General features: G+C 46.6%; 5 protein-coding genes across 18 annotated transcripts; 2 read left to right on the top strand and 3 right to left on the bottom strand.

Annotated features, from left to right (window-relative positions):
• Positions 1–15,571: 15,571 nt before the first annotated feature.
• On the top strand, positions 15,572–81,424 carry FBXW4 (F-box and WD repeat domain containing 4). The gene is given in 10 exon segments (XM_063339694.1): positions 15,572–15,879; positions 15,882–16,099; positions 26,740–26,835; positions 29,608–29,793; positions 30,946–31,078; positions 33,590–33,684; positions 62,870–62,935; positions 79,988–80,128; positions 80,289–80,430; positions 80,683–81,424. Coding segments are annotated over 10 exon segments (1,320 nt in total). The 5' UTR covers positions 15,572–15,753; the 3' UTR covers positions 80,800–81,424.
• Positions 81,425–84,159: 2,735 nt separating this feature from the next.
• Positions 84,160–91,679, bottom strand: DPCD (deleted in primary ciliary dyskinesia homolog (mouse)). The gene is made up of 6 exons (XM_063338988.1): positions 91,555–91,679; positions 91,222–91,302; positions 90,430–90,554; positions 89,503–89,636; positions 85,448–85,550; positions 84,160–84,366 (listed from the first exon to the last, which is right to left on the bottom strand). Exons 1-6 carry the CDS (start codon positions 91,616–91,618, stop codon positions 84,262–84,264), a joined length of 612 nt encoding a protein of 203 aa, XP_063195058.1. The 5' UTR covers positions 91,619–91,679; the 3' UTR covers positions 84,160–84,261.
• Positions 91,660–110,814, top strand: POLL (DNA polymerase lambda). 4 transcript variants are annotated; one of them, XM_063338987.1, is made up of 10 exons: positions 91,660–91,705; positions 93,225–93,365; positions 93,635–93,932; positions 94,596–94,761; positions 97,864–98,187; positions 98,784–98,957; positions 99,916–100,044; positions 102,070–102,238; positions 102,627–102,752; positions 110,709–110,814. In XM_063338987.1, the coding sequence occupies exons 2-10, from the start codon at positions 93,251–93,253 to the stop codon at positions 110,765–110,767; spliced, it is 1,560 nt and encodes a 519-aa protein (XP_063195057.1). In that variant the 5' UTR covers positions 91,660–91,705; positions 93,225–93,250; the 3' UTR covers positions 110,768–110,814. The 4 variants fall into 4 exon arrangements, with proteins under 4 accessions (XP_063195057.1, XP_063195056.1, XP_063195054.1 ...); XM_063338986.1 differs by lacking the exon at positions 110,709–110,814 and having other exon boundaries at positions 93,638–93,932; positions 102,627–104,530; XM_063338984.1 differs by lacking the exon at positions 110,709–110,814 and having other exon boundaries at positions 102,627–104,530.
• An 11,421-nt stretch (positions 110,815–122,235) lies between these two features.
• On the bottom strand, positions 122,236–130,065 carry LOC134517162 (solute carrier family 2, facilitated glucose transporter member 5-like). Its single transcript, XM_063338392.1, is given in 13 exon segments — positions 122,236–122,491; positions 122,724–122,851; positions 124,384–124,459; positions 125,059–125,160; positions 126,360–126,470; positions 126,594–126,781; positions 127,130–127,262; positions 127,340–127,485; positions 127,753–127,877; positions 127,958–128,118; positions 128,592–128,690; positions 129,729–129,905; positions 129,907–130,065. Coding segments are annotated over 13 exon segments (1,845 nt in total). The 3' UTR covers positions 122,236–122,251.
• A 6,396-nt stretch (positions 130,066–136,461) lies between these two features.
• On the bottom strand, positions 136,462–260,708 carry BTRC (beta-transducin repeat containing E3 ubiquitin protein ligase). Of its 11 annotated transcripts, XM_063337586.1 has the most exons (17): positions 260,557–260,708; positions 247,842–247,928; positions 243,794–243,862; positions 232,403–232,510; positions 211,495–211,572; positions 198,770–198,859; positions 166,620–166,851; positions 161,730–161,916; positions 157,172–157,268; positions 156,141–156,278; positions 155,546–155,664; positions 152,946–153,195; positions 152,155–152,273; positions 147,847–147,957; positions 147,182–147,260; positions 143,432–143,625; positions 136,462–142,404 (listed from the first exon to the last, which is right to left on the bottom strand). In XM_063337586.1, exons 1-16 carry the CDS (start codon positions 260,602–260,604, stop codon positions 143,464–143,466), a joined length of 1,974 nt encoding a protein of 657 aa, XP_063193656.1. In that variant the 5' UTR covers positions 260,605–260,708; the 3' UTR covers positions 136,462–142,404; positions 143,432–143,463. The 11 variants fall into 11 exon arrangements, with proteins under 11 accessions (XP_063193656.1, XP_063193660.1, XP_063193658.1 ...); XM_063337590.1 differs by lacking the exon at positions 198,770–198,859; XM_063337588.1 differs by lacking the exon at positions 211,495–211,572.
• Positions 260,709–286,984: the final 26,276 nt, after the last annotated feature.

The raw sequence follows: 286,984 nt of genomic DNA, 5'->3' as shown, positions 1-286,984 counted from the left end.
GTACAACTCCCGGTGCAAGGCTGGACGCCAGGGTGGTGCGGTGTGACGTGGAGGTGGCCTCCCCATGGGCCATGCTGCCAGCTGGTGCGGTTGGATGTGACAGCCCCCAGGCCACCATGGTTCCAGGCACTTCGGTCCCCAGCCAGAGCTCCCCTGGTGCCTTAAGCATCAAGGAGGGTGAGAAACTTCCCTACAGGGAAGAGAAAATCACAGCTGAGGTTTTCGCCCTGATGGCGAGGCTCCGTGAGCTGGGATTTTGGACAAGCCCTCAGCGCTTTAACATGGGGTCACCTTACACGTGGTGTGGATGTGGTGTGGATGTGGCGTTTCTTTTTGTATTTGCTACCTACGGTGTGGGAGGGTCTCCTGGTGATGTGAGCAAAGAGACAAGCAGTGGAGGAGACAAAGCGAGCAGAAGCATGGGGAAGTCCCAGCTGGAAAGGCAGAAGGCAGCAGAGAAGCCCTCTCTGGAAGGCAGCTGGGCTCAGCAGCGGAGAGAGGAGGAGGGGCTGTGGGTCCCACCCTTGTGCTCCCTAAAGTACATTTCCTGGGAATGAATGTCTACAGGGAGGAGAGGGAAGCTGGAGCCAAACAATCAGTGAAGCACATGGGCTTTTAGTTCTCCTGTCACCCTGAGCAAACCCAAGGTGACAAATTTGCAGCTTCTGCTACTTGAGACCAAGTGAACCCCTAATGGGCTGCTTAAGGGACCCTCACTTAGGGAAATGCCAGCAAGGGCAAAACCCCAGTGACACAGCAGCTATTTCATGGCTGTTTTGCTGGGTAGCACCCACTGCTTGCTGCTTCTCCACACTTCTCGGGTACCTGCTCCATCCCAGAGCTGGGTGCACCACATGGCACGATGAGCTGGGCTGACCTGGCCATACCCTGTCCTGCCGCACAGTCCAGAGGAGCTCCGCTGACTTCTTGGGGGAGATGTCAGACACCGGGATCGGACTCTGCTCCACTGTCTGCGCGGCATCCCAGGTACTGCGCATCGAAACCATCGGTACTTATGGGTCTGGCCTTCCTGGTTGCTGTCTGTGCAGGAAAGCTCTGTGTGTGCTGACTTATTGCTCCCCTGCTGGTTTTTATGCTTGGGATACACACTGCTGTTGCTGCTGTCTGAGGCAGGTTTGGAGCTGTCATTTGAAGCAGGCCACCTGGTAGGTGGCCACCGTGCGGAAGGCCACAAGAAGCCCAAAGAGCAGTCAGCCAGGCAAAAGGTAGGGCACGTGCTGGCAGGGCATGAAGAGCTCAGGGCAGGAAACAGGAGAGTTGGCAACGTAGTATGGAGCCCTCATCCTTACTGTGCTGCTGCTTCTTCTGATTTAAACCTATAGCTGGTCCCTACAAGGGTAGGAGCTCCGAAGTTACTTGCTGCTATACTGTTAATATATTATATTATTTGCTTCCCCACATACATTGTGGGGAAGCAAATATTTCCCCATCAGTACAGTAAATTTATACCTCTGCCAATGGCCTACACAGAGAAGGCTCAGCTCTAGATAAAACCAGAGGCAGCAGGGTGAACGTCAGGATGCTGGAGGACGCCACTCTGAACAAGCTGAACGCCTGAATCACTGACGAGAGATCTGTCATTGCTGTCGTGGAGGGCAACAGATCTCCTCCAGTTATTTGGCCAGTATTGAGCTGTTAGGGAAATATCTGACCTTCCTTGAAACTAGAGCATCCAGCCCAGCCTGCTTACCCTCAGCAGTGATGTCTGGGCAGGAAGCAGAGACGTGAGCGATGAAGGCAGCAGCTTTGCTGAGGAAATGCATTTAATTCGATCTACACTGCACTTTTTGTTGGAAAAAATGTTGATGCAGTAACATTCTGCACAGTAACTAAGGGTGGATTAAAGGTCATGGAGATAATGTAGCGTGCTGAATTCATAGGTGGCAGATGGGAAGAGTCCTAGACCCACTGGGAAAATCTCCCTGAAGTGTATTCTCTGCAGCTTGGTCCGTTCTGCTCAAGGACTGTGTTAGCTTCTCTTTCCTAGCAGGCTACACTCTTGCCTGGATCTTTTTCCTGAGATTTAACCCACATTCCCCTTTTCTTGATCTGTCCTAGCAGCCCCAGTTAATGCAGTTCTTTGCCGTTGCTCAGGGATGTTACACCCCTGCAGACTGGGAATGGCTGGCTAGCAGGTCTGCACCTGACTCTTTCCCCATGCTTTAAATTGTGGAGCGGCAGCTTAGCATGGCATGTGTGGAGCAGGGAAGTGCCTTCCACTTGTGATGCAGAGATGGCTGTGCAGACACAGTTTCCTCCCAAGGAGCAGCTTTTTGTGCACACAACTGGGTCTCGCTCCTGGGCAAGGGCAGGAGAAGGTTTCCCCAACCTGCTGCAGCTTTTGTGGTCATCTGATGTTGATGGAAAAAGGCTCTTGTGGTGGAGAGCAAGTCTGTGGCAGAGGCATTTTAAGGGACTGTTCTCAGATGGGTTAAATCCAGTGTTGTGGTGTGGGAATACGTGTGTCTCAATGGACAGAGGAGAGGGCCATGGATTTCAGCTCGTGACATGGAACAACTGGCCGACCACCTGAGCTCTTCCTGCCCCCTGCGTAAAACAGAGATGGTGCCAAATCACTTCACAGGTCACTGGAAGTTTAATGCAAGTTTCCTAGAGGTTTTGGAGCGTGTAGTGAAGGATGCTGCAGTGCAGAGCATTGCTGTTTATTCCACCGTTATCACCCAGTGGAGAAACACGCAGGGTTCATCATGACATCTACCGAAATGTCATGGGGAAAAAAGCCAAAAGACCAGCAGTGAAGTAACCCCGTCCTGCAGACAGACACCCACCCCCCCGCCCCAGTATTTTGTGCTCTGTCCCAGCAGAGGGAGCCCGAGTTTATTAACAAATCCCGATCCCGGAGATAGCTGCTATCAAGGTGGTACCAAACCCCGGGCAGGATGCAATGCCGGTGGAAGAAGGCTGCAGAAGGTGGAGAGGGTGTAGCGGTGATGCTGAAAGCAGGGCTGTGTTTCCAACCAGGGAAGAAAGCTAATGGTTGACCGTCAGGCCCTGCAAGTAACTCTGCTCCCGGAACACTGCAACCATGACGAGAGATGGGTGGCCTGCAAGAGCCAGTGGACCTGCTCATTGCATGGGGAAAAAATTTGCACTGAAAGATGCAGGAGAACCATGCTAAGATGGATGAACTGAGTCTAACTTGCTCCAGAGACTTCCTCAAGGCACTGTCAGTGACCTGTGTACCTGCATTTGTACTGGGCTGTCCAGATTTAATCCTGTCATCTAGACAGTTCTCCTAATAGCGTTCCAAACCATCCATCACTGTGGTGCCAAATCCGTAACTTTTTGCTATCTGGCACCTGAGTCTGATGCCATTCTGGCTGCATGGCGGTGCTCTATAACCGCTGCACGCACAGGACTGTGGGCCTGATTCACAGCTTCTTAAAACTAATGGGAGCTTTCGCACTGATTTCCCTGGGTTTTGGAGGCTCTGTGTTAGTGCATGGAGGGCTACGCTCAAGGAAGGAGGAGTAGCTTTAGTGAATAGCCTTCTCGGAGCTCGTGGGAATGCCCAAAGTTTTCTCTGCCAATAATGTGAGACGAAATATCTCCTAGGGAGACAGATGAGCCTTGGCTGTGTGTTTTTTCTTGCAGCCAGTAGTTGCACTGGTGCCATGGATGCACACGTGGGTACAAGATTATTTGGGAAAGTTGTGGGATTGGGACGCAGGAGGGCCACAGATCATTTTAGGCCAAATCCAAAGACCACTTAAATCAATGCCAAGCCCCTCATTAGCTTAAGCGAGCCCAGAGATACTCGTTTTAGAAGCTGAGTAACAAATTGGAACGTGTCAGGGCACGGGGATGGGAAGGCAAACAACTCGGGCTGCACTCTGCAGAAAGCAGCAGACAGATACTTTCCGAGGCAACTTTTGAAAGGAAGGTTGAATTTCTCCAAGATAAGGAGAGCTCCAGCGAGCTGGAATGCATCGCGACCCCCCACCCCCTCCCCAGCTCATCCTATGATAACAGCTGTTGGGTTGGAAACCTAATGCTGATGAAAGAGTTAAAGGCTGGTTGATGGGCAATATCGGTGACACACCTCTGAATTGAGCATACTCCTGGAGTGAGACTGCGGACTGGTGTTACTCAATGAATAGAGGCCACTCCAAGGGAGTTTTTCCTTGAATAGAATGGGGTCAGGGAGCCGCTTTGGGGAACAATGGTTGCCACCGGCTAGCTGAATTTCTTACAATCACACACCATACCCCCTGATCAAATAGCTCCTTTGTCAGTCTGATATAAAAACATGTCATACAATGATGATCTGGAAGAATGACAAGAGCTGGCCTTTCAAAGAGATCAGAAGGGCTTGTTTTGCACAAAAAGAGCCCCCATCAGAGTCAAGACAGAAAAAAAATGGAGAATAAAAAGGGGGTGAATGGAAACAAACAGCAATAACAACAACAACAGAAAAGAGGGCAAGTTGGAAACTTGGGTCTGGCTTGTTTCACAGCATCCCGTGGCCGCAGCAGCGCAGCACGGTCGAGTTGAATCTCTTTCGGTGTGGATGTGGATGTCAGATTGCGCTGCCATTGGGTTCCCATTGTCATTCTGCACTGGGACAGAAGAAATTGCTGGATGGGAAAAGGTCACTTGGCCCAACGAATCATCTCCCCCCCGCCCCCGAAAATGTCTCAACACCATCTCTCTGCTTTCTCACTGTAGTTCTCTCCTCTGCCTTTATAATACAGTGCTCGTTTGCTGCCTTTATGTTCCTGTACAAAGTTCAGATTGCTCGGGAGGCTATTCTTGTCCATCTGTTCATATGAGCGGGGAAAATGTCTTTATTTTCCCCCCTTCTTTTTTAACTTTCGTATTTTTCATTTCTTGGAGTGTGTACCCTGTTTTCAACCCTCTTCCCAGGATTTTCAGGGATGTAATTGAGAGTCTGGATGGAGAGAAAGAGTTTTTCCCCAAGGAATGTTTTAAGATGTGCAGGGGAGTGGATCCCTCTCGGCTACTTTGAGGGGAACTGCATTCCTACAGTATCTATCGCAGGAGTCCCAAGAGATGGCATTTACACACAATCATGACAATTATTTGCAAGCTAGAAAAGTTCAGCAGTCCTGGAAATGGGCAACTAGAGCTGCCAGGCAGTTTCAGCAACTACAAGTGTTTGAAAAAGTGTATATTCAGATTTTACTCTTGTATTATATAAAATAAGGAGCCAGAAGAGTCACAAGAAACCATAGCATGTAAGAGACTGAGCTCTCGGGAAACTGCTCCTGAAAACACAGTCACAGCAAAGATAATACACCGAAGCTCTGCCCCATGTTTAGTTTTGGGGTTTTTTTTTTACTTTTTTTCTCTTTTTATCCAGCATTGTTTTTCTCAAAAAAAAAAAAAAGAAAAATACAGTGCTAAAGCTTCCGGGAGACCGTTACATTTGTATGATTAAGCACGCTAATCAGGAGGTACCTTGCGGTAGAGATAACAAGCTCTATCCACTTTCATTTATGATCTACGGCAAATATCTACTATCATCTAGGATTTCCTCATTGTGCAATATTTCATTTGCCCTTTTCTGCAATTTTATATAGAATCTGTTATACTGCATGTTACTTAGCATATATTAATTTATAGGAAAAATACTCGGTAAACCGTATTTACACAGTACACTGTTTATTAAATACAGAGAATATTTATAAACACACACACAATACCCACATGTATCAACCGAATGAAATTGCTGCTGACCTGAATGGCTGATCTTTTCAATTCCTTTACCTAAAAGTCTGTATTGCACAAAACTAGGGTCATAATTAATCACCTCTTCTCCTGAAGCACAGCTCTGAAGAGCTGTGCAGCTGGCTGAAAATAATTAGGCCACGTTCTGGGTGCTGCCAAAATAAAGATACCAAGGAGATACTGGTTACAAACCTCGGGCCGTTTAAGTTGCAAGGCAATTACCTGATCCTGCCAGTGTATTTGAGGTGGTAGAGGAAGAACAGCCCGTGTTGTGCTGTGCTGTTTGGGAAATAATTTGGAATCGTAGTACTAAAGCTTGTACCACAACGAAATAGTGCAAAAGGCAGGTGAGTGTAGTGTTAAGAGTGTGAAGTTAGATACTGAAAACAGTATTTTGGCACCTAAATAAAATGACGTTTCCAGCGGTGATAAGCACCCAACAGTTCTGCTTGACTTTCACAGATACTCAGCAGGCAGCGGCAGGCAGACAGACAGACAGACAGACAGCTTTGAGTTTGTCAGTCTGGAAGGCAGGTTTCAGAGCAATGACTTGTATTTAGGACTGCTCCAGCCTCCAGCTGGAAACTACAGGTAGCACAGAAGGTGACAATTCAGTTCTTAAATGGGACGTACCTGCCCTGGGACTGGGTGATGACTCGAACTGAACCGAGTGCCTTGTAAGTGGTGAGTGGTTTTCTGCAGCACTGGTTTTGATTTAGCTATCATTACAGCATATTAGGACCTCACCATTTTGTGGTCAACTGGGGCTATGTGAGAAGAAGTTCTTGCATGCCATCATCTGCTGGCTGGACTTTGCACGTCCAGTTTGACTGGGAGAGTGTTAGGTCTTTTAGGGCAAGCTATAAAATCCCCACTGGGGCTCAGGTCCACTGGGTAGTGGTGATAACCTGCAACTTCACAGCACCTTTCTTTTTCTTGCTTAAACTGTTTTGCAATGGCGGCATTTGCCATTCATTGGACATTTCCGTTTTGTGGTTAATCTTGGGCAGTGGGTTTTCTTTATTATGGAAGTTCTGGATAGGCCAGGTGGATAAATTTTGTGTTGTCTTTGGGTGATACCACGTTTCGGTGCAAAGCAGCATAATTCTGCCAAATGCAGAGAAACTGTTGTTTTACAGCAAGCTCACATCTGGCCCTGAAACCCTGGACAACTCAGGGAAAGAAAAAAAATACGTTAAGGGAACACTAACTGTGTAATTAACTATTGCAAAGCTTGGAAGGCATAAAAGTCAGGTTGCATGCACATCTTAATTCTGTGCCTTTGTCAACAGGTGGTACGATCAAAATTTAAGTGACACTTCTGCCTTCTTCGGGCTGCTGGCTCTGCTGGGCTGAATCTCGCCTGTTCAAATTTCCAGTGAACCTTCTTGCATTCTCCTCTGGTTCTTACCCTGCAGTTATAACCTCGGTATTGGGAGCAAGCCTGGAAAATTTCAGAATGAAAACTGAAACCTTCCAAAAGGTAGGAGCAAATAAAAAACAGAGGATATTAATATAGCAACAGCTGGACTTCAGCTTTAATAATGTATATTTTTTTAGAGCACGTAGCAATTCAGATCAGATACAGGTATTTCTGTGTGCTTTTGTTAAATTGGGCCTCCTGCCAATAACACAATGAGAAGCTGGTACACTGTATTACAATATTAATTACCAAGCCCCTTTCTTTTGATGGGTCCACTAAAGATACTTCAAATGGATACGTGAGAATTGATCAAAGATTTTGCAGGTTGTTGCCACTGCTCAGTGAGCATTTAAAACCAAAACCAAACCTGACTCCCATGAAAAAGATACTGTGTTTTTACAAGCAATAAAAAAAACCCCACTGGTCACTTGATTGCTATGGGGATGGGTATAACTGAACTGGGCTTTCTTAAGGCAGAGAGCACGATCTAAGAGAAACAAAAAAAGACATGGGAGAGGGAGGGAAAGAGCGAGTGAGAGAGAGCTGAATTGATTTCAGTCTGTTCAGGTCTAGCTGGAAAACACAATGCAGCGAAACGGTCCCTTAGTCGGCAAGCTTCTTTTCCCAGGTTTTTCCCATGGTTTGAAGTGGAGAGGGAGGGATAGTATTAGAAAAAGTGTGTGTGTGTGAGAGAGAGAGAGAAGGCTGTAGGAAAGGCAGAGAGATGAGAGACATCATTTGGAAGGGTGCAAAATAGTCCATTCCTTCTGGGGAGTGGAAAACTTTGATGTCCATGTCTCTGGTTTTAAAGTGGCAGTGTCAGGTTCGGACTGAAAGGCCCTGGTATTCCAATCTTTGTCTGTGCTTGCGCTCGGGACTTTGCCTGCACACACACCTGCACATCCAAACACCTGCCAGGGCACCCACGCAGCAAATGGGCCCTGCGCTTCGGAGTGGATGACAGAAAATAAGCAAGTATGCGGCTTATGGCTTCCCTGATTCCTTGTACAGAGGTACATGCTGGGGGAAAAAAAAAAAAAGCACATTTGCATGTTTGCGTGTGTGGAAAGAGAGATAAGCAACAGGAAAAAGCGCTGTGGGCTTTACCCCTTTTAAAAAGCTATTCTCTTCCTAGCATTACTAATGCAGTTATAGGGCTCAGAGAGGTACAAGGCTGACAACGTCTAAACAGACAAAGAAACACAGTTACAGGTAAGGAGAATAATCTGTGAGCATCATGATTTGTCCATCATTGCATACTAGTAAATTCAGTTTTAAGAGTCACAACTGATGTCTGTAAGTCAGAAGCCCTTTCTCCACTGCAGGGTCATGGGCATCTTGCACAGCCTGGCTGTTTCGTCCTTTGAGATGTGTTTCAGTATAATGCTACTAATAATTCAGACACGCTAACAATGATAAGTCCACTGCAAGCCTAGAGGAAAAGAGAAAGAATAGGACCAAATTTATCACTCGTGGCACTCAAGTGAATTCTGGTAAGAGTTAATCCAGAGTGCAAATGGCTCTTTCTCCTTTCCTCCCTTCCAAGAGCAGAAAGCTTTGCACTCATGGTGGAGCTGAGAGGGCTCGTGCTCTGCTGGGGAGCAAGTTAATCTCACTGGAATCTGCACCCAAAAATTGCACTAACAGGCTGCAAAAGCAGAAAAGGTATTTGAGAATTATGCAGAGTTTCAGATCATGCCAATGAGAGATGTAAATGTTACTGTGATGGTCTTGGACTGTGAGGTCTCGCTTTCTAGCAAGAATAGAAGCGTATGTGCATGGGGTGGCTTGTGGGTCCTGAAGGGAGACAGACAATGGATCAATTTATGTTCAGTTGACAGACCTCCTTTACTGGAGGGGGAGATTTTGACTTGAATCCCTGGAATGCCGGCATTTTCCTTCCCAATACTCATTTTCAGTTTAAAGAGATAGAGTGAAAGGCCTGTTTTCATGGCAGGTGGGCTAGAGAAGGGAGGTTTTAATGACTCTTTATTCTTGGATTTATAATCTGACATGCTGTACGCACATGTGTTTGTCACAAAACTGTGTGAGGTGCCCACCACCCATCCACGCATTGTCCAGCAGATGTTAAAGCCATCAAGTGTGTTTGCTTCCAGTTCCAAAGGAAAACATTCTCTATTTTGGGATGTGGGATTTTTTTTTTTAAACTGATCTAAACAAACAAACATAAATGGCCTTGGAGAGGTAGGGCTTACATGATCATACGAAACCTGTGTAAATGAGGATCTAAGGCTCGTTCCCTGACCCATAAACTGGGTTAGTAATTAGTTGTTCCTACAGTTTGTTGTTCTCGTCACAAAACCCGAGGTTAGGCTGAGGACTATTTAAAAATCACGTGCATTAGCAATAAGGGATATCTAAGCATACACTCACTGCGGTGACAGAGCATTAGTTGCTCCTTATAATAATACCCGAGAGCCTGCAGCCACAGCAGAGGTCATGCCATGGAAAGCACGGTGCTTTCCCCAAGGGGTTTGCAGCCAAAGGCCTCCAACCTACAGCTGAATCTGCTGGCTGGGACCTTGTGCTCACGTGGTGCTCCATTGCAGGACCAACAATGGATCGACAGGGGGATACTCTATATTTTTCTAATATACACGTGTGCTTCATTAACAAGAGAATTGAGGGTCAAATTTGACTTATGGCTTGACATAAGCTGAACTGAATAGAAATAAAGGCTATTTCTAGCACCAAGCGGATTCCTGTTGCTGCACTATAAATCTCTTAACCTCAGATTGATGGATTCTGTGTTTCAATGATGAGATACAACAGAATTAACCAGCGAGAAATAAAAAACGGCAGCCTCCTGATTGAGAAATCCTACTGTGCAAGAAAGGACTACTAGTAAAATGTTGCCTCTGGCTGCAGGGGAAGAGAAAAGGAAGCTTAGAAGTCTAGTAATTCTGCAAATTTGTAATTGTTGCAGGTAATTAGGCTCTGTCTTGGTTGCCTGGTCAAGGCAGACCCCAAACTGCTTGTAGGATTAGGTTTGCTCACTTTCCTTGAGCAAATTATTACCTTGTAAGTGACATGACCGTGGAGCATCCTCCAAGAGCAAGGGACCCCGCTGTACCCGTGGGCACACCACGAGGCAGGACACCGTCAGGCATGCTCATGGAGAGGCTAGGAACCGTGTGAAGAAGCCATGTAGGTGGAAGGCAGACACAGGATAAAACAGTATCGTAGTCACTGCTACACCGAGGATACTCTTATGTTGCTTTGGAAGCAGTCCAAACAGTTTTGGAACAAACTCTGGAATTAATGAAAAGTGAGCTGAAAATCTCTAGAAACAACTTCGTAAGTCTTGATCTTACTCTGAAAGAAACCAGTGGGTATGTGAATGTTTAGTTCCTCAGGCTCTAAGTATGAAAGGAAAAAAGCCCCTAAAATATCTTCATAGGTAGCCCCTATAAAAGCACAAGATTCAAAAGCATTCCTTCAGGAGATCAAGGACGGTCCAGCCTTTGAAGCCGGGAGGATTGGGAAATTTAAAGATCTTTGTGGCAATCATATTGTGCCATTAGAAATCTACCATTTGGAATTGTAAAGCATTTAAAAGGAATGATTCCAAATTCCACAGCTGTCTGGTGAGTGACAACTTGATGTGGCCTGGGGGGGAGGAAGAAGGTCATTGTTGGGAAAACAGTTAAAATGAACATTTTCTGAACAGATGCTTTAGATAATACTTTGATAAATGAGGTTAAAAACAAATAAAATATTCTGGGTGACTTCCAGAAAATAACAGATTAGTAAAACAAACAAACAAAACTCAAAATGCAAAGACAAGAAACAGGTATATGGCTGGTACTTAGCAAATAATACAGGATTGTTCAAAAGAAAATGAACAGTAAACAGAGTCTAAACCAGCACGATGAGAGAACTCTGCTGGCTATGGGAGGTGCCACATTTTTTTATTGCACTGCAGTTTTGCCAAGCAAGAGAGCTTCTGGAAAGCTCGCCTGTTCATTTTGATACACTAAAATATTTGAGAATCCATTTTTATTGCCTTTTTTTCCAAACCATTCAAGCAGCTCAGCCGCTGATCAAAATAGAAAAGCATTGCATATGCCTAGCAAGTGGATAATGAAAGCGATCCCCTCAGTTTAGTATCTTTGTCAGCAGAGTGTAGTGAGAAAAGTAAACAAACATCATCACTGATGACAAACTGATTTATGGAATTGTTTGTTTTCATGATTTTCAGCATAATTATGACTAAAGGTCCCAATCCTGTGGCTGCTGAGAACCTCGTGGGGGTGGCTGCTGGCTGGGTGCCCTTAGTGCTCATTAAAAGCTCCTTGTAGATGTGGTTTGGAAACACACAGAATAGGGTCTGTTGGGAGTATTTTAAAGGGAAGTTTTTTCCTCGCCCTTTAACAGAACCCGTACCAAATAGCATCTAATCCTGATTTCTTCTGGCAGACCTTTTCTAGGTAAAACCAAATCAATATGTATAATTTGGGATAAAAAGGAGAAAATTTACCCCCAAATTCAGCATAACCTTTTAATTTTATCCTCTTTAATCCTCTGATAATTTTTGTGCTTCTCCTGCAGAAAAGCAATTTTGCTAATCACCTTTGTGCCAATCCCTGCATTCCTGACAATAGCGTGAACAGCTTCCATCAAAGTCTTTGATGTGGGAAAGACACACACACACATATAATCTGAAAACAATTCAGCTCCTTGGTTCTCAATGGTGAGCACTCTGCTTTAATAGAGTGCAAGTTCCGTGGAGGTTTCTAATCCTTTCTGCCAAACAGAAGAGACACAGTCAGGTAGCACACCTTATTCAGAAGTTAAAATAACATGTTACTTGCTCTCAGAGAAAATCAAAACAACTCAAGATCAAAAACAGATTCCGCCAACCCTAACGGGATAGACTTTCTACTCAGATAACTCTTGATCTAAGTGTGTAACAAGTAACCTGCTTTAATCCCTCAAAGCGATGGTGTTACAGATAAGTACTGTAGTAGCAGAGGAGGTGTCTTAAGTTTCAGAAATACACAAAAGCATTGGTTGGAAGGAAAAACAAAACAAAGAGCTGTCCACATGATTGTGTCTTTAGCTGGAAAGGTGTACTTGAGGGCACTGCAAGAATAAAACCCCTTGAAGACAGCAAAAAAAAATAACTGACAGGCAGGTATTGAAATGGTGCTTCTTCCGAGCTGGATTTCATTGGCTTATGCTGTTAAAACACAAGCTTTACAGGTATAAGCCCCCCAGATTTTAGCTTACAAACCCTGCAAGCCATGATGCTGGAGTGGTCTGCTACTTCAGCACAGAACCCTACCCCGTTTTCTAGGGGTTCAGAGGATATATTATTGACTTTATGATTACACTGCACTGAGCACCTGCACTGAGTCCCTTTACTGGAGTATGAACAATGTAATGGAATTAATCCTGCTAAACATACAGTTTTAGTAATGGTTCATAATCTTCCTTGGTTTTTGCTCCTGCAGACGCCTACACGCGCACTCACTTCGGCATTGTTGGGAAGACTAGTGTCATTGGGTTCTTAGCCTGTGGTGCACAGCTTTGACAGCTCCACAGCAGCCACAGTGGCTGAAACCATGCCCTAGAACAAGTATATACAATTGTAGGTCCATTTCTCTTAAAAAAAACCCAAAATAATGGAAGATATATATGTTTTGGGCAAAGAATATTTATTCTTACTATGTTTTAAGGCAATTATCCATATTAGAAAACAATGCTACATTTGAGAGCAACATAACAATTTTTTCTTCATGTGACTCTTTTTGTCCCGTCTGGAATGTATTTGACCCTCTCCCCGATTACTACATGCAAACGCACATTTCACCTTAGCCAAATATTTCATAGTTGGCTTAAACCTAGGGTCACAAATTGGAAAGCATTGAGGCCCTGCTTCTACAGCTGCACTTGTCCATACCTTGGTCATGGTATCCCCAAGGGTCGCACTCCATGTGTTACTTTGCTCCCAGGCTCCTCCTGGACTGCACCAAGTAGTTTCCTTGGGAGAGTGGCACAGGCACGGACTGGAGACTACTGTACACTGGAATATGGGTGTCACATAGTGCAGGGGGACATGCGCTATGCAGATGTAGCCTCTGAGGGCTCTGTAGAGCCTTTTGACTGCCTTAGTCTGATCCTGAGTTACAACTTGCCAAGTCAACTCCTGGTTTAAGTTTTAGTAGTCGTGGTCTAGACACGCGCTCTCTCTCTAAGGGAAGAAACCCCCCGATATTGTTTCTTTAAAAAAATCCAGTAACGGCGAATCTACCATAAATCTTGATAAGCTGTTTCAACAGTTAATTTTCTTCACTACAAAAGTACGCTTTATTTATGAATTTGTTTCCCACCACCTTCTGTCAAGTGATCTTATCTCTTTGTCCACTAAATTGAAGATCCTGGTATTACCAGATTTTTCTTCCTGTTTCAGTGCTCATAAGGTATGATCACCTCGCACCTTAACCTTCTCTTTAGAAAGCTAAATAGACTGAGCACTTTGGGTCTCACTATAAAACACGTTTGACAGTCCTGTAATCATTCTTACTACTCTTCTTTGAAACCCCTCTTGTTTTTCAACGTCCTTCTTGAAATGTTGGCTCGACAAATTATGTCCAAAGCAGTCACAACAGAGTCAAAAACAGAAGTAAAAGAACCTCCCAGCTCTTGTTTGTTTCCCAGGACAGCACTAGCCCTTTGGTCACAGCACTGCAGAAGGAGCTCACGTTCAGCTGATTATTCATCTTAATGAAGTCTTTACGGAATTGCAGCTTTGCAGGATAGAGTTACATCCTTTCAGTGTGACCTACATTCTTTGTTCCTAGATGTGAGACTTTACATTTGGCTTGATTGAAATACATACAATTTGATTATGCCTAAATTTAACGTAGGGTTATGCACCCTTTCCCTCTTGCCCAATGCTTAGCACCTTCTACAAAGCTTTGCTAATAATGATTTCAGAATTTTTTTCAGGTTGCTAGTAGAAATATTAAATAATGTAGGGTCCACAAGCTGTCTCTGTGGGATCCCACAAGAGAAAGACCAACTTGATAATAAATCTGTCTTTACAATAACAATTTAAAACAGAGAAGTCATTTAGCTTTTAAAAAATTTAATGTTTCAGATATTGCCGAAGTCTATTACAAAAGAGACAAGTTTAATGCCGTCAAAAATATGTTAAGTTGATATAAAACTGTATTCACACCATTTCCATAATCTCACATCAAGCAAAATTTGTTATATTATCTCCCTTTCAACTGGCTACTTAATCCCTGTACTGGGCATGCTGTTATTTCACCTGAGCTCAAACTTAGGTTGAGAAATTTTTAATTATTTGAGCCATCTGATTCACTCATTATAAATGCTGATAAAACATTTGCTGCCTTCCAGAGCTTCCCTGACTTCCAGGGTGCATAAACGGACCAGACGGCTCCTCAGCCAGCAGTTTTGAACCTCTCAAATACAAGGCTTCCACAGTTGGTGATTTAGTTGTATGAAAATTTGAGTGCTTGAGATTACACAGACAAGATGACCTTCTGGAACAGGATGCAAGTACTGTCTGCATGACCTGTATGCTATGGTAACCTCATTATATGCTGAAATTTATTTTCCTACTCCACGGTGCAAAAGGAGATGTAGACTGTTGTGGGTAAATGATACCTGTTCAAAGCATTTTAGGCAGATGATGAATTTCTTATAATTTATCTATTTTTTAATTTTAAGGGAAAAATTTCCTCAAGCATTTCAGGCTTGTGTATAGTGGAAAATACTATTAGAAAGAATAACACAACACTAGACTCATATTTTCCTGCTCCACTGTCTGTGTAGGGCTACTTTGCCATTTTGGACCAGAATCCTCCTGTGTTGTCAGTACTCCAGGCTCCTGTGGATGGCAACAATGACTCAGTTATTATGAACTGTTCTTTCATGGCTGTGTGCTTGTATATATGTACACACACATGTGAAGTGCGAGCACTTTTCAGCCCCTGCTCTGTGGAACCCTAGAAGGGGGAATGGACTATACCGAAGGGTCTGTGTGAAAAGCCAGCCTTAAATCCAGCCAGGGCCTGCTCTTACACGGGGAGGACCCTTTCTTCTACGTGGCCCAGGAATCTGTGAGTGTTGAAAACTGCTGTGCAGCACCAGATGACCGCTGCTGCCACTTCGTGAGCGACAGGCGCTCCTGACCCTGTTCAAGGATAATTAATGAGCATTAATCGCCTTGCTGTTCACCTTCCTTCACAGGGGTGCAGTGCCTAGCTGGTGTTGCTCCAGGTGGTGGAGCAGATGCTCTGGTTAGCTGGCATCACCATCCTCACCATTAATTATTCACATTATTAACGAATACGTGGATCAGGTGACATTACTAATCCCAGCTCGGAAGAATACCGACCCGTGCGCCGGGCCGCGGGGAGGGGGGCGAACTGCTCGCGGGGAGTCCCAGCGGCTCCCGTTAATGAATTAATTTGCTAACGAGGGTGGGCTCGGCGGTTCCGTGCCCCCTCCCGCCCCGGTAGCCGCCTCCTCCGCCGGAGGGGGGGAGTGACGGGCAGCGGCTCCTGCCCCATGTGACTGGGGAGCGGCTGCCCCCGTCCATGGCTTGGCCTCCCCCGGGCAGCAGCAGCTCCGGCTCCCGGGGAGGAGGGGCAGGAGCTGCTGCTCCATGGGGAGGAAAGGCAGCCCCCGATCCCCCCAGGCGGAAGGGGGATCCCGGGCCGCCTCCCCCCCCCCTTCCTCCTCCTCCTCCTCCCCCTCCTCCCCGCTGTGGGCCTTACCCGAGGAGCTGCTGCTCCTCATCTGCTCCTACCTGGACGCGCAGGCCTTGGGCCGCCTGGGCCAGGTCTGCCGCCGCCTGCGCTTCCTCAGTAGCCGCGATCTCCTCTGGAGGCGCATAGCCCGTGGCTGCCTCAACTCCGGCTTCACACAGCTCGGCACCGACCTGTAAGCGTGGCCTTCCCGGCGGGAGGGCGGGGGGGAGGCGGCCGCGGCGGCTGGGAAAGGCCGGGGATGCTGCGGCCTAGCTGGTTGCTAAGGGGCGTTCTGTGCTCCTGGCGTAGTCGCTAAGGGGGGGGCTCCCCGCTGCCGTGAGGGGGCGGAGGGAAGGGGGCGGGGGGGTGCTATTCTCGAAGCGCGGCTGCGCTGCCTTTAGCCTGCGCCAAGAGGGGTGGCGAGGGCAGGGGAAGGGCTGCAGCGCCGGGCGCGCGGTGGGGCCGCCCCTGTAAGGGGAGGGACCGCGTGTGGTGGCCCCGAGGTGGTGGGGCCTGACCCCGGCTCTGCCCAGGAGGGCTGGGGGGGTTTGTGGGGAGGCGCTTCTTGTTCCCGCCAGGAAACGGGCGAGCACGGCGGGGGCTTCCCGGACTCCCTCAGCGACAGGCCTGGCGGGAGCGGCCCTCAGACGTTGGTCCCGAGGCCCGCTCCAGCTTCAGCTCGGTCCCTCAGCTTCAAGCTAGGGGAGGTAGGAGCATGGGGACACGGACGGAGCCGCAGCTGGGATGGCTGTGGTGTGCCCATGCTCCCTCCTCGCTTCTTAGTCCTGCCATGGTCTCGAAGAAGCCACGAGGCAGTGAGGCCTGGGCTGGTGTTGTGGGGAAAGGCTGGAGAGTAGGCTTATGTACCTTATTAGGTGCAAGAGCCTTCGTGGCAGGGGGCCCCAGGAATATGAATTAGATTCTGCTGCTCACAGAGCATCTTGCTGGTGTAACTGGTGATGGTTGTCAAAAGTTTTGTGTATAAGGGTTGGTTTTGTTTGTTTGTTTTCATTTTTTCCCCCTAGTTTAGCAGCACATCATAGGTTAGGAGTAGGTGCAAGCCCTTTTTGGCTTTACTGTGTGTGACACCAGCATCTTTCTAGATTAAGTGCTTTTGGACCTTGGGCCTTGGCAGTGATTGGTAAGGACACAAAGATGGCCTTTCCTCTCTCAAATTTGCTAGTGTACAAAATGCCACTCAGAGGCAGCCACACAACCTGGGCTTTCCTTGCTACTTTAGGGAATCCCAAGAGGAAGATGATGGTCTCAGGATCTATGAATCCCTACCTGTAGTTTCCCTTTAGCTGCCAGCCCAGGATCTTGTTTGTCATCCAGTGACTCACTATTGTTTCTGTAAACTCTGTGTTGACATAAATCAAAAGAAGGGATGGCAGTTTTTGAGGCCTATTTTGCTGTCTCATATTGCTCTCTCATCAATAGCACAAACTTTAGGGAAACAATTGTGGTTCCTGCTAGCAGGAGCAGAACTTCTGTGGTGCTGAAACTCCTTGTGTTGGGTTTTCAGGCCAGCACTTCAACCCCTTAAGTCTTCACAGCTTGAAAGTTAAACACAGTTCCCTTGGAAGTCAGCAGGAATAAGTGCTGCAGAATGGCTGTTTGTTGTACTCTGTCGACTGTGATATATGATTTTGTCTCCTGAGGAAATGAAGTTCTGTATTTTTCATTAAGAATAAGGTGATATTATGCTCCTTCAGTTGCAGGAGGGATCAGGTGTACAGCAGAGCAGGTGCAACGTATGTAAGGACCACCACTTCCCCCTGCAGAGGAATGCAGGTCTATAAACAGCTACAGAAGAGGTTTGCTAGGTCAGAGGGTTTAAGTGAAGGGAAGGCTGCTTGAGTATCATAAGCTCCCAGGGATTTCAGTGCTGTTAGGTTTTCTATGAACAGGTTTTTTTAGTAATTCTAGGATGTGCTTTTGTGCTGAGTCCTATTTTCAAGTTTTCTTTAAACAACTCCAGTACCGTGTGCTGCTTTTAGTATTGGTCAGTACTGCCCTGGTCCTAGGGAGTTCAGTCATGGGTAACACAGCAAGTGACATTACAAGCTGGTTATACAGAAACCTTGAAATATATCTGGAGGATGAATCCTTTAATTACTTTTAACTTAATGGAGGGCTTGGACAATCTTCAGTTCCTTGAAAGAGTGTGCCAGGTCTTATGGAGAATACCTGAACGCCAAGCACTTGTTTTCCCTGTGTGGAGATCCAGCATCTGGGGACAGCTGCAGGAGTTTTGCTCCAATAGGGTAGACAGTTTTGGCAACAGATAAGGCATGGGCATATCGTGGTACCGAGGGGTCTGGGTATCTGTACGTCTCCAGAAGAACCAGCATTAGTGCATGTGTTTAGTTGTGGTACTGCTGTAAAATTTGTACTTAGATAAAGAAGAGTTTAATAGTCTCTGTGGCAGCTTGAGGATTTTAAATAGCCATGTGTCTTCCATACCACTTGCTCCTCATGCATGTCTCCAAGATCAAGAGCAATCTCCAAGATTGCTGCTCTTGCAATTGAGGGAGTAAGATTTGCAGACAGAGGTTACATTTTGCTTGACTACTGATACAAGTTGGGGAGGGAGTTGAGGTAAGCTTCTGGGCACAGAGTCCTTCTTCCTGACAGTAATTTTAAGTAGGAACCTGATAGGTTGCTCACTGAAGGTTACATTTGATCTGAGTAGGTGTTTAAGCTAAAATACCACTGGGTAAATAGAATGGTGAGGAAGATGATGGATAGCTGGACCTTCTTGATAACTGTGCTTTCTTAGTGATACAGAGTAAATCTTGAGTTTGTCAAGCTTGGCTTTGACTTGCTCAAGAGCTGAAGCTTCTATTACACGTTCTGGATAATGTTGCATGAGGTGAACACTGGTTTTTGCTTTTAAGAGGTTTTTGTGCAATACTGTCTGCAACTGAGAAAGCAAAGGCTGAAACCGTTTATGGTAAATGTACTTAATGAAATAATGTGCATGGCTCTAACATTAGATCTTGAACTGATGGTCCCTGAGAGGCTGGCATAAGTTAAAAACTAGTCTAGGGAATATTTACTGTTTAAAACAAAAAAATTCTCAGAATAGTTTGATCATTTTTGCTGTTAAATGACTTCTGATAAGCCATCTGTTAATGTTTTGTAAATAGAGATAAATTTGAGCCTAGAGTGTAGGATAACTGTGAAACTTACACCCTGCCCCCACTTTCCCATTTTTTAAAAGGGTGATTAACTTGAAAACGACACCATTTCTTTAAAATGTTGTTTCTGTTAGGTATATCTTCACATAATTGTAACAAGAATATCAGAGCAACAGGCTTTAGCTCGTGTGTGAGACAACTGTTTGTGCAGTCAGCTTGCTTATAAAATGTCTTTATGCCAAAATGAAGAAGAGAGAACGTTTATAAGAAACTGGTTGTAAAACCCTAGCTGTTAGCATCATGGAAAAAAAGAAATTGTGGTATAGAATTGTGAAACTATTTGATTTAATTTTTTTAATTATCTACTTATCCTGACTATCTACCTTTAAAAATTGCCAGCTATGGTTATTTAGGCTGCAACAATGTTAAATTGATTTGCTGATGTTGTCCAAGGAAGATGTGGACTTAATCCCAGACACTAGCTGTTATGCTGAAAGGCATATTCGCAGCATTGACAATCTCTCATATTTGCCCTTTCTGGTAGTTTCGGTTAATCGTGAGCTGCGGATGTAAGCGAAGTTAAGTATTTAAGGTATTGATTTAATCATGCACTTGCAGAAGAAGAAAGAAGTTTGCTTTAAGCAGTGTTTCTGTACACCTCATTCCTTAGGCGGGGCGGGGGGGAAATCACTAGGTTCGCATCAGTGTGAATTACTGTATATTAGAGACAGCAGGGCCTGACTTGGAAGGGTTCTTAAAGCACATTCTTAGTGTTAAAAATGTGCTGCTGCTTCTTTGAATCAGCATTAAGTAAATGTTTAACAGAATGTTGTGTCACTATTATGGACGTATAGAGTGGTTTTAGATGGTTGTGGTTCTTGGCACCTGTCCTACGTGTCGGGCTGCCAGTTGTTCTGTATAGTAATGTTAATTTTATGTATAGACCTGCACTGCAACAAGACCCTGTCATGGGAATGGTAAAAAGATAGTCCCTATACTGAAGATTTTTGCTTCACTCAGTCATAGGAGCTGCAGAAGCAAGAGTCGAGCCCTGTCTTCATGACGTAAGCTGAATGGAGCATTTTGTTCCAAAGATGCATGGCAACATATGACAGAAAAGTTAAGGCTTAATAACACTTTCTGCAGCTAAACTGTAGTTGAGCAGTAGCACAAAGCCTTTGGGGTTTTTGGTGAGTATAGTGATATTACAGTTGTGTCTGGTGGCCTGTGTCTGTTTTGCCAGCTGTTGTACAGGCCCAGCAAGAGCAGTCTCTGCCCTGACCAGCTTGCTGCCTAAATAGCCAGGGTAAACAAGGGCTGGGAGGGGAAGCAGAGGCAGAGAGATGTCAGCCAAGCTGCCCTCTGTGCAGCAGGTCAGTGTCAGAGCCAGGAATAGCAGAGGGTGCTTTAAGCCTTCATCCAGTGCCTGCTTGCTGGACCACCTTGGACTGGAGAAATCGGAGAGGCAAAGACCTCATTGCAAGGTGGCTCTTTATTTAAAGCATGGAAGAAAGGAATAAAGTTGCAGCTGGGCTAAACTTATTTCCTCTTTGTTACAAAGGAATTTTAGAGGGCATGTTAAAAGTTGCAACCTAAATAGCTTGACAGTGTGCTCTTTGTAATATATTAATAGCTGTTGTCAAAATATAGAAGTGTCCCACTGTGTTTTACCTCTCCTTGTCTCCTGGTCTGCCTAGCCCACTAGGATCATGGTATATTCTCCAGGTCGGAGAAACAGATTCACTAATGGGTAAATTTATCATCTTTGAGTATTTAAGCACTTGTGTAAGCATTTCTGTGAGTTAATAAAAGCTGTGTTTTCTCCAGATCCTGGAAAAATATATACACCTGCAGGAGCAGGAAATGGCCAATCTATGCAAGTCAAATCCAAATGCAAACTGCAGCAATCATAGGAGACCTCTGCCTTCAGTACAGGAGGGGGAGGGCATGTGAGTGCCTGTAAAGCTGCTTCAGTTTCCTTCATCTTTTAAAACTTGTTTTATCAAAGTTTCATTACTTTAAGTCAGAAATGAAGTAGGCAATGAACTGGTGCAGATGATGCAGAGGGGAATACTCTGGGGAGGATACTGCAATAATGGCAAAAGCCTGGAAGAGGGCACACAGCTATTGCTTTGTGCTGGAAAAGTCAGTGTTTTGTAGAAACTCCTGTTATGTTAGTTCTTATTCCCTCTTAAACTGCTAGTTCTGGACAGGACAGATCTGCCAGGACAGCTCCACAATATTGAAACTGCTTCTTGTTTTGGGAATGTGAAATTGTTTGTAAGAGTTCTTTCAGACCCTTTCCATAAAATCTTCATGAGTTCAAAGTGGAAAAAGAATTTTATCTAGTTCAGAGCTTAAAAAAAAATATGCATGCTGTGCTTGTTGCTATTGTCCCTGTAACCTGCATAAATGAACTAGCTATGGGTTATTTCACTGTATCCAAATACTACCCCGACAGCCTACTCTTTGGAATCAGAATATACATGACAACTATTGAGCAGATGCAGGTTTTCTCAGATCTTCTCAGGGCTGTGCATTTTTTTGAAGCAGCCCAGATTTCATCTCCAAAAAGCCTACATAAGTCCCTGAGAGAAGCCGAACCCTGCCTGGAGTTTCTAGTCATGTTGCCATTGCAATTGCTTGTAAGGGAGAGGGCATCCGATGGCAGAGTGGTCTGGCCTCAGTCTTGGTGATGATGTTTTTTTGGGAAGCCCAGGTGAAGGTCTGTGTCTTTGCTGTGTGTACAGAAATTTGCCTGCAGCTCTGGTTCTTATTAGAGTTTCTGGCTTCTTCATGCAGGTGAATGAGAGCTGTGAAGTGAAGCAGTGAACATACACAGCCTGGTAGCATCTAAATGAGATAGCATAGACATACCAGAGGAGGCAAGAAACAGCGAGAGAAGTGCCTGCAGAGCTCTCTTCCATGTCAGAGTTATGTGAACTCATGTCAAATAGGAAGGGGGGGAGCATAGAAGACAGACTGAACCTGGCGGTAAGCTAAATAAGGGTCATATGCTAAAGGAATTCAGGTGGAATTTTTGTCCTGGAAGAGACATTTTGAAAGCTGGGTGACTTGTTGAGGACAGCAACAGCAGCTCTGGACATAAATAGCTTTTCCCTCTCGGCTGTCTGTTGGTGGCCCATGAGTTGCAACTGCACTGAGACCCTGCCACTTAACAGGTGTGTCCCCATTACACAAATAAGTGCAGTTGGCCCCTGTGTTAGCCATCCCTGCCACAGGGCCAAGGTTGAAAGTGGGGCTTAGCCATTGTGACCTATTTGTTCCTCTGTATGACCCTTCCAGTCAGGCCTGAGGCAGGTTGGTGACAGCTTTTATGCAGACAGCAGATTTTGTCCACAGAAGAGATTTTGTCTCAGCAGGTCTCTGCAGAGTTGCATTTCCTGATGAGCTCTTCAGCACTTAAAATGTAGCAAAACGTGAAGGACTTTGGTGGGTTAGGATGCCCCATGCAGCTGGGAAAATATACAGTATGACATGTTGGTGTTATCTTCTGTAACACGGTACGTGTTGTTGCAGGCACCATTGTTTTGTCACATGCTGAAATTGTAGATGGCTGGTAGAAATCTCTCCAGGATGCAGTAAAGCACAGAAGCTCTTGCTATTACAGAAATACCGTTTCTGGTGGCAAAGGACTTTGGCTGGGGAGGGGATCATTGAAGCTAAAAACTGTTGGAGGTGAAGCTCTAGGAGGAGATGTGCTTAGTCTCTGGCTGAGTGATTCTTTCTTTCGTTACTTTCCTTTGGGACCCAGGCCAGCAACTGCCATGGTGTCTGAGGTCACCTGGGTCAGTGGCGCTGTGGGGGGATAGTCTCAGTCTCTCACTTCAGCAGCTGGGAAGTGTGCTCCAGAAGGAATATTACATTTCTTCTGGTAACTCTGCCAAGAAAGAGAGGAAATCCATAATTTGAGCAAAATACTTTAACTTTTTTTTGTAGGGTGGGATGACGTAGGAAGGGGGAAATGAAAAATCCTTTATAATGGGTTGCTTGGGATGGCTTTTATCCTCTCTCTCAGGCTGTAAGAAGTGTTCAACTTCTCTTTCTTAGTGTGACGAAGTCTTTGTGAAAAGAGCTTCCATCAGGAATGCATGCAATCGGAAACAGTGCAAGTCACTTATTACACCACATGGTTTGGGATCCTCGTAGAGTGGGTTTTTGATTAATTAATTAATAACAAAGATAGCCTAGCATGTTCTGGATTGTGTAACTTTGAGCTGTTAATAATTGTGATGCCCTAGCAGGGGTGGTAAAATGACGGACTCTGGGCTTTAAGAACGTTTTGCTTGAATTTAATTGAGTTTTCACATTCGGTGTTTGCTGGTTCCTTCCTCCTGTGTTTCCTGTCATCCCTCTAGGATGTTGGGCTATGCTTCCGTTGCTTTACGATACAGTGCTGTGTAGGTCCTGCTGAAAATAGCAGTCTTTCCTCAGTAAGCCAGCCCTCAGCAGTCTTGGAATTCACTGTTGGGTGGCTTCTCTGAGAACATGGATGCCAAGATCTTGATTTCACATCAGAGCACTTAAGCATGTGGCTTAGTTTTTTGATTAAGAAAGGTCAAAGTATTCATTGGCTGGTGGATACTGGTCCCTCCACAACATTTTACATAGCATTTGTCTTCATAAGGTGGGTTAGCCTCCCGAATCTTTGAATGTTCAATGCAGTTGCTGAAGTGGGAGGTGCTTGGTTAAGTCCACCACTCAGTGTAGATGTGTGATGTCTGTTGATTGTCTCAGGTCATCATGGAACAATTCTTAAAGATTTGCAAGTGTAGAAAGTGTGTTGATCGTGATTGAAGCAAAATGGTCTCTGTAGGGGAGAAAAGAATCTTTTTTTTTATCAAATAATTAAGTTTATATGGTGATGCCCTTTTTAACTTTCTAAGATTTGAGAACTGCTCTCATGCATTGCGTTGATGCTCATCACATTTTTCGATGTATTCTGGGAGTTGCTCTGGGGGGTGCTGTTGAGGAAGCAAATCAAATTACCAAATTATATCTCAGCACTTGATTCCATCAGTGGGCTTGATTTAACTTCTCTTCCGGATCAAATGTCTTTGACCAACACTTGAAAATCATTGCAGTTCAATCTCTGCTACCCTGGTATTGGCGAAGGAGAGGATTGTATTGGTCCAATTTCTACATCCCCTTTCTCCTAGCCTCCATATGTTCTTGTCCCGTTTCTTGCCTCCATTTTGAATAAATAAAATGTCTGAGAAATAAAAGGTGGATGTTTCTAAGATGTGTTTAAATGAGCTGCATCCAGAATTGCTACACAGAGGAGGAAGGCTGGATAAATAATATTAATAGCAAAACAAACAAAACTCACCAAAACCCTACCAGATCTCCCCTATAGAGTCTCCCTACCCAACTCTTGCCCCTTCCAGACAGGAACAGTTGAATTGCATGAAAGAAAGAGGTGTCTGTTACAGGAGTAATTGCAATAGTGGACTGGTACTGTGGGCCAAGCCAATGTGTGACTCTTCTGAAATTCCCCTTTCAGCAGCAGGAGGATCAAGGCCTGCCCTCCAACTAGAAAAGTGACCAGCAGTGTAGGATGGAGGCTGCATTTTTGACCTTGGATTCACCTTTTTCATAGTCTTGGAAATTGCATCTAGCCTTAGTAGGGTTTGTGCGTTGAGCTCAGGATGTCTGGTTGGGCCAGTACGCATTGGGAGGAGGTTGTGGAGTGAGTGCGTTTTCCATCACTGTGCAAGCTGGTGACTTAAAATCTGTACATGGGGAGAACTTAACTGAGGGTTGAGTGTGGGGAGGAGAAGTGTTTTGGAGTAATAAATGGAATTGGATGTAGGCGGAGAGCCTGAACTCTGTCTGGGAGAGTAATAAGCAATGAGGAGGCTGCTGGGCCTGACCTGACTTTTCAGTGCTGTGCGTTCCTCATCTCAGATGCTATCTGGCCCCACGAGCTCCTGCAAGTGTTCTTTTTAAAAAAGGAATTCCTCTTCTTGCAGCCTAGGCTAACTCTATATAGTTTTATTATTATTATTTTTTTTTAAAGAGTTAGGAGAAATAAAGAGCTTGTAGCTTCCTAAATTCATTTTTATTTGGTGTGGCTCTACTGATCATAAACTTATAGTTGCAAAGCTTTCTAGAGGACGAAAGGCTTTTCTGTGTGTGGCTTCTGTTTTTGTTTAAAAAGGGTCACGTGCCCAGGAATGCAGTCAAATTATAATGGTGACTAAGTGCCGGAAAGCATAGAAAAGGGGAGGAAAGGGTGAGCAGAAAAAAAGGAGCCTGAGGCTATGGAGGGAAGGCTGGGAAAATAAGAATCTGGCCAGGCCCCAGGGCCCGGTTAGGGATTCCTACACCCATTAACAACCACAGGAGATGTTTATTTACAGGGAGCTAATCTTTGTTTTAGAAATGACAGAGTACCCCAAAATCTTGCTTTTGGGAAGTGGGTTGGGGGCACAGCAGGGATAAGAGGAGGGAACTGGTTCTGATTGGACACCAGTTCCCATCTCTCAAGGATCTTCCCTTCATCCCAGGCATCTGGGAACACTGGCTGTTGAGAAATGCATAAAAGGAGGATAAAAGTCTTGTAATCTAGTGAGTGGTTCACAACCCCTAGTTACAAAGGATAGCTTTCAAGAGTTTCTTCTTGTTTGTACTTTTGTGATCTTTTCTACCTAAGCAGCTCCATCAAGGATACTGAATAATTAAGTTTATGATATGAGAAAGGTGGGAGCTAAAACTGCCTTCCCCCTGCCCTCCCCCCCATCCTGTAATCAACCCTGGATCATGAAAGCAAAACGGATGTTGAACAGCTGCTTGAACTGGGTATGTTCATGTACACTCTAAAGAGACCTTGATCCCAGGTCTCTGTGGTACCCACCTTTTGTCACCTCTTGAGCTGTGTTGATCTTGGCTTGTCTCAGCTTGTCCCAATAACTTTGATTTGTATCCCAGCAACTGCTTATGAACTACAGTCTCTTTTACTAACTTTGACTGTAAGTAGAGAATTTTCCAGTGATGTGGTGCAATTCTCTATCCTTTGGTGAGCTGCTGCAAAAGATAGTCCATCTTGAGGCGTGTGTGCATTAGGTGGCTATACAGATGGATGAATTTTAGTTTGAACATATCTTGATTTCTGATTATTCTATCTGGCTTTGTGATTGTCAGGCAGGTGAGAGTCTGGAGCATTTTCTTTACTGGTCTTCTGGCTAGATATGCTCTTCTGGCTTCTAGTTCCAGTGTTCTGCTGACTAGTGTTTCTTCCATCTGTTCTGGTATGGTGTTGTCCTTATCTTAACTGGCTTACTTTAGTCTTTATTAGAAGAGTGATGTCCTGTTTCTCTGGTTGTTCTCATAGTTTCTTTCTGTGTCATCTTGTTTTGATTACATTTTGTCTGAACCGGTGGTGCATTCAGTATACGAGATCAGGTTTTGATCAGATTTAAGGATTGTACACTAGTGATCATTAGGGATGGCTTTCTTCACTGATAAGTACCCACTCTGCTCAGTGTTCCTTTCTTGTCAACTCTCATGAGTGCGCTTGCTCTGGTGTGGCTCAGGCACCATCAGTGTTTGCCATTTCATCGTTTGTGGAACCAGAGTGAGAGCACACCTGTGACCAGCTTGAGTGTATTTGTTATATGTATAGTATCAGTCCTGGTTGCTAATCTCATCTCTCTTCCTTTGTCTGTAGAGCGGCTGGCATTCCAGTGAAGGAAAGGGTGAAAGTATCTCAGAACTGGAGGCACGGACGCTGCCGAAGGGAGACAGTCCTGAAATGGAAATGCAAGCAAGTGTCTCCTTTCTCTTCTACTTTGTTCTGTGTCGGCTGCTTTGGGGCCTTGGGTTTGTGTCTGTGCTCTGAAATGAGATGTTTCCTGCTCCTTGTGATCCACGGGGTCTTACAAGTGTTGTTGCTGGCCTGATTTGGATGTTGCTGGCTAGCTGGATGTGGGGTAACTGAAGTTGCTGTCTTGCCCTAGAGGCTTATTCTGAGAGTCAAGAGCTCCTCTCTTACTAAGAGCTTGAATTTGGCATTGTTCTGATCTGTGCATTCTAGTCGGATTTAGCGATCTTTACTACAGACTTCAAACTGTTATATTCCTATCTATTGCTGTATATCATGAGCAATTTTCTGTCCTGCTCTCACAGTGATCATACCTTGGTCCCAGACGTGAACTTACGTGTCCCCTCGGAATGCTTGGTTTGTCTCCTGTGCTTTATCCTGGCCCCTAATTTGGATGTACGAATCTAAAATGCCAATTGCCATTCTTCTACCTTATGTTTCTTCATTCTCCTACCTTATGCTTCCCTCCTTCACTGGAAAAAAAAAAGGCATATTTGATATAAGAGCAGATTGTTAAATTATTGCTTGCAAAGGCATACTCAGCTTTCAAAGCAAAGAATAAGATAGGTCTCTTGTCTGAAAAGCACATCTGAATTTTCAGACTTCACATCATCGGATAGAAGGAGAAATGAGAAAGATTATGGTTTGTTAGCTGCTGAAAAACAGGGACCTGCTATTGAGATTTCATGCCTTTTTGTGCTGTGTAGATTGAAGTAGTGGATAATGTGCCACTGCTTGTCTAAAGTCTTGGGAACAGCTGTAATGAGCAGAGTGGTTTTTGGTGCAGGTTGTATACCTGCCTTTGAAGTGCTTGCAACCATCTGTGAAGACAGGCTCAGTGGATGTTAGAGATCATTACTAAACCAGCTTCCCAAGTGAAAAGGCAAGGACTGATTTAATGAGGCCACCGTCCAAACTGAATCCTCTAATTTTGATTTATCCTGCTTCAAATTTGTTACTTCTCCTTATGAAAAAGCCATAGAAAAAAGTAAAAAGCTAAACTGCAGCATGAGGAGAGCCGCAGAAACTGGCTGTAGTCTAGGCAAGCTGGATATTCACTTGCTTTTAGAGGACTGCGTAGGAGTGGAGGAAGGAAGGGGAAATCAAAGCCTGCCTAAAACCAAAGCTGCTGCTCCAAAGATGCCTCTTATTTTTTCCATGCATATGATCAAGTCCCAAATGAACGTTATAACCTATGCTCAACTTCTCTGCCTGTGTGACTAAAAGCCTGTTATTGGAGATGAATGCAGGCAAGCAGGAACCTTCTGTCTAATAAGCAATCTTGTCATCTTGCTTGTTTCTAGTTCCTCATTGTAGTGTTATAAGTGTGGCTGTGCTTAATGGCTTTGACACAGAAAATCATGGCCTCTGAGGGTGAATAATCGCAAAAAAGAGGGAGACAGGCATTTATGAGAGGGCCTCTTCTTTCAAAACAGTTTGTTCCTCAGTAGTTCAAAAACCGAAAGGCTGCTCTATGGAACAGCTCTGGTTTTGCTCAGTGTTTGCACAGGTATTGGTGCACTCGGCAATGACTGCAGAGTGGAGGCAATTTCATGCATCCATGCCCCACAGGATACAAGCCCCATGTCTCTTTGTGTCTAGCCTTGCTGTATCCAGAGGCCTATTTGCTGATTTTTCTGGTGGCTACACAAAAGGATGATCTTGAGCAAAGACCTTACTGCCTAAGTGTGCATTGTAGCCTTTTCTGTATTTTAGTTTTGTTTCAATAATAAATAAATTTCTTGTGATGACAGACTTGATTCAGACATTGCTTAAGTGTCTCCTCCTCCTCTTGGTCTCCCAGGAGGGGAAGCATATTTTTTATTTGTAACTTTAATTTCAAAATACTTTGGAACAGGTCCTTTAGCAGTCCACTGCTCTTGTCCTGGAACCTGCCACTGTTCCATAGGTAGCAAGGGGCATATAGGGTGAATGGGCTCTTCTGAAAGACAGGCAACAGAAAACAGGAGGTTGCTCTGCAGTTGCTTTTGGCTCAGCAGTGGAAGAGGTGTGAATGTAGAAAAATACCTCCTCTATATGATGAGAACAAAGTTCTTGGATAGCCTCAGGCTTGCCCTGCTCCTTTACGTATCAGTATACAGAGAATGCAGGAGGTGGGGGACTTTCTGTCTGTAGGAAGACCGGTGTTATTTGATGTGACCTGCTCCCCTGCTCAGATGCATGTGAAACAATGGCAGCTTTGTGGTCTCTGCTGGGCATCAGCAAATAATATGTGCATTATCAAGACTGACTGTTTGCACCAAGAGCTCTGGGCTCTGGTGCGGGCTGTTGGAAATGCTTGGTGTAGCTCACAAATGCCTGATACTCTAGTTTCTTAAAAAGTATAGGGCTCATGAAGAGCGGTCAGGGAGCCTTAAGTATTTCCTATGTAAACTCACTAGACTCTTGGTCATCTTCTCTTTCAGAGATTCCATGCTTCCTTTTCCTCAGCTCTTCGTTAGAAAAATGCCAGCGATGCAATATGCTTTGTATGTTGCTGGAGAAGCTTTGCTTCTTAACTCTGTTACTATATTAAGCCCTGCTGTTGCATGTGACTAGAAGCCCCAGCTTCACAGTTTTCTTGAGTGGGCATTTGCTTTTGTTGATATGTTTACGTATGCAATCTTTTTTTTTCTTTTTGTGTGTAAGGTTTTTTTTTTGTTTTCTTCTCTTCTCCCCACCCCTTCACTCCCCCAACCTGCTGTCCGTTTACAGTTTGATGCCCTGGATGGAGCTGGATGGCGAGTATCTCTATCTGTCTCAAGCGGAGAACATCCAGGCTTACCGGCTCTGTCCAGACGGTACAGGTTTGCAGCGTCACCCTCAAGCTATCTTCTCTGGTCACCAGGAGGATGTATGTCGCTTTGTTCTTGTCAACTCCCACATCGTCAGTGGAGGGGGGTAAGTTGGGTGAATGAAGGAGCCCAAGGAGTGTGGCAGTGAAGTTGGAAAGGTTTTCTGTAACTCCAGCCCAGTGCAGAGGGGTCAGTCTTGCTACGCACTATCCTCACACTTGGCTGTGTTCAACTGCTGCTGTTTCCTCTGTTATGATTTCGTTCTGGCCTGAAAAAGCTTCTACTACAGCAGTGGAGGAGCTGAGTCTCATGCTGTTGACCTTATAAAGTGTCCTTTTCTCTTCTGAACTTGTGTAGATGTCCACAGAATTGTTGAATTGGGATTGACTGATGTGCGATTTTGATTTCTTTCCCTGTTAGAGCCTGGGTAGCTAGACTGTGTTTTGATATTCAGAACTGCTGCTTAGCTGGGACTGCCGTGGTGCATAAAGCTTTCTAGAGACAAGTATATGTTTATTAGACCTACTGATATAATTGTGGAAAGGGGGAAAACTGCCAAGCATTCCAGCACACGCACACTCCTCCAATTAATTTTGCATTTGACTGGCCTTTTTCAATTACAGCAAATGACAGAACTGTTATTTATAAAGTTTTAGCTATTAATATACAGAGCACTTAAGCACACAATTGGGAAATGCAAGCATGGCTGTCTGCCGTGACTATCTTGAGACTCTCCCTGGTGAACTGTAGCCCAAAATTCATGTGAAAATGAAGGTATGCGTTTAAAATTCCAGTAACTGTATTGGTTGAAAAAAGTCTAAATGTCGTTGTAGTTAATTCAAAGCACAATGCACGGCTGCTCTGAAATGAATGAAAAGCTGAGGTTGGATGTGGGTGAGAATGACCTCTCACTTGTTCCCTTACTCCAGCCATTCAGCATCCAACCAGGATTCTGGCAAGCTCGAAGCAGCAGGAGGAGGAATGGCTACTCTGCTAGTTTCTGCAGCTTAACACGAAGTGGAGGGGGAAAGATAGCCAGGAAAATTGTCATGTGTGGCAGATCAGGCTTTGACTGGCCAGATGTGGGATTGCAAGAGAACAGGTGATGTGCGAGGAGTGGAGGGTTAATAATGCTCCATGAATTTCAGCTCTCCTGAGAGATCAGTCTTGGTCTTTTTGTGGCACTCCTAAGCACTAATGGAAAGTCCAAGGGACATGCAGCTGATACAGACTCCCTGCCTGGGGATTTGTTTTTCAGAGATGGAAATATTGTCCTTCACAAGATCCATGGCTCCTACAGCGTCAAGTTCTCTGCACATGAGCAGGAGGTGAACTGTGTGGACTTCCAAAGTGGCCTCATTGTCAGTGGCTCCCGAGACAGAACAGCGAAGGTGAGCAGTAAAGTTCCAGCAGCTGCAGGTGCTGCTGCAGAAGTGACCTCAGAGGTCCTGTGTCATGGGTGTTTAAGTGTCAGCAGAACACTTTGTGAGCCCTATCTTGTATGTCTGCACGAGGAGTGCTGGGTACCTTGGCGTAGGTTTGTGTCTCTGAAAAGATGGTTGCTGTGTCAAGCTTTTAGCAAAGAGATTTGGCAGTACTTTATGACATCAGCTGTTGGTTTAAACTAAGAAATGCTTCTTTCACTGTACATCAGCTGCTGCCTTCTGCAAAACATCTGTCTAACACTGTAATGGAGATCCCTGCCAGTTAGTCTGAAACTTGCCATATGTATCTCAAGCACATCCTTGATTTGTGATACAGTGTTGCTTCACATGCTCCCTGTTGTATATTTGATCACTTTAAGAGATAGCATGACGTATTTTGCAAATTCATGGGGTTGTAGTTTGTTTATTTGTGGGTTTTGGTGTCATTTTTTAAAAAATGTATTTATTTAATTTTTTAATGGTTCTTGGTTTGCAAACCAGGAGTGAAGTTAGTCTATGAATACTGTTAGCTCCCATTTTTATTTTTCTGTTCCAGTTGGCATCACTGAATCCTGTCACATAATTTTTGGCTATTTCTTTTTGAGGCAAGGCGTTGTTTTTTGTCCTTCTGGATCTGATTGGCAGTGCAGTGTTCCTACACAGACCTGGAGACTTGTTCTCCTGAGCTGTAATGAGCTCTATTTTAGTAGTTTAGAAAACTCTTTGCAACCACTTGTTTCATTGTTGGAAGTGGTTGCTGTATGTTGAAAGCTTTGGCTTTCAGAGTAGGCTGATGGATACTCTTGGTCCCTGGTACATATCATAGAGCATTAATGGAGTGAAGAGGAAAAACTTCTGTTCCTGTTTTGCAAGAGGGGAAGCTGGGACAAAGAAAGACTTAAATGTGTCTTTCGAGGTTTTATAGGAAGTGTGTGGAAATGGGTAACTAACTGACAGGCTGCTGAGCAGCATAACACTATCTATTTTGTTTTGTCGCTCTGTATGTGTGTACTTCCCGGTAAAAATCACTCCTAAGCAGAGCAGTGTTCTGGTGCAAAGGTTAGTGTTGGGGATGCTGCTTGTCTTCTGGGAGCAAGGCCTTGATGCTGCTTTGTGTCACACGTAAGCAGGGGCTGCTCCTCTCTGTTCTGTGGAGCCTCTTTGCTGGGATAGTGCCTTCATGCTGCTTCCCTGGCAGCTGGAGGACAGAACTCCCCGACCTTGAGAACAAATTCCTGAAGGCCAGAGGGGAATTTAAGGCTGTTTTTCTTGGAGCTGGTGTGCGATCTTGCCCACCCAGTGCTCCCCACAGCATAGTCTCTAGGGATGTTCGCCTCTTATTTTTTATCATCTCTTTTGTAGGCTGTCTTGTTTGCGTGAATGTGACTCTTGGAGGGTGGAAGGGAATCCCTACCAGCCTTTTAAAGGGGCTCTAAGCATCTAAGCTATTGAGGGCTCTGCTGAGTGTTGATTAGGCCTAAGCCCTGAAGAGCTGCTAATGTACATTCCTGTGTGATAGGCACCAGATAGTGTGCTCTGAGCAATATTTTTAACCTGTAGGAGATAGGGTTGCCTTAAAAGAGTTAAGCTTTTCTACTGCTTTTGCTGACACTAGGTGCTAAATTCCCCGCTGACAAGAATAGCCTGCAATCCTGGGCATTATCAACAAACAAACAAATAGGACACTCCCAGCTTTGAAGTCTTGAAGTGAAACATTGGGGGTTGGTTACGGAGAACTGAGGGGCTCGAGTCCTGTGGGCCAAGAATGAAGGCAAGGTGGAGAAAATGAAGGCCACAAGCAGAAGCCCCAGCAAGAATCTGGAAGGCTTTATTAAGAGCCAGAAACAAAGGGATGTGTGTGGTGAACTGGTGGAAAGGGATGTGCATGTATGCACGGGTGGGGAAGGGAAGAGATTCTCTCACATTGTAGGTGAGCAAGGAGGGCCTGTTTGAAAATAGCCTGGGGTACACTTAAGAAACTTTGTCAAAAGGAGTAGGTTTATAAAAAAAAAAAAAAAAAAAAAAAACAAACCCAAAAAACTATTTTACAGGATAGTGAATGATTGATTTTATAGATAATATGAATGGAATTTTTTCAGAGATGGTACAAAGTTTTCCCACACTGTTCAAGAGAACAGCAGAGATTTGAACAAATCCCACTTCTTGTTTAATTAGCTATGGAAGATGAGAAGTCTCTGTGTTGAGTGCTGCCCTAGAGAGCATGTGGTGATGGGTATGCTTTCTCTTTTACCAGTGGGATGGAAGATCATACTCATAAGCTGAATCTTTGTGTAACTTTAAGTGCTTGTTTCTGCCAGTGACTGGAGGCTTTGCTCCTCAAAAATAAGTAGTGGAATTTCAGGGAGAGGATCTTGGTGAAGGTGTGCGTGGCAGTTTTAGCAGCTCTTCCAGCACAACATTAGCAGTGTGCATCCTACCTTCTGGGTGATGTGGCATAACGTGCATCTCTCTCCTTAGGTTTGGTCCCTGTCCGCGGGCAGAGTTGGGCAGTGTCTACATACAGTGCAGACAGAGGATCGAGTGTGGTCCATTGCTATCAGCCCACTATTAAGGTAACTGAGATCTCTTTATTCCCAATTTCCAACAGAGAGAAGTAAAGGCGCTGAATAGACTGTGTCCACAAATCTCTCTGAGGCACTAGTGTGACACTTCAGTGTGCTTGTGCCTGCAGCAGGAGCTCAGAGAAGAGTGTGTGGTCTCTGTTCCCCATAACAGTAGAGTGATCCACTCATAAAGAGGCTGTGAAAATGGCCCTGCAATCCTGTTACTCTCTCAGGTGGGACCTGTTCATTCTTACTTGTAGAGCAAACTCTCTGACTTGCTAATTTGAAGCAATGAGCCAGATTCTCTTGAGGTCTTTTGTACTGAAAAGATGCCAATTTGTATTCACATTCTCTGGCAGGAGAGGAAAAAGAAAGGTCCCTGCTTGGGAGCTGTGTGTGGTGATTAGAGCTTGGTTTTCTTTGAGCATGCTGAACTGGGAAAGATGGAAGTGGAGTTCAGGGATGAGGTTTTTCTAGCCTCTATTGCCTGTAGCCCTGTGCTTCTAGTGTGTCTGTGATGCTACAACTTCAGCTTGGGAGGCAAGAGCAGTACCTGCACCAGTGTCTTCCAGGGTGTTCTTCAAAATGCTCCTGTTCTTGAGGAAGTGAAAATCTGATAAACTTAAACTCTTGCTGTTAAAATCTTACACTGGCCAGCAACGATCTGTCTCTTTGGTTCACTGTTAAGCTGGTCTTCTGCGTGCAAGAGAGATTCTTCCTCAAGGGAGTGGGGGAAGACGACCTATTGTTGCTGCCCATGTGATGACTGCAACTAGTGAATTTTAGGCTTGCGCAAAACCAAAATGCTTTCCACAACTGCTGTCCTCATTAGATTTCCAAGCTTGTTTTGCAGGCAGCAGAGCTAATGGCATTATCAGGGAAATGACCCTTGAGGCCCACTATGATTTTGCTGTTCCCTCATCCCATTGCTCCAAGTGTTTCAGACCAGATAGTGTTTTTGAAGAAGTGCCACGTGCGTTAACGCTGCTGCAAGATGTTAGATAGAAGCCCTTTGCTGTCTTCTGTGCTGCAAGGGTCCCGCTTCTAGCAGACAGGCTCTCTCTTTAGCACCATGGCTGGTTAGAGCCCAGTGGCATGCTGCTTCCTACTCCTAAGTGATGACCTACTGAGGTGGCCTCTTGTCAGGACAGTGTTCCTCTCCCTGGTGTGCACGCTTGTGCACACTCTCTGTCACAATATTTACCCACTGTCTCCCCACCCCCCCTTTCCTCCCTGCAGGGTGATAAATGGGAGGTGGTGGAACAGCTACCCCATGAACAAGTGGGCTTAAATTGTGTGCACTCTTTTCTTTTTTTTTTTTTTTAATGAGACTGTGGACTGTACCAGCCTCCCCCGCTAGCCCACCCTACCATCCTCCCCTTACCCCTCCATATTTTGGGGAGGGGGGTGTGTGGAGAATTAAAGCCAATTAGCCACGTCATTAATTCTTCAATTTGACGGCTGATATAGCAGGGCCTGAAACACGCTGCTGACCTCATATAATGGGAACCCTGCTCCTTAACATATTGACGATGGGAGAAGTTAATTAAAATTCCACAGAGAGAAGGTGTCGGCTAACCTATAAACCTGTCGCTTCTCAGAACAAATCGCAGCCATCCTAGAAGAGAGAGAGGATCAGAGCAGGAGGGCATGTGGTGGGGGAGGGCCAGGGCAAGGGGCAGAGGAGATGAATTTTTCACTAATAGGTTTTATTGCTTGCTGTCTAATGAGGGTGAGTATCAAAAAGATAATATCTGGTTTCTAGCAAGGTCTTCTTTGGGGAGCTCTGTGGTTTCTGTTTTATTTGCAAGAGCCCATATTTCACCTGTGTTCATTCCCTATGCACTTGTGTGTGAAGCTTTTCCTCCCTTGCAGCCCCCATTCTTCTTGCCAGAGCTTGGATGCGTTTGTTCCTCAGTGAGGCTGAACATGGCCTATAACCTCCACTTCCTCCTTAACATTTGATGTGCCCTCCTGATTCCTCCTTCTCACCTGTGCTGGTGTAAACTGAGAGCTCCTCCATAAGAATGGACAGTTCTGTGGGTGTAGAACTGCTGTAGAATCAGGCACCAATACCTAAGTATTTTGGTTCATCGTTGCTGAGAACCCACCAGCTTTCTCTATTATGAACACATAGACCTCAGGAACAGCTCAAAGCAGTTGTGCACAGTGGGGTAGGAGCTAGCTCTAGCCATTTGAAAGTGCTTTGGAGAGGCTGCAGTTTCCTGGCCTGGAGGTTTGCCAGGACTAAGACTCTAGAATACTCAGGGTTATATTCTTACTGAACCTCAATCGTTAATGGGCAGGACTGAAACTTTTCTTCTTGCTTTTCAGTGACATCTCCCTCTGTGTGAAGCTTCCTTAGAAAGTATCACACGTGCTCCTGAGCCACACTGCTGCAGCCCTGCTTTGCTAGACTGCTACTCCAATGAGCCTGTGCACCCAAACTAAGCTTCAGAGACTTGTGCTCTTGAAGTGCAGTTCCTCTGGCTTCAGGCATCTTTCTTGGGTAGTCTGCTTTGATTTGTCCGCGGTTTCCCTGTTTCACTACAGAGATCCTCCTGCAGATGTGCTGAGCTAGGGACAAGCCCTCCTTGCTCTTTGTGGAGTGATGCTAGGCTGGGTGCTTGGAGGGTCTGCAAACAGAATGATGCCTGCAAGGGAGATTAAGTAGGGTAAAAGGCCGTAAAAGGGTACCAAAAGTACCTGATCTTCTCTTAATGTGCAGGAGAAAATTGTGCTTAGTCATTTGTATAATCTTTTCAGCCATGGAATTGCCTTCACATCCATATATGTTGTTGGAGCTTCATTGCTTTGGGGATCTCTAACAGTGCCCTGCAAGGTAGTGGGGATGGAGAAGGCATTGTGTTTCTTCTGGGTTTTCAGCAACTCTTCTGCATAGCTCTGCTGGTCAGTGTGCTTGGAACAGCAGGTCCCACATAGCTTGTCACATCAGAGACTAGAGAAGAGTTTGAGAGTATCCTTATATCCTTAAAATAGGATACTTAAGGGTGCCTCAGCTTGCTCTGGCAATTGTTTTAATTGTTCTCCAAAGCTGTCCTTCTCCATGGAGTAGTAAAATGCTGTACTTGCAGAGAGGCTGTGTACCTTAACCATGTTTCCTAGCTGCTGTAATCCCCTTCCCCCTGAGTTCATTTGCCTTTTGAACTCTGCGTCATGCAGATGTTAAACTTTCATTTACTGGTGCTTACTGCAGTGACTTATGTGTGCTCAGGGACCAGGGCAAGCCTGAGTGCAGTGGACCAATTCAAATGTGCAAAGTGAGGCAAACCCAGGGGTTTTTAGTGGAATAGTGGCACCTTCATGCTTTGTGATTCCCTGAGGTGGCAGTAGCCAGGGAAGAGAAGTGACCACTGTACACTGTTTAATTTGAGGGATAGGTTTATGGAGAAAATGAGGTCCAATTGCCTGGCATTTATGGCTGCAGAAACATAAGGCTAATGATATACGTTGTACTGCTGAAATGTTCCTTTATTTAGGGGAAAATTTGTTGCAGTTTTTTTTCCCCTAATGATAGAGAAGCTTGTAAACTGGAGGGGAAAGAAAAAAGTGGACCTTAATGTTAAATTCATTATTAATCTTGGATTCAGAAATTCTTTGGTGTTGGATTAAAAAAAGTATTCAAATCTAAGCTGGCTTCTCCTGCTGGATCTGGCCACTGGCATGTCCTATTTAGATTTTAAAATATTTGTCATGAGAGCTTCCCATGTTGTACTCAGTGTGACGAATTTTAAACTAAGAAAAGAGATGCTGGAGGCACAAAAATGGTTTTTCAATGTGCAACTATAGATGGAGAGCTAGGAGAACTTTGGGGCAACATTAGGCAACCGTAATGCCCCCTATTGTGGCAGTGATGTGCTTTGTGTGTGGAAGCCCAAAAGACAGTCTCTCCTTTTCCAGCTGTGTCATTGGTCCACTGCAGTACATGACTACTTCTTGCAAATGTTGCCTTGCTGAAGTGCAGGTTTTCTCCAGAGAGGAGGAAAGTTTGTACCAAAGCTATCTGCATCAAATGTTTAATTTAAAGGAAAAGAGTAGTTCTGTGAGCGGTTGAATTTAAAAAGCTAGGCTTGCTCTATCTTTTCTGATTATGCGGTGTTGTAGTTAAGACCGGACTCCTCTATTTTAACATGTTAATTTAAATCTCTGTTAACCTAATTGCCTCTCCCATGGAATATTATGGGGAAGTAATATCTGGGGAGACCTCTACCGCTGTGGACAACCTCAGACAAACTGTAAAACATACCCAAAACTTGCTGGGGACAGGAAGGAAGAGAAGGGTTACTGATGGGCACCTTGCCTGAATGGACCTCTCTTCCATTGGGAACAATCAAAATGATTAATTTTGAGGGCTTCTTTTTAATGGTTATCTGGAAACTTTTTGTGAAAGTGAAACAATCTGATCTTGCCGATTGCATTAGAGCAAAACAACCCACTTGAGTCAGAGCAACTTTGCAGTGGTTTTATCTGTACAGTTGAAGCCTTGATGCGCAGCAGTTAGTGCTCCACTTTTATCAGCAGATATCCCCTACTGCATATCAAGATGAACTGTTGGCTGTAGCGGTGCTCTCTTTTGACCTAGCTTTGCACAGACAACCTCTCTGAGTCCGCTAGGACTTGGGACAAGTAACTGGGTTTTATTCTGGTTTGTGCATTGCCAGCAAAATAGCAGGCAGCAACAGCTCTGCGGTCCTTGGGGATCTCCGTAGAGCCTGGTTGGTTTGAATAATTGAGAGGGGACTTTGACCTGCAGCTGTTTCTTAAGCAGGGGCAGGAAGAACCTGCTCAACTGTGAGATCCCAGGGTGGACTTGCAGAGTTAGTGGTGGCGTTAACTACCATCTCTTACAGACCTCAGAGAGTGATCTGGATGCAGGTTTCTAGATACGTGTCATATAGTCATCGCTGACTTGGTGCTCTTTCACCCTCAAGCTGAAGAGCAGGAAATGAGTATCAGTTTCTCCCCTCTGAAGCTAAAATGACACCTGTGTCTTATCCATGTGCCCTGACTGTTCCCTTGATGCTGGGAGGAAGAAGACTTTGTTTTACCTTCTTTAATTTTGTGATAATGACTGTATTTGGTCTTCTTCACATGGGTGAACATGTGAAAATACATGTCCCTTTTCCTTGTCCTCTAGAAAAAAACACATGTGCAAACACTTCTGTAAGTTAAAAAACTGCAACTTACCTTTCTTCACTTCAGTTTCTTTCCTTTGCCAACTAAAGCTCACGCGACTGATGACTTGTTCCCTTTTTGTCACTTTTGGCCAATACGCTAACATATATATTTTCTGTGACTCTGTGAATTGGCTCACTAGTGGTTGTGGGCAGGTGAGCAGGTTTTGGGAGGCAGTAGCTAACCGAGTTAGAACCCAGACATCTGTTTCTAATCCTGTGGAGCTGTGATACATATTGAATTTTTTTTTTTTTTCCTCCCCCTGCAGTTTTTTCTCATCTTTCCCCTTGCTTGAGGGGAAAGTCTGTCTTGGAAAGCTTAGGGGAAGCATCTTTCTTGCGCTGCTTGGTTTGCACAGGAGAACCCATCTTGTTTAATCGATGTGACAGAAGAAACTTAGTTGAGGGGGCTGGCAGCCTTATGATTTGAGGTTTCTATTTCCAGTTTGCAATTGTTTTCTCTTTGCTTTTTAAATTCGCAGAGGGAGAAGGTAACTTCACCAGACCTTGGCTGCTGTTTACCTTTACTCGGCTGTGCAGCGTGCCTTTGTTTTTCCACCTTTGATCAGTGTCCTGCCAACAGATAATTTAGCAATTGCATCCCAGGGTGGAAGTGTGGAGTTAATGTTAAAATTAGGGTTTTTTTTCCTTTCCTAACTTCTCTGGCTGATGGAGCAGAGAAGGGGAGAGGGGAGGTGAAGGGGGCCATAAATTCTAGACCCGGTGATTCTGCTCCTTGTAGAGAAACGAAAGCCTCTGATGTCTCTTCAGCACTTTCATTAACATTTAAATTAAGGGTTTGTTTTTCAGGCCGCTTCAGTCACAGCCCTTTCATAGCCTGACACATGGAGGCTGTTCTCTCTCTCTCTCTCTCTCTCTCTCCAGCTTGCAAATCAGTGTACAATAGTAATCACTGCTGTATTTTTTTTTTCTGATCTCTCAGGAGGGCAGCGACCTGACAAGCTGTACCAGAGGTTCAAAGAGAATCAGAAACGGAGTGCAAAGGTAGATGGGCAGGAGGATGCTGGGTTTCACTCCTACAATTAGAGTGGTGTCTGTTCCCTCCCCTGCCTTTCAAAGGGTTGCTTTTGGGGGCGGGGAGGGACAGAGAGGGATGGACCTTTCTTGCACGGTGAGAGCCCCAGGTGCAGATGCCTCTAACCAGGCTCATCTTCCACTGTTACTCCTCCCAGATGAGGCCGGAGGTGTCACTCAGAGGATGTGAGCTCATGCCCTGAGGTGGGAAGTGGAGCTGTAGTGTCCTAAGATAGCAGCCTAGCCCCTCTAAAGGAGTGTTGATTCACTCTGAGGACAGCAGGAGGCTGGTCCTCAGCCTGCCATTGGCATTTGAAAGGAGGGCGATAGTGGAGGATATTGCCCTGAAGTAAGGAACTCACCTCTGTCTTCCTTGCTGCAGCGCTGAAGTCATGTCTGCTCTGAGCATGAGCATGGCACCTTATTGTAACAGTACAGGAAATAGCTCATTTGAGGTGTCCATTTGGATCCTGGCTTACAACAGCCTAAACCAGGCCATACCTTGTTGTAGCTAAGTAATTTATGGTATAGGAACTAGTTGGTTTAACATCAAGAAGAAAAAACTGTCTTCCACCTGCTTCAACAATTGTGTAAGAGCCAAGGAACAAGGGGACAGTTTCAGGAATGGCAGTGACTTGCAGTGGAGAAGCAGCATAGTAGGATTTAGGTAAATACACGAGTCTTTGTCCCAAAGCTTTTTTGGGATCTTCTACTTCTCATCTCCCACGCAGCTGGTCCGCATGGGTAGGCTGTTATCTTCTGTGGGCTCTCTGATGGGAGTTGGAGGAGTCTGAGCAGCACTGAGCTGGTGTCTTCCGTGAGCTAAAAGTGGATAAAAGGCAGAGGAAAATGAGTGAAGTGTTCAGCATAATGAAACCTGCAGCTTTGTTGCTGTGGCTGTCATACTGTTCATGTCTTCACTCTACCACCACCCCAAATTTGCTTGCCTTACGCTAAGAGCTTGATCCAGATGGGCTTTGAAGGACACCAACAGGATGAGAGCAGCAAGCTGGCAGTGGGATCAGGAAGGGTATTCCCTGTGTGGTGGTGGATGGGGTGCCAGAAGTTTCTGTTTCTTCAAGATTGGTCTTGCTTGTGCTGGTGGTGGCCATGATTTGTACCGTCTGGCTCTTCTGGAGGACCTAATTCAAAATCATGCACTTGCAGAAGTCTCCTATATATGCTGGGAAATGTTTCTGTTCTGGGTTTTGGATTTTTTTGCCCTTTTGTGTGAACTGCCACAGACTGTAGTCTGTCACTTCTTGTGTCACTGTTGTCAGGTTGAAGTATTGTGCAGTTACTGTGTGTGTGGTGATGACTCTCAGATAGCGAGTGATACAGAACAACTTTTCAGGGGCAGGTGATCTTGTCCATATTCCAAACACTCTGGAGCTGTGTGGTGGGATGTGCTTCTCTGATCCCATCTGACCCATGCTCTGTTTTCTACCACCTGTCCGATTGCTCTTTCACTGCAAGTGGGTCCTAGCTCCTCTTGTCTGAGAAATTTCTACGTAGTCCTAAGAACTACCACCGTCAAAGTCCTCTTGGTATCTTCATCCTGTATAATGCAAGGGGGATTCAGAATGTCTGCTCTGCTCTGCTGGTATCCATCCACTTTTCCAGGTGCTTCAGTTTTTGGAGGTTCATAGGTTCATGCCCACTGAGTTTTTCCTTCTTCAGGGCCCAGTGTCGGATAGTGCTGAGCATGTTTCGTGAAGCCCACAGCCTGTGCAAACCAAAGCTATTGGGAATAGGAAAGAGGATGCTTAGTACTTGTCACAGTGTCCTCGATTATGACTTCTGAGCTACCTCCAATGTTGCTCAGTCTGTAACTTTTCAATGAGGACAGCTTTTAATTTAAGCTCTCTTGAGGCTGGATGCAAGCATGGAGCCTAGCTCGGCTGCCCCAGCAGTACTTGGGGCAAGTGTTCTGCAGCACTAACTGGGGTAACTCCTACTAAATTCTCTTTGGAAGCTCCACTGTATTTATGGGTGGGGAGGGCGGGGGGATGCCTGCCCTCCCACCTTCCCCCATGTTGTCTCAAAAGGCCCTGGTGCATCTTTGATTAGGTGTAGGTCAAAAGAATTTCCACATCGTGACCTTAATAACTGGGGTTGATTGGCAGGCGGTCTGCGGAGAGGGAGCAGCCTGTCCCTTTCATCTCCCTTGGTGCTGTGCTAGGACAATGGGCCAGCATATTTTCCTTGTTGTTCCTCATTTGAAAAGGGTCTGGTATCTCTACTAGGTACCTGTGACATGGGGGTCTTGATTGGGGTCTCATAAAGGGCTCTGTCAGTGTGTCCAAAGGCCAGGAATACAAAGGCGATCAGTGGGTGGGGGTCTCAGCTGACCACTGAAGAAGGGAGGGGAGGGTCCTGGAAGCAGTGGAGGGAGAAGCAACCCCTGATGGGAGACCTTAAAGGGGGGAGGGGGGGAGGAGGCGGCCCATTTTTGTCCCGAACTCATCAAGCACATCTGCAGAATTGTCCCAGCCGCTGCCTCCCAGTTTCAAAAGAAAATGATCGTTTGATAAACCGTCCTGATTCACCACTTTCTCACAAGGGAGGGAGACCCACCTTTGACCTCTATGATTTCACATTGGGCCCAGCTTCCCCCCTCCCCATCCAATTGCTGGAGAAACTTTGAAATGCATCCATTGCTCTCCCTCTCCTTCTCCCTCTTTCCCTTTACTCTCTCTCTTTTTTTTTTTTTATCCCCCCCCCTTTTTTTTTCTCCTCCTCTTCCCACCACCCCCACCTTCCCCGCTCTCCTGCTTTGTAAAAAAGCAGGCGTACTGCTTTGGAGTTTAGGGCAAGTAATTAGTAAAATCTTTTCTGCAGCACAATAAAACCGCAGCGCTTGGCCCGCATATTCCCACAATTTACATACTCGCGGGCATTCGAGAAAACAGGTGGCATTCCCAGTGCATCGCTGCCTATGAAAATCATTTGGAAGGCAGGGAGGGGAGGGTGCTGGGACCCGCTCGCTCCTGCGAGCTATAGGAATGTGCATGAATATATTAAAATGTTTTCACACAATGCTTTTATTTTCCAACGGGAAGGGGCATCTTCTGGATGAAAGGCGGCTGGCCCAGACACAGGCCTCTTCCGAATACTCTTTCCCACTCGGGGTTTGTTTGCATGGACCAGAGAGAGAGGGGGCCTGGGGGGGAGGAAAGGGCAAGGGTGCTATCTATGAAGAGTAAATCTTTGTGTGCTTCCTACCCACTCCCCGTTTGTGGTCCCAGAAAGTGGAGTTATGAGGGAATCGTCGCTGCAGAGGGGGGCAGAAGGGGGGATCATCAGGACTTTCTGCAAAAGCTTTTGGAGGCATTGAAAACGTAGAGAGGAAATAGCTTGTAATGGAGCATACAGCTCTCTGACCAACGTGATTCAGTGGCTGCAGCAGGAAATGACTGAGAGGGAGCTGGCTATCTTGGGCAGTATTAGCAAAGTGCCTATTAATAACAGAAAACACTCTTGCAGTACTTTTCCAGCTTCATCTTATTGTCAAGAACAGGCTGCTCAGTGCTCAGCCTGGGCAATGTAGCCAACTGTTCCTCCCCTTTTTCCAAGAGGGCAGTTGTTCCAGGCTGTGCCACAGGTGGAACCTAGCAGTTCCTGCTCCATTTCAGTCAGGGACCACTTAGCTGCATTGCTTCCCAAGAGGTTCTTTGGGTGCTTTCAACTTGTAGGGCGTTGACAACAGATATATGGTGAAACTTGTGTCTAGAGAGTGTAGGTCGGGGATTTCCTTGCTAACAGACAAGAATTGAAGGAGAGAATTGAAGTGAAGGGAGGGAGAGGCTGAACACAACTAATGAATGGCTTGGCTTAGGAGCAGAGCGTGCATGTAGGGAAGACCCTGAGTTCAGCTGCATGGATGCTGTTTTGTTTGAGAATACTGGGGCAGGCTGCAAAGGGGCCTTGTTGGAAGAAAACAGAGGTAGGCTGGTGGCAAGATTTTTATTTTTTTTAATTTTTAATAGTATTCTTTTGGTGAAAATGCCTTTTAAAATTTCTGTGGGAAGTGGTGTGGTGCCAGTATGGTGATCTGAATGCCTGTCTCATATGTGCTTTTCTGGGCACGCATCCTGTCCAGATGGGTTCTGCCCTGAGGATTTACAAGCCTGCCTGCAGCCAGCCAGAACCACAGCAGCACAAATCTGGATGCCCTGAAGAACTATTCAAAAGCCCATGTTACCTAGCTCAAGCCTCTGCTCTCCTGAAGGAACTTTTCAAAACACAGACTCCCAGAACAGGGCATAATATATTTAGAGGAGTGGGAAGAGCTTTTCTGAGACTTTCTCCTTGGCTAAGCCAACTTTCCTTGTCCCCTCTGACCAGACTCTTATCTGTTACAGATGGGAGAGAGTGTATTCCCCAGCCCTGCAAGGAGCTAAACAATACAGCATCTCAAAATGTTTTGCAGAAGGGTGTTCTTGCATGGCAGCTGTTCCTAAAATGGATCTGCAGAAGTAGCAAACCTCTATAATGCTTTTTCTCCCAGCTGCCTTGCACTGTTCATACTGGCGTTGGTCATGGTGCAAAGGTCTCTCACCTTTTGTTGGAAACAACCAACAACCCAACTGGCAAGAGGGCTTACTTTTTATTTTTAATTATTGTCTTCCCAATTCCCTGCTCCTCCCCTTCATCTTTCTGCATTTCTTAAAGAGGCAGTGGAGGGAAAAAAGCTTTGGTTTTTGTTTGGGAAGGGGGTTAGGAAGGGCTACGTGGCCCCTGCAACCTCTCGTAGGGGTGTCTTGTCAGGGCACGGCATGAAGGGCACAAACAGATCATAACCTTTAAATGAAAATGCGATGGAGGGAAGAGATGAAAGCAGTGAAACAAATTAGATACATCTAGAGGGGGTGCTCAACTGGAGAAAATTAGCATTTCTTCCTAATTGGAGTGCAGGGCATTCCATTACAGGTTTTCATTACAAGTAGGGAAGCACTGGGCCTCTTTGGGGGATTTCCCCCTGTCCTCAGTTCTTCTAAAAGTAAAAAAATATATTTGAGAGAGAACTGAGAAGGACTGAATTTATCAGAGTGAAGGTTTCAGACTGCTGAAGGAAGAGAAATGATAGTAAAGCACCAGTTTGCTGTTCATTAGGAGAAGAAAGTGATGATTGTGTGCATGTTACACAAGTGCTAGTCAGGTGCTAGTCCTAGTTTTCCTGAAGGAAACTAAAAAGTTTACAGGAGACTGCAGGTGATGGTAACTTTCTGATGCTAGTACTTGCTGAATCAAATTTGTAAACCATATCCAAAATGCACTAGTTTGTTTGAAGCATAGGGATGTGTGTTTTATGACTAAGATTAACCTGCTTTACACCGTATATCAAGTCCATGTTGTGCAAAGCACTCATTCAAGGCATGTCTGTCTGATTGTGCCTCTGATCAGAGCTGTTGTATCCAACAGGAATTTGGATATATCCCTGGGAAGGCGGGAAGGCAATGGCCGACTTCCAGAGCGAAATGTCTTGTGCCTGCACTGGGGCTTGTGCATAGATAGCTTTGTGGTCCACATAGCTTATGCCAACTTGAGAAACAGGCATGCATGGATGTTCTTTATATGTGCATCTTCACATATAAATGGGTGCTAAGAATAACTTAGAGGGAATTTAAGGGACAAGGTTTTGCATTGCATCTCTGGATTAGGAGTAGGGAGAGACAGTTTCTTTTTTTCCAAGCAGGGATTGGATTATCAGTGCTCTCAGGAAAAGGGGGAAAGTAGAAATAAAAAAGAAAAGCAGACTTGCTTCAGGTGTGTGGTATGCAATGTATGTTGGTCTGCCAATCTACAGCTACAAAATTTCCTGTTCCAGCACAGGAGATGGAATATATAAGCATAGGAATGTGGATTGTAGGAAACTATTGAAGGAAGGGTCCTCTCTGCACAGAAGGTGGTTCCTAGCAAAGTGGGAGGCTGTTTACAGCAGCAGTGCCTTCATCCTGGGCGGGCTCTTTCATCCATGTGTCCAGGACATCATTGCAGGTGATATGAATTTATGGAATTCATAAACTTAAATCTCTGACTTAACCCTTGCTGCTGAATTTTGGCGTTTTGACACAGAGCTAGTACTGCCCTCTAGGTCCATCTTCAGGCCTAGAGAAAATACTGTTAAAAATGAAACGATGGCTCAGAAATGTGAAGTATTAGGTCTGTCACACATCAGGATGATGATGTCTCCCATCCCACCCTTCTCCAGCCACTTCAGTTCTTACAGAAGACGCTTGGCAGACTGTTTAAAATGAGCAAATGCATCAGTCTGGCTCTAGATTAGTGAAGCAAACTACTTTTGAAACACTGGGGGAGGCAGAGAGGAGATGGGAGCAGGACCAGAGAGGCTGGAGTTTGGAGAGGAGCAAATGACTATGAGAAGATAGTCAGGCTTGAAGGGGGACTGTTTCTGCTGAAGAATGGGAATTTCTACTCAGTATGTGCAGTTGTGCATCTGGCTTGTGTGCTAATGTGCTTTAAAATACAGCATGCCAGAGTGTCTCATGCCCGTAGCTAAGCTTCAGCTTCCCTGGGTAGCTGGCATCCTGCATCTCTGTTGGGAGTGGAATTAGACTATGACTCTTTCCTTGGCTAAGTTGCCTCTGGTTTCTTTTCAGAGCAGTGTGAGACTGCTCCAGACTGGAAGGCACATTGGAAAGTCTGTTCTCTCTGTGTAATGTTGCTTATGGTGTGTTCTGTGGTTCGCTATCTAGGATTTGTCATGTCTTCTCTACCTTCCCTCCCACCTGCAAGAAGCACAACTGCTGCAGCCACTTTCTTGATCTAAAGAGGTGTTGTGGGTTCATGATGCTCTACTTGCTCCATTCTCTGCACACGCTTGTGCGTGGGATGTACTCATACTGCTTTGTAGGCATCCTGATGCTTCACAGATGCGGGGCTAATGTGGGGCCATGTGTTAAAGCCAGCTTTTAATGTGCATAGCCCTGTCTAATTAGTAAATCCTTGTTCTTTCTCCTCTGAGACTGAGGTACATGTTCCTCTAAGTCTAGCCGTCCATCAAAGAGGACTTGAAATGAGGCCCTGCTATGGTTGGTAGGCACAGGCAGCTAATGAAGAGAGAGAGCCCATTTCCTTTGAGGAGAGAGACCTGTACCAAGGTGATTGATAGTCCCAGAGATTTATTAGTGTGGGGGCTGAATAGAGGCTTGCAAACTAGAACCCAACAGCTTATTTTTTTCAGGGCAAAAAGAACTCTGGTGGTCATCTGTACATCTGTATGTGTACCTTCCCACCCCCGAAAAAAAAAAAAGGAGACTAAAGAAAGAAGTGAACTGATCAGAGGAAGCAATTACAGACTAAGCTGGGTCAAGCAGCAACTGCTACTATTGCTGTGCTTGGTCTCTGCCTCCTGGAGCAGCTGTCTTGCGCTTTGCACCTGTGCTTTGTTCGGGGACCTGCTTCATCTGTCCAGGGTGATTATATGAGGGATGGGGATGGAGCAGGACTGTCTGACGGAACAGACTTACTCTTTCTTCTTATTTTCTGTCTTGCACGGGGTATTGATTAACACATGTGGCCTATAGCATGTTTTCCTTTTTTCCTTTACCATATACTCCCCCTGGATTTTCTCCTCTTTGACAGTGGAGAAGCAAGAGACCCCACTCCAGAAATTAGAAAAACAACAAAGTTTCTCTGGCATCTGTCTTCTGATGGTCTCAGAGCAATCTGGGATTGTGTGCAGACCACTTTGGATAGGTTTATAGCCTGGCAGAATAAGGACTTGCTGCTCTGTTATGTGGTGGAAAATATCAGGTACTCTGGTAGTATTGAGTGCAGGTGAACAGCACTGTTCCCACTGTGCAATGGCTCTGTCCTCTGCTTCCCAGAGTATGGTTTACGAGATCCTAATGGTCCTCAGACCCATGTTGTCTCTCTGGCTCTTTCAGTGAAGCCAGCGATATGGGTCCCTACTGATCTAGGAGTGACTGAGAATGGTTGAAGCCTAAAGCTTGGAGCAACAAATTATCCTGCCTCAGAAGGGGCAATAAACCAACCTCTTCAGGGTCTGAAGCAGATAGACAGGTCTGCTTAGATAGGCAGATAGGCAGGTCTAGCAGCAGATAGTCTACAATAGTTGAACTATAGGCATTTGAAATTACTAGGAGATTGCTTTAAAATGGACAAAAGATAGCATTTCTTCACACAGTGTACAGTGAGCTTCCTGCTTCAGAATGTTATAGAGGTGGATGATGCCAGCAGTTTTGAAAGGGATTTGGCAGGTCTGTAATGAAGGACTAGCTGGGGATACATTCTCTAAAATCCTTAATACGGCAATTGTGGATGCTGGGGAAGTACAAAGAGAATGACCACAGAAAGTTGCCCAAGCTTACATGTTCTTCCTAAACAGCATCTGCTAGTACCGCTTGCTGGAGATAAAACAGTGAGCTAGACAGACCATGGCTTGACCAACGTGGGCATTTCTCATATTCTCCTGGCCATGGTGGATCAGTCCAGCATCCCTCTACCCCAGCGTTTAATGTCCAGTGGTGGTCAGTGGTAGACGTCTAGGGAGAAGGGTAAGAAACAAGACAAGCGCAAAAAGATCCTTTCCTGCATGTTCCTTCCCAGCTTCCAGTGATGGGGAGGTTAGGGTTTCCCTGGCTAGAGTTTGCATCCAGACCAGTGTTTCTTTCATATTTGCAGAGACTAGTTCTGTGAGCAGCTCATCTCTTCTTTCTGAACCTGTTAATGTTCTGGTCTTCGTAGGCTCCTTTCCAATTCAGTGTTGTGTCCTGAGGAAGAAACACTTTGTTCTATTTCTATACCTTTTGCCTGACTTGCCTTATGGGGGCATACAGTGAATGATTCCTCCCTTTGCATACCCTCTGCTCTGTTTATAGTTTTAGTATTTTTCCCAACCCACCCCAACTCTAGTATTGAGGGCCTTGTGCAAAGTGGTAGCAAACCATGACTGTTGCCAGTACTTGCTGGCCAGTTGTTATTTAGAGCGGACTTCACGTGTGGGTGTCTCCCTGAGATGTGGTAAGCTCATCATTTCCTCCCAATGCAGCCTCTGACTGGAGTCCACAGAGACGCAGTCTAACCAGAATGGATGGGCGTGTAATTGGATCTTGTGTATCCCCATGATAAAGATCAGTGACAGCTTCAACTGGGACACTCCTACTTGCTGCAGAATCAAATACTGACGCTTAAGTAATGTGCTCATTTCAGTGGAGGACGTGCGAGCAATCTTGGTTCTGGCATTTCTTCATGTGCGTGTTTGTCTTGCCAAGTAAAAATGGTTCTTTTAATAACTGTGTTTTTGGATGAGACTTCCTAAACTCTCAGAGCGCATGGGAATGGGGCAGGCCATGGAAAGGAAAGGAGGAAACTGTGGTTTCACACTCCTGTCCGCAAAGCTGCCTGTGCATCTAAAGCTTCTAGCTTCTGTTCCTTGAAATGTCGGAGGATTGACTGCCAGCAGGTTGTCCTGCTTCACCTAGACAGCAGCTTTCTGAGGGGCAGGAGGCAGTGGGGTACTTGATATCCCTTTATCAGATGTTTCTTGACATCAAAGGATGATGTGTTTTAGGGAATCCTCTGTTCCATTGCAGACTCGGGAGACGTGTGCCTGAAGGGGCTTTTACTCAGTCCTTTCCAGTGCAGTCCTTTCCCTCCTACTCCATTTTCTGTGTCGCTTTTTTCCCAATATACTGACATGAAGCATCATAATAAATTATTCCTTGCCGCCTTGCCTTGTCCTTTTTCTGTCTCTACAGCATCTGTTTTGCCTGATCCCTTTCCTATCTTTACCTGGCTAATCTCAGTTATCACTGAAATTCAATAGTTCTTGGTCTGCCTTGCAGCCCAGCCTGATTACAGATACTGAAGATGGTAACTTGTGCTGTGAACCTGTGTTTTATTGTATATTGATGTCAGGATAGTTTGAGTTGTGGCTCCTGCAAAACGTTTTCAGCAAGTTTTTGGGTAGTTCAGGACCTCTGTGGGAGTTGGCCACTAAACATCTTTATGTCAACACGTATGTTGTCTCTTTAGTTGTTTAACGAAATATTGTGTGCCTTTCTCTGCATACAGGGATGGAGCTTTCTGGTCTGATTGGTGGGTTTTATTTCTTATTCTGGTGCTTGCTCGCAACCAAGTGTGCCCTAAACCTGCAGATGGAGAGCAGGGGCTTCATTCAGGATCTTGGTTGCTTAGGGGCAAACAGCTGACATGCTCCAAACGTTTAGCATGAAAACCCTGAAGCAAATCATATTGCATAGAGTGGAGAGCTGGGGAGGGGGAAGCTGTCCAGAGCTTTAAGGGCAAGTGAATTGAGGTTGTTGCAAGCGTGTCCGTGTCGGGGCTGGAATGATCAGAGCAGGAAAGCTTTAGGAGTCATTTCATGGCTGAGTTAAACGCAGATGAGGCTTTGCTCGCCTCCTCCACAGAGCACCTGTGTCTCCATGCCTCAGTGTCCTGGACCTCTCTGCGTGCAGCACGTGCTGTGTATATACGCTTCTCCCCTTTCACCTTTCCTGGTCTTTAGCTTCTTAAAACCCTCTGAATATTATTTCCTTCTCCCATTTAGACTTCATTTGGAAACTGTTTGAATATCATAGAGCAGAGGAGGAAGATCAAGCACTCTGGTTTTAAGTGATTTGGCTTCTTTCCCCTATAAGCATGAACAAGTACAGCTCCTGCCTCTGCATGATGTGGAGAAAGAACTGCTGCCCTTTGTGGGAAGATGATGAAAGCATGTGTCTGTTGAGAAGTCCCATTCTTCCTCACCACCCTGATCACTTTTTTCAAAATTCTCCTAAATTGGGGAGTTTGAATTTGGTATGTATGTGTGTATGGCAAAAGGAATAAGACAAAAATAATTTGTGGCTTGTGGCACCAGGAAAACAGATTTCTTCCCGCCCCTACTTTTAAACTGAAACATTCTTGGGTTTTAGTTGTTCTGGCAAACCTGAAAGGATTCTCCCCTCCCCCTGACCTCACTGGCATGCATGGATTGCTGGCTTGTTGAGAAGTCATTTTCTGTCATATGTTCTAATGGAAAAGTTTAGATAAGCTCTCATATATATGCATTTTTAAAAGAATATTTGTTAACTGCAAACTCTGCTAGTCATGTCTGCAAATATATTGGGATTGGCCTTGGCAGTCCTGAAGCTTAAAAAATAGAAAGGAGATATTTTTAAAATTGGAAAGGTTTTCTTCTTTTGCATCTTGATTCTCTAAGCATTTTCTACACATGGTCATGTATTTAGAGTTTTTTTCCGAAGCAATGACAGCTGGAATCTTTACTTAAATCAATTCTACATGTTCCCTTGTTGTAGGGTATGGGGTTGTAAGAAGAAAAAGCCCTGGAAACTGTAAGGTTTGTGATAAGGTATGAGTATAGGCAACATTACATCTCTTTTTCCCTACTGGTGCTGGGAATGTTGGCTTGTGTGGCCTTGAAACTGGCCTGGTCAGCCTGGGTCTGCTTATGGTTATTCTTGGTGTCTGCTTCTCGGATGCTGGCATTGATTTCATGGCAAGCATATTTTGTTCAGAAGTGTCAAAGGCTGCTTTTATGTAAAAAGTCTTGAGCACTGATGAGCCGAAGGCACATGGTGTCTAGCTGAACTCATCTCTGTGGCAAGTACTTAAAGCATCTTGGGTGAGGTTGCAAAAAAATGGATTGAAATTGAGAAATGGACCTTTCTGGGGGGGGTATTTAATAAAACATAAAAGATGTATATGATCTGAAGAGAACCCAGAGTATCATGGGGTGGAATCCAGCAACTTACTTCTCCAGTTTGCAACCTGCTGCAGCGTTGGGTCACAGCTGTGTATTTTAGGCAGCTCAGAAATTCTAAGTGTGCGCCCTGGGGGTTGTGCTCCCTGTCTCCTTGCTACATATTGAGTCTCTGGGGATCTTTTTTCCTTGTTGTCAGGATTGTTGGGACTTAATCTCCTAGGGCCTGCTCAGCACTCCTGTGTAACTGGTGCTCTGATGGAAATAGTGGGCTTCTTTTCACTTGCCTGCTTACCATTTGGTCTTCATTGCAGAATAAGGACTGAGCTTTCAGATTGTGACAATTCTTGCTTTCTAGTAGGATGCTGCAATCATAAGGGACGCAAGATGAGTGTTTTTCAAAGTAAAAACCAAAGACCTCATTGCACTGGAGCTGGGATCATCAAGTCAGCTGGGCAGGTTTAACGTGTCTACAGCTCTGGAGCTGACCAGCCAGGACAAGGATTTCTGTCCTGAAGGCGACAGTGGTAATTCAAAGGAAGTGTAGATGCTGACGAGTCCTGAGAATCGACAGAGACACTGTGCCACAGGATGCCAGTTTCTGGGTTGTGGGATAACTGATGCCACAGTCTGGTGCAATGCAGGAGCAATACATTGGGAGCCAAGTGGTTTGGCCAACCCACATGCAGCAGGTTTCCTGGTAGGTTTTGCAGAACGAAAGGCTTGTAGCAGAAAGGGAGGTGGAATAAGTGAGGTCCCACTATGAAAAAACAGTTTTGCTTTGCTAAGGGGAAATGGCTCAGCAAAAAGAGAACCTGGAGCCTTCATTGCTGTCCTCCTGGTTCTGCTTGTTATCTGACATCTGGGGCAGATGCTGGAAGAGGTGAATGATTCTTCCCTGATTTTTTTTTTTTCTCAGCAATAAGACTTCTCGCTCTGTCCTTGGCACAGTTCTTGCTGTCCTGTCTGGGACCTGCACTGTCCAGTTTCCTTTCCCCAAGTCTCATTGCAAAGGTACTAGACTAGAAATCCTGCCCTGGGAGTGTAGGCTACACCAGGCCTTCAAGATTCTGTCATGCATTGCACCTCTTCACATGCTCCTATTGTGCATCTACTGCATCTATCTTTTCTCCTTTACCCCTTTTTGGCATCCTGCACTGCCCTGTTCCGCAGGCTGGGGGAAAGATGCTTGTCATGAGCAGACCTCCTCAGCATGTGTTCCACTGCTGACTGTGCCGCTGCTCTGCCAGGCAGGCCATCCTGCTCCAACCCCCTCCTCCTGCTCACCCCAGATCAGAGCCCCTGAGAGGTCTTTGTCCGCCTGTTGAGAGCAGCCCCTGTCCCGCCATTCCCACATGGCGCACCCTCCCCGGCAGCCCCCTCCCCATTCAGCAGTTTGGGCTGAAAGAACCTTGGCTAATTATGCCGGGCTGAAAATTACCACTTTGCTGCGTTCTCCTGCTGCTGGGCCCATTTGTGTGGGGCTTGTAGTTAGAGGGAACAAAGTCCCCCCTGTGGAGCCAGGCAGGCCCCAAGTGTGAAGCTACAGGTACAAGCAAGAGGGGAATGAAGGGAATAATTACCAGCTTCTCCAGGTGAAAGCCCCGTTAAAACTTCAATAAGCCAATTAGGGGCCAGGGTGTGTGTGGGGGGAGAATCTCCCCCACCTACAAGTGATTCCCACCAGGCAATTAACAGAAATCATTTCATGGAGGGGAGGATAAGAAATGGCTCTTAGAAATTGTCTTGAGTTGGGGGGGCCTGAAACAGCACGACTGCAGCAGTGGTCCTCGTGTACTTGTTGGAGGTTGCTCCTGGCTCACTGTGTGGCCCGAAAATGTTGGTGGGGCTAGGGGGAGAGGGAGGAGGGAGGGAAAATGGTAAAGAAAAAGGAATCGCTGGAGCTTTACACCTGGGCAGGCTTTGAGAAAGGAAGGGCTGGAGTTCAGAGCTTCTTGTAAGGCTGTGTGTGGGCCCAAAGCACAGCTCAAGGGAGCGACTGGATCTGGGGAAGTGGATGAGGGTCAGGCTCAGGGTGTCTTCCCCATTCGGGCAAGGGGTAAGGCTGATCGTGTTGAGTCCAGTAGGGAAGGCATAGGTGCTGGGTGTGAAGGCTTGAAGTGCGTGTGCAGATGGGTGAGAACTGAGTGCCAGGCCTTCAGAGATCTGCCTGAGATGTGTGATGGCCTGTAGGTGCCCTGCCTTATCCGAGGAGCAGATGGTGTCCAGTGTCTTATACATTTGCATGTATCTCATTCAGGGACCATGTTTTTCTGCTGCTCAGCCGGCAGCTTCACCTGTTTCTTCCTTTCAATTAGTTCCAAAAAGCCAGTGGATTTGCTCAAGATGGAGATTTTATGAAGTCACCTTGCAATTCCCTTGCATTGTATTGCAGGTGGCATGTGCAGCAGTTGGAGGTAGAGCATGCTGTCTGGTGGGTACCTGGCAGGAGTCTTGCCTGTCTGTATTTGACTGTCTGCTCTGGGGAGTAGTGCAAGAGTAGAACGTAGGTTGAAGTTGCTGCAGATGGCTGAGATTGCCCTAGTGATGTTGGAAAGGAGAATGCATAGTGTAATTAAAAAAGTCCAGGTACTAGCTGTGGTTATTTCACCTGCGCTTGCAAAAGAAGACGAAACAAAAAAACCCGCACACCTGAAATTCCTCAAACCTCAAATGTAACATTAATAGTGACTTTCTTTGCTTTTCTAATTTTACAGCTTCTGAGAAATAAAAATATCCTGTGAGGTTTTGTTCTGGTTACTGATCAGCTGAAGCTGAAATAACCTTACTGTAGCACTGTTTAACCACCTAGTCTTGGACTGACCTGGAAGTCTCTAGACTTTCTCCTCTTTTTTTTTTTTTTTTTCCTTCTGTTTCTCCCCAGAAAGCTTTCTGTGGTAGGAATAGAGAACTATATCTCTTGCACAGCCCTGCTTTTAGACTCAGAAGTGGTTTCTCAGCAGAGTCATGTTTCTTTATGATTCAGCTTCCAAGATGTAACCCCAGTGACTGCCTGCAAAGAGAGCTCTGTTCACAGAAAGGCCTGGTAAGCATGCACAGGCAAAACAGTTTTGGCACGGGCTTTCTGCCCCCCTTGATGTTTGGTGCATGCTGTTCAGACCAGTGCCTGAGTTACATACTGGATTACACTTCTTCTATAGTTAAGGAGTCTTTTTAACCCCCCTATAATGATTTGAACATCAGTTGGGGATTATATTGGATCTGGAGAGAGCTAGGGATGCAGGAGTTCTCATGCAGAGACCTCTGCCCTGAACAACCTGCCTGGCAGGCTCCATGCCTGGCAAGCCTGGAGATTGAGGAGTGAGGAAAGATGATGAAGAGGGTTGGACATACCATCCAAATAAGTGCTTTACACTGTTAAACATGGGTTATCAAGCCTTTTCCTTTAATAAAGGAGTAGGGCTGATATCAACCAGTAGAAATACTTGTGCAGCTGTTTGAGGTTCTGAAAAATGACAGCAGCACTGTGGAAAGCGCTGTTTGAATACCCCTCTTATATGGGAACACCCAGGACCCTCAATCAACTTTTATAAAGCTGATCTGAGTGTGGTCCTGTCCTGGACATCATCCTCCTGAAAGCATGTGTCATGTGGAGTACTGGGGAAAGGAGTGTTATATTTAGATGCAAACAGCCCATGGAACATTAGGACTGTTCTGTGGGTGGACTCAATGGTTTCTAATAAAGGATTATTTTCCTGTTCAGTGCTGCAGTGTGGAAGTGGTCTGTGTGCATGTGTCTGTCCTGTCTGGAATCTCTGTCTCAATGTCACTGAGCTCAGTTTTTCTCCAGAAATGGGGATTACATTGTATATCTGGATGCCTGTTTTCACAAAACTTAACCTGCTGCGAGGCTGGTGAAGGGATGGTGGACAAGGTTATGTGATGACTTAGGCAGAAAATATGGGGTGAAACTTCAAAGCAATGAAGGCAAGATGGAAGTGTCTAGCTTGGCTACCTGCTAAGCAACTTGCTAGAGTAGGGGTGATCTGTTTACCATGACGGGAATTGAACCTTTGGCAATATTAAAGGCTTGTTCTGTTCTCCAGCCTGTAGTTCTCTGAAGTCTGGAGGGAGACATGAAGCTAGAGGTCAAGGCAGAGGGTTGGAGAGGTGAAGCTGACATTCCCTCTACCCTGAGGCATGCGGTAAATGACATCGGAGTCAGTGACGTAAGCATTTCTTCTATCAAATATGCTGGAGTTCTGCCTCAAATGTGAGACTTCGCTGTGTCAACCCAGCATCTCTATAGTGCCCTTCAGTACAAAATGCAAATACCTTCTTTCTGGGGACCACTTTCTCGTGGTCCACTTCAGGCTCAAGGCAGCATGCGAATGAGTTATTAGTCTGTCTGTGCCTGTGTCACTGGTGCTCCTTGCCAAAGCACGGCATTTCCTCTTGGAGCAGTAGTGGGTTTAAATGTTGCAGTGTTCATGCAGTCGTCTTTACGCATTTTGTTTTCTCTCTGCTGAGTCCCTGGTGGGGAGTGGCAGAGCTCTTCTTTAACTTCTCTGTGTGCAATTTACGATGCATATCAGGAGCACAGTTCAACCCTGAGCTGGCTGATGCCTGGAGGGACTCTGTGGCATGCACATGAGGCTCAAGGAAGCGGCAGCAAACGTGACAGCGCTTCCCAGTCTGTTTGTGGAACAAGCCTGGTCATTTGCCTCCAGCTGCTGGTTCTCTTTGGCAATGTTATTCACTTCTGAACAAAGATGAGGCTATGCTGCAGTGGGTCTCTGCTTGCTCAGGTGAGCTCAGTCCTGTTAAGGCTGTTTTACGTGTCTGCAAGCAGTTGGGCCCAAATATAAGCTCGTCTCTAGGGCACTCTAAAGCTCTTTTTTGGTGCTGAGTGTGGAGTAGTACAGGGACCTGAGGAGACTGCCAGCAGATTCCTGAACCCAGGCTTTAACAAAGCGAAGTGTGGGTACCCTTGAGCCTAGAACAACAGGGAGCAATACAGGTAGAAAATGTTTAAGTCAGTTTGATGGCCCTTGTTGTCTTTTCCTTCCACTGAAGGTCTGGAGGTGAAGCATTGCATGGCAAGGATGCAGGAGGCGGTACATGGGACCGGAAGGATGGGAAGGCTCTTGAGGACTGAGGAATATGGAAAGGCAGTCTGGAGACAAAAGCCCAAGGGAGATTGCAGAGCCTGTAATAAATTGGATGCAACCTGCATTTGTTATTTAAGGTTTTGGGCAGTTATATCATGTGTCATTGGCTTCTTCACCTTTTCCAATCTTAACCTCTTCTAAATAGCCTTCCACTCCCCACATTCCCTCGTCTGGAAAGCTGTAATTTTGGCCCATTAACAGTGGGCGGACTTGTGGTGCAACTGCCTTACCTGCTGATTTTTGTTCGGTTTGTGGTTACTCAGTTGTTAGTATGTAACCCAGCTGTCCTGACTTATTTCTGAGATACTGAAGGTGCTTGGTTCAGTTCTCTGGTCATCCTGCAAGAGGCACAAAGTAGGGCTAAAGGGATCGGTCTCGGGTAGCGAAGGGGCAACACCAGCCCTGCATGAGCACCCAATCCTGGCTTTTTCTGGCAATGGCTGAATCAAAGGCAGGCGGGACTTTCTGCACATTTGTGGTGCCTGCTTTCTCATGGAGAAGAAAATGCTAAACTGATGCTGTACTACTTTTTTTTTTTTTTTTCCTCCCCCTTCCTGCAAATTAAATGCCCCTGGGGAAGGAGCACCTGCTTCCACCCGCACTGTCTCAGTCTCCCTCCCTTTGTGTGTATCTGGTCTGTTGGAGAAGCCTCATGCTGGAGATGCCCAAACTCTCTGCGCTGAGTTTCCGACCCCCTCCTTTTCCCTTCACAATGTTGTTACTGTTGCATCTGCTCCCCAGCCTCCTGGGCTCTTCAGCAGGGGCTCCATCAAGTTTGTGTGACCTTAGCACTGTATTCATGCCAGAGCAGTTACCTTCTGTAATGATGTCAACTGATGAGGTTAGCAGGATGGTGGCGGCCGCGATAAGACATGACATGTTCTAATGATTCGCCTTAGTGAGCTGCGTGTGTGTGTTGGGGGGGGGCACAGAGGGGCTTAGAGAGGGGAGGTGGGGGCCCCACAGGTGCCGACAAAGACTTTGACCTTTGCTGCTATAATATCAGTGTTTCACAGGCAGGGCGGTTCGGTAACCCACTTTCAGCCCATCAAAAATTGATTTAATTGCAATTTTTTCCCCCAATTAGGAGTACTGGAGCTTAACTAATTGGAGTAATAGAGAGTAATAAGGCTCTGATAAAAAGCCTTCCTCTGCCTCCTTTGTATCTTGTGTCATCGCCTGTCAGAGGTCAGAGAGCTTGCATATTCTATTAGGCAGAGTTGCCTTCATTTGTACAAATTAGTTTACCCAACAGTAATTAAAATGCCAGTGCGGGTCGGGGAGAGCTGAATGCAATTGATGGGCACGTTGGTGAAGGATTTGACAGCTCCGGTGGCCTCCCTTGCCAAAGCGTGTCAGTGCTGAATCAAAGGCTACACAAACCCACAGACCCGTGCGTTTAATCCGCGGCACCGTTGGCACCAACTGCTTTCTCTCTTCTCCACTCTCCATTTTGGACTTGCTTTCTCTTCTCCTCCTTTTCTCATCCCACTTGAGACTTTTTAAAAAGGATGTTTCCCATCTTTGAGCCGTCCTTTCTGTTGATCGCTTTCATAGCGCTGCTACCAGCCCCCCCATCCTGTCTCCCTCGGTGCTCCCCCTCCTCTCCCCCCGCCTTCCACATTCCCAGCTGCAGGTCTCTGTCAAGTAATAACTTCTTTGTTTCCCGGTCCGATGAGTCTCCGTATATAATAGTCTCCAAAATGGAACAACGACATCCAATTCCAGGGGGTGGGGGAGCACGCAAGGAGGAAGGAACAGGCTCTTGCACGTGTCAAGCAGATTGTGGATTTGAAATCCCCAAAGAGCAGAATAGGACTTGAGAAGCAATCTGTTTACAGTACAGGGGAAGGGCCCAAGTGCGGGGCATGATGGAAGTTTAGACAGAAGAGGTCGGAAAGGACCTGTTTCACCCAGGTTTCTTCCATTACTTTGCATTGCAGGAGTCCCAGCTTAGGCAGTGCTTACTCTGAAGGTTGGGTTCAAAGTGAGGAAGGTATCTATTGTACAATGGGATTTGCACGTCCAGAGCTGAGACCATTTCCAAACTTCATGACAAAAAACATCAAAAAGACTGATGTGCAGCTCTGATTCATCCACATCTGACAATGTTTTCTCTAGGATGGAGTAAAGAGGGATGCTACAGGTGGGGTGAAACTGGGTAGTTGGTACCTTGGGAGCTGGGATGGCATCGTTGTAGCTGGACTGTAGCCAGAGCACTACTGCTGTTGCCAGAAATGCCATGGCATTCAACAACCACAGGTCAATCAGATGAATTTCTTGTGTCTCTTCAACAGAATGCATGCTATTTCTCATCTCCTGTCCCAGTTTCTTTTGTGGGGGGATGATCTTTAATGAAATGTATCATCTGTAGCATAGAGAAGGTCTGGTTTCAGAAGGAGTGGTTCTCTTTTTTTTATTTTTAGCCCTTGTCAGTAGGGCGTTTCAAAAGGGAAAGAGAACATCAAAGTATCAGATGAGTTAGAAAATCCCTTGCTTTGGACAACAAAAACATGCTGTGTATGAAGTATGTGTGTCTCGATGCTCTGCAAAATCCTTGCCTTCCCAGCATGGCAGAGGTAGAAATGCTGTATTGGCTTGCTTGTTTTCACCTCCTGGGGGATCCCTGTGATGACAACATGCCATGTTATGGAACCCCTGCAATGGTGCTCATTTTCCCATTAGAGGAGCCTTTTGGAGGGAGCTTGTAGTCATGGTACCCATCAGCTTTGACAGAGCAAAGGAAAGCTGAGTGGGGAAGGGATTTTGCATCTCCAAGGCCGTCTGAAGGTTGGACATAGCAGTTTTTATGTAGTATGTAGATACATCTGGTCAATGTCTGTATACATCAGTAGTATTGTATCTGCTTCAGAGAGATGGGTCATTCCCTGCAGTAATATATATTAGGGTATCTTGTGTCCTCCTCTTCCCAATCTAGTCTTTCCTCAGTCTCTCCGATTCCTGAAAGCATTGTAGGCAAAATAAATGACACTCACTAAGCTAGTAACTCGCCTTGAGTGGTTTCTTTTGGGCACCTGTCAAGAACAGTTGTGAAAAGGCTGTACTTCTCTAGGTCAGAGGGTTTTGGTGTTCTCTGGGTTTTCTGAGACAAAAAGCCTTGTTGAAGGTAAACTGAAAGAAACAAGCCTGGTAGAAGGCTTCAGTTTTGCTGAATGATGTTTCAGAAGTTTTGGAGCTAAGCTTTACATGCTTAGCTCCAATTTGCGTGTTGTTTTAAACCTACCAAAGTTGACTTGTGTTGCCCGTTTGCTTGGAGTGAAACTGTCACCTCTGCAAGGTTCCCAGTTACAAGGGACCTGGGGGTTGAAGGTGTATGCCTGCAGACCATACTCGAGGTGAGAGGCCCTGTATTATCCTCTGGGAATCCAGACATCCAGGTCAGTTCACTCCCCAGCTTTGACATTTTCACATTGGCACCACTTCTTGTGCATGTCTCGAGAATGCTGCTTTCTAATCCTGGCAGTGAAGGTGCCCCACTCTTCTGGGAGAAGTCTTATCTTTGCTTGCTAATGGGCTCCAGCCTGTTAAAGATAAGGCCTGCAAATCTGATCCTGCTGAAGTATGAGACAAAATTCCTGTTGACTGAATGGAGTCAGCTTTACCCAGAAGAGACTTGTTTGTGGCCCTGAGGCCTGTATGTGATGGTGGAGAGAAATCTCTTAATCTAATGCTATTTTTCTTTTTTTTTCCTTTTTTTTTTTTTTTTTTTTTTTTGGTGGGGTGGGAGGTAAGGACTGAGGAGGCAAAGCCGAAGTCCAGAACTGACAGCATGAGCGGGGATTAGACCTTGCTGTTCCTCCCACCTTTTACTCCCTGTTGGTGTGCCTCCATGCTAATTTAGACCTGTGGCAACCATCAAAGCCTTGTGCATACCTTCTGCACAAAGGGGCCTGTCTCCCACGTGAGGGTGTTCTCTGCTGGGACAGAGTCAGTTTGTCCCCCAGAAGAAAAATCTTAAAACACCCAATTGCCTGCTTGACTGACTCCCTGACTGCTATTATGTTTCTAACCGCGGCAATTAGCTGTAGTAGTTATTAATGGATTATGTTTGGGGAGGGAGGGACAGAACCCAACACCTAGCTTTGTAGCTGAGGGACTCCCTGACCAGAGTGCTACTTTCCAGACATGGGGTTTGACTGGTGAGCTATCAGAGTGGGTGTCTTCTGCTTGTTTTCCTCTGAGATGGAAGACATTGGCGAAAGGGGAATGTTTCCTCTTGTCCTGCACTATGGTGGAGAGAAGACAGGTATTGAGCACAAACTCTGTTTCCAAATATGAAATGCTGCTGCTTTCTTAATTGGTCCTCGTGGCTGCTTCACAGCAACAGGAATTGGCTTTTCCTTAGACTCTCAGACATTGGTCAGGGACTTCCATGGAGAAGAATAACGTGTGCACCCTGCAGCATCTGTGCAGAAAGCCCTCTGCTGCAGGTGCATTGGGTCAATTGCATGTGCACTGCCAATGAACCTGGGATTTTGCATGTAGAACCGACTGGTTGGAGAGACTTTGAAATAGCTCTGGTGCTGCAGGCCTTGTCTAGCCCTAAAGGGCAGCTAAGGGTCACATGACTTGTGGACACCTCCAGGTGTGTGAGTTTGGGTAGGAGGGATAAAACCAGCAAAAAACTAGAGAGCCTCGGTAGCTGTAGCTCTTCCTTGGCTCCCATAGCTTTTTGAGATGGCTTGATGTAATCTGTTTTGCCTCTTTTGCAGAGTGTATGGGCAGTGCTGCTTTGGCCTTAGGATTTGGAGAAACCAGTTGCTCAGCTAAACCACAGAGCTAGGAGTAGAAGGAGGCCCGAGTTCCAGCCCTGCTTCCACATGGCTCTTCTTTGGCTTTGATTGAGTTGAGTGCATGTTCCCTACTTTGCTGCTGGGTGCCTTGCAACACCCGCAGTAGTGCTTCTCTGAAGTCAAGGACACTTCCTGGTATAGTAGAGGCTTGGAGACACCTTCTGACTTCCAAAGAAGAATGTTGTAGAGGATCAAAGAAATGTTTAAAAATTGCTATTTTTACATCGTTTCCTTATTTTGCTTTCCTCTTTCAGCTGCCAGCCCCATGTCATGCTACAAAAGATGCTTAGGCAGAGTGTAGAGCTGGCTTTTATTTAAAGCAGGCTCCGCTTCCTGCATTCGTGCTATCCTTGTTGCAATGACTTAAACATAGTTTTGGCATTTTATTCTCAGTAGCTGTAATAAATGTGGCTTTGTGAGAGGTCATTTTTAGCTTACTTAGAAATCTTTGTATGAGCTGCTTTCTCTTTTTTGGACTGAGGATGGGAAGTTGGCACAAAACAAGCAGTGTGGTGTGGAAAGCACAGCACCCGTGTCCTTGCTGCTTGATTTTGAGGATTCTTTTTCCTGTTTTATCAACTAGTTTGAGGCCAGTGGCTGTCAGGTGACCTCTGGAGCCAGCATGTGCAGCAGGGACAGTGTTGCCAAAGAGGACTTTGGAATGGACCCTGCTGGAGAGCATGAACTGAGCCAAATATTGCTGCGGGGGAGCTGTGCTGCCTCTAATAGAGAATGCTCGAGCACTGGGGAGGGCAACTCAATCCAGCTTTGAAATTGGCCCTGCTTTGAGCAGGCTGGACTGGAGAACTCGATTCTCTGATTCATTAGGCCTGTGATGCTGCAGCCAATTCATGATTGTGCTTAGAAGTTGCCAGCAAACAGAAGTGAGACATGAAGTGGGAAGTAACAGGGAATTTTTCATGGGATCTTCTTGCAGTTTGCAGCACTGACTGTATATGAAACATGCTGAGTACTATGTTAGCTGTTTTGAAAATGTCGTTGCAATTTACAGCTGCTCCTATGTTAGGTTTTCCCTCTGCATATGCAAATACATCTTTATGTCTTGCCGATTCTCTGCAGTTGTGACCTGCTGCATCTGGGAAGCTCAGCTACTGAGAGCTCTGGAGCACCTCTCCCTTTGCTGCTGCCTGCCCCTTGTGAAATGCGGTGGAACGTGCTCAAACAGTCTTGAAACAGAATTCAGAGTCTGTCTTGTAGCCTGTTTTCTCTGTCTTGCTCATGCAGTATTTCTTCGAAACATGAGGATTAGTAAGTGGGTTTTTTGTTCGCTTTTTTTTTAAACAGCTCATTTGTGACGGGGACAGCCTGCTGTGGACACACCTCACCTCTGAGAATCTGGGACCTTGAGAGGTGAGTGAGCTTCCGGGTTACAGGGAGGGACTCGTTGAGAAAAGTGAATAACAACGAGAAGTGCAATATGGGAAATGCTGTAAAATCATTCCTTTAGTCCATGTAGGCAAGGGATGTTTAAACATGAGGGATGGAGTGGGGTATGGAAAAAACTAGTGTGGAAAAATGTATGTATGTGGGGAGCAGTTCTGGTTCAGTAGGGAGCAGCTTTACTTTTCTTCCCAGCCTTTCTAGTTGATGGCACAGCTGTATTGGTTTCTTCCCATTACCCATGTACAGTCAGAATATGCCCTTTACACCTTTCTTTTAATCTGTCTCAGTTGATGCTTCAGCCTGAGCCAGAGGGATGAGGAAGGTGACCTGCATCCTCCCATTCACCCACTTGTCTGTGGCTCTCAGAAGCCAGAAGCAAATGCAGGCTCTACAGTCATCTTGTCCTGGCTGGTGTTTCTGATAGCTCAGGGAGGTGAGGGGTGGCAACAGGTTACCTACGGAATTGACTTAAGCAAGTTGTCTTCTCTCTGTCTTAATAGGCATTGAGGAGGTTAATTGCTGTGGTCTCTGATTTGGGGCCATTGAGTAGTTCCTGTTTGGTGAAGGTGCTGACCTTAGCAACTGGGGAAATGTTGGTCTCAAATTCTGACGTGAGATTCAACTGCTGACAAATTTGAAACTCTCAGCCTGGGGGTCTTTGTGTAGTGATGGACGGATAGCAAATATTTGGCAGGATTATTGAATGCCAGATCAGCTTTCCAGGACTGGTATGCTCTGGGTAGGAGTGGCACAGCGCGGATTATCAAGGGAGTGCCGTCAGGATTGAGGTGAGCTGGTGGGCTCTGGAAGGACAAAGAAGGGGGCAATGGCAGAAGGAGCCTGAGGGGTGTCAGCAGAGCTGCCTTTGGGGAAAGGAGATAGAGGAGGATTCGTGTGGATGTAGGGCTGGTCTGAGGCCAATTGCCTTCCAATCTATAGTTTAGAGTGTTTAGATTGTCTGAAGCAACTGCATCAAATATAAATATAAACCTGTTTTTCTCTGAAGTAACAAAAATGAAGACTTTGCAAAGAATGCATCCCACAAAGGACAAACTGGAGCAGGAAAGACAGCACCAGTGCGTTCAGCTATGGTGCATGTTTCTAGGTCACCTAGTCCAATGGTGCCTTGGGAGTACCCCAGAAGGATGTAGGCTGTGCTGTGATACACCGACCCATCAAGTCTTCCAGCTCTTCTTGAATAGAGGCATCTGACAGGAGTGAGGAGATAGGCAACCCTTTCCCCCCTGCCCCAGCCTCTCTGACAGTCTTTCTCAAGGAAGCCTGAAGAGATAATAAAGCTGTGTAGAAAATAGGATTAAGGTAATGAACAGGCACAACGGAGTTTGATCTTTCAATAACGTCAAAGCCTGAGTGACAGGCAAATAAAAAAGCTAAGGCAACCTAGGCCACTGGGCCTCTGTTGCAATGGCTGGAGTGTCAAACTTATTCTTCCCTCTTCACCTGTCACAGCTGGAATGTACCATGCCACTGGCTCTTTTCCTCTCCGGAGACCTGTGGGTGAGCTGAGAATCTTGTCAGCATGTGCAGGGCAGGAGACTCAGTAGGGAGCACAGCCAGGAAACTCACATGTGAAGCTTGATGTGATCTTTCATAGCACGGGAGGACAGAGCTGTTCTTCCAGGTCTTGAGTTTTCCATAAACTGTTCTTCCCAGCAGAGCTTTGGATTAATTTTCAAAGGCCCCAGCAGTTGTTATTTCTTCCTTTGAGGCTTGTGCATGTCGTTTCTCTGGTCAGACTCCAGAAGTGGGAGCGTGGCATGGAAGCTCAAAACCTTAGAGCTACCCAGGACTGAAAAGCTCCTCCTGTGCCCAGTGTGTCCTAATAACATCTGGAAAACAGAGCCAGGCACCCTGAATTTGCTGGTTACCTCTTCTTCGTGGCCACAAAGGGCCAGAGTCTGACCTGCAGAGGCTAAATGTGGCAGCAAGGACATTAAGAGCAGAATCCAGGCAACTTCTCTGTCAAAAAAATGAGTCAGGGTGGAGTCATGCTTAAGACATATTCTTGAAAACTACAGGATCCTTCGCACTACTTAGATGCTTAGTGCTGTTCAAGACCAGATAGTTCAGTTAGCTGGGTTTTTTCTATGTGGGGCTCTGTGTAAATAACATCGCAGCAGTTTCTGTGGCATTCTCTTCTCTTGGGGTAGGTGGTCTTTTTCCCCAACAGCTGAAAGCTGGAACATGCTACAAAAGGATTTAAAGCTTAAATAACCTTTTGTGTACTGATCTTCTTAGTTCCAGGCCAGATAAGTTCTTGGCTGGTGCTTGTAGCTGTTGGTCATGGTATGTTTTCGTATTTATGACCTTCGCTGTTCCCTGACCCTAGGGCAGCCATTCTCATCCCTCCAAGAGGAAGCGGATAATGTCTTCACCTGGAAATATGTTCTGGGCTTTGAAAAGGGCTTGGTTGGGTTTGACAGCGAGGAAATTTTTAGTGGGGAAAAGAAACGCCTCTTGCTGCATTCCACCCCCACAACTGTCTTTCATTTCTGACTCTGCTGAGATGATGGCGTTGGATCAAAGCTGCAACAGGCAGCAACAAGCAATTGTCAAGGGGAGTCTAAAGCAGGGGAATGACCGCGTAATGCCAAGACACTGTCTCTGATGGCTGAAATTCCAGCTGCTGCTACACCTGGCCCTTTCTCCTGTAATGAAGGAGGCTTGTTTTTTGGGTTTTTTTTTTTATGCGTTTGAAGCTGGCTAGCTGCACCTCTGGAGGATGTATCTCATCCCACAGATGCTACATTGTGCCATCTGATTGCTTTTAGATGTGGGGAAGTTGCTGTGCACTTACTGCCACTCAGGGTCAAGGTGTGTGTGTGGAGGGGGGCTGTGAATAACTTAAGTGATAAGAGGCCTGCACAGGAAAGGAGATGATTAGCAGCGTGAGCCACTGGATACTAACCCATGTCCTTCTATCAAGTATCAGGGCTTGCTGACTTCTTGGGCTCTTGCAAGTCCCCTTGCCCCTCTGTGCTGGTGAGGGATATGATGGCAGCTGCCTTTCTTGCAGGTGAGGTACCTCTGCTCCCATTTGCCTTTCTTTGCTCAGACCTTCCTGTTCCATCTGCCAGTGCAAATGTGTGGCTCAGCAGAACAGCCAGTTAATGGCAAGCAAGAGAAAGGGAAGCTTTCTTCAGATCCTGTTCCTCTTTCTTTCTCTTCTCACCTTGTATCTCCTTTGGAAGTTTAAACTCCTTGGGAGACAAGGGCGATGCACCACTGGGAACAGCTCCAAGGCCAGCATTTGTCGTTTGCTCATGGAGAACTGTTGCTCTCCAGCCTATTGTGATGGTCTGCATGTATTTAGGAGGCAAATACCCCTGCCTCAAGGATGCTTCTCGATAAGGTAGGATACTCCAGAGGTTGCTTTGCAGCAGCTCTTGGAGCTATTCTGCCAAGCCCGATATTTGAAATGCACCAGTGATCTGTCTGGCGTGGCAGTCCTCACACTGTAAACACTTTGAATGCCTAAGTCCTACATTGTCCTTTCCTGTGACACAACAACACAGACGCAGGGCACGAGAGCTGTTGTGAAAAGTGAGCCAAAGTTAGCTGTGCCCTGCAAGCCACCCCAGATCCTCTACCTTTTAAATATCCAGTCTTTGTCCATCTCCTCCCCCCTTTTGAAAGCATTTTTGGCAGAGTGGTTTTTTGTTATTTGTTGGTTTTTTTTTTTTTTTTTAGAACCCTCTAATTTCTTGTTCGGTTTTTCTCTCTCTCCTGAGCCCTTTGAAAGTGGCTTTACGCCGTCACTGACACCAAACTGACACTTTGCGTTTCCCCACTTCTTATCCCTTTATGGCAACAGATGTTGAAATTTTGTATCCCTTTTATCTGTCCCTCTTTGCCCTCTTCCTGTAATTAGGTTTCCCTTGTTAGCAGTACAAAGTGGCCCGGTTTGCTGCCTGGCCTTTTGAGCCATTGTGTCTGAGCACATTTTTTTCCTCCTCTTTCGGAAGAGTTCCTTCCCCCTTAAGTAATAGGCAGGGTGTGGGCCAAAGCTGTGGCTTTTTCTTGTTTCTTTGTTCTCCATTTATCTCTGCCACCTTTTTCAAAGGGATGGAGGGGAAAAAAATACAGAGTGCATGGAAGGGGAAGATACAAGAGTTGCATTTCTTGACCGTCAGGCCCCCCTGCTCTTCAGGTGTTCAAGGCAGGTGTCTTTGATGTCTGCAAGTTTTGGGGAGGTGGGAGATAGAGGATTCATGAAGAGTGGCTTGGGAGTGGAGGAGAAGGGAGATTCAGGTATGTGGCTGGTGTCCTCAGCAGAGGGGTGGGGAGGAGCCTTTCAGGGTAGCCAGGCAGCTGCTGAGCAGGTTAGTAATCCGGATTTGCCCCTAGTGTTATTTCATTGCACTCTTTCTCTCCAAGAGTCAGCATGAGCACTACCATCATAAGCAGCTGGCTGAAGTTTTTTTAACTTGCTGGTGCTTGATCTCTGGTATGCGCTTCCATGGGACCCTTGCTACGTTACATCTGTCTGTGCACTGGGGTGGCCAAGAATTAGTTGCTGTCTTTGAAATTTTGGTGTATGTTGTTCTGCATCCATGTTGGTGGCTCTTTAGACCCACTGAGTGAGTGAACGTGAGCAATTTTAAAACTTAAACTCCCTGTGCTGTTCTTAAACAGCAAGTGTAATTTGACAGTTGCAGTATGTAGCACTCAACACGCCAGTTAGCTGATCACTACTGATGGTTTCCTGTTTAAATCCAGTCCTTCTTGGCTTCACATCCTGTTGTGCTCAGATATATATATATTTTTTTAATGTGCGGAAGTAGATGAATGAAATGAGAATCTGCAGTACTAGTTCTTCATTATAAAGCTTGATAAATATTTTCAACAAAAGCTTTTAGTGTAGAAGCTCGGCCCAAGATGTACAAGCAGACTTAGCATTGTGTTCTAAAACAAGTTCTATACAAGATCATTCTCTCTACAGCTTTGAACTCCAAGGTTTAAACAACTTTGAGACCCTCTAGTTTAATAACAGAAAGAGTCTTTTGGGTGAAGGGATCGAATGGATTCAGAACTGGAGTTGCTAGTTTGAAAAGAAAGGTAACTGACTCCAAGAAGTGTTGGGAGTCTATTTCACCAGACATTTAAACTGGATTTATCCAGTCACAGAGAAGTGGATGGATATCTCTGGTAACAGGAGAGACACGCGATAGCAAATACTATCCTGGCACTGATAACAGTTTCACAGGATTTGGGGGGCAGAAGAATCGTAATACCATGCTGTAAATGCAGGTTTCCCTCTCCTGCCCTACTTTTGTATAGGTCCATCATGCCATGTATCCTTTTGTCCAAGGAAGCTCTCTCCAGGCTTTGTGGGAAAGAGGCTTCCTACTCCTTTCAGGCTTGCATTACTTTCTCAGCATCTCTGTCTTGGCTGAACACAGTTTTAATTCACAATAACCAATCCAAAACTTGTCCAGCAGTGAAATAAACAGCTTTCTGGGCTGTGCTTACATCAGGGAAGTGAATGCAAATGTGTGCCTTCTGCTGCCTCCACTCACTGCAGTGAGATGATCCACAGGTAGTTGCTCTTCCTCAGATGGCTGCTCAGTCTCTTTTCCTGAGGCTCTCTTGCTTGTTTTTTGCTGTGCTGTTTCCCCATCCCATCCACAGATGGCTTTGCTTACTCTTTTTAAAGCATCAGCTCTGGGCATTCCCATTTATGTGTTCTTTCGTTAATCAGGAACACAAATGCCATGTCGTCTTCCTGAAATTTAAAGGAAAAAGAGTTAGTGAAGTGACAGACTGGGGTCTGTCGTAAGGGAATTCTAGTCTTCAAGCAAACCCTTTCTTGGCCCGTTCATGTTAAATCAGTTTGGTATGATGACTGTTTGGATTTCTAACTTGGTCCTTGGGAACTGTTCCCTCTGCAGTAAGGTAGGTAGGATGGAGACTTTGGATGTGGATCTAGGCAAAGGGAAAAGGAGGTCCTTCTTCATGGAGCTGGCAGTCACACTTCTGACTTGAGCAGCAAGACTAGATATAAACAGGTCTCATGCCTGAAGGCATGAATTAAGCACTTGACAAGGCCAGAACGAAATTCCTACCCCAGTTCTGCAGCTCTGAACTGTACGATTTGATTCTCTCGCTCTGAGATTTTGGGTATTGTTGGAGATAGGACACCAGGCTGATGGCCAACTACTTGAGCCGGTGCTGGAGAAAGCTTGTCCTGCGGGGAGCCACTTAAGTGGTGGTCTCTTGGATGACTGTTCCTTTTGGCAGACTGTTTTGTTCAGAGCTCTGTCTCTTGGCTATAATGGATAGCTTCAGTCTTGTCTGTGTAATGTATTTCCCATGGTATGCATGCGTTCTCAGAACCGGTTGGGGTCTTGTGGTTCTTTACTGATTTCTGGGGTTGTTTTTAACATCATCTTTCTGAACCCTTTCACGTAAGCTGGGCATCTTCTGCCTTCCTTTTGTTAAGAGGGCTCTGGTGTATCTTAACCTAAATGTAAAACTGTTGGAAGAGGAAGAACATACAGGTGTTTATCCTAAATCCTTTCCTCCCCGTGGCGGTCTTTGCCCTGTCTCACTGCAGATGAACATAAGGCCAGCTCCTGCCCTTTGGATGTGTGCATGTCCAGGGCATGCTGTGGCCTTTGCACTCCTGTTCAGGTGTATTTATGACAATTTTACAAGGCCCGGAACAATCAGAGAGAGTGGGTGTGGGCTGGACACTCCAAGCACATCAATCAGTTTCATCCCTCTGAGCCAAAGCAAAAGCAATCTTTATTTTTCCCTGGGTTGAGAGAGAATCAACAGAGGCAAGAGAGAAGAATGGGAAGGAGTGAATGAGGAACCCCCTCTGCCACTGGCTGGCAGTAGCTCATTTAAACAGATGGCTTTGTTTTGATTTGGACTCTCCATTTTTTTTTTGTCTCCCCACTAAAGGAGACCTGCAGAGCTCTGTCCAGAAAGGGAGCAATACAGCCGCCTGTTCCCACACAAGTGGGGCAAAAGGCGAGAGGCTTTGAGAATTCCCTGCTTCTTTTCCTCGCCTCCCTCTTTTTCTCTTCCCCCAAGAAATCACAGTTTGAGAGAATTCCCCCCTACTCCTCCCGTTGGAAAGAAAGACAGAGAAGACATTCTTGACATTCTTTGCAGAGAAAAGGGGTTAAATGTCTGAATTTGGGGGTCACCATGTTATACAAATTGCAATCTAATCGTTTTTACAAGAACACACGTGTGCTAAGAAAAGGAGCCATGGACAAGAAAGAAAAGGGGACAGACAACCTTTTTTGTCCTATCTTTTTTTTTTTTTTTCCCCCCAAGGTTTTGGACTATTGTCATGTTCTGTCTCTCTCCCCTCCTCACCCCCGAGAGGGAGAACATTGGTTTTGTAGTTAAATTGGTTCGTAAAGCAGAAGGGCTTGGTGCCATTTCTGTTTGTTTTCCCAAATAAAAGCCCCAGCAGGGTCTCCTTTGCACCGTTGTGGCTTTATTTGAAGAAACTGGCTTTTTCCCATAGCCCAGCGTGTCAGTTTATCCTCTGAACTTAACCTTACGGGAACCCGAACAACAAAAACTCACAGGGTCCCAGAGCTGGAAAGGTAAAGAAATTGTATCTTTTTATTGGACCATTTAAAGCGTGTGTGGGCCAATTCAGAGAAAGCAGAAGAAAAGAAGGCAAAACTCCCTCTTCTTTCTCTCCCCCCGACACAATCTCAAACCGTCGTTGGTGTCATTCCCCCCTACTGCCTCAAGTCCCTTCAGCTGCACTGAGGAAGCTGAGAGCGGCTTTTCTCCTGAAAAAAATCACTTATAACAGCATCTCTGAGCCATTTCGCATGGAGGTGCTCCCTCAAAATTCCCCAAGCCAATCCCACATTTCCCTGCAGGAAGTAGTAGCCTTGGCTAAATGCAAGGGTAACCTTGGGGTAGGATAACTCTATGAAGAATAACTCTGCCAAGGATCTATGCTTCTCCCTATGTACACTATAGAAGGTGTTTGACCAAGCCTTTACCTTCTTAGCATAAGCTGCTGCATCCCCTGGGAGCCTCAGCTGCTGTTGCAAAGCACCTGGCAGAGCTCTTCCCTTTGGTTTTGGTGTGCTCTCCAAATTGGATGACAGAAGTTGTGCAAATGCTGCACTCTGGATAATTTTTTTTAAATGGATTTTGTTTCCTTTCTCTGTGTGATACTCAGCTCAAATATCCCAGTGTTTTGAACTGAACAGTGCTTGTTGCGCTTTTTGTTTTTTTAAAAAAAAACAACACCATATCATAGAATAGTTTGAATTGGAAGGGGCCTTTAAAGGTCATCTGGTCCAACCCCCCTGCAATGAGCGGGATTGTCATCTAGATCAGGCTGCTCAGAGCCCTGTCCAACCTGACCTTGAATGTTTCCAGGGATGGGGCATCTACCATCTCTCTGGACAACCTGTTCCAGTGTTTCACCACCCTCATTGTGAAAAAAATGCTTCCTTATCTAGTCTAAATCTACCCTCTTTTAGTTTAAAACCATTACCCCTTGTCCTACTGCAACAGGCCCTGATAAAAAGTGTGTCCCCGTCTTTCCTGTAGGCCTTTTTTAAGTACTGAAAGGCTGCAATAAGGTCTCCCCAGAGCCTTTTCTTCTCAGAGAAGGTCAACTTTCAACTTCAACAACCCCAAGTCTCTCAGTCTGTCCTCATAGGAGAGGTGTTCTATCCCTCTGATCACTTTTGTGGCCCTTCTCTGGACCTGCTCCAACAAGTCCATGTCTTTCCATTGCTGAGGGCTGCAGAGTTGGATGCAATACTCCAGGCGGGGTCTCACCAGAGCAGAGTAGAAGGGCAGAATCATCTTCCTCGACCTGCTGGTCACGCTTCTTTGGATGCAGAGAGGATATGGTTGGCTTTCTGGGCTGCGAGCGCACCTTGTCAGCTCATGTCCAGCTTTTCATCCACCAGTTACCCCAAGTCCTTCTCAGCAGGGCTGCTCTCAATCCGTTCGTCCCCCAGCCTGTATTGATACCAGGGGTTGCCGCAACCCAGGTGCAGGACCCTGCACTTGGCCTTGTTAAACTTCATGCGGTTCACATGGGCCCGCTTCTTGACCTTGTCCAGGTCCATCTGGATGGCATCCTGTTCCTCAGGAGTGTCAACTGCACCACTCGCTTGCTGTCATCCACAAACTTGCTGAGGGTGCACTCAATCCCACTGTCTATGTCATTGATGAAGATATTGAGCAGTACTGGTCCCAGTATGGATCCCTGAGGATCCGTACTTGTCATCAGTCTCCATCTGGACACTGAGCCGTTGACCATTACCCTCTGGATGCAACTGTCCAACCAATTCCTCATCCACCGAACAGTCCACTCATCAAATCCATATCTCTCCAATTTAGAGAGAAGGATGTTGTGGGACTGTGTCAAAGGCCTTACAAAAGTCCAGATAGATGACATCTGTAGCTCTTCCCTTTTCTGCAGATGTAGTCCTTCCATCGTAGAAGGGCCACTAGGTTGGTCAGGCAGGACCTGCCCTTGGTGAAGCCATGATGTCTGTCTCAAATCAACTCCCTGTCCTCCATGTGCCTTAGCATAGCTTCTAGGATCTGTTCCATATCTTCCCAGGCACAGAGGTGAGGCTGACAAATTGGTGGTTCCCTGGGTCCTCCTTTCTACCCTTTTTAAAAATGGGTGCAATGTTTCCCTTTTTCTAGTCATCAGGGACTTCACCTGACTGCCATGACTCTTTAAATGTTATGGAGAGTGGCTTGGCAACTACATCAGCCAGTTCCTTCAGGACTCTGGGATGCATCTCATCCATAGACTTCTGTATGTTCAGGTTCCTCAGGTGGTCACCAACCTGATCTTTTCTTACAGTGGGAAGCACTTTGCTCACCCAATCCCTGCCTTGCGGTCCATCCACTTGAGAGGTGTGGGGAGAGAGGCTGCCAATGAAGACTGAAGCAAAAAAGTTGTTGAGTCCCTCGGCTTTCTCCTCATCTGTTGTTACCAGTTTGCCAGTCTTGCTCGTTGCGGGAGAGTACACTTTCTTTGACCTTCCTTTTCTGGCTGACATACCTTTAGAAGCCCTTCTTACTATTCGTTGCATCCCTCACCAAGTTCAGCTCCAGCTGTGCCTTGGCCTTCCTGACCCCATCTCTACACAGTCAGGCAGTGTCCCTGTACTCTTCCCAGGATACCTGTCCCTGCTTCCACTGCCTGTGCATTTCTTTCTTGCCCTTTAGTTTGACCAGCAGGTCTTGACTTGGTCATGCTGGTCTCTTGCCTTCCTTTCCTGATTTTTTGCAGCTGGGGATTGGGAGCTTGGAAAGCATCCTTAAAGATCTGCCAGCTCTGTTCTGCTCCCTTCTCCCTGAGGGCAGTTTCCCAGGGGGTCCTATTGACTAACCCTTGAAGAGCTGGAATTTTGTTTTCCTAAAATTCAGGGTCCTGACTTTACTCTTTGCCTGTCCCATATCTCTCAGGACTGTGAACTCCACCAGTGTCTGATCACTGCAGCCCAGGCTGCCTCAAATCTTGATGTCACTGATGAGTTTGCTTGCTTTGGTGACCAACAGGTCCAGTATTGCATCCCCTCTGGTGGGGCTGTCTATTACCTGGCTTAAGAAGTTATCCTTGATGCACTCCAGGAGTCTCCTGGATTGCCTACAGCTTATTGTGCTACTTCTCCAGCAGATGTCGGGGTGGTTGAAGTCCCCCAGCAGTATAAGAGCCTGCGAGTGCCGTACCTTCTGTAACTGGAGTAAGAAGGCTTCATCAATAGGTTCCCCTTGATCAGGTGGCCTGTAATAGGCGCCAACCACAAGACTCCCTTTTGCCTCAGTCTCTAATTCTTATCCGTAAGCTTTCAACCTGGTTGTGGCTATTCTTCAGAGACAGCTCTTCACACTCTATCCATTTCTTGATGTAGAGGGCAATACCTCTGCCCCTGCTTCCTTGCCTGTCCCTTCTGAACAGCCTGTAGCCTTTGATAGCTGCACTCCATTCATGGGATTCGTGCCACCAAGTTTCAGTAATGGCAACTAGGTCATAGCTCTCTAGCAGCACAGTGGCTTCCAGCTCCTCCTGTTTGTTGCCCGAGCTGTGTGCATTGGTGTAGAGGTGCTTCAGCTGGGCTGTTGGCCGTGTCACCTTCTTAGAAGAACACCCCTTAGTTCCTTTGAGATGTCACCAGTGTTTTCCTCTTGACTCCTATTACTTCAGGAGCCCGTGGCTCATCTCTGTAAGACTTCGTGTGCCGTAGTGTAGCTAGCACATCTCAGAGCAACAGGCTGAGGGCCCTCACTAGCACCCTGTCCCTCTAACCTTGGTGTGTCATCCCACAGCTTGTCATGTGTAAGCCTGATGTTATCCCCTTCCCTCTTAAAGCCTAGTTTAAAGCTCTGTCAATGAGCCCTGCTAGCTTGTGAGCAAAGACCCTCTTTTCCCTTTCAGACCTGGCTTGTTGCGAGTAGTTATTGAGGCTAAAATATTGGTTTAGAGCTCTGCTCAGTTTCTGAATAGTCACCTGCTTATGTGCAATGATTTCTTGTCTTTGATGGATGATCACGGTTCACAGATGAGGTTTCCAGAGCAAATGAGTATGTCCTCGATTTTGCACATCTCTGTTTTCAGCAGATGTTCTGAATTTATCAGTTTCCTAGAATTTGCATATTTGTATAATATCAATTCTAGTGAATCGGGGTCACCAGAAATTGAGGGTGAGGAGAAAAGTGTTTATTGTTTCATCCTAGCTTTTGGAATATAGTTTATGTGTATTGGAGACAGCTGGCCAAGACCTGAAACAAATAAGCAGGGTATAAGGAGGGAGGTGCAGACTGCTTTTGGACTCCAGCTATCTGCAAGGTCTCAGAGAAATCCCGAGCTTTTATGGTCACACAAATGATCACTGTAGTTTGGTAGGCTATATATGGCTTTAACTTGGTGGCAGCAGCATCCTGTGGATTATATGGAAACTAACCATCTGGGCTCTGCCATGATTGATTTTTTTTTTTTTTTCTTCACGTTGCTGGGGTGAGGAGAAATAGACCCTTAAGCTGTTTTCAAAAAGAAAAAACCAAAAGAAAACAACTTAAAGAAACCAGCTTGTTTCTGCCATTCCACTGTAGTTCACTTTGCTTCCAGGCTAGCAGGCTACTGTCTTCTGGAGGTATCACGATAGCGATGCTCACAGCTAGATTTCTAGCTTGGACAGAAAAGTGAAATATGGAAATCCCAAACAAAAAGCTTATTTTAAAAGTAATTTTAAAAAGTCTTGTTTTCTGAAGAATGCAGGAATTGATGGAGGTGAATCAAGGGATTCTTTATAGTGCCCGAGCAAAATGCGTTTCATTGTTTGGGCTCATCAGTTTGATAAATTTCCCAGGCACAAGGACTTTGTTTAAACATCTTGTTCTATCAGCAAGGAGTCCAGAGCCTGGTAATAACGCAGCTTTCCTGTGCTAGGGATGAAATGGGCTGCTGGATTTGCTCTAGCTCTGTTCCTTGTGGGCTGGTACCGGATTACCACCAATATGATTTCAGTCTGTCTAGATGCTTAAGAGAAAGTAGGAGAAACTAGGAATATCTGTGAGTTTCCTGCTTGGCAACAGAGCCTTACCTGTGTGTCTGTGGGCACTGTGTTGACCCAGTGGTTTGTGGTTAAGGTGCTGAAGCCGAGAGCTCTGTCTCTAGACGTGACAGTCCAGCTTTCTTGGAAAGACCAGTTTGTGATTCTGCTGTACAGAGCTCCACTGGTGCAGAGTTGTTTCTGTCAGTGCCACCCAGCACTGGGACTGAACCCTGGCGCTATCTGTCCCAGGCTGTTCAGTACAGCAAAAATAGCAAAACTCTCATGATCTGCACAGGTAACTACCTGGCTTGCCTGAAGAAGGTCTGGGAGTGAAACAGCCTCTACTTCCTACTGCTGGAGGGCCAGGGCACGGTGGGGAGGTGGTGTGGACTTTCCATGCTTGGTCTTGCTTGGACTTCACAGTCACTTGCTGATGAACCCTCAGAATCCAAATCAAGGACAGGGCACCCCAGCCTCGGAAGTGCTGAGGATTAACTGCCTGGTTTTTGGAAGGTGTTTGGGTGCAGAGAGTGAAAAAGGGCCCACAAAGGAAAGAAGGCGGCTGTTCCCTGCTGTGTTTGGTTGGTGCTGGTGATCTCTGCAAGCTGGTGAGAAACAAGGTTCAAGATAGCTATCACATCTCTTTCTGTCCCCCATTGAGTGGGTATTTTCTGCCCATGTAAGTTGGTAAAAACCATTGGTGATGTGTTGGTGTATCTGCTGCTTTTCTGTTGCCCCTTGATGGGTTATCTTGATCCTTTATGGGTTATTAAGGGTTAGCTGTGGGTTTTGCTTCCTAGGAAGTGGAAACTGTTGGGGACTGGGGTTTGAAAGCAGGGAGTATTTGGGATAATAAAGACTGGACAATTTGTGGGCCCTAATATATGATCCCAAGGCTGGGAGATGTGTGGTAGCAGAGAGTTCCCTTCCCAGCATGGGTCCAGCATGCCTGCCTATGCTGCAGGGACATGAAACTAGCCTGTCATGGTGGGAGCTGGTCCAGAGACACTTTAATCTGCTGAAAAACAGGGGAAATGTTAATCGTGTTCTGCATCTTTATCAATTTAAGCGTGCACATGCCAGAACACTTAGATCTTCTGGTTTGTGTGCCCAGTGTACAGCACAGTATGATTTTTTTTTTCCCCTGGTGTCAGATTATAAGTGCTTCACTGTAGCAACTAATGCGTTGTTTCTGTAAACTGCTAAAGGACTGCTGCTGTATGCAGGGGCTGGACCTCCCAGTTGAAAGCTGCTTTGGCTGACCTATTCTTGGGACAGGAGAATTGAACTGATTAACAAACCAGCAAAGCAAGGTTTGCTTTGCTGCAGTAACTTGCAAGTATCTGTGTTCCTTTCCTGTCTACAGGGAAAAGCTAATCCTTCCCTCCCCCCCCCCTTTTTTTTTTCCCCTTTTCTTTCTTTTTTTGTTGCCTAGGCTGGAAAGGGAAGTGGAGGGAGGAAAGCAAGTGTGACTCTGCTGGGGATGCTTGGGTACCACTGCAGTGAGGCGTGAAGGCATGGAGAGACACTGGGAGCGAGGCACCTGCATGGTGTTCAGTGCTGCATGGGAAGGTCTGAAAGCAGGAATCCAGACTCTCTGGTTTCTCCTGTCCCTTTGATGCCGAAATTTTTCATTCGGAGACCTCACCAGAACACCATTTAAAATTGCTGCCATCTTGTAGCACCGCAGACTGAGATGGAAGACAAGTTTTAGTGTGGCCAGGCTCTCTCTGGGTGTGATGGGTTTTTTAGAGGTGGGAGGTTGTGAGGAGATATGTTGTGAACCTGTTTCAGGCACCTGAGAGGAGGAAGAGAGCTAGTCCCAGTGAGTAAAAGATCCCTGGATGTGCTTCTGCATCCTGTTACCTTTCCTCAGCACAGTGCTTCGTTCTCCCTGAGCTCACTTAGTCCTTTACGTATTAAAGGTGTATTAGCAGGGAAGATCGTGGAGGGGAAATAACACAGTCTTCAGCTAGCTAGCAGGAGATATTCACTAGGTGTGCTGCTGGGCTGTGTGGCCCATGTGCAGCTGCCCGTCCTGGTTTCCTCTCCTGAAGTACCATGTGCTCAGTGCCCCAGTCCAGGGGCTACCCTGCAAAACCAGAAAAAAGCAGTAGTATGTGGAAGTGCGGAGAGAGAGGTTCAAGCTGCTGGTGATGCTTAGGGCTCGCTGAGATAGCTCATCTCATGTGAGTGACTTCCTGCTCCTGCCTGAGCAACTGTCAGAGGACTCTGCAGGTTGGGCAGTCTGGCCCCTTACGCATCTCACAGGTAGTCCAAGGATTCTTGTTTGGGAAAGCAGCTGACTCCTCCTCATACCTGTGTTGTATGTCTCGCGGCTCTGGGCCACACATATAACTCATAGGATGAAGAAGATTTTGTGGAAGCCTTGAGAAGGGCTGTGTTCACGTTCATCTGTCCTGCTGGCTTTGAAGAACAGCAGATGGAGGGGATCTGTGTGCTTGCAGGGGCAAGGGAGTGCCAGAGCTCAGAGATGCCCATCCATGTCTCAAGCCATGGTGTAGCTGAGGACCCATCTGCCCCAGCTAAACCCTGCAGCTCTTGCTCCCAGCGCTCAGACTGCGAATGCTTCAACCTCTCGACCTGCACACAGGTGCAGAGTTGCTGCTGGGTTGGTTTGCAAGTAACCTTCCAAGGGTTAATGTATTGTGAGAAGGTTGCAAAGGGCTGAAGCCTGGAATCCCCTCGATCCCTTGCCTGGAGAAACACAAAGTCCAATAAGCCAGCACCCCTGGATTCGTGTTGGGGGGGATTAATTCATGCACTTGATGTTAAAGCTTGTCCGAGAGGTTTGCACGGGGGGGCCATTGCTAGGGCTGGTTGGCCTCTCTAAATGGTTGCTAGGGCCCTGGCATCAAGGGCCAATGTAGCTGCCCACAGCCACGGTCACGGAGGGAATTACACAGCCACAAAGAAATTGTTATTCTACATAATCTGCTCTTTGGAGAGTGACTGTGGGGAAACAGGCTGGCCCCAGCATGCCGCCAGCTCTGTGATCATAGAAGCGTGCTGGCTGCAAAGATCGGCCAGGGCTCGCCTTCTGATCTGGGGACACCAGGGCTCGAGGCACTAATCTGCTTTATCAGCGATTTCTCTCTCCTGACACAAAGGTGTTTACTTGTTTTAACATCTCCCAGGACTCTATTTCTCCTTTTGTGTGGTCTTTATCCCCCGACGAGGGCTTTAGCCCAGATTACAGACAGAATTAAGGCATTTGGCGATGTGCCTCAGAACTGTGTGATGCTGGATCAAGGAGCAGAAAGTAACAAAATAATGGGGGGAGATGCTGGGAGTGACCCCACTGCGGGATCCATGCTGTCGGCTTTCAGGACCGCTTCATTGTCCTGAGAACCAAGAGCCTGTTGGAGAGGGGTGGCCGTGCAGCAGGGTTTGAAAAGCAGGTGCTTCAAGGTTTATTGTGTCCGGCATTTTTGATTTAGAGGGTGTGAGGAGAAGGAGGAGGAAGAAAAAGAGGGTTTGCAATAGATGGCCGTTTCAAGCAGCTGGGCAGATGGTCTGCTCCATTCCCAAGAGTCTGCCATGGCTGGGTGTTGCTGTTTGCTGGGGCAGGTGGAGTGATACTGGGGACAGGCTGTGCCATGTGCCAGATGCAACTTCCTGCGGCCCAGGGAAGGGGCTCAAGCTCCTTCTTGCAGTCTGGCAGGGTGGGCCCTCACCAGGCACCATCTACCTGGTGAGCTGCTGGTGCTGCATGTGAACAAGCAGCAGAATAATATGGCCACAAAATCTGGTTTAGAGTTCTATGGAGATCTTGCTTTTGCTCCTTCACAGCAATCAAGGAATTAAAAAGGAGGAGGGATCAAAAAAACCCAAAAAGCTATAGCCTTTGGAAAGTCATCTCCAGAGCAGCCCTGGGGTGGTTGCTCTTGACCTGTCATGTTCAGCCCCAGATATGCAGTTTGCAGTGTAACGGGAGGGAGTTGAGGAGAGCAGCTATGGCAGACTAGGTCAGGAGGGTCTGATTTGCTTGTGGATCTGAGCTGTGTGTCAAAGATATGGGGAAATAGCCCAATGGGCAGTATTTTGAAGGATGGAGTCTAGGATGGGATGGGATTGACCAGGTGAGTGGCTGTTGCAGATTGTCTGGAGTTTGACTAAGTTGAGAACTGTCTCCCATGGAAACAGAGACCTATCATTCAGAGCACTGGTCCCTTCTCCCAAGAAAAATGATCCCATTCTGCTGGGGGTCAGCTGCCCCTGTTCCTTGGCTCCTCTTCTTACAGCTGTGACTCCTGCTGGTCACACTTCATGGCATTCAGTGGCCCAGTCAGTAGCAGAAGCTGGAGGAGGGAGAGGAAGACTGTGCAGGCTCTTGTATTCTGTTAAATCACAGAAATGAGATCTAGGAGACTTTTATGACACCATCTCTGCTCTGGCCAGCTGAATTGGAAGGGTGCTTTGCTCTGAATGACTATTCCCCTGTTGTGTTTCATTGCAGCGGTCATCTGTTGACTTGTTTAGGGACTGACTTCCACCGTGGAGCTGGAGTCCTTGATGTCTTCTACGAAACGCCCTCTCTTCTGCTTTCGTGTGGGTATGACACCTACATCCGCTACTGGGACATACGGACCAGCACCAGGTGAGCTTACCCTGCTGGCATCTGGGGCCTGCGTGTGGCTCCTGGGCTTTCCCTGTGCAGTGTCTGGGGACTCTGCAGCTCCTTCAGGCAAACTGGGCCTCAGCTCCAGTGGTGGAGGAGTGGAGGCTCAGCCTCACTCTGTTTTGCGTTATCCTTGCAGGAAATGTGTCCAGGAGTGGGAAGAGCCCCATGACAGCGCCCTGTACTGCGTAAGGAGTGATAAGAACCATATGATTGCTAGTGGCTCTTCGTACTATGGCGTGGTGCGCCTCTGGGATAAGCGGCAGACTCGGTGCCTGCAGGTGAGGGCCAGCCAGAGGCTGGGCAGCAGCAGAGCTTGTGGGTTCTTCTCTGGTAACCAGGTGCCTGTGTCTCTTTGGAAGAGACAGAAGTTGCTGGGCCATCTTTGGGGCGAGCCCACCATGGGAAACCTAACCTATATACAGGGAAGAACCTGCTTTGCTCAGGCATCTCTGCCTTTGGGTCTGTAACACTGTTTGGGGTCTTTGGGTTGATCTCTTCTTTGAAAGGTTTGTTCTCCTGTTTTCTTGCAGAGCTTTCACCTGTCTTCACCCACCAGCAGCCCAGTGTACTGCCTCCGTTTCAGTACCACCCATCTGTATGCTGCCCTGGCATCAGCCCTGCATGTCCTAGACTTCACGGCCCCATGACGGGCACCACAGCTTCTTCTGGTCACCCCAACTCAGCAGAGTTGACATTTGGCTCAGGGAATCGCAGGGCAGGAGAGGTGAGAATGGCCCCCAAGGCTTCTGAAGGGATTTTTTTGCCTGACAGAAAGCTACATTGAAGAGTGCACAAAGGGCCAGACTTTCTCAACCTCACCTGCCCGTTAATGGAAATAGAGACCGGTTGTCCTTTACCCTTTTTATTTTGTGCAAGTCAAGGTTTGTTTTATTACCTGTGTTCTATTTTCTTTTTTTTTTCTCCTTTTTCTGTGGATACAGCAAGTTGAGCCGGGATGCCCTATCAGCTGTGTGTGCTGGTCAGGTTGAGATCAGCCAAGCTCTGAGCCATGTGAAACAAGTCTAGGCTGTGTGTGGGGTGGACTGATTTGGTGGAAGGTAAAGGTGCCTGGAGCGGGGCCCACCTTTCACCTGCGCTTGCTCTCCTGACAGCTGCTTGTGTTGTCCTTTGCAGCCAAGAGCAAGAATTGAGCTAAAAGGCAGAGCCAGCCCTGCTTTCAGTGTATGCCTCCCCAAGCTGGCCGTCAGGTCAGGCTGTGCACTTGGCAGGGCTGAAACAGTTGTGTTTTGCTAAATAAAACTCTGAAGGGAAACAAAAGAGACTGTATGTTTTGTTTCAAGTTCCAAAGGGCCTGCAATGTTACCCACTGATCGCAGAGGCCTGGCTCGGTGGAGGAGGTTGGGCCTGTTCTCAGATGCTGTGTACATGTCTAATAGATCTCTCTCTCCTGGCCAGGGAGACACTGCTGCATTGAAGGCTGCAGTTCCTGGGATCTTTGTGAAATAAGAATTCAAAAAGTAGGATCTGCGACTTGCTGCCTACATAATGAAGTACCAAAATGGACTAGTGCAAACACCAAGGCCTTGATGTGATTTACTGGGATCCTGTGGGCAAGGCTCACTCGTTTTTGTGTCAGCTGGGTCTCAGAACAACCATAGCTTTCAGCATGCTCTGTGCTGTCTGGATGAACATGGATGTTCGTAGATGAATGTGGATGAATGTACTGTGGGTGAATGCAGCAGTGTCTGGGGTCTGGTCCTCCTTGGGGAAGGAGGTGCATGAACCCTATTTGGATGTGAGTTTGGGTATCACGAATAGGTAAAGGAGAGGTTTTGTATCACAAATTGAGAGCACTTTTAGGGCAAAGCATACAGCATGGTCCTTTGTTAGAATTTAGTAGGTAATTTCCACCGTCAGGAGGCTGCTCTTCCCTTGTGGTGCACAAAAATTGGAAGGGGATGTTTGCTGGAGCCCCTGCCTGAGCAGGGAGGGAGTGGAACCAACCAGCTCCTCACCCTCTTGAAGGGAGCTCTCTGTTTCCGGTGGATGTGAGACAGCAGCTCAGGCTGCAAAGTAATTTAAAAGCATGGCTTTGCTGCAGGATCACATTCTTCACAAGGATCTTTCCAGCATAGCTGCCTGTCACAGTTCCTAATCTGTACCTGTTCCTTTGCTGTCACTCCTGCCTGCTTGCTGGCAGCTCCTCTGTAGCTACCATAGTGCTACATATTCTCCTTGTGTAAGTGGCAGAGTTGATGTCTAAGTGCCCCAAGCAATGATTTTTAGAATTTTAGAATTTAGAAATGATCTACTGCTGTAAAAAGATGCCACGGCTGGAACAATCTTCCATCATCTCAAAGCTCTAGATCCCAAAGACTGCTAGCCCAAGATAATGATTCTGGGGTGACCTCTAGGCTATTGGTAACACCGAGCTGTTGCTGAAAAGATGGCACTTTGCATCAGGGGTTGCTAAATACTGCTGCTGTATTGCTTGGAGCACTTTGGGCTCTGCATGTGGGGAGAGCTTTAGGTTATTAGGCATGAGATAGAAGACCAGAGAGAGCCTGGGAATGGGGGAGGTTTAGTTTTTCCTCAGGTCCTGGTGTGTTACAGGCCCTTTAATGAAATTGATGGGGAGGGATGGAGACATTAAATGTCTTTGGCACTGTCCCCAGGGAGAGGCTATGAAGGAACCAGAGTAACTGTGGGGTGGGAGGAGAGTTTCTTTATTGGACTGGGACTTGGGCAAGGCCCAGAGTAGGAATGAGCATGTGAGCTGAGCAGGTGAACAAGTATCACTGGTGCAGGAAACTCCTCCCGTGACAGGCCTCTGCCTGCAACACTGCTGCTGCCAGTCCTGCCATTTATTTTCTGCAGCCCATGTTGGTGGGTCCTATGTTCTTGTAGCTGCTTTTAGGTTCTTTCTGGCTGAAGCCTGGAGCAAAGCTGCAGCCCCATGGTGGTGCCAGCACTGGTGGGTTGAAGGACGCAACCTCACATTTTGGGTAACATGTGGGATGGGAAAGCTGCAAGTGGGGCTGGTGCAATGGCTCTGCTGAGCTCTGCTAGTCGATGGTGCCTCCACTGTCTTGGGGAGGACTATGCAGGTGGGTTCTGGAGCCACCTAGCAGTGAGGCTCTAACTGGGGATGCCACCCAGGCTCTAAAGAGCTTTCAAAGTTTGAAAGCAGTCCTCATCAGGAGAGTTATGTTGGGAGCCCAGGACCAGCTCACTCAAAAATAGGGTTTGTTCTGGGTAGGAGCTGTTCAAATATGAACCAGGATGGAAGGACGTGCAGAAACCCAAGCACAGGGATGGCTGGTTCAGGGTAGAGACAGTAGCTGTTTGGAGGGTGAGTTGCTAATGCAGCACTGCTGGGGTTGTCACTGTGCACAGGGTGCCGTCTGTGCAGCGAGGTTTGTGATGGGCCATGTGTGTGCCCTCATGGAAGGGGTGTGCTACTGCTACTCTTGAGCTAGCCAGCAGCCCCCGCCGCCACTTTCCACTCCATGCCATGCAAATGAAGGCAGCTGCATTTTGGTGCCTGCGTTCTGCACGTCACGTCGCGCATGGCAAGGAAGCAGTTGGGTGCTGTCCTCTTCACCCTATTTTGTAGGCTGTGCCTGTTCAGCAAATGCTCATCAACATTGATGCTGTTTGCAGACATACCAGGGTCACCAGAGCACCCTTCTGACTGCACAAAGGACGTTGCACAACAGCACAGGAGAGAGCTGCTTCCAAGCACATCGCAGGCAGGTAACGGGTGTGATGAGGGGGGGTCTTGTTTTCCAAATGTTACTGCCTTCAGCAGTGGTGTCAGACAGAGGGAATTCCCAAAGGGAACTACCCAGCTTTCATGTCACTTCATCTCATGGAGGATGGGGACTGGGTTGCTGGCTGTGGATGTGATGCGTTTTCTTTGCATGCTGCAGTTTTCTGCAACTCATAGAAGGATCATAGATATCTGCGTAAATCAGCAGACCAGGCAGTAAAGAGACTGACAGCCCCGCCATCTCCCTGGGCCTGCAAAGAGTCCTCCAAGCATCTCTATTAACAACAGGACTAATTTTTATTGGAAAAGGCAAAATAAATACCGTGAACCTGTGCTGGAGACCCGCCCCCAACCTCAGCCTCTCAGCAGCCACTGCCTACTGGGTCTTACAGTCGCCATCCCCATTGTTTGCTGCCTTTATCTTCTTGAGCTCCTTCTGCAGCTGCTCTTCTGCAGCCAGGATCTCCTTCGGCTTCTGGTACTGTAGGACAGAGAGAAATGCCCTTAGTGCTCCTGTTCAGCCTCTGCCCAAGCTGACCAACTGTGGCCTTTCTGTTATCAGCTGTCTCCGAACTCTGTTTGGAGAGGTGGTGCCATCACGCTAGCGACACTTGCTAAGATCTGGAGCATCTTTTACAGTGCAAGTAAAACTTCCCAGTTGCATGTGGAGTCCTGGCCCCCACCAGCCCCTCTGGAATATCTTGGCAAGCTGCGTCATGCAGACCCTGGTGTGCTCACCGATTGTATGCTCACACGTGTTATAAGCATTTTTAAAAAGGCGGACAGAGAAGGAAGAGTTGCAGTTCCTCTGTCCTCCCCTTAGAGCCCTCTTGCCCAGCTGCAGTTTAGTGGTGGATGCAGGTGCTTTTTTGCAAAGGTTTGTGCCTGTAGCAAACGGAAGCTCAGGACTCAAGGTCCCCTCTTTTGCCTCTTTCCTCTGCACATGCACCCCCAGCTCTGCTGCGAGGTTTCCCTTGGAGGGGAAGCTCTCTGGTAGCTGACTTCTACTTTTAAGAAAATGATCACCTGCTGCTCAAAAGCATCTGTCTGCCTCTGTCTGCTCTTTGCAACAACACGTGCCCGTTCTGCTGTCTTTCACTTCCCCCATGTGTGCGGAAGTGTGTCCTCTCTGGCAGAAACCAGCAGGTAACTTCTTTTTAATTTATTTTTTTTTTAAGACTGCAAGACCTCTAAGTGCAGCAGGTCCTTGGACTCTTAACACACACTGAGACAAGAGAAACTTGCTGTCATTGAGAGTGGAGGCTTGCTCAGGCCTGAGGGATGGGATACATAGAAAACAGGGCACAACAGACACTCTTTCACCTGCAAGTGACCTTGAGCAGCAAGCAGGGCCCCTCATGTGGCCCAGGCTGTCCTGGCTAGTGTCAGCATGCCCAGTGTAATCTGAAACTCCCATTGACTGTGTGACAGAGAAGGGGGCTCATCAGTAACCCTCAGCAGATCTCCCTGCTCTGCCTCATTTCCCCATGCGTAAGAATTTTAACTTCTTTATGGACATAAAGAGAAGGGCAAAGTACTGTTCCGTGTGGCTAAAACCTCACCGTGATGATCAGGGTGTTGTTGGCATGAGTGAAGCTCAGGGCAGCTGCGTCCAAGGGGAGCTGGTATCGGTCCAGGTCAGGAATAGAGAACTTTTTGTAGTACCTACAAATGAGAGAGGAGACAGAAATGAGTACGGGAATAGGAGCCCCACCTTCCTAGGAGTGCTGAGCTATGGAGTGCTGTTCTACAAGGTGTAGATGAGGACAACAGACCGTTCAGGGTTGGCAGGAGGACCCTGTGCCATGTTGAGTGCCTGCTGGTGCCCCCAGGCTGGCAGAAACACTGGAACCAAACCTCCAAACTGGAAATCAGAGCTGGCAAAGTCCTGAAGAGCTTTAGTGTGTGAGCAGGCTTGGTCCTCCAGCTTGCCCTTGAGTAGTGCCAGACTACTCAGTGCTACCAAGAGGTGTCCCTTGTCTTTGTCCCTGCTCACGGCCTCTCATTCCCTCTAAGTACCAACTTCCATTAGCTCTTGTCAAAACAGCTGTCAAAGCCCTCGTGACCTGTGATTTACTTTCCTGAGTGATGCACCATTTTGTGTTGCAATCCTTTTGAAACCCATCTTGCTATTGTTCCGCGATCACTTCCTGCTTTAGTGGCACAGTGGTGCTCAGGCATACCCCTGGGCTCCAGGTGTAGCCTCTGCTCTGCAGCATCTCCATGCAGCCCCCATAGTGGCTATGGTGCTCCTCTGCATTCCCAGCTCCCCTGGCTGCTCTTTGCCTGGTCTCTATCCCAGTTTCCTGACGACCATTCACATCTAAGCAGAGGACAGAGAGGTTTTTGCCAACTCTTTATCCAGCCTGTCTTTTCACCACCAAACCTTGGGCTTTGCTCAATCCAAAGGAAAAGGGATATGTTTCAGAGAGAACTGGAGTGGTTATAAGCTGTCTAGGCAGCTAAAAGGTTTTCTAAGACTTTGGGACCAAAACCTTGTAGACCTGTGTCTGTGTTTGCCTGAGACCTTTCTTCCTTGGTGTGTTTTGCCCTGTATCTGCTGCTTCTCTCTGGGGCTGCACCAAATACTGTAGTTGGTGGTCCTATGCCCATGTAGAGGCATGGTTGTATTCTTAATCTCTTCTAGCACTATCATGAGCAATTGTCTCCAAGGAATTGTCCTGTAGCTGGCACTGAGGTGCCCGGAGCAGGGTGGGAACAGGCAGCAGCTGCTGTTATGCCATGACGGGTTCTACTCCATTCAGCTGGCTGTGTGTGAGGCTTGGCCTCTCTAGCTACCTCTGCCCAAATTGCAGTTTATTTTCCAAGTCACGGTGAAAACAGCTACAAAGGGCAAATGGCTCTCCTGGTGCAGTGGGAGGAATGTACACAGCTTGTTACCGCAGGGCTCAAACCGTTCTGTGTTGTCACTGCTGTCGGTATTTGGAAAAGGTGGCAGACATGGATAATAAGGGAGATGTCAAAGGTTAAACAGCAGAGATTAGATGAACACAAAGACATGTTAAGGAAGTGTTAACTTCTTACCGATTAGACAAAAAAAAAAAGCAGTACACAGAAAAAACCCACTGTTTCAAAGGGCCTTGGGAGTCATCAATGAAACAGCAGCATTCTGCTGCCCCAGGACTAAGGAGAAGGGGAGAAGAATGGCTTTGGCTGGCCTCAAACTAAAATCTGTGACAAGATCAAAGGAAACTAGATCTGCCTGGCCACCCCCTCCTCCTCCTAACATTACCACTGCCTCTTGCTACAATAATTGAATCAGGTTTGGCGTTTGGGGAGGTGGCTTTCTCGGTTTGTTTTTAGAGTTTAGTTTAATGGATTTATTTTACAGCAAGAGGTTTTAAGCAAATCCCACTTGAGCAGCCCTTGCCGTGGCCAGAGGGAACGGGATTGACTGGTGGAAGTGAAGAGCTCCTGTCTGGGCTGGGGAGGTAGCTGATGGGCAGTTATCCCTGCTGAGGCAGGCAGATTCTCTGCCCTCGCCTCTCACCCCATGGCCAAGGGCAGTATTGCACTCTGAGCCTGGGTCCTGGCCTGAGATCCACAGTGCGTATGTGAAGTCACCTCTATTATTTTCCTACTGGAAACCCACTTTTTGTCAGCCGGTAGGGAAAACTGCTACTGGTATGCTGAGAATTTGGAGCTGAGCTACTACTCAGTAGTGACTTGGCACCCCATCCTGTTTCTTGTGCCTCTGGCTGGCGGTCAGTGCAGCTCTGTTGCTCAGAAGCAGCGTGGCTGACTTCCAAGGGCTGGAGAGGCTCCGAGGCTTCCTTTCTCTCCCGTAGCGATGTGCACTCTCTGTGGACTCCATGCCTTTGTTGCTATCTTGGAATTAGTTGCTGAGTGGAGTCTTGCCCTGGCCAAGACCCAGGAGAAATGATATAAGATATCTTGGAGCCTGTAATAAGTGTTCTAGTGCTGGAGTCTGTCCCTGCTCCCTACTGACAGCAAAGTCGTTCTTGTCCCCAATGAGGAGACTTTCAGCTCTAATTCCAAAAGTCCTTAAGTTTCATATGCAGGTCGTGAGCCACTTTCAGGTCCTTTAACTGTCTCTAGCCTATAAGTGTGTAGGAGTTGACTGTTTGTGGGGGGAGACTACTGTTTTCCTGAGGGTGGCACAAAAAAGTTTGAGGTCAGGTAGGGCATGGGTGAGGCCTCGGTGGTACACTATAACCATACAGCACCTACACGGGCAAGGAAGTTCCAACATACACGCTACTATTAGAAGGACTGGGAGTAGATAAGCCTGTCTGTGATAGTATGCTGCTGGACTTAGGCTCACGTACGCCCTTCCTGTCTTAGTTCCATGGGTACCCACCTGTGGCTGATGGGAATCTCATTCATCTTTGCTACACAGGTCTCCCTACTAAAGTGCCACTCTTTATAAATCTCTGCATGGATTCAGACCAGCCTGTTTCTCTATCAGAGCTATAATTGCTTGCTGCTTTCATTCGGCAGACACTCCCCCTTCCTTCTGCCTGGCCTCCTCCTGCTTTTGAGCGTCCGGGTGCGTTCCTGTGCAGAGCTCAAACATCCCCTTGCCACGGCCTCTGATGTGGTAAACCCCCACCTGAAGGGTCGCGGGTTCTGTGATCTGAAAGGCGTTCAGCAAAGCGGAGCAGTTCTTTGCCAACAGCACCACCTACAGCCAGCTACGACGAGCGGCTTAAAGAGGGCAGGGGGCCGACTGGGAAACACCGGGGTTGATTTTACCCGTGAGTCTGATCCTTCTCTGTTCTGCAGCAATGTCGGGGAGGGAAGGCAAGCAGAGAGCAGCCTGCCCAGATGTCTACACTGGTGTATTATCCCAGTGTGTAAATAGCTTTCACTTATCTTCCAATATCCTCCCTTGTTCTCCCAATACTTGCTCCTTGCTATCTCTTCCCAATACTACTGCTCATCCCGGCTTATCTCACTGAGGCTGTAAATGCTTTGGAGCGCAATGTGTCCCTCATTCGCTGAGGAGACCATGTACTGGCACAGTGTAAGATGATGCTTAACAGCTTCCCTCATTCTCCCACATCTCAAATTTCTTTTGGCAGAATATTGTGGTGCTTCCTTTTTAGATTCAGTCTGGCTTTTTTTCTTGCTACCTCCAGGTCACAGTATTGGCATTGTGACTACAGGTTTAGACAGGGAAATCTGTCTGCCAGGGTGCCCACAACTTTGTATCTGTTGAATCCCGCAGCTCCATGCATTCTGAGATATGATGATTAGATCAAAGTATCGAGTTGGAGGGGGGGGGAGAAGATAGAATGCCCTAGCTTCAAAAGGTCTGCAAGGCTCTCTATTTTTCTAAGGGAGCAACATTTGACAGGGAAAGAACAGAGGAAACACTATGCTATTAGAACTGTAAGATAAATTTGCAAAGGTCAGTGCAGAGCTTGAGGGGCTGTACTTAAATGTGTCTGGAGCACTTGGGATTGGAAACTGGATAGCAGAAGACACGAAGCTGTGAGGTGGAGATCCTCAGCCCTTGCATGCTAGGAACAGAAGGAAAGAGAGGACAACCCCCCTGTGCGATCGCTAGCCTGCCCTCTGTGCCAGCCCACCCTGAGGGATTGTCAGCACCAGCAGTGCTGTCCTTACTGACTTCTTGTTGGTCGTCCGGATGACACAGCAGCGCTGCTCCTTCTCCACAGAGACACTGTAGACCTCCTTGGGGTAGGGCAGGTTACGGATCCGCCACTGGAAGGTGGTCAGGGTATCCTTCCTCATGAAGACAGGCTACAGCAAACAAGTACCTTTAGCGAGGCCCCTCCAGGTGTCTCCTCTCCTCCCTGTCCCCTTCTTCCTGTACTACCTCAAGAGGCTCCACAGGGGAGTTAACTCAAGAAACTGCCTGAGCCATCACTTTCCCAGAGCTAGCACTACTCTGCCTTTATCCAGGGAACTGCCTGCTCTGCTTGTAGGAAGCTGAAAGTGTTCAGTGAGGGAGTCATGCAGTACAGGGTTACAGGGAAACCGGGCCTCTTCCTCACAGGCAACCAAATACTGAGCTCTGCCTGCCCTAGGGACCTGCTGGATTCAGACCTGGCTCTGCCCCAATTTGCTGTGCAGGGCTGTGCTTGTGTTTCAGGTCTGTAGAAAAGATGCTGAGAGATGAAAACGTCTGCCCCCTAAGCTAGTGGGACATGAAGATGAAACAGGCTGTGCTATGTTAAGGAGCTGCCTGTGTCGGCCTTCCATTCTCATTGCCTCTGCTTTCCCACCCACTGACTTTTCCTGGCACTGCCCTTCCTTTCAGCTTACTCTTTCAAAAGCCAGAATAGTAGTTGGCCAACACAGCAGTACAGTTCCTTTATTTAAGGAAACTACAAATCTGCTGAAGACCCAAAAAGAACCTAAGCTTTGCCTTCTTTATACCCAGCACTACACCTTTGGGAAGATTTGTAGCAGAGTGCTGGGCAGGGTAAAGCTGTCTCTTAGGCCTGTGAGTTATCTGTGATCTATCAATTACTGCTGTAAGCACAAGACTAGGTAGTTTTAGGTGCAGTTGTGTCTGTAGACCCTTACATACATTGGAGCTGCTTTCCTTTATAAGCTCTGATTCCAGTGCTCCCAGGAGTGGTGAGGTTGGCTCTCCCACTTCAACCTGCCACTTGCCGGAACCCCCGAGGGTATTCTTCTCTCGCCACTTTCTGCCTGTGGGAGGGAGAAGAAGGGTTTTCATTATTCTGCTCTGTAAGAACTCCTCCAGCACGTCACTGCAAAAGTTGCCCAGCACACTGAGATGATATGAAGACACACATCTTAATTCCAGTCATTTTTCGCTTCGGTGTGAGTGGAGCCGTTAGCTGGCCTATTCCTGAAGTCAGAAATTATGTACCGAGTGCCTCTTCTTTGCTTCTTAGTGCTGAAGCTATGGTGGGGTTGCAGCAGGTGCCATGCCGCAGCTGATGTGGTTTTGGACAAGAGCCATAACCAACATCTTACATTTGCGGTTGTGGAAGCCACCAAAAAAGCATATTGCACCCCAGCACGTGCTACAGACTTGGTGCCTGGCTTCAAAAGATGGCAATCCCATTTGTCTGTTGTGACAGATGAGCTGTTTGGGAGAGAGCCTGGGCTAAAACAAGGTCTGCTGCGCCATGGCAGTCAGAGAGCCCTGGGCCCAAACTGAACCATACTTACGTCCCTACAAAATTCAGCTACAGGCATGCTGATCTCCCAGAACATTTAGAGGCGATTTGCTCCTGACCAGGAGGTCCTTCTCGGCACCCCAGGCCTGCGAGTGCAGACCCACTGCCATGCACGCTTCAGTTCTGCCCCAACCCACATCTGATGAGGCCCAGCTGAAAGCACCACTTACTCACTAACTGGCCGGTCTTCACATCGTACTCTTCTGCCATCTCCTTCCCATCCTCAAAGAGGTAGTGGATCTTCCTCTTCCCTAGAGGCAAGGCAAGTGGTGAGGGTAAATAGGAATACACCTATCCCTGGGTGTACGGCTCTGTCTTGCTGTCTGGGGCCCTCTCCCCTTGTCTGGGGCCTAGTCCCCACGTTGGTGGCCTTTCCTGTGGCCCTGCCTTGGATGCGGGGCCATCCCTGGGAGCACTCTATCCCCTCCCTGCAGGGTCACCCAAAAACACGCCGGGAGTGTGGGGGGAAGGAGGGGGCTATCCCGTCTCGCCGCCGCGGTTACCGTCCTGCACCAGCGCTGTCTTGCTGGCAGCCCGCAGCCTCTCCAGCCAGCTCGGCACCGCCATGGCGGCCGGGCCCCGTCGCCACGGCAACGCGGACACTTCCGGCCGCCACCCGGAAGCACTTCCCGCCACCCCCAGCCTGGCCCGTAGGTGAGCAGTGACCCTCGGCGGGCCCTGTCCCGGGGCCCGTTGCCCCCCGGCTGTGGGGAAGCCCCCACGTTCCGTCGGGTTTGGCGGGTAGGGGCCCTTCCCCTCCTCGCCGCTGGGGTCGCGGGGGTCTCGGGCTGGTGTGGGGGGTCTCGGCCCTCTCGCCGCTTCTTCTCAGGCCGGGGCGCGGGGGCGCTCCGGCCTCCCTTTGCCGGCTTCCCCAGACTCGGGCCCAGCCGCGGGGTTTCGGGGGAATTGTTTCGTGCCCCCGGGGTTTCGGTTGCCGCTAGCCCTGGGGCGAGCTGGGCTGTCGGTGTTGAAGCCTTCGTGGCCTAAGGGTGCTGTTAAGGCAAGCCTGGTACCTGGTGTGTGTACTTTGGTTAAGACGAGTTAAAATACTACCTAGAAAAACACTCTTCCAAGTCCTGAAGAGGACTTAGGCGCCTAGGAGCTTGGGGTATTTTTGTGCGGTTTTTCTTTTCTTTGTATAATAGAAAGTATTAACTCTTTTGAGAGACGGTGTTTTGGTCAAAATGTCCTGAAAACAGAAAAGTTTCTGTGAAGCTGAGCTTTAGAAATTTAGCAGGGTTTCTTATCCCTTGAAGCTGAACCCGCCCTTGCAGAAGCAGGGACCTGAGTCCAGCTCTGGGTTGGTCTTCTTGAGGATTGTGTTTAATGCTCGGGTGAGAAGGTGACCATGGGGAGAAGACATGGCCAGGTGGGACTATTTTCAGCTCTTCCAGGCTTAACATGATAGGTGTTTGCTGGCTTGTGTGTGAGAAACCTCTTAAGCAAAACACGAAGTGCTGCACAGAGAAGAAATCAAGTTGATGTTGACTTAACGCTGCAGCTGGGTGGAAGGTGCTGTTGGGATATACGGTGATCCGGGATTTTGTTTGGGCTATGGAAAACTGAGCTTCCTGATAGCCTAGGACAGTAGTTAAAGCTCCAGAGTTTACCTTTGCAAGGTTTGTAATGGTAAAGCTACAGTTGTAACTGTACTGGACTTAGCTTTACTAATCTGCTGTTTCCAGCTGAAGCTGAGTTGGGGCTTTTCCTCCTGTGTCTGTATGAAATGCTTGGTGTTGATCAGCTGCTTTATCTCTTCTCCATAGGGACTGGATTTCAGCCCTGGCAGGAGAGGCGTTTCCCTCTTCATGGGAATGTGCTTAAGAAATGTCTGGGAAATAAAGTTGCTTCTTTTGGCTGGGCAGGAAGGAGCTCCAAAATGATAAACTAGTTGAATTATAAGAACCCAATTTTAGTGGTTTGTAGGATACTCAAGCAGGGTTTTCTGAAGTGGCTTTTTGATGGTTTTGAACTTTAATTTTTCTGACCTTGTGGGCTGAAATTCTTGTTTCCAGGTGCATCATTCAGGGCAAGTGTTTTTGGAAGACAACAACAAAAAAAACCCAAACCCCAAACCAACAAAGTTGCTGAGCAAAATGAGTGAATCTTAAGTTGTTGTGATTGCGTAGCACTGTTATAAGCAACATCCCTCTTTCTTACTGGTATTTGGCAGTTGCAGCTAAACTTCCCACCAGGCCTATGGAGCCACAAGGGATTGTCAAAGCCTTTCCCAAGAGGAAGAAGGTGAGGGATGACTCAGGGAAAAGCATCCCTCCAAAGATCCCAAAAGAGGAAGGATCAGAGATATCTGGGGGTAAGTCCTGCATGCCCATGTTGTGGAATATAATACTCTTACTCTAGCTTGTTAACTGGGGGTGCTGTTACCCAAAAGGCTTTTTCTGGCCCCCCAAGTGTGTCTTCTGTAGAGGCCATGGCTGGATTGCTTTGGCGTATCCAGTTGGTGCCCCACAAAGATTGCCTGCCACTGTCAGTGACATCAAGTCCTATGTGAGATAGGTAGCCCAGTTGGTTTGGGATACTATTTCTCTTGCCACTGAGCTCCTGCCCCTGTGTTTTCCTCAGCAGAATGGCTGAAACCAGTCACTGCCTACGTGTTGCAAGCTGGCATTGGCCAAGCCAGGGCAGAGATCTTCCACAAGCAGATTGTCCAGAATGGCGGTGTTATACGCAACCAGCTTTCCTCAGAGGTGACACACGTCATTGTGGCTGAAGACATGGACTGTGATCGGGCCTTTCGTCTCCTTAAATTAACCAAGCTACCTTCAGGGTTGCAGCTAGTGAAGGCATCCTGGCTAAGTGCTTGCATCAGAGACCAGAAGCTGCTGAGTACCGCCGGCTATGGTGTCTTTATCCCTCGCAGGTATGCAAATGGCATACTCTCATTTCTTTCTACAGTGCTTCTATCCTAAACTGAACAGCACTAATATTTGACCTCTGCTCAAAATCTCAGACTGCAACTCCTTGCAGCTCCTGTGGGCGTGACTCAAAGTCACTTCCCCATACAGACTGTGAAATTTAGTGATTTTGTGACCAGTTGCCATCCTGTGGGGTAACAAAACATGGAATAGGGCCTAGAAGTGCTAAAAGGAGTCCTGTCACTTGTTCCAGGTGCTAAAAGCACCTCTTCTTAATCCATTAATGATAACAAGGATATTTCTTTCAAAAGTGCTGAGAATTAAATGCTGTTACTTATTACAGATGAAAAGCAGAGAGAGAACTGACAACTAGGCACAAAAGGAAATAAGGAACGGAGCAGCAGGCAGACACAGGTTAGGATCAAAATGTTTTGGTGAAGTTTTAGAGAAAGTGTCTAAGAGTGAGGGAGATAGGAGTGGAAGTTGCAGGTCAGCAAGCTGGATGGAAATTGGGGAATTGAGCCAAAATCAGAGTAATTAATCTGTGAGAGTACAACTCCTGTAGGTTTTTTGCTCTATCCCAAAACATGCAGAAGGATTTCTCTTTCAAACTTCTGGGAGCTGAGAAGTCTTTCTCCTCCTATACTAAGGCATCTGATCCATGACAGGTACCTGGAGGAGGGAGAACTGCAGAAAGAGCAGCAGCAGGTCCTGAGAGGTGAAGAGATCCAGCCCCCAGCAGAGGAGGGAGCAGTGAAACCAAATACTGAAGGAGAGGTTGGGAATTCTTTGCAGCGAGGCCTGGGTACCCTTGGACGTCAGCAGCTGGCTGAGGTGAGGCTTCCCGCACCAGCCCTTCTCCTTGTGAACAGATCCTGCATGCTGCTTTTCCTGCCTAAGAGCATCCCTGCAGGGATACAATGCCAGATTTTCTCAGTCTGGGAAAGTGTTTGGATGTTTGAGTGGGTTGGTGCTGGCAGACTCAGGCTGTGGACATGGTTACTCCTTCTCTTTGTCCCTTTTAGGTGTTAAAAGTAGAAAGAACTCCCTTTAAATTCCTGTCCCCATCAGAACGTTTCCAGCTGAAGCAGTCCTGGTGCTCTGGTCAGGCCAAGGCTCACTCCGGTGATCATGTTTCCCCTGCGTCCTTTTGAGGAGTATTCCCTGGCTGAGAATATCTCACTTTCAGGAAGCTGTCTCTGATATTTCATCCCGTGTTCCTCCCTGAGCCGTACTCACCCATTCTCCACTCCTTGGCAAGCACCCTGTTCAGACACATGTGCAGTGGATCAGGTTGCCACTTGAACGATTGTGGTGGTGTGCTTAAAATATCTGTGTTGGGTTATTAGTGGCCTCTGCTATGAGTCAGCTTCTCCAACCTGCTGTTAACTTTCTTTCCTTTCTCTGTATTTTTGCTCAAATTTGCGGAATTCTTTTTGGGCATTGGCATAATTCAAATCTATCTGTAGCAAAGTTACCCCAGACCTCTTAGAGCAGCAGCTGCCTTGAAATGCCGGCATCTGTTTTCTAACACAGTCCCAAATTTTGTTTCACAAAACCCTGTGGTAACTCCCTAACTGGCAGCCCACTGAGGGCTCCTTTGTTTTAGGCTTTCTCTTGAATATCTGTAGGGGGATATCTTTTCTCCCTAGACTTAACTATCCAGTGTGCTATAGGCAGAGTTGGCTGCTGCTTAAATGCATCACCTTTGCAGTTACTCCATCTTTGCTGGTTTTTTGTAACTGTATTTTAGTAGCAATCATTATTAACAAATCTCACACGTAATGGTAGAAAGGATCTTTTGTAGTGTTATAGATCCTGTGGCATCTGCCCTGCTTTCTGTTCACATTTACTTTGGGTGGTCAGACAGCTGCTAGAGTCTGAAGCCTTATTGCCTTTTTTACTTTTAAATCCCCTCCAGCAATGATATTTCCTGTTAGTCTGTGCATAAAAGCACTATTTGTAGACAATTCAGTGAAATTCCTTGTCCCAAGCTACGTGAGTTTGGGAAGAAGAGAACCCACTGGATATGCTTTAAAGACGGTACCAACCACTTTTAAGATCCCACTATAACAGTAAAGCTGAAGCTGAAATCTCAGCTTAGAAGTAGCTTGGGTGGATTTTTTTTCTCTGGGAGATGATGAGCATGCCAGGGTTTCATACTGAGCAGGGGCTGCTCTGGGAGTTCTGTGTTTGGAAGTAAACTCCTGTGAGGAAACCCTGTTACCAGTCAGACTGTGGCAACCACTGTGTGACTGGCATCTGGATGCAGTAGTTCTGCAAGGCAGCTTTTGCAAGCGGTGCCAGTTATTCGCTGGCTGAACCCTGGAGCTGTTACCCCAGGCTGCCTGCCTCCCTCTTGGGTGGCGTATTGCCTCAGCTGCTGGGCTTCAGCTGCTGTCCTGGCTCCTGTGCTATGCTCCAGACAAACCACACACATCCCATTCTCACCCAGCTCTAGCAAGTAAGCTGCTGTAGGATCCTGGAGTGTCTCAGAAGCTAATGGGACTAGCTGGTTTTGCATGTATGGTTGTGAAAAGTCCGTCAGCTTTCTTGGCAAAGCATAGAGAGTCAGGGGTTTTATGTGCTGTTTCACCTATGTGATGCTGCTGGCTGAGAGGATGGGAATTGCGTGCTCTGGCTGCAGAGTTGTTTGCGTTGTTGTTGGATAACATGCTCCTTAAATGCTTTTTAAGGGGCTTACTAACCGATCTGAACACTCTGAGGCTTTGCTGCCCTTAGAGGAAACAGTGTCTTAAGGGAGTTGCGTTTCAATGTTTTCAAGGCGAATAAAATTGCTTTAGTCTATCAAATCCTCAGTCTGACCCAGTTTTCAGAGTTATAAAACAACATTACAAAAGAGAAACATCCTGCCTCTTCTGCCTAAAGACTTCAGCTCTGTACCTTGCAGGAATTGTGTCTCCAGACCTCCTTAGCCAGCAGAACCAGAGGTTGTAAGGATATCACTCTGACTTAGGCTAACACTCTGCAGAAACTCATAACAGGACTTGTGTGCCGCATGTAATTGCCGGACTGATCCCAAATAGCCCTGTGCCATTCAGTTACTTCCACAGCACAGCAGCTCTTGAATCTTTGTGGACTCCTGTGTTTATACATCAGGAGAGAGAGAGGGACCCCAGTGAGTAAAGCAGTCTACAAAGCCTCTGTGCGGCTTCCCACTTCTATCCGCTTTTGTTCAGTTACCTGAAGCCAAGGCTCATTGTTTCTTAAGTCCACACAGAGGCATCCTAATGCTGAGGGTATCAGCAAATGTATACACTGGTTCTTTCTTCTGTCACTGTGGAATGTGGAGTCCTTTGTGTCGTTCCTTCCTCCCCTTTTTCTCTTGCAGATAGCCATGGGGAAAATGGGGGGGTTGTAATTTACTACCCTGTTTAGATTTTGTGTCTGTAACGTGAAAACAGACTTCGGTGCCTATCTCCTGTCATCTGCATCACGGGATGGAAGGTGCAGAGTCTGAATGTGAGAGATGTGTCTATGCAGCTGCCAGACCAGCGAAAGGTTTCCCAGTGGGAGCAGGGAGTCAGGATCTCCCCAAACCAGGGATTTCAGCGTTGTCATGCCACGCTGCTGGCAGCAGTTGCTCACTTACCAGTGTCTTACCCTAGTTAGGTCTCAGGGGCTTGGCTATAGGAGGTGTGTGTGTGCTTGGATCACAGGTGGACAGCAGAGTCCAGTCTCCTGTGCTTTGTGAGATGTGCATGTAGCTTCAAGGGGTACATGTGTAGCTTGGGGTATGAAGAACTCTGGTGTGTGTATAACCAACAGCTTCCAGAGATGGCAATTTGAGCACTGCATGCCCTGGAGGTTGGTTAGTGCTCTGACTTCCTGCTCTCAGGAGCAGCCTGTGCCAAGGGGACATATGTGAGGCACGCACTTATTCTCACATGGCTGCTTTTCTACCTCTCCCTAAAGAAAATCTCTGATGATGAAGACAGTGAAGGAGAAGATGCTAGTGTCACCCAGGGAGATCTGGAAGCTTTGATTTCTGGCCGCTACCCTGTGAAATCATCGGAGGAGACCAGTGACAGCTCTTCTGCGGTGGCCCAGCCTGCCAGCAAGTGGGTTTGTGCCCATTCATCCAACAGCAAGAAGGATAATCACAACCAGTGCATTACAGAGAAGCTGGAAGTGCTGGCAAAGGCCTATTCTGTCCAGGGGGACAAGTGGAGAGCTCTGGGCTATGCCAAAGCCATCAATGCACTCAAGAGCTACCACAAACCAGTCACGTCCTACCAGGTAAAAAAACCACCCGCCTTCACAGGGTGGTGGAGCAGGGAGATAGACCCAGCATCCTAGCTCTGTTATGAGTCAGATTCCTTTTTCTTTTTGTACGTGGAATAGCCTCTCTTCAGGCCTTGGCAGTTCCCTCCTGTGGCAGGGTTTTGATGGAATATGTGCGGCAAGCGTGAGTTGTATTTATTGACCACCTGTGGTGTTTTCAGATGAGCAGAAAAGGAGAGTCGTTTAGGGCCGGATCTGAGCATCCATGAGATAAATGCCTTCTTCAAGCTCAACACAGGGATGTCTTCACCTTCCTCTTAAGCATCAGCAGCTGCCAGCATTTGAGATAACAGATAAAACTAATTGGATCTAGGCCTGATTGGCTGTGACAGTCCATTAGTGTTTCAGTTCGGCATGCTTGTCCTTTTCCATTTGGCATTGAATTGATGTAGCCTATGTAAGCCTGGCCTAGAGAAGAGAGCAGCAGTCAGAACTAGTCCTGCCACTTATCAATCACTGATCAAATGGCTAACCAGGCTCTGAGCGGGTAGCATCTCCTCAGCTTGTCTGTAGCCTTCACTTTTCCAGTAGTGGCTCTGGTTTCTTGCTAGGAAGCCTGTAAAATCCCTGGGATTGGGAAGCGAATGGCAGAGAAGATCCTGGAGATCTTGGAGAGTGGGCACCTGCGCAAGCTGGATCACATTAGTGAGAGTGTGCCTGTGCTGGAGCTGTTTTCCAACATCTGGGGAGCGGGAGTCAAGACAGCTCAGATGTGGTACCAGCAGGTAAGTTTAGTGCCTTACACAAGAGGTTCTTAGACTAGGGTCTGAGGACTTCTGAGTGCAGGAGAATTACTTTCACAAACAGTTTCCAATCACCAGTATCTACAGATGGGATTTGAGTCTGGTGTTATGGAAGGAGCTGTGAGGCTGAGTTCCATTGTGGGTGTCCCACTAGGGAGAATGGAGTGCAACCCGGCTGAGACTTGAGTTTGGGTGGAGGACAGGCAACAGGCAACAGAGACATGCAATAGAAGGAGTGGGGGACACGCTGGCTCTTCTGTTAGCATCACTGCTTGGAGCTCACCTCACACTGTTCACTGCAATGACACTGCTAAGAGCCAGGCTGAGCCAGGACATCTTGGCCATGGAAGTTCCTGATCCAGTTGCTGGCCTGTTGGCCTGGCTGGCTCCTGTAGTTGTCAGAGCAGCCGTCCACCTTGTCTGGCAGTTGTAAGAATGAGGTTAAAGTAATTGTGCCAACGTGAGCTACCCAGGCCACTAGGTGGGTTCCTTTAAAAACAGTTTGTTTCCTGAGCACAGCACCTAATGAAGCCTGGTTTCCTGTAGTGTTTGGTTTGTGACTGGAGTCTTTGCTGTCTTAAAAATATGGTTGTGTTCACACTGTAGGCTTTCCCTCGTTGGGATATTCTGGGTATTATTCCTTTACCTGCGTCACTTTGTTTTCCTTCAAGCTATAGGAATACAGTGCCTTAAGAATAGTAGCCTTCTGTCAGGTTTAGTTAAGATTCAGTCATTGTGGAGTGGAGATTAGAGGTATGTGTGGGTAGTGGGATTGCCTAAATCCCTTCTTTTAGGAACCAGGCTCGAAGTGTGAACTTGGAAGCTGTGCCTGGCTTGGACTTGAGACAGGTTAAATACAATCTCCCCAAATCTTGGTTGGAAGTATTTGAAGAGCAAAGTCTCAGTAGATGTTTGAATACCATCACATGGTCTGCACTAGGGTTTCCGGACACTGGATGATATCCGCACCAAGGCGACTCTCACCAGCCAGCAAGCTGTGGGGCTGAAGCACTACACGGATTTTCTGGAGCGCATGCCTCGGGAGGAAGCTGCAGAAATAGAACAGACCGTGAGTAGCTTGGCCCTGGGCCCTCGGGATAGAGTACCTGCTGGGACACGACAGGAGGGTGCATGCTGTGGAAATGTCCCACAGTGTTATAGATGAGCTCTTCAGCCTCTCTTCTGAGCAGGGTCAGTGCTTGGGGGACGCTTTTTGGGCATGGGCACACAAGACACCTTACTTTGCCCTGTAGGAAGGTTCGGTTTGAGTTCCTGTCAAGGAGGGGGATACTTCACAGGTGTTGATTCTACACACTGCTTTGAAAAAGGCTGCATGTGGCATGGTGGGATGCGAGGGTTCCCAGCTCCTCTTTCCTGGCTCTCATCTTCTCTGATATGTCTCCCTGGTGCTGGTGCTGCTTCTCCAAAGGAAGCTGTGAGCACCCTGTGAGCTGGTTGTCAGTGGGAGGACAGAGCACGGATATCCCTGCTGATAGCAAAGGGGGTCCAGGTTGCAGATGGGTGCTGCTTGCTCTAGTACACCATGGCACTCCAGGATTATGGATTGCTAAACTAGTGTACCCTAATGTGAGCAGAGAGCTTGGGGGGCATGCTGTCATTGCTACCCCTGTGCTCTCTGATCACCATGGAAGCAGCAGCCAGCATGACCCTGTCACTCGGCCACAGGGCCTGGCCACAAAGAATACACTCCTGCCAGGCTCCTGCTGGGGTGTCAGTCCCGTGTGCCGGATTAGCCATTTTGGTGGTGAGTGGTCCCTTTCCCAGGCAGGCTGGGTCGAGGAGCTGGCTCTTGGGGGTGGGTCTATTGTTATCTTGATGGGATTACTGCACTCCCCTCCATACACACGAACACACCTCTGATCCAGGCCCAGGAGAGAGAATGAGGGATTAGTCATTGTCTGTGCTGCCTGTCACAGTGAGATCTGAGGAGCTTTTAGGCTCTCGGGTGGGGCTGGGAGTTTTCTAGAAATCTTCATTTAAAGCCAGAAGGGGGGCAAGGACACCAGAGGAGGACTTGCTCCGCATGAGAAAGGTTTGTGGCTTCTTGGAGCACCTCTGGGGCAAAGGTTAATGGGTTTATCTCTTGCTAATGAAGGATGATCCCCAAGAGTGACAAGGGGCTGTGGGCATGGACACTGCCTTCGTGAACCCCAGCCTCTGTGATGGCCTCGTCACTGGGAATTGCTGAGCCCCTAATTATTTGCTGCCAGCAGGGTGATTGGCACAATCAGACCAAGAATACTTTACTCCTGTCCAAGGACCTGGGAGCCTTTCTTAAGCATTTAATGAATGAAGCCATCAGAATTAGCACTGTCTGCACAAAACAGGATTTGGGGTCCAGCCTGGAGGTGGCTGCATTAGAGGAAGTTCTGATTGTATGTGTCTGATTGCTGGCAGCAGCATGTTGGCATCTGTTCGGTCTAAAATACTGCGACATTTGTGTTTTTTCTGGGTCAGGAAGCCCAGCTCCTCCTGCAAAGGCAGAGCTCCTGGCAGGAGTGGACTCCAAGGGACACTTGCAGGTTTTCTGCTGTCTTGAGTCCTGATGGGGAGACTCTCCATGAGCCTATCTCTGCTTCTGAAACAGGACCTGGGACCATCTTGTGTTGAACTGATTCTCTTTGTGGGCAGAGGTGGTGAGCTTGGCCCTCCTGGCCCACAGGAGAGACGAAAAACCTTTTCTCTCCTGCTGTCTCAACCCAAAAGCTCTGGCAGGCCATACTTTGCCTCCTCAGCATTGCTGCATCTTCCTGCTTGTCCCAACCCAGCTCCAGCCCAGTACCCCCAGGAGCTGATGACTGATGGTAATGCCATGGTAGGTCATTGTATTGTGTGGCAGTGTGCTGGGCATTTGCAGGACTGGGTGGAGGCCACCCTGGCTCATGTGGCTCCTGATAGCAGGCCAGCCTCCTTGGTGGGGCAGTTTGCCCTGCCTGCCAAGCGTCTGCTCTGTATGGAGACCCTGGAGACGCATGACAGGCCACAAGGCAGGCACAAGATTCTCTGCTGTCTTGATGGAAAGGGCATTAAGAGACTGGTCTTTGACTCCTCATCCCTCTCTCTCTTCTTGGAGGTCAGACAAGCTGCCCTGGCCCTGAAGCCCGGGCTTGTGTGTGTGGCATGTGGCTCCTACCGTCGGGGGAAGCCCACCTGTGGAGATGTGGATGTGCTGGTCACTCACCCAGATGGGCAGTCTCACCGTGGAGTGTTCAGCAAGCTGCTTGACAGCCTCCACAGGAGCGGTAAGAGGGCTGGAAACTGACACATGGTGCTTGAAGCTGTTCTTAGCATGGCCAAGCCAAGGAGGCAATGAGGTGAATGGCATTCATTGAAGGGCAGGTGATCGATTTTTCCCAAGGACAGGACAACTTGTAAGTCCTTAGAGTACTGCCCCTGGTCCTGGCCCTACTCCAGTGGTAGCTCTGCAGCCAATGTTAAGGATGGAGTATTGCTGCAGCTCAGCATGGCTTCTCTTATCTGCTTGAAGCTCTCAGGGCTGAGACTGGGTTGCCCTTGGGGTCTCACAGCACGTTATGAGACAACTCAGCTGCCGTCTGGACAGTGGGGAGCTTGGGGTGGGGTTGTCAGTCTCTACCACTCAGGTCCTCTTTGCCTGTTCTCTCTCCCCAGGCTTCCTTACAGATGACCTGGTGAGTCAGGAGGACAACGGAGATCAGAAGAAGTACCTGGGGGTGTGCCGCCTCCCTGGACCAGCCCAGCGTCACCGACGGCTTGACATCATCGTGGTGCCTTACAGTGAGTTTGCCTGCGCCCTGCTCTACTTCACTGGCTCAGCTCACTTCAACCGCTCCATGCGGGCCCTGGCCAAGACCAAGGGCATGAGCCTCTCGGAGCATGCCCTCAGCACAGCTGTGGTGCGAGGCCCTGGAGGCGTCAAGGTGGCATCTGGCCATACTCTGCCCACCCCTACAGAGAGAGATGTCTTCATTCAGCTGGGGCTGCCTTACCGGGAGCCCTCAGAACGTGACTGGTAACAGCTGGTTGTGACCCAACACCCTGGACTCACTGCTGTGCTGCTATTTTGAAGGGTGCTGGTTTCCCTAGTGCTGCTCTGTGGTGACTGCAGGCTGGGGAACATATCGCAGCAAACTGGGGCTCCTTGCGAGCGCAGGGTCCTGTAGCAGGGCTGTGTGGCTTCACGCAGTAGAGGCCGTGGGCTGGAACCATGCTGGAGGTGCTGCCTGATGCTACACACGGCCTCTTGTGTCATAGCTCTCAGGCAGCCGTTGGCTGCCAAAGGGGCTTGCTGCCCATCAGCTACACTGGCCCTGCTCTCTCTGGGAAAACTTCAGAAGGCTGGGCTGCAGAGCCTTGTGATCCAGCCCCTCCCACTTCCTGGGAACGGGGGAAGTGGGATATGTCTTCCTTTGTGCCTGAGCACAGAAACTCCAAAATCTCTGGTCTGAGCTGTGTATGAAGGGAGCTGGCTTCTGTTTTGGCCCTAGAACAGGCCTTCCCCCTTCTCGCTGCTGCTAGCAGTTGCTACTGCAGGAATCATGAAGGGTCCCCTGTTGCTGCTGCTGTGTCCTCGCTCCATCTGAACCAACTTGTGTTCTCTGGTGGGTCTCACCTGCACAGAGCAGGGCTGCTGCGACTGCCAGCAGCTTCCCCTGGTGCCAGGTAAGCCTTGAAGGAGGCGTAGGGACCCGATGTGCTGTGCCTGCTTGCTCTGAGCCCGTTGTGTGCTGTGATTCCCCCTGGTCTGGCCCCAAGGGCTTCTTTCCTCTCAGTGCAGGAGAGGAGCGGACCTCGTGGCTCCGGGGAGCTGTGCTTAGGAAGGGTTTGAATGTAATGGCACTGAATGTAATCCAGCAGGGCTGTGTGTATGTGCATAGGAGGCACAGAGGCAGAGAAAAACATGAAGAGGTAGTTTAGTTCTAATTTGGGCGAAGCAAAGCTTTCCCTTTGTAGGTGTGGAAGCCATGGAGTCATCTGGTCTTTGATCAGAGTGTGCGTGTGTATTTGAGTATACATGGACATGTGTCCTGGCCCCATCAGTTCCATGGGAGTGATTTTTATTTCTCAGGAAACGTCAACTATCTCGATAGTCTAGAGATGAATGGCCCAGAGACTCAGTGCTCTGTCTCCGTTATGGGTATGCAGTGCTTCCTGCTGGCAGAGGTGCTTTCTGTGCCAGGTGTTTCTGTGCCAGGACCCCAGGGCGCTCTCTGGCCAGTCTCTGGGCCTGGCATGGCCTGGCCTGGCCTCCCGCTCCCTCGTCTTGTAGGGGACCTGCCACCCCGGCTCTGCACTCTGCCATGTCTTTGTCATGTGACAAGCTGCGTGTTTGCTGCCGGGGCAGGCACAAGGGTATTAAACCCGGTGGGTTTGCACGGTTTCTTGCTCCACTGTCAGCCATGGCTGCTGGGCACCAGCAGTGGGGCTGGGGTGTTTGCTGGGCAGACCTTGACCCCAGCAGTGTCATTTGTTGGCCCAGCCTTTCTACTGAACACTGATGGAAATGAATGTCTTCTGGTATGTCTCGGTGCTTTGAAATTTGAAGTGTAATAAATAAATCCCTTCTCTCTTTTTCCTTCGCATCTCTGTCTTTTTGCTCTCTGCCTGTTGGGACTCTTCCCTCTGGCTGACCAGGATCCCCTCTTGTGCTGGCCCGTCTCCTTGCTTTCAGTACAGGCAGGGAGAAGGCAGTGGAGGCCTTCACGCTGTTGGATCACTGCTTCTGGCTCTCAGGGCAGGGAGTTGCTGACTGCCATCCTCCCATGGCAGAGTGGGACCTGTCTCTGTTCCAGCATCCAGCTGGCCACGTGGCTGAGCTGGGGCTGGCCGTGCCTAGAGAAAGGAGTGATTCCTGAGCTCTGATCCTTGGGCTGAGCTCTTACTTCAGGTGTGGAGTCAGGAAGGGATTGCTGTCAGCTTTTCCATGTTTCATCAAAGAATGGGGTATATGGGAGTCGGCTGCTGCTCTGTCTCCTGTGCCTGGAACACAGCTCGGTCTCCTGAGCATGGAGATGCTTTGGTTGTCCAAGGGGAATCTGAACAGCCTGGAAGCCAAGGCAGCATGGAGATGAGCAGCAAGAAACGTTGGCTCAAAAGGGAGATGGAAAAGCTGGAGAGGGACGGGCTGCTGGCATGGGTGGGCAGAGGCAGTGGGGGCTGGGCTGGGTTCTCTGTGTCCAAAGCGGAGTCAGAGCCAGACCGGGGCCTGGGAGGTCTGAGGGGGGGTGTTTTCTCCCCCAGGAGGGCTGTGCAGCCCAGGGACCAGCCCTGAGAGGAGGGCGTCCTCATCCTTGGGGTCAGCCAGGCTTGGCCGGGCAGGGCCACAGCTGGCCTTGTTCAGGGCTGGGAATGGTTCTGCCCCAAAGGGAGGTTGGGTGAGGGCTCCTTGTCCCTCCGGTGGTGCTGGGGTGATCCTGGAGGATTTTTCCTGGAGGCTTATGGCTGGCAGCCCCTGGACCTGGGCCTTTTTCTGCCTGGGCTGGGGCAGGAGTGGGGTATGAGGCTGCTCACCCTGGTCCCTTGATGAGCACAGGTTTGCCTCCAGCTCTGCGTGCTGAGATGAGCTGTTCCTGGAGGGCTGGGGCTGCCTCTCTCACCAGGGCCATGTGCTGGGGACATCACTGGAGGTGGGGGAGATGTGGCACTGCTGGCCCCTCGCTCCTTCCCCTTTGTCACCCCCTGCTCCAGGGACACAATTCACACCCTGGTGCCAAACTGGTGCTGCAGCAGCACATCAAAGCCCTGGCCCTGCTGTTTGTGCTGCTTTTAACCGGGGCGGGGAGGCCAGACATGGGGACGTATGTGGCAGCGACTGCTCAGGAGCAGGATTGTCCACCCAGCCCCTTGGGTAATGGCAGTGAGGGTGGCCCTAGTGCCTACATGTCATGTGGAAGCTGCTGGCGGAGGTGTCCTGCCAGTCCCCTGCTCTGTAAGGGAAGGGGCCTGAAGTCTGTCTGTCCCCTCCCACCCCACAAATCCCTGCCCGTGAGTTTTGGAGGGGGCAGAGGGCCCTCCTGTGGCCAGCTGCAGCCAGATGGGCCAAGGATGGATGGGGGCCATCTCCCCTGGGTGCAGCTGTGGTGCATGCAAAGGGGCAGGAGGCGAAGGAGAACGACAAAGAGCTTGTCCAGAGCAGCTGGAGGTGACATTTCTGGATGCTGAAGGCTCCTGCTTCTCCCTCATCCTGGTGCAAGAGGAGAATCATGAGGGGCTGGACCATGCTGCCAACTGCCAGCCCTGGGCTGGACAGTCCCTCCTGCCCTGGATGGAGGGGGCAGAGCTGTCCCACACAGTCTGCTCTTTGTGCCCCTAATCCTGTCCTCCATCCCTCCACTCACTTGAAGATGCCAAGCCAGGGGCTAACTGCAGCCTGGCATCCCCTGAGGCCACATGCTCCTCTGAGACCCCTCTTTTGCCCTTGCAGCAGGGCAGGACCTGGCCACCCCCTCACCCCAGCATGGCTTCTGCCTCTTCTGAACCCCGGGGTGCCATACTTGTGAAGGAGGCACAAGGGATGGGGCTCTCGGGGTGCCCGGGAGGAGGTGGGTGCTGAGCCCCCAGGGCAGGCGCAGGCAGGGTGAGCGAAGACAGTTTTAGGCATCTCTAATGAGGTGTTGCCCGGTTCCTCCTTCCCAGGAAGGGGCTTTGGCTATTCCCCCTCCCCAGCGCCCCCCCCTTCCCACTCTTCCTGGCTGTGAGTCTGATCATCCTGAAAATTAAAAATAAACCCAAACGCAGCAGCACTTAGAGATTGAATGGAAAGTCAGGGAGCTGGGATGGGGGCCGCAGAGCCCCTCACTCCCGCCCCTCACCTCCCTGTGCCCCAAGGTGGGCCCAGGCTGGGGGCTTGGGCAATTCCCATCTGCCCATCAGGCATGTCTCTGCCCCCCCCCCCCCGGGTAAAAAGGAAGAAAAAGCCTGGGTGAAGTTGCTGCAGCGCTGAGCATTAATTAAACAGCTCTTCCCACCCTGCTCCCTACCCTGTGGGGAGGACACCCATCCTTAGCCGTCACCCTTGTCCCTGTGCAGGGTGGGGAGGGTGCTGGGGCTGAGGAAAAGGGGTACAGAGCGGGTGGTTTGGCTTCTAAGGCTGGCACTCCGTGAGTAAATATTTGCTAATGGCAGCACGGCTGGGCGAATGTAAGGGAGCTGCTCCCCCCACCGGAGCAGGCAGGGAAATGAATATGAATTTATCATGATTAGGTGAACCCAGCAGGGAGAGCGGGAGAGAGAGGGCTAGGCAGGGAGGGGGTGGGCAAAGATGGATCTTTGCAATAAAATTAAATAAGGACACCAACTAGAGTCACTTCTCACACGCTCGCCCGCCCTCCTGCGTGCAGGGCCTCTCCCGCCTCCCGCGCTCCTCTGGCTTTGCTGATTTCTCTCTTTCCTCAAATTTATGAGGCCAATTATGAAGATGAGGTTGGAAGTTCTCGGAAGTTCACTAAATGCAAAGTGCGGTCCCTGCTGTTCCCATCAAATTAATTAACCAAGCGCTATTGATGGCCGGGGCGACGTTGGCACGGCGTGGAGCGTGAGGGAAGGGCTGCTGGGGTGCAGGCAGGGGGGGTCTGGCAGGGGGGCAGAGCTCCCTGCGGGGCGTCACCAGGGCCGGTGGATGCAGAGCGAGAGCCCTGCTCGGGCAGCCAGTGGGGAGCGGGAGTGAGGGATGCAGGAGGGGATGCGCCAGGTCCCAGCACTGATGCTCAGCGTCGCAGCCTCCGTTTCCAGCACCGCTGGCCTCTGGCTGGAGGAAGGTACAACCTGGAGATGGCAGGGCTGCCCTGATGGAAGCGGGGAACGGACTTGTGGCAGGACGCTGTGCCAAGTCCCATGGTGGAGGCCACAGCAGGGGCTGGTGGGCAGCATCGGCCTGTGCTTGGAAGAGCAAAGCCTGGAGCCGGTGCCCTCTCGGGCACCCCAGGATCGTCCTCCCAGCCGGGCCTGGGGGGGGATGCTGACCCCGATCCCATGGGGGTGGTCTGCACAGGGGCCTCACGCGTTGGTAGACAAGTGGCTTTCCCTATGGCTTAGCAGGGATGGTACGGCCGGGACAGAGGCACCACCACCTTCCCTCGCTCCCCGTGTCCCAGCAGCACTCCCTGCCTGAATTTTGCTACCTGGCCTATGGAAAACAACCTGCCTGTGCCTTGCAGGTAAGATATCATGACCTGAGCGCCCTGATCCGACACAGCCCCTTGGCCATCCCTAAATTTTGTGTGAGGCATCCCAACTCCGTGCAGGGCTCGCAGAAAGGGTGGGTGGCTTCGTGGTGGGGGCAGCAACCACGTGCCTACAGCACACCAGCTCTTACGGGGCAGTTCCTATGCCTGGACTAGGTGTGCCTTCCCCCCCGCCCCCAACTGTAGGGAATGGTTTTTGGGGATCTGACATGACCCCCGTGTGTCGCATGGTGCTGAGATGCTGCCTCTGTGCCCACTGCCCGTGGGAGCAGCTGGTTCCTTTGCTTGTCCCGGGGGGGAAAATTCACTCCAAGCAGTTTATACGTCGCTCAGGTGTGTGTCGCAACACTGGCAGTGCTACAGCGAGTGCTTGAGGTTGTAAAAGGGTCCAGTACTGAGGCTCTGGATCAAACCCAGGACGTCTCCAGTCACCATGCCGCCATCCTGTGCCTCAGTTTCCCTCCTCCTTGAATTTCCTGAGGCTGTTTGCTCTTTGGCCAGGGTCTGGTTTTCACTGTGTGCAAACGGCAGCCCAGTTCCCGAGGAGCCATGGTAGCGTTTAGTGGCTGTGAGATGTGGCCAAACAAAGGCTCGGTCCTCACCTCCAAAACCGGCCTTGTTTCACACCAAATATATGTGCCATAAGGCTCCCTGCTCCTACCACCCTGGCACAGGGACCTCCCCCTGTAGCGCCATGGAGTCCTGGCTGAGAAACCCTTTTGCTGTTGCTGCCCGTGTCCAGACAAACCAGCTTGTTTGAGGGATGAAAGATGCTGGTTGTGTCCTCGGACCAGGGATGTCCCAGTGGGAGGCCAGGTCGGAGCATCCTCCATGTGCCCAGCTCCTGGCACAGCATGGCCGTGCATCCCATGAGGACACACCAGCCCCGTGCATGGCTCCGGCCACGTGCCTCCACCATTCCTGCTCCTGCTTTTCTTCGCTGGCTTTACTCCTGCCCCGGTGATCAATGGGCTCTGGTCGGGCTGGAAAACAGCACAAACAGAGGCATTTACAAACCCGCTGTCTCTCCAACAGGGCCATAACTCAGGCTCCCCGTCACTGCCGAGAAGGGGAGGCAGGCGCTCCTGCTCCAACGGCAGCGCCGACATTTCCCCTCTCGTGGTAAATGCGTTACTTGGGGATAATTTACCTGCTTATGTCAAGTTTTAAAAAGAAATAGACTGGCTGCTCTGCAGCTCCTGACACTTGCAGCGTGCGCGCGTGGACACACGTGTCTACCCGGAGGAAAAAAAAAATAAAAAAATCACCTAAGCTGAAAGGAGCCGGGTTACAAACGCCCGGACTTCAGAGCTGCAGTCCCTGCGGGGAGTCTCAGGTGTCTAGTACCGAGGCTGAGCTCTCACCGCGGTTTGTCCCTCCTTGGGGTCTCCGGGGTCTGCAGCCACCCACCGGGCTCCCCAACCACACGGTGTGGGGGGGCTGCTCAGGGCTGGGTGCCCCACGTCCCCCGCAGTGTGCCGGGAGCGTCCCCTGCCCGCATCCCTTCTCCGGGTCAGCGGACCGGGGTGGTGGTGGTGGGGGGGGGGGATGCCGGTGCAGCCGCCCTGTCGCCCGTGGGTGAGGACCTCACCGGGGACCCTGGGCGGCTGAGGAGCTGCTCCCGTTGGTGCAGCCCCGGTGCGCTGGGCTCGGGCAGGCGCCGTCCTGGCAGGCAGCAGAGGGAGCTGGAGGACCGGGTATGGGCAGCAACGGGCAGCTGCAGGCAGCCCGGGCCTCTGCTCGGCCAGCACCACGTTGGGGGGAGACCCCCCTCTCCACCCCCCCACCCCCCTCCAGCAGGGCAGCGGGAAGTGCTCCCCGCCTGCAGACTGTCCCCTCGGCCCCATGGTGCCACCCCTCTGACCTGGCTCCAGACATGTCACCCCTAAGGGCGCCCAGCGCTGCTGTGGACACCTCCTGATGTGGACACCTCCTGAGCTGGTCCTCTGTCCCCCCCTCAAGGCTTTTAGGGGCTCAGCCCTCCTGCTTCATTGTGGGCAACTCCTCTCCGGCCAGACCCTGCCATGTCCCTTGTCACCTCTGTAGCCAGCCAGGGTGGGTGGCACAGTGCTTCCCAACACCCTGAAGACCTGCTGGTGGGGACAGCATGGTCCCCGGGGAGCCTGGCTGGATGTGAGGGAGGCAGGGTAAGGCCTCCATCCCTGGGCAGCATCGCAGGGCTGTGGGGGGGGTGTCCTGCAGCACGTGGCGGGTGCCTGTCACTGCTGTCCCCCAGTCTCCTTGCCCATAGGGAGCTGATTTATGTCCGGGCCAGCCTGCGCTGACCTCCTACTTTGGCTCAGGCATTATAACTAATGGCAGGTCAGCAGAGCTACAGCGAAAGTGAAGTGGCTGGTAGGGGGCCGGGGAGGGAGGACGCAGGGCAGGGGGGGCTGCCGAGGCTCTGGTTGCAACGGCACAGCTACCCAGAGCCAGGGGCAGCAGGGCTGGAGCAGACAGAGCTCCCAGCCTGTCCTCCTCCACTCAGTCCCCGTCCTCTCTCCTGAGGGCTCTCCCTGACCATGCTCTCCTCCTTTTTTACCTGCAACAGCGTCCTGGGTCAGCAGCATCGAGCCTGGAGTGGTGGCTCTGTGTTTGGGGGGAAACTGAGGCACCCACAGACTGATGTCTTCATGAACATTACCAGCAGAGCACCAGGTACCTGAGCCCAGCCCCGGGACCAGGAGGACCTGGCACAGGTACAGCAGAGCACGATGCCACGGTCGGTGGCCTGAAGCATCCCCCTTCGTCTTTTGCCCCCACCTCCATCATCCATGAGCTCTTGAGTGTAGAAATCTCCTGTGGGGGTTACATTCCTCCTGCTCCCTGCCTTAGGACATGTGTCCCTCTGGGTCCCAGACCTCCTACAGCAGCACACATGGGCCCTGTGTCACTCAGCCCCACTGTGACATGCTCTCCGGGTGTTTTGGCAGTAAGTCCTGTTTGCTTTCCTGGCTGGGCTGGATATCCAGCCCACCAACATGGCCAAATTGAGAGCTGAGCTTTGGGGGGACACCTATTTCAGCTGCCACCCCAATCCCCCCACTGCTGAGGTGGGAGCTCAGCACAGCTGTAAACCTTGATATTTGAGTACCCACCGAGCAGCTGCTCCTCGTCCTGGGATGACGCCAGCCTGACCTGCCAGCCCAGGTGGTCTGAGTGGGGTGGGGGAGCCCTGGGGGATGCTGTAAAAAACACCTGCCCCCCTCCTGATAAGGTGATAAGGATATGTAGCGATAGGATGAGGGCCAATGGTTTTAAACTAGAGCAGGGTAGGTTTAGATTAGCCATTAGGATGAAGCTCTTTACAATGAGGGTGGTGAGACACTGGAACAGGTTGCCCAGAGAGGTGGTGGTGGCCCCATCCCTGGAGACATTCAGGGCCAGGCTTGATGAGGCTCTGAGCAATCTGATCTAGATGAAGATGTCCCTGCTTACTGCAGGGGGGTTGGACTAGATGACCTTTAAAGGTCCCTTCCAACCCAACACATTCTAGGATTCTATGATAAGGGAGAACATTTTAAAAAATACCCAGAGCACAAGAAGAACAAGGTTTTTTGACTCCTGAAGCTCTGTGGGAGGGTTTGCACAACACAGTGATTCCCTTGCTGTCCTCTGCTTGGGCAGGACCCGTGCGTCTGCCCCCGCAGGGGTGGCACTGCCGTGGCTGGTTGTCATCGGTGCTCCCGAGGCTGGGGTTTCCCTGCCCCGGCAGGAGCCCAGCTTTGCCCGGGCAGAGGAGGGGAAACCGGCAACAAACTTGAGCATGGTCCCATTGCTTGGAGGGCTCCCAACCTTGGCTGTAATGCAGGAGGTCCCTGCTTGACCAGTCTCCTGATTCTCCTGATTTGGCTTTATTTTGCTGGGAGGAGCTCTCTCTACAGTGTATTTTCCATGCAGCACGTGGTGGTTTGGCTGGGGACTTACCCACAGGGTGACACGTGTGACCCCCAGGGGCAGTGCAGGGTCCTGAGGCTAAGAGACAGTCCCTGGGGTGAAACCTGCGTCCCCGCGAGATGTCTGCACAAACCTCTCCCCTGACAGCGCCTCTGAGACAGAGCCAGGGCCAGGTTTTGGCCAATGTTTGTATTGCTCTTGCACGGAGTTAAACGCCACCAATGTTGCCCAGATTTCAGGTTGGTGCTGCGTATGTGACACAGCCTCGTGGCACCCCACCTTTGCTCTCTGCTGGGGAAGGATGAGGAGGGGGCAAACCGTATCCGTGTAAGACATTAGAGCTTTCCCCCAGAGAGCAATGTCTGCCTGCTCGCCTGCGCTGGGAAGGGCTTGCTTTCGGTGGGCTGTGTTGCCAAGGGCTGGGGTGTCCTGGCTGCCACCCCTTGGCCGGACACACAGGGCTCCGCGAGCCTCTCCTGGCTCTGCCGGCCCATCCCGCAGGGGCAATGGGTCTGTCACGGTCCCGCCAGGCTTCCTGATACTGTTTGCAAACTGAGGAGTCCGCTGGTGTCCAGACTGACGCTTGTGCTCTCCAGCCGATAACGCACATTCCTGCTCCCCGCTTCTCGTCCGAGGAGCATTACCCGTGCGGGGCTGCAGGGAAAGCTCGCATCCCTGCCAGCAGCCCCGCCCCGAGATATTTGTCATGTCCTTCACATGACCCCATTGCAGGTGATTTTGCAACATTGTGGGAGTGATTTTTGGATTTTTTTTTTTTAGGGTCCTTCTTAGGGCTAAGCTGGATTCAGGCAACAGCAGCTTGTGGCTTGCACCGCCCTCCAGTGTTGGCCACTGACAGGTCCGGGTGCAGCATCCAAAGCTCAGCCCGGCTGGGGAAGCACGTCCTCTGGTCTGAACCTGCTGCAGAAGCAGGAGCTCGGTGCATTCCCAGCTGGCTCTCAGCGAAGGTGATTTGTTTGAAATCATTTCCATGGCCTCTGCACTTCTTCTGGCCGCTGGCTTCAGGAGAGCAGGTTAAATCTACGATGGTAGCCAGCAGCAGAGGCTGAGAGCTTCATTCAAAAGAAGCTGTTGGAGGACATTGCTCAGCTCTCACGCTGAGCAGGCCTAAAATTAGATCTGGGATGTAAAAGTTGGTGAGTATGGATAGGTGAGTCCAGCTCCAGATTAGCAGCTTTTGCTAAAGCTGGCATGCTCCCGCTGAAAATGGTTGCCATTTGGGATCAGTTTTGCTCCAGCAATATTTCAAGTTTGTCAACTCCCCTTTGAAGGCCTGGGCAGATGGAAGGGGCATGGGGAGCTGTAAATAAGTGGGAGCTTTAAAAAACTCCCTGAAATGACCAATAAATCCCCTAGAACATGACAAGGATCACTCACGAATCCCTCCAGAAGAAAGCCAACTCTGTGCTGAAAACAAAAAGAACTTGGAAAAGCAGGACACGTGGTGCCTGGGCAGGAAGCAGCCTTCATCTGAGCCTCCTTCTCCACTACCCAAGGACAGTGATGTCCCCTCGCAGGTCCCCGTGCCACCCACTCCCCATGCCTTGCCATGTCGTGCCCGGAATTGTGGGGCTGCAAGCGGCAAAGCAGAAGAAATGGAGAGTCTGAGCCTTCAGACTGCTTGGCACAAGGTAAATAACAATGCGCTGGATCCACCCTGTGGGGTGCGAAGTCCCTTGGCGTCACCCAGGTCAGGTCTGGCGAGGGCTGGAGGCTGCAGGGACCTTCCCCGCACATGGAGAAGATGGGAAAAGCCCACCAGTGTGGCCTCTCACGGTGTCTGCAAGGTACCAGCAGGGCTGGATCCAGCCACGTGGAGACACCCTGATGGCCATGCTGAAGCTCCTCTCTCAGGGACTGGACTGAAGGCGCTGGTGAGGGTATCTACTCCCCATAGGTCTGACCACATCTGTGGATGCACTTCAGGTCTCTGTGGAGAGGATGGGCAACGAGTTGCCGCTTGCACAGCTCCTTCTCCTGCACCCCAGTGCAAGGGGGATGAAGGTGTGGGGTGGGCAGAGGTGGGGAGGGAGACAGGACCTACCTCCTTGCCGGGGCGCTGGGAGGGGGGCAAGGGGTGTGCAGGCAGCTGGGCAGATGTGGGGACACCCAGCTACAGTGGATGGGGGGCCACTGGGGAGGTGTGGGTCCGTTGGGAGAAGTGCCTGCATGCGCAGCCCGGGCACCCCGTCCCGGGGCCATGGGGTGCTCATCCTCACTGTGTACCCCATGGCAGGGGGCTCACAGCTCCTTTCCCCCAGCAGGTGCTGGATGTGGCCCTCTCCCACCCTCGCTGGCAGTTGTGGCCATCTCCTTGCCATCAAGGGCACAACCATCGGTGTGCTCAGTGAGTACGGATGGCCATGTCCCCCCTGCCTTGGCGGGGGGAAGGTCTGGCACACCCCTCCCCAACAGCTGCCTTTCCCCAGCCCCATCCCAAAGCAAGTCGCTGCTTCCCACAAGCATCCCAGGGACCCCCTCATGCACTGTTCAACCCCCCCCCCCCATGGCCACCCCCTTTCTGTCCCCACAGGACCTGGTGGCCGGTGTCAGCGTCCCGGCTCTGCGGTGGCTGAGCGTCTTCCTGGGGTGACACCGTCCCGGCGCCTCTCCGCCACGCAGTGCTCCCCCCCCCGCCTCGCACGCTGCAGCAGATGGTGGAGGTGACATTTGTCTGCGAGTGACGTGCTTGACAGTGGCCGTGTCCTCTGCCTCCTCCCTTCGCCTTGGATGGAGGAGCCGTGAGCCCACCTGGCAGAAGTGAGACGGGCAGGCACAGGTTGGTAGGGGGGTTGTCCCCTCCAGCCCCCCCCACCTCTCATGCAAACCCCCTGACATCTGCGCCTCTCATCTCCCTGCATCCCCCCACGTCCCCTCTCCCATGGGGCTGGGGCAGCGGGGTGGCCAGAGGGCCACCATCCCCAAGGGCGAGCGCCCGTCACTGCGGGGTGTTTGAAGGGGGGGATCTGAGAAGGGGGGGGTGGGGGACGGGCACCGGGGACTCCTGTTCGTTCTTCGTTTTCTGCCTTAATTAGAACCCGGAGAGACCAGGCGAAATCGCATTAGCGCGGGGCCCCGGTGCGCTGAGCCATCCATCTTTTTTTATTACAGCGTAATGGGGCTGCTCGCGAGGCGCCGTGCGATTTGTCACAGGCCTCGTTCCCTGATAACGGGCATTTGTCATCACTTTCTTCCCGTGTTAATGTCATCATCGGCGAGCTGACAGGCAGACCCGTTGAGGGAGCACTGGCGACAGACCACATCCGTCAACCTAATATTTCCATGGCTGTGGGGATCAGCCGGGCTGCGAACACACATTAAAGTGCTTATGAGGGGAGAAAAAAAAAAAAAAAAAATAAAAAAGCCGTTGTCATTAATTAAAATGTTAGTGTGAGCGTGTGCGCGGGTGGTGCTGCGTGGGGACAGGGTTGGGGGGGGCGGGCTGCGGCACGGGGGGACACGGGGTGGCGCGGGTGCGATGCGGTGGCCTTTTAACGTAGCGCGCATCAGCTCCTGAAACCCATTTAAAAGATATTTGGGACTGGGGAATCGGCGGCGAGCGCAGTGGAAAGGTCATTGTTAATAAGGGGGAGCGTGCGGGGAGGGCACGGGCGGCCGGTGGAGGACGACAGAGACGGTCACCCCCCGGCACCTGCTGGGGTGTGTGTGTGTGTGTGTGTGGTGTGTGTGTTTGTGTCCTGTGGGGTGTATTTGAGCCACTCATGTCACGAAGTGAGCGGCCTCAGCGCTGCATGGCAGCAGGACGGGGTGGGGGGAAGGTGACCCCCGCAGTGGGGTTGTCCTGCGGCTGGGCAAGGGCAGGAGTGGGGCGTGGGGTGGGCTGGGGGTCAAGACTCGGTGGGGGGGGGGGGGGGCAAGTGTCCCACTGCAAGCTGGGCACATGGTTGTCCCAGGAGGGTGCAAGCCCACTGTGAGGGGTCGGAGCAGTCTGGAGGGTCAAACCCGTGACAACCCCCCCATCAGCAGCCAGGGAGGACCCTGCCCCAGGCCCCCGGGCCAGCGCAGCAGCAAGGGGGCTCAGGTCCTCATCCCATAGTATTTGGTTGTTGCCATGGAAACAGGCGGTGGTGATGGGGAGGGGTGTGGGTGGGCAGTGGGGGGGTTTGTGACACCCCGGGTTTTCGGGGATGGGCAGTCTGTTTTCTGTGCTTTTCTGGGATTCCTGTGATCATACATAGCTGGAAGGTTTGGGTGGGTGGTTTTTTGGCTTGTTGGTTTTTTTGTTTGTTTGTTTGTTGTTTTGTTTGTTTTTTTTTAAATTAGCTTTTGGGGTGTTTGGGAGGATTTTGGGGTGGGTGCCTCTTAGCCAGCTCTGCCCACTGCCCTCCCGCCATGTCCTGGTACAACCCCGATTTGCACGGCAGAATGTGCCTCCAGAAGCTTTGACACAGCCCAGGGAAGGGAGGGGGGGGGCTGGTCCAGAAATGGAGTCCTAAATGCTTCTTCCTCTGCCCAAATCCAACCTTCAGGTCCCCTGGGAGAAATCCCTAGTATTCCCGACCTGCTCCTGGGACATGGAGCCAGAGGGCCGGGCAGTGGCAGGCCGCGGTGGGCAGTGCTCAAACCCAGCTCAGTGCAGGGAACACGGGGGTTTGCAAACGTGGCCGTGCACCTTCACCCCCATGTCCCCCAACGCAGGGGACGGGCAAGCTGTGAGGAGGGCCCCGTGTTTCCTATGTCCTGGGAAGGCTCCCGGCGCTTTACTTCATCACTCTTCTTCTTTTTCTTCTTCTTTTCCATCCTTCCTTGTTCCAGACACAGGCTCTGTGCACGGGAGAGTGGACAGAGTGGCTTTTTTTAGAGACCTGGGCCCTCTGTGTGTGTGTGTGTGTGTGTGTGTGTGTGTGTGTGTGCACATGGGCACGCACTCACGCACAAACACAAGTAATTTCTGTTAATACACCCAAAAGTTGGGCTCCCCAGCCAGCACCTGGGGCTGTCACCCAGGTTGGGTGTTTCTGGGATGGGGAGAGCTGGGAAACGGGCAATTATCTCCAGGTGCTGAAGGGGAAACCGAGGCACGGAGCAGGGACTTGTGGTCCTCAGCCGTGCTGTGATTATGGGTCACCCCATCACTGACAGCATCTGACAAGTCTGCAGATGGAAAAAGTGTCCGTGAAGCTATCTCAGAGCCGCCCGGTGGTGGCCAGGCTCCCAGCCCCATGACATCCCCAGACGGGTCCCCAGGCCCCCCGGCAGCAAACCCTGCCACCAAACCCCCCTCCGCCCCAGCTCCCCGCCATAAATCACTGCCCTCCATTGGCCGAGGACCTTTTAAAAAGGATTTATTAGGGGGAATTTAAGCACAGGCAGCAATACGGTTTCATAAATCGAAAGGCAATAGCGCTCATCATTACCGGTTCATTCAGGGGGTGGCATCCCCGCTCCCCCCCGCCCCATTCCCGCAGCCGTGCTAACAGCCCCCTCCCCAGCACCGCTGCCTTCGCCGCTCCCCTTCGCCTCCCAGTCTGTGGAGACCGCGAGCGTGGAAAATCCCCAGACAGGGAGTGTAAATGCTTGTTCTTTGTAAATGAAGAACATAATTAACATTAAATTAAGGTAATACAAATGAAGACAACACAGAGCCTGACAGGATGAGTGTTTGGGGAGGCAGTAGAGAGAAGTGATTCATATTTTTAATTTACTGTACAAATAGACTAGCAGGGCTGGGGGGAAAAGGGCCATCCAAGTGGAGTGGGGATTTTTTTTTTTTTTTTTCCCACTGTTGTTTTGCTGTGCTTTAAGCACACAATGACTATTAAAGTCAACTGCCCATATAATAGGACATCTCCTACATGACTGCTCTCCGAGAGGCAGCTTGCTGTAGCAATAAATTCTGGGAGTGCCATCTGCTGGTGCGCACCCTCCGCCGGGCACCCTTGCCTTGGCCACCCCCATGCCGGACATTCTAGCCTTAGCCACCTCGGCCACCACGACACCAGGCATCCTCGCCTCGGCCACCCCAATGCCAGGCACCCGCACCCGGACCAGCCCCAGCCCCCTGCATCCGCTGCCGAGATCTGCTCCCACAGAGCGCCGGACGTGAACCTGCCAGCATTAATACATAAGTATTATTTTTTTCTATAGGGTAACCAACACCTTTTTTTCCACACACACACCCCCAAATATGCCCTTAAATTGTTCATCATCTTTTTTTTTAAGAGGCTGAGGGGGTCTGGTTGATGCCGAAGAAATATTTTAGGTTTTTGAAAAAAACAAATCACTGTCCTCCACCCCTCCGAAGTGCTGGGTTTCAGCTCAGTGCCCCTTACCCAGAACACAGTTAAAAAAAATCACCCATTTTAGGTTTTTCCCTGCGGAAAGGCACTTGACCAGAGCCCATGTGGAATGCAGGCTCGACTGGAGCCAGCTCTGCGCTTTAAGGCGCTGAGAGCTGTGGGCTCAGCCTGGGGAGACCCTGCTGTGGGATGACTTTCAGCCGGGAGCGAGCCAGATTTACTGTAGCACGAGGGTGTGCATGGGGCTGTGGCACCTGGAAGGGACATGCTGCCACCGCCGTGTCATTGTCCCCTTCCCTGAGGGACTTCTGCCACCACTGTGCAAAGCAAAAACATGAGAAGGTGCAAGAGGACCCATTCCTGGCTGAAATCACCCTTCCCAGGCAGAAGATGCCCTGGAGCTGTGCCGAGAGCCTCTCCCTGCATCCCAGAACTACTCATCTTGGGGGTGTTCCTGATTTTGGGGGTGCAATCTTTGCACTGGAAGCATGGCCAAGGAAAGTGTGCATGAACCCACCTGGACTAAAGCCAGGGAAGGGGTTGTGCTGGGAGCTCTGCCCTCCACCGCAGCACCTCAAGTTGCTTTGGGGTCCTCAAGGCCAGGGCGTGAGACAGTTTTGGGTACCATCGAGCAGCAAGCCACCTTACAGAGATGCTTGGCCCTGGAACCTCTCCTCTGTTGGTAAGACAAGGCCAGGACCAATCCCGCGCCCACTTCCGTGGGCCAGAGGAGTGCTGCTCCAGCTCCCTTTTCTCCACGTAGAAGGAGGCAGGAGCAGGGTGTTCACCCAGCTCGGAGCATGCAGGAACAGCATCCTACTCAAAAGTGGTCCCTGATGGAGCCTCTGCAGTCAGGTGAGATTTTGGGGAAGAAAAGGCACCCCTGCTGAGGTGACAGGGACAGTTCTCTGTTAGGGCACCTGCTGAAATCAGTACAGGAAAGTTTCAGCCTCAGAAGCCTAGTGGGTCCCTGTCGTTACCAGGATCCATCCCCCAGCAGCCCATCCCTGCTGGAGCCATAGGGATCACGAGCACTGGCAGAGTGAGAATGCTCCTTGGCTTGTCTAGCCACAGCCTGGGGACACTTACTGCCTCACCATCAGTGCTGGCACAGGGACACCAGTGTGTGTCCCAACAAGCTTTCATCAGCTTCCCGGTCAGGATGTGACCATTCACCCTGAGCCAGGTACCCTGCAGGAGAGCTTCCCTGCAGGATCTGGAGATACCCAGTGATGGGCCATCACCATTTCCTTGAGGGACGCATTTCAAAGTATCTGGAGAGTTCAAACTGGGGCCTTTGTTCCCATTCCAGTTTGGCTGGGGTGAGGTCCAGCCCTCCAGGTGTATACCTCAATGCTTAAACTCACCCTCCCTTTAGCGTTGGGCACATTACAAGAAGACACTTAAGCATTTGGAGTAGGTCACCTTCTTCTTCATTTCTGCAAACCATAAGAGGATCAGGAGCACTTCCAGGCATCAAAGTAATTTCTCAGACTTTTCTTTGCACCTTCTCCAATCTTTCAAGGTCAGTTTGGACACTGCTAGAGGATACAGCCCTACCCTCACCAAGCAGAACCAGTGCTTTTGGAGGCCTAAATCCAGAGAGCTGCTTTGGACATGGGGAAGCAGCTTGGAGCCCACCCAGCCATACACTTCCCAAGAAGCTTGCAGAAAAGTGGTTGGGAATGCCTCCTTGGGCAGGGCAAGCAGAGGGGAATCCCAAATCCTGCTTTTGCAAGAGTACCAGACCCATTGCAGAGGGACAGCTTGGACTGACAGCCCCAAACAGAGATCCTGCCCCAACATCCTAAAGAAAAAGCTGATGAGAAGCTACTGTCCCACAAGCATGGGGTTTCCTTGCTCCCACCCTTCTAGGTCCTGATGGAAGGAGGATGTCCCTTGGCCGGTACCCTCACAAGGCTCCCCAAGAGCAAACGCACCCAAAAGGCACCATAGAACTTTGCCAGTGACCTCCAATCCTTGGAAAGAGGGGAATTCTGGCTCTGGTGGTGTCTGAAGACCTGGCAGAAATGGGGCCCAACCCCATGTTTCCCAGGTCTGTCCCATCTCACCAGCCAGCATAGAGCAGTCCTTGGCCATAAGGCAATACTCTGGCTCCTCGGACACGCGGAGGGGGGGCTGCTCCCAGGGGGGGCCATTGACTCCCACATGGGGGGTAGGAGGCATCTTCCAAGCTGCCCCACATGCTGGGTGGGAGAGAGAAATAAATACCAGAATAAATAAATACAAGTGGCAAAGAGGCCTGAAATGATGCTGTCGTTTGCTGGGAATGAGAGACACAAGTGTAATTTAGGTTTTGATATTATGAAAGTCTCGCTGCTCTAAAACAGCAGGGCACTCAGTGCCTCATTAATAAAGGATAAACTTGGAGTCTATTTACAATGCACTTTTTGGGGTTATTTACACTCCATTATACATATGTAATGCTGCACATATTTACCGCTCTGTTCTGCTGCCGAGAGCAGCCGAGTCGGGAGGGAGACGGAGTGGGAAGCGGCTGATGCTGTGGAGCCATGACCCCTGCTTTGACTGATGTCCCTTAAACAGCTTGAGCTGCAGGAGAACCCCAACCAGCTGCTGAGGATGGAGGGGCTGGGACTGGCACTGGGGGACCCAGCACCCACCCACCCCTGGAGACACCCCGAGGCTTTGCCAAGTGATGCAGAAAGGGTGAGCTCCTCGCATGGGCTGGAGCCCAGCACACCAACAAGAGGCCATGAGCACCAAACGTGCAAGCCATGGGCCCATCGTGGAGTGGGGAGCTGGAAAAAAGAGGGCTAAAGTATCTGCAACAAAATAAATCATGTCTGTGTTGGCACTAGAGGGCTTTGGCCACGCAGCCCTCTCCACCACCCAGCTTTTACCACCTACCAGAGCAAAATATTGTAGTTTCCCTGCAAACGGCAGCTCCCCGAAGGTCTGCTGGCCTGGGACTCCCTGTCCCCATGGTGTTGATGGGAGCTCCTGAGGGTCCTGGGCCACATGAGTAGCTGTGTCCATGGCAGCTCCAGGAAACAGGGTAGCCCTCACCACAGGATCCAGGGCAGAGAGATGGGAGAGGTCATGCTTGGAGAGCACCGTAGGGTGACAGCAACTCATGGGGTGCAGCAAGGGGATGGGGGTACACCCAGGACCCCTTTGTCCTCAGCAGAGTTTGGGAGGGTGCAGAGGTCCCACAGGAATGCTCTCTGCAGGGCCAGCATGCAGGGCTGGGCAGCGAGGGGCTGCCTGCAGGCTGGGGGTGGTGGTGGTGGGGCGTGGTGGTGGTGGGGCATGGTGGCTGGACGGTCACCTCCAGCTCTGAGCTGCTCCGTGGCCCTTTTCCAACTCAGCCTGTGTTTGCATGACCAATGTGGAGCAAAATGCCAAAGCCCAGGAGCCACCGCAGCCACCCATCCTAGGAAATGTGGGGAGACTCTGACCTTCCCAGCCAGGCACAGTGGGGAGGAGGAGAAGCCCCCCATCCCATCCTGCTGCTCATGGCACTAGGGAAGCACCCACACCTCCCAGCTCTCTGCCATCCCAGGTTGTGCCTGCCAGACGCCAGCTCTGGAGACGATGTTCTTTATTAAATACCTTGCGCGGGCAGCCCTTGGCGAGTCCATGTGCCCAGCAGCAATGTGAACCCCCTACCCCCAGGAGGACCCCCTGTCTGTGGGAAGGCATCTTTTCCAGCATGGGGGTGATGCACAGTGGTCGGTGCAGCCCTGGCACACCATCGGATCTCATCCTGGCCACAGGCTGCAGTGCGGTGAGATGTCCTGGGGGATGCTGAGCTGGTGGAGTCCAAACAAACTGGCTCTCACTTCCCTCCCCAGCCCCAAGCCTCCTCCGCCATCCCCAGCCCCCCCAGCCCCGCCAGGGCAGTGGTCTCACAGTGGGAGGTGGGGGCATATCAGGGCAGGCTGGAGCCCGAGACCTCCAGGGAGCTGCTCTCCAAGGCCCCATAGCCATCAAGCTTCATCATCCCGATGAGGTGGGTTGGGAGGGAGAGGAGGGAGTGGCGGGTGGTGAAGATGTGGCTGATCTCCATGAAGGTTTTGTTCTTGGTCTCGGGGATGATGATGTAGACGTACAGGGCCACCAGCAGGCAGACGCCACAGAAAACCAGGTAGCAAAAGGCACCAGCTGACATCTGGGGACAAGAAGAGAGCAGGGACGGGGCAGAGCCAGGCACTCCTGACCTGGGCATGGTACGAGGCAGTGTCCCCTCCTGTCACCCTTCCCTGGGCTGGCTCCGGCCAGCAACGAGCTGAGCCAGGAGCGGGGGCATCCCTGGGGTTAAGCCTGGCTTGGCACACTGTCCTGGGGGAGCAGCAGAGCCGTGTCCATCCCCTCCTCCTCCCCTTGCCCCTCTGGACTGGTACCTGCAAGAAGGGGAAGATGAAGCCGATGGTGAAGTTGCAAAACCAGTTGAGGGACCCCCCCACGACGTAGGCGGCTGGGCGGTGCGACTGCGTGAAGAGCTCGGCTGTCATCAGGAAGGGGACACCAGCTGCGGAGGGAGGGGACAGGTTGAGGGTCTGGGGGACAGGTTGCCTCAGGCACCCCCCAGGGTCGACAGGTCCTGCCTGTCTCAGCCCCGCAGCCACAGGGCTGGAGCCCAGCAGGACCCACAGGTCAAAGTGGTGGTGTTGGGAGGGCTGGGGGAGACAGGGAGCACCGGGATGGGTGGACCAGCGTCATGCCCTTGATCTCCCTTTGGGACCCGTATCAGTGGGTGAGTGATGTCCCCCCGGCAATACCACAGGTGCACCTTGCTGAGCGCTGAGGCCAATTTCACAAGGTACTGGATTGGAAAGTTTCAGACTGAGTCAAAGTCAAGGTGGAGCATTTCATCTGGATCCTCATCTTGCAATAGTTTGCCTAAATGCTGATATTTTAAATTTCATGTAGATCACAGGCACAGAGAAACATGGTTTTGGTGCTGCCCATAACGCCCCTTCTAGCCTCCCTCAATCAAAACGGTTTAGCAAATTTCTTTCTATCGAGCACCTAAAAGCTTGGGCACCGTGGCTGATTTGGACAGGAAAGAAGCGACCACATTTCCGAGCACCAGAATTTCCTGCAGGACACAGAAATTTACCAACTGGCTTTTCCCAAGTTGTACTGTGGAAAAAAAAAGACAGAATGACTGAAGATGAAGACCCAAGCCAGTGTGGCTACTAAAAACTGGACAAAGGCTATAGCTACTTCTCCTGAAAGGACTCAGCTCCTCCTGCCGTGTGTCACTGAGCTGGCAACCCTGGGTCCCAGGACAGTCCCTTTGCTGGAGGGCAGGATCCAAGGTCCAGCGCACATCCCAGGGCAGACAGGGATGTGGCAGGGGACTGTATTTGACGTGGTGACACGGGTTGGGTCCCACTGCCTGGGACCTCTTTATAAACGGTGCTCCAACGGAAAAGACAGACCAAAAGAAAGTGTCAGTAAGTGAAGGAAGAGAAGAGGCCCTGATGGACTCTTACTCACAGCTTGCCCAGAGTAGAGACATATATTTTTTTGTTTTAAAACTCCTATTCATCATTGTTTGTGAACAATGAGCCATTAAAATCCTAATTAAAGATGTAATTACAGTGAATAAAGTCAGGGCTGAAGATGAATTATAGATCTGTTAACAGCTCTGCTAATACATCAACTGGGTAAACCAGTCCAGGTTTCACTCCTTGCTGTCCGAGCCCGCCCTCACACCAGTGCTGGGTTAGGGGCAGGACGATGCTCACCAGCCGCCCTGTCGTGGGAGCAGATGACACCTCCAGAGAGGTCTGGGGAAGGCTGCCAGGGCTTTCTCCCCACTTGGCCCAGGAGCAGGGATGAGGAGGAGGTGTTGGTGTGTGCCCCGGGGACGTAAGGTGCTGGAGGGGCTTGTGGTGGGGTCTTGTTCATGGGGAGCAGCATGGTAAACCAGGGTCTGGCTGTGGGGAAGGGGCCAAGGTGCTGGTCCTGCCACCTGCCTGCAAACCCCCCTGCTCCCCCTGAGACCCCCATTCCCACCCCACCGCCCCCGGCTCCCTCCGGCCCCAGACCCACCTGGTCCCATGCAGAAGCCGGCGATGATGCCGACCACGCAGACGACGCTGACGTAGCGCATCCAGGGCAGGTCAGTCTGCGGGGGGACACGGGGCTGGGGGACGCTGCAGGGGTGGTGGCCCTGAGCTTCATGCCCAGCGTCCCCAGGACTGGGCTTCACGCCTGCCCCTCGGCTCAGCAGTGGCCCTTGAGGACAGTGGCCATGCAGGACACATGGGGGAGGCGCAGACCAGCAATGGGTGGCTTGGGGCAAAACTGGTGAGGGTCAGCCTCGACAAAGCTCAGCAACTCGTGATGCTGAGACATCCCCAGAGCTGCGGGATCATCCTCTGGGAGCAGGCAGCAGAGGAAGGACCCTGCAGACCTCTCCACCTCCATGGCATTTCACAGCCACCTCCCTGGGGACAACTATTTCTGCAGAAGAGCTATCAGAAGCGGCAGGATTTTTCTCATGGATTTGGCTTCTCTTTTTTGTTGTTTGCTCTGAATTTTCCCCCCCTTTAACTTTGGAGGGAAAACTTTGCTTGGAAGAGCCATCTCACCTCCCATTTGCATGCACGCCCCCTCCCCTGGGGTGATACCCATCCTTTCATCACCCAGCTCTCATTAATGAACATAGAGCTCCAGCCCTGGCCCTATCAGTGGCCCAGGGGGGTGGCGGTGGCCAGACCCTACCTGCAGCAGCAGGGAGACAGTGATGCCAGCAGAGCAGATACCCATGGTGCAGAAGCCGGTGATGATGAGTGGCCGCCGGCCCAGCTTCTCGATGGTGAAGCACTGCCGAGGGAGAGCAGAGACTGATGGGGGGTGGGGTGGGTGGGGAGCTCCCCACCAGGTCGGCGGCACCCCCTGAACCCCAGATCCAGCTGAAGGTGGGAGGATGCTCCCAGTGGTACCTGGGGGTTGGGGGCAGCCCCAGCTTAGAGCTCCAGGGTTGGGGTGGGGGCACGGGAAGAGCCAGGACTCCCGGGGTGAGCAGGCACCGGGAGGCAGTGGGGTCCCGCAGAGCCCCGTTAGGGCGCGGGCTGGGGGCTGGATGGGGTCGGGCCCGAGCGGAGGTGCTGGGCTGGGCATGGGGTGTTGGCGGGGCAGCGGGCAGAGGAGGCCGGGCGCGGGCAGGCGGCGCGGCGGCGGCGGCTGGAGCAGGCAGGGTATTGACAGCAGAACAAATGCCTGTAATTTTATAACCAATCTCGGCACGTCCGTCGGGGGCCGTTTGTGGGGCTGCTCCCGAGCAATCCGGCTGCACGCCGGGCGGCTGCCGGGGGCTGGGGTGGCCCCATGGCCAGGGCAGGGGAGAAGGGGGCAGCCTTTGGAGGGGCAGGGGGGGGATCGAGGGGCCCCACTCTGCCGTGGGTTGAGCTACGGGGAGAGGGGAGCAGCTTCCCACTCAGCCCCGGTTTTCTGGGAGAAGCCACCCCCCCATCCATCCCTCTAATTGTCAGGGAGCGGATTTAGTGCTGAGTGGCTTGGGCTGGCCCCGGGTGACACTCGCAGATGGGACGAGGGCCATAAATCTGCCTGGCCCAGTGCTAACTCTCCAGCTAAATGAGGCCTGGCTGGGGGGGGGGCCAGGGCTGCTAGCCCCAGGCCAGGCCAGTGCTAGGCTGGGGGGGCAGATGGAGACATGTGGCTCTGCTAACAGAGTGACCATGAAATTGGGAGCCAGAAGGAACTGCTTAGCCCCTTCCATCACCCCCACCCTGCTCCTGCCTGGCATCTTCCCCCAACCTCCCTGCTACCCCCTCACCCCAAAATTCTCCAGCCCCTCCTAGATGTGACCCGACAAATTGACCCCCTCTCATCCCATCTCCCCAAATTTTCCTGCCAAACCCTCTGTCCCTCAGAAAAGGGGCTGTGCTGTGGCACGGACAGCATTTGGGGTCCCTCCAGCAGCCCCTGTTTGATGGTGCTGGGAGCTGGGGACAAGGCTGTGCCACCGAGGGGCTGCATCCGTCTGTCCGTCCGTCACTCACCCCGATCAGCCCCGCGACAACTTCGATGGCGCCAGTGCCCACGGTGGTGTAGGGGATCTCGGAGACGGGGATCCCGGCGTTCTCGAAGATGGTGTTGGTGTAAAACCAGATCTGCCGAGGAGGGGGACTTAGCGTGAGCCGGGGGGATGCAGCCATGGGGTGCTTGGTGAAATGAGTTGCCAGGTCTCAGCTCAGCCCCTGCAGAGCCAGGGGCAAGGACCCCGCAGGGCTTACGGCATCGATCCCCGAGAGCTGCATGCCGGCATTCACCACCACCACCGAAACGGTTTGCCAGCGGACGGAGCGGTCTCGCAGCAACTGCCAGACGGAGACCATCTCCACAGAGGAGAGCGACCGCTGCTCCTCCTTCATCTCCTCGATCACATCCTGCACGTCGGGTGTCCCCAGGAACCGGTGCAGCGCTGTGGGGAGAGTGGGAGTCACAGGCATGCATCCCCCCATCACAGCGTGGATGCTCATAGGTAGGGCACAGGGCAGGGGCTTGGCTCAGCCTCCCCAGGGGACCTCCCTGACCCATGGGGCTGAGCATCCGTAGGAACCGAGGAGATGCCTGACACCATGGTGGTGGGCACCCTGGAAATGCTATGGCGCAACTAGGTAGGAGTGAAGGGCTGAAGCATAAGGACTATGGTGGGCTGTCAGGTCTGGGCGTGGAAGGATGCTGTGAGGATGCACCTTGGTCTTGGGAGACCTTGGACAAGCACCCAGCACCTCCCGGAGCTAGTCCCCACCCCAGGACATCCCCTCACCCTCAGTGGCCCTGCAGACGTCGTTTCTCTCTATCAGCAGGTACCGTGGGCTCTCAGGGAAGCAGTGCAGCAGCAGGAGCTGGAGGGAGGTGGGAATGACCACCACCGACAGGAAAAGAGGCCAGAACCTGTCCTGAGAGAAGTCAAAACAGCACGTGTCACAGGAAGGACAGAGTAGGGTCCAGTGCACATGTGGGGTATTGTGCTCACCTCGCCCAGCAGCTCCGGGAGGCCCAGGACCTGTGCGAAGAAAACCCCCAGGCAGATGAAGATGGTGGGCACGAGGCCCAGGAAACCCCGCAGGCTCTTGGGGGCAATTTCTCCCAGGTAGAGGGGCACCACGCTGAGACAGATACCTGGGGGGGGACAGGAGGACTGGGATGGGAGAGGCAGCCAGGAGGAGGGTGCCCAGCCAGACCCTCAGTGCATCTCCTCCCATGCCCAGCACCATCCACAGCGGGGATGCATGGCCAGGGAGGTGTCCCTCTCTGCCCCATGGAGACCCCCATCACAGAACCTGTGACCATGGGGGATGACCATGACCATGACTCTAGCCCCCTGGGAATGGGCTGTAGGGGACAGAGCCATGAGGAAGGGGCCATGCACAGCCCTGCAGCACCTACCTGAGTGGAGCCCTGTGATGGAGCGGCCAATGATCACCATCTCGGGGGACCCCAGCTCCCGGCTGAAGCTCATGAAGCCACCGGCCAGGAGGACGAGGAGAGCACTGCGGCTCAGCGTGCCTTTCCTAGCAGGGTACAAGCAGCAGGGCAGCCCCTCTGGCCCCATCCCATCCCTTGACCACCCTGTCCCATGTCACCCTCTTACCTGCCGTACCGCTCCACCAGCACCCCCACCAGCAAGGAGCCCACCAGCCCGCCCACGGCAAAAATGGAGACAGTCAGGGAGTAGAGGAGGGTCAGGGAGCCGGAGGCCAGCCCGTGCCCATACCGCTGGGACCAGGTGGCATTGTAGAAAGCCTTTATGTGCTGTGGGGCAGAGAGAGACACCAAATGCATTGGGAGAAAGGGGAAGACAGGGGAAGACAGACCCCATAAGGGAAAAATGCCATGAGTTTAACAGCATTGCTGGAGATGCAGGGCAAGACATGACATTGGGGATGACTGGGATGCGCTGGTCTGGTTGCTCAGTCAGCCTCAGCGCCAGAGGGGCTTAAGGACAACTTAGAGGTGCCACAGGCAGAGCTGGAGCTGGAGCAAAGAGGTTGTGGTGAGGTTTCCCAGGCCTTGCCTTCCAGGGGGAAACAATTTTAGGGGGTACAGGAACACAGGCTCCCACGTCCCTCCCATGCCATCTTTCTCCTCGGACTGGCTCTGTGGGCAGCGACCTGAGGGAAATGCCAGCATTTTGGTGTGGGGCTGCCAGGTAGTGATCCCTCCACCCTCCCAGGGAGGGATGTGGAGCCCTTCCCCTGCTCCCGGAGAGGCTGGGCCTCCCTTACCGCCGCCGGCGAGTTCACCACAGCCAGGTTGTAGCCATAGAGCATGGAGGAGCCGAAGGACACCAGGAAGGTGACTGACAGCAGGGGGAAGGTGAGGTGCTGGGAGAGAGAAGGAGCGATCAGCACAGCCAAGGTCACACATGACATGAGCTGCGTTGGGTCATTGCCCCTCTTCTAGTAGGGATGTCCCTGTCCCAGAGAAAAGACCCCAACGTGATGGAGCCCTGTGCTGAGCACCGCTCCATGCCACCGCCCAGCACCCAGCCTGGCCGATCCGGCTGCCCCGTGGCTGGTCTCGTGGCCATGGCATGAAGCTTTGTCCTGGCGATGGCCCAGCTCAGGCTGGTGGTCCCGGCTGCCTGTCCCCAACACCCCTGTCCCGGGGCTGGCAGGGGGCAGTGGGCAGAAAGGGGCAGGCAGAGGAGGGAGAGACGCCTGTCCCCTCTTGCAGACGGGGGCTCCCAAATGGCACCGCTGCGAGCTGCCCTCCCTGCCTGGGAGGCCCAGAGCTGCGGAAAGGTGCAGTTCCCCACGGCGAGTCCCAGCCTCCCCCAAAACGCCACACGCACCCACCCCCTAAGCCCTTGCCCCTACCAGTGCCTCCATCACCTGCTCCGGCTGCAAGGGGGGACCTCCTTGCGGGGATCCGATGGCTGCGGAGGGACACCCTGCAGCCCTGACCCATCCCGGGGGGTTGAGACCAGCCCACCCCGGGATCAGGGTGCCCAGCAGGACCCAAGAAGCACTCAGGTCACCCCCCCCAGCCGCAGGAGCACCCCTGGGTGCTGCACCCGGCTGTCTCCCCTGGAGCAACGGGCATCCCACGGCCCCGCAGGGACAGGGCTGTGTCGGGGCGAGCCTGTGTCCCTCGGGAGCAGCCCCGCGTCCCAGCATCCGCCCCCCCCCGCAGCCCCCCCAAGCACGGTAGCCGGATCCGTAGCACCCAGCAGCTCCCGGCTCACGCACAGCAAATCCCCGCTAATCCCATCAAGAATCCCGAGCTGGGAAAGAGTGGGAAAGAGGGGGGAGCGTCAGGCCTGGGCGGAGGGGGGGGTGGTGGGTGAGAAGAACACGGGACACCCTGGGGCAGACGGGAAGCGGAGAAGGGGCAGCCCCCCCAGCCCGCAGGGAGCTCACCCCGCTGATGTCCCCGCCGGGCCGCGGGGTCCCTTTGCCGACGGTCGGGGCGAGGCTGCAGCTGGAGCCGGGGGAGGGAGGAGGAGGAGGAGGAGGAGGGCGGTGGGAGGAAGGCAGCCCCGGTCCGGCTGCCTGGCTCGTCTCTCCCATTTTTAGATGGAAGGAGGAGAGGGAGAGGGAAGGGAAGGGAAAGGAAGGGAAGGGCAGGGCAGGCAGCCCGGGTGCCCCGGGGCTCATTGGAGGCGCCTGAGCGGCCGGAGGAGGAGTCCGGGAGCCTTCCCCCCCTCGCCGGGGGTGGGGTGAGGTGGACTGTGGGGTGGCATTGGCAGGCGGGCATCTCCGGGCTGCCCAGCCCGCTGAGGGGCCACGGTCAGGCCCGGGCACAGCAGGACCAGCAATGTGATGACGCCCTGCCGCCGTTGAGCCCCCCCGCCCCGCATGTCCCCCCCAAACGGGGGTGGCTCCCGGGACCAGGGGCAGCATCCCTGCATCACCCCTGAGGCTGGGGGCAACGGGGCAGCCCCACATCACCCAACACCCCCATCACCCCCCGGCTCCTCTCCCACCCTGACAGACGTGTGGGGCAGATGCGCCCCCTCCTCTGCGACACGGGTAGGAGGGCTGGCACCCACATGGCCGTGGCTCAAGGTAGATGCCTTTCCCGGACACGGAGGCACATGGAGGGGCACAGAGGGGCACAGCCCCAGAGAGGAGGGACTCGGCTGATGGCAGCTCAGAGGAATCCAATTTTGCTGCGGCCAGGAGCTGCCTCCCCTGCTGCTAATGAAGTGCCTTTAATTAGCAGCCTAATAGCAAGCTCTTAATTTGCCGAACAGCCAGTTGAAAGGATGGGGGACCCCACGAAGCCACGGCTGGCAACAGCTCCAAGGGCTTAAAAGGGACAGGCCCCGGCTGGCCGGCCCCACCTCGGGGGGGTCTCGTGGGGCTGGGGGCAGAGGAGCGGGGCTGGGAGAGCCCCACGGGCACGGGCAGCTCTGGGCCTGCCGTGCCCAACCCCAGCCAGGCTGTCTCGGGTGAGGGAGAGCCCGGGCGCCTCATCCTCCCACACAGGATGCTCCGGCTCCCATCTCCTCCCTCCACGTGAGCCTCCAGCTCTCCCCAAAAGCGCCGTGCCCTCTCCCCCAACCACAAGCTGTTCCCAGCCTGCCGGTGTTCAGCTTTTCCCAGGGCAGGCACCTGCTCAAGAGCTCCTATGTCTTGCTCGGACTCAGTTTCTTCATGTCTCAACTGGGGCATGGCCTTTACCTTCATGCAGGTGTGCTGGGTGGCTGCAGAGACCTCGGTGACAGGGCCACGGTGCGGAGAGACCTGCAGGGAGCCAAAGTCCTTCAGGGGATGGTTCCATTTTGTTCCCAGAGCAGCAGGATGAAGATCCATTTATTGGACATGCCCGTAGGTGAGATGACCCGCAGGAGGAGGACATGCAGCCTGTGGGTTCCAGCCATGCCCAAAGCACTCGCAGTGCTGCAGGACAGCCCTAAACACCCCCAGGACTCACCCCAAGCCCTGCACTAAGACAGGGCAAAGCAACGAATCCAGGACAGGACGATAAGCCAGGCCACGCTGTGTCCCACAGCCATGCTCCCACTATGGTCATCCAGGTATGTGACTCGTCTCTGGCACCAGTACCTGGAGGGTTAAATGTGCCCAGTCTAGTGGTCATTGCCAGAGGGAGAGGAGGAAACTGCAGCAGTCACCTCTCCCCCATTCTGAGCCATTCCAGCAAATACCCACCTAAAAATCCTCCTGGAGCTTCCCGGCCCCTTTGCCTTTACCCTTCCCCAAGCCCAGTGCTCGGCCCCGCAGCCACAGCCCCCCTCCCACCACACAGCCTGGTGCTGGGGACCGAGCAGGGACATCCTCAGGACTCTGCTCCAAGCGAGGTGGTGGCCACTGCCTTGATTTAGGGGATAAATCTGGGTTACTGCCACCAGTTCCCAGCAGTGACGGGGATACTGGAAGCAGAGGTTTAGCGGCAGCTGTGCAGGTGAGAAACACGTGCTGAGGAGGGAGGAGGAGAAGGAGGAAAGCCTGGGGTGCCAATTAAGGGCCACCAGGGAGCTGGGTTAATTGGAGACACTCCTGTGACCTGACCCAGTGACGGTGGCACACGGCAAGACAGGGACGAGTGCCGGCGAGAAACACCCGCTGTTCCGTGCTGTGAGGGAGCTCGTCTCCACAATTTACAGCCGTCCTCGTTACTTCCCTGCCTCTGTGCAAGGAGTCCCTGGCTAAAACACCCCCCTCGGCTGGGAAAGTGGCTGTGAGCCCACAAACCAGCCTCATCGCCTCCCACTGTCACTCCCAGGAACTCCTGTCCCACTCCTGCCTTGCTGCTGCCCCGGTCCCCAGAAGCAGCACTGGGGCTGTCCCTCTCTCAGCGCTCCACACCGTGGGATGCTCCCACGCCTCCTCTCCTCCAGGCATCGCACACACCACGCCTGGGGCATGCAGAGAAACCCAGGAGGACCGGGAGAGGCAGCGCAGCAAGAAGAGCCGGTTCCAACACGCACCCTACACACAGCAATAGCATTTGCCAAGGCCAAGGAGGACAGAGATGCCGCTGGGAGCCCCATGCTCTCCTGAGGCTTCCCCACAGGTTATGGTGTCATGGGAGACAGGTGGGATGGAGTTAACTTTCCTGCTAGCAGCCGGTGTACTGCTGTGGTTTGGATTTGGGATGAGAAATGGTGTTGATGGCACACTGGTGGTTTTGGTTGTTGCTAAGCGATCAAAGCCTTTTCTGCCCCTCACACCACCCCACCAGTGAGGGCTGGGGGTGCACAAGAAGCTGTGAGGGGACACAGCCGGGACAGCTGACCCCAACTGACCAAAGGGTTGCTTACTATACGGTGTCACGCTCAATATATAAAGCTGGGGGAACAAGAAGGAAGGGAGGGATGTTTGGAGTTATGGTGTTTGTCTTCCCAAGGAACCATTACGTGTGATGGAGCCCTGCTTTCCTGGAGATGGCTGAACACCAGCCTGCCCATGGGAAGGCGCGAATGAATTCCTTGTTTGCTTTGCTTGCGTGCAAAACTTTTGCTCTACCTACTGAACTGTCTGTATCCTAACCCAGAAGTTTTTTCTCACTCTTACTCTTCTGATTCTCTCCCCCACCCAAACTGGGGGGGTGTGAGTGAGCGGTTGCATGGTCCTAGTTGCTGGCTGGGGTTAAACCACGACAGACAGCGTGGTGCTGCACGGGGTCCCAGCAGAGCTGAGCTGACCACGGTGTGGGCAGAAGCAGGATCCAGCCTGCCCCGAGGAGTTTGTGTGTGTGGGGAGTTTGGGGGGGGGGGGAAGGCCAGAGCCGGCCCCGCTGCAATGGCAGAGCCCCTGGTGCCTCCCTGCCCACCTCCCTGGGGCCAGGCACTGCCGGACACGAGCCAGCCATGCAGGACCTCACACCAAAGACGTAAAAAAACTCACAAAAAAAAAATGATATGAGGATTTCTGCAGGACCGGGGAATGCAGCGGCGGGAGAGATGCACTGGGAGAGTCCATCCCCTTTTCCAAGATGAGCTGGGAATCCTGGAGAGAGGTCACAGTCTTCAGCGCTGCCTCTTGGTGTTCACCCAGCACCATCTACTCTGAACTAGGAGCAATACAAGGAAGCAATACGCAGCTCAGATAAATGAAAAGATGCATTGCCTGCAGCCAACAGCCCCTTTCCCTGTGCCAGAGAGGGAACTCGGCAGCACGGGCGCAGCAGGCAGAGCCACTTGCAGACGTTGCGGCCGCTTGAAAGGTCAGAGCAGTTTGCCGGCGCTGCCCTTTCAGAGTTGACACAGCAGAAATGGAGACGGTCCAGCAGCCCCCCTGAATCGCTGCCCCCTCGGCGGAGAAGCCTTCACTGATCTGCCTTTGTAAATGCCGGCAGTGTGCTTTGGGCACGGGACAGGGAGTTTTGGACACATCAGCTGCGTGATGTTAACCAGGGGCCCGAGTTTTCTGCAAACCACAGTGGCCTCCAGAAGAAACTCAGCAGTGTCCCTCGTGAAAGCACTGCTCAGGCTGCTGTCTCTGCCTCATTGCACTGGAAATCCCACCCGACTCCCTTCTCCAGCTGCGGGGAGGCTATTCACCTGTACAGGTAAGGCCTTTTCAAGGCCAGGTGTTCCTGGTCATATTCCTTATCCAACTTCAGTGTTCCCTGGCAGATCAGCCCCACAGCTCAGCAACCTCTCTGCTGGTTTGGAGATTTTCAGCTGCTCCTACCAGCCAGGCGCGTGTCAGCAAAGCACTTAGGGGACAAAGCTCAGGATGGGAAGATAACACTGGTGAGATACAAAGAGTACCCCTTGGGGATATAATGAATTGTGTTCAAGCTCTTGGGGCAAAGCAAAGTGCCTGGTACCCACACACACACATCCCCGTCCATCAGATGTCCTCAGCTCTTCTCACCACGGATCAGCCAGCAAAGGGGACAGGCCGAGACCTCAGATCTCTGCAGCCCAGTAATGCGTTATGTTAGATTTTCAGGGCATAGTTGGCAGAAGCAGGATCTAATTTTCCTCTACTAGTCTTCTCCTCCGGCAGCGCCCTGGGACAGTGTCCTGGGCAGGGTGTGCATTGGTTGTGAAGCAACCTGAGCACTTGGAAAAGAGAACCCTTCTGCAGGCACAGCTATACAGACAGAGCACCAGGCGCTCAAGCCCAGGAGTGGCATCTTATTCCCACCAAACATTGAATCATCTCCACAGGGTCCTGGGCTGAGACAGGTCTGCCATTGCAGGGGAAGGGGGGGGTGTGTGTTCCACCGCACGGGGCCTTGCTCTCCCGCAGAAATCAATGGCAGTGCTGGACCACGTCTATCTGCTCAGGGCTTCTGCTCCCCCGGCCACGCTGCCTCCGCTGCGGAGAGCTTGTCATCCCAACCCTCTTCAAACCGACGCAGCACCACCCAACTGCTGAATTCATCCTAAATATTTTTTTTGGTAAGAATTACATTAATTCTAGCCTCGCGGGTCTAAACTGGCCAACTTCCCCTTTCCAAAATCTATCTTACTACACATTCTTGAAATCGTGTATGCAATATAATAAAAAAAAAGCCCCAGCAGAAGATTTCATTTTAAAGCTGTGGGTTGATCAAGTGCTGTTAATTTGAAGCTATGGTAAACATTACTTTCCTCCTTCATTTGAAGTGGAAATAAGGCACACATTTTTAAACAGAAAGGGTAATTAACCACTGAATCTATTTAAGATAAGCTGTCTGGTGTTCATTCTTTTCCAGTGGAAATTTACAATTGAGATTGCTTTTCTTTCTCAAAGACTCTCTTTAGTACTTGAATTTTTGGATGTGATGGCAGAATTCCTGGAAGAAGTTTTCCAGCCCTTGCCCGGCAGAACACCACTGTCCCAGCCCTAGAAATCTGGAATAAATACTCTGATCCTTGTATCTTTAAACATCAAGGAGGAGAAGAGGAAGGACTAGCTAAGGAATGGCTAGAAATAACCCACAAGGAGAACCTGTTTCACACAGGACTGGGTGATACGTGTGTTGTTTGGCTACAGAGACCTGGGACTGTGCGTACGAAAGGTACGGGGTCCCACTTGTGTGTGCTGGCAGTCACTGGTTGTTTAAATCAAGCTGCATCCTGTGTTACAGACCGATCCAAAACGATGGATGAAGCCTGTCGCTGCAATTCCTCTTCCAAATCTATTACCCGATGGGAGGAAAGAGCAGGGAGGGAACAGAAAAGGTTAAAGCGGTGTAAATATAGATATACACACACATAAAACCCCCAAACAAAGCACGCGGCTGCTGGGAACCCTGTCACAAGGAGAGACGGGGATTGGAAGTGACAGGAATCCTGCTCCCAGCGCTTCAGAAAAGCAGGAGCCTTTGCAATCTCCAGTCCCCTGCTGGCTCCCAAGAATGGAGCCAGCAGGGAGAGAGATGGCGGGAGCGTGGGGTTTGTTTGTTTTCTGACCACCCCAGGAGTCAGGATCTTAAAACTGTGGCGGCCTTTGTTTTAAAAGGGGCTATTAAGTAAAACGGAAAGATCCAAGGCTGCTATCCGAGGAGCGTTTTTAAGAGAAAGGTATTGTGAGGGCAAGGGTGCTTGCCTTAAAATTCGGGCGAACCGTAAGCGTGACAGCATCCCCAGCCACGGAGCTGTGTGGCGGTGCTGCGATATGTCAATTACTCACTCATTATTGAACAGCAGGATTCTGATTAGCTTATAAAACAAATTTGTGCTTCTCCTACCAGGATCTTGCAACAGTACCCAGAAAAACACAAAGTCTTTATAGCTTCTCCCCCCACGACTCTTTTAACGGGCAGGATGGTTCCAGCTCTTCTGTGTCAGTCACATCCATTCTCCGACTTACAGGGCGGACTCATTTGCCCCAGCCAGAGGCCATCAGCTATGAATGGAGAATTTGTTAATTAAAAAGTATATTGTGGTTTTAGCAATAAGTGTTTTCTCCGACTGCCAGAGCAGTCTTTTAATGCCGCATTCATCAACGAGCGGCAGCTCCGAGGTGGGACTGGCTACGGCAGACGCCCGGTGTCCTGCGAAGCTGCATCTACCCAGGCCTCGGGGCGAAGCTGTCCCCCCTCCGGCCACAGCACTTCCAGGTGTTCGGGCGGCACATCTCCTGTACAGCGCACGCGTAGCGGGAAGTGTGGCTCACATACATCGAGGAAGATACAGGCTTGATATTTTGACAGTGTCCTTCACCCCAAAAAGGAAAACAAGAGAGATTCCCAGCTTAATCTTTGTATTTGTATTTAAGTTATTTTCTGAACAGTTAAAAAAAAAAAGAACAAAAAAAACAAACCACACTGTTACCATGATCCTAGCTCAAGTGAACATTAGTACATCAACTACACATCACCGTAACATAATCACAAAATTCAAAGCACTCATTACTTAAGAATCCAGATAACAAATATAGCAGAGTAACAAAGAGAAAACTCTGGAGAAACCATGTTCCTTCTCACCTCTCCCACCTCCACCCCCACCTCGGCCTGAGCAGCTGGAGCGATGCCGCAGAGGCTGGCCTGGCAGCACGCAGCTCTCCTGAACGTACTCATGTGAGATGACTGGGAGAAACGGGATCTGTTACACTTTGCTGAGGTCCACATTATTTTTCTGCCATGCTAAAACTGTGGCTAGGCCGAGCCCTGCGACGCCTCGCATGATAAAGGCAAAGTAGTTGAAAGCAGAGTTTTACGCTCAAAAGCAGCTCCAGGTTTTCACGTTGAATAGCCCAAAAATTCTGACAGCTAGCTCCTTTGGAAAAGCCATTGCAAATAGGCTGGGACAGGCTGGCCTGCCTTCCTCCTGCACGTGGAGCTTTGCTCAGACGTAAACCAGTGCTCGAGTGCCAGCAGATTAAAACACTTTGCCTGTAAAGGCAACAAATTGTTATTCCTCATAAAGGTACGAGCAGAGATGCTCTGTGATGAAGACATTTCTGGCCACGGCTGCACTTGGCTCCTGCTGGAGCAGAAATCAGGGTATCTTTTAGGGTGACAGGCTATTAAAAAAGGGACCTATTTAGGAGCTGGCTACAATATCTAAAGGGCTTTGTTGTAGCTCCATGTACACCAGCATCCCTCTGATTTTGAGAACATTAGCTTAACATCCCTAGGGATTAACCAGTGTTGCCAGCTCCCATGGGATATCCGCTGGACAACAAATGTGGAAGCCCAGCAGTCTTTGGGAATAAGCCCAAAGTCATGGGCAGAGTTTTCTGACAGGACAAAGGATGATTTATTCTGGCCAAGGCTCAGCCTGGGAGAGACGCTTTGGGTATCTGTCTGTAGTTTAGTCACACCTCATTTAAAAAAATGGGGTGAGGGGGAAAGGAGGGGGAAGCCAAATGCTCAGCCTCGGCAGGCAGCCGTTCCTCTCCAACCCTCTGCTAGGGTCGAGGAGAAGGAACGCACCCAAGGGACCTGCTGCTTCTGTGAGTCTCTGAATTAAAACTGGGGATAGAAAGACTGTGGCACCCTCATGCCAATCAATCCGGTAGGGATTTGCTGGCAGGAGGACAGAGGGATTTCATATGGAGACCTCCTTTGGGGACAACTGGGTCACTTGCTGTTCCCCCCTCCTTCTGGGAAGCTGCTGCTTATTGCTTTGGGGGAACAACAGTAGGGCAAGGCTCAGCATGGTCAGATGCATCATGCATGCCACTTGGAGACCCTGGCAAAGTTCGTTCTTCTCTTGGCAAGTGTAGTTTAGACCATCCCTTTCTCCTCATGCCCCCAGCGCAACCTAAAAGGGGCATCAACTGACAAGTTCAATAGTTGGAGGCCTTACTTGATAACCTCCTGATGAATTCTGATGTTCTCAGAGAAACCCTCTATTGTTCTTAGTCAACTACACAAGCTAAGAGATCTATTTTCAGCATTGTCCCCGCTTCTTTAGAGATCCATCTCCATCCCCGCACCCCCTCCTAGCTTTCAACCACTTGGGTTGTCTCCTCCTTTTCCTCCCACAATTAAGAGCAGGCCTGCAGTGGGAAGGCTGGCTGCTCCTTCTCGTCCGCTTCTCTAGCTAGGAAGAGCTGCTAGCATTTGCGATTTATCAAACATAAATATTCCACCCCAATCGAATTTAGGAATCATCAGCCACAAAAGGCAGATCTAAAATAGTGTTAAAGGAAGCTAACAGAGTTAGGCAAAGATCCCAACCTGGAGATGTGCTTCACATCAGAGCCGGGATGCCAAAAAAACTCAGAACCAAGCCTAGAGCTCTGCTCAGACCGAGAGAGGAACACGTGGCAGGGGCAGGAAACACACACCTGGGAGTGGAGAAAAGCACATGATACTCTCCAGCTTTTTCAGTGTTCCAAAAAAATTAAGAAAAGAAAAAAGGATCCTTTGGAGCAGGAGCAGGTGGCGGGTAGGTAGAGCATGGTGGTCCAAGTCAGCTTCCAGTTTAGAAACAAGTGTAAAGCATTTCAATGTTTCCGATGACCATAGACTTCTCAACTTGTCACCTGAATCCTTCCGTTCCAACAGCGGATGTGTCTGTCCCTGAAGGTGAACGGGGAGCAGAGGGAGCTGCTCCAGAGGAGACAGCCGCAGAAGTTTTCTCGCTGCAAATTCCTTCATGCTTCTATTTGCATATTTTAAAGCAAGCTGTATTCCTCTGAGGATGAGAAATATTTGCAGCAGAACTGTGCCCTATTGCAAAGGAGTCACAAGCAGGAGACGGTGTGGCTGTAACGGATTGTCCTGCTCTGAATGTCCCACACCTCCAGTACTTTCCATCCCATAGTCCAAGGGGGAAGGCTAGTGTGAGCTTCCTACTTGTGGGAGAAGTGCCGATCTCTACGCAGCAGAGGTATTTTATTTAATTTCAAAGCGATGTGCAACACTTGAAAGCCCACAGACACTTCCAGCCCTTTTTTAGCTCCTTTCAGCAGGCACGTTCTAGTTCTTTTCATTATAAACTCTGCAATTACTCCAACCCGGCTGAGGGATTATCCATCCAGTTCATGCTGAAACCTCTCTCTCACATGCACTCTTGCACACGCGCACACACACACGCACACATATCCTAAGGGGGGGAAGTTTGAAAAAGCCACTTTCTTCTGACATTGGGAGATCTACTTACCAGATGGCTCCTCCCTGGGTGCACAATAAACACCACCAAATGTCAGGCTGTGGCAGTTTCAAGTTCAAGTTAGATCAGTTAACTTCAGTTTCCTTCTTAGCTATCAGAAAATTTGTACAACTCAGGGAGTGGGGTAGGAATCCTCACCCTTCCGCGGTTCTGTATGAAGTACCCAGACACAGTCCCTTCTTGAGGGTAAGACACCGTTCTTGCCATGTGCCAAAAATGGATTTCAGCTGTTGCTTCCTAACTGTACCCTAAACAGCTCTATACAGCAGAATTCAAACTACGGTACCACCTGAAGACCCAACAGTGCTTAGAAGTTACCGAACAGCAGCACGGAGCAGCAGGGCTATGACAATCAAGGACAATCTGCAATGGTGTTGTCTCCCGTGTTTGGTCAGCCAGTCTTCCAGTTCTCCCAAATTCTCTCAATTAGCAAAATAAAATGCATCCTTGCAGGTATTGCCCACAAAGATGCAGTTAAAATATTAGGAAGTTCTGCAGCCTTCAGAGGCTGGAGTAACAAGTCATTGTTTTCTACAATAACCTAAATATAAAATCCAGAGGATGACCAAACTGAGGAAAACAAGGATTAAATCTGCAGCCAAAGTCATATAAACCCCTGCTGATATGCAACCACGCTGCAGACATTGTAATAACTAAACTTAGAGGAACAGTGTTAAAATAACATTAAGAATAAGACTCAGAACTTCAACTCAGCAAAGTTTGGGATGTAAACTTTGATTCTCTCTGCTCCCTTGCCACTGTGGCTTTGGGACTGCAGTATGCCTGATATGTAGAGCGGCCTGAAATCCAAACCAGCCTTCCTAGACTTAAAAGTAGTGCCAAAATTAGTTGTGGGTGAACTTAATCATTGTGACTCAGAACTTTTATGACTCTGCAGAGGTAAGTCACACCGTCAGTGTCACCTGAACAGAGCCGAGTTGTTAACCTGTTTGACTCTTTTACAGTAATAGTTCAAACAGAACCCAGGAGTGTCACCACATGCTCTGAGATGCTCTTCAGAACTCATGTAGTCTTTAGGCTCATTGAAAATACAGGGAGCTGAGTGGTCAACACTGCTGCCCACATGCGTCAGGAACTGCAGTAGGTACTCCCCAAGCACCAGCCTTCCCTTCCTCCATAACTCCATCACCTTCTTGTCTGTCTTAGCCGTCACCAGAATGATTTAAGCCCTCTGGACTGCTCTCTGGGGACTCTTGGCCTAGCTCCTTGCAAAATTTCATTGGTGGAAAAAGCGCATCCCAAGCAATTAGAAACAATGCAACTGCTTCCCCAGCAAAGTGAAGTTGATGAGAATAGCTTAAAAAAATTTCCCATCTGCCAAGGTCCTAGTTTAGTGGGTTTTAACAAAAGCCTGTTTAAAACCCCTCCAGCCTGGAGACCAAGTGCCCTGATTTCCTACTGTGGGATTGGAGCAACGGCCCACTAAGGCAGTGGGGGGTTATTCAAGACCTAGAGTGGAAGATCTGGGCCCAAACCTGGAACGACCAGGGATCGCTTTACAGTCTTTCCTGATGCAAATGCAGGCCTGCTGCAATTCCTTCCAGCTCCGTAAAAACCACTGTTTTCCCCCAGACCTCTCTGTCTCGTTGAGAGACATGCAGAATTGTTCCTCATGTCCCTCCTCTTCAGGGCTATTTTTATTTTCTAAACAATGGCAATTTGCAAAAGCCTCAGCTAGGAAGCAAAGATCCAGCTCAGCTATCAGCAAAGGGACTAATCAGCCTGTGTCCCTAAACTGCAATGCAGCATGCACAAAGCACACCAAAGGCTCTCCCTCCGAAGGCTTTCTAGCCAGGCCAGACCCAGAAATGCTGCACAACTGGCCTGGAGTCACTGCTAACTGTACTGACTGTACTCATGGCCATACCCATTTTACCCATCTGCCCATCACCAGGGGACTGTGCCCTGGTGGTGCTCACGTGAGCAAAATCTTATTGTCATGGCCAGAGTGTTTGTGTAGTGTCTCCACTCTAGGGTGGCTCCATCTTGAGAGCTCCACAAGGTTTTTATCAGCTCCCTCTTCCAGCACCCAGCTACAGCCTCTCTGAAGGGAGAAGGAATGGAAAGAAAGGAGCAATGTCCAGCTTTCCTCCTCACCCCAGCCCCAAACTTCCTCCAATTTACAGAATGATTCGTAAGCCATCAGCAACACACTGTCTTCAGGGAGAACAGCAGAAGGAAGATGGTACAGACACTCCCTTTGCTACAGAAATACTGCCCTGGGCCAACATTTCAGCTGGGGTGGGGTTGGACGGGATCTCAGCCCCAGTCCATCATGCTTGGGACTTTGGCAGAAGAGAGTTTAACTTTTCATTGACTAGCATTCCCCAGCCAAGCAGATGTTAAGGGAGACTACAATACACATTCAGCTTCCAAAGGGTTAGCAGAGCAGGCAGGAGAGGAAAGAGATAGATTTGGCTCATAATAGTCAAATTTCAAGGGTCCTCTCTCCACAAAAAATAGGTCTGCAGTCAGAACAGCCAAAAGCCGCAGGGATGTGAGGGGTGGGGGGGCAGGCTGGTCTGGCTGTTATAAGCGCTTCTGTTGCTCTTCAGAGCTGAATGCTTTTTCAAAGGCCTAGCAATGGATATCGATTTCAGTCTGAGAGCAGCAGCCTCCTTCCCACCCACTCTGAAGTGACTCTCAGCAGGGTGCACTGTGGCTATAAGTCTTCTGCTTAACAGCAAAGCAACACATTCTGGCAACATCTTAAATATATTCATAGGACATCTGTGACTGGGTTTGGAGGGGAACCAAACAGGGTAAAGGGAAGAGGAGTGAACAGGAAGAGGGGGGACAAGGGAGGAAAGGGATGGGAAGGTTTAAAAATGTTAACTGTTCATGAAAGATAAAAGTAATCTTCTGATATAGCAGCACTTTAGCAGTCAGCCGCGCTGAGTAGACCCTGTCTGAGATCAACCGCATGCCAACTTTGTTCCAGAAACAAGTCTGAGAGCCTCTCTCTTCAGCAAGTATTGGTTACGTGGATAGTTCTTTTGTCCTGGCATTGGCAGATAATTTAAATACTGCAGCTTAAATGAGTCCTGGGAACAAAAAAAGAGAACAAACCAAACAAACCCCATTTGTACTAAACCTTTTAGTGATTGAGAAGAACATCTTGATTGACCAGAGTGTTTGAGAAAATCAAGATGGCTGATCTGACAGCTCCGGAGCATCACTGTATATTTACCAATCAAACAGGATACAGGATGTCCCCATGATGGAGCATTGTCATGGGAAAAGGTCACTGTGGACACCCACCCTGCAGAAGCCTGTCAGCTTTTCTGCCATTTTTCTCAAGCTACTAACAGTAATGGTGCATGTACCCACCAAAGTGGGCAATCATGCTATCCCACTCCACTCATATACATTAAATCCACTCTACAACAGATCCAAATATACAAAACATTATGTCTTCCCCACACTGTGCTGGCCAAGACAAAAGGGTAAGGTGATGAGCAAACCAGCCAGGGTCTGACATGAACAATTTAACGCCCATGCTGTGCTAGAGAGAATGAGGGCTAGGCCCTATCAGTAAATGATTTTGCACGCTGATGCATCTCGATTTCATTTGCCTGGGCTTGTGCTTCAGTGTCTCCTCCCCTAGCCACACTATTCTCTTGAATCAGCTTGCTGCAGAGTGAGAAGAATGGTCACCACTTCACAGGGAGGGAATAAAGCCGATGCTTCTTGGCAAAACCCTCCTGCCTGGTGACAACTGCCCAGGGTCAGGCCATCTGCATCCCCTTGTTAGGCAGCAGCTGCTCTACTCGCTCTGCAGAAACCCTCTTCCTTCTGGACAGCAGTGATAGCTGATTTAATTATTGATGATGACGGACAGAGGAGGAGGAGTTCTTCAGAGGAACTCAGAGGCACCCCATGCCACAAATCCTAAAATAAAGTCCCTATTCTAAGGTATCAAAACCATTCCTGTCTTTTTACAGGACACTGTAATTACTGTCAAACCAAGATGAGAAATATTGATAGACCCAGCTAATTATTCACACAGCATGCTCACATTACATCCAGTGCCCCCTTTGAGGCTCTTTTTAATTTTTTTTTATTTTTTACCTGTGCGAGTGTGAGGTACAGTGTAGTGTTATTTATCTTGAGATGTAGGTGTATGTTCTGGACGGGGAACGAGTGGATTCTGCTTGGGCAGCTGGGTCATTCAGAAAATCCCAGATGAGGATGGTGTCATCATGCGAGCTGCTGACGATCTGGAACTCGTCAAACTGAAGTCGAAAGACTCTTCCAGAATGCTCCTAAATGCAAGTGGGAGAGACAGCACGTTACTTCACAAACTTGCTGGCACCTGGGATGGAGCAGGGAAGATGAACTTGGGCTTGGATTCCAGTGTCACATTGTCAGTAAACCCCACATGACGTACTGTGCATCACCATCACATCGCGTAAATGAAGCCCGCTGTCAGTGAAAAGGGTTTGCCATATCTCAGTACTTGGCTCGCAGGAAGTTTACATTACAGTCATCCCATTACTCCTTAATCCCAATATTGGACATGCACTCTGCAGAACAAACCTCGCTCCCTCCTCCACACAATTCAGTCTATTGAGGCTGATACCGTCGTCTTTGTTCCATGGTGAAATTCTCTCCCAAAATCACAGCATTTTCAGATGCAGTAGGTTACAAGGGAAAGATGAGAACTTTGCATTCAAGACTTGGCACCATTGCCACCGTTGAAGAGGAACGAGCTTAATACTGGAGGACACTAAGGAGCCTGTTGTAAAGTCCAGTGACACAGTAATAATTCCTCTTAAGCAGTTCTAAAAATATGAACTAGAAAGGGCATTCTTTATAGGCAGTTTGCATTCTGCTTTGAGGCTGAGTGGAAATGGCACGACGATTTGGCAAGAGTTCAGACTGTAATTAACAGGCGGTAATGGCAAGATCCTGGATATCACAGAGCAAATCCACTATGCTTTCCCTTTTGTGTTGCTTATTCTTTTTGGGTGCTTACACTACTGCAAGAGTGAGCAGTGGCCTCCTCGGTCAGAAAGGAACAGAAACCATGCAAGTACAGTGAGCCCTATCTCTTCTATTAATACATATTTCTCTTTAATGCTCACATGTTGTAAGGGGCCTAGGGACAGGAAAAAGCCCATGCTTTAAAATATTTTAGTACTGAAAATACAGGTTTCTCAAATATTTAGACAAAAGAAAATTGTTAACTACTAAATGAGAAGCCTCTGTCTTACGGCACAGGGCTACAAAAATACAGCTCGGTTTGCAAAGCACAACAGCTGCTTTAAAGTGATACTGTGCATTTTAAAATTAAAATTAACTGAAAATACACACACACAGAAGTCAGATTCTATTTTTCAGATAAATTTTTTAAAGGGCGCCGTAATTGGAACCTTTCTGATCTTCTAACCGTAACTCAAATTTGTCTTAAGAACACCTTATGGGTTTCTCTCTTCCCACCTGTTCCAAAGAGTAATGTTTTTCCAGAGTCTGTGTTGTAGCAGTGAAGTAAGTGAAGGGGTAGAGTAAGTGAATGGGGCACCTCTGGAAGTGTTCAAGGCCAGGCTGGATGGGGCTTTGCGCAACCTGATGTAGTGGGAGGTGTCCCTGCCCATGGCAGGGGCGTTGGAAATAGATGATCTCTAGGGTCCCTTCCAACCCAAACCATTCTGTGATTCTATGAAGTTCTTGCTAAAAAAAAATCTCACTATGGCAGTCAGATTCACTGAGGGACTACTCACAGAGACACCAAGAACAGACAGAGAGGTACTTCCAAAGCCTGATTCCAAAACTCCTTTTTTTTCTCCCAGTCACTGTAGGCTGAGGAAGGTTTCCCTTGAAGTTCCACACAGCACCTGCCCTTTGCTGTTGCAGTGGCAGTAAGCAGACTGCACACCCTAAGTTGAGGCCACAAGGACCTGAACCTTGCAAGGAAAGCTGAACTGTGTGCTGCTTCTGTGCCTGGAAAGCTTCTGTCAAATTCATGTGGCCACTGTTCCAGCTAACGGAAGACAAAACTGGAAGGGACCTGGCATGCAGCGAGCATTTGTTATCTGTGCACTTTCCTCCTACTGTTTGAAAATTGAACACGAGCAGCAGGAGACTCACGATGTTCATTGTGCAGCCAGGTTTAATTTTGGAGGCCGAGGGAAGGAAAAAAAAAAACCCCAAACCACGGGTAAGTGGGTATAAGGACGCCCTGTTGTCATAAACATGAAAAGTCCTAAAAGCACCACAACAGCCTCCTCTGCCCCCCCTCTTCTGGCCCCCTCCATCGCTATCAAACAGGGATTTATGAGTATCCATGTGTTGAGATTCCTACAGTGTTTCCATCCCACCGCTTCTGATTTATAATATAATTAGCTGGGGCACTCTGGCTGTCCACTGCTGGAAAATGCAGAGGAAATCACACCAGTTAAATTAAGCCTACAGGTTACTAGGCACACATTTCTCTCAGGTTGGAGCAGGAACACTGCTAATACCAAGCTGAAGTCTTAGACTCTCAGGATATGTGCTCATGAGCGCAGAGTTGTGCCGTAGTTTGCAACTGGGTGGCTTGATGACAAAGGTTTTTTTCTGGATTTTAGCCATGAAACTATTTGCAGTTCTATTTGGCTAACAAGAAGGTTTTTCAACATAGTACCTGCAGGCATCCAAGGCTCTCACAGACTCTTACGCTGCAGCTTATGGTCCAAATACGTGATTGGAAAAGAGTTAGCATGGCTTAATGATCGACTGCCTGTCAGCTGAGTCGCAGTAACCCTCACAGCCTGCACCAAATGGGAAGTAAACTACTTCAGCGAAATCTACAGCAACAGCAGCAATTCAGGTGGTCGATGAGCGTGCAGAAGGTCAGCTAGCACAGCTCAGCTGGTGAGAGGTAACCACGCTTTTAGAGAATCAGACAGCCTCAGCATGGGCTTGGTTTAGAGCACAGACTACAGTCACACGCCGCAGCAGGAAAAGGTCTAACATACACCAACTCCAACACTACTCAAACATTTCTCATCTAAAAAATAAATAAATTTAGTACTTCTTCAATGGCAATTTGGTACTAGACTGAAATCTTCCTTTACCCCCAGGGCAACTGCTGTCAGAGCAGCAACAGTGCAAGTTCTTTGGGGTGAATGTGATGGAGGAATGCTTCCAGGAACCATCCCACGACCTTGGCTGTACTGCCATTTTTCTCACAACTTTCTCACATTATTATAAGACCAGTGCAGAGCCACTATTAAGCATGACTGTGAATGTTGTTAACGCTCACACAATGACATTTTAACCACGCCATCATCAAACCTGCACTAAATACCAATGGACAGCATGAAAGTACTAATTGCTGTTTAAGGACAAGGCAATTTTACTGTCTGTTCCAGTCCTTACCTGCTTTTTCCTTAAACACACAAAAGCCAGCTGAAAGCAATCCCGAGGGTGTTTTTGTTCTTGTTCCTCGAATTTGGAATGTACTAATTTTCTTTAAGAAATTTCATGACAACAATTCAGACAACTTATTACTACATCATCAGGTACACACAGGTTAATGTAAACCCACTGGCACATGGATTCCAAGGACAAGTCTTAAAAATTGATTTAGTTATTAACTTCAAATCACAGAACAAAACTGTTAAAAAGTAAGCAAAAACTCCACAGGTTCTAACTTTTAATGCTTTACAGCTTGCAACATTAAGGAAAAAGTTGGACACCCAAGGAAACCAGACTTCTAGAAATGATTTCTAGATCCTGTAGACTGGGGCTAAGCTGACTTGAGTTTTCATGGCTCAAGATAGCCCCGATCAAGCACACTTTTCTGTCCCCTACACCACCCCTACCGAAAGCTCTTACCACAAGGGTTCGCAAGCAGAGGGTCCCTGCTGGAGCACGAGGGTCTAAAGCAGCCACAAGATCCCATACTTTAATTTTCCTGGTAGTGAAAAAATAGACAAACACCACGGCTCTGTTAAAGCGAAAAGAGTGCTCACAGAAAAAATTAACTGTTAGTACAGCTTAGCTAATACACCAGTTCAAGGAAAATTACAGCAACCCTGCTCTTGAGACCTGGTTCTTGCACTTCCCCTTGGTAAAGCTTACAGAGCTTAATGGGAAAAAAAATGATGTCGACGAAGTAAAACATACAAAAAGCAGGTGGTAATAACTAACAGAAACACGTGGGAGTGCAGACGCCCAGTCTGCAATGGCAAACGGTCCAGAAGACGTAACCACAGATGGGAAAGATTGTTCTTACTAGTGGTTCAGCTAGGAGAGGTTTCAGGTTGAGTCGGTCAGATATTCTTATAAGCTAAAGAACCGGACCACATACATCAAATCACACTGACTTATTTCAAAGGATGAGAAAAAGGTATACATCGTAGCGTGGGCCTGATTTACTGGCCATGCAAAGGTCCTCTTGGTATGACAGACAAGGAGTCTAATATTTATAAGGAAGATACAGCAAAGTGGGATGTGAGACACTGAGACAGACAAGGTATTGTCTGCACTGACAGCCTCACCCATCATATGCTCCACTGACTATCCTCTTGTTATCAAAGCGTATGCATCTCACCAACTCTTCATGGCCTTCCAGTACTCGTAAACATGCCCCACACTCGATATCCCACAGCCTGCAAGAGAGCATAAAGAAGCATTGAGAATTTTTGAACATCTGACCGTTGCAACGAAACATTTGGTTTTTGCTTGCAGTTAATAGAAACTTGGAAATAAAGATTACGATGAAACGATACAAAACAAACTACATTCACCACTCCTTTTCTCGCTGTTAAGCGGATGCATGCTTTTCAACATGACCCTGGTATGTTACAGTATCACATGGGAAATAAGTCAGAGATCCAAACACTGTAAGACCAGTTGTGTCTAGTTATCTACTGCTCCGGTAACGCAGGATACCTCCCAGTTATCTTCCCAGTGAGCCTCCTAACTTTATTTTACTGAAGTTGATTTTTCATAAAAGTATCCTGCCTTGATTTTAAGACATTAAGAGAGGGAGAAATACCAATCCCCTTGGCAGCTTGTTCCAAAGGGTATGATCACCTTTACAGAGCATGCGCCCCTTTCTGTACCCCCACACGCCTATTTCTGATTTGGAGACGACCATCAGGCAAATTAAGACATCAACACAAGGTACAAGAATTAACAAGCCCTTTTTATTTGACATTTCTCCCACTGAAGGTATGTTTATGCTGTAATCTAGGCATCTTATGCATAAGCTAAAAAGGGCACTCTATGTTTATTATTTTGTAATGCATTTCTTTCTTGCTCTCAAATAATTCCTGTAGCTCTCTGATAACTGTTTCTAATAATACAATGTTTTAAAAAAGTTCTGGCACCAAAAACCAGTACACAGTATCTTATCCCAGTAAGAGACCCAGCAATGCGTTATTCTCTCAACTGTAAATATCCCACAGTTTTGGGCTTTGTGAAGGATTTTTAGCATGGAGAATAAATTAAAATACATAATTTTTTACACTTACACACTACCTTGAAAAATATTTAAGAAACGCTCGAAACAGTTATGAAGTAAGTCTATTTGCTTTCCATACTTTTGTCAGCTCTTTGACATGACTTCCAATCACCATGAATAACGAAGGTTTATTTGCCTGCAAGAACTGAAATTCTTTGACGTGTTCCACCTCTGGCTGAGACAGGCTCTGCTCATACAGGAATCTTTTCACAGCAGTATCTGCTGTGGCTCCCTGACACACAGCTGAAAGAATGCAGCCACGAGTGTTCTTAAATACTTATTCAATTAGCGTTCAGGATGACATGAACTTCCCAGTAGTGAGAAATATGGGCGGTTCATGGAATTTCTCTGGGTGACACATCTCGAAGCAGCACAGCTGCCGAGGGGTCAGGTCAGTTTTCCTTAAGAGATGGATAAAGAAAGAGATAAATTGTCCCCACACATTTTACTCCTGAGGTCCCCCAGGCAACAGGGCAAACCCAGTGGATGTGTGTCCAAGGTTGGTGGATAATGATTGCAGCTGTCCTACCACGACAAGCTGCTCTCGCTTTGGACAACAGAGGAACAAACAACTCTTCCGTTACTGTAGAACTGGGAAAGGATTTGTCTATGCACACATTTGAGGCCAATGAGGAGGACAAGGTGATTGTTCAACCCATGAAGTTGATCTTTCAGGAATCTGTGAAGATCCCAATAGTTTCCACGAGTACCAGCACACCAGTCAAGGTCAGAGCAAGCAACTCCATGGCAAAGGTCAGCCAAAGGCAGTCTGCCTGGTCAGACAGCATAAAGTCTCTCAAGGACTGTAAAGAGGATGGACAGTGCCAGAAATGAACTAGTGCAGAAAGGTCTGAAGAGCAATCTTGTGCCAGGAACTTTCATGCCATGTGTTTCCATTCCTTGCCATCAATCCTAAGACTGCCAGCAGCTCTGGAAGGCTGCATCACACTAATTCAGGTCTGTATTTTCAGGTCCAGTTTCAGGTTTTACCTGAATCTGAATGGGATTAGAAGAGATTCTAGGGCCTTCATGTATAAAAGGGATAACTGCTATGTAAGAGCAGAATCTTGCCAAGGGTACGTCCCAGATTTGATAGCCTTTTAAAATTTCTACTTCTTTAAATAGTCAAAGGACCAAATAGTAAGAGAACTACTCTGAAGGCTTGAGAACGAACTAAAGAAAATCACTATGAAGTGTACGCAGTCACAACCGCTACCACTCTTCATTCCTATAGCTTTGGGAGAACTTCTGGAAGTAAAGGGAGATCTGCAATTATCTCAATCTTTAATTCACTTGAAGTCCTGGCAGAGCTGGAAGATGTGCAGAAGGCAGGTGAGCCTGAATCCGCATCTCCTAGAGAGAATGCTGTCGCCTGAACAGTCCAGTATCAGATGCCCGTGTGTGAACACACTGGAGGTTGAATGCAAATCAACAGCTCATTTAAAAACTAACCCAAGATGATATAGTCTGATTCTATTTTCTTGCTCCAAATTCTGGGTTTTCCCCTCCCCTCTTTTCTATACCATGCTTGTCTGTAGCAATTAAGAACTTCAGCCACAGAGGATAAAATACTGAAGTGATTGGATTAAACTTGATGGACCAGTTTCTACCAGATAGAAATAGGCACAATGATAACGATGCCTATGTAGCTGTGTCCTCTCGCCCTGGTGAAATTTCTGACCTAAAACAAAGCTAAAATAATTTTTATACATGGAGTCTCCCTATAGAAGAAAGATATTGATTTATTGATTACTCAGCTACTTCACATGTCCTTACATTTGCAGTTGCAAAACTAGACATCAGAGTCATCTTTTGGAAAAAAGTTTCCCTGCAGCTGAGGAATGCTGAACTTCAAATTCTGCATCAGGAGGCAGCCTCTACTAAAGGCCAACACACAATGTCTGGCATTTTACAGTGGATTAAAATCAAACATACAAAGCACCATGCCACCCATAAGGATGACTTAGTAACCTGCCCTTTCTTAATCACCCTTCCACTGACTTGTGCCCTCTGCTAATGGCCGGAAGAAAACAATGTGACCAGGTAAGTCTTGTGCCTTGCCCACACAGCTGCCAAACTTGACTTCCATTAAGATTCACTGCCAAGATTCCTGAAATTCTAGCACAATTTATCTGTCAACTAGGGATTTTGTCCAATGTAAGCATAAAAGTAACTGTATTCCTCTTTAGCGTTATCACTATCTTGACATTTATTTTTATTAGCATTGCAAGTAGTATTTTAGATCCTTCCCTAACTGCTGTAATATTTAACTATTTCTTACTCTAATTCTGAGACCAAGTTTCATAGTACAATTGCAGAGGGTTATTTTTCTCTATTTGAAGTGCAGGAGTTCTCACCATATGTAAGTGCTGCTCCTCTTACACAATGCCCATAATACTTTTTGCCCTGATTAGGAGAGAGAGAGTTCCAGGTCTCCTGGTCATGGTCTCAGACAGCCCTATACTAAACCTGGCACAATGACCTGGTGATGTCAACCAAAGGACCGCCATTTTCCTACGGAATGCAAAGCTGGGAGAGGCAGCATGTTGCAAGCAAAGTTCACAGGCAAACAGTCGCACGAATCATTCTCCCTGATACTGACACGCGAAGTGAAGGGTTTCTGCTTACGCTGTCCAGCTTTCATCAGGAGGCAGGCAATTATTTAAAGCAATGACAAAGAGCAAAGGGAGATTACCCTTACTGCTGCTTGCACGACAGAGACATTTCACTATGTCATGAACACTACTATTCAAGCCCGCTCCACACACCCGAGATTAGTGCGACATCCCTCTGCCAGCAGCTGCAGGATGTAGGGAGAAATCCTGGCTCCTGATACAAGGAGTTAAATCTCAGATTGCAACCAGGGCAGCTGGAGGAGTGCAAAAGGCAGCAAACTGAACTTCATGCTCTAAACCAGCTGTTCCAAACTTAACCAGGTGCCAAGTACCACAAGAAGAGCTTGGCGAGAGCCCAGGAGGATTTCTGCAGAGGATTAAATGCCTCTTACTGCAAATCTGACCCCTTTAACTAGACACATAGCCCAATTAAAATATCACAAGAGGACATCATAGAAAGTGGTACTTGCCAGCTCTTTCATACACCAGAATTGTCACAGCAATGCAACTTGTTGATTAGTATGGGACTCCTGAGATATAGAGGATGAAAGACAACACAGTAAAACAGACTTCTAATATCTCTTTCCAGTAGTTCTCAGTGTTCTATACCAAAGAAAGCATATTTCAAGGACGACAAGGGTACAGAGCACTTCAGTTGCCTAACCTCTGCGCATCCCAGGGAATCGGAGACAACGTGCTTGCACAGAACTCTGATAGTCTCTCACCTGATAGTATTATCTGAAGAGCCGCTCACTACTAGCCTGTCTCTGTACTGCAGACATGCAATGCCTCGTTTGTGGCCATTTAAGGTGCGCACAAATTCGCAGGTACTAGTGTTCCATACCTGTGACAGGAAGGGGGGAGGGAACCACACAGAGACAAAATTATTAAGAAGAGACTAATAAAAGCTGGTATCTGTATGATATAAAGGTGCATCCAGAATGCTCTTAATTGAAGATGCTATCATTAAGACTGGGAAAGTTACCCCTTGATGACTTGTGACTATAGTCTGCAACTGTTAGCAGCTTGGGTCACGGTACACAGATTTTTGCCACACCATATGAGCATTAGCTTCCAATATCAGGCTTTAGCACTCTTGGGCTATGATTTAGTCTGCACAAGATCTTGATTTTCCTCAGTTTTAATGCTGCAAATTGGGATCATAGCAGTAGCACTTAAGTGACTCCTATCCACTCACCTTCACTTCTGCCCCCATGCTGCCCTCTGACAACTGTTTGAGTGACTGATGCTGAAACTGATCACGGGAGTGGTCAAGTCGAAAAAGAACACATTAAAAAAAAGTCCTTTTTCAACTACATCTGTACCTGGATCTGATTTGCCATAGAGGTCTGTAAACAAGTTGTGCAAGCTCAACAGAGGAGGAACAAGTGGAAATGAGCAGCCGGAAGAACTTCTAAAGGAAGATCTGTGTGATAACTGACAAGAACCATCTTCCCTGTCTGGTCACTGCTCTTGGTTATTGAATAGCCCAGCGCTGCAAATAAAAACACCTCACCTTTATAGTTCTGTCACCTGATGCTGATACAATGTACTTGTCATCAAAGTCCACTACGTTGACGGCAGCTCGGTGCCCTACTAGCACCCTCCTCAGGGTGATGTCTGTTGGTGAAGCCATGTCCCACACGGCAATGGAACGGTCTTTGGAACATGTCACCATCATGCCGTTATTGAAGCGTAGGTGCAGTACTGCTTCGCAGTGGTGAATCAGCGTATTCAGCATCTCGCCCGCATTCACGTCCCACACCCTAAAGATTCACATTTCAAACCAGAGAGAAGAGAGTTAGAAAACTGTACAGTGGATTTTCTGCAGAGCAAGAGAGGGATGGGGAGGGGTAATTGACTCTCTAGCAATATTAGAGAATCAACCACCACAAGTTATATCTACATCTATTAAATAGTTCATTAAAAGATGTATTATATAAACCTGTTGGTTATGCATACATCGAGACAGTCCAGCAGCCAAAAACCCTGCAATGCAGTTAACACCATAAAAATAACCCATCCAGGAAAAAAGCATTCTTTAATTAAGGGAATTTAGTGCTGAGGAAAGGTATGAGATTGATAGCCTTAAAGACTGATGTTTCCTGGTTCTGTCAGCCTACCACACACTCCATTTCCAGTCAATGAGTACTTAATCATGACCTGTGGAGAAGCAACTTCAGTGACGGGTTAAATTTTTGACCCCTCTCACAGGACTATCAACTCAAAGCAGAAGCAGAAGACAAGATAATGCTTTTCAAACAAATATAAGTAATTGTCACAAGTTGCACCAGGAATTGCATTTACCCTGCAGTGCATCCAGTACACAGCCACATCCCAGGAATGTGCTGAATACCCAAATTAAGACAGAGCATTTATGTCAATTTAATGTTAGTGGAACCAACTGCTTCAGCTGAAAGATAATTTAAGATGGAAGTTAGACAAAGGCTTCATACAGAACTTCTAGGACTTGAAATGAAGATTTTAAGGCTTAAAAATGTTTCTTTTGGGCTATTCTGTTGGCAAACTTCTTTTACTCTCCACAAAGAGATTTCTTTTCACACTATCACATTTGTGTCCCAGATACAGTATGTGACAGCAGAAAATGGCTGTACCATCAGGCACATCAGGCGTTGCAGAAGTTAAAATCTTCCTCTGCCAATAAGGTGCGCAGTAAGAAAAGGCACGATGTGAGAAAGACTTCTAATGTCTTATTTTCTAACTTATGGAGGCTGAAGTGCAGCAACTTATAGACTATAAATGAGAAAGACAACTACATTCCAATTACAAAATGCAAAGGAGGAAAACTCACAGACTAAAGACCTGAGCCATTAACATAGGAGCAGTTTGCAGACAGGGTTGCCAAACTGAACAGGAGCTGGAGACCTACTGACTTCTTTGGACAAGTGCATCCCTGAGATCTCAGAAGCATTAAGAGCCCATCTGTACTGTCTATTGGATGAAGCCCCTCTTCCTGAGGAGACCCAAGGATAAAAGTGATGCATCCTATGTGCCTCTGGGGTCTGCACAAACATTTATAGATACAGTGGGAAACAAAGTATTTCTGGGCAAGTAGCCAGTCTGCAATTTGGCCTGCCTGGCCTGATATGGATATGGATAGCGCTTGTTACAGAAATCAGCCTCTCTTCTGCGACCTGTTTAGCACAGTGCAGTTCCCACGCTGTCTCCAGGCAGGTGGTGTTGCCGAAATTCTGGATTCTTAATAATGGTAGGACCCCAAAATCTAGCAGTAATACAAGACTGCATGCAACACACATCAGGAACTAAATTTAATGGTTATTAGCTTAACAGTGGTAGTTTACATGCAAGCACGGTGATAACCATGAGGAGCTTGCAGCCATAGGAACGCATGCTAATAGCTTCAGAAAAGGCCACTGACACAGCCTTTTGTTGCCTGTAACTTCACTGCGCGGGCATTGTTTGTACTCTGACAAGAAGAGAATACATAACAACATGGAGAAGACAGACTTGCTCCTTCACATCCAAGTTCATATTGCAATTCACTAACTGATATGTGCCTGTATTTACACTGCAGGTCTGAGATCCCGTAATATGTCTAGTGGACGTCACATCTGCACAACATGCACCACAAGTGCTGACTTGAGGTGTCCAGCCTTTTGCTGGAGATTGGAAGGAAAGCAAGGTTAGAAAGACTGAATGAAAAGAAACGTCATGCTGAAATTTAATTAAAAGCCACGGGAGATCGTGTCATACATCTTTTGTTAAAATTAAGTGACACTGGATGACTAAACCTTCAAACTTGCTTTAAAAACTTCAACCGACTTTTAAAAAGTTATTCTGAGAGAATTTAAAACGTTATCAGGGAGTATCAAAACATGCAAAACCTTGGTGAAATGCCAGATGGCCTTCCTAAGTCATCTTGACCTTGACTGGCCTTTGCTTAGATTCTCATTTCTCCTTGACAGCCATTTGTACGGACATCTGATAAACAAGGACAGTACACTCCTGAACAAATATGCTGAACTACTTCATGGAACCGAATGAACAGCACACATTTAAGAAAAGATCATTTCAGTAGCTTGCAAGGCTAAAATCTTAGAGGCCAAGAGAAAGCTCCAAATCATATGCACGCACCTGACTGTCGAGTCCGAAGATCCAGTAATGATCACCCGTTCATCGTACTGGAGGCACAGGACAGAACCCGTGTGTCCAGTGAGAATTCGCTTGCATTCCAATGTATTCTTATCCCAGATCTACGATAGCAAACATTCAAAACCAGACAGCTCAGCAAGGTTTTCATCTTTCAGCACCTACTGGTTTGACTGGTCTGTTTTTTACTACAACACATCATCCATAGTGCAGTTAGAACATCTTTAGTGGCATCTGTAGTCTTCTACAGGCTCTTTGGTGCAATACATTAACATCTTTGATATTACTGGCTTTACTATGAACTTCGGTTTTACTCTTCTCATCAGGGTACAGGGCACAGTAATTACACAGCCTGTAATTACTGATGGACAAAAACCTCTGCTAGCGAAGTCTGTCTGTAAGAAAACAGGGTCTCTCTTGCCAGATAAGAGAGGTATTCATGTTGTGCAGGTGTGAGATGGGAGAAGGAGCAGGCTAGGTTACTAACAAGCGACTGAGTAGGTGTCACTGAAATTAGGACGCTATTATTTATGGCATAGACATTGCATGCCTTCAGTATGCCATTTTTGAGCGTTCTCACCTTAATAGTATTGTCTCGTAGGCCACTTACTATCTTCTGATCATCATACTGTAAACAATAAACCCCTTTGCTTGTCTCGCTTCGGCAGTGGATCCTCTGTAAACTGTGCCTTCCACACCGCCAGTTTGACTCTATTGTCTTGAGGAGAGATAGGAGACAAAAAAGAAGTAAAAATAAAGCATGGAACTATCTCCCCCCTTTTTTGCTTATTTGAGAAGACAGCAGGTACTTTTCTTCACACTTTTTCCTGCAATCAGGACCAGACAATGACACACCAGCTTTCTAGTAGACTAGAAGACGTAACACACGTAATAAAATCAATTAAATGGACCAAAACCTGGCAAACATATCATGGCTAAACTCGTTTGTGTTATCTGGAATGGTGAGAGAGAAGTGACTTAAAAGCTTTTTTCTATCTCCAACCTTTTAACCCCCTGTGACTCAAGAACTAAACAACTGAAGAGAAAGTCTCAGTTGAGCTCTAGCTAAGTGCTTATACAAATCTGTCGCAACAGTGCCTGAGCACCGCTTTTGCCATTAGGAAGCTACCAGAACATGGCGTTTGGCTCATACTAGATACAAAGCAGCCATGCTCAGCTGCTTCTTGTTTCCCTGGGTCTTAGGATTGCAGTCTTTAGAATGCACTTTCTCCCTGGCTCAGGTCCTGGTATCTCCCCGTAACATTTTAATAGGTCTCATCTGCACTGGGTGGAGCAAAGTACTGTGGAACAGAGAAAATGAAGATGGGAAGGTGCTGCTGTGACATCTGACGTGCAAGGCGTTAGACGGCATCTGCAAACATCTCATTCAACAATCCAGCTCATCCTCTCTCTTCTAAAGGAGCAGCGAAGCCTGGAACTTTATTTAACTATCCCAGATCTACAAACTCCAGACAAACACAGACACACCAGATTTAACAAAATATTTCACTCGAACAAAATATTCTCAGAATTTCAGCATGATGAATAAATCAGGGAGATTAAAAAAAACCAAACCATCAAACACCACCACATCTGGAAGCTGTTTCTTACCTCTATGTCCTGTATAATTTTGGGGTAAAGTGCTCTGTAGAAGGAGTTGGGTGGTGCAGTCCCATCAGGAGGTTTATTTTTAAATAGATATTGTCCCCTGGAAGACAAAGAACACTTCCACTGAACACAAATCACGTTTCAGCATTTTGGAGAACGCTCCTCCTGGCATTTTACAAATGGGTAACCACTGTTGAAAAGCACAGATAGATTTATAGTCAAACCTCATTTACTCAGTAACACGGGGTGGTTTCTTGTGTGTTTGCCCTGCAACATGTCAATGTTGCATTTTGACACCGAAATACTCATGAAAAATCTGTGCCTAGTCACTTAGGGAAGGGAAATATATTACCTATCATGGACATGAGCCCATTCAACTCAATAGGAGGTGAGAATTGCTCATGCCCACAACACACATACCCATACCAGAGGTCACCTTTCAAATAAAGTGTACAAAGAAAATGAAAGAAGACAAGGAATCCTCAAAGTCACTATGCTTTCAAGGTTAGCTTTTATCTGCATTAGCAGGAACAATTTCAGTTTTGGTACATGGACATTTTACTGCTACTACTATATTTTGGTAAGCAACACTTCATCTGTAGTGCCTCCCTCATTTCAACACTGATTCGGAATACTCATATCCCAAGCTAGATTTTTGCTCCAAAAAAAAAATCCGTAAATGGCAATCACTACCTGCTGTGTAAAAAACTTTAATTCCTCATCCTGAAGTTAAGAAGCCACCAAACACGGTGTGGAAGCTAGTAAACCCCACCATGGGCGTACTAACTGCTGTTCTGCCTGGCAACATGCCTCACAAAATGGAGAGAGGCACAAATGCCTCCGAGTGTAATCCTGGCATCAGAGGCACAGAGTTTATACTGGGCCAGCTCTCCACTTCTCCCTCCCTTGCTCCATTATGGCATAATTAATTGTTCAATACTTCCTAGCACATTTCTTTCTTGTCCTTTCCATACAGTATACCTTGAAACTCATTCGAGAGACTGTACATTAGCTGCCCTGATATACTTGAACTAGGGAAATCAGAACAACGTACCAAAATTTTTAGGTTATAAGGTGGTAGCAAACTACAGGACTAAAGAACAAAATAACAAATGCTCAAGAAAGGAATTTTTGATAATTCTTTAAATAAAGTACTTTAAGTGTGACACGAGAGAAAGGTGCTTTCTACTTTGGACAGAGCAATCATCTGAGTCTTCAAATACAATGACCAGCAGCCACTCGTATGGGGACAAACACACGTGAGGAACAGACACACGGATGCAGGCAAACCGCTAACTAGATGGTTGCCTATTTACTGTGATCCAGTCTGCAAGTGCATACAAGAAAATGAAAATTATTGTCCCAGGGAGACAAAAACCGCTTTGGAGATACAAATAATACCTAGGACACATCCTGGAAGACTTGGGGTAAGTAGCCTATGTGCCTGAAAAGCTGTCAGTTGTTTGCAACTTTACCAGCTGACCTAATTCAAGGTCTTGTTGCTACCTATAAGCCCTGCCTTGCTGCATGTAGAGTCAGTTGTTTACAATTCAGCTTCAGGATTGCTTGGAATTTCCACAGCTCCCAGTGGCTGCTGTGCTGTGGCTCTGGGATAAAAGGAACTATTGTTTGCAGGTTTTGATGACTGGCCAATTCAATCAAGTATTCAGATGGACACAAACATGCCCAGATTTTGGGCTTCTGTTTTATATTTCTCTAAATCTGCGTAACCCTTATTGTTGCCCGACAAGCTGTCAGTGAAGGCTACCATGCTGCGGAACTGGGTGTTTCTGCTGTAAACCACGAGCTGCAAATGCTGAAATCAGGCAGCCCATGTGCAAAGCGAGGAGCTGTAAGCAAATAACACCAGTCATCTCTCTCTCATTCTGAACTGTCCAGTTAGTCACCTCCTTGTGCCATGCACAGCGCTGGGCCTGATTATTAAGCTATAAAGCTCTATATGGCAGAGATGACATTACACTGGATATTTCTTGTCTGCCTCTCTTAACCACCCCACCGTGCCTGGAGTGGTATCTTCCAGAGCTAATCAGAGGGCAATCGGAAAGACCGGGCACAACTTGCTCCTGTTGTATCAAAGTGACCTCCAGGACACAGTGTAAACCTGAAGAAGAGGTGCAGTAACAGGGGGTGCCTGTCCTTTGAGGCGAGAAGCAGGATTTTGCAACTGGTTTTCAGCAATGTCATGTGTCTGTATGACTAGTGATCAGTGCTAATGTTATTTCCGAAATCTGGAGGGAGCAACTGGAGAACTATCAGCTATGATCTCTGACAAAGTGTAGAGAATGGCTAAAGTTCCACAGAACAGGGAAAAGACAAACGTAGCTCTTGCACTGAAAAAAAAGGGAAGAAGGTAGACCCAAGGGAACGGTGGACCATCCAACTCAACTTTGACAGCTTTGACAGCTTGGCAGTGTTCTAGAGCACACCATCAATCAGATGAGCGCCTAGAAGATGACAAGGTCACAAACAACAGGCAACAATGACCAATCCAGAATACACCATGTTAAACTGACCCAATTTCTTCTCACAGGCTACTCTCGCGACTTAGTTAGAGAAGTACGATCTTGGAAAAGCTTAAGGGTGGACACAGAAATGACTGGAAAGCACAGTTTACTGATGGTGCACTGTCAAACAGTCAACTGGGATCTCGCATGGAGTCTATCCTACATGTGTCATTATTGAGCATTTTCATTAATGACAGAATGGAACAGGGAGTGCATTTATTCCCTGGCCAATGATACTAAAGGTAGGAGAAGCTACAAGCACTTTGGACAACATGATTAAACTCGTAATGTTCCTGACAAAATGGAGAAATACCAAGCAATAAATAGAATCTAATTTGATATGGACAAGTGCCAAGTTCACCACTTAGTAACAACACAAGCATGCATGATGAGAAATAATGGCTAAGCAGAACTTCCACAGAAAGAATAACTAGAAGTTTTCTAACAGTATTGTACCATGGTTTAAAAAAAGCGCATGTTCTATCGGAAAGCATAAAATGGAGCGTCCTCTATATGGCATGCAAAGCAATGCTTCCCACACCACCCAACTCTGATGATGCCTCAGAAGAAGTAAGACACCCAGCCGATTACACCATCCTCCAAGAACGGAGTAGTGTAACCAGGGAGGATCTAAACAAAGAAAACCAGGAATGACAAGAGGACAAGGAAACACAGGATTATGGTTAGTTAGTGCATCCAATATGTAGGAAACACGATCATCTTCCAACATGCAAAAGATTACTGCAAAAAGGAGAATGAGCAACTGTCCTGTGTGTCTGTGTAGGCTAAACATAACGTGCCGAACTGTACCTAGGAAGACAGACTAGATTTTAGGAATATCTTTCTAACATTAAAGTTAGTGAAACAGTGGAATTGCTTGCCCAGGCATGGCCCGGGGAATCTTCATCAGTGAAGGTTTTTAAGAACGAGTTAGACAAACATCTGGCATGACTTAAGAGAAAACTGGCTCTGCCTTTGGGAAACAGGAGGGACTAAACCTCTCAAGGTTCTCTTTGGAACTTACTGTGACCTCAACAATACAGAGTGAAAACAGAAGCCCTGGAGAGAACAAGGCACTAAAATGGATGCAAAAGTTACCACTGTCATGCTTGTGTTTATTTTACACTTTTTATAAACATCACACTGTTGGAAGCAGATCAACATAGTATTTATTTTTAAAGGACGTTTCATAATCCTTATTTACTATCCTTTACTTCCTGAGACAAACAGTATAACAAAATTAACCTTAAATTGGACTCTTTGTTTGCAACTCTGTATCTTTTTCTTTTTAATAGCAACCAAAATGCCTGAGCTGTCACTTTTATCTTGTTTATGAAATATTCATACCCAGCTTCCTTTCTGCCAACATCCTAGGGACACCCTTGGAAGAGAAAATTATGTATTAAAGGACATACCCCTGAGAGGGAAAGTTCTAATGAAATGTTAACAGAGCAGCTTCAAACTTGAGTGAGACCCACATTGTAGTAAGGCTATTCCAGATGATTATTAACTAATCTATCTGCATTTCTAAAGTCCCCTATTCTCCGTGGTACCTACCCTCAGCTTCCAGTTTGAAAATTAAACAGATATCTAATAGTGAAAATCTGCTGAGGAAAACAAACAGACCTATCAGGAAACAACTAATTCATAGCACATGCTGCCCCACTGCCACCCCTAAAAAAGCTCTTCTGCTCCGAACTGCTGACTAGTTTAGTGTTCCCCTGGGGCATACACAGCTTCTTAATTTGAACTGAATGACAGCTGGGTGTAAAAATCTCAGTCTGTGCATCTCACTTGTCACAGTGGTATAAGAGCGTGATCAGATGAGGAAGGTGAGGAAAAAGCCCCCACGTTGCCCGCATAGACAAATGATACCTTAACTCCCCAGCCTCTGACTTTTGATTTAAGCAACTGTTAGGTTTGGAACCAGCATGATGTTTCGGGGTGCTAAATAACCCTCTTCAAACACGGTTTGGAACACACAGCACCTACTGTCCTGAACGGGGGCAAAAGAGATGAAGATGCAGTTTCCTCACCATCCTCTCCTCTCTGACAAGCCCCTCCACAGGGAGTCTGTCCTGACCATTCTCTCGATGAGCTTCTTCCACAGCATGCCGTCCGACGTCACCCGGTACCACTCCTTGCACACCAGCTCAGCAGCACACAACGATTTGGCATCCAGGTATGACAGAATGTTCTCAGCAATGTGATCCAATCCCCGAGCTGGGGGAGGAAAAAAAAAGAAAAAAAGGATTATTTGCTGGGGAGACAAGGAGTTTAAAACAACTCCCCTTGATAGCACAAAGATACCCTCTCTTTCCATCTACTCTTCTGCATGCAGAGCTGGACCAAATGCACAGAAGAGCATTTGCGGCGAAGTTCAGGAGTGAACAGCGTTCTCCAACTTCCTTTGGATATAACACAACAAGTCATTAAAAATAATAAAGAATCCAAGAAGTCATTCCAATCTATTTCGATGGGTTTTAGCACTAGGGGGATATTCTATGGATGGCATTTCCAACTCAGCGACGCAGCCCCCAAAATCTCTCTATATTAGGACCATTTCTCATCTCACTGCTACAGCTGTTCTCATGTTCCAACGGCTCAAAAGCTGTTTTTGCTAAAGCAGTAGCTTTTAAACGTAATGAAGAAAAAAATATATATTCCCAATGTGTGCCCTGAAGGGTAGTGGTACCTTTAGACATGGGGGAGGGAAAGATATGCAGATGCACAGGGAAAGTGGAGAGGGAAGGAGAGGCTGTGTAAGAAGAAAGTGAAGCAGGTTTGCTAGTTTCATTTATTTTAGTGGGTGGAGGAAAAATATGCACCCAAATGGTACAATTTGCAAATATTTTTTGGTGTGAATACCAGGACTGGCTTTGTTTCAACATGGCTGGAGTGCAACGTAAAGCAATTGTCTGGTTAGCACTGAGCAGCCCCATGTAAAGGCTGCGTAGCTGGGGGCCAGGGAAGGTTATGCTACGTTTCTTAACTGGATGGAGGTATCCAGTAAAAATGTGCTCTTACCCACTCAAATTTAATCACCAGCAAGACTTCAGAAAAATAAGATGCCTTTTAAATGAGATATTGCACAAATACAGGTTCTGTTGGAGGCTGTTTAATTCACAAGCGAGACGCACCATCGAGAGATTATCTCACGTCACCGGTCAAATTTCAGAGCCTTTGTGAAAGTTGTAGTTTAGACCCCATTATCCCTCAGGCATAACTTTCAAACCAACCAAAAAGGAAGCGTGGCAGATTGGCATTTCATGCATCTTCCCTCTGGTTCACATTTGGGACAGAGTTAAATATGTCTTTTCTTGCTTTTAAAACAACAGCCTCAAAGACCAGGTCTTGCTTGTGACAGGGTGAAAAAAAAAAAGTAGCAAGAGCATTTTTACAGTCACATGTCCATACTTCTGCAAACCCAAACTGGGCGCAGTCAGCTGATTCTGATCAGAGTTCATCAGATACAAAAGGCCCAACCTTTGTTTTTGTTAACCGAAAGATCTCAAAATTATCTCCCAATGCATGAAAACGAGAAAAGTCAGCAGGCCGCCTCTCGCTTCTTTCAGACATCCTACATTTCTAATACACTTTAGGTGAGACATTCTGCCCAACGTTTTATGCTGCCATTCATACACAGAAAAAGCACCTGAATGATACCATGCACAACCACAGAGTGCAGAGAGAGGCCTGACATTTCTTATCTTTATAGATGCAAAATTAGATGTCAACCTGCAAAATAAAAGCATCAGCAGCCTTTATTATGTATTTAATCTGAAAAGATATACACAGACACTACAAAAAATTCTTTAAAGAAAGAAAAAAAAAAGAGCGTTTGTAAATTTAGATTGACTCTACAGCAATGTGTGGGAAGAGAGATACAATGTTTTAGTGAAAGTGAACTAGAATTTGCAGGAATTCCGCAATTTGGTAGGGCAGACATGGACATCGTGTCCCGCTGCTTCCTCACCTTGACACCCGCAGCCCTGAGCTCTCTCCACAGGGTGGAAATAGCATATTTGTTTTCCCAGACTGTGATGCTTCCAGTGGGCCCAAAGACATTTACAGACCCACCAGAACATTTACAAATGCCTGTATCCCTACTGGTGGCTTTATGTAACCAGCATGACAACAGCGAATTCTTTTATATGGGGAAAAGACTGGTGGCTTTAAGAAGCCACCAGTCGGGGGCACAGCAATCTTCGCCCCCAAGTCTGCCTCTGATCCACCTGCCCTTTCTGGATCATCAGTAGCTGCACTTTAGATCTTGCTGCAACGAGGTGTTATACCTACTTTTACAACTGTAAGCCATCCTCTGCCATTGATTCTACACCCTTCGCAGAGAAGGAATAACTACCGTTTTGGACTCTTCTTCTCACGCTTACGATAAGCGGAAGGGCAGAGCTATTTTATCCTGGCTGCAAACTCAATTTTATTATTATGTTTCTTAGGAACAGCACAACTCAGAGACATATGTCTTACAAAGCATCGCTTCTCTAAAAAAAAGAAATCTCTGCTTACAAAAGTTTTTGCTAAATCGATGTGAAACACGATTAGCCCTTCAGTCCTCCATACCAACAAGAATGTTTCAGTTATTTCACACATGAAACCCTTTTAAAAATGACTTTCCTCATAAAAAATGTTAAACAGCTTGGAAATGCTAAGCAGAGCCCTTATTTTTCAGAAACAGAACAAAGTTTGTTAAGTACACAGTTAAGCTGCATTTTTCAAAAAGCCTTAATTCTGTCCAAAGTACCTGGGAAAAATATTCTGAGCTAATTTTACTCTACGTTAGTAAAGTGTGCTCATGATCTAAAACTACCTTTAATTCTGGTCATTCTTTGGGACAGTGCTAGGAGGACAGAGATAAGATGCCTCATGATTTTGAAGTAGCTTTATTGTTTATTTACTCGAGGGGGAGAGCAGGAGAGAGGATGAAGGAGTAAAAAGGAAACCAGAATACTGAACACTTGAGAATTTCAGAAAGCTAAAAAATACAAAGAGTTTAGGGTTTTTTTGATTATGTGACTTCATTTGAAATTTTAGGTTCTTTCCTAGGCAGTTTCTTACCTTGCCCTTACCCATTCTGCTCATTAGAAACCTGCCTATACTCAGGACATCCTGCACAGACTACAGAGCCTGCGCCAGTGCAATTCCTTGCCATTAATTTTCTCCCTTAGAGCTATATTCACTAGGACATCAGCACTTTGCAAATATGCAAATTGATGCACATACATTATTTAAGCACACAGTTCCCACAACTATTCAAATACTCGGATACGATTCCTATCTGTTCTGCATTCCAAGAAAGTAAAATTAGCTGCTTCCTGGGTAACTGAAAAAAACACTTAACAAATACGGTATGGCTAGGAAATTCTGAGTGCCTCTGAAAATATTTATATCATTTGTCAAAATTTTCAGAAAAAGGCCTGTAGGATGAAATTAAGCAAGTGCAAATGAGAAGCGTTAGTTTGGTTTGATGGAGATTTGTGGAAAAATTTCTGTATGTAACTATATGTATACTTCCACGTTAAAAGCAGGGAAACCAATGCACTTGCAAAATAACTCTCTGCTTTTCTGAAACAGAACAGCTCCACAAGTTATAATGCTGCTCTAAGTACACGAGATTATTGCCACTGGACTACTAAAAACTAACATAAAGCAGGTACTTAGCATAACTAAGATTTTTTTTTAATGCTACAACAGCCATTTGATTACTGGGCACAATGAGCTTAAAAATCCAGTCAGTCTACGTATTTAACTTCATAGCAAAACTCCTGCAGTGCCTTTATGCTTTGTACAATTCGCAGTTAAACGTGCTTTTTTTCCATCTTTAAACCCTAGAACTTAAATGTCATGTTGAGAAATCCCTTCTGAAGAATGATCAAATGACTGGATCGAACAAATTGTCAGGGTTCAGCACTTCTCCAAAGGCATCAACAGAACAAGTGTTTGGCAAGAAACTCCTCCCTTCAACTAGTTATTTAGAGACAACACCTGGAGCATTTCTTGCTCAGGTCCATCTGAAACTAAGGAACTACACCATGGGAATGCTAATCTATTAATTGTCTATCTATTTATCCACAGAGGTATGATCTACCGGTCTGAAAAAAAGACCGAAGAGCCAGGAATTTCTGTCTGGTTCTGAAACTCTATTGCTGTATATATTTGATCTCCCACTGCCTCAGTTTTCCCATCTGTAAGACCGGGCCAACACAAAACTGCACGTACACTACTTTATGTGTGCCTTCTGTGAGAGGCACCAAGCGCCACATCTCAGAACAGCTGGGACAATATTCTCAATGGAAAGCACTACAGAGGCGCAAAAAATAGTACATTTCCATCCTTTAATCTTATGTCCTCCATTCCCTATTAGCAATAAACACATAATCAAAGTGATGGCTTCAGGAAGGTATTTTACTAGGAAAGAGAGAAAAAAAATCTAACTAAGAAAAGGGGAAACCTCAGATGAGCAACCAAAAAGAGTAGTAGTTTTAATTTTAAAAATATTCGTTATTCATGCATTGTTCTGGGCATTATGAGTACAACTACCTGCCCTGTGGCTTGCGATGATTGTCCTTACAATACATATATGAGCTTTCATTTACTCCTAACCAAACCATGTTGGTATTAGATAGAATCATAGAATTGCCTAGGTTAGAAGGGACCTTTCAGCTCACCTAGTCTAACCATCAACCTAACTCTGACAAAAAGTTAGTTAGATCATGCCTTGAGAGACAGTAGGAATACAAAATAAAATATTACTACATTTCAAACTAGTATAGAGCTTTTCTTTCAAAAGGTATCCTCTGTTTCGCAAACTAACTCTGGAATAGACCTCTCCAGCAGGGTAGGCGAGAGCAGAATAGTTTCCTGAAAGCCAAGATGGAGCAGCAAGCTCCCTCTGCCTGCAGAAATACCTGGCAGTGCAGTGATGAAGTCCCGCTGTAACATGGGTTTGAGGTATGAGTTTATATGTCCGTGCTGGTAGTGACACATCTGGGAGATGAGGTGCTCCACAAACTCCACCTGGTCAGACTCGGACCACTGTTCAAAATACTTGACGCAGAGTTCCTTCTCCTTCTCATAGCTCGCAGACAGCTTTCTTTGCTTGGGCACAATCATACTGGAAGTGCCATTGGCAAGTTTTGTCTGTAAACAGGAAGGAAAGAAAAACTCAAATCATCCATATGGAAAGAAGCTCACGATTCTATGATTTTTTGTGGGGAAAAAAGCAGAAGGAAAAAGCACTCTGATACATAAAGTCGGCTGAGGCCATGTATCCCATTTGGTGGCGTCACCTGGAGCGCAGCCACCGCGAGCCATAACCCCTGCAGGACAACACACTGGCTCATGCCAGAGCTGCACACAAAGGACTCTGGTTAGGTGGGAAACCATAAGTGGCAACTTAACCCAAACACAATTTTATTTACATCTTGCAGACAGTAAAATGCATTTGGATTCCTACCCTACAGTTACCAGTTACTTCAATGCACCAACAGAAAACTGCATTTGTATTCTGTTTTTTTTTTTTTCTAAAGAAAGGACTGCTGATAAAATTCATAGGAAATACATTAAATGGATGAGAAAAAAATTGATAGTACTTCTTTTGAGTATAAAATTGTACCTTGAGAGCAAAGGCAGCTAAAACACACCCTGATATTTGGTATGTCCTTTTTTTCACAGAGTAAGAGATTTTCAACTTTCTGAGCACTGTTAGTATCTTGTCAGAAGGACTCGGCTCAAAGAAGAGTTTCAGGGACAAAACAAAACACTGACATTTCAATTTACTACTTGATAGCAAGACATAATTTCTGCTTTCTAAACAATTTAACTGGAAAAATAGTGCACATTTTGCATTGCAAGGATATATTTTGTCCAAGTAAGATTAACTGTTTGCTGGGAAATTATTTTCTTTCCCCGTAGTGGTCAAAGAGTTTGTATTAAATGCTGAAAACGTGATTTTTTCTCTTCCACTGCAATGGTTTAACATCAGACAGGAGACAACAGAAACAAACCGCACATATCAAAATATATAAAACACTGATGTAGGGATGCCACATTTCTTTTCTACGATGATAATTCCACGCATCAACCTCACCAAGAAACCTTATTGACTTTAAGTGAAAAAACTAGTACCTAAATCTCTCTGCAAAGATACCTAATGATCTAAAAGAAATCCACGGATTAACTGATTTTACAGGAAAAGAAAAAACAACAAAAAAGTCTTTTTTCAGCAAGTGCCAGAACAGTGAATTATTTAGACACCACAAAATCTGGTTACCAAAACTGTGTTTAGAATGCAGGAATTCCTCATTTCTCAGGAGTAAACAATTCTTGTATTTCAATACACTCCGCAACCCTAAGAGCAATCCAGAGTCTGAAACACCAAAAAGCTTGTAATGTGAAAATTTACTCAAGTTATCGCCACTTACATTTAATTTTCTAAAGAAAATCCACCTAAATACTCTTTTCAGCATTTCCAGCAGAGCTGGACAGAGTGCAGAAAAAGACAGTAATTAGCTGTCATTTTTAGCAAGTGGTTTCTCCTATTTCTGAATCATGGTTTGACTTCAGTTTCTTTGAGAAGACAGAACATGGAGATCACACCATCAGTGCTCAATTCTGCAGCCCAGGGTTTTCAACCTTACTTTTAACCCCAGTCCTCCCTGTGAATTTCTGTGTGTGTCCAGTAGGATCGTGCAAGACAAGAGCTATGACTGAGATACACTATTTCATTCGGTCACCACATGGAGAGCACTGACCGCAGGTGAATCACAGACCCAGTTACTGGGCAGAGGGAAAGAAATACTCTCTCTTGGGCCAACTTTTTATACAGAGAAATCTCTAAAGGGACTGTGCACTTGAAATCCTAGGTGTGAAAGGCTGGAGTTATTCTAGCAAAGTCCACAGTAGGCAACAGCCTGGCAAAAAGTGATTACCAACGGACTGCACTGAACATCGGTCTTAAGGGATTCTGGTCATTCTTCCTGCAGTTAAGCTGCCTGCAAAACAGACCCCCCTGTAAAAATGCTGGACTAAGACAGCGGAGAGATGCTGTATTCTACAAGCTTGATCTCATTTCATTTCTCATTTTGTTTCCTGTGCTTTTTCTCTACAAAGCATTTTTAAAAAACCTTTACTTCTGCCTTTTAATTTGAGAGATTGTGAAGTCTGACTAATATGCTGAGCTGGAGCGGAGCCGACAGCTGACGTGCAAAGACCACAAAAAGGGCAACTCCTTTCACGGGGTGCCACCGTGTTCCAGCCCTTCCTTGCCTCCTGAGCACCCTTCTCCCAGCAGCCTTCAGCCCCCCAATTACCTCTAAAACACGGGCTGGGGGTATCAAACAGAAGCTGCAACATCTGCAAAAACAAGTAATGGCTTATGTGTGTTCAAACAGATGGCTTAGATGGGACAGAGCAACCCATTTTGCCTGGATCCCAATTGAATACAGGTCTCTTGGGTGGGAATAATGAGTAAATTAAAAAGTTCATTGACCAACACTCGTAACAGCTCTGGAAGGCAAACTCCAGGTTTATATAGTGGGTCTGCTAAGAAAAGCACTATACGTATTCCAGTGTTTATGTCCAAATTAGCAGACAGGGGAACACTGTATTGTTCATACACTTGGGCTGCATTCTGACAATGTCAACTTGAGACCTGGTTTGCACTCTTGCCTGCTCTGGTTTCCCATCAAAAGGAGCGAGGACAAGCCCAGAGGTAGCCATGGTGTGCCCAGCAGGTCCTGTGGTCTATGCAAGCAGGGGACCACGAGGACAGGGCAAGCCACAAAGACACCAGTTCTACAGAGTAGAGACAGACGAATTCACAGGGCTTCCAAATCACTCAATCACAATACATGCTCACATGCCTCCCCCAGATTGTCTGTAGCTACAGTTTAGAACAAAATCCCAGAATTTCAATTTGAAGATTCCTAAAAATCCACTGGGGGTTCAGTGAAAAAGGCCTGTTATTAAAAAAAGCCAACAACAAAACAACAACATCAAGCATCCGTATTATTAAAGTGTTGGGGGGGAGGGTGGTTACTATCAGTAAGAGAATCGATTTGGCTTCCTGAGAAACCCTGATGACTCAACCCCCCTGATCAACTGCCTCAAGTTCACTACAAAACATCTCAGAACAATATCGGCAAGTATTTCCTGGAGCACATAATCGTCTACAACCTCTTCCCTCGCTCTCCTGGTACAATAACCAGGCCTCACCTGAACAAGAAAGAATTGTCCCACATGCCATTCATAATGCCAGGGTAAATATCCATCCAAATGCACTGTATATGGTCATGCTTTGTATAAGCTTCACTTCCAAAAGTGGCAAAGAAGAATAAGCGCTGGTGTCCTGGTTTGAGGTAGAAGAGAACCAACTTTCTGTTCAGTAATTTTACTTCTTAGCTAGGCCTCTAACTCTCTGAAATTAACAGAATGTTGTGCCGAAAATGGTTCGTTCTCAGAGTGATAAGACCAACGTTTACAGTTTGTGCCAAGGAACAGTACGCAGAGAGGCTCTTGCTTATACTTATTGCTATAACAACCAAGGTCAGCTAATTTCGTTATTTGACACGTTGGAGGGTCGGAAACAGAAAAGCGTAGAGGGGTCCCACCTGCGCGGAGGAGCGGACAGGACAGGTGACCCAAAATAGACCAAGCGGGGTATTCCATCCCATCTGCCCCATGCTCAGTAAAAAAGCTGAGGGATCAAAGGGTCAGGCTCTTTTTTCTTCAATGGCTGATGTCCGAGGAGGACCCTGTCTGTTCATCTGCCTTTGATCCCAATCCATGTGTTCCTGACTCCAGTTCTGGAATCCAGTTCCCACTTACTGCTGAGTCCGGTCTGGGACTTTCCCAGTACCTGCCGGTGATGTCATCCTGGGAGCTTAATACAGTTTTGTATATACTGTACCTATTTCATTATTTTCCTTTTTATTTTATTATTAATATTTCATTAAAGTAGTTTAGTTTCTTCTAAACTCGTAAATCTCTTTATCTCTCCTCCTCCTCTCTGTGTATGAGAGGTTGGGGAGAGAATCTGTTGCCGGCCATTGGCCAATTTGGCCAAACCCACGACAACTGGTAGTCCAGCACCTGGGAGGAAGCTTGAGTGTACCAGAGCAAACTACTAATTCGGAACAGATAAAGCTTAAAGATAAAGTGTCCTCCTACAAGGGTGTGCCTGAGCTAGTAAGCTGTGCCAGGAAACCCAGGGGATTGAGTGCCTCGGGTTGGTACTAGCTCAGGGATCTACGTACTATGCTCCATTGCAGCCCATAATTACAAGACCATTTCTTCAAATGGCTACATTTAACACAAAGCACATTTGTATGCCCAGTGAAGTAGAAGAGGACTAATATATGAAAAGACTTTAATCTAAATAATGGCTTGCAACTATAGGAAGGTGCAATATTTCAACACAGATAAATAAAGCCCGGATAATTCTACCGCTCTGCATATAAGTCTAAACAGCCATGGTATATCACAGCTGTAACCCACGTATGACAACCAAGGTTACTTTTGTTTTTGTTCAGTACAGGGGACAAGAGCCTCCTAAAGCACAGAAAGATCAAACACGAGCACACTTCTCTGATTCTAGTATAGGTATAGTGTTTCCCCACCCGTATGAGTGGTCACAACTTTTATATATTTTTCTAAAAAAACCACCACGTCCTTTAACCATTGAAAAGGACTTTGTTAAAGCACTTCCACAGGGTGGATGAATTCAGATTACGGTCAGAAGGCATCTCTTAGAGTCAAAGAAAAACAGAAGCCATCTCCTAGAATATCGAGAATGGCTTAAATGATCCCAGCAAGGTTTGGAACCTTTTGAACCTTCAAGATATCTTCATGTTGGAGCTCTGAAAAGCCTGAGAGCTTAGACCACCAGTGCAAATTTCTCGGAGTTTCTCTCTAGACAAAAGGAAGGGACTTCCCTTTGACATTCCAGTACCCACAGGTCATCGACAGCTTCTCCCCTCCTTCCCAGACTCACTGGGACTATGGGCTCTGCCACGCAGAGATGTCTTCTACTGCTTATCTCCGAGCGCAGCATTTCACCTCCAACGGCTCGCACCGCCGGCCATGGTGAAGTCACTGATCTAGACAGAGCCACCTTAACAGGAATTTTGGATGGGTCTTAGTGAAAGGGAGGAAAAAAGAGGACATAATGTTTAATTATAAGAAATGATTGAAATAGGCACAGACATACCCCGGGTGCCTCTGCACTGCAGCAAGCTCTAAACTTGTTATCGTTAATGGTTTAAATTTCACTGTGCTAATCATTTCAGGACACAAGCCTTTCTTGATAATCTAATGAATTATTCCAACATCCTTCAGCAAAAAAAATCCTCCATGACAGCACTAATTACAAGACGTTTTCCCAGTGCTTATGTAAAATATGACAGAGCAGCAGCTTAGGGAATTGCAGAAAACTGCTTCTAATTTCCACTGAGAAACTGACAAACACCTCTCTTTCATCTCTCCCAGCTCTCAAGTAAGATTTAACTTTCTCATTTAGTTAATTACCGAGTGAGGATCATCATTTTCCCGGATCGGAGCGGCACAGAGCCTTTATCGTGTTAACTTGTGAACTTGATCGATGGCTGCTGCTAAAACTTAATAACTTCACCCCCTGGCAAATTGTAAGATAAATATAATAGGAGAAACTCTGACAGTAAAAACCTGCCAGAAATGAGCGCTGTGTTTATGTTTCTTTGCAGGCAGCAAAAAAACAACCGACAGCTTATTACTGGGTGCGTGTTACTTATATTTAAAAGACTCCAGGCAGTTAACTTTCTGCGTACTGTTCAAACTTTACTCACAAGATAAAAGACACTGGGGGGAAAAAAAACCAAGCAATGGGATGACAAAGAAAAGAACCATGGAGGTGTAGGTCCAGAGTGCGAGGGGGGGAGACAGGAACTTCACAGTAAGACCAAAGCCACACTTGCCTCTGTATCCTGAATATTCTTCCAGATTTAAAAATACCCACAACAGTGAAGCCAGACATGAAACTAGTTTCAGCAGAGACGCAATGCTCAGGAATTTTGGCGCATGTTAGAAGCTGTGTGGGAAAAGCAGAGGGATTAAAAAGTAAAAGTGTGGCAACGAGATGATTCGGGTTGATGCCCGTAAAGCTGCTCTTAGCCAGAGAACCTCAGCACGGCTGGCTTTTCCAAAGCTACTTGTGTGGCCATGAAACTGCTTGCTACTGCCCATGATGAAGCACCACTCAATACCACTCCAATGTAGCAATGGAACAAAAACGGTAAAATGGAGCTGAGAATGTATGCCGGACCTCCATACTAAGGGGCAGAGCTAGTATTTGACAATCCTGTTGAAATAGGGCTGTTTGCGTGGCCTAAAGGCAGTAACAGCATAATTAAGAGGGTACAGGTTCAATTTCTATAGCTGGCTTCTTCCTTTCTAGGCTTGTAATTATCAAATGCTGCAGAACCAATTCCCAGCCTGACAAGGCTAAGCAAAGAGGGAAGAAGTCCTCTGCAGCTTCTTATTGGCAATTTCCTATTAAAGAGCTCCTTTGCGTTGACAACTGAGGGGTGGCGAGGGGGTGTCTCACCATAAAGAGCAGGATCTCATGAGCTATAGCACCTGAAAGACATGAGAAGGGTAGTTGGCTCCTCGTTTTTCTCCTTTGCAGGATGAACCTGCTTTTCCAGTGTTTGACTTGACAGCAAAGCTACAATGCTAGGTCATTAAACAACTCACTCCATTTACTTTTATTTTAAAAGCTCAGTTTAGAATCTACCCATTTCTGTCCGCCTCCATCTCACATAACAGTCTCTGTGAGGTTAACCATGGGTTTAGCACATATATGGACTTACTCGCTCACTACTGAATTAGTTTCCACGCTGCAAAGCTCAGTGAAACATTCTGAAAAACGAACGTAACCCAGAACTAGATGATCATCAATCACATCTGAGCATCAAAAAGAAAGCACCATGAAAGAAACCACAGCATCTTTACTATTTATTTTCGAGAGAAAATTCAAAGTACACGCTCACACTGAAATTAACAGTCCCCTAGATACCCAAGGAACTGGCAATTTTGCCTGTCTGGGGCTTTTAGCTGCTTGTCCGCATCTGGTTTCTAATCACACTGCAGAAAAACTTTGATAAGAAAGGATACATCTAGATGAAAGATCACTGGAATTATGCTGGACACAGCAGCCCAACCTGCTGCGCTTTCTGAAATCCTGGGGGCCCAATAGTTCTCAGAGGTACCATTTAAGTACCTATGATACGGTGTCAGCCTGGAGGGCACCTGGCTACGGATATTACCTCAGATACAGAAGAAAAGGAGAAGGCTGTTTTGGTTTAGGGACAGAGAAAGCTGCAGACACCAGAGAAGTAACACGCTGAGTCTCTCCAGGGACTGGGGAGGCAGGACGGAGCCACGGGCACTTGCACACCGGCTATACAAAGCACAGCAATAATACCTTGCTGGAGAAGCTGCTCCCCTCCCACACTGCTACACAGTAAACAGCAACCGGGAGAGGAGATTAAAAAACTATTCTTTTAAGCTAATACTTAATGTTTCAGGCAGGCTAATAAAGTTTAATTGTCTGGAATCTCGTAGCTCTTACTGTAAACTTTCCTTTGATATAGGTCTCCCATCTAGATTTTAAGTGTTGGCAAAAACCTCCAAAATAAAATTTCTCTGATGCCAGCAACGGATGTGAATTGGGAGTCCCTCTCCTCCTCCTCCCTTATCTGCAAGTTGTCTTTGCAAATAACAAGCACTGATGAGAAATCTGCTTGCATCAGCACAGCACTGGCATATGTTACTTTCCCAAACTACGATCCCTGACCAAATGCGTATGTAGATATACGGGGGGGGAGGGCAGACACCACCACTCTTAAAGAGATAGATTTCAGAGCACACCTTTTATTAGCTGTAAAGTGATCACACAGAAATTTCAAAGCAGATCCTCCAGTAACCACAAATCACTTCCACTGGAACTCATCAAAAGAAATGCTTTCTTCCTTGGCATGGCTACCAGAACCAGAGTTGAACTGCTGGGACCATTACATGTTATTACTGTTAATGGAGGGAAGGAATATGCACATTATCAACTTGGAGAACCTGTCTACTAAAGTCATCGGGTAATGGCCACTAGCAGCAAAGGGCTCATTTATGGTAGGGAAAGGCATAAGCTATGCTCCAAGCGGCAGTTTCATAGTTTTCTGGAACAGTTGCTTCTGTTTTTAAAACACACAAGCATGATATACTGCCTGAGTGAAGTTACTCTTTATGGGTGTTATTGTTGATTTTCTTTTTGCCCTGAGTATTCCCTTAACTCCAAGAGAAAAGCAGCCAGGAACAGGTAGGTGGACCCCAGTGACTCAGAACATGGCTGAACAATGAAGACTATACCACTGGGAGCAACACACAAGTAGAGGGGGAGAATAACCCAAAAGACCTGTTATCTGCACTCAATAACACCACTGAGATTTTCAAAATGCCATGGTTCTGTCTATGTAAAGCTTTTATCATCACAAACCACAAGCCCTCCAAGGCAGCTTACCTAGTATTGTTTTCCATGACTTTTCTCATTGGAGAGGCATTTTTCTACCAACAACAAAGAGGGCACAAGCGCATCAAACTACCTGGCCAAGGCAAAGTGAGTGATTCCAAACTGAAGTCATGAATATACATGCTAGATATCATGTACCATTTCCCAGCTACAGGAGCACTACATATTTCCAGGTGTGCCGGAGAGATGCAATGAACAAAAAAGCAGCAGCGTACCGAAGAACCGCAAGATTCACACATGCGCATTGCTCCCACCGCAAACGTACTTCTTAGATCTGCTGGCAGAGTTGGCTACATGAGCACTCACTCCCTAACCTACTTCAGTCAAAATAAGCTTGTTAGCAAAGACCTGCTATTTAAACTGTCTAAGCTAAAACACCTCATCTTAACTGAAAGCAGGTTTGCAGTTTTGCTGACAGATCCTGGAGGGCAGCAACCTGCAGCAGCCAGACGAAGGCTTAGTGGTATTCTTTTCTACCAGCACAGCTAGATCTGGAAGAGGACATCTCATCAGCTCACACTGACTGACACCAATACTACTGCTGTTAGCGGCCACCACAGAGGCAGCTGTAAGAGGAGAACTCCATTAAATACTCTTGCACAGCGTCACGTCAAAGCTGGTCTTGACAGATTTGCTTTGTAGCCTCCCATAACCCCTACAAGAGAATCCCATAACTCTCACCCTCTAATCTTCTTGAGATGAGCTGTTCCGCTAACCTTGCAGTCAAATGTTACCTTGCTGGCAAACTGAGGTGATTCCCATCAAGGACCATCAAGTTTGCCAGGGAAACTGTATGTGTTTGGCCTGGAGAAGACTGGGGGCTATCTACTAGTCTTCCATTACCTCAAGGGAAGTCACAGAGGAAAGTGAGATAGTCTTTTCAGAAGTACATAACAATAAGAAGAGAGGCAACAGGCACAAACTGTAGCAAGCAAAACTCTGGACATTAAGAGGGAGATTTTCAAAACAAGTAGACAAGGTCCCAAGCAAAATGAGCTGACTGTGAAGGTAATCCTGCACAGAATAGGCAGTTGGACTTCCAGTCCAACTCCAAAGGTCCATCCTAACTTAAAGTTTTCTATGAATTTGTATCTTAAGTTGTGTTGGTCCATTCTTTCATTGGTACCTGGCAAGAGATTCACGATCTGAGGAACAGACTCCAAAAATACAAGCTAAGGACATTCTCTAATGAATTTTCTATCATCAGAATTTGTGTCAGGGTGGGTTAGGCCAGACATCATTGATATGCGAAAGTACACATATCAACAACAAAAGAAAGGCAAGAAATAGTACCTTCTGCAACAACAGGCAACCAGCTCTGACCATAACAGTGCTTCAGGAAGGCACGTTCAGCTTCACAGCTGACCAGACCTTCTCCCTGCCAGCTGACACTCAAATCGCACAGCCCAGAAGCACAGACCACAGACTATCGCACTAGGGATTCCTCCTTGACTCACTGCTCAGCTGCCAATAATATTTAAGAAAAACCCCTCAAACTAAAGGAGGGAGGGAGCCTTCCAGTATTCCACTCCCTATGGTAGACTCAATCAAAGTGGAATTGTTTGAATAGATCATATAAGCAATATGAAAACCCCAGTAAATTGTGGCAGAACAGGACTGCTAGCCTCACTTGGTCCTTCAACATACTGTATTTTCCACATAATGTTCTTTCACTCAAAGGCATGATTCCACTATTCCTCTTAATGGGATTAATAAGCAGTGAAAATAGTTATCAACCTACCTGCATTCCCTTTCTAGAAATACAGGCTAAGTTTTTGGGTTTTTTTTCTTCTTTTCATCCCACTTCTGAGAGTTACTTTTCTGTCATATCAAGAACATAATCAGTGTGGAGCATATCTTCTGAGAAACTTCTTCCATCCTCATGCAATGATGCATCTCATTGTAAATTTAACTAACAACCACCAACCCTTTCTTTAACTTCTATTATAATAACTGGCTAAACATCTAAAAACCAACTACATGCTTTTCCTTCCAACAGTTTTAAATATATTCTCTTTTAAATATCATTAGGTCTTCCACTGTGAGAACTGTCTTCCTTTGTGAAAGGAATACTGTACCTTTCACTTGTTTCCTGTATTTTCGGTCGGCTCGCAACAGCCTGTGTTAAGTCTAGTATTAGTATACTCAAAAACACACTATTTGCATCTTCTCATCTAGGAAAAGCAATTTGGGATCATGCCTGGAAAAAACATATGCAACCTTCTGATACAAAATAAAACTAAACATCAAGAGAATTCACCGCTTCCTACCACAGACCAAACTAGGCAGATGCACCACTCACAGCCTGTTCCTTTGATGGAGGGGTTAGAGCTCCCTCTAGCACTCTCCAAACAGAAGAGCCAGAGATGCTACGCTGTGACTATCTGGTCTTACCCAAAGCAGTCTGCATAGGTTCGTCTGTAATTTTTATTTGATTTACTTTTTGCTGTCACGTGAATAATTACGAATACATCCACTAGTTTATCTGAAATTCAAGAGAAACAAGCGTCTGGAGAAATTCCTTCTATAACCTATTACAAATACTTAGATTGCTATAATTAACTGATCTCTATTTTAAAATGTAATTTAGGACCAGCTGAAGAATTATCATGTCAGCTGTGTGTAGAGTGTGAAATGTAGCAAGAAATTAAATGGAAAAAGTTGTTGAAAATTTTCAATTTTCACAGCATAAAAAAGTCTGGCTAACTCACCCTCCCTTGCAGCTGACAAACATCCCAATGCAGCTGACAGGTCGCCTGCAGCTGTGAATTACATGTTTCTATTTCAGCATTAAATATTGAGTAACGCCGCTTAAGTAAAACTCAAAAGGTGTAACCCTGCTGAGTTATGCACAATGCTGAAAGACAGAGAAACATCTCATGACAGAAAGAGTGTCAGCCCTTTTTAATCATAGGTTATTACTTATTAATTCTTGATAAACTGAAAGCTGGCAGTACAATGTAAAAATGGGAAAGGAAAGTGGGCGCCAAGTCTTTTGAGTTTTACTCCTAACCCTCCCACAGCTTTCTGGTGCTGCCACAGGCAAGTCACTCCATTTCATGAGTCTTATTGGTTTAATGGGTGTATCCTAACACACTTCGCTCAGAGGTAAAGCACAACTTAACACTCGGAATGTCTTCGGAGGCCTCTGCACGAAAGGTGCTCAGTAAGGGCAATGTCACCACACTCTACACAAGTGCAAACTTCCCCTCACGTGCCAGTAAAAAAATTTGTCACTTAAAACCTAAAAACACCAGACCTGTTAGAAAGGGCATGGCCTCAACTTCACCAATTAGAAAAAATGCAGCTGTACTAATTGTTTCAGCATCCTTCCAAAGCAGGATCTAAAGACGAGTGCTTTAAGAAAAAAATTTACCTTGAGTTTTCTCAAACTGAGCCACCGCATCTGGATACCACTCCTAAAATCAATACAAACGTGGAAACAACTCACACCCCCTTGAAGGTAAGCACCCCAGGGAGGGTGTGCTTTAGTTAAGTTCCTTCATTCATCACCGCAATTTCAATATGTAACCACCAGGGGACTTTGAACATTGCTTGGGTTTAGAAGTTTGCAATTTTAATATTAGTATGTGACAGAGCTGAAGAAATACAATAGGATGTGTTAGGCTAGCCATGGCTACGTTTTCGCTTCCCTGATAAGTCCAGTAAGAAAGACTAGAAGTAACCAGACCCGAGGAGATGACAGAAGCACCTGACCAAAACTTCCCAGCATCGCCTGCCGGTGTCCCTCAGGCCCGGCCGACAGCTGTCCTTGCCATTCTGGGCCCGAACTCTGTACACAGTCCTGCTGCTGCACCCAAATCCCGACACACAGACCTTCCCTCCCGCGGTACAGATGGCACCCAAGGCCATGTCTTTTATCCCCTTAAGAGGACTTGGAGAAAAGCGCTGGCAACAACTTCTCTCTCCCCACACCTCTCGCATGTGGCAGGAGAGGATTACAGTCCGATATCTGACCTGTCCAGCGGGAGGGAAAGGACATCTGAAGCGAAAGCAAGACCTCTGCAGTTGCAGATCTGTTAGTGATGCTGGCAGCCCTCAGCTGCGTGCCTCTCCGGGCTGAGGCTGCAAGTGCACCTCTCCTCCCCCATATCTCCACATAGCTGGGACTTGGATCCAAATCGGAGACAGGTAAAAAAGAGGTTGCGCCGACCGAGCTGCAGTAAGACATGGCATCAGCAGCACTTCCCCACATACGCAAGCCCAAGTACTGAAACTTTCGAGATCTCTGATCACTTCTGTATATTAGAAGCAATATATCTCCCATCTTCATTTAGGAAGCAGTTTGCAGCCGTTGTTTTTGTGCCTCTGTTACTTCCAGACTGCGTAACTTAATGAGGTCCTTGGTGCTATCTTAGGAGAGAAAGGGAGGGAGCAGCTAGTGCCAAATGAAGCCTTTCTCATGCAAACACATCACGTACTCCAAGTGCTAGCTTCATTTCTGGGTGCAGTGGGAGACTCCGAATTGTAAGGTAGATGTTCTGTGCATGTACACCTTGGGAGAAGCAGGTACCATGCAGTGGTGGTTAACTGGGGCTAAAGAACTCAATAATGACCCCGCTCTGAGCAAGGTTGGACCTCCTGAGGCATCTTTCAACCTAAGCGACTCTGTGTTAGGAACACATAGTCAAAGCTCATCTACGTTTCCCAGGCTTTTGAAGAGAAAAGCAATTCAGATTTTCACTGAAGCCAAGTTATAGTTGTCTGATGTCGATGTATTTCATTTATCATAAGCAAAATCTGAAATTATTTTTAAAAGATGCTGTATAGAGAATTATTTTTTTAAAGGCTTTCCAACTCTGGGCTTCACAAGCATTTGCTATTGTATCATTCATTCTTTGTAGCAACCAAATACCAAATTCTTAAAGACTTCTGCTCTCTGGCTTTTTAAGAGCATGCAGTATTCAAGGGACCTATCTGGATATACAGTCTCTTGACTTTCAATTCCATCCCTCCAACTAAAATTTTTCAAAAACTGTTGGTTTTGTTATGACACATATGTTCTCTAAGAACTGCAGCTGATTCTCTCCACACGGTATTAAATTCTAAACTTATCTTCACTTATGACCTGAACCAACTGCAATGCCTAATCATTGGCAGTCTTCTAAATCAAATCTCAAAATACTCCCATTACAACCCACCTCAGACCTGCCCGGGATTACAAATTATGATCCAGAACAGGGCTGACAGATCTAAATTAACATGGCAGCAGAACAACTCTGTAGTTCACACAATTTTGTAAAATCCAGTGACTTGAAAGAAAACAACACAAGCACATAATTGGCATTAATTAAGCAACATTTTTATTACCTACAATCAAAGGCTTATAAGGAAGGTTTACTTGTCAGAAAGAGGGCTTTCTTTGCTGAGAAATTGCAAGTCTTACTTAATTAACAATCTAATTTTTTTTGTAGTGTAGTTGTTAACTTAAGTATTTTTCACTTTTATTTTCTTCTAAATGAATGTTAGTCTAAGCACAAAAGCTATTGTTTAAATTGACAGAAGTGGGGTCAGAAAAAACAACACTGAAGTATTTTAATTATCATGTATTTTAACTAAGTTCTCAGTTTGTGGTCACTGTTACAAGGGTTTCATTTTTTGTTGAGAAGCAACAGGAGGATCTCAGACTTTATGGATATGAGAAGACAGTTAAAACTGACAGTGCACACAATTCGGACAGACCTATCATATTTCACAAATTCAGGGCACCATGAAGGGAAGTTTGCCTGTTGGACACAGGACCCAAACAGCCAGGCTACACACAGCAACCTTTTCATCTCCAAATTTCAAACTACTCTATGAGCGGAGTAGGTAAGCACTGCTTGCCTGTCAAGATTCAGTATTACAGTAAAATAAGTAATTGCAGCTACTTTGAATACTATTTTCAGGTCTGTGAGAGCAACCACCTGGTTGCTCATTTTTAATTTTCCTCGACAATAAGGTCCAGCAGTGTATACAGTGAGTATTGCTGCCTGTCTCCACGCTGCAGCCTCAACTAAGCCGTCAGTCACACGCACCGAGGGACTGCCTGCCTTGCTGAAGTTATCTTGGATATGAGCTTCCACAAGCAGACTAATTCAAATCTATTTTTGTAAATTACAGAGTGTGTTAAATATACATGAAGGAAAATATGGAGCAGTTTCTTTCACTGCACAACATGAGTTATTTCCCATTCTAGGTTCCCTCCGAGAAAACTCTATATTTTAAAATCAGCCAATTAGTGGCAGTGACTACTGGTAAAACTTAATCCAGTCAAGCAGTAGTATTCGCTGAGTACTGCAAAGGGCAGAACAACGTTACGAGAGAATGAAAGGACCAGGATACCTGACAATAACAAGGAGGAGCATGCAGTCATTTGCCCAAGCTTCCTTTTCCTTTCAGAAGAAATGCAGGTTGTGTCACTGCCTTAATACGACAGTTAAACCATAAGCTTCGCATCAGGCAGAATAATTAGATCTTCGCATGCACCTAAGACTGTGTGTTAATAGCTGCAGTACAGATTAGGGTGGTCATTTGACAATTTCTGTGTAAAAGAGAGCTGTAAGAGAGAGCAATCAGAAAAGTAAACATAAATAAATTCGTCCTAGAAAACAAACTCCTCGAACATCTTCCCCATTTCTCTTCCCTCATTTCTTAAATTAAGCCACTCCCCAAGGACCATTCAATTTATCCTAATAAAACAAAGTGGATATGACTAGTCTCTCAAAACATAGGGGGATAAACACCAAAAATGAAAAAAAGAACTATTAAAAGAAAAGGAAGAAACAAGCCAAGGAACCAGTGGTACAGTCTCTCCATGAATAAGCTAGCTTGGAAACTCATAGAGGACCTCCAGTCGTTGGAACAATCGGGTTCTGGAATCATCTTCTCATGGAAACAGAATGGAAAAAAGACCTCAGACCAACATTTAACTGGTTGCAAGATGAAACTCAGTTAAGTTCACTAAAAGGACAAAGTAGTATCTGCAAGAGCAAGAGGCTGGAACCAGTGACCTGCGAGGTCCCAGGAGGTACAATGATACATACAAGGCAATGTCCTGTTCTGCAAGAAGACATTCATCACCTCATAGCTCAAAGTATACCTGTGAGGGCACAGATGCAAACCTGTTGACTGGTAACTGAGCAAACTGACTTTCAGTGACTAGAGAACATTGATGGAACTTTGTATATCTTTTCAATATACAAAGGTAGGGCTTCAATCTTCTATCATGGATGGCAGAAGACTGCTTCACACAGAAAAAGAGATATCAATTTTCAGTCTGGCATGTGCCCAATGAGCTTGAGCATATCTGATTTATGAAGTATACAACCTACACCTTTCTACTAGGTGTTGAACTGCTGAATTACACATGACACACAGGAACGCTATTTATTCTGGTATGGGTTTATCCATCTGTCTCAGCTCCAGGAGACTCACAGGTAACTTCAGACTGACCTGAGGCTATATTCACTGTGTCTGTAGTTGGTTCAACAGGATACCGCTCATGGTCTCCAATGCATTTATAACAAATGCATTACACGGGAACAGAGATATAATATCTCTTTTCATACCTTCACTGCCTCCAGGTAAACTCTCATAGGATCTAGGGCAAACCTTTAAGCTGTTCATTCATGTGATGTTTGGATGTTAGATGAAGATCAGATTTGGTTGTTAGCAATGCAAGTGACCTTAAAAGTCCCTGGTATGGAGGCACTTTTGCTGGAGGAGTTACCTTCAAGTCACTTACCACTGACTGGGAAGATTAGGCTGTAACCTGCTGTGCAGTCAGCTGTTGTGACTATGATCTCTACTGTCTCCAGGGACAATTGTCTATTGTCTCCACAATTAGAAGAAAAGACACATGGCTGATGTTAACATCGTTGCCGTCTTCTACCTTTGACCAGTTATCTGGGTGTAGGTTGCAATGGGTATCTGCCAGTCTTGGTTCCGCCAAGAACAAAAACTCAAGACAGGTACCATCTGGAGCCCCGTATGACTCCAAATCGATTCTTACCACCAGCAAGATCAAAACGTTCCTGCCAGTTGATGGTGATCTACTTCCGAGAGACAGAATGATGAAGGTAAGTGTCTGACCTCCAGACAGACTATTTATCTTGAGCCACTTGAGTCCTCGCATAAGATGAAGAGTTCTTTAGTTGAGTATCAGGAAAATTTAAAGGTAAATATGTCTCCACCTGAGGACAGGATTTGAAGCCTGTTGATCTGGTCTTTCATATTAGAAGGGATTCTACATGTCAGCACTTGATCCAAAGAACTTACTACGGCGACAAATGGTCAGAAATGAAGGTAAAGAAAATTACATATTCGGAAGTAAACTGAGGGTAAGACACCAAGTTCTCCAATGAGAACTGGTTTATTCTATTAAACACTGTTGTAGGAGATGAGACTGCAGACTCAACAGCGCTGCTCCTATTTCCCAACTGGTAACTTCTCTATGCAACCTATAAATTCACATTTCACCCCGCCTTCCTGGGAACTACAAGATATATTTTAGGCACTAGTACTTTAATATATGTATTGATTTCATTAGTACAGCTAAGGTTTTATAATCTCTCTAAAGAAAAATTACATTCTGAAACAGTTTATAAATAACTGTTTAGCTATTAAAACCTTAATAAGTAAACTTACAAAATGATTTGTCTTTAAATAAATGTTCTCCTTGTGTTTTTGTATTATTCACAAAAAGTTTAATGTACTTACATTTTATAGATCAGATACCACACTGCATTACTTGAGAAACAAAGCTACCATGCATCACATGTTGTCTCATACTGTGTATATGAAAAGGGGACAAATAAAATCACGTAAAAACTTTGAATCTTCCAAACTTTAAAGTATTTCACCTATAAAAAGATACTACAGTAATTTTTAAGCGAGGAAGGATTTCTGGGGAATAGTAATATTGATTACACAGCTGGAAAAACCATACAAAACCTCTAGCTATATGGGACTTTTTCAAACACAAAAGGAGTCTTCTAAGTTAAACTGAGTCTCAAAATTGTGACCCAGTTTAACACAGTTTGGTTTGTTTGGTTGTTTTTTTTTTAAAAAGAGAGAAATTTTAAGGAAAATCTTGCTGGAATTCTGTCAACAGCTAGCAGACAGTTTGGTAGCCCTCATAAAGCAAAGAAAGAAATGGATAATTGGAATAAGTAAAATATAGATAGTTTACCTAGAGGTAGGAAAATTCTAAGACATAATACAAACAGGCTTGGTTTTGGCTTCACCAGCCGCATTCAGTAAGGTTTTTGGTGTGCTGGACAAAGCACATATATTCTAGGAAGGGCACAGTTATAGGATCCATGGAGTCCACCATTCTGCTTGGGGCCATTACAGGGAAAACGCTTTGGGAACTTCTGTTACTTAAACACAGTCTGGTGTGTGCTGGGTTTTGCCTGAGCATTTCTTTCTAGCAACGTGTTTTTTGAGGTTGTGGGAGCTCTTTGAAAGCTACAGGGCAGACTGAGAGAGAGGGAGGCGTTCTGGGAAAATTTCTTCCTGTATAGGCTCTAGTTACTTAATGATTTTCTTTATTAGATCCAAACTAGGCTGGCTTGTCCACACGACTCGCCCTGCAGCAGTATGCCCTGCTGCAGTTTGTGCAGGGATTGTGGGTAGCTTACTCAAAGCTGCCTCTCTACAGAGGAGTCCTGGCTGGGTGAGGTTCTCTTTAGATCGCAGAAGCCGATATGGCTGTATCCTCCTCAGAGCACATACAACACTGTCTAAGAACCTGGCTGGACATCAAAGCCTTTGTGGCGGCCTCAGGTCATCACTAGCTTTACAGAAGTAGGTATGTCGCTCTATGGGGTTCCCTTTTATGTCGGTCCTGATGTTCAGAAAGTTCCATTCATACAAGGAGTATTTTAGAGAGAGTTTGATGAAGAGGTGACAGCTATTGAACTTGTGATGAAGATCGGTGGGAGTCCAGAAAGCAAGCGCATACCTCTGTGAATGGAAAGAAGAACTTGCAGTTGAAGCAGAAGACTAGACTGTCAGTAGAGCTAGAGGACAACTTTTACTCCTGGTTCTCCTCAGGTTTTGGTCTGAGCCTGGCTAAGATGCTCCTTTTCTCCTGAGATACCCTGCAGCTCATTTGCAGGGTGTTGCGGAGTTACGTTATCGTTCCCTAAGCCAACTGAGCCTCAGGGAGAAGACACTAGGTAGTAACACCACGCACACAGCTCTCATCCTGAAAGATGGTCGAGAAAAAATTCAGGGTGATCAGGCAAAAAAGGTGAAGCAAAACACCCCAGAGAATGAATTCTCCCCCAGCTTGCTGGGGAGTGAACATCCCCCAGTCTCAAAGCAGTTCTCAAACTCAAGAGGCCAGAACAGGGACAGCTGCATGTGGGGGCGGGAAGAGAGAGGCAGGAAAACTGCACTGCAAAAACGCAAAATATAGAAAATTGAATGTGAAAAATACGTGAAACATTTTAAATTAACAGAAAATAGGATCCAACAAACAACCAAGAACTTCCAACACTGATAAAACTACCCAGTTGCAAAACCCAACCAGGAGCTAGAACAAAATTATTTTATTAGGTTAAAACCAATTAAGATTAGCTGTATGTTCATTTTAACATGTATGTAAACATTAACAATCCTTAGGCTGCCTATTAATTCGCATGTGGCATATTTACACTATTTATGATATTATGCCCCATGCTGGGACATCCCATTACAGAGTCACGGTAGTGGCTCCATACTTACGGTGAATTCTGCAACTCGTCGCCTCTTTCCTGTTATTCTCTTGCAGAAAGATTACTTTGGGGCAAGAATTTACCATTTGGTTTCAGCCCACGAGGGAATCTCTTTGGGAACTGACAAACTGATTTAAGCAGCTGTGGAATAATTTACTGGGTTTTGTGTTTTATTAAAGGAGAACAAAAGGCTTTGAGAGCTTTTGGTGTTCTATGCAACAACAACAAGAATGTTTGGCTTAGAAAGGGCCTACTTTTTCTCAGACTTTCCCCTTGCCTCCCATAAGGATCATATTTGATTGCAAATTTGACTGCAACCATTGGTAAGTGCATCTTTCCCAAGATAACATGTCGAATGCAGCCTTTTAAAAACACAGACAGACCTGGGGAGAGAGAAGATGCCAGAGGAACGCAGCCCAAATCAACATTACATGTATATAAACAAAAATAATGCTTAAGTACAAAACATGCTTCAACTGATACCACGTTTCCAGATCCCCAAATGCCTAATAAGGAAATGTTAAGCAACATTATCCCATTTTACAGATAGAAGAACTGAGACGGAAAAGCAGAATATGACAAAGACAAAAGATGTGACAAAATCTGGAGCCATAATTCCTAATCAAATATTCCTCCTGTGAGGCCTCAGTGCTTACTATAAATAAACTATTTCCTCCCAACATTTCAGTTGTAAAAGTAACTTTCGAACTTTTCCACACAAAAGGGATGCTGTGAGCCCAGCCCTGGCCCCGAGAAACACTGGAAGGATTAATTAAGGTTTGCGAAGCACTCAAACTCCAGGGGAAACCCCCAGGAGGAAGTCTGGGTTTCCATATTCTGACCAAGCCTTGAAAGGCACGCAATAAATACAGCCCGGGGCAGAGAGCAAACAACACGAATAAAATAAAATATTGAACAGCTGTTCGTTAAGTGAATACTGCTCATCCCACACACCAAACTTTATTTCTGCCTCAGGCTGCAGGGAGTGGGGGGGAATCATTCTGAGGCCCCAATAAAATTTTACTTCAAAGGTTTAAATAGTAGCTAAATTATAAAAAACCGAACTGTTTCTTACAAGGGAAAATACTAGACAACCGTAGCAGGCAGAACTGCAAATCTTATTAATGATTATATGAGAAATACAACTGGTTTAGACGGTACAAAAGGTCTGTGACTGATCAGCTTAACTTTTTTTGCAGAGATGTGATGTCTTACAAGCTATAAAACTGTGTGGGTATCACAACTATTCACTTTTAAAAGAGGGGGAGGGAAGAGGATACATCACTGTTACAAAGAAAGGTCAAAATCCACAGTAAGCAAAGATGGTGAGATCTGCCAAGAACAAGAAACCCAAAAAACCCTGACCTTGCCCGCACAAGCCTCGCTTTTTAGCTCACCTATTTACTGCCACCCACCCAAAAGTAAGCAATGCAAAGGTGATGGCGGGGGGGGGGGGGGTAGGAGCTCACAGCGAAGCCACAGGAACAGCCTGTACAGTTTGCTGGGTGCAGGGCGCTGATTTTTGGCTCCTCTGGCAAACTGGTAAGATTTTACTTGCTTGTCGGTCTCAGAAAGCAGGGTACCTGGCAGTAAAGCCAGCCTGCGTCCCAATTAGAAAAATGAAAGTAAAGCAGCACGGGCACCGTGAGCAGAATGACGGAGCCTCGCTCTTCAACTGTTACAACTTCTTTGGAAATTATGGGGAAGGAGAAAAGTAATGCCCGAAAAACACAATGCAGAGAGCAAGGAAGGAAGAACAGGAACCATGTTAATTAGAAGTAGCTGGACTCCCCTGCACTGCAAACATTAACGCTATTTCATAATATTTCTTATTTTCCTTCCCAGAAATAACACCCTAATATCACTCTTTTTCCCACACTATGTTTTTCCCATTACAAAAATACCAATTTTCCCAAGACTGGTATTCAGATCTATCAGTCATTAATTCCTGTGTCTATTTTTAGAACATACTTGAGAAAACCGCGATTTTATCAAACCTCTAGGAAAAAAAAAAATAAAAATCAAGTCAACCTTTTTAGCAATTACAGCAGCCAAATCTTTCAAATTATAATTTCCTGTTGATAAGTGACTAAACTGAAAAATATTGGTGCAAAAAAAACCAACCCAGCGACAAAAAAAAAAATCAACAAAAAGGAGCATTAGGAAATCAACGCAGTATTTGATCTCCCCTCTTTTTTTGCTGCTGAAAGCCACATGGCATGCATAGTATTTTTAACCGAGGAGTCTCATTTCAAATATATGCCGAGGAATCTTATTTCAAACATACACTAAATAAGGAGGGGAGTAATAAAACAGGCAGTCCCTTACTCTAATTTTATCCGTCTCCCTCCTCTTCTTTCCTTGATGCAGTGAAACTTTAAATCCAACACCAAACCCTGTCCGTCTCTCTCTCTCTTTTTTTTTTTTGTAAACAGTGATCAACATTTTCCTAAATGACCCCCGAAAGGACCTACTTCGAAACTACTCATTAGTAACAGCCACGTTTGCAATATTAACCTGGATGCGGCTGTTTATTAAGATCTTTTAAAGGGTTTAGAATGAAGACACACTGCCGGTGTACAGGGAGCACAGAAGGGGTAATTTAAAACCCATGTTTTTCCTCCCCCTCGCTGAAAACATGCCCAGCATTGTGCAGCTGTGCTGCCAGCTTCATCACTCCCTCCATCTCCACTCTTGCTAATTAAAAGGTTGATCACAGAACAATGCTCTTCTCATTAATTTCGGCTTTCTGATTGGGCAGGATTCCCGCTCGCTCCGCCTGATCTTTTCCACACTGCTGAAGTTAATGTGACAGGAGCCCGAAGATGGATTACCCGCTGCCATATTGCCCATCACCTCCAATCAGCAGCTATCTGGGTAAACTGATTGTTCTAATTTGCTCTCATTATTTTTACAATATCAGGAGAAAATAACGCACACCGCTCACTGTCAAAGCCGTGAAAATCAGCCATTAGTTAAATCCAGACACTGAGTGGCTTTATTAGAAGCGCTGCAGTTTATTGATGCAGCTTCAGTAAACTAAGATAATACCTGCCCTCTTTAAACACACTTTTTGGGGCATATTTATGTTGAAAGAAAATATTTATTAGGATACTTTTGGCCACGCTCGCCGTCTCAGCCTGTTATCTTGATACGCTGGCAGACAACGAAGATTAAGAACAATAGAGGCTTGACTTCCACATAAAGAAGGGCAAAATATGCAGCATTATCCTCACGGCAGCCTGCCTGCGCATCTCTGCTTCTATTTTACAGTTTAAATAAAAATCATCTCAGAACTAATGGCAGGTGAATATGTAAATACACCGCAAAATCGCACAAAATACAGTACTACCGTAAAGGCAAACACCGTACAGACATAATTGTGTGAGCTGTATGTGCAAGGTCAAGCATTTAGTTTTGGGTTTATTTATTTTTTTTTTTGCTAAGTAAAGAAGCCTGCATAGCCCAGCATCAAAACACGGGGACTGAGAGCAAGAGCTCCAAAGGATACGGGAAACTGTTTTGTACGGCTGGGAACTATTTTTTCCCCCTACGAAAAGGCATTGTGCTGCCACAACTTGGGAATGAGTCAGAACAGAAATGTCACTCCACGCTGAAGCCTCACAGGATCCCATAGCTAAGAAATGAATAAAGTATTGCTAGCGGTATGAAGCCGGGCATTTTTACACCGCAGCAGTGGTAAGAACGACACTGAAAATCCTAGACAGTCTCTATGCTGTATATAAAGGGACCGACGTTGTTTTGCCTGCTGCCTATCTGCATCTTAGCAAAGGGAAATGCTAAATAGAGGGATTAACAGAAATATGATACCTTAAATCTTGCTAAACATAAACCTCAAACTGGTGTCTACGATGCTGTAACTTGCAATGTGCTCTAAGACTGACAGGCAGAGCGCAGCAGACTGATTTTACTTTTAAATAATATCTAAATTAGATTAGTTCTTTGTGTAGATCTGCATGAACCAGGGGGGACATTCATCATTGTGCCAAAAAAGTTAAATTCACTGGGGTACGCTCAAAGTGAATGGTTCTAGACCTACGTTTTATCTCTCAGACACATCATCAAGATGCTGTGCCAATACGCATGAAGCCAGCTAGGAGCTGCAAGAAAGACAACGGGAGAGTAACTGGATACCAGAAAAGGTTTATTTTTCCCTTTGTAGATTATGAATTGCTTGGGACAGGATCCGTGGCTTCTCTATCTTGTAAGCACAGAGCATCCCTTTCAACACTTGAGCTTCTTTTTTAATATTTAATGGCTTAAATACAAGGAAGGGTATCCTCCTCCCTCCCCCTCCAAAACAGATGTAATTCTAGTTCCCCCTCCTCCCCCTGCTGTAATTTAAAATGCCACGATTTTCGTTACTGCTTTTTAGTATTTTTAAATCCTCATCAGCTAGAGCCTTGTGTTTGGGGCTTGATTTTTCCCTCCCTCCTAGAAAAGCCTCCTCCCAGCTTTGTTTGCTATCTCTTTTGACCCTTGCTAATGGTTTTCTCTTGGAGGGGCGTGCCATGCTTTTCTCCTTAAAATTCCTGCACTGAAAGACTGCACCACACCACACTCCACAAAACGTGCTGATGGCACAAATTACAAGCCCCCAGCCGAACACTCCAGCCCCCACCATTCGGGCAGATTTATGTGGGCTCTTGCCGACGTTATTACAAGTCAGAGTTTATTGGGAAATTGTTACATTATGCGGAGTGTCTAACAAATTGCTTATGCTGCTATAATTGGATTACAACAGCCGCTTGCTCCCACCGGTAAGATTAGGCAAGTAGGACTCCTGCCGATCTCTGAGCGTTAGCAGTAATTTTATTTGCCTTGCCTCTCTCTTTCCTAACAACATGCCTCTTTCCCTGCCAGCTGTCTGCTGAAAAGGCACAGGCTTGTTCCTTGGCCCTAACAATGCAATTACAGCCCTGCAGATCGCACTGTTTGTGCATTAAGTACAGAGCCAAAACGAGGCGAATTGATCGTTTGACTTTTGGAGGAGCCGTGTGATCCCCGCGTGCGGGAGATCCGCCACGCACCAGCGCCCGCCGCCGCAGCGCCCGCCCCGCCACCGACTTGCTCCACGCCGTTTCCCCTCCCCTGCCCGCTCCCCCCCGAACGGCAAAGACGGCGGAGCCTACCCCCAACGGTAACCCCCATCCGTCTACGAAAAAAAGGGCTCCTTTTTAGCAGCTCTCTTGCTAGGCTAAACTCCGAACTCGCTCTGCCTTCTGAAACGTGATGCTTGCCCACGCCAATGACTTCCCTGCAGCGGGCTCCACTATGAAACGATTATTCCAGCGTTTCACGCAAGCTTTAGCGCAAGAATTGAATGTATTTTTCACACAACTTTGTCAATTCTTGCATTTGAAGAACACCGAAAACATATCTAATTAATGTCACGTTAATGGCATCTGTATTCTCCACCATCTGAGGGTGCTGCCACTGCAGGTGACTACTTAAGAAGCGATGCTTCTCTTCGTGTTTGCCACCATTTACCACTAAAGCCACCAATGATTTGGATTCCAAACTGTTTCACATTTCCAGCACAAAAGATCCCAAAGTACTTTGTAAGTGCAGGTCCAGTTCGCTTCATAACTCTCATCCTGGTGAACACTCCTGACAGGCTCAACGTGACGGGACTTGAATGAAGACCTCAGGCTGTAATTCTTTATGCAGAGTATCAATCACCAAACCAGCAAACACTTGGGGTGCAACTACAGCATGTGACACTACACACAACACAGGTGCAGGGGAATTTGATTAAGGATGCCAGGTCAAGTTCGAAATTTTAAAAGACTCTTCTATTACACGTTCACTGCCTGTATACTGAGAGGATCTCAGGATGATTCAATTTAGAAGGGACCTCGGGAGTTCTCCAGCCCAACCTTCTGCTCAAAGCAGGGTGCGTTACACGGTCAGACCATGTAGTTCAGGGCTTCATCTAGTGTGGCCTTGAAAACCTCCAAGGATGGAGGCTGCAGAGCCTCCACAAGCAACCTGTTCCAGTTGACTGTCATCACCATGAAAGTTTTTCCTTAAAACCAGTCAAACCTGAGAAGGAGTTTCTAAGATCTGTGTGGGAGCCCCTCCAGTATTTACTGATCTCAACTTCACGGGTAACACAACTTGCTCTCTCAAGATTCCAAACCCAGGGCTCCAAAAAGTAGAAACATCTCCATCAAGTTGACCAAACTTTGGAAATGATTCTTCATATCCAGATTTTGCATAACACCTGACTGACCATCCTTACTGTAGAGCTTTGAGAACTGATCTCCCAAATACACTTAGAGACCCTCAGCTATAAAGCAATTTATGAGTTAACTATTATATTACTATTTCTTCAAAGTCTCTTTGCATTTAAAAAAAACACCAAGTGTAATTCTTAATTTGTGGCTTCACTGACATGCAAAGTAATTTTGGGTGGTAAGAGAAGCAGAAATGACAACCACTCCACAGTGTTTGCGTAACTGAAGACTAAAGAAGCCTGTTTACATGTAGTTTAACACTCAAAAGAAACTCTGAACAGCTGAAATGCCTTATAAATAGCTCAGACCCAGAGGAAGTGCAAACGTCTGCATTGTGAATTGTAGATCTTAATTACAGACAATGGCTGGTACAGCAAGTAGCACAGAAAAAAAAAAAGTGAAACAGTTGCACTGTTCATGGTTGGCAATAATTCTTCAGGAAAATATTTACTATCAATCAGTTATGAGAAAAGGGACTCTGCGCTCATAAAACAGCACGTTGCTTCTCATACCAGGACCATTTTGCTTCAGCATAATCTGAATTTAAACAGCTTGTTTCCTGCGGATATAATTTTGGAAATAAATAAAACAAGTCTATCAAAATCTGGAGAATGTGTATGGTGGGGTGGGGGGAGCAGGAATATCACATTTCTTTGTCAGTCATTTGCGAAGAGGTTATTAGACCGAGGGGAAGCTAAAGCATAAAGACTATCTTGACCTAAATAAAAAATAAAAAATGAGAAATCACAATTAAGATAAAAGTAGACATATGACTAAGAAAGGAAGATCATCATTAGGTGCAAGCTTTTAGATAAAACTCCAATGCTGTTTTCTACTTGTGCTATCTAAATACTGATAATTCACAGTTTCAAAGCACCTTTTGAACATTAAGTAATCCCAGCAATGTCCCTGCAATACCCACCATTCACACAACCCTCTTTTTACAGAGAGAATACCTACAACAGAAGGCTAAAAGGACATGCTTAAATCTCTATTAGCCAGTGGCTGAGGCAGCATTTATCCAGTCTGCAATGGCCTCAAAAACTGTCGTCCCAGAGAAAGGTATATCCAAGCCACAAAAAGGGACACGGCTACCGAGGGGTTTGGAGCTGGAAGCATGTCCACTGACAGCCCCTCCGCATCATCACACAGAAGCTTAATACTAAAAATTAAGGTATGGAGGAACATACTTTCTCATTAAAACAGCGGAATGAGTATCAGAAACTGAATGTAGCTAGTCAAATAATATTTGTTGATGATTAACTTGCTCTTATTTCAATCTCAAGGACTGGAAAGGCTTCAAAAACACTGGAAAACTACACATTATCTGAAGATATACCGACCCAGTGGTGTATCACAGCAGAACTCTGAGTTGGTTGTGCTGTTCATGCAAAGTAAATGCAGGGACACTCTCAGGAAAGAGGAGCCATCAATCTGTGACATAAAGGGACTTGAGAGTACAAGAGGGACGCTCTTCAGATCAATTTGTCCTACTGCCAACTGGAACATTCAGCCTGGAACCCTAAATGTTTGTTTATTAAAGAGTACTCGTGGCTTCTCCTTTGAATTCATATAAAAATTCTGAGCTCAATGTTACTGTTGTGCAGACTATTTTTGTTCTAAAAATTCAGAAGTAGCGATGCAGAAAGAACTGACAAAGGAAGGGAGATTTCAATTACCAGCTACTTCCACCATTCCTTGCTTTAGCTGAATCATCCTTGATTGTAAAATGTGTAGCTATAGCTAAATAACAATATGCATCTTTGAAAGAAAATTTCACATAGCATACTTGAAGTGCCAAGCCCTGTTCTGTGTTGCCAGAACTGAGCCGAACACAGCTCTGTCCCCCTGTCCGCTACAAACAGCTTGCCAAGCGGGCAGAACATCACTGCATGCTTAAGCTGGACTTTTCATTCACGGGTCAAAAAAAGCATCACACAGTTAAATTTTCACATCTCTGCAAGGAGAGTATTATTCAGTTCCCTTAATGAAGATGAATAAGAAAAGCCATCACGTCTGCAGACAACAAAATGACGGCGTTAAAGGGTATAAACCCTTTCTAGATTCCTAGTTCAAAACTGCAATCATTGCAGCATGCACTTTTAGAAGTGTGATGAACAGCAATCAAACATTCCCTAGAAGACAAAACATGCTTAAAAAAGACCCTGAGAAGTCCCTTGGTTTGGCGGTACCCTAAAAAGCAGGACTAATTATCACATGTAGGTAGCAAAGAGTAGCCTGAAAACAGAAGTCTAATTTTTCAAGGGTGCTGTGCTTGACAGTATTTTCCTTCCTCCAATTTCACTTATCCCAGATAAAGATAGAGGCAGAGAACCCCTCCCAGCTGCTGCTGCTGAGTTCAGAACTAAGAAGAAACCCAGGGATGCTGTATGCTGTTTAGAAGGCGTCTCTGTGCTGTCTCTGGCAGGTATGCCATAGGGTGCCTATCTCTGGTACATGTAGGAAAGAATTCAGCGTGCAAAACGAAACTGAGAACGCTTCTTTATGTAGCGGACACAGACGAACTAGAACTGACTGCAGGAGTTAATAAACAGTAAAGACCTATCTAATGAATACAGGAAATGGGTACTGACTGTAAACTCTGCGAGATCAGCTGTGCACCAGTCTCTTGCTGGGAAAGAAAAAGGCACTTTGAATCAGAGGGATATTTCCATGATCCAGGGAAGTGCAAAATCTAATGGACTCCAAGTGAACAGCTAAATTCAAACCTAATGCAGCCCACATGATGAAAGGGTGAAAAGGTAAGACCTCTGTTTGAAAACAGGAATATATATAATCCATCCAAGCAAAGGCTCAGCCAAGGTGACTGGAGACACATCAGAGCATCCCCCACTGCACAGCAAGTAGAAAGTGTGAAGGTCACCACAGAAAGTAAACGGTCCCGGATGCAGAACAGAAGAGAAACTTGTTTGCACACCCAGGAGCATCACAAGAATCCTAGTGACATACCAGATGCCAGGGGATTTTTAACTGTGCCCCTCTCTAATTGAGGATGAAGCACACACCAACACCATTATCTGGCCTGAAGATACTGGCTTACAAAATATGGAACAAACAATAGGAACAGATGCTCATTTGGCCAGATTTCAATAAGCCTCATTAAAACCAAACACCCTGTCCTGGGAGCTCAGGTTCATGCTACATTTCTACCTTATTTAAGCACCTAGCACCAATTCCTGACAAAGCTGTCCACTTGTGGTCGCGCACCAGTAGAATCGTCAAAAGAAATCCTCTCACAGACATTTTTTGGTTTCTACAAACAAGAGGATTTTATGTGTGTGTGTTTATAAAAACATAATTAGGGATTGCATTTCCTTTTTAAAGACATCAGGTTAAATATACATCAGACCTGTTGATCACTCAAATGCAATTGGCCAAAGGATGCCAAAAGGTTAATGGAGAAACTCCTGTGGATGGAAGAGAAGCAATGTTACAGATCACACAGGTGACATCTGTGCATCACGATATATAATTTTTAATTCAAGATCCCGTCTCCCTAGTCAAAACATTAAATTATTGAAACAATTTCTACTGCTCCTTATTTGCTTCTACCCAAATATACCCAAGTCCTATCAATGGAGTTTCAGAGGGCAAATACCAGAAAAGCACTACTAAGAGCAAAATACAAAGATTCATCAGAATGTGATATTATAGTTTTGTTTTTAAATGCCTGAATAAAACTAGATAATCCGTAGGTTTGCAAAAGCCACGGAGCACCTGGCTGCACAGTGAACATAACATTGTATTCAAGACCAGGCAGACAAGGTTTCCTAACTAACACACACTTCCATGAGTGGTGAAAAAGACAGTAGCCCTATCCTACCCTCCATACTTGAAAATGCATATATGTTTATTATAAACCTCTTTTCCCTCCATTTTAGAAAGAATGCCAGTTGCTAGGTTGGTAAGTTACACCTGACTGTCCTGTATGGAAGCATTCCTTCACAAGAGAGCTTGATGGATGGACAGTGCTTCAGTCTGAAAAAAGGTATCTCAATATTGATGTGTGTGGCCTCAAGGGAAGCTGCATGTCATTCTTTGAACAAACTTTTGAAACATCAAGTACATGATCAGCAAATGGCATTAATACAGTCTTAAAAGAGCACAATTTTCTTTTTTGCAAGTAGGTGCAGAATCAGAAATTCCGGTTTTGGAAAAAACATCGCCCCTTGCTGACTGACTGACACTTCTGACAAGCTTGTGACAATGCTGACTGTGGCCCCCAGTTAGGGCTAATACCGCACTGCAGAATCAGAAAAAATAAATCATGATTTCCAAAGTAATCCTTTTTTGTCCTTCAACGCCGGTTTAAAAAAAATTGAAACCCCTTTTCCAAAAGTGCTACAGATAAAGAAACCCACAGTTATACTTTCCAGTCTTCACCCTCCTAACAAAACATTTTAAAGTCCAAGGCTGTATCCTGCATCAATCATGGAGGATAAAACTTGCCATGTGCATAAAGCTAGGTGAAGGCCTCTGAACTCCTTAAATCCCATTTAAGCCCTTCACCTAGGGAATATTTAACAGTTGTGCCATTTGCCTATGCCATCACTGAGCCATCCGAATTTAGCTAACTGGATTTATAAATGCTTCAACACTTCTGGAATTTGAAAGACAAGCTTTCTTAGAACCTATTTCATTTTGGTTTGTAGCTGGAAAGGCAAAGGAACGGAGTACAATAGCCAGGCGAGCTAGTAAAGGAGGAATTATATCCCTAGAAAAGTCCTTATGTTTTTGTATACGTATATGTGTGTGTGTATGCATGTATATACGGTTTTTTTCATATATATATGTGTGATGGCAGATTGTCTTATAGCATATATACATATATATTGTCCTATGGCATACAGAGACTCAATACTTTAAAATACGTGCTTTTTCATCTGAGGGTGATGGTTCAAATTCATCCTCAATAACATGAAACAAGTCTTGCTGTTCCTGCCTTGAGCCTTACCCACACCTCTTACCAGGATCCCACTGAAACACAGTTTTAGGAGAGTTTATTATTCGGGGCATTAGGATGTTAAAGTTATGTCATTGCAGTTAAAAGAGGCATCACATAAATTAGCTTTATGCGTTTATTAGTTCCTGCACATCCTTGCTCCTTAGTAAGATGACCAGGTCAGACAAAATGCTATAAAGCAAGATGGGGTTGAATGGCTTTACTCCAGCTAGCTTGCTGTGAGCTGCTTCATGGCATCAGAAGGATGCGGTACGCCAATATGATTCAGTAAGAGTTGTTCTGGTGCTTTTCTCAAAGGGTTTCACCTACTTTGTATCGTAAAGTGCCTTAGTGTGCGATACCAGTTGTCGTAAGCTAACAACGGAGGTGTTGGTATTAAATATTAGCACTTTGTACCAAGATCGGTAGCTTCCCTCAGAAGTGCTTCTCCACTGGAAGGTAACCTGGCATGCCGAGCAGAGTTTACGAGCGCTAAGCTACCTGCGAGCACCATGACAAACTTTTACGATGGCCAGTTCCCTGACAGGAAACAAAAGTAATGGGACATCCAAATTTCAACAGCAAAATCCTAGAAAAGATTTAGTCGGGAAATTATCTTTAAAGGTCAATACAAAAATGGGCCCCAAAGGGACAAGGCACCTTTAACAACCATTCAAAATATGGGGAAAAAAAGGACTTTGAGAAGATCAAGGAATAAATAACCGAAAGAGAAAACAGGCTTTTGAGTGGCCAGGTTTGTGGTGACAGAGGAGCAACAAAATGCCAGCTGGTTTCGGTAACAGATGGCTGCGTGCACTGATCTGTCCTGCATGCCCATTCTGAACTTCCTCTCAGTGGAAATACGAAGCTCGCACAAGGCTAAACGCATCCTTCGCGCAGCCTTTCTCTACATGCTGCATCACAGTTCAAATGTTTTCCATTCACAAGCAGCCCTACGTGTATGTCATTTTACTCTAGTTACGCTGAATTTTAAGAAAAGAGGGTGGCTAATGGCACCTCATCTTTTCCGATCGCATCTACTACAATTCTCAAGGAATTACTTTTCTCTGATGGGCTAATATATCCATTTTCTCACCATATCTCCCCTCCTCCCTTTCCCTTAAATACATCCTTCACTGTATTTTAATTGAAAGGTCCTTGTTTTTGCACCTTCCCTCTGGTAGCTAAGAAAGGGAACCATGATACAAAGAGCTCTCATGCAGTATTTTTAGCATATATCTAGACATTTATCATTTGAAGTGGCCACAGCTAATTACATGGCAGGTATAGGTCATCCCACTGGAAAAGCCTATTACTTGTATAACAGAATGAACCCTTCAATTCTAGATAGCTCAGGACTCAAGTAAATTCATTTCCAACATGGAAAAACCGCAAGTCTGAAAACTACACTGAAGGACAGAAAAACCTGCCCAAAATACTGGCTTTCTGTTTAAATATTTTTTTCTAACTGCAATTTTTAACAAGAACTTTTTTTTGATTAACAATGAACAATCTGCTAAAAAACCCTCAAAACCAAAGCCGTTCTCTTACTTACTTTGGCCACACAATTTTCAGTCTTCATAGCAGTGCTTCCTAGACATACTGTTTCCTGGTTTAAGCACAGTCTGGCACAGCTGTTGTAGGTCTGCAGAAAGATTAAAATGGTTATGAATAGAAGAACACGATTTTCTTCCAGGCACCACATTTTTGGCACAGGGACTCACAACAACTCTACTACATTTCCTTTTTCCTAAGGTGTAAACGTTTCGAACCAAAATAAACTAGTTTACAGCAAAAGCCTATGTTGAGGGCATGCATGTCCTCTGAGAAGCTACGTACAATTTTATAGTTCTGAGATACAAAGGGAAAAAAAGATTTTTCTCCTCTTTTCCTTTTCCTTTGAAAAAGGAAAAACAAAATCTCATCTCGGTTGTTTGGTCTTTCACAAAACGCTGCGTAACTGACCAACTAAAGCAAGGTGATTTCTCCATATTAGTTATCACAGTGTATGTCAAATGTTAATAAACATCCCCTCTCTTAATCAGGTAAAAATACATGGGGACAGTATGAAGGTTATAATCAAAAGGGAGCAAATGCAGACCACATCTCACTTGTTGCATTAAATCTTCATAATTTCGGAAAGCTTTTTCTTTTAAAGTAGAATGTCCTTTTTCTTTAACTCGTATGCTGTCCTGCCCGGGGACCCTCAGCGGGGGCTGCAGACTTTGGAGTCTTTGCAGAACACATTATTCACAGTCTCTCCCTTTTTTAAGGGCAGCATATGAACAGTACTTACAAAGTGTGTTTAAAACTATACTTTGGTTGATTTGGCTGTTTAAATGAAGATGCCTGAAGAACTCAGGAGTTTCTTAATGGAGGCTCCCCCCCCTACTTTCAACACCTTTTTAATTACTACTTGATTAAGCTCACATTTTCTAGTAGTAGAAAGAGTATAGTCACACCTAACAGCTCCAGTATTGGATTAAAACCCCAGTGCCTGTCGCCATTTACAGAAAACTGCTCCCAAGCAAAAGTGGCAGCCCAAAAGCAAGCACAAACTTGCTTTGTTGCAAGCGAAGTAAGTGGACCGCAGAGAAGATGTTGCTACCTCAAATAGTTGTGTGGGGAAAACCCAAGAAGCATGTTGAAAGAGAATGAAATTAAACTTGCTACTAAGACATTTCCAAGAGCACTAAGTAAAACATACTAACATTCATGATATTTTTAAGATTGCCTTAAGGGGAGGACGCACAAAGATTCGTAGTGAACTGCCTGTCAGTTCTCTCCCCGTAATATTTGCTGGCCATCTCTGAAGATCCTTCTTTCAGGGCTTGTTATAGATTTCTATTTGCTTGATTTGAAACTAATTCAACCCCAAACCTGCCAATAGGTTACAAAACCTGCGGGCACCGCTGGCAAGCTACAGGCTCCTAAACCTCTCCGCCTGTTCCAGAGTTTCATCATCACAGCCAGATGCCCTCAGCGCCAGGCACCAGCAAATCATCTCCCCTTTTTGCCCCCCTGCCACAGGCCTGACCCTGCAAAAGATGCAGCCAGTAGTAACGCACAAACCAGCAGAGGAACATACTGCAAAGGACGTCCGAGGCGAAAATGCAGAGATTAAAAAGGAGTCATGCTGAGCAATAGGAGATACACCCACAAAGCCAGTGCTCCTGACAGTCTCCAGCTCAGGAGGATAGTAAGCATCAACCGATGGAAACTGAGTGTTCACAATCAGTTTATAACATTATTCAGCTAAGCTCTTATGTTCCTTATTAAACGCTCCTTATTGCCCACCACGGGAAATCAGTATACTGGCTCAGGTGGATCTGTACTGGCTCAGCACAGTACAGACACTCTTGGAGAAATTCAGGGAATCACAGTCCTTTCCACCTTACTTCTTTACAAGACCCCCTTTAAAGTTCACCATGAAACGGAAACAAAAAGGAGCACAGAAGCCCCATCCTCTCCATTGCTTCAGCAGTTCACGTTTTCTTTCTCATTGAGCTCTCTAACCAGAAAACAATCAGTGACAGACAGGAATGCAGAATATCCTGGCTCCAGCAGATCTCCTTACAAGTCATAACATCGATATCTGCTGCGACTAGCAGCCAGCTAGCAACTTCTGACTCTGGATCCAGAAGGAGAAACTGAAAAATTCAAACACACAAATCCTTTCAAAGCGCCGTGCAATGAACAGAGTGCATCTTTCAACAGGGGAGGTTCAGATTCAAACTGGGATTAGGCCACGAGCAAACAGAAGTCTGATGGACTCAACTTAGCCTCTTGCAAATATTTGCCAACATCATAAACCCATCACTCTGGTATGCACAGAACTTTCCCCTCAGAAGAAAGATCAGAATGGCATAAACTATTATAAATTGTGGCTTAGATGTAAGCGGCCCAACTGGTGGACAGAAAGTTGACACCATCTGCTTTGCACTGATGTTCAGACAATACCACGCAAACTTAATTTCATAAGCATCATGTTAGTTAAATTCAACCAGATTCTCAAGGTGAAAAAGCATGAAGAGTTGATAAGATTCTTTGTTCAGTATGTACATTTGTGTAATTTAACCCATTTATCATAAATCTGTGATTTCTTTCATTTGCAATTTAATTCCTAGAATTGCAGTAGCAGTATTTCTGCACAACTTATCTGCTACATACTGTAAATTTTATGAGGAGCCCTGACTCACGGAAAGCTACTACTAACTTGACTTTGAAGATGAAAAGCTCAGCCACAAAAACATTTACTAAAAGCAACTAAGGAAGCCTGCGGCTCCATGAACTGAACCATGAACTGAACTCGGATCTTGTCAGGCTTTTTTCTCCCAAGACAGGTATGCGCAAACCTTGGTAGCAAGCCAGCTTTTTAAAAGCCGTGCTTACAACAGGCTTCCTCTCACATTTACAAGTGGGAAAGAGCAGACAATCCAAATACACAATATGAAAGACTAAATGCTAAATCTCAAAATCCTAGAACTTTCTGAGAAGGAAGCATGCTCACTATGTCACTGTTCAAAAGTTGTGTGCATGTCAATTATTCGAATCTACTGCTTAATTTTTATTATTTTCATACACACATTACATCTCAGTGTGAATAGCATCAATAACTTGTTCATCAAATCCCACAATACCAGGACTAGTGACACTTGATGGAACTGCTATAGTATAAATTTAAAGCAGATAAAATGAAACACTTCTTCACTGAGCAGGCAGTGAACTTCTGGAGCTTGCTGCCCCAGGACACTGAGGAGAAAAACATCAGCAAGAGGAAAAAGGGGTTAAACAAACTCATGGAGAGCAGGTCCACAGAGAACTCGGCTGAGATATCCCCTGGACATCCCTAGCGCAACAGCAGGAGATGCTGCAGGAGCAGGAGGGGAACGGAGCACAGAGAGCGTGGCCAGACCCATTTGCTCTCATTCAACAGCATCTTCCACTGACAGTGCTGGAGTCGGCACTGGATGAGCAGACTCTGGGTCTGACCGACCTGGACATTCCCGTGCTATTAATACCTCTCTGTCCTTTGACAACTTGCCAACCATACTTAAATTCCTCCTTCTCAAGCTTTTCAGCCACAGAAAGGAGACAAGAACATACTTTTACTGTGAGAATCAACTTTTACACATTAATTCTATTATGTTAAGATCTATGTAAGTGCCAAATTACCAGACGACCATGTAGTCCTTCAGCAGCTCTTTGTTTCTCAATAGAAGTAGTGGGGATTAAAGAAAACTGAAAGGAGTGTGTATAATAGGTTCAACCCATCAGGATGTAGATTTAAGATTAAAACATAGTCATCTTTAGTTCAACATCCATTACTATGTTTGCAAAGTGACAAAGTTCTTCTGTTCTTATTTTCACATTCTCACAGAAGAATGCATTATTAGCCTTGTGGGATGAATAAAAAGGGTAAAGAAGATCCATGTGCATGTTCTACAATATGTTTTAAAAGGTTTCAAGCAAAAAGGCAGATGTAAGCCTAGTTCTCCCTTAAAGTCCAGGGGAAAAAAAAGAGGTAATGTCACTATACTTAATAGGTCTCAATGGAAACGTATTGATGATGTTGCAAAGAAGCTGCACCTGGCTTGCGAAGTCAAGTCACGAGAAGCTGGGAGAACGTATTGTGAAGGTAGCACTATACAGCTGCCCTCTTCTAATGTTCCTCTGTAGGCAGCAGTTACTGGCTATTGTGAGACATATGGTTACTGCTGGACATGGATTTTATCTGATATTGTTATATTTGTGTTCGTACGCTAAGAGTTACTAGTGAAAAGACCTAACTGAAAGCAGACTGACTGTCATATCATCAAGTAATAACGCAGAGTCCTACACTTTAGGTGAAACATTTGATGGTGTCTCTCTCATGCTACACTGCAACATCAGAGAACCTCCTTTCATTCATTCCAATGCCTGTGGGAACACTGATTAACCTAGAAGAGAACCAAGAAAATCAAAACCAGAACCAAGCCTCAGAAAAGCAAACTTCTCACGCTCACCTTTAAAGCTCGATCCTTTTACAAATTTCATCTAATTTGCACCAAAACTGTTCAAGTTCCTCCTCACCTTTCATCAAGGTAAGAGGTTTCTTCGCCAAGGAAAAGCAGACTGAAATGGTAGCCTGGTTCAACGCCACAGGCAGATAGCTTTGCGTTGGAGTGCTTTAATATGTTTTTATATTGCATATAAAGCATGCAAACATAAACCAGTTTGTTGAAAACTACCTTCTTTGTGGAAGCTGGCTGTAATTCTGAACAAGTTTTCAATTTTCGCACTGCTGCTAGGGTAAAACATTTTAAAGAGTTTAATTTTTACAGTGGCTTCAATGACACGAGATTATCTAACAAAGTAATGGTTAATCAATAGAGGGTTTAGTTGTCAGGTGAAACATATAACACAGTAAAAGGGATTGATTGCAAGGCTCCTCCTTATTTACTGGGAGGTATATATTTAAAATGACACAAACTTGTTACCAAGCTGCATTCCTGTAACCTTGCAAAAGCTGTTTGAGAACAGTGTTAAGCAGCCCTATAGCAAAACAAGCTCTAATGAAAAAAAAAAAAAAAAAAAAGAAAACCCAAACAAAAAAAACCACTACAAATATATGGCAGCACCAAATCATGTCAGAAGCAGGGGAACCACAAAGCTGTATTCACTCTCAGCCAAAGGCTTAAAATGCCACAGAGACGCTAGACTATGGTTCACTAAAGATAGAGCTGTATCTGATCTCATTCCGTAAGTATCTTTGGTTACATTTTTCTTTTTAAAGAAAGTGCGATGCTGCTCTTTGACATAAACACATAAACATTTCCACTCTTGCCGGTGCAGCTCCGGACAAACACTGAATGCCAACCTGAAGCCTCGAACCCCAGGCAGAACTAACTCCGAGTGTGTGTGTTTGTGTGTGTGCGCAGCCTTTCCGCCAACTGAAATCCATTTCTTTGGCCATTTATTCCGAGAATCCCCAGTCCCTGAACAAAACTCCACTTTTTAATAGAAGCTGCAACCCAGGAGTTCAATAAGATTTCCCCCCCCAATAGTTAATAATTACATGATTTATCAGAGAAAGATAACACTAATAAAAACACAGCAAAAAGACAAAACCCATACCCTCCCTTCAAGTCATTTTCAAGGATAAGGTTATTAAACTGTTCTTTTTGAACAAGGGCTTTTGTAGCTAAGCACAAATTGCCAAACGGTTAGAAAAAAGTTATTAGGCTCAGAAGAATTCAGCAGAAGTGGGAAGTTATATAAACAAATCACTCCAGCAGATTTGGAAAGATCGCTTTCATCTTACTTAGAGTCTTAGGAGACTTGCATTAATTACCCTTTAAAGGTCTTTCACATGGACTATTTAAAATAAATGCAATTTATTTATTTATTTCAAATGAGGTGCTTCTTCTGAAAGAATTAAGTAATCTCAACAAATTTAAAAACGTTTTTATAAACAGGTAATTAAAAAGAAGACTAGAATTAAGTCAAGCTGTAAAACATTACCCAGGATTCGCCGCGATTATATCCTTAAGATGAAATTTTTGTTATCCCCAGCCCAGCCTTGGGAAGGCTAGTCTCCACGGAAAGTCGTAAGACAAAATAAAGACTAGCCAAACAAAAAACTAGATCATTTACAGGATTTTCCCTAAAGCACAGTTTGTCATATTGCAATTACACCTTGCCGACTGCAAAAGCCAGAGTCCTTAATATTGCCACTAGAGGGAAGACGTGTCTCAACACATGGCAATGGTAGTTGGGGAGTGGGTTTTCTTGAGCAATTACCATAACAAAGCTCCCTTGGCTGTGTGTACCTTCTAATTACTCAGTACAATTAAAATGACTTACCTAAAACAAACAGCAAAAAAAAGAGGCCCCTAAAACAAAAAACCCCAAGACAATACAAACAAAAAGCCTTACTCCAATCTGCCTATTATCTGAAATTACATTAAAGCTGAAGATCTTTTTTCCTCATCCATCAAATGCACAGGGGAGGAAACAAAAAAAGGAGTATGCCACAATGCCCAAACACCACGGGGTTGTTCAGCGACGTAAAAGCATTAAAACAAACAAAAACAAAGAGCAAGGAGAACTAGATCTCTTGTTAAAGAAAAGGCGGGGGGGGTGGGGGGAGAGAGAGAAAAAGGAAATGTCGTGGTATTTAGCCATCTGGTAGCTGCTTGAAAACAAATTGTCCTCAAAAGAGCAGAAATACAGTATGTCTTCTCTCAGTTCACTGGCTTATGAATCAAGACTTCCCCCCCCCCCCTTTTTTTTTAAATACAGGCATTGTAACGTTATACTTCTGTACTGCTGCTTTCACTTCCCTCTTGTCCCACTGTGCAAAGATAACCATGGTCATCCCAATCAGATCTGGTTATTCCAACTTGGATGCATTATTCGCAGTCTTTCGGGATACATCTTGTTGGGCCCATTGTTCAAAATCCCTCAGGATATTTTTTTTTTTTTTCCCTGACAGCTACTTGCTGATTTTTACACCCTTAAATCTTTCATTTTATAAGGCACGTCATTAAGGGAAGATGGCAGCCAAGTGATTTTTCTTTCCATTGACAATTCGTGACATTTTTCCAGCAGCGTGCAAGGTGTTGAAAACCTGGCAGCTGTTACCTCCCGGGATGAAGATCCTTTTTTATCCTCCCTTGACAGTTTAACTCAATGGGTCAGCACCTTTAAAGACTGCAAAGTACCACTGAAGTGGATGGAGGCTTGAATTACTGCTCCCTCCCTAATCAATGTAAACCCTCACTGCAGGTGAAACTCTTCATCTATAGAGGTGCATGGGGGAGGAAAATGTAATGCCCTGAGCCAGATGGTTTTCATCTTGTTTTTTAAAGAAGAAAGGAACAAGCTAACAAGGGGACAGCTACTTTGTTAGCTTCTTGGCCTCTCTCATGGCTTTGGATCCCCAGGGTTCCAGCCACACAAGAGAAAGAATACAGAAAAACATAAACACTTAAAGAAATATAACTAGGGGGCTGGCAACACGCTGCTTTCAAAGAGTTGAGAGCCCTGTTCAGCGCTTTATTTATCACTGCCCACGTTCTTCGGATGGTAAGTGGACATGGACACAAAGGGCAGGGGGGAGCAGACAACACTTGCAATTTACTCAATTACAGAGGAATGCAGAAATGTGGCCGGGTGACAGATTCCTATTAGCACTAATGCTGAAAGAGCCCAGTGGCCTTTCCGCCACAAGGCAGCGTTCCCATTGTAACTTAGACTCCGGCACAACCCGCCTCGGCTAGTTTTTTTAACACGCACTAAGTGTCACAGAGGAATGGAAATGACTTTTTTGTTGTTGTGGTTTGAGAATAAAGAAAAAAAAAATTAAACGGGAAGAATAATCTTAAAAGTAAGACTAAGGATGTACTTCTGGCAATTTCAGGAGGCTTTTCAGCCAGCAACTCCTTTACTAGCAAGCGTTAATAGCGTAAAAGAAGAGCTAACCAGGACAACTTTATAGACCAGGTATGTCCTGCCTTGACCAGCTCTCCAACAGAAGCCAAATTTGAACTGCAGCATCTTCCCTGGAGGGAGGAAGGAAAAGAGGGAGGGAGCTGAAGGACCCTCACCCCTCCTCACCATGTAACCTTCCCCACCAGGCGAAAAGAGGGCTTCAACTTTGCATGGCAGAAATACTTTTGAGGAGGAGAAATACGCCTGGAGAGGAGCCCTAAGCAGCGGGACGAGGCTACCACCTGCAAGTAAACAGTTGACGGTTGCTACTTTTTGTCTTTCCTTTCCTCCACCTTCTTTAACCACTTTCTGCTTCTTATGGTTTGCTTGTGTATTGGCTTTAAACTCTTAAGATCAGACTGTGCCTATTTTAACCTTGCAATAGCACCAACATCATGTTTTAGGTGCTACATGCAATTTAACAAAATGATCTCAAATCCGTAAGAATGAACTGAGGTAATATTCTGTGCCAAAATGTTGAGAGGGAATATTCTTGAAAATGCTAAAGGGCCTGTTTGAATGGGGTAACAGAAAGGGATTTTTTTCCCCCGGACTTCCATCTGGAAGCTTACAGAAAGACAGCAGAGTCCGACGTGAGGTTTGCAGGAGGCACAGCGCGGCAGCCTCGCTGCTGCCAGCATTTCCCCACAAGGCACCTTCACCCACAGCCAAACCACAGCAGCAAAAGGCACTTCATTATCGCTGCACCGAAGAGAAGGGAGGGAAGGGTTTTAAACAACCTGCATTGTGCCTGTCTTCTTTAAAAACCAGCGGGGTAATCAAGTTCAGGGCAGCCCCGGACAGCTGCCCTGTGACCTATTCATGTTGACCCCCACTATTCATCACTTTCCTTCGGACTATAAGGGCAAGCTCCCGGGGAGTGACCACCACAATAGACAGATACGAGCCAACAATAATACGGTTCCTGCAAAAAAACCAGATGGCACTGCAATAAATTTACAAATCTGCATTCATGGCTCTGTTAAAAACACCCAGAAGCTAAAAGGCTGGAGGGGCCCCCAGAGAGCTTCCCCTTCCCCGTTTCTAAAGGCCGACTCTCCCCAAGTCTATTGAGCTCATGTTCTTCATAAATGAAGAATGGAGACATAGCCCTTAAAATAACAAATGCCTGACCTAATCAATCTAGTGTTTGGGTCTAACGCTAAATGATAGGCACTGAAAACTAATTATGTTTTTTGGCAAGGAAGTTGAATTAAAATGGAAACACACAGGTTAAAAAGGCACTGAAGCATTTGCGAGTCCCTTTGAAAGGGCAGCGCACACACACACACACACACACACACACGCTCACACGCAGGGCTTGAAACAGGAACCTGATTCAATAACTCATGCATTTATTTTTAAAATGAATCAGATTAGTCCCATGTGTGACCTGCCGGTCCATCTGTATGAGCTGGACTTAATGGGCACTCTTCTCACGCTTACTTCAGTTTGAAGTATGAGAGAGATAAATTTAGTTTAATTTTCAACAGATCAAGCTATCCATTTTCCAAATGGACCATCTGGATCAGCCTATTAAAATTAATTTATAACTTTGCAGTGTGAAAATTCGTTTGTTAGCTTAAATAAAGTTGCCAAAAACTTTTGCCACTTGTCATTGTTTTTTCTGGTCTGTTTTCATACTCCGATTTTCAGTTTACCCCTTCAAAATTTAATTTTGTCAGATCAAGCACTCAACAAGAACTGAACGTTTGCATCCTTCAAAATCTGTCACAGCTTAGATCCTTTCACTGCTCCAGCTAACAGCGTCAAGTTCATTGCCTTTTTGTTTCCTTTCCCAGTGCTAATCTCCACATCTCTTCTGCATTGCTGCCCCTTGTGCACCTAAGAGTGGCCGTGCCTCCCACCTCCAGCACACCAAGGACACAGCTCCACTTGTTGAGACATCTGAGGCAACCTTTTCCAGGCACCATTTTAATCAACAGAAGAATTTATTTCTTCTTGTAAGAAGTCCATAGCACTAAGCAATGGGGGTCTTCAGCCCTGCTTACAACTTCAGATGCTTAAGCACCCATTACACTGTCTTATTACCTCCACCTTCTAGCATGCCTATTCCACAAACCCACCTGAGAAAACGTACACGGCTACAGCTTCATACCAACACCACAAACAAGGCACGAAAAGGTAATGCATCTTTACTTAAACTTGTCAGCAGCTGAACAAGTCAAGACATCATACTGCACTTGAAGTGGTCTGATGCATCTCATTAATTTTCTAAAACTAAGCAAAAAGTACTAAATATGTGGACACCGTCACTGGAAAGACCATTTAAGTAAACAGGCTTCTCTTCTATCCACATACATACATCCAATTCCTCTGTGCATGTAGGTCCATGTTCTCCAATAATGAAATTTTAACAACGGTGTCTTAAGGGAGGGACAGAAAATATGAAACTCTACACCCAATATTTACGAAGTTAGCATCTTTCCACTATGATGGAAAGCACTTTTTGTGAATTACTGCTTTCACAGCATTTGCAGCTCAGATCTTTGGTTTTACAAAATATGGATAGATGTAAGACAGGGTAGCCACTCTGCCTACCTTCCGGTAAGAGATGCAGATCTTTCCGATAAGTATTGCTTTACTCATTGATTATCAGTACACAGGCACATGGTTGCATATGTGTCTGATTTCTGCGCCTGGAGTTGGAAGACTCCTCTGCTTCTTGTCCATCACTAATAGAGAAGAGGAGCAATCTGAGCTTCCAAAATGCTCAGAGGGCTTTATTTATGCCTACATAAAGAAGGAAAATTCCTTCTACAGCAGGCGCAAAATCACGGTCAACCACCTCCTATGATCTAGACAAGAAGGCACTTGCTTTAAGACTAAGACTACATCTTGAACTTGTTCACGAACACTGCTCTTAACACAAAAGACCCCAGATAGCAATCGGAACACCCAAGGGGTTTGACCTGCATCTGTCACTGTAAAGACTGGGCACAAAGATGGAGACCAATGCAACATCTCAACAGTATCCTGAAACACAGCTAACCACCTTTGACATAAACAACATCCATGTGAATTACTTCCAATATGAAATATTTGGACAGCACAAATGTTTTTTTAGGTGTATTCTTGATATCTAGGCACCTTGGTTACGATGAATTATGGGCCTGTAGGAAAGACAGCTTTCCCTGGACACTAAGAATACTTCTGCAGATTGAAATATAACAGAAGGGAAACCCAACTCAAGAAACTGTACCTTCTTATCTGCATAATACTGTCTGTGAATACTTGCCTCCTCCTCAATCAACAACCATGAGGAAGGACTCAGTGAGATAAGAAGGCACGCAAAACAGGTAACTCAAGCTCTTTTTGACTTAACACCTCTTACTATGAACATTTTCTTGGAGAAGAGACATACACCTTTTCTTGTTGAACCTGAAGGCTTGCCATCACTAAGATAACTCTAAAATGAAAAAAAACAGTTTTCTGTTATGCTGGCGACACTGTTGGCTATCCTGGGGATAGAGAGTAGGGACCTAGAAGCTTTGCCCTCTTCCTCTTGTTCTCATCGGTTGTTGCTGAATGCCGGAAACATTTTAATTTTGGTGTAACATATTTAATCAATTCTACAAGGTAATCTTTCTCAGCAATATCTGGGACCTCACTCATTAATCCCAGCATATTGCCTCTTGTCTAAAAGACTTACATGGACTACATTTATTAGTTGGACGTGTCTTAGCCACACATAGTTCTTCACGTGACACCTAGTCCCACAAAAATCAAACACACCTATCACAATACATTATTTAAAAACTAACCAAACACCACCACCCCCCAAAACCCAACAACTCTGAGCACAAGTACACTACATCAAAAAGATGTTTCTTCCTTTACTATGGTTCTGACCCACAATTTCTCTTGCAAATAGCAGCAACGGGGCAGTGTACTACCACCCTATTCCTCTCCTGAGACTCCTGCTCCTGTAGCTGAGATGCAGAAGGAAATGTGCCAATTCCTCAGCTGTTGCAATGTAGGGCCTGGGGTATTCACTTAAGTCACGTTCATCAACGGTTTTACTCTGATATACCAGGCAGCAAAGTTGTGCAGCTGAGGCACAGACATATTTTTGCTTCTGCTGCTTGAAGGTTGCAGTGGGGAGAAAGACCAAGGTGTTATGTGAAAAAGGATTTGAAATCACTTCATGCAACTTAAATACCCCAGAAATCACAACTCAGACCCTCATTGTTGGCCATGGGGATTAAAAAAAGCTACTACTTTCAATTGGTAAGAAATTTGCTTTACTATATATAAAAGACAAAGAGATTATGTCTTATCAGACCACCCTTTTTCCTTTCTACCCATTAGTAATGTATATGAGTGTAGAAGAAACAAGAACAGGTCATTTTTCAGGTTATGAACCTGGACATCACCTCCAAGAAAATTTACCTTCAAGGGCAATGAAAAGCTTAATTGTTGTAGAACACTTTGAGATCCTTGATCTGAAGCAAGGCAAAATATACTACAAATAAGACAGGAACAATTACAGAAGAAAGGGCCGAAGAGGTCTTGATGAACACCAAACAGAGAAAGGTAAAACTAGACAGTCACAACTGACTGCACCACACAGGCGGAGAGATTTCTTTAGAAAGAGTCATCAAACTCTCCAGAAAGCTAAATATATGTGTCTGATTTTCCTGGATACAGTGTGACTTGCTCAGACTTCAAAGGAGAAAAAAAAGGATTTCCACGAGCACAAGTCAGACTCCAGCTTCCAGAAGCATTTAAGGATTCAAATAGCTAGAAAGTTTTATTGCATTTTTAAAGAGACTGATCACATACCTGTCTAAGTGAATTCTTCTCAGGAATGATCTTCCTAGGGGGCTCATCATTATTACAGTCTTCTCTCTCAGAGGAATTCTGTGAAAGAAAGTAAGCTTTAATTCAGTTCTTAGCCCTAATATCACTCTGCGAGGAGAAAAGAAACAGAATATTTCTACTACACAGGCTGTAGTATTTCATGCATACATATACCGGAGGCTAACTTGTACTTTTAAGCCAAACAGCTTGTTATGGCAGAGAAAGAATTTCTCCTCCTCAACACAACAACGCACCACTGTGCATGTATCTACTGAAGAAGCCTGTACTTTGAGGATTTATTCCAAAACTACCAATAATGGCCACTTTGAAAAGCCGAAATGGTGGTTGGATCAGCATGGCAACACCAGTGCTCCTGAACACCCCAGAATAACTACCTAAAACAGTGGAACCTGTTGGAAACAAAAGTTTATTAAGGGGTGCAACTGTTGTTCTCCGTGCCCCTGTGCTTTTAATCTGCCTAACAATTATTAATTGCACTGAGCCTGCTTGGCTGCCAGAAATCACAGAGAAATTATGATAAATTCTGGTGAAAGAGGTTGTCAGGAGAACCCTTCAAAAAAAAAAAATTAATAATTGTGTAGGTAGCATATGATATCATGGCTGTGTTTTTCACTCCTGCCCCCTGACGCTACGTACACATACGTTTTCTAGAAAGGCTGATGCTCCAAAACTTAAGCTGCCACCTCCAAAAAAGAGCATCAATAAGACAAGAGATGGTGGACAGGAAGAAATACAAGGGCTTTTCCAGCATGAGTAAGAAAGACCACCAGGAGACTTTTGTCCTGTTAACCTCATGATTAAAACCAATTATTACCTGCTTTAAGGTAAAGACAGGCTATAGTTTATTTCAGGGCATGCACAGTCTGTACCAAACGTTTGGTTAAAAACTGCTGGGTACGTGGGGGAATCCTGTCCTCGCTGCCAAAGTCAGCTACTCTGGAAGACAGTGTTCCTTCGCACGGGTTCAGCCACTGTGTTGACAGAGTAATGACAGCCAGCTTTGGGGGAATCCCACACACACATCTAAAATCAGTTTGATCACCACAGTACTCATAGCCTTAGGCCACATTCCCACGCATTCCGTAGTGAGCAACTAAACAGGTTTTAGAGAGATACAGAAAAAAAGCTTAGGGAGAGCTCTGCCAGGAAAAGAGCGGTTTTCCAGTGACTTGCAGACAAGCTCAGGAGTGTGTATATTAAGGCAGAAGTTTGCATTCTGCACCTCTCCCGCCTCGTCCCCCAAATAACCTGTCCTTCACTGAGCACGGCTCTGCCCGGCTTCTCGCAGAGCCAGCTTCCAGCCTGACACCTCAGGAGACAGAAGTGGCATCTGTTGGCAGAGGAGGAGCTGGACCCTGCGAACAGCCAGCGTGGCAAAGCAGGGCTAGCAGAGAGCAAGCGGGCTGCGGGAGGCCATCAGAAGAGAAATGTGCTCTTGTGCCCGCTGCAGCGCTGCGTGACCGGACACCGTCAGGTCTGCTGGGCTGGTGAAGGGGAAGAAAAGGTACAGCCAGGAGGTAGGGCAAGGGTAGGGAGCTGTTTGCTGAGAAATGGCAGATTAGGAAAAAGGGAGAAAAACAAACAAACAAAAAACCCCCTCAAACCCCAACCAAAAGACCCCACTTGGGATGTCATAAAATGGCTGGGAGGATTCTGTGTAAATCAAGGCTTGCAGGCCAACTAGTGATTTTTGAGGGTTTTTTTTTTTAAACAAGATACAGAACGCACAAGGTGCCATGACATCTGGGATGCTGTAACCAGGGTTTTATAATGGAAATCAATCCTAAACAGGCCTGATAAATCGCTGTAAGAGGCCAGCTTTTAAAAGTTTTCATATGAGGACTCAGCCAGGACCAAGTTATTACATTAAACCCAGCTTAGGAAGGACCGTGATCGTAAAAACATACAAGCTAGAATCACATATCTCCAAAAAGGAAGGTCAGGCATTAAAGCTGCTCTCTTCTGCTCATGAAATACAGTTTAGTAAGTGGTTAACTCAAGTAAGGATTTTAATTTTTGTGCTTTGGAGAAAAAGAGCAAGTGCTAGAGGCGAATTTGAGGTGAGTTACTATACATTACCAAGAAATGCCTTTTGTTGGAGGAAAGGTGAGGCTGTTGTTTACTATTTCTGGCTGCTTTGTCAACAGTCACCCCCTTCCCCACAATAAGTGCCAAAACGATTTCTCCTTCCAAATAGTCTTTCTACGACAATGAAATCTTGCATCCTTCTCACATTTTAAAGCCATTAAGGATCCTCCCTCAAAAAACATCAAAAAAGGAGGAAAATCAGAGCTGCTGGTGAACTGTCAGCCCTTATTTTGCAATCCCCAGTTACCGCAAAGCATCAACTTTTCTACTTTTTCTTTAAGCTGAGCATCTAATTTTAAGAGCAAGCAGAGGACCGTTTTGCATTCATTATCTTTATAGGTGGCAAGGCTAAGAGGTTGGCTGAACAAAGACCAGACAAAGACTGCCAAGTGCATATGGTGGTTCACAGCTTGGCGTCTCACCATTCTACAGCACCAACACAGCAGCTCCAATAGCAGACTATTAAAGAGGAGCGCTGCTCATGCACTTTTGTCGGCAAGTAAGTTACGCTTGGTGAAGACAGAATGACTGGAAAGCATTACACTTAAGAAAAAGCACAGATGTTTATAACTCCCGCTCATTTCTCAGGAATAGGAAACCCATCAATCCAGGTGCAGGTACAAGACCCTGCATATTTCAGGACTAACTGTAGCTGCATGGAAGTGAATTTCACTTGATAGGCCAACACTCAGCCATGGCCATGGGAAGAGCATAACGTAATCGACTGAAACGGTACATCTATATATTTCTCCTTGCTGAACAAGGTGGGAGGAGGGATAAACACGTGCGAGGTCAGAATAAGGTTTGCTTCAGCAGGACTTCAGCGATGCTCTCAGCCGCAAGAGAGGCAGACAAAGGGAGGAACCGCTCCGAGCACCCTCTCGTGGTTACTGAAACGCATGTCTCGGGCACAGACCTGGAAAGAAGCATTTGGTATCCAGACAGCAAGTTGGGTGTACTCACTGGGAATATTAAAGATCTGCAGCGACTGTACTTGATACGTAGCAGAGGAACGATGGAATTTGTTAGGCTGAAAGAAGTGAAGGAAACCAGTGCATGCAGAAAGCTGAAAAGCCATACAAAATCCCTTCCATCAGGGAAAAATTTCAAATCCTGCAGGCAAGTCTTCCTTCACAGAGTAAAGCCAGACTTGCCAAAAGCGTTTGCACCTCCGTGCAGGGGTCTTTCCTTTTGAACAAGTACAAGCAAGATAAGATAAGAAGGGCTGAAGTCTCCAAAGCACAAATTGATCAATCTTGTTGAGATAAATACTGCCTCCCACCCCCATAGACAGGTAAAATAATTTTTTTATTTGCCCAAGGTCACACAATGACAGTGGAAGCGTTGGGAGGAGAAGCTGGAAAACACTAAGCTCACAGTTCTTGTAACCTTCACAATTTCTCTCTAGCAGGAGGTTCCTGTAAAGGAGCTCTGCCCTCCATAGCTCATTTTTCCTAAAATGGATGCGGTCTGTAATGAGACTCTTTTAAATCTGATTTGCATTTAAAACTTCAGCCTGTAATTAACAGAATATAACTCCATGGCAGGTTGTCTTAAAGACCACTACGAAATTATTACTATTTAACTCTCCCCATGAAGCCTCCTCCACCACTAAACACAACATGCTAAAATGCATACAAAATCCCTAGACTGAAGCGTTTGACGGGAGACGACACGCAGTATTTTGTGTACACAGCCCAGCAAAACACTGCTGGGAACGAGATATAATACACAGAGAAATGCACTCCCAGGGACTACCAATTGGGCAGAGCTACCTTTAGTACCGCCTTACTCGTCGTGGTGGAAATCAAACCCCTGCCAAGTGGGGGAGGCTTTCTTTGGTGCTGTTCGGCCCTGCACTAATTATAAAACAGCACAGACGCAGCCTTTTTCCGAGTGTGGGGAGGTGGGGGATGAGTGTGTGTCTATGCGAAGAGCACAACTATTTTTTATGCTTTCAAATTCTTAATCCTGTTTGGAGCTGTCAGTGGGGGTTAATGGAAGCCTTGGATAGGAGAATTCCAATCTGGTTGGCAGATGGATAGGTTGGTTATAGCTGCATAACTATGTCTTGCCTGCAGGCACAATTCAGAACACTGTTAAAGCAATATAAAGTCTCTGTCAAGCTGAACCATTTGGATCAGTAGCAAGGAGAAATAATAATAAAAAAAGGAGTTCATTTCTGGGCCTTGCGCATTTATGCTAGTATGCAGAAACTGATTAATTGTCATCGTGTGCTGGTCTGCTATACCTCGGATTTCTACTTCTGGAGTAGATTTTGCATGCTAATATAATCATTCTCCCTCTTGAGACATTAGCAAATAATCAAATGAAAAACAGGATCATAATTTACTGAGATTCGGGCAATTCTCTATGCAAATTTGACTTGTTATTGCTGCTGCCTCGTTAATCTGAATGCCTTTGACAAACTCCTTTGATTTATGAACTCATGACAACTCCAATGTGTATATATTTTGCTAGATTGACATTATCATTAAGAGTGGGTGGACTGAGCTCACATGAATGGCTGATTTTATTCGCTGGTGTCTGCTGCTCAACAGCTGAGCATCTCCTTCTCACAAAGCCCCTGAGCGCCAGGCTCTTCCCATCTACCCATCCATTCATCATCTCGATGTTAATTGGCCCAGGCTTTAAGCAAATTTTCAACACGATTTAAAGGCACGATGACACTGATTACTGACCCTCTGCCATACGGTGCCTATTGATTAACCTGACAGAGATGATGAGCTTGAGGGAAACTAGGTGTGTGCGGACCTTGGGGGCGGGGGGGGGAAATAAAAAAAATATTGTTTATGCAGGCAAAACACTTGTCATTATCCCAAAGGCCAGAATTTGTGCTGCTCTGGCCCTTAAAACACACTATTGCTTTAAACACCTGCATCCAATACAGAAAATGCTTGCTTGCTGTGGAAAAATGATTACAAATTTGATGTCATGTGCAGTCTGTATTTTAATCGAGTTCCCTGATAAATAGACCCCCTCAAGCCAATCAAGTCTCGCTCTAGCCATTGCGTGCGTACACATCAGCTCGAACAGAAGCCGGGGCAGGGTGTGTCTTTAGTGGTATCAGCAGATCCAACCGCATGTAGGAAATCTACTTGGGTATTTCAGGTCTCTAAGCAAATAATACAGTGGGAACACAGTGTCCAAACAGTTACAGTAGAGTAAATGTTTCAAGGGCAAACTGGAAGCCAGACATAGCTGTCTTGGTATTTCTGTTGCCACATTAAAATAGATGCTATAGCACACACCAGTGAAGCACCGCATTTCCCCTTTTCCAGTGCAAACTGTTGATACGACCTGACCCTCAAGCTCCTGGGTGCATCGGGTGAACACGGCATTTTATCAGAGCTTGAAAATAACTGACAACCTCTTGAAGTGTCCCCACACTGCACTTGGTCCTCCTCACCAAGGACAGAGGGGTACTGTCTCAGCCAACAGGGAGCCACTGAATAAAGTAGGTACATCAGCATTCTGCCTGCAGACTGGCGCTATGGGAAAGGAAAAGGCAGCAGAAGGTCTGTCTAACCCCCGCCCAGCCCCAGGTTAAGTCTGTCAGTCAAAGCACACTGTTCTTCTTTCCCAATTCAGGCCAGCAGCCTGCCAGCAATCCTGATGTTTCTCTTGTTTAGGAGCGGGGGGAGATCTGGGAGGGAGAGGGGTGCTGCCCCAAGATGCTACGAAGTTAGTTGCCTTCTAGTTTGCATCGATTTCTTGCAGAAAACAGGACAAGGAATCATTGGGTAAAGATATGTAGAAATTAGCTGCAATTACCTGATGCCCATGTCAGCCAGAGTGGACTGAAAGGGGGAGGGGGATGGAGGGAGGACAGAACAAGAGAGAGAGAGATGTGTGGAAATAAGTGCCAGTCTAAGACTGGAGGCACACATAAGCCTTACGTTCCCTTTCCAATAACCTTTGTAAGTGATAGATGAGTCCAAGCCCATTGTTATCGTTAAGGGACTGTCAGCATCCTGATTTTATAAATGCTGTCTGTCAGTTTATAAATATCTCAGCCATTTCAAACAGTGCTAGGATGAATCCTGGCATAGCCAATGTCAGCCTGAAAGCAGTATTACCGTTAAAAAAAAATATGAGTCTAACATCCACTAAAAACATTTAAGGATAGCATCTCCTTTTTTCTCCTATCGCAAAGCTCGAAATGTCCAAATTCATGCTTATTTGGCTAGTCACTACAATATATAAAAGCAGTCCTTAACATCAGTAATGTTCTTTGAGAAAAACAAGTATGAAAGCTGCAAGTTTGAGGGCAATTCTCTGCCTGTTCGGTAGATAAAACAAAAATGACAGCTGTAACACACAGGGAGATCCACAGCAATGAAAATGCAGAGATAAGCATCAGACCCCATTCCTTTTTGGCATTTGCTGCTCTGAACATTCACCGAGATTAGATCCTTTTAGAGAACACCATAAATTGCAATGTGTAGGCACAAGGGGGTGACTTCAGCCCGGAATGAAGGCACAGACAAGTTTCCCAGCTCTTACAAGTTTAAAGTTAAACGGTACTTTTGCAAGGGGTTTATGGCGAAGCGTGAGAGTGACGGAAGGAGAGGGCAGAGAAACTGCAACCTGCCCTGCAGCAACTGATACTGGAAAAGAAAAGGGAATAAGTTAAACTTGCCTTCCAGTTCTCTGCCTGCTTTGCAGACTGGTATGCACATGTGTATCCTGATTATATGTCTATTATCCTGTTAGCTGCACAGAATCCTGGGTTTTTTTCCTCCAATATGTTTATAAACTCCCCGTGATAGGGACTTCTCCATCCTCACCCCAACCGTTTGTCTGGTGTCTAAAGAAATAAAGTTCAGATTCGTGCCCAAGCAGCTCGGGTACCTACTGTAAGCTAGATTCCTAAAACTGAAGCTCTGACAGCAGTGAAAAGTCCAACAGTGCCCCTCCAACCAGACAATTCACATGCATGTTCACACAAGTCCCAGTTCGGTCTGCATCTAGGTTAACGCCACCGCCGATAACAAAAGTTGCAACAACCTTTTTTGCAGTTGAAAACCAGGACAAGGTTCTGGTTTTTTACATCTCTAGAATGGACCCTTCGCATTTTGTCTCATTTTTCATTCAAATCGATAATTAGAAAAACACACATTTTCAAAGCAATGAGACTTAATAATGGAACTTCATGACATAAGGAAGAGTTTCTTATCAAGTTATTTAACTTGTTAACTATTGGTTGGTTATAAAGGATAAGTTAAGGCTGTGGGGAGTCTTAGCATTACTAGAAGAACAGTAAATTCAGTTTAATGTTAAAATACCAAAAGCCAGCACAAATACCAAAGATGTGATGAACAGACACATTTTGAAGAGCATGCATCTAGTTGTAGTTAAAAAATAAACAGAAACCCAGGTGCTGAGAACAAGCCATTTAGGGAAATTTTAAAAAGCTAGCTTCACTTCCTACACATTTCTCAAATGAGAGTGAGAGAGACAGAGGAAGAGAGAGAGAGAGAGAAAAAAAAAATACGGCTAATGAGAACAGTCTTTCCACGTTCCCCGGGAAGCAGCCCTGCTTAACATTTCTGTTCTGTGAATTTAAGAGAGTCAGCAGTGGTAAATTTGTTTTTAATATTCAAGCTTTCAAGCCTTGCAAGCTAGTTGGCCAATGGCCCTTTCTATTCCAATGTTTGTTGGTGCCTTATTTATACAAGCATTACATCCGGAGAGCCTTTGAATATAATTTCACGTGGATTAAGGGAAGAACATTTGCTTCTGCTAATCAGGACATCTGGTTATTTTTGTAACTCACAGACATCTGCATTAGGCAGTTCGACTTCCCCATTCCTCATAACAAGGTTAGAGCTTAAGAAGCCTCAAGGACCTCTAGTTGGATTTTATTATTTGCATTTCTTCACAGCCAGGTCTGTTTCAGAATTTCTTTTCCTAAATAGCACAAATCGATCAGCACCTTCCCAGGTATACATATGCTGTTGTAGCTAGCGCTTTCTATGCGTGATTTTATAGCGTACATCTTGTACTCCAAGATTTTATAGTAGTTCAAAGCTACCTACATCTTTTTAAGGAACAGAAAGCACATATTCCCAAAAAGCATGGATGAAAACATCCAATTAACCTTATGATACACACAATATGGGTACACTTCCAAACATCCAACCAGGCCACTTACATAATACTAGTGTCAGGACTTGTTCTGGCTCTTGTTATCACCGTGCTTTGGTTTGTCTCTTACAAGCGGCTTATCCTGCATATCTGCTCCCTACACTGAACAGAATAGTATTCTTTCCTTTCTATTCTTCAGGACAACCTTAAAGATTTCTCCAATCTTTTAAATTCATGCTCAAATTCTTCTTTACAGAGTTTCAGTTGAGGTTCAATTTCTCTGCCGTACTGCCAAATTGTGCCCCACATACTTCAGGAAGAAGGATTCCATGTGCAACAGAAGCCCTTTAGAGAAGACCTGAAACAATCAAGGCTTGGCTCTCACTACTTTGTTGCTTTCATTTTGCTACATTCCTTTCACCAACAAATTCATTTTCAGTCATCCCAGGGTTTTAAAGTACTAAACTTTGAAATTATACACTCTCACTCTCGGGTTGCAGGATTCTTCCCTCCCCCACTTCAGAGCTTTTATCAGTGCTTTTGTATGCTGGAACACGGTGTTTTCTTCATTTTCCCCGGCTATGTGGTAAGGGGTAGGGATGGGGGAAAAGCACAAAGTCGGCTTTTACAGGCTCTGAACATAAGCCAACATCCAAAAAAGATGTCAAAAACATATTTCTAGTACTAACAAGACTTAGCAAGAGCCAACAGATCCAGGGAGAGTTTTTAAAAACTTTTTATTTATTAAAATTCTCTAGATACAGATTAACTTTCTTTGTACAATATTTATTACAGTTTCATCTGCATAGGAGCTGCAAGTGCTCTGCAAAATGGGTTGTAAAATTGGCTAGTTTTGCTCTAGATTTCAAGTGTTTCTTGAAGCATTATTTTCTACCTTTTTATAACTACTTCCCTCAAAGGACCAATGCTGTCTCACTGGTCTCACTATAAAACCCCTTCCCCTCCCATCCCTGGTCATCGCCTACGCTTATTATTTTGATTTTTTTTTTTTTCCCAAAAACTTCTCATTCTGAGCTTTCCTGTCGAGCAGACAAAAAGACCTCCACTTCTCATCACACTCCTTCCTTAGGGCTTTCTCACTCCCAAACATCTAATTCAACCACACTGTCCTCATCTCACTGTACTGTTTTATGCTTTTCTTATTGTTTTTTCCTTCTATTTTTCATTGCAGGGAAGGGGAACAGGAGATACGAAACAAAGGCATGAAGCAGAAGTTAAGTTGTCTGCCCAAAGTCAAAATGACAGCATAGGGCAACAAATCCCAAATCTGTGTCACACACTGCGTTAACTGCTTAGGGCACAGTTCCTCCCCAAAATAGTGAATGAAAGCAGCTCACTTACTTAAAAGAAATGGCTACCCGGTGATCTCACTGCAGCGTTAGACTGACATGAACTCACAGCATACTGTCTGCACCCATACCTTTCTTTACACCTTAGACAACGTGAGCCAGGTGACCCCGCAGCCAAAGTGACTTGGTTTTCAATCTAGAAAGTACAGGTTCAAAGTACCTACAGAGTCACCAAGGAGCAGTTCAGGTGACATAGCTCTACCTCCACAACATGCCTCACAGCAGTAATTTGCCCATACAGGCAGGCCTTGGAGCTTTTTCCACCTTCCAAAGCTACGTTCATGATAGGAAGCATCATCCACCACTGGACTATGCGGCAAATTTAGTTAATTTCCAATATGTGGTGTGTTTACTTCCACACGGTGCTGTTGAAAAATCTCATTGCTGATATAAAAACAAAACAGTGCGAGTCTAAACATGTCCCAACCTTCCATCACATCAAGCAAAAAAAAAATATTACATTCTTCTAATAAAAGAATGGAAAATTACAGATCAGGCACCGCACCTTATAACATTTGGCTAGCAAGCATCGTGGCCTTTTAACAGGTACCGCCCAAGAAACAAAACCCCTGAGTTCTCCTGATTTGGCTATACCAAATTTGAATGTGGTAACACAACAGCCCCTCCTATAACATTTCAATTTAAAAGCTCACTTTTAGGTTCTGCCATTACAAAATAATTCCAGCTCCGAAACAACATTTACTTGAACCAGAGCAGTATTATTGCAAATCTCATTCTGTTGGGTAAGGAAGAAGAGTTGGACCTGCTCTGGAGACCATCAAACGGGGTGGGTAGTCAAGCAATCAAAGAAGGAAAAATAAAGGTGTATATAGTATCTCGCTTTCAGATACCTTGGGGCTAGCAAACATTTTGTTCCTACAGGAAATTATACAGCTCTAGATCGCTGCCTATTGAGATGCACTATTCGCTGCTTTTTGCTACAACATGAATGGCTTATTAAACCTACAACATATCTGTTTTAGTTAACTTCTTGGTGGAGAGGGGCCAGGAAAACAAAATGTACTTAAATGCTGATTTTTTTTTTTCCAGGCTGAATGCCTTTCATCCAATAAGACATTCAAAGCAGTGACCCAGCAAATGGATTGAAAAAGCAATCTTCCGTCTCAGTGCCACATTATCATTCCTATTCAGTATTCTCGGTGAGATATCTCAATCAGCTGGATGTGTGTGTAAGTGACAGCGCAGCCCATTGCTGGGTTAATTAAACATTTGACTTTAACACCCTCCCCGTCATTAAGCAAATAAAAACAGATAATTCAAACTGCACTTCATCCATGGGGTACACAACATACATGTCAAAATTAAGAGAGTCCAAGGCCCTCAGGGAGTTCTGCTCGGGGAGGTAATCAGTTTAAATCTTATCTGGTTTATCAATTATTCTATTGATTAAAGCAGGGTGATTATACAAAACTCCCTCTTGCCACATGGGATACATGTCAGCAGAGCAGGACAACACAGGGAGGCTCAAAAACGATTTAAAGAAAATACAGACAGATGAATAACAGTCTATTAGTACATGCCAGCAATCCATAGATGGAAACCCCAATTCTTCCTTTTAAGCAAGTGAATTAAAGTCCTTCCAAATTAGAGTGCCAATGTTGTTACCTCATCTGCTTTAAAATCAGATCTATACGTTGAAAGGGCAACATTTCTTCGTTTTAAGCAGATGATTTCTTGCCCGGTATTTAAAACATGATTTATCAATACTGTTCTTGGAACACAACAAAGACACCAAACACAAGAAATCCCAGACTTTTTAAAAAGGTATTATACTTATTTATCAATGACTCTCAAAAAGTGGACGAAAAGAGTATTCTCAGTACTTGGACTCTCCCACATGACATAGCCATAAGGAGAACATTGTATTTTAACGATTAAAGTGTGACAGCTCATCTTGGACGTAAAAAAGGTTGTGTTTTGGAGTTTTGGAGATGTTTTTTGTTTTGCAGCCCTATAAAGCGAGACATCGGCAGCTGCAGGAGCTGCCACAGCCACATTCTCCTGATTTTCACAAGCCCTCACGCAAAATCCCACTGCAGCAATCCTTACTCCAACTTCTCTCTTGCATACAGCCACAGTACACAAAGCAATTCCAGTTACTTCTCAGTTTTTGTTTACAGGTGAAGAAAGGTCCAAAGGACCTCTGTCTCTTCCAAGGTCTGTTTGTGTCCGGAGTTTGTGAGCACAGTCCCACCTCCACTATCTTCCCAGTAATGTTTTGTTTCAAGTTTTACTGTCATATTCTAAACTGGATCCTAAACTGGCCTGTATAATACCTTGCCTTACACATACAAACCACAGACCTTTTAAAAAAAAATGAAACACTGCGGTCTAGGAAAAAAGAACGATTGAAATTTATTTATAAAAGTTCCCTCAAAGCAAATAATTAGCAGCAGAAGAAAGATCAGCCTTAAACCAGGTTCTTCCCCCCACCCCGTAACATCTCCTACAATCTGCAGGAGTAGACCAGTAGCACAAACCATTTATCAGTCATCTCATCGCATCTCAATTTTTAACCAGGACAGAGGGTATGAACCACAGTGCTCAACACGCCGATGAGCCGGAGCCCCCCCAGTGCCCCACTGGCCAGTGCCGCTGGACTTACAGTCACAGAAATTTTAAGAAACAAGGAGAGCTAAAAAGCAGGCCTGAGGTATGTTCTTGCCCTTCACCTTCAGGAAGGGATTATATATATGCCACTCCATATTGGCACTGCATGTGCATCCAACCATACTTCAGCCTCTTCCTCCTAGGTCTCTTTCCTTCTTTGGAATCAAACTAGAAACCTGCATTAGCATGCTGTATTTTACTCTCACCACTAGAAATACTGAGGGTGCTATTTGTAATTGTATTCTTTTAAGAGGTTTGTTCTCTGCAGCTGTTTTCTGCTTGCAGTGTATTTTGTGTAATCAGCACATCATCATAAATACATTGGCTGTTCCCCCGAGGGAAGCTGTCACTGTTTAATTTACAGAACAACCTGGCCAATGTGAATTCTAACACTACAGCACTATGGCAAGAAGTTACCACACTTGGAAAAACAGGTTTCTATGAATTTTTATATCAAGAGCTGGTCCCAGGACAATTTAGGTTCTAGAAATAGATTGTTTTTAAAAGCACTTTATACACTGGATGGAACAGATTCTTTCCCACTTACAGCTTCTTAAGGCAGCACCAATCCCAGACAATTTTAAAGGTGCCAACCCCAATCCCCCCCCAAATGACCATCTTCACTTCTGACTTTTAGCAAAAGAAGGCACTGTATGTAGAGGTCTTATGCTACATATTTCTTATATATATATATATATATATATAAAAGATATATATATATTTTAAATGAAGAACAACCCAAAACATCAATGTGTTAGTTGTCTTCATTTCAACAAGGGAGCGTACTCCGTTGCAAGGTCAAATGTTATTACCTACATCAAATGGTTGCTGCACAGTTTATTACTCTGAAGATGCGATAGAAGAACAAGGCATATTCCTGAAAGAGTGAAAACGTATGCAGCTTTACTGGCTGAATGAAGAGTCGCTTCCTTTGTTTGCTGGATATATGGTCGTATTCTGAGAGAATAAATCATACGGATTTTTGCAGAAAGTTGGCAAAAGGTGGATGGTTGATCTTGCTATATACAGACAAAATTTAGAAAATTCCATAATGGTACAAAATCATAACGGCAATCATTTAAGAACTAAAAATGAACCCCAAATAAACATTTGGGCATGAACAATGAGTTACTTGGATATTTCATTAGCAATGGCTACTAGAAGCAGTCTAGCTGACTACTTGGAAAGGGAGCCAAGGAGGCAGACAACCTGATTTTGTTTTTTTTATACAGATATAGGTGTGTGTACATATATATTAAAAATAAAAATGCTTAAGAGAAACAACTACAAATATAAACAAATTTAATGGATAAATTTGTTTGGTAATTCTCCTCCAAAAGCAACACAAAACTATTTCATACATTAAAAAAAAATATCTGCTTTCCATTTTGGGGGGCAGCAGTTTGTTAAACAAATTTCAGTGAAACTGAAAATTCCCAAGTTCCGTGTATAGCAGCACTTCGGTAAGTCTCGGCGGTAATTAGAAGCCCTGTTTAACATCACCAGACACAGGGCAAGTATACAAACATAATAAAAAAGAATCATGCACATCACAGTGTATTGTTTATGTATTTTGACAAGCATAGTTTAATTTTACTTAGTTTGCAAGGCATTCTAGTAAATTATTTTCATCTATTTGAAGAGTAACAAAATCTAAGGAACAATCATTGAAGCAAAATAAATACCACCTTATCTTCAATATAGTTTATCAGAATGATCTACCAAAGCTGAGTGGAAATGGCTGAAATTTTATGGAAAACTGAGTCATCTTGTCATCTATAGATGAAAGAATACAGGAAAGAGAATATGTGACCATTTTTATGCACCATATAAGTAGTAGCCAACAGAAAGCAGAAGAAATAAAAAGTACCTCACCCGACACAGTGTAGCAAAGTATCTCTTCAAGCCATGAATTTTAAGATTTAGCAACTCCATTTCTACACTAACTGTTTGGGTTTGTCCCCCTGAAATTTGCACATGGCCACATAAATACTTGATTTCAAAGAAGAACTATTTCATTTTGTTCTCCCTATACATGCGTGTCTTTAAAGTTATTCAGAACTACTTCTGCATGTTCTATTTCCCAAGAGCCACTGATTTCTGACTAACACTGGCTTAATTGCCAGATGATGAAGTACTTCACGACTTCTCCAAATTTATGGTAAAAATCCATATTTTACATTTTTAAATTAAAATTATTAGTCCGTGGGGTATTAGCTCTTTGCCAGTTCCAAAGGAATAGGTAAAGTTGATCTTGTGCAACTGGCTCCCTCCAAAGCGCTGCCAGCGGACCCGGCAAATTCTGAAGGATAACGGAGCCCAGCCGTTTTGCAGGGGAACACGCTGGTGCGAAACGCTCGGAAACGTTTCCAATCGCTGCGAGGGGACTGCAGCGGGGTAACACTCACTGCCTCCTTTCCACATATAAAGCGAGAAAGATTGATTAGACCTTGGGAGAGCATGGAATAGTCACTAAAATATTATGTAAAAAAAAATTTAAAAAATAAAATTATTAACAACCCCCCCCCCCCCAACACATTAAGTGACATGAAAAAGCCGTTTTGTTACAGCTGTGGCAAGGCCCGGACCCCCCGGAGCCCCCCCCCGCCCCTGCAGTACCGGCGGGGGCCGTGAGAGCGCAGCACAGCCCGCGGGATGGCCGGGCCCCCCCCGCCGCCCCCCGCACACATGCGCGCTGCCGCCTGCGCGCACACCCACCGCCTGATTCTAATTCAATTAGTGCAGCCGGCAACTCCAGAAAAGAGTAATTCAATTAGTGCATTGTGGAGCTCTACAATACCTCCAAGCAGATGTTCGCAATCCTGAGGAACCGCAGCTAGCTTTAAAAATACCTGTACGCCGTCAGTGTGGCGCTGGCATATGCCATTTGTCACCACGGCTTTATACACCTTTCTGACTTCTAACAGGGGAGAAAAGAACAACTCGGATGAGGTTTTGTTTCATTTTTTTAAACTCCTCAGCCAAACTAATGCCGGTGTGCTAAAGACCCTGCCCTCTCCGTCCCGGGAAGAGCACATTTCATAGTAACGAGATCATTAACGCAGAAGGTGAAGGAGGGGAGGCTTTTTAGCTACAACGCAGTTTAAATTAATTGTCATGCTGGGCATACTGGGGTGCTATTTCTCAGTGACAGGTACTGTCACACTTCTTGATGCTCAGACTGACAAACTAATAAAAGCATGTGCAACTTTTGACAATCAATACACGTGGAGAATAAATGCCGATTTCTAATTACTAAGTTGCAATGTACTGCCAAAAAACCCCAAACCGTCTCCACTGACCCGCGGAGCAGGATTTCTTTGCCATCTGAAAGGAGAGAAGCGTCTCTTGTCGTTGCTGCTGTCTGAGAGCTGAGATCTTGCAGCACAACCCAGGGGCGTCACAGTTTGGTGGCCTTCCCAGCATAGGTTACGCCACCAGCCAGACAAGGCCATTAGATTTAAAAGGGGATAAACCCTAAATATGTTTAACAAAGCTGTTCTGCAGTCACCGGGCTTTGACTTTATTTATGAAAAAACCCCAGTTAGGATAACCCTCTTGGTCCTCCTACAGTGGAGCTCCCAAAAGTCCGAACCGCAGATGGGGGCTGGAGTCAAGGGCAAAAATCATTCAATTAATTTGGCTTCCTTTCTGCTCCTTCTCATATCCCCTCTCATGTCTTTATAATTGCTCCTGCCGGGTGGTAAGACGAGGAGGAACAGGAGAAACTGCTGCCGACCACCTCCAACAAGAAACTTTGCTTAAAAAACCAGGTGTCACATTGTGGCAGTTCAATATTTCATAGCCAATACAAGGAATGTGCAACAACACTGCAACTTTAAATCTTTGCCTCCCCGCGTCAGTCTCTCTCCTCTCATTGTAATGCCAAAGGGAACAGCAATCAGAGTGGAGATGTTCAACGTGATAGAGGTCAGGACACCGGTGGATCAACGTACCAGAAACACGACCTTGTTTATTTTTTTCCCCAGTATTATTGTTTACAGGGTGCTTTGCTCATGTACCTTGTGGTTCTTAGCTAAAAGATGAAATTACAGCCCAGGATGAAGCGCCCAGGCACACATCCAATTTGTGTTTCCATCTCAGAAAACAAAAAGCTTCTGAGGCCCTCGGGCTGCCATTCAAACTTGGAGAGGCTGACATTTTTAACAGCGTGAACCAGAGACTGGCAGAGGGAATGATCTAATGCATTTCTGACTTGTCAATCAAAGATCTCACCTCTGCTGTCTTGTAAACAGTTGGGGGCCACCTAACTACATTCATAACCAGGGGAGAGCCTGCCGCCAGCCGGGGGGGGTGCTGGAGCCACATGCTCTGGCTATTAGTCACCAAAACGATGGTTCCGTTCTCCAGGCTCACCGCAAACAGCCCGCCGGCAGGTTTCACGGGGCCGCTGGGAGAGGGCAAGGGGGGAATACAAAGCAGGCTCGGTCCAGGGCAGCCACGTCTCCACGCTGATGGACTCTATTGACTGGCCACCCCATCTCTCCCCCAGTTAGAGCCAGAACCACGCACAGCAGCAAACGTTCACTCCAAAGCCGAACAATTTCCTTCAAATGCTTTTCTCACAAATGCGTTGCTGAGCACGCACAGCTTGCCCACTCCGACTTCAGCTTTAGCCTCCTGTACAACCATAAATAATGTACTACTACTCACATTTGCACCATATTTCTCAGCAATAAAATGTCAACTTTTAAGACAGAAATGCATGAATAGGCTGAAGGAAATTTAAAGAGACAACTGTTTCTAACAATTTACTGATAAGGCTTCTTTAACAAATATTCCACTTCCTAACAAGAAAATATAAACATTAAAAAAAAACAGATGTAAGAATCATTTGAGAAATGAGTTTGTGTCTTCTGTGTGGGCGTTAACAGACTTCCATCACTGCAGACCATTTACTTCTTTCACACTCTCACCTTTCTCCAGAGCGATCTCAGCCCGCAGAAAGGGGCGGTTGTACATCACATTCATGGTGCATCTCTGCCAGCGCGCTCCCGTTTGCTCCCATTTGCATTGCACAGTTTGGCCGTGCTCTCCTCAACCAGGACAGAGCTTTCTGCCAAGACCAAGGAAAACACACCTCGCTTCTGGCAAAACCAAGCAGAAGGTAGTTCCCTTCATCTGACAAGCCCTGATGTGCAGTTCTTTATGTTCAAGACCTCCACTTCAGGTAAAGCAAAATGTGAATTTCTGGGATTCCAGAGAAACGCTTCAAGATGCTGCGACCCCTGCCACAAAAGTTAATCATCCTCTTTGACTACTAGAGCCTGTTACAGAAATAGTTTCAGATCTGGCAAACTAAAGCTGAGAAGACAACTCTTCGCTTTTTCACTGGTGCCCACAGACAATGAAGTAAAAGCATGACTCTTGTCAGAAAACGTTTACATTCTAAACTGGAGCTGATATTTGTGAGGGGTGTCAATTAGGTAAAAAGGAAGAGCTGAGCTCTGTGATCGCCCTGATACACAACCTTTGGCAGGACTTTTAAACTGCTCCCTAAGTCTCCTCATTTATACAGTAGCTTACAGAAACAAATTCAAGGAAATACTATCCTATTCTGCAAACCCGGAAGGATTAATACAATCGTTTCCTTGGCATATTTGGCGGGTGTAATTGTAAATCAGAATTTTCAGAGAACTGCGACTATTAAAAGCGACATAAACCGAGCCTTGTGAGCACGCATGGAAAATATTTTAAGAGGGAAAGTAATTATCTTCAAATGAAAAATGTCATGAAAAGAGACACCTGTTGGCACATCTGGAAACTTCCAAAGCATGGATTTCTAGGAAAAAGAATATGCTCTGCATAACTTTGTTTTTTTATTATTATTAAGAGAATTTACATGCAACGTAGTTTTCAGTTGCTTTGCAGAATAACAGTACAGCATCTTGGATGACAAATTTTACTGAAAATGGAAGGGCTGGCCTTTTTCTCTTGTTAAAATATCATTTTTGACTCCCTCCCACAGTGCCTTATAGGAGTTCATGTTCCAGTTTGCTGCCATCTTCCACCATGATCTCTATAAAATTCAGTTACACAACAGACTGTCAGCTGCAAAGCCCTTTGAGATAAAAGATGTTAAGAAGAACTGTTTCTAGCTCCTTATTCTCCCATTCCCGGGTTTAGCCTTAAAACCTTTCCCACTGTGGGAGGAATGCCAAACAGAGCTGAGGAACCAGAAGATCCTGTTTTCACACAAGTGTCTCCGATAACTTCATTTTTCTTCTTTGTGTGTTTTTATTATCTGACATATTACCAGAATCCTCTCAAAATCGACTATCTGCCAATGTTTCCCATGAGAAGTCAGCAGGAGCTGTTCAAAAAGAGCCTCTTTCCACATTTCTGTCTGAGCATCTGAAGGTAAGCATGTAAATAACTAGACAAATTCAGCAGTGACTAAGTAGCCTTCCAGATGGCATCTTCTCTTTTGCCACAAGCAAAGAACATTGATATGCTTCTCCAGTTACTTCAAGCTTGCTACGGAAAAAAGAAAATAACTTAATATGAGAAAATTTGCTGGGCTACAAGAAAGTCTTTAATGCTTTCCTGAAGATTTGATACCAAAAAAAAGCATTAAAGAACAATGAAATACTGCAACATCACAGCTTCAAGCGGGCTACAAACCGTTCCCATGTAGACTTCTGCACTGGAAAATGCAGAAGCCATGCCTCAGAGAGGGGAGTTTTCTTCAAACCATGCAAGTTAATGGGGATCAAAGCCCATTGAAAAAAAAAAAAAAACAGACTGAAATACGGATGACTCATTGCTGCAGAAGTTGCTGATGGCAATTTAGTTTCTCTCTTAATTGGCACTAAACATGTTCAACACAGGAGTCGGAGTGCTGTGAAGAGTACCAGTGTACCATTTCAGATGGCAAGTGGGGCAGACTTCCCCAGTTCCCATAGCCACTAAATACACATGGAAACATCTCCCAGAATCTGCAGGAACGCAAATGTCAAAGTCCTACTACTCTCCCAAGAAGGCAGTACGCAGTGAATCGTTGTGCAGCTGACTCATTTGACCCCAAATATCAACACGCTGCATTAGCAGAGAAGTTATTATTCACATCTATCATTAGCAAGAACATCTTGAGCTAAAAGAGGCTAATTTCCCTTCCCCTTTGTAATATATGCTTATTCAGAGTAATCAAAAATAATCCAAGTAGAAAGGAGGTCCAATTTGAGTTTATAAATCGCTTTCCATATACTGCTAAGGTTCTCTAAAACCTGATCTTAAAGAGATCTGAGATTTATTCAACAGCAGAAAGCCCAAAAATGAGGCCCATCCGATTTAGTCAAATTATGCAAATCAGGACTAGAAGTAGGAGTCTGAATTCTGCCTGTTGTCTCCAGAGTCCTCTTAGACTAATAAAAAGTCGTCTTCCCCCTCCCCCACGGAAAGCTCTGCTAAAAGCTTGCTTCAGCAAAGGAGGCCTGGCAGGACACCTTCCAGAGTCCATCAGTGCTACTGCTGGGTCAGCAAAAAGAGCTGCAGCAAAATGATGCAAGACGCTTAAGCCTCCCCTGAGCCTGCAAGGATTATTTCCACAGTGCTCTCCTGGCCCTGGGAGCAAGAAGACAAATTCCAAATAATTTTTGCATGCTGCGTGCTTTAGAGGCAGGTAATGAGCTTTCACCAAAATGATTGAAAATTTCAGAAAGATTCTAGCTTATTCATTATGTCTGGTTTTACAAGATGCTGGTGAATAAAACTCTCTGCCATAGATTAGGTCCACAGCAGCATAATCCAGCAGCATAAACCTTGAAGTAACCATTCCTGATACCACAAACTCCAATGAACATGCAATCTACAGAGATATTCCTGAGGTGCCTCAGACACTGCAGTTCACAGAGAACATCTCAGAGTATCCAACATGAACATAACATCTCTGCAGTCCAGCCTCTGCTGCTCTCCTGGTTATAGCCACGTCATCGTAAAATGCTTGCAATGATCTCGAGAGCCCTGTCTAGGTTTCTAGATGCTCAGCCAATAGCTGCCTCATTCTCTACCCACAGGCATTTTGTAGAGATTCACTGGTCACCCAGAGCTTCTGAACAAACCTGTCTGGCAGAAAGCTGCCTTGAATCTAAGACATTCAGAGACCAAAGAAAAAACAGGTTTCCTTTATTTGACTTTTGATTGACAGCTTACTTGTACAATAATTTTCTGTAGTCAAGATGTCCAGACTACTGCTAACAAACCTGAAGTAAACAAATGCTGGCATCAATTATCACTATGGCAATGAACCCACCCCCTCAGTCCTCTAAGTGGCATACAGAAAATTTAGATAGGAGGGGAATCACTGCATGAATAGCCAGATTGGAGACTGTGTGATGGATACTGCTTGCCAAATATAATTAAGTGATATATTTTTAACACAATCGAAAGCCAATGGAAAAGATGATGGTACCAAGCCAATTTAGACAAAATAATTATACTACATCGAGGTAATGGAAATGCCCCCAGTACTGAGCTGCCCTGAATCTACACAGGATGGGTTTAAATACCAGAGGAGATGTGAATGACATAGGAGAGGCATACAGTATGAGGCAGAATAAATGGAGGGAAAGCAAGCAAGGAAGTAAAGAAGGAGATGCACACATACACAGATGGAGAGAAAAGGAGGAGGGGGGAGAGACAGAAAGTACCTGGAAAGCTGGGAGTGCGCCAGTCCCTGGGTTATACAGGCATCGCAGCGAGGGCATGCTGTCCGCCAGGCTGGAGCAGCCCAGCCACAGAGATCTGGGCATAGAGCACTGCAGAGAAAGGACAACTATGAGATGGGACTGTATGAGACAGGATGGCACAGATTACAGGAACTTTCAAGGCTTAGCCAAATGGCATCAACACAACTGCACCTCTCCTTAAAGACTGAGACATCTTTCAGAGAACACAAACTCCTGATGTGTCTATTCCCTGGGAGAAGCTTTACAGATGTCATAGTAGCAAGAAAAAGGCACTACGGATCAAGAAAGTAACTTTTTCATCAATTTTCTACACCAATGTGTGAGTCTTTTTCCAGTTACAAAAAGTTTCTTTCCAATTAATCAGACCTCTTCTCCATGCACAGCCACACTCCAACCACAACACAAAGCAAGCAATTTTGCAAGGGAAGCAGAAAAGGAAATGAGAACTTCAAGTGTAACAGTGGCAGGGAAAGAAAAGGTTTTGTATGTTTGTTTTTTGTCTGTAAAGGGGATAAAAGGAAAAACTTGCAATCCAAGGTGAATAGGAACTTGGTGACACTTTAAAGGAGTTTCATGTTTCTGCTTGCCTTGTTATTCGTTAAATACAATCCAATTATTATAATAAATTGATTCTGTTCCTCCAAACACAAATACAAAAAAAGGAGCCAAAGCAGCCAATGAAGGAAAATACTAGCCATTTTGATAGTTAAAGCCATTACCCCCTGAAATATAAGAGTTGCTTGTTCATTTTACACCACTACTATTAAATTTAGGGATGCGTTATGATAGCAATTGCTTTTACCAGCCACGGAGTTTTTGATGCCATAAGCACTGCTGCATTTGTCTAATTACTGGCAAGGCAGGAAAAACCAACTATATTTCAAATTGGCAGACAGCTATGAAAACCATAGGATGTGAAAGACATTAGAGATTTCAAACCCTCATAACTCTTCTTTTTTTTGCAATTCTTCCCCCCCATCCTTCTTTTTGTAAAGGGGGGATGGGAGGAAATCTGAGTGGAAAGGGCAGCTGGAATGGGTATGAAATGACAGCTGCCTTTTGAGTCACCGTTTCTTGCCACTCTTAAGAGGGCTGGAAAGCCTTGCACAGTCTTGCTCTAAATTAGCATGTAGGAGCAACGTAACCCATCCTTGAATGAGCAGAAAGGTGATCACCAACATCCATAATCTGGTACTGTGCAGACAGCCACAGAGAGATTAACCCTGTCTATCACCACGTTCTTTCCTGTACTTTGTTGCCATTTACACTGCAGTTCCAGAAATAGTATTAAAAGACTGCTGAAGAACACAACCTCTACAAATGGGATTACTAGAAGTTTATGATACCTTAAAACAAATTCCTCCCCTCATTTCCATTTTAAAAAAAAAAAACCTCTTCTCTTTACAAAGATACTGAAACTCGAGAACTTGAGTACTTTTTAATATTACACATCACGTGAATTTGTGGATAATGCCCCTCTTGAAGACCAAAAAAATTACAGCCATGGTCTTATAACAAGCAACAAAAATCTGAGCCATACTTCCTTGTCTGCCATCCTAACCTCCCAGAAACTCCCACATACAAAAACCTTCCAAATGCCAGCAATCCTTCCTTTGTAATGTAATATGTATCACTCCAGCTATTAAAAGCTGTTGTGACAATCAGCCTTAAAATATATATATATGAAATAGACATCTATGTTTCAGCATTTCCATGATTAAATAATACATTTATTTAACTCAAAGTTCTTGATCACTGTTCAAGAATGTCACAGTAATAAGGGAGACTGACTACAACATGGTATCTCTGATGATGCAGAGCAAATTCACTAGGTCATTATCAGCTGATTACCGTTACCTATCCTAGGATTCATAACAGAAGACAAAATAATGAGGTGATTATGTTATTATTTTTGTTTTGCAGACTTATCAAAGTCTTGCCCCAGCCATTTATTCCCCCTTCTCGGGCTTTCCCATCCCTCGTGCTGACTCAAGTTTTCACGCTGCAATAATGAAGAACTGATTGCCATTAAAATTAGACTGACAAGACAAAAGAGGTTACTTTAAATATTTGTACTGACCAAAGCATGGAAAGACACAGAGGCAGGAAAAATGACAACCAGTCTGTCAGTGGAAAGGCAAGCTTAAATTGCATCAAAATTTACATGAGATTATGGCTCAAGTGAAAGTCACTACAAGCTGTAGGTACAGCCCTCCATTGTGCCAGGGCACTTGCAAGGTAATGAAATGTCTTCCTCTAAAGTTGCCGTGATAACAAAGGAAAGCATTGGAAGGCTATTCTGCAGAACTCCCTGCACCTACAGAGGGTATTGTTACTCACCCATGCACTCTCACTGCTTAGTATTATTCCAGAGTTAGGAAGCATGCAGTAAAAAATTACCAACACCTTACATGACTTCTGAATCTGCTCTAGTATATAACAAAATTTATATTACCGATAACAGTTCTGTTACCTATTTTAAAAAAAAAATAAGTGTGAAGTTGTACACAGTGTGGGAGAAAATGTCATTCCTGTACTTGCCTTTTACCTATTGAAGGAAGCAGAGACGCTAAATTACTGTTGGTGACTGAAAGAGGCTTATTCACAAGCATGAACAAAAGGCCCCAGGTGCTTCAATAGAAACAGCTTGTGTGTAAATCAGATGAGTGACCCAACAGAACAACTTCATTTACAGCCTGATCTCTGAAAAATCTCAACAGCCTCGATCCCCCTCCACTGAGCAAGCCACGCGTCAAACACTCACTTTTGTACTGTCAGCTCCACAAACAAGGGACTGGCCTCAGTGTTCGCTGCTTGAAAGCTGACTGACAAAATCCTCTCCTGAACTCAAGTCAATCTACATCGATTCTTCAAAACAAAGATACAGAGGCACAGCGTTTGGACTACAGCCAAATGGGAACGCTGATATTGCTTGCTAAGTACTGGGCCAGGATGCGGCAGCCTCTCTACCTTCCTGACTCCCAATTGCATTAATCGTTTCGATGTCTGCACAACTTTCGGACCCAGAGACGCAAAGCTTTTCATTTATAAAAGCTAAATATCTTTAATACACACTGAGTGGCATAAGACAGGGAATTATTTGACAATAAACACAATTTCTTTTTCCAACTGATTTTTAAGTCCCATTCCCTGAACTCCGAGATACATTCTCCCACTAAGGAAATACAAGGAATACAGTTTCAAACAAGACCAGCATCCTCCTCCTGACAGAGGCTGGTACCAGCTGCTCCACTGGTGATTAAAAAGGGCTTGTCTTATTTTGAATTAAAATAGGCTAGAAGCATTCACAGTCACTGCTGAGCTGAGTGGGCAGTAACCGTGAGCTGAAGGGAAGCCGTATTTTAACCTATTCAATTATTATTGTAACTATACCGCAAGAACATTTTTGACTACGTCAGATGTTCTGCCTCTAATAGCCTACCCTCTCTTCCAATTATTTGATGTCCTAAAGACAAATCTCAATACACACTCAATGGCTAAATTTTTGCCAGTGTTAAAAATTGGTTATTTACTTTATCTGCTATTGCATTACAAGATTATACATTACCATTTCAGACTTTTTTTTTTTATCAAATTTGTTCTCTTCTAGTCCTTCAGCAAATACAATATACTAGGGGTAACTAACGCAGTTTTAGTAAATTGTGTTACAGGTCAGAAATATATCACCTTGTCCTGTAAAACTAACTGGCTCTACATGGAGAAAAAAAACCCCAGAACTTCTTGGACTACTACAATTTACAGCTATAGTGCACAGGTGTGAAAGCACAAGCTCACCATACTGAACTCACTGTAAAACAAGAAAAACAAGAAAAAATAACCAAACAACAGTTTAAGGATATTTTCTTTATAAACACTTTGGAGAAATTAGTTAGACAGTAGTACAGAATTACTATCTTTAACTGTGGTGCATTTTAACATAATAAAGTGTAATAACCTATTATCCCTGCCTGAAGCCTGCACTCAATCTTATGATAATATGCGTGCCTAAAATGCCTTTGATTTACAGGTAACCTAACATATTTTTGCCCATCTTCACAAGTTAGTGGCAAAGCCAAAAAAGGAAACTCAATTTTTTCCAAAGGCTGTTTTTTGGTCAACTGTACAATACTCATTTTAGCTGCTAACCGCATCTATTTCAACCCTTTCCTAGTTCTGAATTATTTCCCTTCTAGTACAGCGTCCAGTGCTTTATGCAGTTGAACTCTGAAGATAAACCAGTAACAATTTCCCCTTCTCTTGGGAAGTGGGAATTAAGATCCTGTTCACCCAATATTTTCATTATGGAGCATAAATAGAATACGACACGTGTCAACAAGATCTGAAGAGATAAAAACTGAGAGAAAGGGGCCTTTTTCTGGTTGGTCCCGCTGATCATAAGCCAAGGAACTGGATAAGGCTGTACAAAGAAAAACAGAAACAGAAGTTGTAACTATTAAAAAAACATGGACAAGAGGGGGAAAAGAAGTGCTAGAAATTCTACCACCCAAACGGGAACAGATAAAACATAAGGGATGCTCTGAAGGGTATTAAAACTATACACACCAGACTTGAGCTTGATATGAGGAGACAGATCTTTTCCGACCTCTTTTTTTCCTCACTTAAGAAAGCGAGTATGGGATGGCTGGCAAGTACAATCCTCCCTGAAAGTCTCTTTGGCAGTACTGTTCCCAGCATGCTCTCTAAAAACTAATTCTCAGGAAATGTGCCTTCAGAATTTTGGTCCTTTACAACGCTTTATCAAACACATGCTCAGATGTTACTAGGATTCCTAATACCCACAATTATTTTTATAATATAATACAAGAAATGTGAGAAGAAACCCCAATGCTTTTCAATCCCACTTATACTTTTTTTTGGCCCTATATTTAACTAAGCCAATGCCAAAAATATAAACACACATCACTTTCGCGTTGTGTGGAGCCTGCACTATTCCGTCACCACAGAATGCAATACGTTGTATGAAACATATCAGATAAGGCAGCTGCTATTTACATTACAAATGCTGGTCTCATGAAACTTAATAACAATTCCAGAAATTTACTTCTGCCTAAAAAGTGATTTTGGTTCCTTTCTTTGATCCACTTTTCATCCTTTCAACCTCCCGCATATACATAAAAATGAAAACGTGTCTCCTATTTTTCCCTCTACTGTCCAGAGAGGTGTTCTGTTTGATTAAATATACATGATATAGGTATAAAAAAAGAAAATAAATTCCCAGTGCACCTTGTGTACTCTTACAATTAAAAAACCTGTCATACATATTTCATTTTTTAGCTTGGGTAGCACTTGATCATATAGGCTTCTTGCCTGAGAAAAAAGTATATGATACAACTTAAAAAAAAACTGCAAAAAACGGAATGAGAATATTTTTTTATTTTTTTTTTTTAGTAGTATTTTTGTGGGGCTTTGTTTTTTTTCTTTTCTTCCCCCCCATCCCAACAGTGGATACACAAGGCATACTATATACATAATTACATGAGAGAGCCACCCAGCTTTCAAAGGAGTCATTCTAGTGAATTGTGTAAATAATATGCCTTTAGAAACCCTAACATATGAATACAGATTTACCAGTTATGGAGCAGTTATATACCTGAGAGACAAGAATACCCATTTTAAAAAAAAAAAGAAATCCTGCCTAATTATGAACTTACCAAAGAGACTAGCATGGCTCAGAGCAAATTAATACTTTTATAACTTTCTCCAAAAGTTTTTTGGCTGTTTTCATTTGAAAATAAGAAAAATGTTAAAAACTGTAAGTCTTAATTAAGCCAAAAACAATGGCCAAAACCCATACAGTTAGAGTTTACACGTCCTTACAACCCAGACCACTGTCCCTGCACTTAAAGCAAGATAATTCTGACTTCCCTTGTCACTGGCAGTTTTTCTTGAAAGTCTTTCTATGGTAAGAAGATAGATTTAGAAAATAAAGAGGCAATACGGTACTCCTCAGAGTGTGACCATGGGAAGGATCTCCCAGGGTTCAATGAGCCCACAAACTGTCAGGTTGTCCCCCTGGCATATATTGCACCAGAATCATGAAGGGCAACACGCAGCTGCCATCATAACCAATGCTTCTCTCAGCATTTATTGCGCTCATTTTTGTCACATTTCCACAAGCATATTTGGGGACGATTAAAAGTGGTTTGTGTTCCTGTTTTACTATAACAAAAGTAATTGAGCTATCATATTAAAGACCCGCAGAGCATTTTCACAAACTGCAAATCAAGCAACCCAATACCACTTATGGAAAGCTGAGAATATGTTCCTGGGACAACCGTAGGATCTATCTTCAAAACAATTACATCTCGCAAATCAGAGGCTGAAACATGCTACCAGGGTTCAATTATAACACCCTTCCTAGATTCCAAACATAGGAAATACCGTACCTCATATCGTGGTACAGACCACTGACTTCAGCACAGCAGTTTTCCCCTTCACCCTATGGCTCAGGGGGTTACCGCATTCTGCGAGTTTTGCTGTGCACACACAGCTCAAACCGCTGTAAACAATTCCTTTTCCTTCAGCCTCCAACTTTTCATGTAATTGCTCAGTAAGTTTTCCTTACTGTACACGATATGCAAACGCTAATCTTCTGGTAACTCCCTAGCTTACAGTAACCTTTTACAAGACATTCCAGTTCACTAGGTACTCTTAAACAAAGATAAGGGACATAGAAAAGAGTTTACATATTCAGATTATCCAAATAATTTCTTACCTGAGTGGGATCCAGGAGGATCAAATCACAGCTCTTAGGTAAATGTTTGTGAAGTTTATTTTCCCCAAGAGCGGTTACCGAAGGGATTCCAGATCAACAGAAGTTACACGCCCCAGAAAGGGGCCAACTTCCCATGTATAGGGGAAGATCCTCATTTGCCAAGTGCTTGAGGGAACTTGTGCAGATCGTATCTGAACTAGACAATACTGATGTTTTCATAAGTTATATCTCTTTAATCCATGAAGCTGATAAGTCTAAACCAGTGTACCTGCAGAGCTTTAAATTCAGATGCCATACCCTTCTTTAAGGGGTATAACATGCAGAGACTTGTGTGCGCTTCTTTAAACACACACCAAAGATGGTGGTGTTAAAAGCAAGCCCTACCCAAACTTACTAAAAGCAATCTCACCAAAGTCTAAAGCATAAAACTATCTGAAGGCTTAAAATGGAGATCTTACAAGACCAAGAGCATTAGGCTCTTTCGTAAGTGACAAAACGTAGTTAAAATCTTACTATGCCATAAGAGAGAAATCTAATTTTTTGACATAGGCATCCTGCATGAATTTGGGCAGAGTAACATGGCATCTCAGTTCTGCATCCACACAGCAAGGACAACAGAACTACCCTGCCTGAGAGAGGTGCCAGAGACCGAGGGTGTCCTTAATTATGAAGTTCTGATATATAAACCCCAAAAACTGAAACAACAGCAAGCCAAGAAGAGAACAGTGAATCATCACCTTTATAATAAAAAGCAGGAAGAGCAATATACCAACTGTCTAACCATCATTGAACCTGAACAACCACGAGGCTTTAAGAAAACACCCAACCCTACCAGAAATGGGTTGAAACCTCTTCAGCTTGGGACACTTCTATGACTCCAGTCTAGATTTCCATCACACAAACTACAGAGAACAAACCTACACTGGTGGAAAGATAAAATGGAGGCTTCACTAGATTTTCCCTCATTTCTAGTTTCATTTAATTCCATAAAATCTCTCAGGATTATTGTTATGTTATGCACCTACCACACAGAAGTGTTTCAAGGATAACTGATATGTCTGCATAGCACTTTGCATTCTTAAAGTACTATATAACTGCCAAGTATTAATAACAAACCGCAGAAAGAAAGCTTATTTCTACTTTCCACCCAAGGAATTAGTATCTGAATTGTAAAAAGCATATGAATCCACTGAAAATAGAATATATGTTTTAAAATTTAAGGAGGATATGCTAAATGACAAAATTACAAAACCAAAATATTTCCAGAATCATTGCATCTTTCTCCTAGGAAAGTGCAATTCTAGTGGAAGAATCCTGTTTTCACTACAATCCTGGTTTTTACACTCTCTTTTCCAGCTGACTTGACTGAAGTGCAGACCATTAATATCTGAAGTGCCTTGTTTTGATTATACTGGCCTTTGCTGGTACCAATCTAGTTAAGGTAGCACCAGGAATTTCCAGCATAAAACATATTTACAGGTTTATAACTTGGCTCTAAAAATTCTACTCCAAAAGACGGTGGGAGGCAGAAAGGCTCAGATGAGTGCATTATATTACATATGCTATGTGATGCATACTCGCTCACAATAGTATGCGAAGGGGAGGGATTAACTTTAACGCTGAATTACCCTGTTTCACAAGCCGCCTAAAATGATACTTTTAACTTCCCTGTTTCTGTAATCAAAATAATGTTTTGTAAGTGTTTCAGCTAATTAAGAGCTTAATTTGCCCAATTACACAGCTTGGCTTAAATCATAGAAGATGATCAATATAATATAGGAATTGGAACGTCATGTCTATTGATCATATTTATACACAAACATTCTCCCCCCTTCCTCCCCTCAGAAGTCAATCGCAGCTTGTCTTCAAAGGGTCAGCCCCCAGGTGATGGGATGCTGCGGACTGCCAGCAGCACAACGCTGCCACTCAAAGAAAAGGCTTAAATGAAGATCAAGGCTGAATAAATTAACTGTAGGCGTTTGCCTTTTTGTGAAAGAGAAACTCCCAGGAAAGAGCTAGAGTACAGACAGCTTTGCAGGTTACTTCAAATGCTATTCTTAAAGCAACACGTATTTCTGGCCTTTGGTATTGTATTTCCCTTAGCCCACATAGGAACACAATACAGCTCTCCACTGCCGCACAGCAACATTAAATATAAAAACCTGCCATTAAAGGCCAGAGGGTAATGGCATCAGTGTGGGCGACCCATGCTCAGGTAGTGTTCAACTATTATCTGCAGTTTAAGTAGGCTGAAAATACGCAAATCCAGCCAGCACTGTTTTTAGATAAAATTGTCAGTTTTATGGATATTTATAGTATGTGTCCAGTCTTGCAGAACTCCATCTTCCTCCACCTCATCTGTAATATAAACTGCTTTTAGCCCACATTAATACAATGTGTTACTGGGATACTTTTCACATTTTGTATAAGTCAGGCAGCAGATCAATACCCAGCTATGCTGAGGCGGGGGAAAAAAAAAAAATCATTACGTTAGGATCCTGTTAAAAACACAGACACCAGGAGGATGAACCTGATGCACAGGCACTATTCCATCTGGATGCACATGTAGATTACTACTTATAAATACATCAGAAGTGGCTTTCTTTCCAATATATGGCTTTAAAGAATCCTACAGATAGGACCTTTGGTATATATCCTACATCAAATCAGTCTTGCCTCAAAAAAATTTAACTTCTCTGGCTCTCATGAGAGCTCTTTCTTTTGATCAAAAGTTTCCACCCTCTGTATCAACTCCCTTACCCATATACTTCCTGTGGTGAAATCACAGCACTGAAATTGAAATAGCAAAGCTATTTCCATGACAGCATCTGCTGGTGACACAAGCTCAGGTTTATAACTTTTCCTTGGATCAAGGAGGAGTAAGAGGATTTAAGATAAAGACTTTAGCAGCAATAACAGTAAACTAAAAATCAAAAGGAAAGCAGCCACACAGAAAAATATTTTTTAAAAAGTGTTAAGTTCTTCTATTATTTGAGATTGCCTAACGTGAAAGTCTCCTTGGAAAATTCACTGAGCATTTGGGGTTCCCCCCTCCAGTATTTTTCATAGACAAAAAAGCATATACCCCACCTGCATCAGAGCACTGGCAACATAACGTAGCAAGAACAGATGCAGGTCTGGTTGCCTCAGAAGTAAAAGAAAAACAGACCAGCCAGACAATCCTTTTCCTATTGTTCTCCCAACCCCACCACATAAGAAATAGAAACTGATACCATGCCCCATAGGTCAACAAACTTGAGCTCTATGAGACGATAATTGCAGAGTTGAGATTCCTCTGAGACACCTTGCCTCCAGCTCAGCAAAGTTTAAATCAAGAAAACATCAGCTTCAATGTCCCAGAGCTGACCTTCACTAGTGTGGACTTGAAGAGAGAGAGGAAAAAATGGTCTCGGGGAGAAGCTCCAAAGCACACTTCACCTTTGCAACGCATCACTCATCCAAAGAAATGGTTTGCAAATATAATTCAGGACTCGATGTCCATCATCTTAGAGGTGTTCAAGCTCTTCTCAGTTTCACAGAAGTCAATGGAAGCTGACAGCAGTAAGCAACTTGCACAAACAAGTTACTACTTACTACTTGTAAGATACTGAGAGAAGACTGGAGAGAATCAAAGCCATCATGTTAGTACCTGCAATGAAACTCGTGTGTTTTAAGGGGTTTTGCTGCTGTTGTTTTTAATTCTCTCCCACTCTGCTCAAGTGACTTGGCTCTTTGTTTCTGTTGGGCTCACGGTACCATAGATCCCTTCACCACCATGTTTCATCATTTCACAACTCCAGTTGCCACGACAACAGGATGCAGCTTATCTGTGCTGTTTCCATATTTCCAGTTTTTGTTGCCATAACAACACAATCATTCTGGCTTTCTACAAAAACAGCAACTTTAAGCCATGTATTCTCAAGGATGCAGGATTCATCATATGTGTATCTTCATGAGAGAAGAGATTTGTACAGGCAATTTGTAAATTAAGCTATTTTTTCTGAAGGGAGATTTTTCACTCACAAAAGTGAAAAGCTGACAGCAATTGCCAGAGGCAGACTGCTGAGACATCTAAAGCCTGGCCTTTAATAATAGCCAGAGTAATATAGCACTAGGCCACTTCCGAGTGGGGACTCCCCACAGTGTCAGACTGTGTCAAACTGCACAATTGTTATGTGATGTGAGTAAGTGTCCATACTTGTTTCACCCAGGCAGATCTGAATTAGACGCTAGATGCAATTCTCCGGAGTTTTAACCCAGTGGCCTCCCCATTATTACCAGCACCACCACCATGCAGCTTTGTGTTTGAAGGCCCATTTTAATTCTGTAATTCAAGCTGTTGTTGCAGATTTCTTTTCAGACGCTGACCCTTTTCGCTTTCAGGTGACTGCATTTTGAACTTTTATTTACAGGAAGTGCACATTCATAAGACTGGTGAGAAAATGTTATACAAACACAGCATGCATAAACACAAAACAGTGATGGCTATGAGGGGTATCAGCTAACATGGCACTGTAACTTCATTACACCCTCATTTATGTACTTCACTAATGAGACAAGCACAGGTGTCCAACACGGTCCCTCACATGAGATGAATAACAATAATACAGTCCAACCTGCTTTAGCCATGCTTGGTATCCAGAAGATATAAGTTGGAATCCATCTTTTGGCATGTGTATTCGGGGCTAGGAGAGAATAGACATAAAGAGAGACCTCCTTTTACACTGGGACCTAGCTAACCTAAGTCTAAATTCTGGAGCATTTTAAACAAGGCAGACTTTTTTTTTTTTTAAGCCACATATGAAGGTTTAGTCCCCAGGTTAGTTCTTGTTTACTCCTCTGATATCAGCTGCTTTAAGAACACTCTTCTAATAAAGCCAACACAATTTTTATGGTCTCCATCATTTTATATTTCAACTCAGTATACATAGGTATTTCTTTAAGATTTCCACACAAATGCAGTTGGATAAGCATAGCCTCTGTGGTGGGTGCAGTAGCAGAGACTAATGGTCATTATTGCTTTTGCCACTACATAAAGCTAAATGGTGTCAAAACAGCAGCAGTCAAGCTATGAGAGTGTTTTTACAGTCACCATCCCCAACATGGTCAGACCAGACATTGGACAACATGAAAACCCCTGAAGAGGTGCAGCCTTAATACCAAGGTAACAGGAAGCTTTGCTCACACACAGCCTTAAATTATGCCTCAAACTGATAGACAAATAGAATCTCCTCCCCATTTATTGTTTTCATGCTTTATCGGGTCGAGGAAAAGGCAAGATATTCAATTGCTCTGGAAGCACAAAACATATATAAGCTAGAAAAAAGTATGGAACAAAAAAATGAAACAATGCCTGCCATGACATTCATTTGCAGTTCAACGATATTCTCACAATCAAATGGATTCAACTGTTGTCCCCCCCCTCCAAAAACATACGAAAAAGAGATGCTTAGAAATTAAAATTACATCTAAGGAACAGAATGAGACAGGACATCCACAGACACTGATTCCAGAGTTCTTTCTTACTCCTGGAAACTACTTCACAATCCCTTTCTTAATTCACTGTACCACCAAACCAGCACATGCGTGCCCCTATCACTCCTGGAAGGCTGGAAAAACCTTTCTCATTTTCAGAATGGCTCTATTCAAGGTGAGTTTACCCCCATTTGTTCTTGTGTCAGCACAATATTTAGTTTGTACAAACTGTGTCCACCTTGGTACTTGTAACACTAAAAAAGACAATTGGTTGGAGAGGAAAAACGTGTCACCACCAAATGACGAACCTTCACAGCTATGGTGGGGCAGTAGTCCAGCCTTGGAATTTGAAACTAAAACGAGTCCTAGAACAGACTAAAATCTCGCCTCTAAAGAAAAGTACACATGCAAGATTTCACAATATACTTTGAACATTAGTTATTTTTGCTTCTCTCCAGTTCAAATTGAAATCCTCCTAAATCTTTCAAAGCAGTAGCAAGATTATGCCCTGGTGTCCTAGACAGTAATCTCAGTTAAACATGAATTATAATAACCACCATTGTGCTGATAAATTAAAGTCAAGTATATCTGGTTACTGCATTCACCTGCTGAGTTTGGACTTGCAATGCTTAACACATTAACAAACTATGTTTTTAGGGGACTCCTCACACAGCTAGAAGCATCATGCTCCAAGACCTAATCCTTACTTCAGCATTAACCTCACGGGTGGTTGGTCTCTCTACTACTGTAAAACGAGGACAACACTCATTTAACCCACCTCACAGGTTTGCTGAGAGGAACTGCTGACGTTTCTACGTGCTTTGAAAATGGAAGAAACTATATGAAGTCCTACGTATCTAGCAAGAACGCTATAGAAACCCACGTTTTACTTCTGGCTCAAGTGTTTGGGCTGCTTTTTCAAAGTATCCCAGCTCAGTATACTTCTCAAGAAAAAAAGAGCCTTCATAAACAAGCAGAAATAACAACCTTTTGAAATCAGCATCGGGAGTAAAGAGACGTGAATATCAGTCTCTGATCTGCCCAGGTTCACACAACAAATCTGTGAAAAATGACTTCATTTCTTTCTGTTTCTGTCACTTAACCTACAAATTAAAGGATCACAGTGAAGCTTTCTCTTAGGACCAGCAGGCTGCTTAACATTTGTAATGCCCATCAGTCCAGAGTAGTTTGAGTAATTGATTTAAGGCACTGATTTAAACCATTTAATTTGAAGACCCTGGTCCTGCAAATACATAAGGATATTACTAGATCTATTGCCATCAACAGGATTACTCTCATGCAAAAGTCTCTCCAGTATCAAAGATAACACTATTTCTACTTAGACAACTCTTAGCAGCACAAGTTCTTTGTGACTTCAAAATAAAGTTCCCCGAGTATTAGCAATAAAAGTAATCAGGACTTCCAGCAGATTAGCAACTACTGTAAATTTGATTTATTTTTCAATGCTGATAAGTTAAATATACAAATAGTAGAAACAAAGACCCATCACCCATCCCTCAGCACCATACTTGCAAAATCCCCTCAGCAAAGTATGTCTCCTCTACATTTGATAAGCTTACTCTCATCTAAGAGGTAAATACACTATACAGAAGAGAAGCAAATTTTATCAGTACAAGGTATGTCATTACCCTCATACTGCTGCTCATACCATTACAGTGGGATATTTGCACAAGCGAGCCCTCATTCATGTCAAATTCAAGCACTGATAGAAAAGCGTAATTTAATTAAAATCTCTGTAGCTCTCGTTTACCAGCATTTAATGCACACAGACCCACCACTGTCTGAACTTTTACAACCAACCTCCTAAATTTTAAATTTCCGTGGTTCTCTGAGGCATATAGTAAGTGACCCCCAGGAATGTTTCCTTCAGCAAAGACAAGCAATTAAATAAGTACATCTGGTTAAAACTTTTCAAATTTCAGTGTCTGAATGACAACAGACATGCAACTGCAAAATTAATGAAGAACTCCTCATACATGCTTGGTAACTTAAAAAAAAAAAAAAAATAAAAAATTGCCCCTCTTCCCCCAGCCTTTAAAAGATTTGGGACACAGACAACTGCCTTGTTTGAAAGCTGTATTATTTTATCAATCATTACTAAAATATTCCACGATTATGATCCATTCAAGGCAATTCCATCAGCAATACAATTAATTGCCCAGCAAGATCTACTCATTTTTGTATTTTCATGAGCACACACCGTTTATGCTCATGGTTCAATATCATTCGTAAGTGCAGTATTTATTTTCTCTTAGCATCTGCTCCAGCATTTTCTGTGACTAGAAGTCAGACTGGTAATTTTCCTCTCTCTTCCAACAGCCACCTCAAAAAGTAACTCTGAAAGCACTCTGTCTGTTAACTTCTATCACGCTATTTTGTGAATATTTCACATTTTTATCTAGGTGAGTGATTAACTTGTAATACAACCCTAACAACTTCCTTTTCCAAGACATCCACGTTTATTATTGAAGACTTGCTTTAAAAATGAGCCTTCCATCACTGCAGATGGCTAATAACCATCAGCGACTTATTCACAGTTCTGAAATGCAATTTTACCCGGTATGAAATGCCTACTTTCTTTTTAGTCTTTTGGTGGCCACAGAACTTATATATTACCCATATATTAAATTATATCATTATATATATCGTAACTGTCTATAAACCCATGAGCCAGAATAGCTTACTTTGCTCGTCTCTTTTTCTGCAACCCGACTTTTTTCCTTTAGTAATCTACTCTTCCGATTTTTAATCCATTTGATTTCTGCAGTCCCTAGCAAGGCCTAGAACAACAGAATGATTTCTGAGAACAAGTCAGTAATTTAAAATTCAGTGGTACCCCTCTTCCCTTCCCTACAAAGGCTGATTTTTAGAGGACGTTTAATTACAGGCCTGAGTTCCTATTTTCTAAGCCTAAACACAACCCCTGAAGGCTTACAATATTTGAGTCACAGCTGGAGCTGTGGTTACTATACAGTTTAAATATCAGCCTCTTTACTGTGCAATTTGTTTTGAAAATCAAATCAGATGCCGTGTCATAAACAAGTGCTAATTAAGTACTGAGCGGAAATTGGGCTTTTTTGTGCAAGAAGGGTTCTTAAATATCTGCATCTTCACTTCCATAAGAAAGGATAAATATGTCAAGAGTGATAATTATAAAAGGAAACCTACTATGGTACTTGCAAGGCAGTACTGCTGCTTCTCCATTTCATCTGCTTCCATGTAAGAAGGAAGGGGGGGCAGGGGGAAAGTTGAGACCTGTATGAAATATATATGCACTAAGGATCTTATGAATCTGATCATATAACCCATAATGCTTCCTTTTCCCTCAGAGAGGGCATTCACTCTGGGTTTCCATCACATACGATTTAAACACGCAAGCTAAACCCATCTCTCTCTGTCACTGCAAGGCAACAGTGAAGCTACTTACATTTTCATTCCTTTTAAGTTATGATCTACACACAGTATTTATTTGACGATAACATTGCATTCATTAGATATAACAACTTGTTTGATAAATATCAAGTAAAGAACAGGAATAATGCATTTTAATAAGCTGAAGGTTGCCTCTGAGTAACAATATTCATGACTCCATTAACTAACAGGCTCTTGGCTACAAAGGCAGAATTAGATCTGTCAGTCACTGACCCGGGAGGGCTTGGCCAGTTGCACTGAAGACTGTCCAGTTGAGATGACTTCCACAGCAAAGGAAAATATCCCCTGTGGCCTAGAACTTGTCAATGAGTTTGTATGCATTACAGCAATAAACTGAATTCCCACTACAGAATATACAAATTCATGGTCCCCAACAGATACCTTACTCCCCTGTCGAAAGCAGTACTCAAAATAAAGCACAGTCAGATCTGTGGACTCCAATTCAACAAAACCAAAGACAAGATTTCAAAATCTTTCATTATTATCAAGAGAGAAAACCATGAGGGCTCCGATTTCAAGACCATAATCTGACAATATTTAAGCGTGCTCTTTGTAAAATTTGGTAGAAGGAATGAAAGAACGCTGAGTTGGTTGACCATCCCATTTCAAGAGTTTGATCCAAACTCCTTCAGAAGGACATGGCACTCTTGAACAGTAGGCTCTGACTCTGCCTGCAAACTTAACGAATTCACCACACGCGATGAACATGGCTACTTTAGTGAATTTGTTTGGATTATGTTGACCAGGATCTGCTCCAAAACAACTCCTACTGGAGAACGTTTATTGATACTCCTTGACAGATAAAAAGGCACAATTTTTTATACACTGCAAGAGCAGCAGCTACCAGGAAAACTACTTTTGTAACATGAAACACCTGGATACCTTCTTAAGGGCTCAGAAGAATACTAAGCTGCAGTATTCAAGACCAAACGGAGACCTGTGACAGCACCCCATTAATCTCTGGACAAAGTAACAGCAAGCTCTGTGAACATGCCTACTATAGCAGTGCAAAGAGATCCTCTTCGTGCCCATAAGTAAAAACATGCTCGATTTCACAACCACTTGACATTTTAAGTCGGAAATTCAAGTCCTATATTCAGCCTCCTTCAAGACTGCAAGATCTGCGGTGAAGAAAAGAGAAGCTATATTTCACATGCTACTGTCTGAACTTGTGCCATGTAAGTATCCAACACGAACAGCAGCATCCCCAGTGCAAGCATTATGTATAAAACAGAAAGCTGGAAGCTTGTCTAGAGATCAATAAAACGAAGCTGATGCCTTTTAAGTATCTTGTCTTGTCCAGAGAAGAGTCAGAAAACACACCTGGATTCTCATTTTTCACTGAGACTCAGAGCATCAAGAAATAGAAAATTCTGTAGTTGACAAAAAAAAAATGACAGCCAAGGTAAACAAAATTAACAAGTCTGGAAAACTACGATCTCCATAATCAGTAAAATCAGAAAAAGTGCTAACTTTCATCTTCCTCATCTCCTGCTGGGTTTTAGGTAGCATACGAAAAAGCATGCAGAAGAGATGGGCTAGAGGTCTGTGGCAAGTATCCTGGAAGGAAATCTGCAGTTCACACATTAAGCAGAAAAATTTGCCAGAGGAATATTGGGGTTTTTTTCCTAAAGAAATGGACATGCTTTCAAGAGCAGACTCCTGCACTCAACCATCACGTTTTCTGTTTAGCTAGCGAGCTCTCGTCTTCTGAGCAGACTCCAGCACTCAAGCCAAGCATTCTCCTGGTCAATAAAACAACCAAAAAACTTCCTATTTGCAGAATGGCCATTCTATCCCAATTCATTTTCCTCCCAAAGCGCTGTGCTACAATTACAATGTGCGACCTACTCACCCATCATAAGTAACTTGGAATTCGTAACTAATTGCCCTGAGTACTTACTGAGATATATTAAATTTCCTTTACTGATCTAAATACCCTGTTCTGATTTCAGCTCTATGACAGTTCCCAACTCCTTGAGACTGGCACAAGATGCAAATGCTCCTTTGCTTGGCTTAACCAGAGGAGACTCCTCCTTACAACAAGAGGTTCCAAAGAAGCCTGCTGTCTTGGAGGACTATGATGCAAGAATGAAGCCACGGCAACAGAAGCAGCTGAAGATACCCAAGGGGCAGCCTGTGGCAGCATCCCCATGCAGAACAAGTACCTCTAAGAAGACTAACCAGAATGAGCCTAGAATGTTGCAGAACTGACCGGCCAACCGTTAAAACCCAAAAGAGCCCAAAACACCAACAGACAAACAGTATGTCCTGGCTCCCAAGAAAGGCAAACTACTGAGATTGAGCACTAATAGCTATTGCCAAAACGAAGCAGTCACCATATGAGGCCTAAGTAAATCTACTCCCAATTTAGAACAAATTAGAATTAGTGCTAGACTAACCCAATCTTCTTCTTTAAGAAGATCACTGAAGTCCAGACAAATTAGAAGTAGTTAAGCATTTGATAGATGACTTGTAGGAAGTTACTAGTTAAAATGGAGAGGATTAGGATTAATACCAGAGTTATAAGGAGGATAAGAAACTAAAAAGGGTAGAGGATCACAGGTTATTTTGAAAAAGGAACCATCAAGCTGTACAGATATTGATCCTTGTTGAAATCCACTACTAATCTTGAAAGTAATGTTAAAATATTCTCACTAATGGCTAAAAACCCCAAGAATTACTAATGTGCTAATGAAATTGTCTGAAGACAAAAAGACATCATAAATACATAGAACACAGCATCGTGAAGACCTGGGTAACAGAACCAACAACAGATGTAATTAAATTAAAAAGTAACATTATTTCCATTATAAAGTAGGGACTCAGTAACTGAGAAGAGGGAAAGAGGTCCTGGGACATGTCACTCATTAGCTAAGGATGGTTCACTAATAAGATGCAGCCATGAAGATGGCAAATACTACTACAGGATATCGTACCAAGTGAAAAATTCCCAGAAGAGAAAAAAATAGTATTACTGCTTTTGTGCAAGGAAAAAATAAAACTTTTCCTGGAACATTCTGTATAGCTCTGGTCACTCATGTTCCAGGTAGATTAATCAAATTCTGTAGCTATTTAAAAAGGTCTGCTAAGGTGGTCAAGAGTTATAGGAAATGTCTTAAGACAGAAAGAAGAAAAAAAACAAACAAACAAACAAAAAAAAACAACCCAAAAACTTGTTTAGCCTGACCAGATCCAGCTCAGAGGAGAATATGATTGCTCTCCACAAATATATGCAGATGAACACAAGGGAGCAAGAAGAGCTGTTTAAGCTCAAGGACAACATTGGCAGAAGAACAAATGAGAATGAATTAGCCATGAATGAAGTTAAGCTAGAAAATAAGAATGAGGATTCTAGCTTTCAAAGTAGTCAAATTTGGCATAGCAAAGAAAATTCTACTCACGTAAGAACTGCTTTGAGTAGCTTGCAAAAGGGACTAGACAGTAGTCTAGGGACTGCCAATAGCAGACTTGAACCCATGCTCCACAAAACCTGTTCCAATCCCATATGGAGATGTTTCCTCTCACTGATGGGCTCTGACTGTTTTGCCTCTGCATAAAGTCTTATTTTAAGATCAGTGACATAAAGACATATAGGAACATCTTCTTGTCAGTAAAAAAAAAAACCAACTTTCAGGACATTTATGCTTGTTTATAAACAACAGCTGTGACAAAGTACAAGAGCAACACACTTCACTGGAGTCATCCCAGTCAAAAGGAGAAAAAAAAAAAGGAAAAAAGTTACAAAAAGAAATTTAACAAGGAATGTATATTTTTGGTTTTTTTAAACCTATTAGCAACAGAAAACACCTTGTGTTATATTTAAAGAGGGTGTTAACACTGTCAACATCTGTTGAGATGCTTCCAGGACCCATCTTCTAAAACAAGATCGATCCATCATTTCTTGAGACTACACCCACTTCTCACTGTTCTAATTTGCAGGAGATGAATGATAGCTGGCTGCATTTCTCAATCCCGTTGAGAGTTTTGGCATTTAAGAATGAAGGGCACTGAGCAGACCCAATGAACTACCCCCCTGGAGAATCGCCAGCATCTTCCTAACAGACAGAATTAGGCCAACTATCCATAAACTAAAAGCAACTCCCACATAAACACTGCGCCATTCTGCATCGCTCTCACAATAAATAACAAATGATGTGTGTAGAGGGAGAGTGACTACATTGTATGATGGACTTTCATGCTAGACTGTTCTTCTCTGAAACAACTAGAGACTGTTTTGGTTGCTATACGGGCAAGCCTGGAAATGTTAAAGTTTTCTTTTCCAGGCAGAATGCAGTCTTGCTCTGCTTCATTTCCAAGCAAAGACAGCCATCATCTTTCTCCCAAGTATTTAATCCATCCTCCTATATTTGAAAAACAAAACAAAACTCACAATCTGTAAGAATAACGTATGTCCTTAGCTGTAAATATCAAGAGAGAGGACTCCTACAAACAAACAGAGAGAATCCACATGTAGGCACGAAGCCAGCTGATGGGAAAACCACACCAGAGTTCTACACTGGCTGGTATGTCCCAAACTCTCTTTCTACAACCTTCTTCAGACCTGTTTTGCTCCAGGTGCTTCTGAAGAAGATCGGCCATCTAGACTACACTTAAGTTAGAAGTACGCTTATTACAGTTTTGCTAACATACCACTGCACTTAAGAACAACTTCTTCATTCCTTCACAGCACGTCCCTGCAACTTTTCCCTTCTTACCATGGGATGAGGGAAATTAAACCGGCACTAAGGCACTTTGCCTCTGCTAGTCCAAACTGGTTACTCCAGTGGATTCTGCCAAGAGCTTGCACAGCTCCTGCTCACAGACTGTAAACACTTCTGTCCTTCCCTCAAGAAGACTGGAAAGACCCCTTGCCGAGCTTTCCCATTCTTCCTCATTCTCTCCTTCCTGCTGCTCTCATCAAGATGAATGCACAGACCCTGTTTCAACAGTGAGGGGAGGAAACATTACATCAGTTGTTTCTCAATTCTTAGTTACAGAGGAGCACTAGAAGCAGCTAGAGAATGTAAAATTTTGATCAATCCTTTGCTTCCGAGCAAAAATCACTGTGGAAAAGTGAAACAGTTTAACACTGAAAGTCTTCGTTGCCGTTTCTCAAACTTCTGCCATCACAGCTAAAAAAATCTGGCTGTGCACACAGAGCTACAAGCAGGCCGAGCACCCGTTGGTAAATGGAACCACAGAACTTGCAGATGAAAGAGCAAAAATGAATTTTAATGCAGTTTTTAGAAATACTTGTCATTGTTTCAGCATTGCCATTTAGTGAATGGGACCGATTTCTCTCTCAGTAGGGGATGATATTTTAATGATGTAACAATGTACTTCCCAGAAGAAAGACAAGCCTCATGAGGCAGATTAAAACTAAGAATATTCAGATCCCATTAAAAACAGACAGTTTCAAGCCATTTTTAAAATTAATTTTGTTTAATGACAAAATGTGTTATCTTAACAGGTGGCTAGCCAATTGTAAAATTAACCAAAACATGGTCAGAAGCACAAGGCTAGCTATTAGAAGAACTGGTTTCTATTTATTCTGTCTTCAATTATCAGTGTACCGTATGACCCTACACAAATTCCTCCAGTCCATGACCCCGGGCAAATTTCTGAGCTTCAGCTTTCTCTTTCTGCAAAGCAGGGGTAATATTTGTCCAACACCAGAGTTCCTCAAGACCTCAGATAAAGAGACATTGGAAAGTACTGTTGTTTATTAAGCAGGGCATATTTAATGCAACTCCCAGGATGTTTACTTTCAACAGTTTCTGCAGAATCAAGAAGTTTTGCTCAGCACTAATCAGCATCCTGTCAAAGAAATAGCTTCATGTTTGATTGCTTATTAATTGTATTTTGAACACTTGCTATTTAGCTGCAGCCACTGGACTCTGCTACGTTACAACTCATTTTCAGTTTCCACAGCTAAACACACACCGTATTCAGTCCTTCTGTGCAAAATGACTTAACAGATAAATAATACATCTTGATGAGCAACTCCCAAATTGTAGGAAGGAGGAAATGAGGAAGGCTCAAGGAAATATGATGGAGTATTAGAAACACTAGCTAAATTTGCCACTGAGAATGGCTAAATATTACACAAATCTCGCCAGCACACATGGAGGTTAGAGATGACACAAAGAAAGCAGACAAGGAAGTGAGAAAACATCCTATTCCATCTGCATTGTTGAATTTAGCATGAAATTTTTATACAACAAAATCAAGTTGCTCAACTTACTGGTTTCGCTGGTCTTACGTGTGATCTGATCATTTATACCCTAAATACCAACGCAGTGATCACTGAGAAAATTAATATGATGAGAAATGCATCTATACAGATGAAAAAAGTCAGTGGAATCCCTTCACTCAATTCTTAATAAAAATTCATCATTTACAAGTATAAATGACTCTCCTTGTAATAGAAAATAACTACTTTTCATTAACAAGTTTTATGATACAAACAAACTACCCACACAGTAAAATCCAAAGAAAACAAAACAGCAGATGAACACATTCACTCAACATGTGCACCCAGTCAACATTCGTACGTCAGGAAATACTTTCCGATCCCCACTTTAAATGGTTTTAGAGTCTGAAGTGAATTTTAAATGAGACCAGATCATGAAGTTTTCTCTGCCATTTAACTTCTAGTCTCAAGTCATTCTTTCCCCTAATTCAGTAGCTGCTGAAACATTGAAAATAAACAAGAAAACAATGTCATTTTATATTTTCATCTCATTTACGGCCCAGAGATCAGAGCGTTGTTGGCCACTGGAAATGCTCCAAAGATCACCATTTCATTTTTTCTTCATTAGGCACCTCTTAAAGAGGCGATATCCAAACACTGCACGTTCCTACCTTACCTCTAGAGATAAGACAAAGCTACAGAATAATTTTATTCTCTTCCTCCGAAATCTCCATTTCTTCTTTCCATATCAAACCACTACAGAATATTGAGAATGTCGAGGCCCCTGTGCCTGTCTTGTATCTTCCAAGGATTATTTAGGAAACCTTTTGCCTAACCAAAATTTGTGGTTAGAACAGTCTGCTTTATCTTACTAATGAGAATGATAATTTAGTACCATATACTCATGAGGAATTATAGCTCTGCTGACTGGCAAATAATTTGCCAAGGCAGATTAGTTTAGCTGCATAAAATAAATATCCACCTGCACATACTAGCACTAATCAGGGCGTGAAATTAAACTTTTTATTCAGTGGGAAATAACTGCTGCAAGGCGGCGATTTAGTCTGGGAAGCAAATATTAAGGTCAGCCTATTCTCTCTGATGTTTATAGTATATATTACAGTGCGGAGAGCACGGTGCAACAAATTCTGCTTTTTAAGTCTATGAAACTAAATACTTCAGTGATGCGATAGCAAATTTGCCATTTGCTTTTCTAATTGCATACATTTAATGGAGCAAAGTGGCTGAAATGAAACATTACCAGAGAAGTGAGGGTGAAGTTACTGAAGTACCAAAGGCCTGCACCAAGCACAGAAAAAACTACAACACAAAGTTTGGGGCAGAAGAAAATAAATCAACATTTTCTTTACAATATACTAGTCCCAACAAATCCTCAAACTAAGAGGATGTTATTTCAGTTCTGTTGGAAAAAATTACTAAGCATGTTTAATATTGAAGCAGGATTTGCAACTCTGCATTTAGGAGGCAACTCTCTGCTATCACAGCTGTTTTACAAAAAAATATTGCTTTCAGGCCACTCTTGCTTTGGATACCCAGGGCTCTCTGCCACAACAACCACAATTCAAATATGTTATTAAAAAGACTATAAGGTTCTCAAAACAGAGTTTTATAATAATAACTAACCAGTCCTAGGTCTTAAAAATCCCAGTCCTACTGACACCATAAATCATACAGGTTCAGTGCAAACAGAACCTCTTTTAAAGCACCAGCTTTTGTCCATCTATTCCATATATATACACACACACACAAATAGAAGAAAAAAAGAAAAAAAGAAAAGAGATTCCAAGTCTATTACCCTTCTGGCCTCCTATTACACTGACTATGCCTGCTAGTTATGCAGAAGCTCTTACAACCACGAGAAAAATTAAAGAACTTCAGGTGTTTCTCTCATACAGAAAAAAAGAGAAAAAGCCAGAAACAACAACAACAACCAAAAAACCCACAGACGCATCTTAAAAGACAACCAAAAAGGCTTTGGTTGTCCTGTGAAATTGGAAGGCCATCAGGACCTCCTAGAATCATGTCAGTCAGAAATAAAACAAAAATGGTAATTTGGGGGTGAAACTGAAAAAAGGCGCTCATGAAGAATGCTAGCATCAACATCTTCCTATTTACAAGCCAGGAAATTAAATGAAGTACTGCAAATTGATTCATTCAGAAAAACTGAGAAAGTGAAACTTCATTAAATATCAAGCTATTGCCTCCCAAACTGGTCAGGTACAGCTCCAAGAACTGCTAATTAAACACAACTGAAGTTGTCACTAGTCCATTCAAGAAAACAGATGTTGCTTCATAGAGCTTTGATATTTTTCTTAAATACCTTTCAAAATGAGGAACAAAAAATATGAACTCTTATAGAAAGGGCTTTATTGTATTTTTATAGCATATTACATACCTTGTAACAATCATTCTGTTAAGTGTGAATGTCAGTTTTATTTTCTGTCCCTTTTTTCCTGGCTATTTACAAGCTTTGTAAGAATCGTTCCTTAATTAAGTCTAAACATAGTTTTATATAAATGGATTCCTGGAATTAAAAACGTTCAGACTTAAGAAATGATTGTTACAGAGACTGTAACAGGCCGTAAAAAAGAATGCCACTTTAAACAAAGATTTCTCATTTTAATTAAAAAGATAATCATCAGAACATTCGTACACTTAACAGAACCATTTGAAGCTACTTTGAAAAAATATCTACTATTCTATGCAGGCATATGTAGTTTACTTTATATGACATTTAATCAAAGTCTCAGTTGAGCCTATCGCACTCATACTTTAAATACTGTATCTACAGTTTTAAACACTTTATTCAAATATGAAAGTTACTTATTGAGCACCTCATTTCTAGTACTTTTGTAAATGATTATGACAACAGAAATCCCACATTCTTGAAGACATAAAACCAGAGCTCTGTCAGGCAAGGGGTTTTTGGGAGGGGGGTTTGTATGTTGGTTGTTTGGGGTTTTTTTAAGCCAATGGGTTCACATCCACCTCTCCTTCTAGCTTGTGCATCAGTCTCTTACACACCATACTTTATGAAGAGTGTAGTTTTACCTGTAGTATTGTAGAGACATGAAAGGGGGCTGAGGTGAACTGAGACACATTCCACTCTGGTTAAAATCCTTGGTGTCGCTGCAGAACACTGGACTATATAATTTACAAGATCATATTTTAAATCTATGAACTGTCTTTCATTCAAAAAAAGCTCTGGAAGATGACATGTAGAATACATGATAGAAAACACTCATTCACCAGCCAGAAGAGTCTTTCCTGGCCAGCAGTTGCTTAGTATTACATAATGCTAATACACAGCAATTGAGTATCAGAAATAATTTAGGCCTTCTTAAAATACAGAGGTAAACTGAGTAGGCAAACGAAGTTAAATAAATTACTTAATCCTTAAAGTATTAGAGTATACGTATCATAGCTGACCACGGATAACTAGGAAACTGGTAGCAGAGATTAGCCAAATGTAACGCTGCTTCATTGGCAAGTAATCAAGCCCATACCAGGCAGTATGAAGGCAGCCTTCTCTTACTCCCATCGAAAAGCTGCATAGACATGAGCACACAGAAAAAAAAAAAAAAAAACAAACACAGATACTTTAAAGGAAGATAATTTCATTTATAGCATTAGCCTTGGATGAAGTCTCCCCGTGACATTTTTCTATTGAGTTAGACACAAAAGTGAAAAACAAATCGCCAGGTCCGCCTTTCCGACACCTTGTGACTCAAGAGAGCTGCGCAAAGTCAATGCCAAAAATTACATACTGATCTTTTTACTTGGAAAAACTATTATTTTCTAGAGAAGCACAAAACCACTACCACCTACAGGGCCGCTTTTCAGCGTGAAATGAAACCTACCACAAATCCATATCAAAAACAAAAGTACTAAAAGCAGGAGAGATAACAGGTCTCATGAATTTCAGTATTCACCTACAATGGCACTTGGGAAACTCTCAGGGAAAACGATAATTAAGAGCAAAGCCCACCTCAACCCAAACTGAGAGTCCACCTAACAAGGAAGGTGTATGTGAAGCATATCACACACTTGGATGAACAAGATAAATACACTGTGAATGATTCAGCATTAGTTGAGAGGATGCACGAGCTGATCTACTACCTCTATGTAGATAATTGTACCAACGCCATTACTGCAGTACCTAAGCGCTTTCTGGGTGCTAGAAGGCAGAAACAAGACACTTCCTAGGAGGGCCATGCTGCTCCTTGCAACTGATACCTCACGTATCAAAACAAACTACCTCTGCCACACCTCCACGAACACCAAAAGACCCCACCAAGCCTGACAAAAACTTTACTTCATCAGCAAAATTAAAGTAAGAGTCATGTTCTAGATGGGCGTGCGCTAAAGCAAAAGCCTGAGATGCGTCAAACAAAAGCTTTTCTCGCTCGCAACCTGCAAGCAAAAATACCCTAAAAAGTTCAGAGGGGACAGAGGGAAGCCACATCTTTCACTGCACTTTTTACAAGCATTTTGCATACAAGAGGCATTTTAATAAAACATTGAGGAACTCGGTTTAGCTTTTAGTTCTCAGCGCAGCCTGATCCTGATAATTCCTCCCTTTATCTGGTGCTTTTAACAGAGGCATCTCCTGTAAGAGCAGCTCTCTCTCACGCTCAGGTCTCTAAGTGTCAGGGAGCTTTATTGTTCGAGTGGCACACAGCCAGCTGCAAGATGGACAGGGATTCCCCCCAGTCCCAGGCTCAACCTTATTGAAGATCTCAAACGCCTGGACTAAGCCCTTGGATGGGAATCTTAGCAGAGGGGGTGAAAAAAAGCAGCATAAAAGAAGTCAGTGTAGTATGTTCACAATGCTGTTTGGCAGGAGACAAAAACGTCTCGGCAGAAACTTTTCAGGATATGAAACTCACTATCTAGAGGCAGGTTGTAATTAGCAAGCTTGGCCAAACACAAGTGCAACAGGAACTGGGACACTCCTTCGGCCAATCACACACCAAAGAGGGTAGTTTATTATTACTAATTGCTACCTTGCCTTTTTAGGTATCCATAGCATTTTCCCACTTCACTGAGCTGAGACTATAAATCTGACAAACTTGGAGACCACTAGCAAAGGGGTCAAAAAGTCTCAAGAGAAACAAGTTCTACAAGATTAAAAAACAGAAGCCAAATGAGTGTTTTGAAGCTCAATTAAAAATTAAAATTTGCAACTAGCGTTTCCTCAATTTCATTTTGGGCATATGTTCTGACGGCTTAATAGAATTGCTTCTTCTTGATGAGCTTAGATTTAATTCTGTACCACTGGAAGCACTAATCCAAAACAAACTTTTAGCAAACATTGCCAGCCATTTAAATTACATCCTTAGGGAAAGAACAGTTTGGGGCACCCGAAATTTACATTCAATTCAGTTGGCACCAGTTTGTTTTCATTTCTAAATCTTATGTTTCTGGCCAAAACACTTAGAAATACCAACAAACGAAGACAGAGAGAATGAAACTACAGTTTAAGTGCATCGGGCCTCACATCTAAGTAAACTAGCCACATTTGAAGAGCATCTTGGATGCAAGAACCCCCCCCCGAGGCTGTTTTCCACGCCAAAGGCCAACTCGCAAACCTAAACAATGCAAGTGCTCTTCACATTCACTATCGGTGATATGCTGCTGCTGCAGCAGCAGGTGAAAGATTTAAGCCTCAGTATTTACAGCTCTCATGGCAGAATGGAAGGAAAAAATAAAATAAGACTGCAGAGAGATGGTGCGCAGTACAGAAGGGTAGTCTAAGGTGGATAAACAGGGAGAAAAACCCAAGAATTATACGCGCCAGCCCTCCCGCTGCCTCTGGGCCCCTCTGCCAGCTCCTGCCTCACTCGAGCTGAACTTCTCCCGCTCCCAGGTGGCACCTGCAGCCCCCTACCCCCCCTCTAGCACAATTATACTTTTCCATGGATTCTGGGGTCTTACGCACTTCCCAGCGCTCTCCCCCCCCCGCCCAGGCAGTCCCCTCCCCGCACCCCACGGCGCCTCTGGGCCCCATCACCGCCCTCCCCCACCCCTAGGCCGAGCCCCCCCCGGCCCACCATACCCGAGAGGCCCAGCCACCCCCACGGTCCCCTTCCCCATTGCCCCCAGCCCCATTTCACCCCCTTCCCCAGCCCCTCCTCATCCCTCGCCCCTCCCCCGGCTGCCCCTACACACACACAGACAGACACACACACAAACACACAGACACGCGCGCCCACCGCCGCCGCGGCCCCTCACCATGAACTTGAGGGCCTTCTCCTGCAGCACGGCCTCGGCCGGGTCCATAGTCCTGCGCCGAGGCCGGGGCCGGGGCCGCCCCTCCTCTCAGTGCCAGGCCGCAGCCAGCGCAGACAGGAACCTGCGCTGCCCCGCGTCGCCCCCCCCCACCCCCCGCCACCGCTCCACCTCGCCCCGCTGCCCGCAGAGCGCATGCGCCGCCCGCAGGCCCACGGGAAATGGAGTCCCCGGCCGCGCCGCCGGTAAGGGTGCGAGCGGCGAGACGGAACTACAAGGCCCGAAAGGCCTTGCGGTCCGGGGCACGCCGGGAGCCGGCTGGCGCATGCGCCGTCCGCGGGAGAGGGGACTGACGGGAGCTGTAGTACGGTGGGGCCGTGGCCGTGTGACTTGCGGGCAGGGGCTGGGGAGGGAGGCAGGCGGGGGGAAGCCTCTCTCCACAGGGACCATGTGGGCCGATTCCAGCCCTAGACCTCCCCCTGGGGAGGGGGAAGGCTGGCAACCTAAGCCGTAGCCCTGCGCTGTCTGCCGTTAGCAGCTCGTGCGTGGCTAATGGCGGGGCGCAGGGGTGGCTGGCAGCAGGGCCCCCTCTCCCGCGGCCCGGGGCGCCCGCGACAGCTCGGCGGCTCCCTCGTTTTACTTGTGCGCTGCCGGTTTTCAAGTCAAATGTTGCTGGTACGCTGTCTAAAATTAACTCCATGCGCTTGGCCGTACCCCTGCATGCGCAGAGCAAGTACCAAAAATACCATCTGGTGACTTCCGTAGGGAGAGAAAGCCACTCCGAAGGGGCCATTGCTGCTCCTCGGCAGGGGATGTGGCACGGGGAAACCTGTGTCACTGGAATGCGTCAAGCTGACTTGCATTATTCTTAAGGGATGCTTGTTCAAATCAGTCCCGTAAAGAAGGCTCCTCACATAAACAGCCTCCCGTGGTGCTTCGGTGCCCTTACGCTCAGCTTTTTTTTCCTAATAATGATGCTAAATCAATTTTCCCTGAAAATCTGGCCAAGTTCTCCTTGTTGTACCAAGCAGCAAACAACAACGACAAAAAAGAATTGATCAGCATCCCTTTAATAGCAGCTGTACATAAACTGGAAGGTATTTGCCATATCCCCCTCTTTAATCTTCTCTGTTGCACACCAAACAAGACCAGCTCCCTCTTTGGCAGCCATCGCTTCTAATCCACTTGGTTTTGTTAATTTTGTCTAATCTCTCTCCAATTTTCCTACATTTTTTTACAGTGTGCGCAAAAGCTGAAGCCACCTTGCATAGAGCAGCAGAGAGGAATTACCTGCTGTGTCTTCAGTACTAATTATAAGAGCCTGCTAAGTTTTCCTTTCTCCATAGCAAACATGACACTGATTCTTACGCAGTTTGTCATCCAGTAAAATGTTCAGTTTCTTTTCCTTGCTGCATTTATATGTTTGACTCAGCATCTTAAGCGAGTTACCCTGAATTTCTTCCTCTTTAGATGCAAAGGAGCCAGCCACAAACATCAGCGCTTGCTTGCTGACATGAGGCTTAACTTAAACCCATTCTTTTTGTTCCTGTGTTTGACCTATAAAGTGAAGCTTCAAGTCCCAGGTATGAAACCAGCGTCTTCTGTGCTGGTTCCCTCATTTTCTCTAAACACCTCATCTCCCCCAGATTTTTAAACGAGATAATCAGAGAGAAAACGATGTAGAGCATATGCCCATTACTGGATTCCTTGCAGGGACATATGACCTGGGTGGCGCCTCCTGACCCACTGCCAGGAGTGTGTCCTCCAGCCAATGACCCAGCAGAGGTGACGGGGAATGTCAGCCCATGCAGGGTGTGATGCTGGGTTGAGCGACGCTCCCAGAGTGGTGGCTTGAGAGAAGGGGGCAGGGATAACCCTATGTCCTCCCTCTACAATCCCGAGGCATAGAAATCTTCCAAAGAAAGCTTTCAGGTCACCAGGACATGGGTTGCTATTCTTGGACTGGCCCAGCCACGCTCTTGGTCATCACACTTTAAGCCCAGACTCTTAGCAGTGAAACGCCTGAAATGCTTGGCTGTTATGGGGCTGGGCATTTTCCAGACTGCTGACAGCACTGAAAACGCTTACCACAATTATATAAATAACAGTAATTATAATAAGGGAGTCCTCTAATTACAAAGGGACAGCTCCTGTAACAGTACTGCAGGCAGCCAGGGGCCGCCGGCGCTTGGGGCATGGCTCTCCTGCGTCTCCTCCCTCCAGGCATCCTGCAGTTGGCTGGGATGTAAATGGATCCTCTTCACAGCAGCGTGACGGGCTCAAGGCTTTGATTGCACAGTTTATTTGTCAATAATATCTGATGCTGGCCTAATTGTAGGAAAATTGAAAAGTGTAATGCTTCAGCACTAGACACCAGTGTCCCAAAGCCCTCTAGGCCGATTGATCTGTCTGGACTGTAACTTATAGGGGATTAATGTCTCTGGGTCATAAAAAGCATGAACAAAGTGGAGCCACAACTAATGAGTGTTTAGGTGCTGGACTTAACCTTGGTGGAAGAAGAGAGTGGCTCAGTTATTCTGCTATTCTGCCATTGGGACCCCACGATGCAGGACGACTGCAGAGGGACAGGGCAAGAGTCTCCACCACAGCACAGAGAGACTGAGGAGAGGCAGCACTCGACCTGGCAGCTCTGGGCACGGAGGTAACACCTCACCACATGAACCTCGTCTGGATTCCTGTGGCTGCAGCCCAGTCTTGTGGCCTCTTCCCACTGTGAGACGCTCGCTGCTGCTGGACAGACGGCTCTGCGCCCACCAGCTTGCTGTGTCTGCTACAGCCCAGAGCAGGAGAACGGTCAGCACACCGAGCTGTGACACCCAACAGATCCCTGCTGCAGCCCTGTGCGATCAGGGTGTCACATCACACAGCAGGAGGAGAGACATTGGAGAGGTCTGCGGTGCGTAAGGCGGAGGGAAGGCACACTTCAGGTTCAGCAGATTTACAGCCAATTAAATAATGATTTGTTTGGATGCCAGGAACCAAGAGCCAGACATGTGTGGTCACTGCTGTCTCTGACACAGTAGAGCTGCCCTGACCATCTCCTCTTACTTTCCCCTTGAAACAGCAACCATATACCCCCCCTCCCTGCCCTCCGCAGCCTCGCTGCAGAGCATGTTGCATGAAGCAAGCCATACAGCGCACAGGGAGCTCACCATCCTTCCAGATGAAGGATGCTACCTAACGGTAAAGATATTACTGTGATTATTTTTGCAATAGCATATTGCTCTGTGCATTCTGGACTCTGCGGACCACATCCACGCCTGGTGTAACGCCATGTTAATTTGCTGTGGCAATCATTAATTGGGTAAGGAACAGCTGGTGCTTTGCTTTAAGTGAAGCTGATTGGGTCAGTAAGTAACTGTTTGGTTAAGCGATCTACAGCAGGTACAGCCCTACCTCTCCCTGTGCTCCAGGGGGGTTTCACTTCTTGTCCCAGTGACCCTTGGAGGAAGCAGCAAGAGTTGGCCATGAAACATTAGGGAGCTTTAATCAGTGCGATTCCTTTGGGCATTATTGCCTGAATTTTAATATTTTGAATAATAAAGGATGATTTTAAATTAAATTTGTGGGCTCGCCATCTGTGTGTGCTTGGCCTTGTTTTCCTCTGCTTTGGCAGTCCCTTGACTTCATTCTTTCCAAGTTGCAGCAAAAAGGAAGGGAAGAGAAAACAAGGGGAGAGCACCGGTAGAGGAACCTTTTGTTCTTCCCTTTGTCCTGCAAGATCTTGGCAGCAGCAGCAGCGTTTATTGCAGATGTGCTTCACAGTGCTGAGCACACAGACAACGATTTGATAGCAGGAGAGCTTGTGAGGGGGAGACGGGGACCCCTGCACCCAGAAGTGTCCCAGTGGTTCGGCTCAGCCTCTGCACCCCAGCTCGTCCGTGACAGCGGTGTTCTTCGCACAAGGCACTGGCACCTCAGCTGAAGGGGCTTGGTGTGCAGTGGCCTGGGGGATCTGGGAGCAGGATGGCTTCCTGCAGCCTGTGGGCAGAGGGGCTTTTTTTAGGACAAAGGGACATTGCCACTCAGTCATACAAGAGCAAAAGAAGAGAGTCTATGACCATGTAGTATGAATTATGTTCGCTATATGGCTGGAGCAGGACAGTACCCATTACCTGGTACTAAGGAGATGTGCAAGGCTGCACACGTGGAGGGGATGAGCAGAGAGAGAGAGTCTTGTCTGCAGAGAAACCAGACAATCAGGCTGTGGATTGACATTATAGGTTGAGCTGAATTTATCCCTTGTGCTGCTGAAAAGGGGAGCTGCATCCCCTCTCCTGTCTCTGCCAGCCACATGCTCCCTCCTCTCACCTTGTGCCAGCTCTGACGCTTGTTTGCTAGCACGGTGAACTGTTTCAATTCACTATAGTGGCAGAAAAATTATAATCAGGACATACAAACTAAACACTTCTGTGTGGACGAGTCAAACTGGCTTTTCTTGTGATCAGACAAATGTCAGAGCTACTGGGAGGGTGGGTGGAAATTGCACTCCAGGGCAGGGGAGGGTAGGATGAGACTGGTCCATCTCAGCAACGTGAAGCTACTAATTCAGCAGATACCAGGTTAAAAACCTCTTGTCTTCACACTGTCAGGGTCTCTTGACCCTCCTGGGGGTTGAGAGCCCTCTCCCTGCATGGGCAGCATCATGGCTGCCACTGGAGGCTGTGGATGGCCAAGGCAGAGAGTAGGGGGATGACTCGGGAAGGCCACATCCTGGGAGTCTGGGATCCTCAACGGGGAATCCTGAGCTCATTTCCCAATTTCTCATCTTACCACTGGGGCTGCATGGTGCTGGTCCACCCCTGGGTTCCCTTGGTCTCTGGGAAGCAGGAGATGCTGAAGTCCTGTTCCCAGTCCTCTACGTAGACTCTGTAGAGAGTCTGGCTCTCTACAGAGAAATCTGGCTTGATCCAGCTTGAAAATCTGGCTTAAAAGAAATACAGGTGACAGTGATGTTCTTGAGCAGGGGCTATAGCCCTTGTCAGCAGCCTTCCCAGTTTCCCCCACAACATTGCCAGAGGCCCCAGTGTTGAGCACTGGGCTGCCCTGCGGGGCTGTGCACATACAGAAACACACACCCCCACACGCAGCCAGCCGGGTCCCCCCGGCACAGATCTGGAAGCGCTTCTTCACCCTCAAAAGCAGCTCCTTCGCTCGCTGAGGCCTGGCGAGGTCCCCACACCCGCCACGCTTCTGGGAAGTGTCTTCTGGTGTTTGCAGTACCTTCCGTCAGCCTGTCCTTGAGACGGCAGCGATGATGAATTCATTGGTCCTTCGACAAACGCAAGAGCCCCGGAGGAGCATCGCCAGGGGCTCAGCGTTGCTGCCTGGAGGGTGGCAAAGGGGGAAGAAAGATTTCTTCTTATGAGGATGAAAAACAAACCCAAACCATCAAACCTGACCCGACAGAACAAAAACAACCCCAACAAGTACCTCGTAGTCAGAAAAGCCTTTTAAAGCCTCATGAATATTTAGCTTGTCCTCATGTAAAATATATGACTTTGTGTAAGGATCAGGCAAAGGAGGTGCATGATTTTTTTCTGATTTATGGGCCCAGCAACGGATTATTCATAGCAGAGCAGCTGTGTGGAAAGATTCATCCACTGCAAAATGTGATTGTACATCAGGCAGTGTGAGGGAACAGAGCTATGACTAATGGCTACTTTACATATAAATGAGAAGGTTTGCGCTAGGAACTGTAAAAAAAATACAATCGTTCAGCTGACGGGCCCGGCCTCTTTATCGCAAGTGCTGCACAGGGGCCGGGGAAAGACAGGAACAAGCCTGCCTGAAGGCGCTGCCTTCCCTCACATCCTCCAACATGCAATAAATAAGGCAACGGCAGTCAAGGCTTCCAAGGGCCAAATTTGTTGCTGGTGTCAATCTGCAGGCTGCAATGGGGGAAGGCAGATGTGGCTTCTCCCGACTTGGATGCTTCTGGAAGTCTGTGCTGGCTGGGATGGGGTGGACCCTGCTTCGAGCATCATGCTCAAAAGCAGAGGGGCAGCGTGAGCCAGGGTGCTCAGCGCAGCCCCAGCGTAAGCCCTTTGCTTCCCCTCCCCGCTGCGATCACAGCCTCCCCCGCGCTCACTCTCCTTGCCGAGACGGGTTGTCTAGACATTGCAGATGTGGACAGATGTTGGGGCTGTAATTTATAACAATGGCCTCCAGAAGGCAATTCCAATTTGTTTCGCTAAAGCTTTAAGTTACAGGCAGCAAGATCTCCTGTAAATACTCTTGACTTACATAGTAAGTACATAAGAGAGTTTGCCTGGTGAAAGCCCCGCTTGCTGCAGCGATTATAGCCTTCCCCATGCTTCAGAGGGACATTACAATTCATAGGTCCAAAAGCAATTGCCCTCTGCAATGGACCCAATGAGTCCAGAGTGACCCGAGTTCCAGGTGCTGACACACATGCAGTTCTCCAGCACCATTCACCTGCTCAGGGGAGGAGGTTGGGATCCCGCCTGCAGAGCCGACCCCCATGCGCGGTCTTCCTCATGGGGCATATCCCTGCCATTCAGTGCCTGAAGGACAACTCAGAAAAGGAAAATTTCCCAGCCCTTTAAAAGGTTCTCTAGAGGGAAACCTCTCCTGAAAGCAAAAAGACCCTCAAACGAGAGGTTTTCCTCTAGGGAAGTCTTTTAAACCCAAAGGGAAATGGAGTACACAGCCTTGCCTCTGCCCAGGCTCCTACCAGCCCAGAGTAGGTATCACAAGGCACTCTCCCTCCATCAGACACCACCCAATTTCCCAAACACTCTCTTCTTTCTGCTCTAACCCTCCTGTGAAAGACAACCATGGTCCTAGATTTGCAAGCCTGGGGCAGATACCACCACAAGTGAAGAACATACCAACAGCAGTCAGCCGGTAGCCATGGGAGGAGAAGAGAGCACCAGGAAGGTTGCAGTCATGACCAATGAGTCTGTGCACTTCTGCGGTTAAAAGCCAGCCAGCCAGGTGTACTTCTGACAATGGAGAGAGTATTTCTCCAGCGCCATTTCTTAGGACCTACAGTTCTTTCGCTTGTCCTCAACCTAGAGCTTGGGTTTTCTTGCAGAATCTGAAGGGAAAGAATAAGACCCCTTAGCAATTATTTGCTCCTGCAATTGTGTCTGTGCAGGTTGTTCCTAAATTGAGCAGCACAGACTTTTTCACTGCTTCTTAAGGACATGGGGCATTAAAGTGCTCTGCAGCGACTATATTGGTACGTAGGTGCGTGAGTTCCTGGGGTGGCATGTGCTGAACTAGAAGCCACTCCAGCAGCCCCTGATAAATTACAAAAGCTGGTGCTAACATGCAGCAGGCAAACAGGCCTCAGAGATTCCACCTTGTAGCAGATTCCATCACGCTAGGTGCAGTACAAAGCAGATCACTGTCCAGAGAACTAGAAAACTCATTCATTTCTGTCTACATAGATTTCCACCTGTGCAAGGCTGTTCATCCCATTCACCTCTGTGGCTTGGCCATTGTACTAGTGAGAACTTGTAGAAAAGCTCCACACGGATAAGACCACAAGAAAGCAGGGATGTGAGGTTTCATCTCACATTCATCAGAGGTGAAGGTCACATCTGGAGACTGGGGTATAACATATGGCTGAAATCCCACCTTCAAGAGTCCCAGCACAGGGCATCAACCATGAGGAAGTTATATATATATATATATATATATATATATATATATAAAACTTTTCATATATATATATGAAGACCAAAAATCATCCAGTGTGTTACACACAAAGTACAACAAGGTTAGGAAGAGCTGTGCCTTAGAAATTCCCAGTTCTCGTCTCAGAGGTGAAAGCTGGAGCACAGCCAGCCACTATGGAAATTTCACTCGTGAAACGAAGTTGTGGAGAAACAAGACTTTGCAAAGCCTAAGAGCCACACAGTGCTTCAATTAAAGCACGTTCCTGTGAGGTTTGGTTGGGATTAGAGATGTGCTCCCTTTGGATTTGCAGCTGGAAGTCTGCAGCCCTGTGCCACCCTGGGGGAGTCTGAAAGAGAAACCCACTGGTCTCCCAGAGGGGCGGGAACAGAGACCAAAGCAGCACAACTGCACTTTGTAAAATTTCTGTCACTTTTGTTCCAGAGTTTGCAATTAAAGCAATGGGAAGCAGCAGTTTTCAGGTTTTCAGCCAAATTAAAAAGTCTTCCTTTCCCTAGCCCCCAAAAGTTTAATCTCAGATTTAATGAAACATTTAATTTGAAGCAATATATCTTAATTTGTGGGGAAGCAATTTTTTGAATTAAAGTAAATAAAGTAATAAATTATTTATTGTTCTTTAATTTGGAATTTTTCAGCAGAGCAATCAGCTGAATTCGAGGTGACAAAAATGTTTGAGCCCCCATTTACCCTCATCAGCAAAGAGAATATTTTATGCCCCTTTCAACTTGGTGTGGGACAGGAGAAGGTCTTGCAGGAGAAGGTTTTCTAGGAGGGGATTGGGCTTTTGGCACTCAGCTCGTTTTGCAGCCACAAAGGCACATTTCCATATTGCTTTGCCTGCCTGCAAGTATCAGTGCTGTGGAGGCACAAAGGTGCTGCAGCTCTATCTGCAGGCAATGTCCAGCCCAGCTCAAGGTGGGCAGATGGTTTCATCCATGGGAATCCGACTTGGAGAGTTCCCTGTGCCCTGAAGAACGATGTGGGGATTGGGATCCAAAAGTGGATTCGCACCCTGTTTGCTTTAAAATGGGAAAGCAGGGCAGGCCTCTCAAATTTAGGTTACTCTCCCCAAAAATATCCCAGTTGCAAATTACATACCTGATACCTGAACCCATCCAGGCGCTGTTAGCCCCAGCCTGGAGCTGTGCTGTCCCTGCCCAGGGGATAACCCAGCAGATTCTCATGGAAAGGTTCTGGGTCAGCACAGCACCCATGTCTCACTCACACACTCTGCGTCCCGAACCAGGTTCCAAAGTGAAATGCAGACCCAAATACTGCCTCTTCCCAGCCACTTCAGAGCTGCATCCCTCCTGATCCAGAATTTCCAGAATCCATGTGGGACTTTACCTACTGATGGAGTAAGAAGCCAGGGTTGAGGTGCACGGGTGACCCCAAGGAAGCAAACAAGCCAGACCCTGCAGCTTGCCCAGCAGACAAGGGGATGAGGTGGCCTTGGGATCAGCCAGCCCCATGGGCATGGAGCCTGGGGACAGCACTGCTGTTTCCAGGGGGCTGGACTGGACGGCTCCCTCCCCTGCTTGCTCAAGCACTTCCAATTAAACCCGGTGGAATTCAATCTCTTACTCTTAATAAACTTCCCCGTTTCCTTGCCAACTCCCCTCTGGACACCAAGACGCTATTACTCCAAACACAACAGGAAAGGGCTATTTTTTTCTGCAAACTTTCTGACTGAAGAGGCAAGCACGATCCCCCCTAGCAGGATCCAAGCCATTAGGATCCATGAAAATTAACTGCAAATAAACATTTGGGGGGGGGGGGGGGGGGGCGGGCGGGAATGGGGCTGCTGAGCCACAGCAGAAGGGTTATGCCCACACGCACGTGCTTCCCAAGACAGGCAAACACCCACGGTTGCCAACCAGTGTGCACCTACACATGGGACCCAACATGGAAATTGGGAACTCGTGTTCTGCTGTGAGCACATGGATCTCCAGGGATGCTGCCCCTTATTTCCACACCACCACAGGTCCCTTCTCACACGTCCCAGGCATGCAATTCTGGTGGCGGGGAAGATCTAACAATCCCTTGCCTGTCGCTGGCACCATTCAGTACAGTGCGAACATGCAAGGGAGCTGTACGGCCCCCCTCCTCCAGCCTGGAGTCCTCGTCCCCACGTACTGCATCTCCATTGCACAGACCCAGAAGATTAATGCAGCCATCTCCCCTTTCCCAAAGCCCTGGTCGCAGCTTTGCAAGGCAGGAGCCTCCTTCTCCGCTCTCCTCTCCCTGACAGATGCCTCAGAGCCTGGGGCCGCAGTTAAGGTGACAAGATTCAGCAATTCTTTATGAACATTTCATTCCTGCTCGCTACACGACGTAAATTAGATGGTGTGTTACATTCGGGCAAGAAGCACGATATGTCACTGTGGCGCCGGCCCATTGGATGGAGAGGCTAATCCTGCCGTGAATTTCATTACTGCTTTTATGCCATCGGAATTAGCTCGGTGACAGCGAGCCTGATTGTCTTTCACTAGGGGTTTGTCAGGGCGCGGGAAGGCTTCTTCCCTGATGGGAGCACTACAGAGTGACCCTGCTCCATGGCCGGGGCAGGGAGGGAGCAGCGTCCAGCTCACAGGGAGCTCTGATATTCCTCCTCCCCAGTGCTGGGATAAATAAGATTTTGAAGGAGCCCCTCGCATGGGTGGTTGGCCAGGACGGTGGTACTCCCCCCGCTCCCTGTAACAGGACAGTGGTGTATACCCCCCTCTTGACTTTACATGCACATAAGCAGTTATCCTGGGGATGCTCTTCTTGGACACTGGATTCCGCCCTTCTCCCAGCACACACCACACCAGGTACCAGCGCTCGAAAGCCTGAAGCCTGAGAGCCATGGACACAGGCTGTGATCCATGCTGCAGCTGGGCCAAAGTCAGTCCTCGTCTCAGTGTCTATGTTTGGGGGTTTCATGTCCTTGGCCAGTGCAAGAGGAGACGAAGGAGATGCACAGAGCCATGTTCCCATCACTGCCCACAGGCTCCTTCTGCACTGATACTCAGGCTTGGTTTGACCAAGCTGCCCCTGAAGCATCCTCATGTAGCGTACCAGAAGTTTGGGTGACTCAGAGCAGGTGTTGCCTTTAGTGAGTGAAGCTGGATGAGTTGAACCCATCCTGTGTCTATCCCTACATCTCTCCTGTTATAGAGGTACTGATAATCAGGGAGCAATGCCAGGAACACACAAAAAACTTCACAAACGGCCAGCACAAAGGTGAGATTGCTGAGAGGTCAGACACCAAAGGGGTGGCCCCAAGCAAGAAGTGGCAGAGAGAAATCTGGGAACACCTGGACACCCCAAGTGAAACACAAATGTGCGGCTGACTGCGTGCACGTGCTGTGCCCATTTACCAAGTTACTCTGTCTCTGGTAAAGCAAGGAGTCTCACAAACATACCCTAAGCTGTCCCCTGATGCCACCTCCAGATCCAACCATCAGGAGTCCCCTGAACCTGGCCACCGCATTTCATAGACACCATGGCTTTGCTTCTCCAAACCTAAACCTAGCTTCTGGAAAGCCTTTCTCCCTCAGGCTCTGTGCTGTGGCCACGACAGCCACAGCTTGCTCCTCTCCATTTTTATGTCCTCTCCCATCCCCTCTGCCCACCCCTGGCTTGCACCCCCACCAAGTTCCCTTGGCTACCACTGTCCCAAGTTTAGGTGTCCCCATCCACTTAACCAACAAACACACACGTACAAACTCACGTCTGCCCACGTCTTACTGAAGCACTTGACTTTTCTCCTGGTGCCTCCCAGCACTGCTGCCATTTACAGGGTTTAAAATGTCAGTGTGATACCCTCCAGGGGTCCAGAGGATTGAGCTGCAAAACACTTGAAGGTTGCAGATGACGTTAGTGATGGCTGCCAGCCTGATCCAATCAGTTCTGCACCCTAGCACAGGTTCAGAAACAAAATTGCAGGAGCAGGGATGGAAAGACAAATTGATCATCACTGCCTATCGTCCCAGTGCATCCCCAAAGCTTACACTGTGTGGTTCTGCATGGGTCCGGCCTCCAACCCTCCAGTGCTGGGTGCGGCCCCTGGAAAACGCACAGAAGGCTTTAAAGCCAAAGCACCAGCAGGAAAAAATGATCATGACATTCCTGGGAGGAAGGTCTAGATATACTGCAGCTCCTGGAGCTCTCCGTACCACCAAACAGACCCCTCTGCACTCCTTCCAGCTGCCCCAGTGTATTGTCCTGTGGCAGCTTCAGGTGATCCAGCGCTCAAAGCACCAGTGCAGACCCTTCCCCCAGGGGCTACAGGAGCCGTCCTGCGCTAGGTGCTGCACAAACACCACGTGGGGAAAAAGCCCTCCTTCCCCCAAGCAGGAAAGCTCTTATCTATAGCTGGCAAAGGACCATATTGCACCTACCGGGAGTCGAATCCACCTATCTGGGGTGTTACCAAAGGCCAAGTTAAATTTGAAGCCCATCCCTAAGGGAGCATCTGAGAGCAGTAATGGTCCAACTGTACGGCACAGTCTGGAAATCTGGGGAGAGCCAGTGATACCAATAACTGGAGCTCTGCTCTGGGCTCTTGGTCCCCCTCCTCCAGTTCTCAGGACAACATGGACGCACAGTCTTAATGCGCATCTATTAGTCAAAGCGCTCTCCCCTTAGGTAAGCACTTTGGGAAGCTTGCCTAGTCCCTCGAAGTAATACGCCATTAGTCTTTCACTCTAAATCTAATTAGGGGGAGGAGGAGGAGGAATGGGAGGGGATGGGGAAGAGGGGGAGGAAGTTAACAAACCAATTTGGGATGATGGACTGCATAAGAGGTTTGTCAAAGACAGGAAAAAGAATAAAAGCAGTCAAATCTCAGATGTTTGCAGGACAAGTGCATGAGAGGTACACAGGAACAAGGTGTGGGAGAAAAGGGCTCCTGAGCTCTCCCCCAAGGAAGGGGCAGGATGCAGCCTTTCCCGTGCCCTTTGGGGTGGGGAAGCAGGTGGCACTCGGAGCTTGGATGGGGATAGCACCCCATTGGCAGCAGTTCTGAGGGTCTGCTTTGTTGGTTTCAACTGGGATGAAAAGAAAGCAAAATAAATGAAAATGAGGAGAGAAATCGATATTGTATCCATAGCCTTCTTGCCAGAGATTTCCTCTCCTCCACCACCAAGTCAGATACAAATGTGCCCACAAAGACCAGGGCCTGGGCAGGGGAGCGCGGTGCCCAGAGGAAACCAGAATGGCTTTGTGGCCTGTGGAAAGGTGGCACTTGAACCCCAGAGGCGAGAGAGGGCTCTTTTTCTGGGGATCACTGGGGTCCAGGCATCACCATCAGAGCAATGTCAGTCACTGCTTTTCCCAGCCTGGGAGTCCTCCCCAAACCTGGAAGTACCTAAACCTGGAAGAGACTCACCTGTGATGGGGGACAGGCTCTAGGCAGGTCCAGCAGGAACAAATCACTGGAGAAAGCAACTGTTTGGGCACCCACAACACATGACCCTCCCTCAGTCCAGCTCTGTTACCCTCCCCCTCCCAAAGTGCCCCAGGGATAGCAGCGAAGGCAGGAAAGCTGGGTCACATCCCGCACCCACCCCAAGACCCGAGCCAGCCCCACCAGCACTCTGACCATCACTTTGCTCCCCTCCAAACCTCTCCTCTTTCGTTGTGCCAGTCCCCAGGGTTTTGGGCAGAGCCTGTTTCCGCAGAGGCAGGTATCCCAGCAGCTGACAGCAGTCTCGGCTGTATTGCCCCCAGATGCGAAGAAGCCTTGGACAGATCATTCATCGTGCAGCCCAATGCAGCCGAGACAAGGCCAGGAGCTGTGCAGAGCAAAAATAAAATAGTCACCGGGACTCCCCATATCATATATATATCAGCCAGCAATGGCTCCATCGGGAGCAAAGGTATTCAAGCATTGGAAAGAGAGTGCTTAGCAGTAAAATAGGTCCTGGAAGCCCTCGGGCACTATTTACTAGGGAATGAATCTACCTTGGTGACTGATTGCAGCCTTTTAACCTGGATAAATCAGATGACAGATAAGAGCGTCTCCCAGGTAGCCCTGCCTGCAGGTGCCTCCATTACAACCCCATCTATTTCAGCCTGCCCTGTCACCCACCAGGGGACATGTCCCCTGCTGTGTGGGGCAAGCCCTGTGGGGGGATCAGTGGGCAGATGTGCCTGCTAGTTTTTGGAGCACCTCTGCTCTTTATGGCAGGGAAGGCGAGGGAGCCACAGTCAGCTCAAGAAGAGGCAGAGGAAGCTGCAAGGCTCAGGGTTCAGCCCTGCCTGGCTCTGAAACACTACAGCATCCCACATCCCAGTATTAGAGCACTGCTGGGGGGTGGGGAAAGGACAAGTGATGGCCCCCAGCACAGACTTCTGGGGTACACCAGCCCAGCACGCTTTTCTCATCCACAGACATGATTTTCCAGGCTGTTTGCAGCAGAGCCCCTTGCAGTCTCTGAATCAGCTCATCTCACACCTGAGAGACAGTGGAGATAGAGCCACCCCCAAAGCCACCCAGACTGCAGGAACAGCCACCAGCTGGGGAAGAAGCTTGATTTATATGAGGACGCTTACAAGCCGTGAGCGCTCGCAGGCAGGAGTGAGCAGGCAGCCTGTCCCAGTCTTTCATTTTGAGCGATGCCCTGTCTGCCCCCCCATGGTACATCCTAACCAGAAGGGTTCAGTGCCAGCTTTTGCTGCAAGAGTCTGTAATATGCAGCTTCCCTGCTCATCCTGTCCCAGAGACAGGCTGCAGGGACAGAGACTCCCATTTCCCTGCATGGCTCTCCAGCAAAGCGGTCGGGAGCTGTGGCAATGCTGCACAGCACCTCTGTAAGCGTAGCAACCCCTGGCTTTCAGGCTGAGGGTGCTCAGGGCTGGCTTTGTGCGCACCCATCCTGCCAGGTCAGCCACTGCCCAGCCCAGTGCAGTAAAGCACTGGCACAAGTTAGCAGCAGCAGCAGAATCAGCCCTGCGTAGTCTGTCACCCCTAATGCACAGCAAGAGACCTGTAGCAGAAGCACAAATTAGGATGTCACTGCTCCTTTCTGTTTTCCTGACTGTTTTTCCCCTTTGGGCATTCAAAACTTGCAAGCAAGCAAGACAACTCCCTTGATGTCCACAATTTCAGCCACAACATCCACATCTGCTGTCTGCAAACTCTAGTCACCACCTTGCCCCACTTCTGGTCCTAATTCCTTTGATTGCTGCTTCCGACACCCTTTACAGGACCCCAGCAACTCAACACTCACCCTGCAGCCCTCCTGACACAGCAAGGAGCACTAGTCAGGAACATGGGCATTTTAGCAACCACTCGAGCAATTAGTGCTTGATGCATCCCTTTACCTTGGGGAAAGGAGAGCCAGTCCCTTCCACACTGCAGCTTGCCCAAAGGCACCTTTCTGGAACAGAGCAGGCAGCAGCAGGACCATGCCTCCTTCCCTTTCCCACTTTATAGATTTTAGGGAGAAAACAAGAGGCACAAACAGGTGTTCTTGTACCTTACAACCCAATCCTGTGCTCTGACAGCACGGCTCCCACCCAGGGCCAGCTGCTGATGTTCAAGAGAGTTAATTACCCACCCGGAGACAACAACCCTAACCAAAGCACTGTGTGGGGAGGAGTTAAAGGAATAGTGTTTGGCTCTAATATGGAGCCTGGAGTTAGAGAACCTCACAGTGCTCTAAGTCACCACTGTCCCCAAACAAGAGACTTCTACTGAAAACTTTGGTAGCAGAAAACAAGCAGGGGAGGGATGCGAGTGAATTGAGCTTTGGCTTTGCATGTTGGATCAGCATGGCCTAGAAGGGGCAAAACTGCTCCTGGTTTTCTGTGCCTTGGGATGGCAGTTTCTGGACGGAGAATGGGAAACAAAGTCAAACCAACGCAACTCATTGAAATTCCCGTGTATAGGAGTTCTCCCCTCCGCCCCATCGCTGTGCCAGCTGGGTGCCAGCTCTGGCCAGAGGCATGCAGAGCAGGCACGGGACGTTTGCTGGGGCTGCAGCAGAGCAGGGTGTGTAGTACTGGGCACAGTGGTGGCCGAGTTACACCAGAACATACATAGTGATGCTCAGTCTGCTGGAAATCACCAAGATCAGGCAGGAGCCCTTTCTGGCTGGTTTAAGCTCATCAGGCTGCAGCTCTGGAGGTGCTGAAATGAGCAGGAACCCCTGGTCAGAGTTATTCCCTAAAAGGCTGCAGAGGGGCTTCTCCTCTGCAATAGCCCTCAATGACACAGGCAGTACTGGGACACAGAGGAGGATGGGTCTCATCCAGCAACTTGCTTTTCAGAGGGAAAATCCAAGTAACTCCCTGAGACAGCCCTGCTCCATGTAGTGGGTTGGATTAGGGACCCGATCTCCCTGGGAATGACTCTTTTTTTTTTTTTTGGTGATAGGGTTGTTTTCAGCTGGATTGCTTCCATGATCTGGCTTCCGTGCATCCTCGGGGACAGCAGACCTGAACGGGGTTAGACAAACAGCTTGGCTGAGCGGCAGGGGTGAGCTGCTGAGGGTGCCCTGGGGCAGGATTAATCCCAGCTTGACACATTTCCCACACACCAGAGCCTCTGAGCAGAGATGGAGGTGCTCCAGGGAGCCGAGCAGGCACTGGGGTCTTCGCGGACTAAGACCCCCCCCTTTCACCCAGCCACACAAGCCGCAGCGTGTCTTTGCCCTGCTCCAGGTGCATGACACAGACGGGGCAAGAAGCCAGCTACTGCCCATCCGTCCAGCCAGGTCTGTCTGTCCAGCCAGGTTCCACGTATTCAGGAGGGTAAAAGAGACTAAGGCATGCGTGTGAGGACTAGAGAGCACCGGGGATCCACCCAGAGCCTGACCTCCTCCCTCCATCAGAGATCGCACCCTGGAAGCCATATTCAGCCATCATTAGTATGCAAAGACTGTGATCCGAGAGAGGGGGAGAGAGAAAGAGAGAGGGAGGGAGGAGGGAGAGAGAGAAGGGGGGGAGAGAGAGAGAAAAAGCCAGTTGTTTTATTCATGGCTGGTGATATTATAGACTGAGTGAAAATCACATTATCGTAATGGGAAAGTTAGAGTTGCCGTGATGATGCCCTGAAGCTTGTGTGCTGATTGGGGTGTGATTGCTATCTGTATTTATATGTAGAAAGCAAAGTTCACTGCCAGTTCAAGATGGTGGAGTCTGCTTCTTCATGCTACATAATTCTTCAGTAGGGAGAAACTAAGAGCAGCCGGGGCGGCTGAGCAGGCGTGGGGGGCTCCTGGAGCGCAGGGCCCCAGGCAGAGATGGTGCGTGCTGCCCGCCGGGTCCCGGCACAGCGCGGACTGCTGCCGTGCCATGAGCGGGGTGGGGGGCAGCGGGTGTGAGCACCGGGTGTGTTTGTGTGTGTCAGTCTCACAGCCCTGGTGGTTGGTGGTGCCGTGAGAAAATGAGCCATGGTTCCAGTTTTTGGGGGTACAGTGTGATGGCGGGTGCAGAGCAGTGAGAGGAGGGGAGTGATGCTAAAGTCGCGGTGCTGATTGAAGTGGGCTGCACAGGGCCTTGGGGACATAAGTTAGTGATGTCTGCTGGTGTTTTCTGTGAGATGGAGAGTCAGTGTGACAACCTGCGGGCCCTGCATGTCCCATCCATCATCCAACTTTCCCTCTCAGCCCCCAAAGACTTCTTGGAAGGAAGATCAGCCTTGCACCTTCTGGCTCCAAACTCCAGCCTCTGCCGCCACACCTGGGAGGGTGCTGAGTTTCTGTGCAGAAGCAGGTAGTGGGGACGCAGGTAAATCCTTATGGCATAAATCCACCCACAGAAATGGATGATGCTCAAGGAACTCTTAAACCTCCAAGCACCCTTCTCTCCTGCCAGCCCTGGCACTGGTGTCTGGCTGCTGCAGGCCCTGTTCCCCATCCTGCCCCAGGCACCTCGGAAAGCCTGTGAGTCCAAGAGCACACTCCAGTCCAGGAGCTGCTATCCCTCACACAGCAGTACTTCGGAAACATCCTCCCATGGAAGAAGGACATGCTGTGGTCACTGGCTCCCCCAGGCACTCGTTCAGAGGAGATCCAGAGGTGGAAAGTTGCTGAATTGCTTGGGACTCAAGCAAGTGCCCTGATGCTGCAGCACAAGGGGGCTTCCATTCACCAGTCTGGGTTTTTAGATCCCAAAGTGACACACATTAAAAAAACAGACCATTAACTGTGCATCTGTCAGCACTAACGCTGAGGTTATACCAGCATCCGGGCGTCCCTGCCACCTCCTCCCAAGGACACACCTTCTAGCAGGCTCCTGCATCTGCAGAAATGTGTTGGCATCCAATGGGGGAATTAACCTCCTTTTTCTGGTGTCCGTTTGGGAGAATAGCAAAAATTCAAGTTTGAGGGAAACAGAGGGCTAGTTATTAAACCACAGAAGGGGAAAATAAAAATAGCCAGTGTTGCAGAGGGAAAGTGAGGCAGATGTTGGAGAAGGGGGAAAGAGCAGAACAGACTAAATCCCCTCCTTGCTTTACTGAGTTTCATTAGGGTTCATTAGGGTAAGCCACTAACTGTGCTCCAGTTGTACTGGAGACCCTTCTCCTTAGTCAGCTCAGCCACGTGCCTCCCATTTTGCTGTCATGTTTCCCTTTTAACCCTCCCATAAGGTCCTGCAGTGCTGTGGTGGGAATTTCTTGTGCATCTCCAGACTCTTCACCCTTTGGTGTGAGGTACAGTCGTTTGCAAATACACCTGGGGTGTATGAAATAGTTTTCTGAGGTGATGCTCACACCCGCGTTTTGCACCGATGCAAGTAAGGGCACAAGGTGCAGGGACCAAAGCAGCATCCCCCGGATCTTTTTTCACAGCTGGGGGCGAGACACAAGCCTGGGAAGAGACAGGCAGAGGCTGGACTGTCCCCAGCCTGTGTGGAGACCTGCAGCAGAGCAGAGGGACTCAGGGATGCAGTGTGCTCCACAGGAACTGCTCAGCCCCAAGGTCAGAGGGAAGGACAAGTTTCCCTTTCCAGGCAGAGCTCAGCCTCGGCCCTTCCAAGGACACATGGTGGCAGAGCCAGCTCCTGGGTGCCAAACCCCCTGTGCCCTCAGCACACCAGATGGATGCTCATGTTCCCGAAAGAGTGGCCATTACCTCGTCTGCCTCCCTCCCACTGGGGGAGTCAAATGTGGCTCCAAACTGTGCCATGCTGCAGAGCAGAGACTGCCTCTGACCCCACCTGTCCCCTTCACCAGCCGGCACAGCGCGGCTGCCAGCCAGGACGCCCTGTGTATTGGACACGGGGTAGGCTGGGACCGAAGGACAATGAGCTGGGATGCGCAGGAGACAGAAAGGGGCTGCCTGGATACGCTCAGAAATGGGAGAGTGTGAAGGCTGCTGGTTGGGCTTTAAGACAGGGGAAGAGGTGTCAGCAGGGCACCGTGAAGCTGGGGACAGGGAGAGCAGAGGCAGAATGAAGGTCAGGCTGTGGGCACAGCCAGCTGGGGAGCATCCCCGGGGGGAAATGCAGCTCGGGGGACCTTGTGACTGCCCGTGCTGTCAGCAAGTGGGAACTGCTAAATAGCTGCTCATGAGCTGCAGCATCAGGCCCCCGTGCCCTGGCTCCCCATCCGTGGGCTGGCAGTCCTGCTGGCCGTGAGAGTCTCCAGGCTGACTCCTCTCCCTCTCCCCAGCCGCAGGGGAAGCTGTGCCAGGGACACAAGGGCAGAGGGGCTGCTCCGAGCTGTCTGTGCCATGCAGGCTCTGCCATGGCCAACAGCTGGGGATGACGGCCCACCCGCCTCCTTCCCCAGGAGCCTGTGTGCAGGCATTTGGCTGAGTGCATGTACAGACATGGGACACACACAGTCACTGCACACACGCAGGGTGAACAAGCACACGCACGTGCATGCAAAAGGAAGGAGCCCAAGCTCCAAAACCCTCATTTTCCAGCCCTGACTTCCCCTGGTGCTTAAGACACAGCACCCCTGCTCATCTCTCTTGCTGGTGCATGCAAACAAATAAAGAAAACAGCATCTCACAGACCTCAGCAAACACCTACATGAAATTCAAGGTTTTCCCCTGCCAAACACCCGCGTAGGGTTCTGACACACACAGCAACACCCTGTTGTCCCAACACACCCACGTGAGATCATCACAGTGTGCTCCGGCTGCTGCACAGACACCTCAGCCCAAACCTACGCGGGGTTTGCTCTGTGTACAGAGACATCACCCACGCGCCCAGGCGCCGCTGACCCACGTGTGAACCGGGTAGTGTGGGCATGGCAGACGCAGGCTGTGCACCCTGTGGGGATCAAAGAGGTGTAAACGTCTAGATATTCCCATGTGCACTTGGGTGTACGCACACATACACAGACACACAGACATTTTGTTGCCACAGATGCCCCAGCCAGGATGCCTGTGGCTCCCCTCTTCCCATGATGCTGCCTCTGCCTCCCTTATCCGTTTTTCACAGTTTAACCAGAATCAGCAACTTCTGTCACCTGCTGCTACCTGGCGCATCCCTTCCTGTGCTGGCTAAATCTGTTTGAACCCACAGATGTGTGATTAAACACGGCGAGCGTTAGTGGCGAAGCACCGCTGCGCGCTCCCCGTATGGCTGATGAGCGTGCAGCTGGAGCAGAGCTCCCTGGGGTACTCTGCTGCTCGCTCAACACGCGCCAGGTCGGGGGGAGGAAGGTGTCGACATGGTGAGGAGGGTATTTAAGCATTAAGCCATTTCTTTTCCCTACAAGGATCCTGAAACTGCAGCATTTCCTGCCTGGATATGTCTGTCTGAGTCTCTGATGGGGAGACTGGGAAAACTTCCCCTTCTAGGAGAGCAGAAGCAGACAGGGAAGGGGTGAATGTGAAGGGACAGGAGAAAACTGTACAAAATAGCAGAGGGATCTGCCATGTCTTCTCTCAGCCTTGAAACACAGAATTCAAGGGGCTTCCAGGGCAACTGAACAGCAGAGCACACAGGGGTGACACAAGGAGCTTGTCTCTGTACCTCACTGCTATGTGATGATGCCAATACCAGACAAAAAGAAAGTACCAGACTATACATTTCTGAAGGGGATGGAAAACTTGCAGGCTCCAGTATGTCGACCACCCTCTATCTCCTCTCAGCATGTTTTCCCTGGATCCAGAGGAATTCCCTGGCTTATGTAGCCTATCGCCCAGGAGCAGCCAGGCTGGCTCCAATGTGACCTGTGCTGCAGGGGAAAGAGAGATGCAATGGGAAAAGTGCCTTGATCCAAAACATTAGAAAAATCTGTTAGCGACTTGCCCAAACAGAGCAAATCATGAGCTCAGATCAGAGCAGGGCACCTGGGTCCCTTTTCCAAGCCCATCAGTGTGAAGCGTTTTGGTCCAGATTTAAGAGGCATCAAGAGGCATCTGAGGATAGACTCCAGCAAAGGGGCAGAGAGGTTTCACATTTGCCTCAAATAAATAACTCAGGTTTCTTGCAAGGCTGGTCTGAGGTGCAGAAGCACAGGGACACACTTGGCTAATATGATAAATACCTTCTCTTGCAGCACAGGACTGATCTGCTGTCTCCTCACTGGCCCCTGCCACAGTCTCCACCACCAGACCTTACCCAGCTTCTCCACCACCCTCCCAAACCAGACATGGTATCAGGGCAGACTCCCAGTGCCTTAGGGTCAGGACAACCACCTGGGCCAGGATGCTGTCCGCCTTATTCCTGATGGGAGCAACATTTGGCTTCCCTTCAGCATGCCAGCCACTGTCACCTGCAGTGGTTCCAGCGGTGCAATGGGAGACTACAGACCTACCACTTTGGAGCACGTTCTCCTGCCATTTTCCTGCTGAAACCCCAGGGTTTGCCCTGGAGAGGGGAGACAGCTGGAAAAACGCTGCCAGGGCTGAGGAGCAGCATGGGACAGAGCAGCCTGCCAGGCTGAGGAGCCAGCAGAGCCACTCACCTCCAAGGGACGTGGAGTCTGAGTGTTGCTGCCTCTCATTACCTCTCCCAGCTTCTCCTTTCCCCAGGGGACCACTTCAAGGCACCCATGCACAGCATGAGCCCCCCTGCTCCCAGCACTGCAGCTGCCGACCTTCCCTCTTGCCCGTGTCCTGCAAACACCCCTTATTTCTCCTGTTCTCACCTCTCCCCACCGGGTATCTCCCATCAGCCTGCATCTAACCCCTACCTCTGCTTCCCTCTCTGCTCTGTTAGCTCCAGGTCTTGCTGGCCTCACCACCACCCTCCTTGCTTTCCCATGTCCTGATTTAATGGGGAGAAGATTGGGTGCGATGCTCCCGTCTGAGCAGGCCCCATGCCATGGAAATGCTGGGGTGGCTGTTCTGCTATGTGCAAATGGTTAATGCATAAAGGGCAACCAGAAAGCCTGTACGACCACGAAGCATCATTCTTGGGGAATTAGTACCGATACAAATTGACGTTGTGCTCTGCAGCTGGTTTCCTCTGTGCAATGTCTTGTGCCAACAATTACTGCAGGCAGGAAGAGGAAGATAAACGGATGAATGGGTGGTTCACGGAAGATCCATGGATGGAGGGATGGATGAAGGGCAGCCCAGATGGATGGTGGGTCCAGTCAAGGTTCCGCTGTAAATTCCCAAATTCCTCATATTAATTTACTTTCCCATCTGCTGTAGTGAAACTAAACACCCCAAACTTTTCCTTATTCCAGTTTTCCCACTTTCTGACAACAATCTGATGCCATTCTAGTGGTGCCTTGCTTGACAATCCCTTTCTGCATGGCATAAAGTGCTGTAGGAAAGTAGCCAGGATTAACATCCTTCCTGCAAGTGCATTGATGGTCCTGAGTCTGTATTTTCCCCCGTCCCATCTGTGACGCTGCATAGGCTGATCAGCCACTAAGTCCTTTGTGCTGATCTTCTGCACCCTGAAATAGGCATGAACATAGAAGGACTTGGGGAAACAGAGAAGGTTGCTAGTCCCTGTCTCCCTCAAACACTGTGATTCTCACACTGTCAAAACAGGCTGTAGAGCTCTGGGGTGTGAAGCTAATTTTCCTTCGCTGGTCTGCAGCGTGGCTGGAGTTACCCAGGGACACAGATCATGGGCACAAGGCAGCAGCAATCCCTCGCTTTACTAGATTTCAACCCCTTGGCTCTCCACATCTCGCATCTGCTGCTCACGGCAGGAGCCAAGCTGGTGAGAGGGCACGCAGAGATCCTGGAAGGGTGGTACTTTGCATGCCACGAGTGGTTTTGGGGCAAGCAACAAGGTGTTATTTGGACAGAGTCAGCGGAGTCATAGCCTTATTTTCCTCATGAGATGAGAGACAACAGAGCCGGTAATGCCGATGACTTAGCAGGGAAGGGCAAAGGATAACCCTGCTCATGAGCTCTGCACGTCTGCAGCAAATGCTGGTGGAGCTGGGTGACATTTTTGACAAAACATTTCTTAAAGGAAATCAAGTCCTTCTGCAGAAACTTTTCACTTCAGTAGAATCCCCCTTGTTATTTATTTATAATTCTGCAAAGCTCTCGTGTCCAATTCGGGTCTCAGCAAGGGAAAATAAGCAAAAAATGACAACCAGGGGTTTGTTTTGATTTTTGGAAAGCCCAGCACATCTAACAAAATCTGGCTTTGAAAGCTGATTTTGGGAGAGAGGGGGGATGGGTTTCTTCCAGCCGCTCATCCGTAGGAAAAAAAGAAGGAGAAATAGTGAAGCCATCGGCAGTTGCACACAAACTCAGAGAGGCAGAAGGAAAATGTCAATGCCATGTCGTAGCTCTAGCTGGTACAAGACAGCTCTTAGACAGAGATGTGAAAGGGCTGTTTGGGATCATGTACCCTCTGTTCCATAAATTACGGGTGAGTTGAGAGGGGGTAGAGCAAAGCTGGGCTGGTCGGCGGTTTTGGGAGGAGGTTCCAGCTGGTTCCTATTTCATCCGAAGTGGGTCACCTGTCCTCTCCTGTTCCCTCTGGCTTCCAACCTTGGCTTCCTCTAGTGAAAGTGTTTTGGGGGTGGTGAGCACCTCTCCACGGCACTTTGGTGCTGCTCCAAACCAATTTTGATCTCGCCTCTTTGCTTTTCTGAGCCCATCTGTCCCAGGAGCCATTCGCGGGGTGGGCAGAGACCAGGGGATGGAGCCGGCTGCCCTCCTTGCCCTGCACCACTCGGGGTCCCACGGTGCTGAGGCCTCGCAAGCCAAACAAGTGCTGGCACGGTGCGGCCGGGCAGCTCGTCCTGCGGGCTGTAAATCATGCCTGCACATTCCTCCAGTGGCATCTCGCTCAGGACACGTTCCTCCCCAAAAAAGTACAGCAAGCCTGCACCGCCCCCCCCCCCCGCCTCCCCACTCCTGCCCAGCCAAGCACCAGCAGCCCCCACCCCAGGGACTGACACTCAGCCCCTACTTGTAATTTTTGAGCATGAAGAAGCATTAAATTGTAATCCACCTCCTTGGCAGTCTTTCTCCTTCCCTCCTTCTTCTCCTCCATCCCCAGTCCCCTCATCCCATAAATCTTAATTGTGTCTGTGACTTGGGTTTTCGTTTCCTCTCTCTCTTGCTCTCTTTCTGTCTTGCTCTTTCTTTTTTTTACAATGCTAATCATGTTTAGGCCTGGTCCCAGCTGTTACCACAAGGAGAGGTCCTTGCCAGCCCCCTCTCCCCGCCCCCAACCCAGATGCATGTCACTTTTGGATAAATCCAACCAATTTGAGGAATTCTTTGATTGTCCAGTGGTGGAGACACCGAGGAATTCATCACTCTCCCCCTGCCACCTCTGCGACATGCCGCTTGCAGCCTTACTCCCTTGGACTGTGCCCACATGTCCGCACCTCCAAGGGGTGACCGTCCCAGCAGGGCTGGAAGCGTGTCTCTATTCAGAGAGGTCTTGAGGAGACTTTTGCAAGGAGGACCTGCCAGCCTAGCCGTACTCAGACAGGAGCAAGATGTGACTGAGGGGCTCCTGTCTCTGGGGCCTCATCCCTGCCTGGGGAGGGATGCAGAGGGGAAAGCCAGCCTCCCTGCTTGGGAGATCACATGGTGGGCAACCTTGGCAGAGCTTCTTGGGGGTTCCAAAGGCAAGGTCAGGCCCTCCAGTCAGCCTTCCCCGGCTCTCCCATCCCCTCCCTTCTCTGCAGTCAGCTGCATCCTTGCCTGGCACTGCTCCCTGGGAGCAGGAGCGGTGTTTGCATCAGCTGACGGGGCTGGCACATCTCTGTGCCACGTGGCACCCGGTCTCCAGAGGTGACCTTGTATCTGGCACTGCTAGGATGCATGGGGACATGTGGGAAGGTGGCCGGAGGGTGCTCGCTCTCCTCAGAGCCTGCTGCCAGTGGATATTCAGTATCACAAAAAATGGAAAGATCCCTGTGAGTGCTACTTAAGATGGATGGAAATCATTGTCTTGGAAAGACAGAGGGCTGGAATAGCAGAGGTGGGAAAGGTCAGGCCCACCATGGCATGAAGGATGTGCAGAGCTCCCCTAGCAGGGACTGGGAGGAAAGGTGGGGTGCAGGGAGAACCCAGGGGTACAGGGAGAGCAAAGGGTGCCTGAGCCTGAGCAGTAATGGCAGAGACAGCACTGGGAAGCTCTGAGAGAGACATGGAGGGCACCAGTAAAGGGGGCAGGGTCGGACATCAAAGGCCTGAACTGTGCACCCTGACTGATGTGCGAGTGTGGCTAAGGCATGGATTTATCCAGCATTGAGCCATGCCCACCTGGCGGGGGGCCCCAGCACATCTACGAATGCTTACCTCTTGTGCCCGGTGTTTTACTGCTCCCCAGCAGTGTTCCAGCCCGTCAGGCCAGGGTTCACATGGGCCAGCAATGTGAAAAGCCTGTGAGCTTGCCCCACTCTTGCCTCTCACACCAGGTGTTCTCCCCAGTACACATCCCAGTGCCTTGCTCAGGCTGTCTGTGGGGCCTGGGCTGCATCCCGCCATTGCCCGGATGAGCGCATCCATTTCCTAATGCTCCTGGTACTCTGAAAACTTCTTGAAGTTCCTTCTCTATTTTGCCTCCCTTCCCTGCTGCCTGTCCCTCTAAATTATACCCTTTCATCCCCCCAGGACTGGCTCCCAGTGCTAATACCCCTCAGATATTTGCAAGCTATCATCATGTCCTCAGTGAGTCATCATTAGGCTAAGCTCTTGCAGTTAGCTCCTTTAATCTTTCCTTGTAAATCTTTCTCTTTACACCTCTGCTTGTTTTCATAGCTTTTCCTGAATGTCTTCCAATCATGCCAGTGGCTTTCGTGTCATAGGCCTGGAAATGACCCTTGTTACTCTACTTGGACCATAGGTAGAGCTGCTCAGGGTGTTCCCAGGCTGATCCTTCCCTCTGCATGTCTGTGTGGAGTCCCAAATCATATAGGCATCTTTCCCATGGCAATCTCCTCTCTACTGGCTACTCATGGCTATGCCCAAGGGTGATGTTCCCCCACTCCAACACCAGCTGAACCAATGTGGACTGAAAAAGAACATGATAAGATTTCATTCTGTTTATTCCCTTTGGAAAAAGCCGGCCTGTTTTGCTTTAAGCTCACAAGGGACGAGGTGGCAACTCACATGAAAAGTGAAGCAGATGAAAATGGATCGGGATTCTTTCCCTGCCATGACAAGCCAAGCTGCCACTGGGTATTTTGAGTTGGGAGCTGGAATGAAGCTGATGGGGCCCATCTGTTACTTTCCCCTTGGCAGATCAGCTGTGTTTTCCCAAGCTGACCTTCATCTGCTATTTCAAACCCCAGGTCAGCGTTCCCATGGGCTCCTTCCAGCTCCCACTGGGAACGAAAACGGGTGCTAAATATTTTGGTGTCATTTCACTATCTGTTCCTGCCTTTACTACCACCTACAGGCTT

The sequence above is a fragment of the Chroicocephalus ridibundus genome, chromosome 6 (assembly GCF_963924245.1).
Source record: "Chroicocephalus ridibundus chromosome 6, bChrRid1.1, whole genome shotgun sequence".
NCBI lineage: Eukaryota > Metazoa > Chordata > Aves > Charadriiformes > Laridae > Chroicocephalus > Chroicocephalus ridibundus.
The sequence above is the reverse complement of the archived record's forward strand: the minus strand, read 5'-3'. Positions and strand labels throughout refer to the sequence as shown.

Coding starts and splice junctions, on each gene's coding strand:
- DPCD (XM_063338988.1), bottom strand. CDS start 91,618: ATGGCGGTGCCGAGCTGGCTGGAGAGGCTGCGGGCTGCCAGCAAGACA. Junction 89,637..90,429: donor TAAAGGAAAGCAGCTCCAAT/GTATGTAAGGGT, acceptor TGTTTGCTGTAG/CCTGTCTTCATGAGGAAGGA. Junction 84,367..85,447: donor ACAACACCCTGATCATCACG/GTGAGGTTTTAG, acceptor TCTGTCCTACAG/TACCAGAAGCCGAAGGAGAT.
- POLL (XM_063338984.1), top strand. CDS start 93,251: ATGGAGCCACAAGGGATTGTCAAAGCCTTTCCCAAGAGGAAGAAGGTG. Junction 93,366..93,634: donor AGGATCAGAGATATCTGGGG/GTAAGTCCTGCA, acceptor TGTTTTCCTCAG/CAGAATGGCTGAAACCAGTC. Junction 98,188..98,783: donor AACCAGTCACGTCCTACCAG/GTAAAAAAACCA, acceptor GTTTCTTGCTAG/GAAGCCTGTAAAATCCCTGG.
- BTRC (XM_063337586.1), bottom strand. CDS start 260,604: ATGGACCCGGCCGAGGCCGTGCTGCAGGAGAAGGCCCTCAAGTTCATG. Junction 247,929..260,556: donor AGAAGGCCCTCAAGTTCATG/GTGAGGGGCCGC, acceptor TATTTCATACAG/GTCTCAACTTTCCCCCTGCC. Junction 232,511..243,793: donor ACCAAGCATGGCTAAAGCAG/GTTGGACTGTAT, acceptor CTTTCTCTGCAG/TGCTCTATGCCCAGATCTCT.